This window comes from Motacilla alba, chromosome 1A (genome assembly GCF_015832195.1).
Source record: "Motacilla alba alba isolate MOTALB_02 chromosome 1A, Motacilla_alba_V1.0_pri, whole genome shotgun sequence".
NCBI classification, from domain to species: Eukaryota; Metazoa; Chordata; class Aves; order Passeriformes; family Motacillidae; genus Motacilla; species Motacilla alba.
The window spans coordinates 28,152,566-28,440,923 of record NC_052031.1 but is presented as its reverse complement, the minus strand read 5'-3'; the positions used below and the strand labels follow the sequence as shown (position 1 = coordinate 28,440,923).

Genomic DNA, 288,358 nt, shown 5'->3' with positions numbered 1-288,358 from the left:
ACACAAAATGGCAACTGTGACCTTTGCAATGCTTTAAGCTAATGCTTTTTTTTCCCACATATAAATTAGTGATACGTACACATGCATCAAGCCATTCCAGCTCAATGACGAGTGGAAACCTATGGAAATTAACTATAGACACTCAGCTGCTTGTGGCTGAATTTTCATATCTGATATTTGTTCAGCTTGTGTCAAAAGTCACAAGAAAGAGGTAGGCTTTGAAATTAGGAGAAGTGAAGTCATGTGAAAATTCGAATAGGATTTCCATGTCCATAAACTGAATTGTTTATGGATTCAGGGACACGGGCAAGGTAGCAGAGACTGGAGAGCACAAACATGAGGTCATTTATTAAGCTCATTCTCATAAGCTACAATGTCAAGCATCAGCTTTTTTTCCCCCTTTGTTTTGAGTTCTTTATCTTTGCCTTATCTTGGCCTAGGAGGTTTGCTACTATAGGCTTGAAGATGGCTATTAGTAGATCTAAAGTGATTTTGTTATTTGATTTTCTAGTCCTGCATATTTATCACTTTAATGTATTTGTTTGCAAAATCCTTTAAGAAACCAGTGCTTGGAAATATTAGTCAAAACAGGCTTGAGACTTCTCCCTCTGCACAATGGCTGATGTGGTGTATGACTAAAGCTACTGCAAGGACTTTTAAGACTTCACAAATGGAGAAGATCTATAAAAGAAGTGAAAAGAAAAAGCAAAAGAGTGGGGACATTCAACTACTACAGCACTTTTCTAAAGTGAAATCCTAAGGGCCAGATTCTATGTCACTCCACATCGTGTGCACTTCAGTTACACCACTGGAAATTGCAAAGCAGATGTAATTTGCTTCCAGCTCACAGTACAGCAACACTTTACCAGATACTGCTGTTAGGGGCCACTGAAGAATCTACAAGAGGGGTTATTTCCCTCCTGTAAAGATGTGAAATGGTCTCCTGAAAGAAATGGTACAAGAGTTATTGAGTGGACTTTCTCTCATTAAATGAGCACTGAGAAAGGCTTGAAAATATATAGCAGTCTGGTGACCTGGGAGTCTCCTCCAGCTCTAATTTCTGTGATCAAGGAGACGAAGGATAGAGAAGGAATTGAATTATGCCTGAGGCACAAGGATTCCTGGAGCTGATCACCTCTCCCAGGAAAATGTCAGTCTAAAAGATTTTCCAATACTTCTCACTAGCATTTTTGACATGTGAAATTCAGGTGTTTCTCTGAACTCTAGCTGATGTTATTGATAATATTTATTATCACAAATGTCAAGATACTGTCCCAGTTGCTTCATTATTGAACATTTCTTACTTGACCTTCCACACAATTATTCGTTTGCAGTGATTTGTGAAACTTCAGAGGGCCCAGCATAAGCTTCCTGTGGTGATGGGACAGTAAATGATTAGAAATCCTCTATCTCCACCAACCATATGGTCAGCTATACAAGGACCTTTAATACAACTCTTTTGGAGTGTCTTTTAACCTGTTTTTTTCTCTTTAATTTTTGACCCAAGCAGTTCAGGTTGAATGCTTGGGATGTCTTTCTCATAGGTTGTGGGGAGTTATATTCAGGTGGGTGCAACCTAGGGAACTCAGATACAGAAGGTTAGAAACATACTTCAGAAAGCCCTTTCAAACCAAAGGAGAACTACCATCTCTTTCATTGCCCCCTTGACTCCAGACAATGCTACTGATATAATGGTTTTTTCCACTTTCTAAAGATTCAGATACCCACTGAATACTTTGAAAATTCTGAGCAAACAACAAAGAAGGGGAAGGGAAAACGGTTATTTCCATGTCTTAAAATAGTATTTAACATTGTGGTAAAGAACTTGAGAATCTGCTTCCACTCTTTTCTTTGAAATGGTCATGTGCACTTCTTCAAAGTTGGTGCTGAAGCCACTGTCCACCTTGCTAGCATTTAACTTAGTTTTGTTTTATTTGGGTTTCCATAACAAAACAAAACAGGAACCTTGGAGGACAAACATATTTTGGGTATTTTAGAAAAACACCCTTAGTAATCTGAATTTTTTTAACCTTTGTTTGCTTTGCTCATGTCCCAGCAATAGTATAATCTGCTCTACTGTGGCTAACACTGTCTGGTTGCAACAGATATTTTCACCTGTCTTTTATGGGTTTTTCTCAGATCTGACAAATATCTTAGAATCAGGAAAAACACAAAGAGACATCTATTACTTTATGGTACTTCCTTAATTTTATCTATTATCAAAGCCTCACTAACTATGCCTATATCTTTTTTGACAAGCTAATACAATCAACCCTGCTACTTCAGCTCATCTACTATCAGGATGGGAATATCATGTTCCAGTGGAATTGTTAACCATTAATAGGCACAGTGCTGAAATATTAATCCATTTTGCCTCTCCAGGGCATTATAATCAACAGATCGAGTGGGACTAAAAATGTATGTGTGGAGATTGCCACAGTACACAGCACATCACACTATGACTTAAAACATACTCTGAAGAGATCTCTTCTTTTCATATGTAATGTGGAACTGGAATGAGAATTAGAGGCAGAACGTTTATCGATCTTTCACAAGAAGATGAAAAAAGATGTCTACTGCTACACCATCAACTGTTTTATTCTGTTTCTCTGTAAGAAAAATAAGTTTTAAAGGACATACCATAATGAACTTCCCACACAGATGAGTTAAATTGAAAAAAATTCCCACCAGCACGCATTATGCAGATTGTCTTATTCGTGTCTGTCATATGCTTCTGCGCAAACACCAGTCTTCTTGCCCTCAACTATCTTGCCATTTGCCACCGTAGTCAGTAAAATAAATTCTAGTGTAATGCATGAACCTTCAGCGAGCTTTGACATGTCACAAAATTGTGATAGCAGCTATGAAAAAGGCTGTCTTTTCTTAAAAAACAAAAAATACTCTTCCTACAGCCCAAAGGTGCTAGCTCTACCTCCAATATTCTGTGTCTGCCGTTAACTTTCACTCGGGAAGGCCCCTCCTAAGGTATTAGCCAGAATCAGAATACCTGGTAGGTTAGCTACATTATTTTGCTGATGGCTTTCATTTTGTTATAGAGGATAGCGGCTACTAACACACAGTTTTGGCAATCTCTGTGTACCTCTAAGCTGATTTTTGTTTGATTCTTTGCAAAAAGTGGATGAGGTGAATATCCTACCAGAGATAAGAAAAGATTCTTTCTTTCCAGCTTTCATTTGTGCAAATCATAAGGCAGCCAAATAATTCTGCAAAAAATGAGATAAATCATGAAGAACATCACAGTTTTAATGTTTTTTTTTGTCTTTCCTTTACCTGACAACGCCTTAGATGTGTTCAGATACCATTATTTCTGGAATGTCCACAAACATAGCTCTGATAATTAAAAGAGATTTCTTGCCCATAACTGCTCATTTTCACAGTGAGTGTGTTAACATGAAGCATTACCCAATTGTTAAGTCTAGGTATTGATTATTTCAAGCTGTACATGGACTAATACTGTTTTCCTTGTGGACAGACTAATGTATTTGTCCCCAACAAAGGACAAACAGATGTACATCTTTTCTTCAGAGCACAGAGATTAATTTTCAGAAGGGAACTAGACAAAATGATTTGCGCTGCTGTTAAGCAATTTCTTTCTCTGTTTTCTTTCTTCTCCCACTGAGGGGACCAGTGATAACACGATACTTCCTTTTTTGCCACAAGAAAAGTAGGGAGCAGCTGTTTCCATGGAGGACAAAACAGGAGCTTTGTAGAATAAAGAAAGCTTGTGCACTTTTTATTAAAAACTGTACTTTACAACTGAAACATAATCTAAGGATGAAACCAGCTGATATGGCTATTTTGCTGGTTGTTAAAGAGTTTATACTACATTAAATTGACTCCCATGGGTTTAATTTTTCAGTGCTGTTACAGTCACCAACCTCTCTTATTGAGAGGGTCAATAAGCACAATGTGAAGTCTTGTAAATCATTGCCTTGCTATTTTTGTAATATATAATGTGACTCTTTCACACACCTTAAAAATTATAAACCAGAGCACACACTGTATATCAAACAAATAAATCAGCTGCTATAAATACAGTATTTCTTTTGGTTCTGGAAAGATTAATTCTACTGCATTTCATATGTTTTAAATTGTTTTTGGCTTCAGAGGCAAAATCTGCTTTTGTACTCAGAAAGCAAAGACCCTGGACATAATCTATTTTAAAAGCTTAATAGAGAAAAAATGACCCTGAAAGCATATTTAAAATTATTCCACTAAAAGCCTTAGAACTATAAACATTAAATAAATTAAGTCATTATACTGAAAAAAAAAATCTGGTCAGTTGATAGAAACTTTTAAGTGAAATTTTGAAAAGGGAAAGAACAAATGAGAATTAAACATAACAGTGACCTGAGAACCTATTTAGTGCTCCAGGGCTGCTTTTTTCTACAGGTGTATTTACCAGCAAACTGAAATTCTGGATGTGACATCTGGGGAAACTGAGTCACTGAAGAATATGTTTTACAATGGAAAACTGTAATGTTATGAGGAAAAACATGTTTTAAGCAGGAGACTGATTACTCAGCTGCACAGAAAAACTAGATTTTTTTCCTTATATTCTTGTGCAGTTTAATTCATGCCTTTTACCATCTGCATTAAAGGATATTGGTTCATGACTACAGTTTCAGCATCAGCCAATAGTGAGAAATAGATGTCCTTGGTCATGCTTAGTATCCTAGTCCTAAAGGTCCCACTTTTCCTAGTCCTCACAGTTTCTGTCTCTGCTGTTGGAGGAAAAGGCACTGATCTGAGGCTTTTGAATATGTAAGAAAGGGAAAATGTGATAACTCAGGTGATAACAGCTTTTTAGAAGAAAGAGCTGCAAAAATTCTGAGACCTGTGGGGTTTTGTGTTTCTGCTGCACCAACTCCAACCTGCAGAAGACATTTCTCAAACACCCCTCAGTTACAGTCCATAGGGAAGTTACTTTGGCTTTGGGCACAGGAAATCTGGATGGAGGAAAGCAGGGAATGTATTAATGGAACAGATATCCTTCACAATCCCAGCCAATTCCATGTTGTGGAGCTGAACCAATGATGAGATGTCCCCTGCATTTCAGCTGGTGAGTGTTCTACAAAGGCTTCACAGCTGTGTTCCTGTGATTAACAGATCAACCTGCTATTGACTTTGCTGAAGACATTTAATATGAGAATTTGGTTGTTTCTTAATTACAAGTTTTTATCTATTTTATCATGTCTTCATCACCTTAGTGTTCCGATGACCTTTTTGTTCTTCATTCCTCTGTTTCCTCAACCCAAGATTTTGAGACTATTCATTGTTAAAATAAAATTTCATGGTTCATGCTTACTGTAGTCTTCAAGGACTTGGAGAGACACTGCTCTGACTGAAAGTCCAGCAAGAATCTAGTGCTTGAGATTGTCTCACATGGTCCAAAACAGCTGGGAAGTGCTGTTTATTGGTGAAGTAGTCTTTTATCTAGCTCCATGAAAGAAATTAAATTTGAAGTACAGTGCTTCTTGCATTGTACATTTATCCTTGTACAAGGCCAGACAAAATTTGACATGACATAAAATACTTTACTATGAGAAGAATTGGATATATCTATAGATTAGGTCTAGGCTGACAGCCAAGTTGTGATCTGTACAGTTCCCTGATACAGGCTTGCATTCTTTTTTTTTAGAGATTGCTTTTTTGTATGTGGCAAGTTATAACTTACACTGTCCTACAAAAAATTGTGATCGAGTAATGATGGAACTGTTATTAGGGAAAAGATCCTGCTTTTTCTTTGTGGTTCATTTAACGTAAGGGTCAAAAGGGTTTGAATTCAACGATCTCATGATCAAATCAGGTCTGCTTGCATTGAATATTTTAGCCATTTTAATTCATGAAAATAATCTCTATGCTCACATTGATTTTTTTTTTTCAAGCAGAAAAATGCCTTTGATTTGGACATCTAAAGGTTTTCCTTTTCCTTCACCTCTTCAGGGAGCTTCTCCAAAAGAGCTGTCAGATCTGCCATTAAATTTTTAGCCTTTTTTCTACAGTTCTTCTGAATGGACACAGCTGAAGAATAAGGCATAGCCCCAAATATTCTTCTATTTCTTCTCATCTCATCCTAAAAATTATTGAAATTTAAATGCACATATAATAATTTCATTATAAAACTCCCTCTTTTTTTTTGCCTGTGGCAGTCTTACTAGATTTATTAGGCAACAGGCAGAAACTGATGCACAAGGATTTCCCCCTAAATGTGAGGAAGAACTTTTTTACTGTACCCTGGAACAGATTGCCCAGAGATGTTGTGGAGTGTCCCTCACTGGAGATATTCAAGAACTGCCTGCACACAACCCTGTGCCACGTGCTCGCGGATGACCCTGCTTGAGCAGAGAGGTTGGACCAGACGATCCATTATGGGCCCTTCCAATCTTACCCATTCAGTGATTCTGCAATATAAATGGGATGGGAAATGGCCTCTTATGTCCATACTCACTGCACCTGCAAAAAGGAGCTCACATTCATCATCTTGTATCTGCTTGTTTTGTTTAGTTTAGAACACCCCACTCCCAAACAAACAAGCAAACAAAAACCTAGCCCAAACCTAATGCCATAATCCTGAGACCTTTTAAGCTTTTACTCCAAAAAAAGTCTGACATATTTCAGTTTCACAGAAAAACAGTACCTCAGTCAATGACATAACCTACTAATTTCAAATGTGACATAACCTACTAATTTGAAATGTAAGACTAGTAGTGGGGGACTTGGACTAAAGTGCATTTGTAAATGTAACTGTGATAGGTTACAATTTAAAAAGAATTTTACATGCTAGAGTTTTGCATGAAACTTTTTTTGTGAAAATATTTGACAGCATCTTATCAGTATAATATCTACCACATTGCAGTAAGCCACAACATTTTAATTGCCACACATGAAAAATAAAATAAAAAATTAAATATGTGAACTGCTAATACAGTAACAAAACTCAAGGTAAGCTTTATGGCAATCTAAACAAGGAAAATCAAGACTAGATAGTTTATTAATTATTTGCCTTCATAAAATTTCCTTTAGAAAAGTGTTTTATATAATGAAATATACATGTTTCACAGGATAGAAAAATATTTTATTAACAATAAAATGTCCACAATCCAGCAATAAGTACAGTCACATAAGTAATTATGCTTTTGCTGGCCTTATCTTCAAGACTTTTAGATCTTTAATAATAATTACATGGTGTATTCATTTATTTTCCTATGTTAAAGAATATGCAATTTACTTTGAATGACATTAACAAGCCAGAAAGCTTGTTTAAGCTTTCAAGATATATCAAAATACTAAAATAATCAGTTATTACAGTTTTAAAAACAGAATTTCAAGAACATTGGAGTTTTTCATTGAAAATAGGTGTTCTAATGTATACTGTGATATTACTAGATAATTATGTAATTTAAAATGTAGTTCAGTATCTGAACCAACCTGCCCTCTCTAATCCACAATTCAAAGGATGTTGGATGTTAAAAGAATTTCATTAGTTGAAGCAATGTCATATTGATTGAGTGTAATAGTCTTCTGGGAAATTTCTCAGATGTTTAATCAAAATGGGAGCGCCCAAGGGCACAGGAAGTTCCTGCTCTGCCCTGTTGGTCATGGAGACCATGGCAAGATCTATTCACTGATCCTGGCAGTCATTCATGATGTGCGCTTTATGTGCGTGTCTGAAATGGTGTAGTGCTGAAAAAGTCCTATTACTTATGCTTTGGTTTCCACTCCAGGTTTTACAGGTATCAATGCTCTGGAGCCCAGAGCAGCTGTGGCAAGGTGTGGGGCTGAGGGAACTGCAGACATGGGTCTCTGTCCCTTCATGCTTTAAACCCCTTTTGCCCCCCTGTCCTTCTATTGTTTGCACTCCTAAAGATACACATGGCACACTGACAGAATGCTTGGTAGGTTGTGTCACATTGTACTTTCTCATCCTACAAGGAAATCGGCTTTCCCATGGACTTCTGTCTTCCATTTGCAGCTGGATGGACCCAGAGTTTATGGGCAGTGGAGCTGAGGGCTCATCCCTCCTGCAGTCACCCTTTTTAGGGTGTCTGCTCTGCCCATCTGTCTTTCTACAGCAAGACATTTTGCTTTATTGAATCCTGCGCTGCAAAGTCAGGACGACACTGCAGTGAGGGGTGATATGGCAGGAGGGCTCTCAGCGACCCTCTGTGGGGAACATGGGGAGGAGAGACCAGCAGAGCTACATCAGGGGCAGCCTGGCTGCTCTGGCTGCCAAACAAGTGCCATGTGTTGAGGGGGTTTCCCTCTCTCACCTCTGAGAAGATTCAAATCAGTGCTGCAAAGCTTCAAGCCAAATACTATTTGGGATCAGATCTATGCTTGGCTGGAGTTCTGACAGCCTCTTCAAAGCAAGTTTTATTTTATTTATTTTTAGATCAACTAAAGGTGCTCTATTGACTTCCTTCAGTGCAATTTAATAAAATGCACAAAGATCTGTCTCCTTTCAATTGCAAAAGACAGAAAGATGATTGGAATGGAGATCCCTGCCAACTCCCCCATCCCATCTCAGAGAGCAGAATTATCCCACATCCCATGTGCTCGAAAGGCACCTGAATTGAGGCTGCCTCTAAATGCATGGGGACTTCTTTTCCAGAGGCCACTGAAATATGAGGATTACCAGTGCCAGCACCCTGCATGGCCCCAGTTGCCACAGAGGAGTGTGAGGTGGAAGGCAGAATCCAAGCCATTCAGGCCCCAGGCTGTATTTTCTTTTATCATGACTAGAGGCCACAATTGGCATGAGAGTCAAATGTAAATAGGAAGCCAATGTTTTTGGTGAAAATTTGATTTTGTATGTTCAGTTGGATGGTGGCAGCTACCAGCAGGGCAGTGGCATTATGATGTAGGTCTCTGGAAGTGAGGGCAGCCCCTGGAAAAACTGGTACCAAGGGACCCTTTGCCTCACAGGCTGCTGTGCATGCCGTGGTCAGTGGCTAAAGCATTGGGCTTGCTGCTCCTGACTTGTTCAGTTTCTCCCCCAGAAAATTTTAAGAACTTAATTTAAAACAAGAGGCTTGAATTTGATTGCCTAAAAGGTGAATCAGGAAATTTTGGTTTTCAGAGATGCTGAACATCTACAGCCTCTGCTGATCTCAAAAGACAATAACAGCAGCAGCCACATGCTGAGCTGCAGAAGAATATTTTACTTGAAGCCCAGCTACACACTTACTGCAGCAGGCTTGGATTTGGGTGCTTCATTTAGGAAACAAGAGATAAATCTTATGGCCTTTGACCATGAACTCCATGTTTCAGTTTTATCCTCCATGAGGCAATAATAAAATTTACCTACAGTGTCTTGAATACGATCAGGAAAAAGCAGTGAAATATACCATGAGCTGCATTAGTGTATAATCATCCATTTTCATTGTATATATAATAAAAAGTAAAATACTAAGCAATCAAAGAACAGTTCATCTTTTAAATCCCTGTGATACTGATTTCTTTCTTTTTTTCTGAGGATAAGCTGTGAGAGTGAATGCATATGTTTAGGAAAATGCCCTTGAGAAATAAAATTACACGTGAAACTCATTTTTTATTTTGTGGGAAACTTCATAACATTTTCTCAGATTCCATCCATGGGACAGATTTCCAGTTTATCTCATGTATGAGAAAAGACCTTATAGCCTATGTGTGACAGTTGTTTGGGTTTTATAAAGTGTCCTGCTCACTGTGGCATTACTCACAGATATTTGTGTGCTACTTCAGAAAGCAAAGGAAAATTATGATTCTTCTATATTTAACTACAGTGTGATCCTTTAGTCCCATGTCACTTAGAAAAACCCTGCACCAGGATTGGTCTGCTTTTAAATTGGAAAAGAAAATAGGCTGTTTTTTTTTTTTTTCTCTCTGTAGTTGGCTCTGGTTTTCAGCGCTTTGGAACCCGCAGCTTTCTTTTCTGAAAGCAGTTTGCCAGACCTTTAATTGGCTTTTGTTTAAAGGAATATTTCTATGTAGAAGCTGCCACCTGTATGAATATTGAGGAGTTAAATTGATTTCTGTGTAGAGTTCAAGGAAAGCTGTCAGAAGAGGAGGAAACATATACCTTGTGTTAGCCTTCTAAAGAATTCCTCTGCTGGGAACCAGGGAAAGACTAAATCTAAATGAGTTTACTAATAAGGTTAATTTAAAAATTATTCTAAAGTATTGTTATTACTATCATTATGAGAGGTTTATTATAAAATTTCCTATTTTCAGTCTCAAATGCCAGCAATAATGACATCTTCCACGAGAATGATATTCATTAGAGTGCCCTGGGGCTGTGCACTCTCCTCACCTTTTTTATCTCTGACTCTTTCTGCTGGTTTTAATTCAGCATTAGGTACAATATGAATGTCCTTGCAGGGCACACAAGCCACTGCACACATACCAGCTTTTCTGAAAACATTTGAGAGTCTGCATCTGAAAATGCACCTTTGGTTAAACTAGTGCCCACAGCAATTAAACTGTCAAGTATTTCATAGGCACCACTGATGTAAGAATACTGGGGAAGCTATGGCTCTAAATCATAAATTGGAGCTTTGGCTGAAGGCAAAATGAAGAGAACAATTAGTATTTCTGGAAAAAAAAAATGGATAAAACAACAAATTCTGCAATAGTTGTTCCATATTATTAAAAGGTGTTGTGATAAGGTTTCTTCTTCTACAAACACAAAATTGTGCAGAGCAGGGTTTTAATATAATTTATTTTCCATGCCTTTTATTGAAAAATAGCTAATGAAAATTATTCATATTTTCACTTTATCTTATCAAGCCTTGTTAATGAAAAGCTCCACTGTTTTGCATGGATGTTTCAAATTTTCAGCAGCCTATGACTTAGTTAATAAAGTTGTCACTCAAACCTCATTTCCTGTCCAACTGCAACAAACCAAAATGGACTCTGAATTTATGCTGAATATTTTCTGCATTTGATGTCTCTGTCACCAATGAGATAGCTATAAACCATCTCATTCTTTTTATGCTTTTTCTGAAATGAGTCTGCATTACTGATGATATTTATTTACTTATTTGTTTGTTTGAAGATTAGCAATGCAAGGACACTTAAGAACAAGTACAGTGAAGCCCTTCCAGCTCATGGTGCCATGTCATTATTCCCATCTTCCCTGAACAGTCATGAAGTACAAGATCTATCCTAGCCACATAATTTCAAACATGTTAAAAGCATAGTGAACTAAGCAGAGAATTCATATGGCTATGCATGATTTGAATTAAAGTGCAATATTAGATTAGGATTTTGTTTTACTTGAACACAATGCAATAGAAATCAAAAATTGAGCTCTCAGTTGCAGCAGCATTATATAGAGTGTAGGCAGTCTCAACTAACAATAAAAATATTTGATGACATAGGTCTTCTTGTTGGATAATATTCACAAGGGGTTTGTTAACCACTCTGAGTTGTGCTTCAAGCTGTGTAAGTGCCTTACAGAAGATATTAATTTTGTATATTTATGTTTGTGTCATGTTTTTATTTATAGATTGGGACCATAATAATTTGCTCACTATGTTAAGTATATTTCTGTGTGTTTCTTGCATTAAACATACAATAGTCTTACTTCCACTAGAGAATCCATCTCCATAAGTGGTGTTTGGTCTCTTCTATTTTGACAAAGTTCGTAACTAGTCACTGCTTTGTTGGGGAAACCTGTCTGTGTTCAACATACCATGATGTTGATGATTCCTGTGGTGCCAGTGGATGTAAAGAGAGATGTCTTCTCATTTCAGGTGAATGTCTTCCTCAAACACCCTCAAGAGAGCTCGGCCAGGACTCCTCAGGACTGGTTATATGAGAGACCTTAGGTGGAAGGGGTGGCTGTAGCTAGAGAGAAGTGGCACTCTTCAGTCACTAGAAGAAGAGCTCAATGAAGAAGCATGTTTTAAAACCCTTGTGTATATGTGTTCCTGTGCTCAAGCTGCTTTTGTCTTCCTTCCTGAAGCAGAAAACTGCAATTCCAGAGAACTACCATATGGTCAGCCTTGTTGACTCCACTGAAGGGCCCAGAATCCCTCAGATATTGCACTGCATGCCTGGAAATTAATCCACCACTGCTGAATCAGAACAAACACCATAGGTCTGTTGAGATGCAAACCTGGACACAGATCAGAGGATAATGTGTGCCAGAGCCCTCACCCCAATAAGCCCTCACCCCAATAAGCCCTCACCCCAATAAGCATTTGCACACAGATGTGTGCAAATGAAAACTAATAGACAAGACTTAAATGGGGACTAATATGGGCATATTTTGGAGAGAGCTGCACTCAAGTTAGTTGGTGAATAAGAAAATAGACTTTGGTTCTGAGGATGAAAAGTGTAGGGAAAGGCAACCAGTAACAAGCCAGTGCTACAGTCTATTAAAGCAGAGGACACAGGGAAGGAAAACTGGATCCTTTGACTGGTGAGGGAGCTCTCTGCCTAGGCTTCAGATCTGCATGTGTGTGTACAATGTGACAGGATGCCAACAACACAGCAGCACATATTTTAAAAGAAGCCTTTTGCAAGAAGCTAAAGAAACTCTGGGCTATAGAGCCCTAATGGGCTGGCTCCTAACATAGCAATCTGTCCAACTAAACTGGAAATAACTATTTGGTGGATCATGCTCAATAAAACAAAGACCAACCATGCAGTTCTTCTGATCAGTTCTTGGCTATTGCCTTATACTTTTCAAGTGATGCTTATTTATTGCTGTTAAAACAACTACCTGTTAAGAAAGTGACTAGTAATAAGGCATGTTATCTTGATTTGTACCTCTTCTGCTGCATCCCCTAGAAGCTTTAAACATAGTCTGGAGAAGCCTGCTCCCAGCAAATAAAACAAGATCCACATGTGATTTGATTTTCATGCAGCCTCTGAGGCAAAACTTGATCTGTGTTTGATGCAGTTCTCACAAAAAATGAGAAAATTAGTTTGCAGCAAAAATGCAGGCACACAGAGAGCTGGACACTGTTCAGATTTAATGTTTGCCTGTTTCTGATTTATTAACCTAGTACAGATGCAACTATTTCTTTTCAGCAATGTCCTTTTCTCTCCCCAGTTTTCCACTTGCACTGCCAGAGGCACAGCAAGAATAGGTGGCTTGCCAAAATGTGCACAGTGCCTGCTGGCTGGGGAAGGATAAAGCCCTCAAGTAGTCACAATCTCATTCAAACACAGGTTTACTCTGTTATTACTGAATCCTTTAGCAGCAACGGAAAGCATCACACTTTACTTCAACACAGAGTTTCAGCAGAACAGACAAAAATTGTTATTGAAGGAGAAGACAAGTAATCATAAGACACTAATTCTACATGGTTCTTCCATGGGTTCTCTGTGTAACCTCAGTGAAATCATGTGAAGCATGGTTTGTAACCTTGGATTCATATTCTCCCCAAACCACCAATGGCTTGGCTTTACCCTTGACCCTACACTGGGTCTTGAGCATCCAATATGCAGCTCAACCTGCTGCAGCCCTAGTGATTGAGTATGGATAGGCCAACACACTCACCTCATCCCATCACCCATGCAAACACATCCCATTGCCTAAGACTACTTGGAAAGAGAATTAAAAGAATATTTCTTCTGGCAAGGAGCAATATAACAGCTGACTTACAGAACAAATTGTTTCTCTCTGTGTTGTTACTAATCACCAGATCAGGGATCTCTCCTTTACATCTATCCACTGTGTGGTCAACACACTAAACCCAAGCTCTTTTAAGATTTTATTTTAATGAATCCCCTCCCTGCAGTGCATCTGAAATTCAGCTGGAATTGCCAGCCTCCCTAGTTTCAAGTCTGAACAACAAAGTTTGACGTGGCTTGCTGCCCATAAACATTTAGAAAATGCTTTTCTTCTTTAAAGCATTGCACAGCTTGTGAGGAGACTTTCTGGAGATGGACTGTATCCCCAGATACCACGTCTGAGGATGAAGGAATATGTGCGGAAAGCAAATCAGAGGCACTAAACCTTTCAAGAGATTTCGTTCAGTTAACATCCTTCCAACATTTCAAATAGCAGCAAGAACAAATTCTGTCTGTTGGCCAGGGTCTTGTGGGCAGGCACAATCCCATGGCCACCTTCCTCCAGGGGACAAACGGGGCTACTGGACCCCCAGCTTCCACCTTCCTTGTAACTCCTTCCACTTTCTCAAGGCTGGTGAGCAGCACCTGCCTGCCTCACCAAATAAACTCGCTTGAAGGGTCACAGCCAGGGCTGACTGTGAGCAATGCGAGGCAACAGTGCAGAACACATGCTTTGTGCTTCCCCATTTGTCAGATACTGCTCATGCTAATGGAACTGTAATTCTCTCTGAGTGGGGATATAATCAGTAAGCACACTTCCTGCAAAAATCAGTTTTAATATTTAGTTACTTTGGTTATTGAAATAAGAACTCTGAACAATTTTTGAACATACATAATATTCTTGTGGGACAAAATACTCAGTCTCTGGAATATATGGATATTCTGGGCTGTTGTGGAATAAATACAACTTTCCTCTAACATTTTTAACTAAAGATTTTCTGAAAAAAAATCAGAATAAACCATATTAAAAAAACCTTTACCCCAGGCCACTATAAAGAAGAAAAAATGTTCCAAATGTGAACTAATGAAGTACAAAGTAATGAATATTTAATTTGCATAATTTACCAAAGTGCAGTTAGGAATCCAAGCAAAATTCTTCATAAACAAAGTGTTCATTAGGCATTTACCGTAGCTTTTATGCAATCATTACATTTTTTTTCCCCGGTATTGCTATTACTATGGTATTACACAAAGGTGAATGAACATCTCATGAGAGCGTCTAGAAGGTTCAAAGGAAAAAACCGAAACGAGGAAGGCAGTGGTGTCTATTAAATTTAAATAAGCTACCTGTTTACAGTGAAGAAGATAAAAGACTAAGCACAGCAGAAGAGCAACTGAGAAAAGGAATGGAAAAGGTAATTGAGTTTTACGTTACGGGCTTCTTCACTTGGCAGTGTGAATATTATTGAATTAGCCCTATTACTATAAAGATTACACAAAAGCAGAGCAGTGTGAAGGCTTGCTATGAAACTTTAACAATATCAATGGAGGTAAGTGCTGCCCAAACTGCACACAGGAATGTATCAGAGAAAGAATACAGCGGGATTTTTTTTTCAATAGAACTGAACTATGGTGTGATGTGAATTTTAATAAGAGCATATAGAAAAAATGAAAATGGGAGCTGTGAAAAATGGCCATGCACAAAGGGAAAGATTTCACAGCCACTACCTGCACAGTAAATATCAAGAGGTGAAATATTTGTATTAAACAGAATGTCCTTCATACCATAGCTTTATTTAATGGACTATTCCTTGCCCCATCCCCTCAGTCTCTAGCTTACCAAGCTTCCTCTGGAACAAGGTCACATATTTACCTGAAATATGGATTTCACATTGTTTTATAGAGTCTAAGTGAGAATTAAAGGTCAGCAGATTTAAATTAGTGAATGCGAATCTAAAAACTGCTTTTGTTTGACTGCAGAAGATTGAACTAAAGTGGTGCTGCATTGCCTCACCCTCTTTTCTAACTTTTCCTTCCTCACTGCAGCCCAAATTTATATCTGCTCCCTACACATTATTTATTTAGCTACTGACACAGGTTTTTCTGTAAAGCTTTTCCATAGGGTGTTTGAATAACCTCTAAAATCATAGCATAACATACTCAGCATTTCACAAATTTCTTCCAGAAGGTACCAGGGATATCCTGTAAAAATAACTGACTCAAAATCAGGCTCTTTTTTCCCTACCTCATTGAAGCAGGAGAATGTGGCTGCTGTACAGGAGAACTTACCCTGGCAACAGGAGTCTTGATTAACCATAAGAAGTACTAGTGCCTCAGGCTGATAAGAAAGTCTAATTGGGTATTAAAAGAACATTATTTTGACAAATTATACATTCTAGGAGTGAATAGAGACAGCATGCTGTGTTCTGCATTTTGTCTTCCTCATCTCTGAATGAAAGAGTGAATTGCCCTTGCCATGGGTCATCCCCATCTATTCCCACACCTTACTCTGCTCTGTAAGTTAGCAACACATCCCAACTGGAAGGAGTTCTGGACAGCTGGCAAGCACAGTCCAGGGGGATCTCCTGCCTGTTTGATGCAACTCCTGCCCACTTGAAGACAGAGCAGGCAGGTAGCTGCACAGCCTCCCAGGAGCTCAGCCCTGGCAACTTCAGGCTTGGCACTGAAAGAGCCCAGCAGGGTGCTGGACCCACACTCCTCCATTTAGCAAGCTGTTTGCAGGCCATGGGAATGAAGCATGGAAATGTGCAAATGATGATCCATGAGAGACTAATGACAGAAGGTGAAGCAATTAAAAAAGTGAAATTAGAGGAGAGATGTAAACATCAAAACATAACCAGGGATAGGTCCTGAACATAACTGTGTATGAACAGACAATTTTCAGGTTTTTTCACAGATATTACTCTTTCAGTCTTAGGGTCATTTAACAGAAAAGTGAAGAATTCTCATCTTTTTGCTCCTCCTAGAGATCAGTAGTGTTGAGACCCTAAGGAAGCTGAAGTGAGGCACTAGGATATGGAAAGCAGATTCCACAGTAGCTGCTATAGTGCAGGGAAATGACATCACTGACATCACTGCTTGGGAGCCTGTTAGCACAATGCCAAAAGACCAGTTTAACATACTGCCTCAATTTGTAGTGGACTCTATTTCCATGTACCTTAGCTGGGGATATCAATATCTCCCCTGTGAGGACAGTGCTGTTTTTCTTGAGTAGCCAGCTGCAGAGGACAGTCCCTTTTTAGAGCAGGTGTTACACCCGAGGAGTATGTATAATTTTCTGGAGGTCAAAAAGTATTTTTATTTTATGATCTGTGACATAATCATAAAAAAACATTGCAACATTGCCCAGATTTCTTCTGAGTTGTTGAAAAATTTTTAGAAAGATGGAGGCTGGAAGGTGGCCTCCCTGAAAATCCATGGACTAGGTTAATCTGGGATTAGGAGTGCTCTTTCACCACCCATTACCTTGTGCAATGGGAAGGTTTAGCTGTGACACCCTGTGGGTACCAAATGCCTTACAAGCAGCACCAATCCAAACTGCAGCCCTACAATCTTCTGTTCCTCCTCCTCCATTCCTGTGTTCAACTCATTCCTTTCCTTTTTTTACTATCCCTGTGGAATTGGCTACTCCCCCATGTACATTTGCCTTCAACCCATTCCAGCTTTTTGTATGCATTGGTGAGGAAATTACAGCTCTGATCACCAAGTTAACAGAACGTGGGTTTAACTGGGACCTGCGATGATGAGAGTTGTTTCATGCTCTTGGCCTCATCTACAATCCAACATGTAAACACTATGAAAAGTGTTATAACAAGGATTAAACATTCTGCCTATATCAAATAAGACTGAGGCAGACCAGGTTTTGTGTGCTTCAGGCTGTTACCATGTAAAAGATGAAGGAAAGTTGGTGACATGGGTGTGCACAGGCATCAGTGCTGACCAGGCATGAACTGGGTGTGGTGAAGAGGGGAGTTGTGTGGCCAAGGCAGCTGGTGCCAGGTCAGAAAGCAGCCATCCCACTCTGAGCATTCACCTTTCAGTCAGCGCTGAAATGTGTTTCAGCCAAAGCCAAATGACAAAACTGGAGCTGAAGTTTGGCCAAGTGTCTAAAAGTAGCCTTTTTCCTGCTGGAATTACAACTGTGTGTTGATGAGTGGGACAGCAGATGGACATTTTGGAGGAAATCTTAGTACAAAATGACAAATTTCTATGCTGGCTTCAGACATGGTTAAGTATGATCCAACTGTCAGAATCTGAAATAGTGGCAAAGAGGGGTGGATAGCTATGATGTGAGGTGTGGATCAGAATATCCCAGCTCTTAGAGATTTGCTGCAGCACTGCACCACTAGCAAGAGCTGTGCATTGAACCACTCTGTAGTGAACTATTTTCTTCTGGTTTCCCAAAAATGACCCAATAGAGATGGTGGTACTAAAACAACAGATGTCTGGTTCTGCTTGGGAGGAAGTGGGATATTGCTCTTTGTGGTTAAACTGTGGATGAAATGTAGACATTTTCACTGTATCTAGTGGATCTTTGATGCAGCTGTGCAGTGCTCCTCAGGCAAGCAATCCCCTGAGAGCAGTTTTTTGCTGCTTGGCCCCTGGGACTTTTCATGGGGCCCTCCCTAAAGGTGGTATTCTGATTAGAGATGCTTCCCTACTACAGCTCCAGAAATACAATGAATCAGACTGGGGAGTAAGTAGTTTGTATTGATGTCTTTCCAGCCTCAAGAATGGGACATCCCCTAATGCCCTGTCTTCTCCCTCCTGCAGAAACTGGGAGGAGTTCCCACAAAAGAAATGGGGTAAGAGTGCAGACTTGAAGGTAGGCCTGGCTCAGATGGGAAGATTAAAGGCAATGCATTCCTCACATTAAAATGATTTTTGAGCAATATTCTATAAATATTACAAATTTCATCATTATTTTTATCATATGTAAGCATATTCCTTCTCCTTCCTGAACATAAATGAACTGGCTTAATCGGACTCCTTTTCATTTAATAGAATTATTATTCCTTTTGCATCTCCCCTGCTGCCGCATATCACTGTTGAGTATTTATTAAGAACTAGTAAAATTCAAGGATTTTTCTTGCTTGCCAGGTACAGAAAAATACAGAAAGCAGGCAAAGGGCAATCTTTTGTGCTTACTTGGCAGAGAAGGCTACGGCTATAACACACTATTAGATTATATGAAGAAAAGTAGTAAAATTGTTGAAATGAAATAACAATTTTCCTATCTTGTGACCCTATCTTACAAAGGGCTGATGCTGCAGTTTTCACAAAAACCTGGGATGATAAACAGGAGGACTGTGACAGTTTCAGTTGCACAATACTACTTTATGGGAAACACCCATGACCAGAAAACACAGTTTTTCAATCTGGTTCAGTCTGGGGATAAGCCTAATATGTTTTCTTTGGAATACAGACTTTGCATTGCAAATTGAAGCCCCTAGTCAGAATGCTGTCCTTAATCTTCCTTATGCCCAACACCAATTTATTTTTATCTTTTTCCCCCCTTATTTCTTGTCTTCCCCCATTTTTCTTTTTTCCCCATTTTCTCATGATTCCTCCAAGATATTTCACTTTCTCCAGGGATCTACTTGTTAAAACTCCCTTCTCCAGAAGAGAAGATAAAGACCCTACTTCTCAAAGAAATCTGTGCATTTAATTCTCATCAAAAAGATGTGTGCTCATGCTTCTTATTTGCAAATTCAAAATGTATCTCTCTAAACTCCTCTGAAAAGGAATTATATTCTTTATGCACCAAATATTCTCAGCTCATATTAATAGTAAACATTTATTGCAAACCAGTAAATTATTTTGATAAATTTTTTCAATTTTATGACCACATCTCAATTATAACAACCAACCGATATAAAACCTTTAGCACGTTAAAAAAATAATTTTCAAATACTTGATAATACGTAGGAGTCATCCAAACAGTGCCAAATTTGCAGGCAGACTTTCAGAAATAATTAAGAATGTTTTATTCAGGTGTTAGTGAGCCATAAATGTGAATCAATTTTTCAGTTTGACTTTGTACTGAGCTTATAGTCTCAGGCGTATTGGCTCCATAAAAAAGCTAACTTTGTTTCCCACAAAAATGTGAAAACTGACATATTAGGAAAGATAACATCTACACAGATTACTTGAAAGATTTCTCATTACTTACAAAAATGATAATCTCGCTGTGTGCACTGAGCATCTTCTAAAGAGAAAGGCACTGGGTTCCTTATTCTACCTGATTCCAGCAGAACTAAGGCTGCAAAAATGAACACAGAATACTGCATGCTTGAAGAAAGACATTATTGTATCATTAAATAATTATATCCTGTTGGCTTAGGAGAAAGCCTCCAAAATTACAAAAATAACAAAAGTAGAGTGAAACACTCTAATAATAGGATTGATGTCTCTACCTTTTCTTCCATGTGTTTATTTTATATTTATAAACAAGAAAATGCATTTTATACTCCAAAATGTCCCTTTGCATCCATAATATAGGATTTTTTAAAGATCCCTGAATATATTCTTGGCCTGTGTGTTTGTGTTTCTGTGCATGTGAAGGGCCTTGGGGGAAAGCCACTGAGGAGCAGCTGAGGTCACTTGGTCTGTTCAGCCTGGAGGAGACAGAGGGGAGACAGGGGAAGTTTAGGTTGGACTAGGAAAAGGTTCTTCACCCAGAGAGTGGTCAGGCTCTGACCACTGGAACAGCACCAGCCTGACCAGTTTTAGAAAGATCAGAAGAAAAAAGGTATTGAAAAGAAAAGGGTATTGGAGGAAAATAAGAAAAGGAAGCTGTGGCATGACCCTCATTTGCTCATCACTTGCACATGATATATAAAAAATCATATATGGATCATATGGATCCCAGCCTACAACTTTCTGGAAGGGCAGAGCCTGAGCACTGTGATCTTCTCAGGTAGACTGGATCTGTCTCACTAAACTCAACCTTCTCATACTATGGATGGTTTGATCTGGAGCAGCAGCTGAAACACCCTTCCACAAGGTAAAGGGTGCAGGTCATGGCTGGTGCTGTGCTTATGTTCCACCTTACTCTTCATCCTACTGAATAATCACTGCCGTAGGTGACCTTAAGGAATGCAAATAAATTGTAGAATACCTAATCCATCCCCAGTCATTAAGAAGATTCAACTATGTTTTAAATGAATAATCACATGGAGAAATGCCCCTGGAAGTAGGAAAGGGGGTATGAACAATGTTTTTGGGCAACTATAAAAGTGGAAAATTCATATAGACTTGAAGGCAAGGATTCTGAGTACTGTATACTCATAGGACCCAAGGAAGAGACTCAGAGGTGAGGCAACAGGAAAATGTGATGGCAACAGTTTGGCTCATCTGGAAGAATAGGTGGCAGAGGTTAATAACTGATGTCCCAGAGAGGTGGGAGAAAGTCATGTCACTGACAGCGCTGGAGGTGAGGGAAGCAGAGATGACTTCAAGGGCAATCTTGAAAAATCAGCTCTGGAGGTAATGGCTTTGATATGGGATGGCAGCCAATCCAAGGTGAAAGATCCAAGAGAAGGAGGCATGAGCCTCAGAGCATGCATATGCAGCAGAAGAAAAAGTAAATGTGAGAATTATAAATAAAACCAAATGAATGAATCCACTCAGCATTAAGGAGAACACTAGAGGAAGACAACAGGCACGGACAAGAAACTTGCACTATCATTCATAATTGAATATAACTTTAGTTCCCATTTATCAATACTTCATTTACCCAATGAGCAGGTTCACAGGCAGTTAACATAATGAGGAGCATCCTGGAAATTACAAAACAGAGTGGTGAATGTATGGCTCTACAGGGGAGACACAGGCAAATAGTTGAAATGACCTTCACCATTCCAAGCACCATAAAAACTAGGCACTTCTCACTGTGTGAGTTTAGAAGCTGACTGCAAACTTTCAGACAGAAGTATGACGCCTTTACAGAAAATTAATGTGGAAGGACATTACAAAGGACATTACCTGGCCATGACAAAACCTTGATACTGAAGTTACTGCTTTCCTCATTTTCTCAGCACTGATTCTTTGAAGCAGTGTCATTTTACCTTCCTGTTTCAACCAGGTATTTAATGGCAAACAATTCACCACAGGATCTCTGATGAATATCAAAGACTCATTTGTAATGAAATAAACTAAAACTGCCAAAAGTTAAAAAAAAACAAATGTGTAAAACAAACCTTTGCCTTTGAAATTAATGAGTTTTGAAATATCTCTAACACCAAAGCAGAGCAAAGCAGGAAAGCAAAGCAAACAAGGAACCTGGAGAGACAAGAGAGGATGGAACCAGACCAAATGACAGATCACAAACCAGGGGAATCAAGTAATATGCAAATAGTGGTAATCAACAAGGATAACAGGAAAAGTATGATTAAAGCTAAACTCTTCTGATAGAAATGACTCCTATGACATGCTAGAAGTGCATTAGCACCCTGTAACCAAAATAAAAGAGCCAAACTAAGTAATTCATATCAAACAGCAGCATGCAGAAAGAAAGAATTCATTAAAAAGTAACATATGGTAAGCAGGTTCCACCTCTTACCTACAATTAATTCAAGAAAGTGAGAAATGGTCTCACTGAGATGTATGATATTAAAACAAAAATTAAGGAGGAAGAAGCCCCCAAACCCCAATAACAACAACTGGGAAAAATCAAAGTAGTAGTGAAGATTCTGCATGGTGTAGAAAACATTTGAAGAACTGAAAACATGCAGAAATACAGGAAGCCCCTCAGGACCACGGAACTAATCAAGACACATTTCCTACAGATTCTCTATATTTCTCATCTTCTCTGGTAATATATTCATCTGGTTCTTGTGAATCCCACCTCCATCATCTGTTATGTTCCCTCTTCAGTACTTCAAGTTCCATCCTCACTGCTAACCCCGTGGTCTTATGGGGCCTCTTATCATCCTTCTTACAGCCCCACAGTACCCTAACAATCCCCTGACAACAGCCTCATTTCTCCAACCCCATTCCATGTCCCTCATGGCCTTCAATAACACCCTTCAGCATGTTCCACATTTCTGGCATCCCCACTTAATAGGTTGTCCTCATCACTCAGTAGGTTATCCTCATCACTTCCATGTGTCTTATACTTTACCAAATCACAGAATTGCAGAGATTGGAAGAACTTCTGGTTGTCTCCAGTCTGACCCACCTTGCCCAAGCAGAGTCAGGTAGAAAAGGTTGCTCAGGGCCATGGCTGGTTAGGGTTTGAATACCTCCAGGGGTGGAACTCCACAATCTCTCTGGCCAGCCTGTGTCCACCCTCACAGTAAAACAGCTTTTCTTATTTTTAAGAGGAATTAACCACGCAATAGCTTTCCTCACTGACCCCAATATATTCCCCAGCATGACCAGCTCTGAGCCATACCACATTCACCTGCTCAAAGTATTTTTAACATTGAATCTACAAATCTTGCACCTCTACACAGAGGTTGTCATCTGCCTTGTCTTCCATCAAATGTAATTTGCTTGCTGGTTAGGCAGAGGCTGTGACCTTGGCCAGGATGTGATTGGCCATGTGCATGAACAGCTGGCAGCCTTTTGGCTGCTAGGCAAACCAAATAAAACCATCAGGGCTGAGCTCCTTCTGTTTACCCTCGGTAATTGTCTTAGTGAGCTCCTTTCCTCTACACCATCATCACTTAAGATCTCTCTGACAATGCAATTGTCCCTTCACTTTTCTCAAAACAGGTAGTGGCTTCGAAAACTTTTGACAGGTGCTAACAAAGAGAGCCCAAACTTAAAGGAAGGTGCTTATTCTTTCCTATTGACAATGCTTTTAAGTTAAGACTCTAAAGATATTTTTATGTGTCCAAAGGTGGGAGGAATAAGGCCTACAAATAACATAAGCATTGAAAATAAAAGGAGATGAGACTGGATATGGTGATATGACCCAAAGAGAAATTTCAGATGTGTTTGTGATGGGTATTATTACCACCTCTCTTCAGTCAGGGAAAATGTTTGAGAGCCAGTTATAAAAACATTTCTGAAAAAAACAGCATACTTCAAAAATCTTTAACTACACAATGTATTGCACAAAAATCACAGGTGCTATGTTTCCTGGGTATTGGTCTTTTTAACAAAGCTTTCAGGGATCAACATAAGAGTTGAGCAAAAGAAAAAAAGGTATCATGCCAAATTCACATGATAAATCAGTGAACAGCACTGAGCTGAGCACACCTTAAGCTCAGAGACAATTTTTCTTTCTTCCAAGAAATCTGCAGAACAAGATTCATATAAAAATAGCTTGTAATAAAAAAAACCAGGTTAACTGGGGAAAAGAGGAAAACTGTTCTAAAATAGCATCTGAATCTATGAATGGATTGAACTAATTTAATAACACTGAAAAATATTGCAGAGACCAACTTCCAGCTGAGACAGGTTTAGTAAAGCACCTCCTGGCTTAGTATTTTGGCTCACCTGGTGAAAGTGCACAGAGGGTCTCAGCTGGAAGCTCAGCTGTGCTAATGTGCAGGACATACATTGGAAGTCCAGACACCAGATGGGGGATTTTGCTAACTGCTTAAATCTTCTCTCATGGCGAGCCACCAATTGGCAAGCGCAGGATCATTTTAGGCTTGTATTATGCTAAAAAGCACAATAGTGGTTGGAGGGAAATGAAGAGCATGAAAACAAAGGTAATCCTATTCTCGAGCAAGCACAGAGTTGGCTGCTTTCTGTGGGATTATAGGAGTCTCATATTTGCCATTGAAGTCTGGAATGTAATGATTCCCGTGTTAAAAGACAATTAAAGTTAATGCAAATAAAAAACCACAGTGTACATGCTACATGTACACACATATAGGCTTCAATTCAATACAGCTGATGTCTTGATCCCTTTGTGACCATTGAAATAGGAATGATGAACATCAGTGCCTGAGGCTACGGTGGCATGTGGATTGCAGGTGATTCCCCATCAGAACACCAAGCTCAAGGTTTTTAGAGCTATCTAGGGACATCTATCTCATTTGCAACTCTTTGCTAAACAGAGACCTCTTGTATTCTTTCAACCAAGTTACCTTTTCAGAGAAAGGAAAGGACTTTTAATTTTTAAATTTAAGAGCTTTTATGCTCCTCTGAGATGGATGAAACCATTAGCCTTGGTAAACAATACATAAACTGGGTAAATTTGAGATGAAAACCAGCCATTCTCTATAAATTACAGAAGAAAGGTATTCAAGACTAGTGTCTCAGCACAAGATCTCAAAAGAAAACTCTCTCTTTAAGAGAAATTAATAACTTTTACTGATAACTAGTTTTGATTTGTGAACCAAAATAATATAATCACGAGGATGAGAGGCAAATAATCCTCAAGTGGAATGATTAAATTCCTACCAATTGTGACATAATAACAGAACAGTCTTCTAAAGCTCTGGAGATGCCTAACCTTTCTTTTTATTAAGTAAAGATAATCTACAATTACACTGCTGAATTATTTGCAAAGTTTCTCAATATTTTCTATGCTGTAAAAATTGCTTTTCTAAATTGGTTTGTTTTTAGCATGGTTATTTTTCAACTTCAAAAGTAAATAATTTCCTTTCCCTGTTCTTATGGGGTATTGAGCACTTTGGTTGTTTTTGCCCTTATCTCATAATACTGAGCACAATTTTGTAGCCAGGGCTGGATCCCCATCCCAGCCATATGCAGTGTTTTTATGCTTGGGGTGATGTTTGAGTTTGCATTTGTCTTTCTACCCAGCAAGCCACTTTGCAAAGGGCAAATGCCACGCCACTGCTTTTTGTCTGAACAGCCATGGACCTGTCTCCTGCACGGGTGCCAATGCAAGGAGCTTCTAGTTCCATGTCCTGAGGACTCTACAGTGATGATCAAGGACATGCTTTGCAAACAGAGCTGCTGGTGAGGGTGTGTAGATGGGTGAAGCCTAGACCTAGATCTGGAGCTAAAACTGATCTTAGGTATCTTTCTCTGACTTAGAGAAAATGTACCCCACAGCCTTGTCCTGAGTCTGGGTCTACCTGGCAATACAGATGAGGTGTGTGGTACAGCCCACAATTCACACAAGCTCTCTGTAAGTGTGGTGTATCTTTCTTCCTTACCATGCATCCAGGTTATCCTGCACAGAAAGCCAGGTCATACACATTCACCCATTTTTCTCCTCAGCTGCCTGTGGAGAAGTGGCCCAGCTGTGCCATGAAGGGCAGGGAAACCAGCCTGGACTGCACTGTCCATGTAGAGGGCCTGATTCACTCCTGGAGAGGCTCCTCTCTCTCCACTGAGAGTACAGGGACCTTGGGGCAGGCAGGCTCCTGTGCCAAAACCTTACAGCAAGGGGAGATCAGTTTAGACAATCTTTATCTGAGGCAAGCTGACACCATCACCTGTTAGTGGGATTGACACAAAATACAACCAGGTTTAACTCAGCTTGTCAGATTAACAAAGCCTGTTTAAAAGAACTCAGAAATTCATTAAGAAACTTAGTAATATTTTATTTAAAATGCTGATGTTTTGAAACCGTTTTGTACTTCAGGTACTTATATCTCACACAGTAAAAATGCAGAGAACATTGCCTCCATGTTTAACAGGCAGTAAACTTAATTTATTTATTTGTTTGCTTAATTTCGAGGTTTCCCTTTGTAAATGCACAAATTTTTCCTTATTTTAGTGCAGATATTTTTATTTTCAGCTACAAGTCAATCACATTATAAAAAAAAAATATCCTCTGTGTGATACATACGTTTTTAAGGGAGGCAAGAAATGAATTGTAATGTCTAGAGTATTTGCATTTCTTCTTCCACTAAAGAGGAGAAGGAGTATAATCTCAGCATTATCCTGATTTATACTTCATGGGAATGTATGTAAAAGAACATAAATACGATTGCTGCAATTTTATATCATATTTCATGCAGGGTTTTTTTGCTTTTTTTTACTTGGGCTTCCTGGTTTCATCTGCTTGCTGCTTTCCTCATGAAAGAAATGAGCATGGTAATATAAAATATTGCATCAAATACACCTGTGAACATGCACTCCTGTTTCCAGGATTTTAGAAAATATAGAGTTGCTTCCAAGCTTCTGCTTTTCTACAGAGCGAGGGGATAAACAGCTTTGGTTAATATCTTTAAAAGTGCTGAGAGACATGAAAATGTAAGCGGCCTTCCTGCTTCATTCATACATTAAAAAGGGGTTGGAAGGTACTTAGGAACAGAAAGAAATGGGATTAGAAGAATAAGGTTGTTTTGTGAAGTAACTAGAAAAGTCCCAGGCTTTGGAGTTTGTAATAATATCAGAATTAATGTAACTAGCCATATTGCCACAGCCTGCAGCTGAGGAAAGGATTCTGGGAAAAAATGAAGGGTTGTGTATGTTTTTTACATATAATGGCAGGTTCTTGCCTAATATTGCTGTTGTAGCAGAAACCATATTTCACGTTAATATTACTTAATATGTTATTCATTGCCCTGGGCTCCAGAAACGAGCAGTGAATTAGGTCATGGTGAATAAATGCCTATCAGTGTCCATCAAATGACATTCCTCATCTCCTTTCCCCCTTTTTTTGTTTCATGTGGTATCAAAATCTCATTCTCTTGTTTATCAGGCAGTATATGACAGAGCAAATCTTTCTGGGTGTGTCCATAAATATATAGCTCACATTACAGCTAGCGTCAGCCTCAATACAGATGGTAAGACTGATGTAAATCCCTCTCGTTTCGTCAAGGTATGGGCTGCATTTGGTCAAATGAGCACATTTTAAATGACCCTGAACTAATTACCTCTCATTGATCCGGCATGAGGCCAAACCAAGGGCCAGCTCAAGCTGCTAGAGCTGAGGGGGTCTCCATGCTGTCCCCAGGTCCATCAGTCCTTCTCCCTCTCCTTGCCTACAGCCTTACCAGAACTGATTTTAGCAAATGCTGGCATATGAGCAATGACTTCTGAAGCTGTTCATCAGCAACTCATATTTGCCCAATCCTTTTTTTCCTTTTTTTTTTAAATTACCCCATTTTCTTTTTATCATGTCCCACACCTCAGACAGTTGTTGATACATTGCTGTTTTGATATACACTGACATATGGCTCCTGAAGTGCTACATAAGTGATTCAGGCTGCTGCAACAGTTAATTTATCGCCTGCACACACAACCTTAGCTCCCAGTGATGCCTAGACTAGGTAAAAGTGACACTCTCCATCCTGCAAGGGGCAGCTCCTCACACCTCGGCATTACTGGATAATGGAGGTTTAGCAATCTACCTCATTCTGATGTGATCAGACCATTAAAATTAATGGGACAGGTAAAATTAGTGACCTGCATTTAGCAATGCTCAAGTGGTATACAACTTTATTTGCCATTGACCTCTGTCCCAGGTTCACCACTGGCTCTGTGGATGCTGTGTTGTGTTCAGTGAGAGCCCAGTGCTAACCACCAGAATTAAAACTCACCAGGCTCTGCCAAAGAAAGAGTGAATGGAGATCTCTCTGTAGAGAGTTTTCTGGAAAAACATAGATTTATGCTTGCAACCCGAATTAAAGAAGAAAAATGGGCTTTTTTTCTGTGTGATAATTTCAGTCAGCTAATAAGAGGATACTGCTCTTTTCTCACCTGGCTGGAATGACAGCTAGTTTTAGCCATAAATTTTCCCATTAGGGGAAAATTCACTTTAAATACTTAGTTAGAGACCTGTTACTGTTTTAGGGGAATGCCCTGAAGGTCTTCACCCTGTCCCTTCTATTTATGCTTCACCCTGTCCTTTCTATTTATGCATTTATACTGCTTTAGTTAAGACTGTGGCAGCAATGCTGTCAGAGATACTGTATTTTCAAGAGGCCATGGGATCTTTTTTAACGCTGTAATGTGGTCATAAAAATGTGCTTTGGGCTGCAAGCTGTATTATGAGATTTGAGCCAATAAGCAGACTCATTTAACCAAAGAAAGCCTTCCCTTCTCAAAGAGCTGGATTTTAAAACTTCTACATGTGCAAAGAATGAACATACCTTAGTGACTAGGGTAAAATTTTGTTGGACTACATTTCAGCAAGAGTTCCTAGCAGTGCAGAGAATACAGAGGAGCATGCATGCAGCTATGAAGAAAGATGTCTGCCTTTCTTTCATGCCAGGAAACCAGAGACAAAAAGGACAATACAGACATCCAGTGTCACTGAGCACTAGACTAAAAAGCTGAGCCATGATTAACCCCTTCCCAGGCTGACAGGAATAATGTTAATGGTGGTGACATATTTAGCTACTAGAATAATGGTCTTTCCTATATGTAGGTAGAATTAGCCTGTGCTCATGGAATTTGACTTGGCTTTACTTCATTTATTTGGTGCTGCTTCTAGCTGTGCTTCATGTGGTGCCCTTAAAAGAATTGTCCTGCCTGAAAGATAGAATAGACATCTGTATCAGTCAAGAATTTCACTTTTGCTATGACAAGAGTTCTAATAAAGATAGACAAAATTGTCTTTTGCCTCAGCCACAACAACTCAGCATTTTGAAGAACCTGTGGACAAACAGAAAGGAGGAAATGGCCTTGGAAGTTGAAGTGAAAAAAGGAAAGATGGGAAGACAACACGAGTAAGCTGCAGAGCATTAAACCACTAATGGCTGCTTTCATTTGGAGATAAAATGTCCTTTACTAGCTGTGGATAACTTCTAGAATATACTCAACGTAAGAATGTTGACTTTAAATATTTAGTTCATGTACCTCACCTCTTCAGGGTGGCCTTGTGCAGAGGAACCCTAGTGAGCACAGCTAGTGACTCTTGTCAGTTAAGCTGGATTTCTGCAGATAACTTATGTCAAGCTGACACTTCTTTTTATTTAAATTGTACTCAGATTAAAAAATCGAACTTTCTAAGTTTCCAAGGAATTTTAAGGAAGGACTGATCCAGACTTCAGATCCTGGTATCCAAAAAGAGAGGATTTTTTTTGGGTGAATGGGAAGGACTCCCAGAGTAATTGGAAGTAACAAGTGAGATTATGCACTTAAATACTGGGGTTGATAATATTACCAGGCAAATATAGTAAATGGACAAAACTGGAATTTTGTACTCATAAAAAGCAAGATAAATGTTCAATGAATAGGGAAAATGTATGTTCTCATCCCATAAACAAACCAGGCTTATTCAGAATTTGCATACCCTGGACAAGACTCAGGGCAGTTTTGGAGAAAGAAGTTTAAGTTTTGACTAAAACAGGCTAAAATATTTGGATGTTTTTAAACAATCCTCTCTTTCTTGAATATAGGCAATTACAGCTTCAGGGGGATGTACATGAGAGAATCATGACACAGAAGTCACACCTGAAAATATAGTTATGCTTCAAGTCTGTCTTCTGTCTGGACAATATTGGACTACACTGAGAACACCGTGCAAGGCTGGAATGGCCCAAGGTCAAACCAGGACAGGGAATAAGTGGCAAGGTCAGCCATGAAGCACAGTGGTAAATGAAAGGCTGGTTGTCTTAGGGCTCATATTTACTCAATACCAACATGCAGAACTTTTTTGTGTGCCACACTGCATAGCCAGATGCTGGAGATAGTTACATATTTATTTACAATAATTTATGCTAGTGTGTGGTGCCTCAGTAGTCTTTCCTACACAATATCTGAGGGTGTGAACAGCTTTGTACTGTCCTTGGAATTATCTAGGGTATACAAAAAATCCAAAGGGATGGTGTTTAAAGCTGGGGTAGCTCCAGCTGATAACTACATTACAGATAAATTGGTATTACTGATCATTGTTTAAAGCCACTGGACACTAGATTTGGCAGACTGATTTGACTGTGTTCTTTTGTCTTTTCCCATGGATAATTTTTTATCTTCTCTTGCTTCAAAAGCTAACTCGCTTCCTTTGAAGGACATTAAGCTTGACATGGTTCAAGCTAAGCTTCTTGAACTTAAATCCAGCATGGATATCCCCTGACTGAATCAGCTTTAACTTGAATTGTGTGTATCTAGTATTTCACACCATTTCAATTATACTCCACAGCAGCTGAGGAGTATGTGAATTCTAGTGCTAATTTAATCAAGTGCTCCTCCAATGTGGAATAAAATATATTTTTGGAATTAATGGAAAGAGACAAATGAAATCAATTCCTGGGGTCTTGGTTCTGTTCACTCTGCACCAGAAGATGTCCCAGAGAAAAGACCTTCACTAGCAACTGAAGCTTGAAGTCTGATAATGTGAGAACTTAAAACTGCAAGGTATGAAACCCATGAAGAATGGTACACTTCATCTGGACTGTAGAATCAACAAGAATTTAATAAGTTAATCAGATCATCACCGTTTGAGTGCACATAAATTTGAATTGTTTCCCCATTATGAAGTGGTTGTCTGTAAATTATTGCCAAGAAAGCCATTTTCAAATTAATGTTTGAGCTATTAGAAAATACAGAGGGCATTTTCATTAATTGGAAGCAGCTTTTCTTCCGTTCTCTCTATCATTACCTTTGTTGCCCAGAATCAGTTTAGTGCTCAAATTTATTGACATGTATGATTCAGTGGCATTATTTGTTTAGAATTTGTCCTATACCTGATGGAATAAACTCATTAAGGGTAAATGAATAGTTATGTAGTCATCAACTAAAATGAGTCACTGCAGTTCTCTGAAGTCATTACAGTGCCTTTGAACACAGCTGGAAGGAAAGTCTCTGTGAAGGTTACAGCTTCCCTCTCAGAGGTAACCACATTAATTTTCATCCCTTCTTTGGTATAGCTTCTTTTTTACAGAAAGCAAGAATCATTCTTCAGCAGAAGACAGTGGGTTCTTCTTTTATCCAGGAATGTATCAAACCAGCCTGTGAACAGTTTCACATTTTTGCTGCCACAATGCATTGTTTTCACAGTATATAGAAGCTGGGATTCAGAAATGAGAATATTGTTTAGGAAAGTAGATGCTTTAAAACCACTATTTTTCTATTTTTTGGAGTTAAGTATGATGTACATCTTCCACAGCTGAGAAACATTCTGCCACTGAAGGCTGGAAGAGGAAGAGGGCTTGAAGACTGCAGAATTCACTGTGTAGGTTCTCCATTTCAGTAAAACTGCCCACAAGGGCAGGATTTCCTGATTGCATGTTCCAACTCATGCAAGGGAATGTACCTATAAGAACTTAATGTTAGCTTGCACATGGGCCTCTCTTTTTGAGAAATAAGTGTCTCCACAAGCTTTGCCTACTTATTTATATGCTTCATAATATAGGTAAACTGAACTTTGTTTTGTTGATACTCACACTATCCTAGCACTTATTTTGATGTCCAGTACGATAGAGATTTGTAAGGTGTTAGCAGTAAGGCAAAACAGCTGAAGGGAACAGACAAAGGATTCCTACCCTCTTTTTTCTGGCAGGTGGAGTACCTCAGAGCACCAGAGGTAAATATCTATAAAGTGATACAACCTTTTTCATAGTCAAAATGCATCACACTGTATTTAGAATAAGCCTTTTGAAAATCCTATTGCTTGAGAGCTGTTTCACTGAGAATGCTGTAAGAACCATAAGGAAAAAATCCCACTAAAACTGACAGCATCTAATAATCTTCCTCACAGCCACAAACAGCTCAGTTACTTGAGTTTCTCATCAAAAGAGTCCTAATGCATTCTGTAAGCATGTTGTCTGTGTTTCTTCTCCCTGCATGTTCATTTGTGGTAAGGCTAGAGATATCTATAGAGGGATTATCAGCTGTTTATGGCATTTTTAATATTGCCCTTAGGCCTGGGCATTCCAAAATACTTTGTACTCCCTCCACCTGTTTTTACAATGCTGGTGGAGCACATGTATGGTCACAAGAGTGTTAACACAAGATTGGAGTCAAGGCCCACTGAACTCAGCAGGAGTCTTTCTTTCAGGTTCTGGGGATTTCAGATCATGTCTAGGGTAGTTGTTGTTTCACTTCAGACAACAGGAACTAGTTATAATTAATTTTATTATAAACATAATTGCCAATTAAGCCGGATCAATAATTTGCGAGAGTCAAATTACTATAAAATAACAAAGTATAAAATTTATTTCACGTTCGAATTCACGATTTAAGCCAGCCACGAAGTGAAATGGACAGAGTCAAGCCCGGGACTTTGGCTCTGGGTGACACATGTACGCAGCTCTGAGCCGCTGTCACTACAGAGAGGTAGTGGCACACCATGGCCATGTCCGAGTCCAGTTTTTATACTCTTTTTCTAGCCAGGCGAGGCGAGGATGTCCTTTGTACTTTTCATAATCAAGTGAGTTTCCAAAGCTTCTCTGGTCCAGGGATAATACTATCAGATGGAAGACAGTCCAATTCCCGAAGTCTTGGGGATAATTCATAGGTTTCTTGTCTTCTGCTAGACGAGTCCTTATGGATCGCGTTTACAATACACAAACCCACTCAGGGAAGATATACAAGTTAAACAGTCCTTTACATGTTAGCAGATTTCCCAGAAACAGACTACAGACTAAGTGAATTATCATAAAATAGGCTATCTCTCTAGCTGTCTGTGGCCAGGTGTGCCGCTGATAGCTTACTCCTGACTTAGTTAAGATTTCCCAGTTCCTGTGTTGCTTTCCTCTTCTTCACATGTAAATGTAGCAGAACTACGTGTGGTATGTGTAAGAAAACTGGTTTCCCAACCCCTGAGAGCTACTCTGTAAACTCCATTCATTTAGCTTTGGTAACTAGCCTGGACATGTTTCCTTCAGTAGTTTTTCATATGCAGTGGTAAAACCCTTAATATTCTTATAACAGATCTAAGGTTCCATAACAGAACTATATTTTAGTACATTCATAATTACAAGACTTATAACGACATTTCATTTCATTCAGTAATACTATTTTATCCACCTATGAATTTTGACATATCTATAACAATTTCCATACTTTTCTTTTTCCCTGCCTAATGCAGGTGCATAATTAGACTTGGGGAGACATTTGAAATGCAACCAATGAGACATTTGATACAGCACACACAAAATTTTCTTCAATTACAAATGCAGAATTGTATTACACAGTGCATTAAATGGCACATTAGCAGATGCAAATGCTTCCATTGAATTAAGACTGGTTAGTTTGCTTGTTAGATTAATTTTTGCTACAGTCAATGAGGAGTTTTCTGGTTTTGAACAGCACACATAAAAGAACTGATCGAACTTTTCATCACTGCTTGTGGGTTCTAGAAGTGGACCAATACAGCTTCTTTGCCTGGACCACTGTGTCTGATCTGGTACATGAAAGCATCTGAGATAGAAAATGTTCTTTTAAATTGCACATTTAATTCCTAGGGGGAAAAAAAGTTTAAACTTCTAAAATTTGAATGTATTTTAGATGTCTTTTGCAAACTGCTCCAACTATTACTTCTATACAGAGCATCCATGTTGTAAGAATTCCTGGAAGTAAGAAAATGAAAAGAGCAGCTGAAAAGTATTTACAAGAGAAAGACAGCAACGGAAAAAGGGTAACCTCAACTTGGTTGAAAAATACTGAGTTATTCCCCCGAGGTTTTCTCAGGGAAAGATATTTGTGTGGAAAGGCAGCTCTCCAGTGTGGGAGAACAAAGCAGGAGTCAGGAAATCAATGTAGAAGGTGCTGCTGGAGCAGAAGGGCTTGTTGCTGTGTCTCCATCTGCAGCAGATTATCTTGTCATAAAGATTTGTTTGTAGCAAAGCTGCACCTCAGGCAAACTGACCTCCCAGAACCTTTTTGTACTGTGCCAGTGTCACTGGGAGAGTACAGCAGCAAAACCCACAAGATGCCACTGAGTTATAGAGGTCTGTTCTTTAACCCATATCTTACCTGGACACATAACTCCTAACGTCCCACCCCCATTCCCTACTGAACCTAAATCCAAGCATTTGAACTTTCCATGGGATAGAAGCTCAAAACCTGCCAATATGTAACACAATAGCATTGAGCCAGGAGCCACCTGAGTCGATTACCTGCACTTCTTTAGTCCCTGAAGGGCAAGGAGTGCATCCTCTTTCTGAATTGGTCCTGAAAATCTTCCCTTGTTTTTGGAGGTGCAATTAATTACAACCACTCAGAGACCGCAGCTGAGATCACAAACCTTGGCAAAACGCTGTGTAGCAGAATCTCTGGAGCACTCCCATCTTGTGCAGGCTCCACTGAAGGATTTTCTGGTGCATCTCCTACAGCAGGGAAGATCCTTACTCCCAGGCCAGGCTTACCTGATCTCACAGGGAAAAACTGATGCAGCTTTTTTCCAAAGCCTGTTCCCCTTAAATGCTGATTCTGTCTTGTAGACCTGAGTTAGATTTCTGTGACATAGACTTGCAGACCAGGGCCACCTCCTGCTATCTGAGTTCTGCATGAAACAGTGCAGGTCTGGCATTACAAAGCACAAGTCCTGGTGTGTAGGATTGAATGAGGTTTCTCCTTTCTTTTCTAGTCCTTCTGCTCTTGCACTGCCACACTCAAGAGCAGCCAAAGACAGGGCTGCCCTTGCAGTATGTATGAAAGAGTCATGATTCCTCTTGGCATTTCCACTTGCTTTTGCCTTCACAGTCCTCTGAGATTCCCCACACAGCCATGAAACACTGCAGTATTTGCTTTCTGAGCTCTTCATTCAGTCAGGTTTGAATCTACTCACTGCACAAAGCATCAAAAATATTATCCATTTTCTGGCAACTTTTATGTTCATTTGCCTTGTAGCCAAGTCACTCAGAAATGAGAAATGAAGAGTAAACTGTTCTTTTCAGAAGGATCATAAGAGAGTTTTCATTTCCTGATTGAAAGACTTCTGATCTTAAGCAGTGGAAAAGTCACCGCAAAACCATACCTTTGCTCATTCATCTCAGTGTGTAAAATCAGATCATTATAAGCTGCAACAGCTTAATCAAGCAGCCTTTGAAACACAGAGGCTTCTGACTCAAATGGAGTTAATGGAGGTGGAGTTTTTTTTTGTTTTTACTGCTGCTCCCATAATGTTAAAATTCATTCACAGAAGTGAATTCATTTCCACAGAGTGCTTGCTGATGATTATGAGCAGCAAAGCTTTGGATCAGTTATACCTGTGCTTCCATCTGTTGTTGCAGAGACCAATTCTATTATCATTCTTTCTGTTAATGACTTACTTCTTGAACTCATTCAAGATACCTGTTCCCTTGCTTTCTTCTTCATTGACAGTGTTAGTGGAATATTCAATATTCAAATGTCCTGAGCACAAAAATTGCCAGTTGAATTACGTCTGTCCTGGGTGTTGATCTGAATAGAAGAGAGCACATTCATTTTCTTCAGCTTGTAATGAACTGTTTCTTCTGTTGTTGAGGCACAGATCTGACAGCAACTCCTGGTTTGGGAGGATGGTTTTATATTCACTGTATGTCATTAATGAGCAATGTATTTATGCATGGTTACCTGAGAAAGGATCTAGTACTCAGCCAGTTTTTAATTTGCTTGCATATTCACAGTGAAAAATTGATTTTTCCCAACAATACAATACCCACCAGAAGACTGTTCAATGGTATCTTTCTCCTTTTTAATATATTTTGCAAAATGCCGTTGTATACTATTCGAGAAGATGCTTCCTCCTGTCCTACTTTCTGAAGAATATTTTCATGTTACTTTTGGACATTTGTCATGAGCTGCAGTGATGCTTCACAAGAACTTATTGCCCAGAGCAGTACTGCATGACATTTGAAACTCAGAGACTTGTCTTTATCCGTCATCAGTAAAACTCATGACTCCATTCTCTCTGAAAATACATTTTTTCACTTTTTTCCAAGATAAATTACTCATGTTTCTTTAATTTTAATGGCTTTTATTGTAGCCCAGGATTTGTTCCCCCTACCGTTTTTTCTTCTCCTTTGTCCACAGCAGCTGGGCTTTATTATCTACTCCTCAGTGCTGCATGGCTGGAAGACAGGTGCTCTGTTGTGTGCCCGCACCTCTTTGCACGGAGCTGCTTTCCAAAAGGGCAGAGCAGAGTCCAGAGTCAGGCAGGTATGGAATCATAACAAATATAAATCTCACAGCAAATATAAATCTGCGGTAGGCTCTGTTGGAGAAGGTAACACAATGACACTTTTATTTGGTGAAGAGGTCCCATGTTCAGCAACATTCCCCCACCCCACACCTGCATGAACACGGAATGGTAGAACTCGCTGCCCATCATTGTGCTCCTGCCTGGTGCTGAGCACAGCAGCTCAGCATCGCCCCTCTCCATCACTTCATATCATCAAAGATGTAGAAAGAAGCAGGCATAAGAAGAAAGATCATCAGTGCTTACCAACCCCTTCTATTACCAACTGAAACTCTATTGCTTTGACTTCCCCCGACACTTTCATTAATGTCCTATGTCTACTAAAGCAGATAGGCAATACAATGGGAGAAGAGAGCTGGTGGCCTGCTTTACTGGGTGAGAGGACTACTGTTATATACCAGTTTATTTTTTGGACATGTTGATTTGCAGTGCATGAATAGACAGGAGCTGTCAATATTTTAACATCTGGGAAACTGGATTGAACTTTGCTGACTTGAATACCATAACTGAAAGCATTTATCCTCTCTCGGCTATAACTGCAGGAGAATTTTATGTGGTCTCACCTCTCTTTGCTTTCTTCAAAGCAAAGAAGATAGTTAAAAGAAATGTGTGTGTGAGAGAGATTATATTAATGTGGCTAAGGCTTGTAACCAGCTCATACATGTGGTGATATGGTAGTTGCAGCTGGGTGAAAGTGGTGGTAATGGTGAAGTTTTATGGATATTTGGTAAAACATTTTGAAGAAATAACGTAAAAAAGCTATTAATGTCTCATTCATTTAGCACTGTCATTGTAAACAGAGTAATGGCCATTACCCTGGTGTTTTTGTGTTTGCATTTGAAAGCAGATTTTCAATAATAACAAAGCTGGAATCAGTCCAAGTCAGATCACAGGTACAGTTAAAAAGCTACATAGTAAAAAATAGAGATAAGACCTTTCATTACTGACGTGAAATAGAAAGTTCTAAGAAAAATGAAAAAATAATTTGATGTCTTCCAACCTCCTTAATCCCCTTGTGGAGATTGTGCTTGTTTGACCTGATCTAACTAGGTTTAGCTCACTTTGTTGTTCCTGGAATGTATTACTCCAAATGCTAATGCCAGTATGTTCACTTTATTTATATAATCCACACCACAGTGGCAAGAATACACATTGCATCCTGTAGGTCATTTTGCTGTATCTTATCCTTTCAGGTATGCATAAGTTTTCTGCTTTATTATTTTACACTTGGACTTCACAAATAGCATGAGAAAAGCAATCAGATGAGTGCATTGAAATTTCAGTATTAAGCCAATAAACACTGAATATGTTATGAATTTTTCCTTGTCTACAGCAGTGGTACTGTTTCAAAGAATCAATGGGAAACACAAAAGACAACTGTATTTAATCTCATCTAGTCCTGGTCTTGTCTGCCTGAAGTCAATCATTCACTGTCTCAAAGGTACACCACTGGACAGCACATTCACCCTTATTAATGCAAAGGGTGCCCCTGACATTTCCTCTGGATCAGCTGTTGACTCAGCAAAAGGTGCTCGACAGGCTGCTCCAGAAATGAGGAATTGTGAATGAGAGGTAAATGTGAACTTCTGGCATGGCTCTGAGGCTGCTCCTGATGTTGGATGCAAGGAGTCAGTGGGTCTGCCCAGAGTGGTTCAGCTGGGTGCAAGGTGCTCCAGCCTCGGAGCCTAGCTCTGAACTGCCTAGTACAATGCAGATAGTGAAGAAGAAAATAAAAAGCAGCTGTTTGAGTTGGGGTTTGGCCTCTGAATTCACCAATATGATTCTCAAGCAGCTACATTTGGATGAAAACCTTCAGATTTTGGACCAGATAGGCATGCTGACCTGAATCAAATGAGCAACAAGCACAAGAAAGTATAGGCCTTCATAAGCTTGTAGAAATACCTCATTTTCATCTTTGTTTTTACTTTTCCAAGGAGAATATATATATCTGCAACAATTCTGCACCTTTGGCCTTCAAAATTAAGCAAGAGAGAGAAAATGATTGTACAAGAAAAATAAAGAGTCAACTCTGTGTTTCTATTACTTTTGATTATGAAATGGCACAGCAGTCTACTGCATCTGGAAGTTACCAAGACCAGAAAAAGTTTTAGAAAGCTTTTTCTGCACTGAAGATGAAACTGTTTTAAAAAATTTGCCTTATACAGTTTCCCTATACTAGTATACATGTTTTGAAAAGCTTCACTCAGGCTATCAACCATCTTCGTAATGGTAATGACTATTAAAAAGACAACACAGTTGCATTTATTATATTTGGCCACATTGTAAATATGTACACCCAAGAAGGATGACAGGCAATTGAGTAAATTAATGGTGATTGGATAATTTTGCAGTATTTACTTTTTTTGAGATCATCATAATGCTGTACAGCATTAGGTGTAATTCCCTGTGGAAGGTACCATTCCCTTAGTACTCAATTTGTTTATCCCTTCTTAGTTGTTGACATTAAGTGAAAATAATAATAACAATAAACAAGCAATATCCTTTGCCACCCTGGTGAACATAAAAATTAATAATCTCAGAGTCTGTATTCAACCTGACACCATGAACAGTGCAAATATGGTACAAAGTCTATCTTTACATTTATTTGCAAATGTCTATAGATATGCTTCATATAAATTAATCCTCTATTTCATTATAAGGAAGGAATTATGTCTGTGGTCAAAAGGGTGGGGTACAGTTAATCTGATTTAGCACAGCATGGGAAAAATTAATTGAAAGTCAGAACTGCATAGTGTTTATTATAAAGTAATTTCACACCAGCTCAGGATTAGCATGGTAACAGGTGACAATAGGTCATTACTATGTTAATTGAAAGACAGCATGCTTTTATAAAAAAGGAAAAAAGAAGAAAAAAAAGGAAAAAAAAGGATAGAGACGAAATGAAAAGGAGAAAATATTAAAATGCGGTATTTTATCTAGGATTGAGCTGGAGTTCTATGGGACATGTTCTAGGGAGAAGATAACTCCTGAAAAGAATTCATTGGCTTTTGGTGATAACCATGCATTGTTCACTGTGCCATGAAGCATGGCAGATGCTCGTGCACATATCTTGCGTGAGTTAAGCTGGCCACCTCTCTTTCCACCAGAACAGGCTGCATCTCCAAAGCAGTGGCCTGACATTTTCATCTGGCTGATGCTGCTCACTGGCCCGGGCACGTGGAGGCAAAGGTGGGCATGGGGGGAGCAGAACCCATCTATTTACCAGCCTTGCCCGAAGTCACTGGGAGCTACGAGATTTTGCAGCAGTGTTTAACAGAAGAAAAGACTCTGGTTTTGTTACTTGACAAAAGGATTAATAAAATAAAAAACCACCAATGGAAAATTGCCTGTCACTTCAATAGCACGCTGAGGCATGAAGCCGGGGCAAGCTGATCCTTCCACTTGAGCTGCAATGCCATTATCCCAGCTCTGAGCAGGGATGGGTGCTGCAGTGCTCGGCTGCTCTCCTATTGTGCAGCTTGACAGACACCGACGTGAGGGCATTTCCCATTATACGCTTCCACCTGAGTAAGCAGTGCGGAGCTGCCAGCTTCAGCCCGTCGAAAGAAATCAGGAACTTATTTTTCCCCTTTTATTTGCATAATTGCAAAAGGTGTTAAATCAATTTTGGGGGCAGAATATCATTCTGAAAGTTCTTCAGTTGACAGAATCCAAAGGGCCCAATATGCACTTGTGCCGAGGTGAGCAAGACAGAAAAGAACTCTGCATTAACTGCAGTCACTATGAAAGGATCTTTGCTAATTACATGTTATAATTTAAAAAAGGATCCTTTCTGAAACCAAAACAATTCACCTATGTAATGAAGCTAGCTCTTGTTCAAAGTAAATGGAAATTCAGAGGCACAGTTGGGACCTGAAAATGGGAAATTCTGATTTTATTTCCTGGAAGAAGAATTTAACCTCTTCTGATACCCTCATGCAGCCTGATAGATGAGCTGATGAGGAATGTGACCTTTCTGTTCACCCTGCTTCAGAAAGGTTTGCAATTCAGTCTGACACAGTTTGTTGTAATATGTTAATTTCAATGCAGTTCTGACAAAAACACTAAGAGTGATCCCTGAGACCTTTACATCCTAGAACACAGTCCTTCCAGACTTCATTCTCACCTAAAAACTTCCTGATTAAGGTGCTTACTTATCTAATAAAGGTCAAAAAGAAAAGAAATTGTAAATGTTCTTTGATTTCTTACTAAAAAGAAAAGAGCTCAGACAGAAGACGGTGTTCTTGCATTCAGTGCACAATACAGTGTGATGTGGTCTGCTGAGTTAGAGAGAAAAAGAGTAATGCTGCTCCTGGGCAGGTCTCACACCATCATCTGCAAATCTAAACTACTGCAGAGCTAGAGTAATAATGCAATACAAGTACCCCTGCAGGTAGAAGAGGTACTTGTGTCCTTCTTCTCAACCATACAAAAAAGCAATATAATAGAAATATTTGCTCAACCCCAGCAGGAAAATCTCTAGGGATAATTAGGGCAAAACACAGCCTCAGGTCTGACTATGCCCAGGAGAAATGTTTATTCTGATGATAAGACAGAGTAGTAAAGTGGAAAAGTAAGTGGTCAAGTTCACGTCTACAAACACAACATTTCAAAAATTATATTAGAGCTGGTGGTTTCTTTTTTGGCCATGGTCTAATTATTGCTCAATAGAAGCATCCGATTATTATTATTTTTAATGGCTTGTCATGTCTTTGCATCTCAGTTACAGTAAATAAAAACCCTGACTCAGGCATTTGCAATAGACACTTCTGCTCTGATGCTATTCCTCCTCTGCAGCCAAGATGAATCATAAGCAACAGTGCTACTCCCTGCTCATCCCACTGTCCCAGCTCAGCACCTTGAGCCAAGATGAGCCACCCACTGCCAGGGTCTTCCTCTGGGGACTGCCAAAAAGTCACAACCAGTATGTCCCCTCCCCTTGGGCTTGCTGTTGTGACAGCAGCTTTCTGGCAGCACGCAGGCAACACGTAATTGCTACAGGCAAGAGTAGAGCTGAGGGACTTTGAAGCAGCAGCAGTGTTGTTGTCATCTCAAAGTGCCACTGATTCCCTTTCTAACATGTTCTCCTTTCTGCTCTCCATTTATTTAAAAACAAAGCTAAACAGAAAAAGAAATAACAAGAAAATACCCAAACTCTCAAGCAAGGAAGACAGAGTGGGAAGAAGAGCGTGTTATAAATCTGTTGGCAAAAATGATGAGACAAAATAGGAAAAACCTGTGTATGAAGCTGCAGCAAATACAATCTCAAAATGTTTCAAAAAGTAATTTTCCCCTATTCATTTGTTCTTGGCTGTCTTTGCTGTTTACTCTGCTGTTCTGTGTTCTTTAGCAATAACAGTTCCATTTAAACTCTGTGCAGAAATGACTCTGTCTTCTCACCTTTCTGTACAGCTCAAGGGTAGCTTACATAGCCATGTTATGGCTTTGCCCTTTCCAGATGAGGAATATGTTGATTTGGTCTCAGCTCATTAACTCTCTAAGGAATCTCTTCCAGCTTAGCTGTCTGCAAGGCTGGAATCTCCCATACTTCAGGATCAGGGCTTTTTTCCTCTTTAAATTTCTGAATGGGTGTCCCAATAGGCACAGACACTGCAAGGAAGCCCAACGAGCTGCAGGATGTATTTCATTGGAAATGAGCACCCTCTCTTGGGATAATGAGATTTTGTGTGTTGCATTTGGTGCTCTGGGATTCATAAAGGTTATCAGTAAGGCATTTATAATAAAAGTTCTCCTGCTTTTCCTGGCATGCATGGGGAAGATGGGAGTGTTATCATTCTGACATTTCTGTCAGAAGTGGTATTTGAACCACTGGATGATTCCGACAAATGCCACTGCTGTCATCTGCTGCTCAGTTTTAATTATATCTGACTGAGTCTTTCAATGGCAGCAAGCAGAAAACTTAATTAGTTGGTTTAAAGGCTGGTCTTCTGAGTTTGAAGAATCCAAAGAGTTTACAGCATTTATGCATGGAGACTACCATTTTCGGTCTGATGATGAAAGTCAGAAGAATTAACGATCCCACTTATAGGAAGGAAAAACAGAGAAAGACTTACAAGAATATCCTTCTACAAACCCCACCATTTTTGTACATGTGAGGCAACCTCGTGTCTAAGAAACTGCTGTGCTGGCTCACAGGTGGGTCTCAGACAAATGATAGCAGAATGCAGGCAAAAGATTGGGTGCTCATGGGAACATAGAGCAAATGAACATCTGTTACCTTAAACAGAATGTATATGTTTATTCTGCAGCGGACTGCAAGCACTGCACTATTTGGGAAGACTGAAAGGCTGGCATTTTCTCATACACCAGTGCACTGTTCAAACAAGCTGCTTGAAAGGAGATTGCATTAACAATTTATACTACCTCTGTGTTTGCTTTCACAGTGTTAATATGATTATATTTCTCCACTATATCCTGGAAAAACAAGCATTAGTAAGACGCAATGTCAAACTGCTAATATGATGCAGTTAGAATTTAACATTACATTCACATACTGCCTGCAGATAGCTATTTTCAATAGCTGGGGAAAAACCCCAGCTATTAAAAATACATTGTTTTGTTTCAGAAACCCAGTGATGTGGGTTTGGGCATCCTCATGCAGATGTGGACTGATGGGTTTGCTTGTTTGTGAGATCACATCCTCTGGAATCGTCCTGCTAGTGTCCTTTAGGATATTGCCAAATTTCATCATTTGCAGGGAATGGGCTGGATTTTGTATATTAAATGTCCCAAGAGCTCTCTGTGGGCTCCAGTCAGAAAGCAAAGCACTTGATGACATACACAGCCCACTTGACTGATCAGCTTTCAGTGTCCTTCCCTGAATTCAAGAGCTTTGTGTTTGTAAGTTAGTTACAAGCAGAACCATACAAGAACCACAGAATATTACCAGAACCACAAAACAACTGAGGCTAGATTGCACATCTGAGATCTCTGCATCCAACACCCTCCTCAAAGCAGGGTCAGTTAGAGTTGTTTGATCAGGAATGTGTATGATTCATTAGGTTTTGAATGTCTCCAAGGCTGGAGACTCTCCAGCCTCTCTGGATATCCTGTGACAGTGTTTGACTATGCACATCAAAGAAATGCTTTTTTTTCTGTTTAATCAGATTTTTCAGTATTTCAGGTTTTTTTTCTACAGCCTGTTATTCTTTTGGTGATTCCTACTGAGAGCATTCTGACTCCATTGTCTTCCCTCATCAAGTATTTATACACATTGATTAGATCCTCCTGAGACTTCTCTTCCCAGGCTGAATTGACAAAGCCGTCTCAGCCTGTTCTTTTTTGACAGGTGCTCCAGTCCCTTAATCATGTGTATGGGTCTTAACTTGACTCAGTTTAGCATGTCCATGTGTCTTGTGGGGAGAACCCAGGACCAGAGATGGCACTCTCCACTGACATGGACAGGGCATGTTTCTGGCTCATGTTCAGCTTAGTGCACATCAGGCTCTTCAGCAGAGCTGTTATCTAGAGAGGTGGCCTCCAGCATACACTGGTGCCTAGTCCTTCCCAGGCTCAGAGCTTGGCATTTCCCTCCACTGACCTTCAGGTTATGCCTGTTGGAACATCCCTCTAGCCTGTTCAGGTACCTCTGGATGGTAACACAAGCACCTGGTGCGTCAGCAACTCTTTCCAGTTTTTTAGAGTTTAAACTTGCTCAGGGTGCGCTCTGCCACATTGGTCAGGTCATGAATGAAGAGTTAAGCAGAGGAGGCGGGGGAAATGGCTAAATGACTTCATGGCTTTTGTCACTATATTCTTCAAAGCCACAAATCTAGTTGACCTCACCCTGCCTGGATGCTGATTGCTGCCCTGTTGAATGCCAATCCACTGGACTTATACAGGTCCATCAACCCATGTAGGTGTATGACTGGTGATGAAAAGTGTGCAGTCAGTTTCATTGGTCTTTTTCTGCATGCAGAGGGGACCTTTTGTCCATCTCTCCTGCACTATGAATGAGGTAATGAAAATATCCTCTTGCTGTGAGGGAAGTTTCTCCTTTCCTCTTTCATGGATTATTGTGTCCTCGGTGACTCACTCATCAAGATCAGTATAAATAAACACAATAACACACTTCCCTGTAACATTTTAGAAGACTTTGGTTAAAGAATCTCATCTTGCCTTGAACAGTACTTTTGCCAATGGGCACAAAGCAGTGTATTTACAGGATATGTGATATGTTTTGTTTATCTTTCGCCTTTTATATCTTAACATGTTCCAGCAAAAAACTGCTGCAGTTACAGTAGGCCCCACTGTGGCATGGTGAGGAGCTGCTGTGGATGCGAGTCTATGCAGAGGGCTGTAAGTACTGTTGCTTCTGTACAAATACAGCCTCCTGCAAATTGGTGCTTTGGTACTAAGCTGTGCACACCAACTATGTGGTAGAGGATACAAGAAATCTCCTTCTTTATCCTTAAGTGCTGAAATTACCACTTCCATCTTCCAGCAGCAGAACACTGCACAATGTTTATTCTTCAGTGTCACCATGAGGAAAAGAGACCACCACAGCATCTGCTACTCCTTCTCATCCTTCTTATTCCTCATGCCCTGACCTTAGCAGTTCGTGGAAGCTAAGCTAAGCTAAGCTAATTTTTAAAATTAAAACTTAGGCCATATTCATAAGGAGCTTTGTATTTCAGCTCTGTTTTGCTGCCATGTTCACAACTGAACATCTGTGTGCAGTGGCATCCTGCTGAAGGAGAGGATGTGGCTGGTGAGCAGTCCTGCAGAAGGGATCTGGGGCGTGCTGTTTGGCAACAGGCTTGACATAAATCAGCAGAGTGCTCTGGCAGTTAGGAGGACAAACTCTTTCCTGGTGATGCATCAAGCACAGCATCACCAGCTGGTCAAAAGAGGTGATTATCCCACTGTACTCAGCTTTGGTGTGGCCTCACCTGGAGTGTGCTGCACTCCGCAATTCAAGAATAAGGCGAAAGTACCCACAGGTGTCCAAAGGAAAGAAACAAAGCTGGAAAGGGCTAGAAGGAATGTATTATGAGGCACGGCTAAAGGCTTTGAGTTTGTCTAATTTGGAGAAAAGGAGGCAGAGGTGTGACTTCCTTGCTCTCTGCAGATTCATGAGTGGAGAAGGTGGAGATGGAGGCGGTGATCTCATCTCCCTGGGATCCAGTTATGGGACGTGGGAATGGTGTAATACTGCACCAGGGAAAGTTGAGACTGGACATCAGGGATCAATTATTTAATGAGATGATGGTCACACACTAGGCATCCTAGAGACGTGGTCCATGCCTCAATCATTTGAATGATGCTCTAAATAGTATGCTTTAACTTTTGATCAGCCCTGGATTGGTTGGTCAGCTGGACTAGATGATGGCTGTAGGTCCCTTCTGACTGATATTTCTTCTCCCCAATGCCTCAGAGCCTCATATGCTTTGTTGGGTTGTTTGTTTGTTTGTTTGTTTTTGGTTGGTTTTTTTTTTTTCATAAATCTCCTGCTAGGCAAGCAGCAGCATTCTCTCTCTCTCTCAAGGGAATAGAACTGGAAATCATTGAGATTAACCATAAAAAATCCACATCTTACAGGACATCAGTGTTTTCAAAGGAACTGTGGAGTGAAATGGCTACATGGTTAAAGTGTCTTGCTGAAGCTCCCAGTATGCAGTGAGTCTCCTTTCCTTCTAAAAACATTCAGGTAAATGTCAGTATCCTCTTTTTGCAAAAGCCTTTCATAGCCCATCCCTTTGCTCGATGATGGCTGCAGTGTTTGCCAGTGTGAACTCAGCCTTTTGACTGAGCTGTCATTCTCCATCATCCAGCTAACACAGTGATTGCTGTATTATAGACCCATTATTTGGCACTGAAGATACCTGGTTAATACATTAGCTAAAGGGATACTGAGAATAGCGTGCTGCCTTTAGCAGGGAATATTGGATGCTTTTGTCTTTGAAAAGTCCCACTGGTCTTTCCTTTGTGAATGGCTGTAAATTGCTTACTGGAAATAAAATGACACTTTTTGTCCAATTCTTTCTTGATTTTACCCACGAGGTACATAGAACCAGCTGATTAAATCACTTGGTGCTTTTCTCTGTCTAAGACAGACACATGAATCTCTCAGCACATGAATTTAGGATTCTTTAAAAACAGGTGAAACAGGACCATTTCATACATAGTTACCTGCTTTGTATCCTTTTTTTTTTTTTTTTTTTTTGAAAGACCTTTGTTTTACTTTGCTAAAGCTATATAAAAGTTAGAGGTCTAGCTTGAATTAGTTGAACAAATGTCCTCCACAGGACATCCTTCCTAAAGAAAGAAATCAGCTGTCCTTTGGAGGAGTCTCCTCTGTATTCCTAGAGCTAACTTATACTCTTAGCCTAGATGGCTAATTTAACTAGTAACCCAGTTTGAGGTCATTACACTCAGGTGAGGTGATACCCACCAGAGCCTGCAAAAGCTTTCAAATTTTTTTTTTCTTCAGACATTTTCTCCCTTTTAATTTTGCAAGACAGGCACATTCTAAGAAACATCTTGGTTTTAGAGAATCCAGAGATTATGATAGTGCAAAAGCAAGAAAAAAAGAAAAGAATAATGCTGACTACTTTTATCTTACTCCCAAACCTCCCAGTAAGCACACACTTGTTTGGTAGTGGGAGCCCCTTTGGATCCACTTCCATTCCTCAGACAATGGGAGTGCAAAACCTGCAGTGGGTGTTAATCCTTTTCACACCAGTAGAGATGGTGAAGCATTCAAATTTGCCCTGAAAATTGAGATGAGGTAAAAGATGAGACATTCTGTAAATATAAACCCTTTAAAATAAAATAATACAGATGACATAAAAGTGTAAAAATTGTTACTGACATGAATAATTCACTAACTATTGAACGGTATAAGTCACCAACTAATGTGTATTATGTGCCATTTATTAGTGGATGTATCTGAAGAAATATGGAAATTGGAATACTTTAATAACTTCATATATGAAAGATGATGAGACTGCCTAAATGATTAAGAGGAAGATATGTTATAATGAACTAAAGCCACTCGAGTGTAAGGTAATTTTAATTCAAATCTCCATCTGCTTATGTATAATTAAGACTCATTTAACAAGTTAATGCCTAACAGAGAGAACTGATAAGTTTGGTATTAAAGAGCTTAAGAGAAGTAAATTAAACTGTCGAGTTTGAGGAGCTTTCATTTGAATTCCCTGTACCTAACCAAAACACATCTTCCAGGTGCATTTCTTTACCCTGACTACACAGCCAGGTCCCAAATTTGGGGAGAAAAAGGAGATGAAAATCATAATATCTTTGTTATATTTTCATTTTAGATATCATGTCAAGTCAGGAGTTTGACAGCATCTTTACTCATATGAATATTTATACTGTTCAATCTGCTCTCCATATAGTGTCTATACACCATTAAGAAGATACTTTTCATTCCATCAGAAAAATTTATACATTGCAGAGATTGCCAATGGGGTTAAATAACTTATGAAAATAAGAGGATTGCCTTTGATGTGCAAAGAAAGTAATATTTTCATCACTGGTAAATGTTATATGCTATTCACCCACTTAACTTTTTCTCTCAGTCTTTCTCCAAATATCTTTCTTGCAAAGTCCAGTAGTCAAAACAGTGGCTTCAACCTTTTCATCTTTCATCATGCAATTTTAATTTCCATCTTTTGGCTTTTTATCCACTGTCAAGATGAGAGTTTCCTATATTCACTTCATACTTAAAATTCTCTGTGCTTTCAATTTTTTTTTGTCACTGGAGCCAGACATCAACTTTGATTTGCTCCTAGTGCTCTGGAATAAGTTAGGCACTTTGGGGAATGTATTGGAAGAACAAATACCACAGTATATCTAATGCTTATTGCAGTGCAGATGCTCCCAAGGGATGACAACATATTAAAGCTATGGGGTTTGATGACCAACACCCAGTCTTGATAAATGCCTAACATAGATACTGCAGTAATTGAAGTTTACTGTTTTGTTCCTAGGCCTAAAAGGCTTTAGCATCATTCTGGTTTAGTATCAGGCTAAGTGCAGAAAAAATTGGGACTGAATTGTTTAAAATCCATTAAAGAGTAGAACCAATGTCTTACTTCTCAAATTGAGTTTTGGGCATTGGAGGTCCTTAAAATTCAACAGCAAGTGAAATACCTCTTTTTATATATCCACAGATTAACACAATTTACTGTTTGTAGCTAGTCTCTTCATTATAAAAGCATTTGGGTTAATATGCATTTTTGTATGCGTATCTCACAAATATGTGAGGATATGTTTTAAAAGATCTTCCTTTCCTCCAGCATTTACAAATGCACTCTGTACTGAGCCATCTCCAAAGACATTTGCAGCACTTCAGTTGAATGAACTTCAAGTGGCATAGGAAATGTGCCAAATGAACCAAACCACCTAAATTGACTACAGATGAAAACTTACAGTCAGACAAGGGTCTCAATTTGTGTTGATAAGCTGATCTATGAAAAAAAAAAAATTGCTTCTTTTAGTGAAGGCCCCTCTTCAACATTTATTACCTTTCAAGTTCAGATGTTCTGCTTCCAGAAGAGGAAAGGAAAGGAAAGGAAAGGAAAGGAAAGGAAAGGAAAGGAAAGGAAAGGAAAGGAAAGGAAAGGAAAGGAAAGGAAAGGAAAGGAAAGGAAAGGAAAGGAAAGGAAAGGAAAGGAAAGGAAAGGAAAGGAAAGGAAAGGAGGAAGCTTCGTTAAGAGCTCAATTTGAGTTTAGGAAATCAAAATTTCAAATCAAAATTTAAAATCCAAATGCAGAAGAAAAAGAAAAATAGAAGAAAAAAGAAGAAAAAAGAAGAAAAAGAAAAGTCAGAAGTTCATACCTACACCATGAACTAGTCTGGATGAGGAGGAGGCCAGCATGCTTGTGAAACATTGCTGATGGCCCTTCCTTGATACCTGAGTGTACCCCAGAACACATTGCGATCTCCTGGATGACACTCAAATTATTGATTTTTGTATGCCAGAAGGACATCTTTGTTTTGGGACATCTTGTACATTTACTGTAGAAAAAGCTACCAGTTGGGAATATTGACATGAGACAGACTAATTAGTAAGGACTTAGTCCCTCCCCATGGTCTAGTGCCTGTGAAAAGCAGCCCATACATTTCACTTTACAGTTTGTATCAGCTGTAAGCAATATGCATGTAGCTCAGCCCCACTACCCACAGCTGTCACAACCGGGATGGTATGTGAGTATACAAGACAACCTTTTCTTCCTTTGAGCTCAATCGAAGCAATATTTACAGTAGAGTAATTTCACTTCTGAACCTCACAGATATTGAGGTTCTGAACCTCTACACAAATGCCATTTTTTCCTGGCTCAGAACCAGATGAATTGGTCAAGAGAAGCCAAGATCCTTAATTCCGGGAACAGGAAAAGCTGCACATGGATGAAGGCTCTGTCAGTGACAGGGGGACCCTTTTCCTGGAAGGACAGGAACCTGCTCACTCCCAAGAAGGGCCCAGGGACTATATACTTGAGCTTTTTGCCTTGCCAGGTGTATCCCAAATCCCAGGTTGCACCTTGTCTCAGAGGTATCATCCAAAACTGCTCCATCATTCACGTAGTAGCTGATGTTACAACAAGATTAACAACATCTGAAACCTGGGCAAAATCTACACAAATCTTATAAATGCAGCAATTGCCATCCAAGCATGTGGAGTGCTCTTCTTTAAACAGAGAAATGTTTCAGAGCAAAGGCATTTAAAGATAATAAAACCTGCTCATGATCCCTCTGCAATATTCTTTCTCCTCCTTCAGGTTTTAGCCAACTGGCCTCTCTGAGAGTAACACCACCAGGCTTCTGACAGCTGCTCTGTGTTGCTGTAGCCAAATGCAAGCTCCCATAACTTTCATTTTATCCTCATTCCTGAGGACCATTTAATACTGTGAAAAAGCAGTCGGTGCACAAAATGAATATTAATAGAGCACTTAGCACATACATGTTTGTGATCAACAGTGTAAAGGTTAAGAACCTGGGGCAATTCCAGCTTTGAACCAGGAAATATTTTAGCATCAATGCCACATCTTGAAAAAAAGGATGCTATTCTGTAATTTGTACCAAGAGGTACAAATCAATATTAGTTAAACAAAAACAAATGAAAAAGTCAAGCATGATGATAGTAATGAATGATTAAATCCCTGTGAGTCCAGAAAGTGTAATGCTAAAGTTGTTGTATCATCTCTTGTAAGGTCCTTATTTGGTCTCACAGGGCACTGTATCAAGCACAGACTAGATTTCATCTCTGATTGCTTGTGTTCAATTCAAATAATGTTACCAGTCTCTTTCTTAAAAAAAAACAAACAAAAAAACCCAACAAACCTGATGCAGGTTTAGTTTATTGTCATGGTCATACCCTTTTCCCTTTTAGGATACCTACATCGAGAGGATGATTCAGGGTTCCCACAGATTTTAACCTTACTTATGGTGAGCAGTGCTCCTAAATCAGTTGGCAATACAGTTGTCAAGAGGAACGAGGCTTTTTACAAGGCCATTTTGTTGGCTTCATAGGAAAAATTACCTCCCACTGGTCTCAGCTGGGTACCAGTGTTGGGGGAAAGATGAGTGGGACATAACTTCTTTTCCCAGCAGTGATGTGGCCATGGTAACATATCCATGCAGCTACTCTTCCCTGACTTTTGCACTTTATCTCAGAGCAATCCTGCTAAACAAGATCTGGTCTTGTTCCAGTTGGAAAGCAGTTTTATGTTCCTTCATATGAAAAGAGTTCTCAGCAGACAAAGCTTTTAAAGATTTATGACAACATAAAAAGCATTTTGTTCCTTCTCTTTTAATTTGCCTTAGTGCTAAAATGTTATTTTCCTCAGTAAAAATAACGACATTTTGAAAAAAATATATGCAGGAATAAACCACATGTGGGATGTCAGCATTGGATTTCACTGACACAAAATTGCTGGAATGGGAGAGCAGTGCTGAGTCCTGCCCTGCAGAGAAACCAGCTGAGAGCAGTGAACAGTAAAACACTCACCTGCCATTCAGCCCCTGTACACCTCCACCCTGGGTGGCCTGGCAGCCCTGCTCTGGGGCTGCATGGTTATTTTCATGCTAGCAGCAATGATCAAGGCATTTCATCAGGCAGAAATGAAGATTTCTCCCCAAAGCTGCCCAGAGAAAAAGGAAATGACACTTAATAACTGTAGTTTAGAAAAAAGGAGAGAAAACTGTGGGCTGCTGGAAACTGTCCAGATTAAGGATTAGGTAGGAACATGGTATTTCAGCTGGTGAAGAAGAAAGGAGAAGGCAGCTGGGCCCTGGCAGGCATGTGCTGATCTAGAAATCACATCATGTGTGCTACCAACAGTATCTCTGTATCACCTCTTGGTTTTCTCTTTTGTCTTACTAGATTTTGACAGATCTCCCTAGATTTGGAAATATTTCCACTTACAGCCTATTAGTACACTATAAGTATTTTTTTTCTTTATTTGTTTCTCTAATTATTATCGATGGCTTGGCTCCTCTCCTCCCCTCCACTTGGACTCCCCAACCCACCACTCTCCAGTTAGGACTTTTCTCTAATTAGACATGGATTTTACTACTTGTGTTTCTCAGTCATGAAATGATGATATTACATTTTCTGAAGATTCATGTTGTTCTCTGAATATGATTGTCACACTAGCTTGATGGGAGCTCTGAGTCATGATTTAATAATGGGAGAAAATCAGTAAGTACTGTATCTAAGGGAAAGACATAAGACTAGCCATTGTCTTGAGATGATAGCAGCTGAACTCAGATTAGGAAAGAGACCTGTGTTTAAGTGTGATTACTGGAATGCAATAAGGAAACAGCCAAACCTCTGGGCTGTGATGTCTCCAGAAAAATGTGTACCTTTCTAGATGACTTAGGTTGGTCAAAGCCAATTCCTAGGCTCACCTGGAGAGGCAATCTGGAATCAGCCCCTTGAAAGCAATACTATATGACCCTATGATCCTTTCTGGTCAGGGATGCCATACTTTTATTAATTTAAAAGAAAACACTGGAGGTGTTTTTCATTGAGCCTGAACAGCTGTATGTTTGCTGAGGATTTAGTGTGATGTTTCCCTGAGTCTTGAAGTGAGAATTTTCTGATTATCAGACTGTGAACTATCAGTGGCATAATTTTCCTAAGCACTTGGAGAGCAGTGCTCTTATGGTATTTATATGCCTGGAGATGCAAAAAGCACTGCCAATATCAACTAATGCCAAAAGTGTTTAAAAACAAATGAATGATTCCCAGAATTTGGTAGCTTAGCAATACCATTATGTGCCTTTCTGCAAATTTGAGCATATATTTTAAAGCTTGATGCCAGGTGACTTCACAACTTAAACTACGGAAAGCACTACAATCAGTTAGGAACTTCTGTGAGTCAAGCACAGGGACAATGAAAATGGAGCTATTAGGCCATTTCTTCAATCCCACAGACTGCCCAAGACTAGTCATTTCAGCTTGCTCTAACTCACAGGGCTGCCAGCAGCAGCAGCAGCTCAGAAGATTCCCCACTGGCAGCAGAGGGGCCTCTGCTGCATGGAGAGTCAGGGAGTCCCATCAAGCACCCAGACAGCAAGTTTCCATTGCTCCTGAGCTCAAGCCAGCTCCCACTGAGGCTCTTTTAAATGACTTGGATGCTCCTCAACAATAATTTTACACACTTATCTCAATTAGTTGCTTTTCATTCTCTGTTTTTCCTTAACTCATGTTCTATGGAAATGTCACTGCTAGTTTTTCTTGCATGAGATTTGGCTCAAAGTTAGGCATATGCTGTATTCATGTTTTGTATGTGTAGAACAAATAGCAAGCTCAGCCAGAGAGAGGACTCATGGCAGTTACTTAACACCTTACAACAAAGAAAAACATCAATGAATCATTTAATTAGCTAATATTAGCAGCTAAGGACAAGCCAGAAAGACCCACTCATTCTATGTGTTCTGCAAAATGAAAAGCTAGTTCATAAGAAATATCCTATGGAATTGTGTCATTTGTTCTTGAAATCTCTACATGCTGTAAATACCACGCACAGTGAAGTGGCTTATACTTAAAGGCAAATTCTCAATCTAAATAAAACAATGCTTGGCTTTTTTTTTCTTAAAGATAAGCAATAATTTATTTCTCTTTCATCTTCACAATTATCACATAGTGTGCAGCTACAAGACCAATGTCACTACATAACACAGGAGAATTGTTCACCTACACTTTACTTGGACAAATACAATTACAATTTACAGATTAAATGTACTGTAAAATATGCGGTTGGAAAAATGTAATTCTTATCTATATGATGGGATGTGGCATATGTTTTACGAACAGATTCAATCTAAGATGTAAAATTTTAAAACTTGTTAAGCCAAGGATACAGTATAAAGCATTTTGGTTTGGTATTGTATTGTTACTAAAGTATAAAAAGCAAAATTAGAGAAATAAATCCAGATCTTAAGTTACAGGATATGTGTTAGGTTAAGAAATTTTTTGCTTTACTTTTCTATTTTTTTTTTTTTTTACAAATGAATAATATGAATATATTGCAGGATAAAGAAAGACTGCCAGATAAAGAAGGTACTGTTATATGAAAAACAAATGAAAAATACCAGGTCATTTTGCTTACAAAAAGATCAAACTATAAACAGTCACAAAATATATAAAAATGCCACATTGAACGAGGCAATTGTACTCTACCTAAACAGGTAGTATACTCTCTGTTAGAAGTTGTGTTCATACAGTAGTAACTGATAAAAAGGCATTGTGCACTCTTGTGCCATCTGGGGATTTAGCACCATGTGTCATCAGTTCTTGTATTGTCATCCAGTTGTCCAAGATTTTCTTGTTTCTCTTTTTCATCATCTTTTTGTGACTCAGTTCAATAATGTTGATTTCTTTTTTGCCCTCGCTGCCACTCTGTGGACTTTCCTTAAGACACTCCAGCCTGCTCCTCATCATGAACTCCCGCCGCCTCCTCTGCTCCTTGGCGCGCACCAAGTGCTGCTTCCGCTCCTCTTTGCTCCAGTAGCGACCCATCTTCATCTCACTCATCGTATCATCATCTGTCGTCATCCCACTGCGCTCCTCTTTAATTTTTAAGGCACGTTCCTTCAGGATTCTGTCTCGAACTGGTCTCTTTGTGATGTACCTCGTCCCATCACTCCTTATTTTCACTTTCCATTCCATCTTGGGCTCCGCGCACTTCTGCGAGTCTTTGCACATGCTCACCAGGCTGAGCTGGCTCTGGGCGTACTCCACAGCAGACTTCTGCTGGATCAGCTGCATATAGCTTTGATAGTGCTTTGCATGAGCAGGGATGTTCCCATACCTGTAAGAAGAACTGTGATATGGAGACAAATAGGGAATGTGCTCGCTGCCTTGCCTTTCCTGGTCTGTGAATTTGCTGCTTTCTGATGCCAGCACTGCATTCTCAGCAGCACTGTTTTGCTCAGTGGGTTTGGTTTTGGCTGAGGTTGTCTCCCTGTTGCTTTGTCCTGAGCATGACTGATTAGCAACAATTGTGGTCCTCAGGTTTTTCCTGTTGGTTATGCTGATCACCCTCTGGAGAGAGTTATCAGGAGATCGCTCCACAGTCAGCGGGGTGCTCCTGCAGCTTTCGGCAGTGTTGTAGGCACTGGAGCTGTCCTTGTCAGACTTCTCAGGGTGCTCCATGATGTCATCCAGTTTGCCTCTTTGTATGTCTGTGCTGGTGTTATAATTCCTGAAACTTTCATCATGTAAAGCCCAAATGTCTCCATACTGATCTCTCACTTTTTGGAGCCGGTGAGCTTGCATAATATTCTGGCATTCAAGCTCAATGTTCCTCAGCTCCTCATTGAGTAGCTGCAGCTCATGCTCCACTCCATCTTGCTCTCTTCTGTTGCATTCTATCATGCTGCTTGAGTAATAAAGATCATACTCCCCATGGTTTCGAATCTTGCACTTCAGTTCCAACAGCTGCCGAAACCTTTCACATTCCTCCTCTGGGTTTCCTATGAAATCAGATTCAATGTATTCCCCAGACACAAAGCTTTCATTGCACTGGAGCTCAACACTGCCTAATGTGTCCTGGCTGTGGCCCAGATCCCGTTTGCTCTGCAGGGTAGCACTGTTCTGCTCCTCAGCTGCATTTTCTTGCTCTGAGCTCTCATCATTGCGGAGACTTTCATCTGTAGGTCCCACCCCACTGTCCTTCTCAGGATTGTTGGATGATGAGGTTGCAGTGTCTGTAGTGCCATCTTCCTCTTCATGTTTCTTTGGCTAAAAAAAAAAAATGAGTAAACCAAAAGAATTAACAAATGCAGATCCTATCATAGGAGAATTATTTTCCAGTTCTGTTTTGCTTAAACAGCTGGGATCTGATTTAAGCTCAATTAAAACAGATCACTAAACAGCAGTCCTACTGCTCATAGCTTTTAAACATTTCTGAGAGCCATGCTATGGTTTCCATACTGAGCAAAGCAAGTGAATTACAGTACTAGTGACATAGCTTCTTAAGTCCAGAAAGAAATACTTCCCTCTCTAGCTAAGCCATCTCTTTGCAATGCTTAAAGACAATGATCACCAGATGGTGAGCTGGTTTTGATTCTGGATTATGGCCAGAAACTGGTGGAGCTGAAATCTTCTCAAACGTGAGAGAAAGCTTCACTACTGGTATCACTTCAAACTAACAGAGCCAGCAGCCAATGAAGCAATGACTGGTACAACCTAACAGGGTGCAAAAAGACTACTGTTTCTTTTTTTAAACAGTGAACTTATGTTTGCTCCATTACATCCTCCATGGCCTTTTCCTACACTTCTTGTGCTCAGTAGCCTTTTTCTGAAAAAGTGTTCATTTCAGATTCTGGGATTCTGCTCAGAAGGACCTCAGTCCATTTCATCCCTGGAAACTCCTTTTGAAAACTCATTTATTTCCATTGTTAGAGTTTATGTTCCTTAAAAATAAAAACAGTCTTTTTATGCTGAATGCTTTGCCATGGGTATAATGTCAAGCTTTTTGACTGCTGATTAGCACTCTACTCATTGTACCTCACCTATTTATATTCTCAACCTATTTATATTCCATAGAATATTATCCAGAGATAACACCTCTCTGAAGAGACAGACACTTTATTTTTCAAACCAGATAAGCAAAGACTCATGCAGAGTGCAATTTATATGACCAAGTACCTAACTACACACAATACCAACACCATGTCTCTTTTAGGAGGCATAATTGCATAATTATGTATAATGGCTGTAATAATCAGGAGAGAAAAAAGGTACCGTGCACCCAGAGAAAGGAAACAAACTTAAAGAGGCCACTGTCATAATTCCCTTTTTATCTACTTTGACAAACAGTAAAACAGGGTGAAAATGTGTCTCCTATGTCATCCCTTCTCCTCTCTTCATGTGCACCTCTTGATCATATGCCCTTCATCTGGTTTTATTTCTTCAACTGTTACAAAAAAATAATGGCCTAAGGTCAGAAAAACAAAAATAACCACCACCCCCAATTCAGTGTAAGGGTGGAATAAAGCAAATATTGGGTGCCTATTCCAAAGGCAGGGCTCCATTCACATGACCACACAAGGATGGTCAGGATCTGCTATTTGGGAGTGAGTGATATAACATGATTTGCACCCATATGACAAAAACTCCAAAAAGGGAGGTTTATGTGTTAGCCCAGCTAGACAGCTTACAGGAGCAGAGCTTCATGATACTTCCTCTGATGTCTTCTGCATGGTATTACACCACGCAAAGTATATATCTGAGCACTTCTGAAAAAAAACACTTAATGAGGCTCTTTGTATAAGTGTTGGGAAGAGGCTTTACAGTTGAGGCCCATGCAATCAATACTTTCAGAACTGGTAGCTCTTGTTTTTCATACCACTTCTATCAAAAATTTAAGCTTTGCTTCTTCAACTTGATTTATACTGACTGAATATAATACTCTGCCATCTACTTCTATCTGGAAATAACATGCACACACAAAAGACGTAAACAAAGCAAAGCCCATCTTTTGAGTCAAGTAGAAATCAGACGAGTGGGATTGATCTCATGAAATATAAGTGTCTATAGTACAGGCATCTGAATGTCAGATAGTGACTTTGGATTCCCTCAAACCCAATGTATAGTGCCTATACATTCAGATTCTTCTCAAACTAAAGCAGACATCCATATCACATTAAATTTTTTCCCAGTATGTGGATACTTACAGCTAAGTCAATTAAGAAAATGGAAAGTAATACAGATATTTATTGTACTGCATGTTTTTGAGATACATTTTATTAAGAAATCCATTGTGACTCAAGTAAAGGTAGCCCCTGGCATTATTGTCCTGGACATTTCATGCTTGCCATAGCTCCTAAACATGTGCAGACTGAGCAGTCTTTTACAGCATGAGATAATGTAATTTTATTTTGAAAGATGACAAGCCTAATTCCACATTACATCTCTTCTGAAAAACAAGAGAGAACCCACAATTTTCAATGTGTTGCTTTTTCTGGTGTTATCTACTATCTATTTCAAACAAAGTGTTTGTTTGTTGGCAAACATACATTGTCAATCTCTTCTACAATTATTTCTGTTTGAAATACCAAAGGGCTCCTTAGGCCTCATCTTTGCAGTGAGAACTCAGATAATGAGAAGGCAAACCCAGCGGTGCGTACAATCAAGCAATAAATGAACCTCAAAAGATTCTGCATCTCAGCTCCAGCAAGAATTCCTGCCTATAAAATGGCTAATCTTGCAGGAATTCAGGCCCTGTTCTATTCTTTTACAATTTATAATGTATATTGGGACTCAAAACCCAGACTGCTTCTAAAGTCTGGATGCAGTATGATGCAGCTGAAGGCTCTAACAAACATGGCTGGGCTCTCTGGTCAGTCTCTGACAGTGAGAGGGAGACATGTCACAGGGAGAGGAATCTCCAGTGGCAGGCTAACATGAGGTACTCAAACCATAAGGGAAATTTGGAATTTATTTCAGTAGTTCACTAAAAGGGAAAATGCTCTTCTGCCAACAATGCTGGTCTTTTAAAACAGGCTTCTTTCAAAAAAAGGATTTTTCCCCAGATATTTTCTCTGTATTTCAGCTTTGAATGAACTAGAATAATTCTTTTTATCCAATTCTTTCTTCTTCTTCTTAGTAGGTTCTGATATATTACACGATACCAATAAGAATTTCTGCATGGCAAATGTATGGCAGTCTCCTGAAAATTATCTCTGCTGCACAATGAACCATGATGTCGTAAAGGGAAAGGAACACAATGAATTATAAAAAATGGAGAATTACATTTTTCCTTGAGGCTTTTTGGATTATTCCATACAGAGAAGATACAATTCTTGATTGAATTCTACAGAGTAGGTCAAAAACATACAGAAAAGACATGACTATATACTTGACTCCTCTACTACAAACTGTACCGAATTTTTTTGTGACTGCTCACATTAAATGTTAAAATGGCATTCTGTAAAACAGACTTGTATTTGGAAAGATATTCTGATAGAGAGTGTATTCATTCCTACAGCTCTCGAGATTCATGGTTACAGATGATTATGAAGCCAGAGGACTAGGGTTTTGTTCACAAAAATCAAGGCTGGTCTCCATGGCCAACCAGGGAGCTTGAAGATACTCAGATTGGCCACTGGCAGCTGCAATGAGAGTGGTTTCATAGCTCCAATGGATGGTGTGATTCCCCTCAGGAAACTGCTGGATTTCCCAGCCTAACAAGGAGCAAAGTTTTCTGACTTGACGAGTCACTGCAGAGAGTCTAGAGAGACAGCAGCTGTCACAAATTACTGACGCCCCATTACACACAAAGCTGCATTTGGTTGATTCGATTACTCATCAGAAGGGCAAAGAAATGTCTGGCTGTCCTAGAATTACTTCAAGCAATGCAATGTCAGATACTGACAGATCACAAGTGACCACAATTTTTTTCCCAGTGTACTGTTCTTTACAGTAATATAAAATCTCAATATGGTGAAAAAATATGCTTGGCAAAAGATGTCAACAGGGAATAAACAAATTCAATGGGTTCTGTGAAAGCACATCACAGAATATCACTGCTTACTCATTAACACTATCCACAACCCAAATTCAGCCAAAGCCAAAGCTTGACAAGAACTTTGCAGTAGAAGGTCACAATGGTAAAGTGATTTCAGAGGTCCTAACATGTAATGTGAGTGCCTAGTAGGAGTTGATAGACTTATTCAAGAATTTCTACCAGAACTGGAGGTTTGTGTGAAAATGTCACCATGCAAATGAAATTGTTTTGCACAGAGCAAGTGGTTTTTCTGACAGGAAATATTTGGCATCCAAGATAAAATTTTGGCTAAAAACAATAAACAAGATGCCATATATCAGCTGAAAGTAGCAGTTAGTATCAGCAGTTAGCATATTTAACCTGGGAAACTGAGGCTTGGCTCACTGCCTGGAAAGGAGAGTTGCAACTAAAAGGCTGGTAAAAATCCTGTTGCAAGGCTCCCTTCCCCCCAGCCCTGGAGTTATTCCACTTGGTTTAAATAATTAAATGCTTATAAGATCAAATATTTGTAATCTGATCTGTCATTTTTCAGAGAATTGAGTTAATTATTCTGTCAGTGTCTGTGTCCCAATGAACATTTCATTGATGTACAGGGAAGAGCTTTACTATGTGCTATCACCTACTCATTGACCCAGTGTCAAGGCTGAAAGGGAGGTCAGGAGGAATCAAACTAAATGCACATTCAGGCCCCACAATGTGGACCAAGCATTAAGGCATTTGAAGTCAAAGAAGCTCCCTGGTTTCCAGAAAAAAGAAGGCCCTCATAGTCTTCCTCTCTCTCTTCACAGAAAAATGCCACAGGCTCTCTTTCTGAGCAATTCAGAATGGGGAAAAAATTGTAAGTCACAAAGTTCTGTGGGTGCAAAAACAGTTTCTTCCCAGCTGCATAAATCTAGAAGCCAGGAGAAGTTGTATTTTATTTCTTTGGCTCCACTCAGGTATGCATACTGGCAGATCATCTGATCCAGGAGCGGGTACTTACACCTTTCACAACAACGTACATCTGAGAAGACCACTTGATGAAACTGTAGGGTATGTTTGCCACAGTCACACAGCCTACAGAACATATGGGCAGGTAAAAGTCAGGATAGTAGCAAGCTGAGACTATGTTAACAATAGCTTATTTGTCTCCATTAACAAAACAAATGCTGAGCTGTGCGCTGTCGGTGTAAGAGAAATACACTCACATTAACAAAACACCTGTTGTTTATTTAAACATGTCTTCCATCTTGTTTTGCAAGCTCTGGTGCAAGGCTGGCTCATACACTGCATGCATCCCAAAAGGATCATCCAGTCCAGCTCTAAAGTTAAATCCCCCATATGGGGATTGAACTCATGACCTTGGTGTTATTAGCACCAGTTTTAAAAACTGACATGAAGTTTAACATCATAAATCCCAAACGCTTCAAAATTAATGAAGGAAAGCAATATTATTCTGAGAGTTCAGAGAAAAGGAGAAATCTGCACTTTTCACACCCTATTAAATTGTTTATTCTCTTGACATACTGGGCCTAAGCATGTATTGTTTTATTTTTCCTTACATACAGTGTGCTGGAGATCACAGCATTTAGAGAGAGAACTCTGTCAAAGCCTTTGACTCCATTTGACAGCACTGTTTCATTCTCTATTAATAAAAAAGTATACCTAGAAAAATTTCAAATTATATGTTTAGTAGTGGTCATACCTGCTCCACCTCATTGGCTGTGTACTGCATCGCTTCATTATGCTGCTCTTCCAACATTTCCAAGTTTAACTCCTCTAAGAATTCATTCCTTTCATCATCCAGCCACCCTTCCTCCAGCTGCAAAGAATACATTAATGTGTTATTTTATGTCAGCAAGGACACATGCCAAAATAGAGTAAACCCAAATGGCAATGCTTGACTAGTTCTTTTTATTCTAATGATTCTTTTCAGAAAGCCAGGCGGTAGGAGTTCAAGTTCACGTCTCAAAAGAAAAAAAAAAAGAAAAAGAAAAGAAGAAGGATAAAAAGATGGGATTTGTGTCTTTTATCCTTTCGTAAAACAGTATGACTGATTTTTTTCTCATAATGAAGGAGACTGCACAGCACAGACATTATTTCCTTTCAAAAGGTATGAAAGGCACAGCGCACAATCCTGAAGCTGTCATGTTCATTACTACTGAGAGACCCCGCACTGCAAGAATGGCAATGCTACTAATAGGGCCAGGAGGCAACTGGGCTCTTCCCTCTAACAACCTCCATTCCAGCCCTGCTGTCACCCCTCAATGGAAACCTTATGCTGCATTTCTGTCACTATCTTCCCATTGATCTTCCAGGTAAACAAATAAACAGAACAGGGTGATAGAAAGATGAGGTGACTTGAAGGGAGGCAATTTTAGTTCTCCTGGTGTGTCTGGAAGCAAGGTTTATCTGTTTGCTTGGTTTTTTCTCCCCAAGTGTAAAATAGTACATTGACATTTGGTGAACACCGTGTTGCAAAAGGACAGGAGGGGATGCCATGTTTTCTGTCAAGTACATATCTCTTCTTGAACCCATTTCACACCCTTCACATCTTTCAAAACTGATAAAACAGGCACCCTGGCCTTAAACGCTGTTCTTTCCATTTTGTTCATTATGCTCATGTGTGCACATGAGCATAATCATCCTTTGTACCTGCAATCCCTTGCCAGATGGCACACTGCATCAAAAAGGAAACACTGGTCAGTGGCACTCTTGGCTATAATGACTGGATTGTAGCAGGAGGAAACACTCAATGTTTTGTCATTGATGAAGGAACCACGGGACAATGGTGACAAAAGCATGCTGAAAGGAAAAGCCTCAGCATAACACAGCTACAAGAATACCAAGTACTCATGCCCTAAGATAGCAAGAGAAATGTAGCACAGGCCAACTCCTAGAGCAGAATTACCACTGCCTCAAAGCCAGGATATGTCTGGTCACAGATGTCTGTCAGAAAAGTTACACTAAACCAGTAATAATAGTAGTAGTAGTAGTAGTAGTAGTAGTAATAGCAGTTCAAAGCAACACAAGGAGTGACTGATGCTATGTAGTTCTTCTAATGGAATACTAGCAGAACATCACTGCTTCCTTAACAAACTCCGATGTGGTTTTGCCCATGTCAACAAATTCTGTCCTCTTATAAAGAAGCCTTTCATCATTTCCCCTGGTAAAGCCAGCCACCTACAGTTTGGGATTAGGAGGAGACTTTTTTCCTTGAGGACATATAATTTCTATGTGTGTCCTCAATGGGACTTTCAAACTGTTCTGTGAAACATGTGGTAGTTTTGTTTACTTGTCTTGTTTACTTTTTTTTTTCCCCAAGAAAAGCATGAGCACGGCCTTTCTCTACTGTAAAGGACGCAGTTTACTTCACCTCATGTGAGAAAATTGCAGAGATTAACAAATTTGGAGGATGAAAGATGAATCTCACTTGGGCAAATCTGCTGATTTGCTTGTGGCAGTTCTATTATATAACCAATAAGAAAGTTATGTTATGTTAAAGCTTTTAAAAGAAAACTAATATATGCCTTAGCATACACATGCATTACATACACTGTGTACACATTCACACATGAGAATGCCTATGTGTGGTGTGGTCCTCTGGTGCTCTGTTTCAAAACTTCATTATTCACTGCACAAATATGTGGTTAGAGGGTTTTCTTCCCTGTTACTGAGGGAATGTGCTCAGCAGTCACTCTTCAAGGCTGCAATACTGCCATTACCATTTTCTATCTAGAAATGAAAGCTTGCTTAATCCTGCTGTTTTTCACCAAGTCAAAGCAACACAACTAGCAGAAATAAGTTGGTAGCCTGATCTCTGACCAACTCTGGCTTTTTTTTGTATGAGTATGTGCTTAAAACACATAAACTAAACAAAAAAATCCAGCACCAAAGGCCCAAACCTAAACCAAACTCCACTTATTATTTGTAAGGAGTATTCATGTGGGAAGCTACATTGGTACAGATAACTCCTTATCTCATACTAATCTTATCATATTGACTTCTTATTTAATTGTTGACCAGTCTAAACAGAGACTGAACTTTCTCTGGACATGTATTTTTAATAAGTGGGTGAGTTTCTGTGCCCTAGAGAAAACAGAATCCTAATGAAAAACAGTTGGAATAATATTGAAAAATCTCTTTCAAAATTTGAGCAACTGATGACTATAATTTTGCAGTATAAAGTGAGGCACACCTATTTTTGCTGTACTTTGTCACTGGTTTTATAAGAATTGTTTAGCTTCCTGAAAAACATAAAGGATTTGAATGCTGACATTGTGACTCTTTTTTCACAATCACAGTATTTATGTAGAGATTCCAAGTGGCACTGAATCACACTTACTTAATTTAATTTGTACAGAATATGCAGCTAGTGAGACTGAAAATATCAGAACAATAGCATGAGAGACAAATGGCAACTTTACCAACTCTGAATTGTTGGCAGATAGAACAGTGACAATATAATGTCCTTTTGCTTTGCAAAGGCCTACAAATAGAATATAAAGGGATGTAAAAACAACAGTCTTCTACCACTCTACCTATTCTTTATCTGATAATCAACCTAACATCTGTCCCCTGCAAAGATATTAAAAATTCTTGCAATAGAAAGATTCTTGGTATTGGCATAATTTTATTTTTAAAATCATAAAAATGTTTTTAAAACCTTTTGAAAATGCACCTCCCAAAATGTAGGCACATGTGGCCAGGGTGCTGTTAAAACAATTAGATTTCCACTTGCTGAATGAGATTGTAGAGAAAGTCCCATAATTTATACATACATTAATAGTTTACATGCTTGGTTATAACCACATAGCATAAAACAACCCATCAGAAATGACAAGCTACCGCTTTGTGTAAGTTCATATAAATTATAAACTTCATATTAAAGATAAAATTGATAAACATTAAGTATGGGAAATTTATCCCCTGAACAAAGCAGAATCCTCTAATGAGTAATGCATAGTTTTCAAGTTCTACTGCATATTTTACTAATATCATATTGGTGCTGCCAGCTTTATTTATATACCTGCTCACTCTGCTGGAAAAAAAAACTTGTTTAGTTTGGGGAAAACATGCCCTAGTAATATCAAGTTATTTTCTTTGTTGGATAAAAAAAAAGCAAAGCTCCTCAATTAACTGTTTTCTCCTTTTGTCAGTAACTTTGGTATTCCTATTTCTTGGCAGTTCATTACTTACAGTGACAGGGAATGCATGGTATAACCCAGGTTCTGACTCAGTGCATCTGTTTAGTCTAACCTGCATCTCTGGCCTCGCAACCAGCAACACAATTTTCCTGCATTCTTCGCTGGAGAGCAACGCCACTGCCTCTTCCCTATTCTGGACATCTTGGCCATTTATCTAGGAAACAAATGAAAGTGGCACATTAGTTTCTATTTCCACAAAGCAACATACAATAAAGGGCAGATATCAGCTCATTTGTGCTGAATGTATGGACAATGAAAATTGCACAACGGGCTCATCTTCAGCCCCTCAGTGGTAAGTGCCTTCACTCAATTATGCGCTTACTGTAAGAGCTGTATTGATCGTTGAAGGATGGTGGACATCAGAGGAAGCAGTTATGTTCATAAATGTCCAACCTGCGCCCTGGTAACATACATCTAGCAACACAATTAACCAGTGCCTGACAGGTGACGTTCATCTTTCTCCGTTCAGAGTAATGGAAGTGTCACTCTGAGATAATAGTGCTGGTGGAAGAAGACTGGTAATGCTACAGCTGAAATCAGTCACACTGAATGCTGGTAGAGAGCCAATTAGAGAGCTACAGTATTATCTCTCACCAGGCAATACTTTCAGGCCACTGCTTGTTGCTGCTCCATTTAATCATTTCATATTTGTGCGGACAGCTTAGTAGCTGGTACCACACAAAACATATGTATCCCCCTTACAAGGGGATAATCAAAATAAAAGTGGTTCTTCAATGAAACTCGTCTTTTCTTGCTACCTTTCTCCTATTCTGTAACCCCATTAAAACAACGACATCCATGACATGGTAACAAACACAATTTTCATTGTCCAAAAACCATTTATTAAGGAATCAAATAGAAATCTTATTTCCCATAAGAATTCAGTTTTGTCTAATTCACAGCACAAGAAGTGGACTATTCTCATTGTGGCAACAAAACCTCCAAAATTCAGTCTATTTCAAAGAGAGTAAAAACAAAACTGGATGGTAGAAATACCTGAATATTTTTGGTGGAAAAAAAAATCTTCTAATGGTTCCTTTTCAAAGTAGCACTTGTAATTTCATTTCCATTTCAAGTCCATTTCAACTTGTAGTTGAAAACCAAAGAGAAAGTTGCATTTTTGTACATATGTTTGGCCTGAAAGCCCTGATTCAAAAACATAGTTTTAATTCAGATAAAACAAAATCCCTGATCACTGAACTGGCAGTGAGCGAAATGTCTGAGACTCTTCAAAGCTGACATGATGGTATAGCTGTGGTCTGTGGGAGACCAGGTAACATAGAGCTGCCCTAAGCTGAAAAGCAGAGATGCAGCCTCAGGAGCAGATTTGCAGCCTGTACAAAATATCCCCAGACATGCTGGCTGCTCCAGTAACTCCTATCAGCTGAGTAACTGCTCGCCATGGACCCCAGAGGAGGCAGCCAGGCTGTCCCCACACTACCTGAAGGCGGCCACCCCATCCCAGCTGCACTATCAGGGGGAAAGAGAAGACTGCAGCCTGCCCCATGGACTGTGCTTAGGCTGCAGGTTCACAGCTAAAAACAACAGAAGTTTAGGCAACTACCACTAGGAATACCCTCTTAAAACTTTCCCTTGACATTGTAACATTTCATTTAAAGTACTCAGGCAGTTTCCAGATGCTTAGACTGTGAAGGCTGGTGGTTTCTGAGAGTGAAAAGGGGGCAGTTACAGCCTCAAAAATGAGATGAAACCTGGTGTCATTTTGTGAGGAATACACATAACAGCATTCCCCCCATAGCCTTAACCAATGCCACCTGCCACCCACAGAAAACGCCCCTGTGCTCAAGGATCTGTATCCCTCCCAGCCTCAGTGTAATCCACCCCTGATGGCACCGTCACCTTCTATTTCTCTGAGCTATCTCATCAATAAGAGGAGATAGAGGGTCAATGTGTTTTCAGATATGAAAGTAAACCTCACATAACTCTCCGGGTGTTAACTTTAATGATAAAATTCATAGCAATATATCAGCACTGACATTAAAGTAATGCTCCAGTCCACAAGAGGATGGCAGAATTATCTATGTTTTCTCTCACCCCTGGAGTCTTTACGCAAAATTGAAATGAATTGAATTTCATTAGGAACTGGAGAACATTTGCCTGAACTGCTGTTGGCTGTCCACACAGAAATTTTACAAAAAGGAAAGAAGTAGAAAATGGATCTACTCTTTCTTTTCTTATTTTGACACACATAGAGTAGGAATGGAAAGTTGTTTCTACTTGGTTGAATAAAAAATGGGCGTTTTTCTGATTTTTGGAAGTTAAAAATACTGCTATTTCTTCAGTGGGTATGTCACATAAAGACATGGAAGCCAGTGCCCTAACTTTCCCTCTCCTACATGCAGCCCATGCAATGGTCCTTTCACCCCAAGTCTTGCCGAGGACTTCACTGCCCTCACACCATGGCATCTGTGCTTTCTGGTGGAGAACATCATCCTGTGAGTGTTTTCACAATCCCAGCCACACAGAGAATAAAACAGCATGCCCCAAGTGAGCCCTGACATTAAAATCTAATTTATTATTTCCTCTCTAGAAAATGGATTGCTTTGGTAAACCAGCTAATAGACACTGTTGTTTCACTAGACTCCCAAAGCTGGTTTAAGCTGTACCAGGATAAGAGATACAGGTTTCAGCAAAGATATTTCATGCAGAAATTAAAAGATTGGAAGGAAGGAAGAGACTGATCTTATGAAAACCTGAAAGCTCAATGCTTAAATTAATGAAGGGTAATTATGGAACATGTTACAGAAAACCAACCTGTCATCACCAGGAGTTTCTTCTGGGACTTCAGTGAAAAAAGGCAAAAATAGAAGGCAAATCAACTTGGAACTGAAATTAAAATGCTACAATACAGCAAAAAATTTCCAGTCAAGTGATTTTTGGTAGCTGTTTCATGATTTCGCACTGTGGTGAAAAATGCACTACCCACTGCTGATTTCCTTTACCGTACAGGTACACTGACCTGTGAAGCAGCCAGCCACCCACACCCACCTATGCTGTAACACACAAACCTATCTTTGGGGTAGCTCTTTAAGCAAGTGGACCAACAGAAACAAAGGGAGAAAAAACAGCCAAGGTGGTGGATTAGAAAAGAATTCAGAAAAGCAATGTATTATTGGGGAAGGAAAGAAAATATTAACAAAAACCTAATGAACCCCCTCCTTAAGTTCATTCAAGATCATCCTTCTCTAAATAACACATTTTCTGTGTGAAAACTCTTATTATCTATGCTTTCTATAAAAGAGTTTTACCCAAATTTATGCAATTGGTTAATGATCAGCATGTCTTTGACACTTATATTTATGTCTGCAGGATCCTGTTTAGAATTTGACACTGAGATGAACATAGTGGAAATGAGATTTTCTAATAAATATGGAAAAAAAAAAAAAGACTGGAACGTAAGAGCATGAGCCAGAACGAGTTTGTCAGTCTCATTTTTCAGTACACACACTCTAGCTCCCAGCTATTGTGTTAAAAAACAGACAGACATGGATTTTCTCATCGATCACAGTAACAAAGAGAACTATCTTCCCTCATTAACAGTCCACAGAGAAGATGGCACTGCATTTTTGTCTGAAGAAAGAGTTTAAGGAAGAGTCTGTTGTCACATACTTGCAAAATGCGGTCTCCTTCACGGATCCGTCCATCTCTGGCAGCAATGCTGTTTGGATCAACCTGCACAGGACAACCAGTAATTGAACATGAAAAGACTTCTACGGGAAATTTTAACAGCTGCACAATTGCAAGAGTTGAAAAAGTACAATTTTTAAACAGTTCAGAGGCAATCTGAAGTTTCCTTTAGAGTCACAGAAACAAAGCAGTTCTTTAAATGATCACATATGAATTTGTTTCAGGTAAAAGCCCCAAGACAGAAAGGGTTGGGAGCATATGATTTTCCAATTAATCCTTTTCTTTGTCCCTGTCAGGCATTAACCTTCAGCTGTCAGAGCATTAAAAATTAATGAGACACCCTTTTCTCTGGAAGTTCACTATGAACTGAGAAGCTTCAGCAGCAGTGGATACCTCTATACAAACGGGCCTGTCTTTGGGCATGATTCTTTTTCTTCCATGGAAACTTATACTATTAAATTATTATTTTAGTAATCAATCTGTTCACAAGGAAACATCAAAAAAACCCGAAGGATGCGCATTGTATAGATCACTCACAGGTCCTGTAAATCATGCCTAGTCTGAACCAGTTAAATTTAAGTTAATTTAACCTAAACAGATATTTAGGGCTCCAGCGATAGTTTATCAAAGACACTACAGCTCATCCCTGAGTAATGACCTACTGTTTGTTGCAGGGCAATTCAATCTATCACCTTTCACTTGATGGTTATCTTAAAACATTTATTTTGTCTCATCATGACTTAAGTTCTTTTTTCAAACCAGAAATTTGAGTTGAGCATTTAGTTTGCGGGATACATCCTCTACGTGTTAGATATTTTCTTCTTGTGCATTGTCATAACAAAACCAATGAATCTGAAGTCCTTAATCAAGTAGAAAAGATAATATCAGTACATTCACTTTCAAAGGTCTGAGAAAATTTTATCCTGTAGGATAAACAGAACATTTCAGATATAATCCTGGAATGTATTAATAGATTCCTGAACTTTCTTTGCCCTCACAAGGTCAAACAGACTTTAACAGCACAGCTTATACAACTGGTGGAAGATATATTCTTAGGTAATTTATATTAATTCCTTATTCTTGTTCCAAGGCTGTGATTTTCAGCTTATTTAACATTGCTACCAGCCTCTTTATGTGTAATCTTGCCCTCATCCCATTCACTGATGCATAGGAGAATTCTGTATTTTCTGATCCTCTCCATCAATGAGCTCCACTAAGAACTTAGAATCACAGAATCTCTCAAGTTCGAATGGACCCACAAGGACCCTATTAAGTCCAACAACCTGCTCCTCACAGGACTACCTAAAACAAAACCATATGACTAAAAGCTTTGTCAGGATGCTCCTTTAATTCTGACAGGCTTGGTGCTGTGACCACACCCCTGGACAGCTTTATTCCAGGAACAAAATACCCTTTTAGTGAAGAACCTTTCTCTAATGTTGAAATTTGGTTCAACATGTCAAAAAAGTGACCAATTGGGATCACAGCTCATACAGAACAATCAGTAGTGACTTGGACTCAGACAAGTTTTGTTTTACCCAGAAAAAAACCTCTTTGAATGACTGGAGACTCAAATGGAGATGGTGTTTTTGGAAGCCTTGTGGACTGACCCTGTGAAATCCTAACAATTTGTGCTGAGTGCCATGTTTTCTGAGTGGAGCCAGTGAAAACCTGAGGATTCATCCCACCTCAGTATTTAGAATTCTATATTTTGGTTTTCTAACATATTAATCTCTCAAGCTACTCTCTCTACCCATCTCTGGTATGTCTGTGTGTACCACAATTGTAACAAACAAAAAACAATACAATAATGATTGACCACTGTTAGGATTACTGAGGCTGTGGCAGAGGGAGAATGAAAGCAGAGTTGTGGAGAAGGCACTTTTCTCCTCAAAAACTCTGCCTTTTTCTGCACATTCCTTTCAAAATTCAGACCATTCTCAGACCGCTTTACTAACTACAATGTTGTAGTTAAAAGCACTTACACTAAAGAAGCCCACTAGTAATTATTACTCTGCTTGAGCAACATTATTTGAACCGATAATCTGAATGAATTGAGAGTGACATGAGCTGGTTGATGGCCAACACTTCTGCTCTTCTAAGAGCACTTGCATGTTCATTCCCTGGCATGTGCAGCCCTCCATGAACATCTCTCATGCTCCTCCCCAGTGCCATGTCCTTACCTCACTGACATAGATCCCCGTGTCCTCCTCGTCATCGGTTCTGTAACAGACAGTCAGCCCCAGCTTCTCCTGGCTGCCAAAGCGGCACAGCTCCACCTCCTACAGGAAAATTTACAGGCTTTTGTGGTGGCTCTTGCTGAGGGTGGAAAAAACTGCACAGCACAAGGGAGCACCAAGCTGCTGAGATATTCATGCTGTATGACCTTATCATCCTGCTCAACAATGTTATGGGTGGATCTTTAGGGGAGAAATTGTTCAGTGAATTAAGAAGGAAATCCCAGTACAATGCAGGTCCAAGCTATACAGAAACTCTTTGGTAAGATATGCCAAACTTTGAGAAATATAGCTGTGCATTGATTTTGCAGGTCTTTGACTTTTGGGTAATAGAAGCTGACTTACAGTAGATTACATAGTCTTTCTAGTCCCATCACACTAGCTGATTTGTAGCATGTGAGACAGACTGGATTCCATCAATCAATCCATCACACAAGTGCCACTCCCTTCTGACAGCAATCCAAGCCATAAAGCAGAAGTACAGGCTTCTATTAATGGCATAATTCTTTCTCTAGCCAGTGTAGGGGTGCTTCATTGCAGAAGCTGTTAGATAACAGAAAGATGTTTCCAGAAATCTCCTGTAGAGCTAAACAGCAGTGGCATCTTCCTCAATTGTGAGATGATGCAGAAAATATATTTTTAGTGCCAGATGTCCCAGCAGTGGCATCTCATGAAAAGTGCAAGTTATCACTCTACCTAACTACTACATACACCAATCTGAGTTAAGCATCTTTAGGGTTTCATAGGGGAACTATTCACAAAAATGCAAAGCTGCACTTGGTTTGAACATTGAGAAACAAATAGTTGTAATAAAACAGGATGAACCCAATAACATAGAGTATTAGCTTGGTTTCAAGTAGGAAACTTTGGGTGGTATTTGTATGTAAAAAGTCTTCAGGTCACATTTGGACCCTGACAACTTCTGCTTCTGTGGCTATGCAATAAAAGGAGAGAGACCAACCTTTGCTTCAGTTCTCAGATACAGAGTTCCCTGCGATGCAAAGCCTGTTCCCCCCCATTCCCAGAGATGTCATACAGACTAATCCACAAACAGGCATCGGGTGGACAGCAGTGAGGACTCACTACTGAGTCCAGCAAGTTGTAGGGCCCAGATGTCAAAAAAGCACAACTTACAGAAAAACCTGTACTTCACACACATGGGTTAGCCAACGAGCCTTGTGATGTTTTCATTTCCACTGAAGATCTTTCACAAAGTGCACTGCTATGGCTTGCTCCTCTACTCCCTCACGAGAATTCAAATCTACACAGGTTCACTACCTGCACAAATCCTAGAAGCTTCTCTCTGGGCTTTGGACATTTGGTGTCTTCATGAAAACAAAGAAAATGTAGGAAAAAAACTCATGAAACCTGTAGTGTTTAGTTTTTCTTAGATAAGGCAGGAATTCTACATAGGGTGGTGGAATTATTCACATTACACATTACACACTGGGTTTGAAAGAAGAAACACAGAAGCATGTTTTATTAGGGAAGGGAATTACAGTGACCTGATTTTGGCATTGGCAGCAAAAGGATGTGTACTGGAGGGAGGCCTATTCAAAACCCATAGTAATTGATGCCTCCAGAGGGAAAGACCACTTGACTAGAACTGTAATATTAGGGAGAAATTACAGTAACAAAATGGCTTCAATTACAGCAACAAGGTATACTTTTAAGGAATAAAGAAGTTTGTGGTTCCTTGGAGGCCTATAAGGAAACCTAAATACACCATAAAGGACCGAAACTGGGACCTTTAAATCAAGGTGAACAGGGAGCTGTGCACAAGCTGAAATCCATTAGCTTTCATTGTCCTGCTGGCACAACCTCTTGTATCCCCAAGCTGAGGGTGGACAGGGGCCCAAAGGACTGCCCTGAACACAATTTCTTCAGATGGGAATGACCTTAAAATTCTCGTGGATGATTTGACTCAAAATACTACTACAAAACTGTACCAACATTTCAGGCTGCAATCAAACTGAATCTTCTTAGTGTGCTGGCTCAAAGAGCAGAAAAAAGTAACCATTTAGGGCATGAAAGAGAAAAGGAAAATGAGGATGAGCCTAGAGGCTTCATCCTGTGTGTGTGAGAGATTTGCCAAAACCACCTCAGGGAACCAGCTGATGACAAGTATCAGTGACTAATGTCCTCTGGCTGGGCTGAGGACAATAGCCCTGGCTGCACACAGTGCTTGAGCTACCACAGCTTTCACTTCTCTGCCCAGTAACAGATCTAAGAGCTGAGGTTAGTACTTGGTAGTCTTGGACTATCTCTTTCCTAAATGACTACATGGGGTGTAGTCTGATGACTTTACATGGCTGTGGCTGCTTAGAAGCTGTAGATACCCACAACTGAGATCCTGGCGCTTAGTATTAAAGTTCCCAACAACCATTTCATGTTTTTCAGTATAGATGCCATACTCAAGTACATACTCAAGTGATATCTCACTCAGCATGAGGGAGAAGGTGGGTAAAGTCCGTTGCTTTGCACTGGAAATCATTCCAGATAACTTCTCTTTGCCCATACTGCATCTGCACTACTAACCTCATAGCATTTCTTTTTTTACAGGAAACACAATACGTCCTGGTCACAAGCAAACAAACCAGAGTTGAAAAATATTTTTGGAAAATTTAAAAACACTTTGCATGGAATAGTAAATCATCTCTCAGAGCAAAAGCCCACAAATCTGATCTCTAAGTCTGTGTAATCAGCACATGTGAAACCATTTCAGCAGAAGAGCAGCCAGTGAAACACTAGAGAACCTGGACTATCACAGTCAAATATATTTGACACAGTATATTGCAACAGATGTTTTATAGTGTTGTGGAGTTTTTCTCCTCACAACTGGTCTTTAACAGAAGAAACAGTAGGTTTAGCAGCAGTAATGAATTTGAAAATAATTTCCTTCTCTGAAATCGCTTTTGATATATATGCACGCATGTGTGCACACACACACAGTCGCTTTCTCTTTGGCTTTTCTCTGTGTGCATGAGTCTTCAAGACTCAGCATTTTCAAAATCTATGAGAAATAATATTTGGACACTCATGAATAGTGCTGACAGACAGATGGTGGGAGGAGAGGGACTGAAGCTCAGGAAGAGCTCAGGAGATGATAGCCTTCCCCTCTTTTGGGCACACTGGGGGCAGTACCTCTCAACACGAAGAGTACTTTGCTGCCAAGTGACAGAAAACAATGCCAAATGGCTAAATCTTTGACTTGCTGCTTTTTTTTCTCTGTGTGACCAGGACAAAAATTCAGTGCATTTTCACAGTAAAGACAATACTTTAAAGTGTTTTGTCATAAGTTATTTGGTTAAAAGACACACATGGAAATTAGAATAAGGACTATCCCTTCTTGAAAGACTGGGATGCAAATTTACAAAGTAGCCAATTTACAAAGTAGCCAATTTCTGCAGACATAGAAAAGAGAGATGTGGATCATGTAGGATTGAAATTTCCCTACCATCTCAAATTCATTGTACTTTATAAAAAAAACCCAAACCAAACCAAACCAAACCAAACCAAACCAAAATAGTGATATCTTGCCTTGTAAGACAGATTTTTTTAGCAGAGTTCCAGAAGTTTTCTGCTTTTAAGTCCCTATTCCCTGTTTGATTGTAACTGCTTTGCTACAGTCACCTCATAAAACTTTTTGTGACTTGTTTTCCTTATCTATAAGCAGCAAAACACTACCAGAGTAGCAGCACATTAAAGAATAAATGATTGCAGAGCATTTGAAAAGCACTGTAACAATATTATAAATAATCTACATCCTTCAAAAAAATCCCCATCTGCCTTTACAGCAATTGCTGAACCCACTTAAAAGACTGAGAGACTACCAAAACGGTCACAGCTCCTGAGCTTTCTTCACCCATACAGTATCCCAGAGTAATGGGTCCAATGAACTCTGCAACTAGAAGGGGCAGCATCAAATCCAAACACAACAGTATTTTTCCTAAATGGACACTGTGTGATCAGTTAACAGTAAATTCCTCATTACAATGAGAATATTATCTTGCCATTGAAACATTAATTTTAATTAGTGCTACTCCCCAGTGTAACCAAACCTGTTATTCATAGTTCAAAGTTTATATTTTTGTGACATGGTAAGACAGAAGATCCTAAACATGTTTAGTTTGTGATACAGTCAACTGTTTAATTTCTAAGCATTAACTAGAATCTACTCATTCTATTTAGCTCCATTATCTTTAGAGGAAAAAATCAGTATAGTCTAGCCTGTAAAACCTAAACACTCTGCTTTCTTCCCTCTCCAGTTCAAACAACACTCCCAAACAGAGGGGAAGAAAAAAAGACAGGAATGAGAAGGGAAGCTTTGCTGTTTACAAGTATGAAAATAACAGGTTTGAAATTAAGAGCCAACACAGCAGGACACACATAGGTTTTACAAAAGGAAGTCACCACAGCACACTGGAGAAGGATTCCTACTCCATCAGCAGAAAGAAAAAGTGCTGCCAATCTGAAAAACTCCTTGTGTTGTGAAACAAACAATGCAGTGATGCTTTATCTTAATCTGAAAATGTTTGAAATACAGCTGTCTAGTTCTATCTACAAAGCCCACAGTAATGTAATGGTATTTTAAGGCAAAAGAATTCCAAGAGATTCACTCTATGGACATGTCTGTGGGTTCAGCACTTTTTCTGTACCGGTGAAGGATTACTAGTACCTTTTGGACCAAACCCAGCTTATAATTCTTGCTAGTTCATCTTACTGCAATATCAAGGAAAAAAAACCCTCAGAAAATAAAATGTTGTCTTCGTAGCCTCCCAGAACAATGCACTTACCACTAATAAGTGAGCTACTGCTCACAGCTAAGTAGGTGGTTATGTGCAGATTCTGAAACAACCCCATGAGATAAACCACCTTTATGTTTTACCCCTTAACTGTCATTTCAATGATGCAAGCATTGGGATCATTATCAGACAGGGCTTCAAACCAGGCAGAGCTCCAAGCTCTTTACACAATTTACCTCATAGTGAGATGACCTAAGAGTTTGGATATGTTAAAATACACAAAGGTTCAGCTTACAGGTTTTTGATTATGTCCTTGTTTACCTGTAAAGCAGTGTCTTGTGTCAGGCAAGTTATTCTGTGCCACAGCCCTTTCAGCAGAAATCAAGGCTTATTGAATGGAACAAGGGGCGCAATATCTGATGATCCAAAGTGGAGAAGCATAGTGTTTAGCATACACTTTAAGAAAAAACAACACCAAAATAATAAAGCAAAATACGAAAAGAATAGTTACTTTTGTCTTTGTTTTTCCTTTTTACCTGTAGTGATTGCTGACAAGCTGCTTTTACTGTTCATCTTGCTAATGGTATAATTGACAGAATGAGTAATTGAATGAAGGAAGCACAAAAGGCTGAGATCAGAGTACTTACAGAATAGCTCAATAAGGAATTAACTGAGAAAGTACATTAAAGTCTGACTTATTTTAATAAATTAGTTACACTGAAAAAAAATCCTCATCTATCTGAGCTAGTGCCAGTTGTCTGAGGTATCAAACAGAAGAGCTAAGGGACTACACAGATTACACACACCTTAAAATTAAGATTCATTCTGCAGCATCATCTTGATTCTGCACCTTTATGGGTGAGACCAACCTGCAGCTGAATTTTGGCTGCTTTTCACACTTTCTGTCACAGTTACTATATGAAGTTTCTGTAAGTAAAACGATTTTTTCAGCTTGTTGTTAGTTTCTGTAAACTATGGAAACAAAGAAAAGATCAATCTCAGTCTCATAGAAGTGTTTAGTCATTCCAACTCTGCAGTTCTTTTCTCATCACTTATCTTGCATCTCAATGATGCAAGCATTGGGATCATTATCAGACAGGGAAGGCTTCAAAGAGCCAAGCACCTGGCAGCATCTTGCTAATAGCATTCACTTTCTTGGTCTCTTCCTCCACCTGACCTGAAGGATTTACCTTTTCCAGGCTGCTAAATCACCAGTTGTTTACATTGCTACTTTGTATAATATTTAATCTTCATAATGCCACACAGTCATCATCACTGGCAAGTAATTCTGCTCATGAAATAAAAATAATACAAACAAAACCTTAACTCTTCGTACAGGAACAGTTCAATCTAATGACGCCCTAGGAGGGCTAACACTGGAACTACTAAATAGAAAAAATTCATCTCAAATTCAGAAGAGACGATAATGGTATTACATGTTACATAAAATCATGCATTGCAAATGAGAGGGTGTAAAACAGAGGGGTTCATAGCAAAACAAACATCAGCAGCAGAATAAATGTCTTCAGAATAAAAGTCTTTAGACTTCATTTTAAAGCACAATTTATTTCACATCAAATTTGAACTGTGCAGGAGTTGTGAGTATCATGTACAAATGATCAGGGTTTGTACAATGGGTGAGACACACACTTTAAACAGACACTTAGTGTTTCAAACAGGTAACGTGTCTCATAACCCAAATCATGCTTCCAGCACTGAGCATGGCTTTTTTAGAGGTTATATTTTTAATGGTGACCAGAAGTAATTTGAAGAAACCCAGAAGAAAGAGATGTAAATCCTAGCATTTGTAGATTTCAGAAAAACAATCTATTTCAACTATGATCTTTTTCCTATGGACTATCTATCTTTGTTTAGATGAAGAGAGTCTGTGATGCCTCTGCTGCATATTTAACAAAGTAATTTCATACTAAGGTAGCTGTTTCATTTTCAGAGTTCGAGTGGATGTTAAATATTTAATTCTTTACTTGCATGCGCATGCGTCTAGTGTGCAAACTTTTGTATATGACTATATAGGCACACGCAGTACTTATATATCTGCGCAGTGCTTATACATCTGTATGTAAATGCATGCCAGGCAGGCCAGTTACACTGCAGAAAATCTTTCCTGGCAATCATCTAACAGTTCATTTAAGAGCATGATTACAATTCTTGAAAACACAGTGACAGGGTATATGCTTATAATGAGAAGGTGAAAATGTCAGATCACCCCACAATTCACAGAATCAGAGTGATGACATTTGCAGCCATCTCTGGATTTCAATAACTTTTAACTAGACTACCTATTTATTCATAAATGCAAAAAAGAAATGGCAAAAGGACACAAGAATTTTCAGTTTCTAGAAAAGCTCTTCTGTCATAAGATAGATCAGTCCAACATAAAGCCCTTCTCTCACTTTACCTCCATGACAACTGAGTGTTTAGGGTGGGCTGCTGTAAAGAAACAGCTCACAGGAGAGCCTGTATAGAGGAACTGCCTATCACTGCAGCTTTCTTAAGTGTGCCAATAAAAAAAGATCAAAACCGCCTGGGATTCTGGGGCTTCCAGACAGAAGGCAAGTAATACTGCAGGCAAACAAAGGCATCCCAGACCTCAGAACTATTCTAACACCGTCAAGAGTTATGCTCTCCTGTCAAAGGGATTTTCCAGGAAATACATTAATGTCTTTGTAACACAGGCTAATTGAAGGCTATGTTCCAGAAGTATTCAGTGTGAAACAGAGTGCAATGAAACAGCCCTCCCCTTCACAGGTCACTGCAGGGTCCTATCACATTCTTTTCACAATGAATAAATTTGTATTTAAAAGCTTGCAGGGGACTTAATTTACAAACACTAGCCACTTTCACCAGAAAAACAATTCTTCTATCAGAAAAGCAAAGCTCTTAACTGCTCTGCTATCTTCTCCATGGAAGGTTACAAACACTGCAGGATTTTAGCACATTATAGATCAGTTTTAGAACCCATTCTGTAAATGTCTATGGAGATTTGGTAGAGTTCAGGGTTTCACTTTTAAAATTATTGACATTCTCAAGTTGTAAAAATAACCTAAAGAAATAAATTATTTTTCCTCTCTCCAACGGTCCCAGTATGTTCTGTTATTCAGATTTCACACAGACTGGCACATCCACAATGTACTTGGGGGCTATTTGGATGGAAATAGAAAAGCTATGGAGCAAGACAGAGCCAGCCTAGATGTAAACAAGTTGGAACTGCTGGCAGCTGTGCTGTTACAAATAAAATTGCATTCCCCGGTGTCTTCTCACTTATCAATTTTGACAGAAGACTGTCCTTACTTCTCATAAACAGCATCGAGAAGGACAAATCACATTGGGTGTCAGATTTGCCAGAATGGATTTGGTTGGTAGCTTACCACAAAGAAACAGAGGGTTATCTCTATTCCACATGGTGGGGAAAAACAATGATGAGTCCAAGGGGTGGGGGCTTTACCTTATAGGCTGGAGTCTCATATAATCCTCATTTTTAAAAGTCTGGTTTAGATTTAAGAATCTCTGACACAAGATTTGTTTACATCAAAGCAGAAAGTAGAAATATCAGCAAGCATTTTTCAAATGCATAATCCAAGCCCAAACACAATGTAGTATGAGAAATACTTAAAAATAAAACCACTTTCCTACTGATCCCTGCTTTATAGCCACTCTTAGAGCCACACGCTCTTTTGTGTCCAGACAAAGAATGGTCTGGGATGGCAGGATGCTGTAGACAATGATACCAGTGTTAGAAAACAAACCAAAAGAAAACAAAAGGAGAAAAAGAAAAAACTAGCAGAAAACCCCAGAATTAATAGGCTTAAATATAGGCACCTATTAATTAAATATCATTGTTCTGGGAGAGCAGAATTTGGCCCTGTAGCTGCTGAATCCTTTGATAACAAAGAATCTCCAATGGATGTGGGAATTCACTCTCACCCTGCAGCTCTGGAGTGAAAATTTTTGGTGTGCATTACACTTCTGTGTGAAAAATCAAACAATGGAGAAACTTAAGGCATGGTAGGCCTGCCAGTGAGTATTCAGCAGTCTGATGTGTGATGATCAGTAACAGCCTGCTGGCCATGAGTGGGAGAAGGAAGACACCCTGGTGTCAGCTGAGACTCCCTGTGGGTGAGGATGAGGTGGACAGCAATCATGGAGCAGATGGGGCAACTGGTTGGGCTGTATGAATGATGGAGCTGGACTACAAATATGAGAAGCCTGTCATCACTGTGCCATGAACAAATTCAGCGTTGCATGGGAGGAAGGGTCTGGAGCATATGAGGATGAGATAAACACCTTTAAGTCTGTGGGCCTGGCAGACCTTGTGTGGCCTGTCTGACTTGCATTTAAAGAATATTCTAGCTTAAAGACACATGGTGGACTTTAGAGTGAATATATGTCATATGTAAGTCAAAGAAAAAGAAAAAAATCCTTTACAAATTACAGGCTTCCTGGCTGCTGAAGGCTCAACAGCTGACTGTGTATCCTCTAGGAAGTCACAAACCTTCTCTTGGGGAAGCTTAGCTAGTGTGCATGATACCAAATCTTCAGATTCCCGTCAAAACGATAAATCCAAAAAATCAACACTTATGAGAAATATTAAACCTAAAATACTCCAAATGCTATTGAAAAATATTTTTCCCTTATTGTCTGGATGATCACACTAACTGGAAAGTAAAATATCCACTGTCTTCTTTTAAACAAGCCATTACTTTTCTCCCTGATTCTTCCACCTTCCTATTTGCCCTCTTTACTTCTGTTCTTTTCCCATGGTGCAGTATGAATGTTAATTTATTAGAGATACTTAACTACATACCTATATTTTCCCCTGATATGTATGCATATCTATTTTCTCCTGCTTGAGACCCACCACCCCTTCTGGTATATTGTGTATCTGGGAAAACCATGAATACTTGCTTTCTGAGCAGACAGATGCATGGTAAAATGCTTATATGTAGTATTTTTCAGGAGTGAACTTTTATCCTTGCTATTGGTGTTTCCCTCAATAGAAATGTGAATTTGCAAGGCTACAAGTGGAGGTTAAAGTATAATGAGCTAACTGATAATATGCAGTGAAGTGTTTCTTTACCAATAATCTTAGATCCTACATTGTCATTTTCTTCTCATTAAACAAAGTAGGTGGGAATAGCACAGACAAGGCAGAAACTGAACCTTATGTTAAAATGAGATAAGCAGACCGGAGTAGTAACTATTCTATTGTGCAGTGTGTGTGAACATGCTAAACTGTCACATTGGTTTTTGCTCCTTGAGAGTGGGGAAAACAAACCCAACAAACTTAGACAGGTCAATTTTTTTTTCCTTTTGGGGCTTTCCAGAATTTTCTCCCCCATCTGTTTTCCAATGGAAATGGCTCTGATGTAAAATGTTCTAATGGACCTTCTCTTGATTTTCAGGTAGGAATACAGTACTCCATGTATGACTAGAAGTCCATTAACTAATTAGAGGGCTTGAGTACATCTCCAAAAAGAGAAAGCTGGGAGAACTCCATTTGATTAGCCTTTTGAAGAGAATTCACCTACTCAATAAGGAGATATTGTTGCTTCCTTCAGGCATCAAATGCAAGAATCCAGAGAAGTCAGAACCAGACTCTTCTTTGAGGTGCACTGTGACAGCCACATGAGACAACAGACATCAGCTGCTACTTGGGAAATCAGATATTTAGGGAAGTGCTTCTTACTAAGAGGGTAGCCAAAGACTGGAAGAGTTGTCCTGAGAAGTTGTAGACTATAACTACCACTACAAGTTGTAGACTATAACTACAACTATATCAGCTGTATAATCAGCATCCATTTCTTCGCTCCTCCACAACAGGTTCACTGTAATTTCTGGACTTGCCTCAAATAGGGGTTATTGAAGACCACAAGGAAAATCTAGTGGTAATGTCTACTGGAGGGAATGAGACAATATTAGCTCATGACATCAGTGCTAAAATCTTTACAACAACTTCTACATTTCTGTTTATCATTCATTGTGTTGGAGATTAAGGTCTGGAAGGGACCCAAGATGTGCAAAAGCTCTATGTACTTGGAAACCAGTCTCCACACCTGAGACTGTCAGATATATACTTCTCTGTCCATGAATGTCCTCTTTGATACTCTGGAGTTTTCCAGGCCCTAATGGTATAAAAATATTAAAATCTGACACACTTCATTGGTAGAAGAAAACCTGTTGAAAGTAAGAATTCTGATAAGGCCAGGAACTTCAGGTTCCCAGATGATAACTATTCCCCTTCCAAAAAACCCATCTACCTCAGCTGTTTCTGGTTTCAAATTCCCTTATGTTTAATAAAGAACCTTTTCATAGCTTACAGTTCTTTCTAAACTGTAGCAAACACATTTTTCTAGACAATATACCTTAGATACACAAAGTCCAGAGATTTAAGAGGCATCATGGCTGCAGTTCAGATCAGCTGAAAATCACTTAGAATAATTAGCTTTCACAACACAATAAATGAAATAATAAATTAAAACAATACTATACAATACAATAAATTTCACCTCGTGCAGGTAAAATCATACTTTATATTTGGTGTATTTCAAAATGTTTCTGCTGAGGACTTGGCTCTATAAGCATCACTGTTACTGCTGCCTGCCTGCTTTGGGCCTGAAATGTGTCAGAAGATTTATCTGCCTCATCAGCACTTTCTAAACACCCAGGCAGCCAATCGAAATGGGGAGGCATAACAGATGTGCCAACATCTGCTGCAGCAAGCATTTATCTGGACAGTGGAACACATAGCTGCAGATTCAAACTCTTACCCAGTTACAGCTCCATGTGTATGGACAGCCTAGATCTACAAATGTGTGAAGGCTGTTTTGGGATATTAATTGAAATCAAGTTGAAAATGTAGTTTTTCAATTACATTTGTGAGAAATATACCTTCCTGTAATTCAGTTCATGCCTTTCAGACACAGTAGAGGCAAAATACTATGAAAAAGCTAATTTTAAAGATGAACTTAGAAATTCTTAGAAAGCACTATTAAAATTCCATCCCACCTATGGTCTTGTTTACCTTGAGGTACACACATATTAAAATATGTATAGTTAAAATATGCACATTTTAATCACATACATGCGCCTATAAATCAAGCACATGAAGCAATAAGAAATTACTTTCAAAACACATTTTGATTTTCCTGGCACCAAAATGAGGTCTGTGGGCACCATATCCATGCTGAGTTTCAGCTGTTCAAACTTCTGTTGCACACGGAATGCCCTCTACCCCCAAGCACATACTTGTGCAGATTGATAAAATCATGAGATGAAATACAAAGCAAACTCATCTTCTGCTTTTTGATGCACAATACAGTTTCACCTGTATTCCTGCTCACCCAACCATGCCCTCTAGGAATGACTATCACATTCTCTTTGAAGAGACCCCTCATTAAATAAAAAGCAAACTCCCAGAGAAAAGGCCTCTCCTGCTTTTTTTTTTTTTTTTTTTTTTTATTTCTCCTCTGAAGGCCCAGCATGAATTAAACTGAAACCTTGTTTTAATCCCAGTTTATTGTAAAAGGTTCCCTCTTGCTAAGGTGACTCAGCCCATGTTTCCTGTGCTCTAGGATTTCCTAGGATCTAAGCTTTAAAATAGCAACATTATAACAAACTGGTTAACATGACTTAGGCTGTTTTTTAAAAAATATGTAAAATAAATTATTCCCTCCCATCTTTTGTCTGTATAGCTAGATTTCATGTTTCCAAGACAGACTACATGAACATTCAAGTAGAAGGCATATGAAAAATAGCATTAATAAAACCCTTAGAAACATTTTGACTGTAAAGCATGTATGGAAGTATGTGGGATAATAATGTTAAGAACTGTCTAAACAAAGAATTTCTCAAAAACAGAAGATTTATAATCCACAGATTTCCATAAATATGAAAATATTACCAACACCTTTCTCTTCCTTCACTGACTGAAAAGCACATTCCATACATTGTAATGTTGCCCAGCAATAAAGTGTTGCTGAACTAAAGTCACTTTTCTTCATTTTCCTGGAACAACATAAGCTCTGACAACAAGTAAGAATTTTTATTAGCTTCCTGGTGAAATAAGGAGCAACCCTGGGCTTGTTTTATGAAATCATGAAACAGAATGAATATCACTGACTTGATATATATTTTCTCCTGTTTTAAAACACAATAAATGGTAATAACCTTGATAAATATGTCCATGCCAGTTTTGTGTCTTTTTCTCTCATGATCCTCTGCAGTTGTGGACACAATTCAAATCCCTAAATTGGCATATTTGTTACTTAGAGGAAGTGAGATGACAGCAAATTCATTCACTTTGAATGTCAGGATTTTGTGATGATATACAGCAATACACTCAAAATCAACGAGCAACTGTGGCAGAAATCACCCTGACATTACCTTCTATCTAAATGACCCAATGTCTAGCAAGGAAGAAGAGTGATTTAACGGCCAAAAAAGAGATGCATGACAATTAAAGGCTTCTGGCTTTTATTGCCAGTTCTGCCACTGATTGACTTGGCAAGTCTCTCAATACAACTGTCCTTAGTTCACCTGCTTGTGAATTCATGTAGCAATACAGGATATCATAACACAGGACATCATAACACTACAGAACCTCAATAGAATGGTTTTGTTTAATTTATTTATACCTGAAGAGTGACTTCAATACTTAAATGAAAAACTGAAAGAAAAGGGCTGCTCTTATCAATCCTTTGCTCATTTACAGCGTACAATCGGCCACAGTTAGGGAGAAATGCCATGGTTATTATTGTCTATGGGTAAATTATACTAATATAAATTCATGGGTATTTTAAAAATACATAATCTTATGCTGTTTTATGCCAAATGCATGCTCAGTCTTCTTTTAATTATTATCCAGTGTTATTAAAAGAAAGAAAGCAAAAAATATTCCAGTGCCACTTTCCCCTTTTTGTATTTCAACTGTGACCTTTTCTATTTTTAGTCAATAGCTGGGTCACAGGCTGGATGTTTGCCGCTCAGAACGCTCTTGAGTTAACAGGAAGAAATCACAAGGAATGGCTTTAGAAGCCCTGATCATGATAAGTGCTTCCTCAGGTCCAACTGAAACAACTCTAACAATCTACTTACTAATTCAGGAGAATTCCTTACAAGGTAGCTTTAAAACAGAGTCCATTTTTTCTCTTTATCTTTGTATGACAGAACAGGTGGAATGGGGAAAAAAAAAGGCCAATCACCACAAGTTCTCACAAACCAGACTTTCCTAAGTAGCCAAGACCACAAACTACAGGCACACAAATACCTGTTCACTTCCTTCATGATACTTCTTATCAGCAGGTACCATATAATATTAAAAAGTGACACAAAAAATCAGAATAATGGTGTTGGTAAATGTCTCTATACCATGGGGCAACCATGATTCAGCTGTAACTGCTAGGTTTGGAGCAATGGTCAGAAAAGAAACAGTGTACCAATTGTCCCTCCTATGATAACAGACTGAGAGAATCGGGGTTATTCAGAATGGAAAAGAGAAAGCCTCAGGAAGAATGCAGAGCAGCCTTCCACACCTAAGGAGGGGGACAAGGGAGCTGGAGAGGGACTTTAGACATGGGCATGTCATGATAGGACGAGGGATAAGGGCTTTAAAATGAAAGAGGGCACATTTAGATTAGATATTAGGAATGAGTTCTTCACTATGAGGGTGGTGAGACACCCAGAGAAGCTGTGGAAGCTCCATCCCTGGCAGTGTTCAAGGCTGTGCTGGATGAGGCTTTGAACAACCTGGTCAAGTGGGGGTGTCCCTGTCAATGGCAGGGGTTGGAACTACATTATCTTTAAGGTCCCTTCCACTCCAAACCATTCCATGATTCTATGATGAAGTCCCAAATTATCTAAGCCCACTTTGATCTGTCAGTTCAGTCCCTTTACCACAGCTTCATAAGGTAAGGCATGTGGTGAGAAGCATCTGCTTTTTCCATTGAAAATCTACAACACAGCAAGTTTGTTCCTATTTGTCCTACCGTACCAGTCAGGTCTGATGACAATGGAAAGACACAACCTTGTCCACCATTTCAGCTCTTCTACACTACAACTCCCATGTCTCTATAAAGATCCATATTTCTTGAAGCCTTCTCTTTTCAATTATGTCTGGTGGTTGCTGAATTCAAAAACTGCCTTTTATTTCCTAGAGGTGCATTTTGTGATTTATCTCCAATTTTAAGAAGTTCAGGGTAAAAGATAAAGACTCCAATCACAGTAGGAAATACAGTGAAAAACAAGCACAACCTGATAGCTGGCTTCATTGTGCAGAAACACTCATCAAGTAACAAAACAAAAGAGCCTGACGGCAGCAATCAGCAGTGCTGGCAGTGTGTGCACAGAAGCTGTTTCCATAAAAACCTGTTTGCTCAGGTGCTAGCAATTGAGGAGGAGTTCCAGTTGTGCTGCTGCAAGCTCCTGTAATGCTCACACAGGGGTGTTTGCAGACTGTCAGAGCTCTGGTGGGAGCTGTTACAGGCTATCAGCTCAGTAATCCTCATGTTAAAAAGCCCCCAAATATGTATTTACAAGATCGACAGACCTGTTTTATTGGTTAAGTAATCCATGTGTTGAAAAGGTCTTAAATAGGAATTCACCAGGCAGACAGGTCTCTCCTGGACTATTAGAGCAATGGTGGGCTGTTCACTGAGAATGAATGCTGAGACCACTCTTCAGTAGCCCATGAGAGCCTCAACCCATAAATACTTATTCAAGTAAGGTGTTCAAGTAACTTTATTCAGATGAACAGCCTCACTCAGACTGCTAATCTGAAATTACTCCTTTATTTCTAAGGAAAAAATGCCAATAAAAATCAATCACTTCAAAAGTGTAATGTCACAGAACTGATAAATTTGAATTTGCTCCTGAAATACCTTCCCTCATCACAATGGGATCAGTATTAATGGAAGAGGGAATCAGTGTGTTACTGCTACGCTGTATCTACTGCAACACTCAGAAAAAGTAGAACAAACAAGAAGAGCAGCGTAAAATTTTCCCCTATGCAACTTTTAAGTGTCCAGTGAAAAGATGCCTACACAAAGACTTACGGCCAATTCCAAAAGGTTTCTAGCTTATCTCTATTCAAGGCCCATTTTCAGTTGTTTGTGAAAACAGCTGACAGCATCTGATCCAGAAATGCTCAGGTCAATAGGAAACCTTAGGAATTTCAGCAGGTTTGGATCAGACCAATAGTAGACTTGATGGACTAATCTAAATTTACAGTTAACATATTTATGAGTACAAAAACTTATCAAAACATTTAAATGAATGGCTGTGCATAACCATAAATTAGCATTTGCATTCAACATGCATACACACATTTATTTCCTTATTCTGATGGAAAAATCTGTCCCTTGAGTCTACAAATCAGAACATGATTTTAAGAGTAATAATTTTTACCCTGAAGTATTAGCCAGCCCTCAGAGCCCTATGCACTGCTAAGCTTAGCAGGAGGATGATGCAGTAAAGCAACTTGCATATGAATATTCTAATTTCCAGAAGTCTTATTTTCTATAGCATGGGAAGAATCCATGCTCCAAGTGGGAAAAGTCTCACACAGCTTTTTCTCAAAATACCACGTTCTTTCCTTCAAGAACTCTTATCCTTTCATTGCCTGGACACAAAAGGCTCCATAAAATATGGTCACAGAAAGATTTTACCTGCACATGATTCATGTGGCTCTCTGTATGCTTACTGACATGCACAAACTACCTGAGCAAAAAAGTAACATAAAGCTGCTCAATGGTTTCTAAGTAAAGAGCATCAGAATACTTCATAATTTCATATAGGGTCAACTAAGCAACTTTTCAGAGGTACTGGTCTTAAAACTGCCGCAATCTATCAAGACTAGCATTGGTGTGCATTAGAACTAAAGTCATCAGACACAGGTGGGCTAACACAAGGGCTGCCATTCTCCCTTTTCTACTCTGAAATGTTTCCATCCTGATATGATGGACTGTTGATAAAATTTTCCAGGCTCCTGAATGCTGAAACAATCATTTGTGCCTAGAAATGAAAATAATCAGAGCTGGAAAGTCTTTTAGGCAATTATTCTGGTTTCTTTTGTGCATCCACATTGACTGACATCCAATCTTGCTCCAAACAACAACCCCTCAATGTTGACAGCAAATTTAAGTACAGTCTTCCTCATATATACAACAACAGATAATGCAACCCACTTCTATTCCTTCTCAGGATGTCTGCTGTTGCTGTTTGGAAGAAGCATTCAGCTGGAAATGAGAATCTTTTCCTATCTGAGATATCTGAAGTTTTAAAAGCTGTAATCCCCCAGCAGAAAGCAATCCCCTCCCATTCTGCTTTTGCTCAAAAGCTACTTCAGTACATACATGTATGAAGGTCTCTGTCCATGGATAAGGACTTGCTGACTAGATAACACTACCAGCTTGTGCCTGCTTGTAACATTTTATTTTCTTATCTCATTAGACTGATCGTGTAGGACCAGATATCAGTGATCCTTTCTTTTGACCAGCTCTGTCTTTACAACATTCTTTGTCGGTTATCTTTTTTCTACCTATTTTTTAACTGTCCCACCATTTAAATGACTCTGTCCCCTTGATTTCTGTATTACTATTAATGGTCCAAAACAAGTATACAAAGTTTCTCTCTCCTGGATAGTAGGCTCAGAAATGTTATTAAGTGAGCACCATTAGCCTACTTATTCCTCCCTAGTACCTGTAGTCTCTATTCTTCTTACAGGGACAAATTTTAGAGCAATGTTTAACACAGATTTACTGGGGATTGTGATGCTTTTAGTCATTTCACCTCATTGGTACCAGCAAGTGTGATCTATAATCTAAACTCACTTGTCCAGCAGCAGAAAGCCACTCATAGTCAGGCTGGGTGGGTTTGTTCTGAATATCTCTGGCTCTCTTTCAGTAACATTTATTGCAAGTCCAATGGAGCACTTACACATCAGTCCATTCCTGCTTCTTAAAGGTCCTCATGGGAATCTGGCTATGCAAGAATTGCAAATCTTTTGATGCCTTTCTGCCAACACTGACTGATGCAGGCGCTGCCTTAGCATCTACCATCAATTCAGATTTCTTTTAGGACAATTTTTGCAGTAGCAACATAAGGATGCTCAAGTTGGCAGTGAAAATCCCCCAGCTTCATCATCTTCCCAGCCATTTGTTTAAAGTGTGGTACTGTATGGAGCCTAATGAGCCTCCCTGGGAGTGCATCCTTCCAAGACAATTGGCTCATACTTGAGTTCATTGCATTGTGACAATCTGATCACAGCCCATGGGGCTTTTCTAGCTTACAACTGGAGTAGAAGAGTCTTATAAGTGTCTAATCCTACCACTGCAAGTTTAAGTCCATATCCCCAGTGCTGGCTATCATATATGATCCTCCTCTTGATCTCTTATGGTGGTAGCTCAGGTACTTAAACACTAGCACATATTTGTAAGCAAGAACTAAAGTGATCAGAGTTTTTCAGGACATTCCCTTTCTTGAAAAACATTTTTGTTTCCAGCACCCCCTTTGCTAGTCATCTTATTTCCTTGCTTCCTAATCTGGCTGCATATTTTGTGTTTGTGTCTCAGAACTGATGCATTCTTCATTTACAAAGCATTTCTAGGAAATAATGAGGTGTTCTAGTTATTTTTTCTGCCCACTATCTTGTTTCAATTCCTTTCTGAAATCTCCAGGCTTGGATTTCAATCCATTTCAAAATTTTCATGTTTGTCATGGAGACCTGTGAGCTACTTATCTCCATCCTTTTTCACAATGGGAAAGGTGCATTTCCAAAATGCATGATGTGCATTTTGGAAACAGAACCATGCCCTTGACAGCACACAAATTTCTGCTGTATCTGATTAGCTAAAGTTCAACCAGAAAGTTGTCACAAATTAAAAAACAATTATGAAATCAAAGAACACTGATAAAATCCTCTTTCTAAATAAAGCACAGTAAAAACAATAAACCTCTTTCCCCTAAGCACAGGATAAATCAATCAGTGCGAGATAAAGAACACTCTGTGGTTCTTCAATCCAGCCTGCAGACTGAGAGGTGCATGAGCAGGGCTTCTGCACCCCTCCTGCATGCTGCTTTCACCCTCACATGGCAGACATGATGTGTTAAAAGTCTAGAAACAAAGCAACACACTTTTGAGACAATATTAATACAGGAAGTAATATAAAAGCTGGTCTTTAATTGGAGATCTCTAGAGGAAAGTGAGGAAAAATGCCCTCATCACATAGGGTGAATACAGTTTTTTAAGTTTAGCATTGGAGCATAGCCTCTACTCCACCCACTGTCCTGCTGCTTCTCCCCAGGACCAGCAACAGGAGCTGGGAAGTTCTTTTTGACTCTGAGACTCTTTTATGGGATGGAGATATATAACTCTGAGGACAATGCTCTCAGTTTTTCCAGATCCCTGGTTATGGCAAGGGAGCTTAATAAGGTCTTACAGGGACCTGAAATAGCAGATAATACAACCAGTGAGTAACCTAAACCATAATATTACCATATGGGCTTAAACTTTGGGAATATCTTTAATGTTTGGAGCTCTGCTAATTAAAGGCTGTGAGATATTCTTGTTCCTCCTAAAAATGCACATATTTTTAGAAAACCTTCTTCTCAAAGGAGTCTAGACAGTTTCTTTCCCATTTAAATTTCACATGAAACACTTTATTTCAGTCACTCAGTGTATATGCCTTGGGCAAGTGAATCACAGCTAACAGCAAATTAATGGCTATGATGTTGTGATTAGCAGAGAATACAGGCAACTGAGAACATGCCCAAACGTTTACTGCCGTCACAGTATTTATGCCAGCCATTATTAGGGATAAATAATAGGCCACAAAGAGGACTTGAGTCCACTAGGTAGATCCTTTACCAATTGTCACTGATATTCCTATTAAATGGTGAAAATTATTTCTATTTTACCATTTAAAAAAAGTCTTTCTAGGTGCTTTCATTACTAATTAAATTAAATACTACCAGAAAAAATAGTTTCTATTACATTTCAGGAACAAGTATCATGAACAAACACACCTGACAGAGAAATTTAATATTGTATTACACAGGGGGAGTCAAAACAGAACTTAAATTCTGAGACTCTTACACTGTGAGACACTACACCAAAATCCAACTGGGAAGAAATAATCATCTCACTTATCCATAGCAATGATTTTTTGAGGAGTTCAAATAAAAGTTTGCTTGTTCTGATGAGATCCACTAAGTAGACGTTATTTGATTTTCCAGATTCCCCTGTCTGCTGGAAGAGCAATGGGCTGAACTTGCAGTTGAGCATCTTAGATGCTAAAGACACAATAAAAGAGAACTGACTGCATATTTGCCAAGGCTTTCGCCTTTCATGTAATTTCCAAATGCCACCCAGTTATATGAAACCTTTAAAAGGGTTTCTTAAGGTAGAGCAAACAGGAGGGTAGGATGTTTTTAATCTTGTATTAAAGATTTTTAATTATTTATAATCATTCCTATTTAAAACACAGTAACTTGAACTTATGAAAAGACTCAGCACTTTAATAATAAAAAGAACCATCTGCTTCTTATGCCTGTTCCTATAAATATTTTGTTACTAGATGACAGTGGAAAACATGAAAAGCTAATGACTGACTGACAACTAGATTATTTAGATATTGAAATGAAAATCTAATGAAGAGCAACATCACTAATCATATGTTATCATTTTGGGAAGCTTCACATAATGATTTTCCAGTGACTCAGAAACACATCCACCCTTGTCACCAGACAGTGCAATACATTAGCAGCAAAGGGAGATTTGTGGTACAGAGCACAATCTCTTATAATTGCAATACTTACAATGTCAAATATCAATGAGCGAGTAATAAAAACTATATTCATTGCCCAATTTGAAGCATGATTTTAAAAACACTCAAGTACACCCCCAAATCTCTGGAAGACTGATTTCTAATGCATTCAATACAAGGACAATTGATTCCTAAAGTTAGAGGCAGGAGGAGGAAAGCAATTAAGCTTCCAGTAACCATTTGTGGAAAGGCTGGCTTTAAAGTGTTAAATCAATAAAGAGAAGCATTTGAGTTACAGTCTCCACTGCACAAAGACAGAACATGTTAAACAAGCATCCTAGACTTGCATGTAGTCACCCACTGCAGAATTCTGCTTTCAAATTTCACATCTTTAGCCTAACCCTAGCCTGCCTCCAGTAAATCCTGTGACATCACACAGGTGTAACACAAAACTGCCTTTTGTGATGATTTTTAAGAAGTATTCCCACTCTTCTTTTTCTCAGAGGAGCAGGATCAGTTGTGTAAATGCCATATCTGTAATAACAGAAAGAGAGGGTGAAGTGTGCCCATGATCTTACCTCATACTCAAAGTCCTCTGTTCTATCTGCATCAGCAGGCAGGCTGGAAAGATACTCATTACCTTCATAAAATTCATGCTCCACTGGGTGAAGAGAATGGCAGCTATGTGGAACAAAGCAGTACAATAACAATAGATGAGAAAATATGGGGGTTTTTAAATTAAAAGGTCCCACCTCACCCCCCTCCACAGCCTTCCCCCTGCTGCCAACCCAGTCGCACTTCATAGTTTTCTCATCTCAGGATGCTGCTCTGAATGGCTTGACAGCCTGAAAGAACAAAGTACCTGAAAGAGCCAGTACCAAGAAGCAGCACAGACTGTTTTCCTTGCAATAGCTCTTGCTCCGGCTGAGCTCATTTTGATGGGTTCATCTTTAGGCATATTTACACAGGGTGATTTCTTAAAAGGGTCTGGTTTGAACCAAACTGCTTCATTGTGACATTTTTGGATTCCTTATACTAATAAAGGCACATAACTCCAGATTCAGGTGCTGTGTCATGGTTGGGGGCAACTCACTATCTGGTCATAGTCTTGAACAATCTACACGCCATATCAGGCTCACAAACTGCTCAAGAATTTATGTAAAATAACTTGCATTATCCTCTGGTGTTAAAGTGGTAACAACATGGTGAAGTGCACTTGAGCAACTGCACAGTTACAAATGTCAGTAAACTGTACTGTTAAATGGGCTTGGAACACAAAGAATGAGGTCTTTACAACATCTTTAGACCCAAGACTGGATCCCAACCATGTAGTATCCAGTGAGGACCTATCTTAGCAGAGGTTGAAAACTCTTCCCCATGCTGAGGGCACTGGAACTACAATCACAGTAGCCCAGAGTTTGGAAATACCCAGTAAAAACTCAGAAATACATGTATCGTGTTCCTTGCTGTGCAGGGGTCAGAAGTAAACCCAATTCATCTAGCCTAGAACTTCTAAAAATGGACTTACATCGAAGTTCAAAGTGTCATGTTCTGCATTAGCATCAATTCTGCAGACCCACACAACATGCCAGCAAATCAGTGAAAAAAGATCTAGGGCTATAATAGTTTTTTGCAGGCTACAGAGGGTTTGTAGGGTCATCTGAGGTCACCCACAACATGATGTTATTTGTGATATGGAGTCAAAAGAGGAAGAACCCCACACCCTTCTTATGCATAAGCACCACCTGCTGGTGTTTGCATCCAATTCAGTTCCAGAGAGAGATAATTTAATTAATATATTTTGCCATATGACAGATGAAATGGTATTTTTTGATTTATATATTTTTAGAATTGTTTTGTTTTTGATAAGGGGACCTTTATATTAAATCACTTGTTTCCTTGATTTGTTTTTGTAAAAAATTTGGAAGAATAGAACACCAGACAAACTCTTTCTAGGTCTGAAGAAGCCTTTTTGGTACTTTGGAACGCAGAAGTGTTTTTCTTCTTGACTAGGGCTTCGCTTTGGATGAACGGATACATAAACAAAGTAAACATGTCTGAGATTCCCTCCTGTAGCCCTAATCTACATGTAGAGTTTAGGAAAGCTGTCACTGAAACCTGAATGGGTTATCAACAACATTTATTATTTATTTAAAGTGTTCCTGAGACTTTTTCAGGCGAAGGCGAGATGACCATCACTGCAATGCCTCAATCCCACTGCTAAACAGCAGGAATAGATAAACCATACCTATCTGAAAGTAGAAAAGGGCAGATATCAGGAACTGGTGGTGTGGAAGGCCTTAGCTTGGCCAGAGCCATGATATGCTCAAAAGTGATGTCAGTCTGAGTGCTGGCATCCATGAGCCGAACATCCTGAGAGCTGCTGGGAGCTTTGGTAGCGGGGGCTCGTCGTAAAACCTGAACTACAATGGGCTCCTTGGCATTGCGGAAAGCTTCCACTGCTTCTTCGTGAGTGGCCTTGGAGAGGTCCTTCCCATTGACCTAGAGAAACCAGGAGAATGCAGCAAAGGTGAGAGAAAAGGCAGCATAAAAACATGGGTGTAAAATAGAGGGGGATGAATTATTTGTGCGGTACATCAAGTCACCTGATGACATTGATGAGCATATTTTGGTATCCATGCAAGAGGGAATATATAGCTGGGAGGAGAAATAAGTTCTTTAATCTTTGCCAGAAATTAGAAATTAACTCTTCCATAACCGTCCCACCCAATGGAATCCAAACACAGCAAAGAAAGTACAATATTTAGAAAGTAATCTAAATTATTTCCACTAATCCTATTTTATTAACTTTGCAAAATACATCTTAAATAGGAGGGGTGCCTTTAATTTTGAATTTCCGCATTTTCTGTGGCATGCAATTGTTTTAAAGGATTTCTGGCATAGCACTGTTATTAATGCAGATGTCAATAAACATGTCTCTGATGCCTAAAAAGAAACAAGGCCAATTTTCAATGTTTTGTCACTTATCTGCTATGGTTATTATACAACCATTAAGACCACAGATAGGAAGAATGGACTAGCACAGTCAGCTGCTGGTCTTTCAAGGAAAGAGAACTAACTCAATAATTAATTTTCTACAAACAGACAAATAATCTACCAGAGAAAATTACATTGCAAATGTAGCATAGCTTGGCAAAACTAAAAGACTGTGCCAAGGTTCCTCTCTGCTACAGGCAAAACAGCAAATTCCTCCTTGTCTAGATGAGGCCTTAGGGTACTAAAAAAACATAACTGCAAGGTTTGATTATGCTAAATTTATACAAATCAGGTGCTTGGAGCAAGATTTGCAAAATGTGACAGGCTACTACTGTCAATGGCAGTGTGTAGCTAAGCCCTTGAACACAGGGCTGTGCAACATCATTACACAGAAAATACTATTCCACTGGTTCCAGAGCAGTGGGACCACTGTTGACTGCTACACAGGACCTAACTGCTGTGAGCTACTGTGGAAATGAGATGATCCTGTGCTAGGGTAGACAGGTAAGGTTTTCTAGTAAGAGATGTGACTATCTGAAGGTACCAAAACCTGGTTAAAATTTATATTCCCAGGAAAACTTCTACACTACTGGCAAATTAGAAATAGGAGTCTGCTGCAAGGTCATGCTCAAATTGTCTTCTTTGTATAGACAATGAGTCATAAAATATCATAAAACTTAATGAACTAAGTTTAAACCCTCCCCAGAAATAGTGGTGGAAATGAAAACTTCTTTGCCACATCACTCCTTCATTCAAGAAATTCTTGGAAATTTCTTGTCAAAAAGGGCAAAGGCAAACAGGAACAATGACAGCAAACTCAAAAGAGCCTCAGTAACTCAGCAGCCTTCAGTAACATTTTGAAGCAACATGTGCAACCATATCATATTTATGTGCATGGCTAGGATATTGCTGACCATTAATTTCAAGTATATATCAATTCAATACATTTCCAGAGTATGTGCACAAGTACAAGGTAGCATCATCTTCCCTCTGACTTAATTTCCAAAGAATCAGCACTTTCATGCCCATGTCACTCACAAGGACATGCAAAACAACCGTACTGGGATGTAGCCACCAATGTAAAGGTCAGCTGATCTTTCTAGCTAGACCTGATGCTGTATGCAGTGATGAGAAGCCTGCAAATTTTGAACACATTTCTGTACATATAAAAGCTCAAAACACTTTATGCAGAATTCTTGGGACACCCAAAAGTACCACACCACTGCAGCCTAGACCAGATAATTCAAAAGACAGCTAGGCTGGTCACTTAAGCTCAATGCATATCTCTGGTCTGTCTGATTACTGAAGCAAAAAAATTAAGATTTAATTTTATAATTTTATCATTTAAACTATTATCCATATAATAATAACTAACTATAATCTAATTTACATGGGAAAATACCCGTTGTATCTAAGAGGTCAAAGAAAAAATTAAATTATAAGAAAACCAAAGAAATTTCCCCAAGAGAGAACTGCTGCAAACCCTCCCTGCTAACACAAGTGACACTGCCAGGGTGTTCAGACTCAGCGCCATCTCATGAGGGCAATTAGAGATAAAGCTTCAAGCCTGGGTCTTCCAGCCACTCTTCGATTCCAATCTCTGCTTCATTTTTGCTCTAACTCAGATCCTTTCAAGGACACAGTTTTTCAGTGTCTGTGATTTTTGTAACAAGAGTGGCCTATAGGCTATGAGGGACTCTCATTCCTAAGGCCCTAAGAATAGAAAAATTACTTTCCTGGCTCCCCAGTCCCTTTCAATACTTTTTAAGCTTCAGATAACTATATGGGGTTTCTCCTAAAAGTAAATGTTTGTGAATAAATGCCACATAGTAATGTATCGTCTTTTTTCCTCTATTCAAGTATAAAGCACTCAATCCTTCTGCCTCCCAGCTGAACCACGTGGATTTTGGCACAAGATAACCATTTAATCACAGATCCACATCAACAAATCTAAAAGACGTTTGGATAGCATACAAAACCCTTTTTTTTTTTTTGGAAAACCAGAAGCTCTGTCTATTCACATCAGTCAACACTTATCACTTATTCTGAGGAAATAGACATAAATTCACAATAATGCCATTTACATGCAAATTTTATTTCTAAAGAATAATAATATTTTAAAATCACATGAATGTGAAAAATCACAAAAGATACACATTTTCATTTATCCTGGGAACCTATGTCTGACCTCTATTTTCATTTAAATGCCTATTTAATTTGATGACTTTAAACACATTCTCTCCTTTATTTGATTTCTTATGAAATACAAGCACAGTGGACCCAATACTTATTTAAATTGTCACTTGAAGTTCATCAACACACTTTGTCGATCTGCATAGAGGTCACATAATTTACAAACGACTCTTTTCTCAGAAGAAAATCTATAGCTGAATTACTCTATGCTGACAGTTGTCCTGCCCACTTGGGACTGAGGAGAATTTTTTAAAAACCTAAAGCCAGTACTACAGATGGGGTTGGAAGCACTTTTCCTGCAGGTTCTTTAAGGATCTTCTCCCTTCTGCATTATCCCCCAACCTAACTCTCACATATAGTTGCCCTGGGAGTCAAAGACAGCTGAGCACTTATTTACAGCAAGCCATTTACAAGTTCTTAGTGGATGATTAAATAAATTCCTTGCCTCTGAAAGGTTACTTTCACTGGAATCCAGGGTACTATTTTAAGGGGATAGAGAAATCAGTCACTTTTAACAGTCAACACAAAGACAAGGGAATACATTTGTTGTAGCAGATGGGCTAATTAATCCACAAGCTAGTTGTGAATGTTAAGTAAAGAATATATCTTTTCTCATGTAAACCATCCTCCTGCCCTCTTTGATTAAGCTTTTGTTTAATAAAAGCTCTCTCCCCCTGTCCCTGGCTATTGGACACACTGCAAAGTCTGGGCCACTTGTCAACATCTCCCCCAGAGTGACTAGTGGCCACTGCCTGGATCCTTGCCATCCCCTTTGGATTCTTGCTCTAAACCCAGCCACATGCAAAACTTCATCAGCATCAGAAAATAAACAAGGAAATGGGCTTTGTCTTTCATGCAAACATCAACTGACATTGGCCAAGTGCCACTTCTGATGCCAGCACCAGTGTACACAGGCACATTCCCACACAGAGAGGTGGGCGGCAGAGACGTAAGGACAGGACTAAATAACAAAACAGTGATTATAAAATATGTAGACAAATGGTGGTTAAGTTATCTTCATGTTATGAGTGCTAAAGAAAAGGTGAAGAAAAATCAGTCCTTCAATGAAGACTGCTTCCAAGATTTAAGTGCCTGTGACTGAAAATTTAAACTGCCTTGTCTGTCTTCTAACACTTTTCTGCTCTTGATCATTTAATGCTGGGCAGAATTTTTGAAACAAAAGAGCCACAAATGTTGATGTTTCCTGTAGTCTTTACTTTTTCCATATTAAGAGAAAAGGAAAATAGTAGAAAAAATGGAAAAAAAGGAAAAAGTATGTATAGTCATGTGAATACAATCATCACAAAATCATTAGCAGCTCATGAGATAACCTCCTAGCCTCAGCAAATATCTGGCATATGCAAGTTTAAATTTAAGATCAGGTCTGCTGAAGTAAAATCCTTTGAGACGCTTCATTTATTCAGGAAAGGCAATGGGAAGAATAACTGAAGTGTTCTGCAAGAGCAGAGATGTCTAGACACACAGCTTTCCTAGCTAAATGACAGAGATGCTGTCTGACATGATGATGGAGTTCACACAAGGCTCCCTGTCCTAGGAGATTTCAACACCCATGCGGAAGATGCCCTGACCTGACAGGTGCTAAATCTGCTCTCATCACAGCAGTCTCCTCACCTTCAATCTCTCACCCTAAATACACCCAGGCTACCATTCCCTGAGTGCATCCTTGGACAGCAGACCGGCACAAAGATCAAACACTGTCCTTAAGTTTGACCAGTCCTTCTTTAGGACAGGAATTTGAGCCCTTCCTAACTGCAGGCAACAGGGAAAAAAGAACAAAAACATCTCAGCTTCCTCCCAGATTTACAGCTTTTGGCATACACAAACTCTAGAAAACTTCTACTGCTGAGGGCCAACAGCTGAGAGGCTCCCTGGGCAGGATAGGTTGCCACTGCACACGTGACACTGTGCCAACCTGTCAGTTGCTCCCAGCGACACCAATGCTGGAGAGGACACTGTGAGTCTTCTGCTAACACACATGTGATAGTTCATCTACAGAAAGGGCATTTGACACACTGACATTTTAGGTTACAGTTTAGTACTAAGCTGCATTTCTTCAGCAAGTTAATCTGAAAGACAGCAAATTCAGCCATTATAGAATACCACTATCTCAGTCAGGGTTCATGCAAGTTCAGGAAAGGGACAACTTTTATTATTCTGGTTAATGGCATTTTCTCTTCCTTGGCCAGGTGAGTTAAGCGACTCTTGTTCCAATTTGATCCTTTGCTGCCCTGACTGGGAAATCTTGTCATCCTTCCTAAAAGCGACACAAGCTGCTGAACATGCAGGCTCTGGCTGCTTCCCTCAAGCTGAACCACAGGCTTATAACAAGAATTACATCTCTATTACCTGTAGAGCTGAGGTTTGTGCTGTTTCATAGCTGGTTTGTGTAGTTGGTTCAGCAATACTGGATGGCCCAGGCAACGCCCAGTACTGCAGGCTTCTGTGCATCTCTGTGTGTAACCAGCACACCACTTCTATTTCCCAGTAATTAGCAGAAATCTACTGTGGCTGAAAAGCCTTTGGGTAAGTCTTTATCTGAGCAAGACAAAATAAAGGTTACAAAAACTGGGAAAACATAAAAATATATCTATTTCCACTCTGTAAAATTTCCTCTCAGAGCGAGACAACGCAGTGACTTCTTGGCAATTTTGATAATTTAAACAGCAATTGCCAGAAGAAAAGCACCCTCCTTTCAACTGACCTCAAGATGATGCTTCATTTTGTCAGAGCTGTTGCACTGAGATCAGTGCATCTGTAGGCAGGTCCGACAGCTAGAATTTCTCTCTCTGAAGGACATGACGTGACACTGCCCAGAAATATTGCCTAACAAGATATCCTAGGGAATTCAGAAGATTTTTAAACTGGAATGGAAAACTTGTCCCAGGCAGATATACAGAGAATGGATAAATAGTTCTCATCGCATCTGCAGTTAATACAGCAAACTAGTGAGCAAGGTAACTAATACTGTGTGCTTGTGAAACTTTGGTTCTCCAACAAATAGAAACTCAGTATCTTTTTTCTTTGTGATTTTGCTTTTTTTTTACCCAGTCATCTCTAAATAAAACAAAACTACTGCTAGAAGCATCTCCCAAAATTGTGCGCAGAATCATGCTCCATGTCTTAAAAAAACATTCAAGTCTGTTGTAAGCAAAGCAATCACTGAAGATCCCCCCAGCTTTGGGAGGAGGTTTGGGGGTTTTAAATCCCAAATGTATTGGCTGCCTTTATTTATAGGCATTTATAGTATTGAGTACAGGAAATGGATTGTGTTTTAGATGCGTGCCTACAGCCTGCTTCTAGCTGGCTGGGTGAGGCACAGTGATCATTCACTACAAATGCCTTCGAGCATTTCAATCTCCTTAACACTGTAAGGGACATTTCCATCCCTAAAGACTCTGTGGTTCTGGGCCCTCACCTTGGGACATCTCTTAAAAACCACGTGGATGCTACAATTCACATCTCCAGGACAACTATCACTGCTCCAACAAGTTTTGAATCATTACTCAGCAGCTTTAATTTGTAGCCAAGATGCAAACCTAATTTCTGCACTTCACAAGAGGCTTGGCAGTTGGTGTAACTGGATATTTCCTCCAAATCATCACTGTGTTTTAGAGCAAGGCACATCTCACAAAGATCCTTTCAAGTCCTTTAATGCTGATGTCCAACAACATCAGAACAGCTCAGAAAGCCCAGCTCAAAAAGTACAGCAAGAGCTCAGAAAAGATTCACTTAAGTTTTGAAAGAGCAAACATACAATTATCTGCAATTCTTTGGGTTGTGTTATTTGCATTTGCCTTGTGAGTGAAATGAAATCACCAAATTAAATTCAAGAATTACTGCATTAGTTTCAGAGTGAGCTGCCTGGAGAAAACTGCTGGTAGACAAGTATTTGTGATCAGCTACTGTTGTCTTTTTCCAACTCCCTTAATCTACTCAGCAGACCTGTGATTAGTTGCAATCACCATCTTTCTTGCATGCTCTTCCAGCTTGTATTCCCAGCCTCCTTCCTCCTTCCCTTGCTTCGCCACCTCTGTTCTCTCTCTCAGGCTGTCGGCTCCTCTCACTCTGCCTTTTCTTTCAGCGCACCCCTTCTTTACTCCCCAGGACTCTCACGCCTGCTGAGTCCCAAACCTTCCATCTTTCCTTTTCTGAACTCTTCTCTACAAAGACCTCCCACTGCCCTCTCCCTGAACCTGTCCCCTCCCCACAGGCTGGGAACTTGTCATCCTCCCAGGGTGACAGCTGGAAAGCTGAACACTCATGAGGTCTGCCTTCACCAGCACCTCCTGGTACCAGCACAAATGCTCAGCTAACCCAGATGGTAATGTTGCAAGGCTGGGGTATATTTACTATGCAAATTGCTTTTAATATTGACAAACAGTTTTTTTGATGATATTAAGATTCTGCCTGAGGGCAATAAAGACTAAACTAGCTGTGGCATGCATAAAATACATGTGTTACTTCTTGATATAATTAGAACATCATTTATTACATTAATCATTGCAAACTTTTTCTGTTTGGGGATAGGGCATTGAATAAATCTCTCAAGAAATCTACCACATACAGTAATCCTTTGATGATGGGAAAAAATACAATCAAAGGCCACTGCGTGTGCTCAGAAAGAACACTTTTTATCTCTAAGCCTTTGCACTTCTGCTATAGTCTTCATGGTGTCTCTGCTCCACCACAAGCTCACTCTCCAATTTCTCTTACAGGGTATGTACTTTTCTCAGAGAAGAGGCTCTTCAAAAGGTAATTGCCATTAAAGTTTTAGGAGACCAAATTAATGACATTCTTTAATCATCTGCAGTTTCCAAAGAATAATGGAAGAGGCTAAATGGCAGATTTTAGGACTCTAAATAATGTGTAGTCACTTTTTCCCTTTTAGGGAGTCATACTCTTATTTTTCACTAACAGAAAAAAAAAAAAAAACCCTCAGTCACGGCTGGCATCGCCACATGAATGTTACACTTATCACTGTCATAACAATTCATCCACACACAGACGACTGAAACTCCTGGCCTCCTCTGAACTGAGTAGTTTAAAAAGATAGATGGCTGCCTTCTGGCTAATTGTGGGAGTTCTTTCATTACTATAAAAAGACTTATTATATCTCAAGTGACTTTATAAGCAGTGAATAATGAGACTTAAAGTCTTTGGAAGAGTCCGGTGATCAAATGCTGGGATAACTTATGGGCACAGTGACCTTTTCCTCAGTAAGATACTTCAAACTGCTGCTGTTGGCCCATTATTAAAACTCTCCATTTAAGGCATGCAGTTAAGCCCAAGGTAGACTTTCCTTTTTTTAATTTTTAAATTCAATTTAAGGTAGCACAGCAAGACCTATAACTCTCCCAGTGTGGAGGACTCACTCCTGGCCTCTCCAGCTGTGCGGGAGCAGGACAGATGGCTGTGGAAGTGCAGGCAGCTGGCTGGGCCTCACTGCCCTGCTTCTGACAGCACTGCTGGCACCAGGAGCCGGCATCCCGTGTGCCACAGCGCTCCGCACCCCAGCAAGGGAGCTCCTTCCTGCCAGCATGTCCACCAGCAAGCACCAGTACACTGGGCTAGCTCCTGTGCTGCTGCAGGGAAGAGCAGCCCATGGCCTCCAGCTGACCTGGTCAGCTGAGTTTGGCCTGGCCAGGCGGGTGCTCCGAGTGCCAGCTCTGCAAAACTGCAGAGACATTAAACCCACCATCACAGCACTGAGCCTGCTCTCGACTCTGGCTGATACCCTGGCCAGTTCCTGGGCTCTGCCACACATCTAGCTCAACACAACTCCCTACGGGGGTGCCACACACATGAAGTGCTAAGTGTGATCCCTAAACGCACCTGCACTTGCTTTTTTAATGAAGGCACAACAGACTAGCTCTGCTTTAAAATTAGCTTCTTACTGAGCATTTGTTTTAATTTTATCTTCAAGAAATAGAAAAGGTTCCTTCTCTTTGGAAGCAAAACTTGGAGAGTCTCTTTCATTATTTTTCCATTCTTCTCTCATGCTGCCTTGAAACTAATTTGACACTGTTTTTCTCCTTTGATTTTCATGGCTTTACTCCAGAAGAAACATATTGACAAATTTTTTTGGCATAATAGTACTTCAAAAAATTCATTCCAGTGTTTTACAGGACTAAATATTTAAAAAATACTTTTGACAAGCTCACATGTATTTAGATTTTCTCAGTCATTTGGGCTGACAAAACAACAGATACATTAACTTCATTCTGCCTCTGGAACATAGCAACTTCCTAGAGCTCTTTTTCAAAGAAGAAGAAACTGAATTCAGAGAAATCACTCATTTGATAAAACAATGCAAGTAATGGGGCCTTACCTGTGATTCAAAAGTTCATCAGATGCTTTTGTACCAGAAAGTTCCTCATAGCTTTTAGGAAGGCTTAGCAACAATTTTTTTATTGAACATCGAGAAAGCAGCTGTAAACTTGTAGCCACACACAATGAACACAAAAGAAACAACATGTAGAGGCATAGAAAAGGAATCTGATGAAACATAATTGTGACTGTTTCTTCCTTTTTGTTTCTCTCTCTCCTACTTTGATCCTCTTTTAAAGACTATTTATTCATGTAGGATTACTCCAGTTTTCTACTGAGTGATGAGGGCTTGCTGTGCTGACACAGAAATATTTTAAGTTGCTTCTTCCTAAAGTTTATTTGTCGCATTCCTTCTTAGCAGAAAAAGTTGTAAACGATGTGAATATCACTACCAGCTTAATTCTATCTTACTTAGACAGCACCATGACTGTGTACACATCTTCTAGACTAAGAGCTGCAGCTCCTTTCTTGCTAAAAATCAATTACAGCTGCTATTTCTGTCCCTGTGTTTCCAACTCTATTCTTCCTTCTGGAGTCTTGCTCCTTCCTCTCTCCCTATCTCTGCCTTCCTTCACCAATTCCTTCCTGTGTTTTATTCCAGTTGCCTCTTTGGCTTCCCTCCCATATCTTTCACTCGCTCCTTTGACTCCCTTTATCTTCTGGGATTTGGTCTCTGCAGTGTTAGAAGCAGCAGGAACTGCTCCTGAATGGCTTTAATATTTAACACCTGCAAAGGGAATCTCTCCCTGAATGAAGTCTACAGGAAGTCCCTTCATACAGGCTTTAGGAGAGAATGAAGTAGCTGACTCATTTCTCCAATGGACTCTCAAAAAATCAGCAAGGGGGCATTTTCTGAGGAAGTTCATGCAATGCTCATCAATTTTCTTTTCCCAGGCAATTCCAGGTGTATTGCAAGGCTATTAGAGCTGCTGCTCCAGCTCTCCGAGGCACATCAAGGCTGTTAAGGCTCAAATGGCTGAAAAATACATCAGTGAGCTTATGCACTGCTGGTAGCCAAGGCTGTGCTGCTGACTGGTCACTGAATACGTTGCACCATTGCCTTGCAATATCACAAATATCACTGAAATACAAACAGATTTTGAAAAATCTCTTGTGTTAACTCTTCAGGAAAAAAAAACAACAACTGGCCTTTGGATATATGTGGGCAGTTCTTGTTGCTTTCAATTGCCATGAACCTACATCAGATGGTGAAGTTTAGCCCACAGAGCAGAAAAGACCTTTAATTATCAGGAACAGACTAATTCTTTCTGTTCAGAGAAACAGAATTTTACTCTAATATGAAATGAAATTATCTGACAGGCTTTTGATTATCTTAAAAGCAGCACAAGCAACTTAATTAAAGCACTGAAAAGAATATTGCAACCTACTATACATATGTATTTGGAAAAAACCTGCCTAGGTGAGGACTGTCTTTTTGGTTGTATAGTATCGAGCACCACAGAGCCCCAAAGTAAGCAGGGCCTTCTAGATATTGCTGTAGTAAAAACAATGATTCTACATCTGTGCTGAGAATTTAGGCAATAGTTATAAGGGGACATGAATTCAAATAGACATGCTTTAAAATGAAGTTTATGGCCTAGACAATGAAAATACTTTAATCATGGCACACTGGGGGTTATCAAGACAAGGGCAATGTCATCTTTGTTTTGTCTCAGGAAGAAAGTCCTTTTAAAAATGAGGTTTTCTTTTTGCCATTTATTTGTCATTTCATAACATAAAAAGATAGATACCACTGAAAGAAGAAATAAGACCTCTTATTTTTTACGTTATATATCAGAAAATACAAGTTAGGTGCACATGAATTCCTGATGGCAATATACAGATTACATACAGAGCATTATTTTATAAAGGGAGATGTAAATACTGTATGTGCTTATAACAGAATTATTAAGAGTAGACTATCTAGAAATGCTTTTAGTAAGTTATAAAAGTAGCATAGTGTTTCTAAAAACAAAGTTCCTGAACAAATAAAGATATTTCACCAAAATCAACAACACTGAAATGCTGCTCAGCTGAACTTCTTAACTAAATCTCACAGATTTTAAGATGTCATATTTGTCATCTTACCATGACACCTGCATTGAAGTGTTTGTTTACACTAACTTTGACAACTTTCTTCAGCAGGAGGCAAGAAACTGTGGTAAAATATAAAATATATACGCTGTGCACAAGTATAGACTAGGAGAGGAGTGGCTGATGAGCAGCCCAGCTGAAGGGGATCTGGGCATGCTGGCTGACAGCAGGCTCAGTGTGAGTCAGCATTGTGCCAAGAGGGCAAACCCCATCTGAGGTCATCGAATACAATATCACCAGCCTGTCAAGGGATGTGATTATCCTGAGATATTCAGAGCTGGTGCAGCCTCACTGGGGTACCCGTGTGCAGTTCTGGGACCCCGCATTGAAAAGGATGTGAAGGTACTTGCATATGTTGCAGGATGGCAACAAAGGTGGTGAAAGTGCTGGAAGAAATGTCCTATGAGAAGCAGTTTTGGAGAAAAGGAGGATGAGTGCCAACCCCATTGCTCTCTACAGCTTCCTGAGAAGGGGAAATGGAGAGGGCAGTGTTGATCTCCCTCGCATGCAGTGGCAGGACACACTTTTGCAATAGTGCAAAGCTGCACCACGAGAGGTTTCTTTCCTGAGATGGTGGTCAGACACAGGAACAGGCTTCCTAAAGAGGTGTGGCATGCCCCACGCCTGTCTGGGGAAGCATTTGAGGAATGCTCTTAACAACATGCTTATATTTTTGGTCAGCCCTGAAGTGGTCAGGCAGTTGGACTAGATGATCATAGTAGGTCCCTTCCAACTGTAAAATTTTTATTCTATTCTAGTGTATTCTCACAGAAAAAAAAAAAATAATGATGTTGCAACATCACAGCTTGTAAAATTTTTGTTTGTTCTTTAAATAGGAGGCAGGCAGGGAGCAGCATAAGCTTGCAACTGGATCGATAAATTGTAGTGAAGTGCAAATTTCAACCAAGCCCTGTGTGTTCCAACAGCTCAGATGTACTTGGATTCAAAGGCTTCTTCTTGGCTTATTTGTTGAAAAGGTTATGTTTTAGAATGGCTCAGTTGACGAAAAGTGTATTTTCCCCTTGAAATTTAAAGTCAAGTGGGCTCCTATTTCAAAACCCACATCATGTAGGACTTGAGAGCAGCTTTCTTGTTACTGCTGATAGATATATTCTTTAAGAAAGCCATGTTTCTCTAAACTTTCATGGTAAGCTGGCTTTACAAGCAAAAGTAAAATGTCATAGCATAAAGTTATTGGTGAAAAGAACCGCATCTGCAAAGCAGAGACTTCTAATAAATTGAGAAATGTCTGAAGCCAAAATGGCAGGGCAAAATTTAAACAAACCTTCCCCACCCAAGGAGAGGCAGACAGGCATAAACCATTCCCAGCAATCAATTCTGCTATTTGAATTCATTCTGACACTTGTTGGGCTCAGTTGCTGATGTGGAACCATGGCAGAAAGGCCAGGCCACTGGGGAAATTTGGCCAGCCTCCACATCTGAGAGTGAGCCACCTGACTGCAGGTCTCTAACCCTTCTATTGCTTTTCTTTGTTCCAAGCATAAACTGTTTTGTCCACTGTGTTTCAGGTCTGCCACAATAAAGAAAATTCTTTGATTACTGCTCATATAAGAGGTGGGAAATACTGGAATGGTAAGGTTGCTTTTCAGGCAGACAGTTTAAAAATAAACCTGCCAAGTTAATATTCATGATTCTGTTTCTCACTGTGGCTACTTTGCAGTCAATTATTGATATTGTTAGACAACAAAGAAAACATCTGAGAAAAGGTTTCTAATTTATGAAAATTCTGTGAAAATTCAATATTTACATACGTTGGAGACAAATCTGCTATTAATGGAGATTCTCAGAGATTTTTGTGGGAAAGAATTTTCATACTGGCCTTGAGTGCTTTCATTAATACCGAATGGAAATATCACCATATTCTTGAGTTGTTAGTGCATAAGTCTCACCAAAACACAGTTAATGTAACCAGTGCTCACAGATATTCAGAACATGCCTTTCCCCCCCACCCCCGCTCCTACCCCTCCAAACCCTAGCCTTAGAAAAACCCAGAAACTGTGAGGTCAGGTACCCAGCCATGCAATTCTAATCTCCAGCTTCCCCCTACTGATGTCTCAGTGGAAATAAGCTGCAGGCCAGCCATCACATCCTGTACGTTGCACAGCTCTACTGAGCGAGAGAGGGATTACCTGGAGCAGATTGTGATACTGTGATCTCAAAGAGGGCAATGCCATCCCATCTGACATCCTCATGCTCAGCAGCCAAGGTGCACGGGTAACAAAAGTTATCGGTGTCCTCATTTCACCCTGAATTACTTGGGTAGGAGGAGGCACAGGGTCCCTCAAGGTCTGTCAGCAGGAGATGCATGTGGTCCATGGGGCAAGCCAAGAGCCACTGTGCCCAACACGTTGGAAGCAAACTCAAAAGGTGCTTTTAGAGCTGGCCATCAAAGCCTGGCAGTTAAGCAGACATGTCTCCCCATTAGGTCTACGCTTCTATTCCAGGCCCAGGACAGTCAGACTTCTTAAAAAGTTAATTCAACTAATAGAACACAAGAGTTTCCCTCTCCCTTAAAAAATAAAGACAGTATGGATAGGGAGCAGTAGCAGCTGCACGTTGACACACTAGCCTAACAAATAAGTTATCTGCCTAGAAACTGGAAAAAAGGAACTCAGCATAACTGTATGAAATCACACCTTTCACTCTGCAAGGCAGTCTTTCCATCAGGTTACTGAACATTTTGAAATATAAGAAATTACACACTGCTTTCTGAAGCTTTAATTTAAAGTAATAACATATAATCTAACCACCTATCAAATAGGGCTGGGTTTAAGGAGTTAAGTATGTAGTTAGATGGAGGTTACTCTTCTGAAATGTTTACACCATCCCAGTCCAATAGGTACAACAGCTATGTTTTGAAATCTGCCAGTAGTGAAACAAATGGGAGAAATAATGGGTCTAGTCTGAGCCTCTTTATTCTCATTATTGCACTCTGATTATTGTACTTCCATAAAACATGACTCGTTATGGCATGTCTCTTTTTTCTCTACCTTCTTGCCTCACCATTTAGCCTTCTCCCCTCCTCCCCTCCTTTTTCCCCCCAGGGTTCCCAGGTAAACCTCCCAATCCTGCTGAAGCCATCTATATTTTAAAAGACATTAAGCGTGTCATTAGGAATTGGCAGGTGAAGTTTGCTGATATTTCTGCAAATGTCACTAATGAAAGTATTAAATAAGATCACTGCAAAGACAAACTCTTCTGGAGTTCCAGCGGTAACCTCTCCCCAGGCTTTCACTTTCCTTTTTAGCACTACATATAGTTAGATATACCTCCAGAGTCAACTCCAGGTCCTCCTTCCACCCGCTTAGATCTAAGTGCTTCTTTTCCAATTTAGCTAGTATTTTTCTTCACAGTATCAGATCAGATATTTTTGTTTATCTTAAGTCCAGATAAAGAGGACCTACCACAGACTCTTCATCAAGATAAAGCATTTGCTAATAGAAAAGACTACCAGGTTAGCCTGGCTTTGCAACCGTCCACCTCTGCTTAGTCTGTGATTCATTATGCTGCACTTACCCTTTGCCTTCCCTAAGTGCAAGCATTCTTTTCTTTTAACTGTATTTTAACACCTTCACACTGTGTATTCTGAGCCTAAAGACTGGCAAATCCCATAATGATCCTAAGCACAGGTATACCATTTAATTTTATTCCATGAACTCCCCCATGCTAGACTAGATTAACAGATCTTCCTATTTGTCCTCCCTACTGCTTCTTCCAACTTGAGAATATTTTGCATCATAGTTTTGCCAGTATAACTACTTCTGGAGGTTACTCTAAAAATTGGATCACTGAAAGGTCCTTCTTTGAAAATCATCCCTATTAATATGTTAGTGTTGTTTACCCTATGGACAATTGCCTTCTCCTTCCACATTATTCATGTTTCTCTCAAATCCTCTGTCCCACCCCTTCACCCTTCAGGTGCTTTTCTCACCCACTCAAAACATGTACCTGTGCAAATCTTTCTGAGAGGTTTTAAACCTTTCTGCTTGACACATATTGTAACTCCCCAAAAGGTAGAAAATCTTCAAAATAGTCAGACTGTGATAAAATGACTGCTTTCCTGGACACAAGACACAGGCAATATGCAGCAGAGCCAGACAGATCATCAGGTTGAAGTGGAGGACAGATATGGCTCTTCAGTACTAAACACCTCACATTTGTGTGAATATGCTTTCAATTTACTAAATGACATAACCTCGGTTTTGGAGGTCTCTAAAAGGCAAAAAAAATCAGATATGAAAATAAAATCAGTGAAAGACAGGGAGAGAACAATTCAAAATGCTGAAAAATTATAAAGATTTACTATTATGGCATTTGTTAATCCAGGGAGAATACCTCTATTAATAGATAGTAATATTCAGGATATTGTAAACCTATTTCCCAGGATGAGGTCTGATTTATAGTCTTGGACAGAAATTATTCTTCTCATGTCTTACAAAAACAGAAAAAAAGCTTTCACTCAGCATGGTTTCAAGCTACACAAGTACAACACAGAGGAGACTCTTCTGCCTCTTGATGCCTTCTGTGTTAGTGTAAGTTAGCTCAAAGATGGCTTTATTTTTTAGAGTGATATTTTACAGGCTGTTAATCCAGAAAGTGGATTATTGCCTTTGGGTATTTTGTGAAAAAATAAAATAGAAATCAATTGAGGTATTTCATTTATTATAGCTGTTGCTGTGCATGGGCAATCATTTTTTTTTTCTCCCATAATATATTAGTCTTCTCTGCATAGAACTTCCTGAATCACCCTCACTAACACAGTTCACTCTAACCCCCTTAGAGCCTGTCTTGTCAATTATCTATGAATTTAGAAAGACTTACACAAAAGATCATAATGAACTGGGTTTGAAAGAGACTGTAAAGGTGTAAGGTACCAAATACTGAAGCTTGGAACAGCTATGGTGGAGACATGCATTGTGCTGGGTCTTGCACTCAGACAATAAATGCTTTTTCATTTAAAAGTTGTATTAAAAAAAAGGTGGAAGCAGAGCTGTGAATTGGATGGGGCAGAACTGGAAATGTCTGAGTTCTGCCTTAATCACTGGCATAGCCCTGTTGCAAAGTAACTTAACCTTACTTAGCTGTATTTAATACTTCACTGCATTTTAACTTTCTCCCTGCCTGCTGTTATGCTGAAGATAGTTGACTTCTACTCTGACTTCAGTAATAAACTGTTGGGTTTTTTTTTTTCATATAGAACATAATTCTTTTCTCCATATTTGCCGAAAACCATCCACAAACATGATGCTTGCTTGTTGCACCACACCTCAGAAATGCAGTGTGACTGCTTCATGTTTGCAAAGCTCTTCTGAACCTCAAAAAAGAGCACATTCACAAAGCAAATTGTAATAAGGACAGATGTTGAAATTTGATAACAGCTGCAGCAACAGCACAAAGCAAAACCAGGCAAAAGTCATGACTGATATCTGACCTTCATTCATGTATCTCCAAATGTCACCAGTGTTTAGGACTAGTACCAAGAGGGGAATCACAGGAGTGTTAGGAGAAATAGGACAGTCCTTGTGCCAGCATATCAGAATTTCCAATCTATTTGACAGCTGAAGGACTCCATTTAAGGTCTGCACTTTAGTTGGCAGATACAGAGGTAAATGGCTTGCAGGTAGAGCTCCTGGAAAATATGATGACTGCAAAGAACAGCTCCGACTGCAAGCACTGTGCTCCATCCAGCTCCACCTCTGGCACATTCCTTCAGCATCAGGCTGGCACCAAAGCCAGATCTGCCCTCAGCTTTCTGACTCTCAGCTTCAGTAACACAGTGGATACAGGCACAGTTAACCACAAAACTGGGGTCTCTGTGTACAGCTGGGTCAGGACACTGCTACACTGCTTTGCTTTTAACTTGTGACACGTAGCATATGCCTGTTTGTGCCTGGAGTCTGTTCTTTGTCACGTGGCATGAGAGAGGTTTTTAAACCACCATTCACAGGATGTTTGACACATTCAGAAATTTCCCTCTGTGTCAAAATAATTAAGTGGAGAAATCCTCAGGATAAATCGAAGAAACTAGAATATATGTAGTTGTATACACTGATTAGCCCCCTGGAATGCACATGTAAAACAAGGCTTATGAATGCAATATTAATCTTAATGAAAAAAAAAAAGTTTTGTGAAAAAAGTTGAAGGCGTATTTGATAGGAGGCCAGAGTATTGTTGCCTGAAGTAGAATGATATTTATAGACCAAAATGTGCAAAACTGGAACATTGTTTTTGTCAAGTACAAATTAAGCTAATGTACCATTAAGAGCTGGAGGCTCATATACATTAAAATCAGGAGGTTAGGACACAGACTGTGCTAAGACAAACTGTGCAGATATGATAGGGATGATCCAGCATCCAGCTAGGACCTTGAAAAGCAACTTGCTGCTTCTCCACTGGCATATTTAGGATGAGCCTTTTGAATACTAATATTACTCCAAGCCAAGATACTCTTTCGTTTTTGTGAAAAGAACTAACAGTTGGTAAAAAGAACAAAAAGATCTGAAGCCTAACAAGAGGTGAGGCACAACTTCTGGAGTCAGCATGTATCATTTTGTTACGATGCACAGCTCTTCCCTAAGATGGATCTTACATTCCTGACCCTGTAGCATTTCATGAAGCCATAGAGAAGAATTGGAGGAATCTTGAAGCCATAGAGAAGGAAAAAGAGGGAATAAGACAGAAAAGAAGCTTGTATCTCAGAAGTGTAAACTCAACTTTGGTCAGACATTATGGAGATTATCTTTACACTGTTTTTCTCCACCTTCAGCTACCAAATAAAATTTCCTTCCATGCTGACTTTGCCTACCTCCCCTGTAATGTTTCTCTGACCTTTTTGGTAATAGATATTTTCAGTATTAAAAAAAATCACTTGCAACTCTGCCACATCTCATTCATGGGAGACCACAGGAAAAAAAAAGACAAAAACCAACAACTGAGAATTAAAATAAACCATGAACATCAAAGCAAAAGATTGTTAACTGTGGCTCACACACCTTCTGAAAAGTGGGCACACCCACCTGAGGCTCATGGTCTGACACAATGACAGCCTCACAGCTGGAATGGCAACCAGGGAACAGACAACCTGATGATGCTCTCCAGACCCGGGAGGGCTCAAGCCTTTGTGGGACCTTGCTCTAACCACAGGGCCATAAGGTAGTGTGCTCTGGGTAGCTCTGCTGCCACCAGAGGAAAAGGACAAATGGCTGGTGAGTGACATGAGATGAGCAAAGCGAGAGACACCTCTCTGAGCAAAGTGCACTTGGTTGTGTGTGCTCTAATTCCCGCCTGGTTCACCACCATGACGTGTGGGGCTGCCTTTCCTGTCTCTGGAATGACAGGTGCTCCAGCCAGTGACAATGCAGCCCTGACTCAACACCAGTCTTCATTTGTTTAACTTTTCACCACTGTTTCATAAAGGGTCTGTGACCCCCATGCGTGACCAAGCAAATGCACAGAACTGCCAAAAATCACAGGCATTTGTACTTTAAAAGACAAGCTGTCCCCTCCAAGGAATGTTTCACTATCTACAAACTAATCCCTCAAAGACTTTTTGCTGAGAATTCAGCAGGAACGAGAAAGAACAATTTCAAGAATACTGATGGCAGGCAGAAAAACAAACCCTGTGGATTTTTGTAGGAGCTCTTTGCTTTCTCAGTCCCATTGAAAAACTCAGCCCTAACTTTTTTCATAAATCATGAAAGAAAACATAGCCCCAAGCCACCTCCTAGCCACACAACAGTCAATTCCACAAAACAGGAGTAGGATGCAAACTGCCAGACAGTACAGAGAGATTCCCAAGCTTTTGAGGACAGCCAACAAGAGCCTGTACTTTTAGAAACAAAGACAAGCTGCACACTGAAAAGCAAACACCTCCATCTCTGTAAGTCTCTGCTGCTGCTTTTTTTACCAAGTCTGGTTGCTACGCTGTTTTCCACATTTCCTTCATCAAAACAATAATCATCTGCAGCCTTTTGAAATTATTTTCCAAAGATAAAACAATTATGTCAAGGATTAGTAAAAGCTCTTCACTGTTCCATATCTGCACAAATTACCTTGTATTTCAGATGATTTTATGTACATTTAATCACTCCAGATTAATTAGATTGCATACAGCAACCAGCAAAACTGAAGAGATGACTTCAGTTTAAGTACACATGCAGCTAACTTGTGGCTTTTTAGAACAATTTTAATTAAAAGTTCTAGAAAAACCATCCAGCTGAAAATATTGGGAGCTTTGGGATAGGCTTAGCATAGCTAATAATTTTATATTTAATCAAAGCAGCCTTTGGCTGTAATAAAAATCTATTTTCCTCTTGCAATAAATACAGTAATTCTGTGAAACAGAATATATAATTTGCAAAATTTCATATGTACAGAAGATCCATGCAGAAAAGAGATCATTGCAATCCCAACCTTCAGAGAGCAGGTTTCTTTCCTTTTAAATATGTAAGACTATTTGAAATCAGCTTTGAATATTATGCCATAATAGCAATTTCTCAAAAAGATGACCCAAAGTGCCTTGGATTCCTCCAGAAGAGGGAAAATAATCTTAAGTAGCAGTCATTTTGAATGAGGCTGACTTTTCCAGTGAACCACAGAGAGGAAGCAAGAAATGTCCCACTGGATCACACCAGCCACCAATGTAGCTCACTTCCACAGGTGGCAGTGACAAATGCTGCTCAGAGTGAGGCCTCACATGAGGCCAGCCACTTTTGGCAACCCATTTCCATGTACCCTCCCAGGTGCTCACAGAATTTTACAGACCATCCTTTAAAAATGTCAGCTGCACAGAGAACCTGAAAACCAGCCTTTTTGACTTTGTTTCTACATAGCACAGTATAACAGCTGGCAGGTCTCCAGCTCTAGCCAGCCTGGCCAAATGCTGGATTTGATCCATGCAATCAGATGAAAACAGCCCCATTAATACAATATAAACCTTCCAGCTTTGTGAGTCACAAAAACACTCATCCATCTACTCACACAGTGACAGCCAAGAGCTGCTACAGCATCTTTTCTACTAGAGACTTCCTTTCATTTATATGACACAAATTCCCAGTTGTGCTGCTGTAACATGTTTTTCATGTGGTCCTTCACTGAATTATATCCACTCCTTTATACTGGGTAGATGCAAATTTAAATAAAATAGCTACATTAATATAACATGATGCATCTTCTGCTCCTAAAGTACCTAATGTTCTAAAATAAATTACAGCTTTGACTCTTTGCTTTCTTAGATGGGTCAGAATGCAAAGCATTTTTCCTGCATTGAAATATTTCATTCATTTGTAGTTGTCAAAATATTTTCTTACCATTTTTTTTCAGTTAACACAAGAGACTGACTAGAAAATTATTGGTCTGATACACCCTCCTGATACAATTAAATTGGCAAACAGATTAGGTATTGATCTGCTAGCAAACATTTATTGATGAATACCAGTTTATTGGGAATTGGTGTTGAAATGAAAATAAATGTTTCATTTATAATATATATTATGTGTATATGCACACACTGCAACCTCTGGTCATTAGGACTTAATAGCAGTAAATTTATAGATCCTTGCTTTACTATAAACACATGCTGCCAGTACAGCTGATTTGCATAGATTTTGGGAGAGATGTTATAGGGAGACTAGCTGTAAGTGCTTTTCCTGTAGTAAAACCTACTGCTGCAGTTCTCTTTTGTTGTCTTATTTTCTACTTTCTGTGTGTATTACAAGTATATTCTCTCCCTTTCATATCTAAGAATCAAAACCTGCTCTTCCTGATAGCACTGATGCAAGTGCAGTCTTTATCAGCATGTTGCACAGATTGAAGGTTATTGAGTTGGCAGCAGAAAGCTTCTTGAAAGCCTTTCCCAAGGACCTCACTTTCATGGCCTGCTCTTTTAGCAGGACATAAAAAAACTTTGGTGCTGCAGTCAAATAGCTGAAACACATCTCTTAAATCATCTTTGCATCTCAGCACTACTTTGTCTAAAGTGTTTACATCTCAGATTTACTTTGTCTAAAGTACTTATTGCAAAGGTATAGCATTTAAATGACTTTTCATTAAAATGTGAAACACATTTGAAATGCACAAGTAGAAACACACAAGTAGAAATGCTCTTATTGCCTTCCAAGATTTACAGTTAGGCCTTTTTTCCATAGCAAATAGTCCTAGTCATAATCAGCTTGTTCATTAGTTTTGTTCTTGTCCATGTAAAACAATGTCTGGAACAGGATTCTTCAAACTAATTACAAAAGAGCTTACTCTGCATATTTACTTTGTAACCAGCATTTCCTAATAGCAAGCCATTTCAGTATCCAGCCACGTTTCCTCATTCTGTTGGATCCCAGTGTTGCTAGCTGCACTTTGTTTGGGACACTTTCCATTTCCCAATATATCGCTATTTTTCCAGACATTGTCCAGTTATATGATAGTGGATATCTTTGGAATAAAGACACAGATACATATGTCTGTTCTCCCCACCAAGAATGTGCAGAGAAAAGCACAAGTCAGCAAGTGGTATTTGGGCTCCATCTTCATGACAGGCTTTCCTAGTATTTTCCATCCAGCCCTCTTTTTATATGTCACCCCAAGGATATGTTAGCCTTACTCTGGCAGTTTATTCTATAAACAGTAAAGGCCAGAAATGTCTTTGTACAAAAGACAGACGTTGAAGAAGAATCAATTATAACCACAGAATTTGAGGTATAAAACCCTTCATTTCTACCAGTGAATCCTCCAGAGCAAGACACTATGCCAGGTTGTAATAAGTTAGAACTTATCAGAAGATAAGGATGATATTTTAAAGTAGTCAAAATTAGCTGTATTGATCAACAACTGTGCATTTAAGAAGAGCAATAAAGACAGATGAGGTGGTATGTTCCCCTACACATGCTATCAATAGCATTTCATGCAGCATATCCTGAAATGATAGAAATCTTCATATCTGTAACACTGTGTATGTCCTTGAGCATTGCCTTCTGTTCCTTTACACAATTGTTTCCCTCTGCATATTTCATGGGAAGGAGACTGGAAAGAGGAGCGCTTAATAAATGGAACCATTAAAAAGATTGGATTGCTCTTGCTTTCATAGGCATTATTGCAGCAGAAACCATTCATCTATTCTGCTCTGAGTAAATTTTGTACCTAAGTCTTAGTAAAAACACAAGTGCATCAAGACAGTAAAAATGGTAATCTGATTGATGACCAAAACGAATCAAAATGCTGCTTTATAGGGCCTTTTGCTGATACCTTCAGGATCTGCTTTAAGAAGATACCAGAGCAACTGAACATTAGCAAAAAAAATCAAAACAAAACATGTATACACAGTAGGTCAGAATATGGAGTGTCTAATTTCTACTGTAACAAAGTAAGTTGTACTTGATCTCATCTCTATTGTTTTCAACGTATGATCTAATAATAGAGCATTTTTCTGTTTCAGTGACACACAGCACAGTGCTAGTCATGGTGTTATTGCTACCATTATCTAAAGACATCAGAGCAAAATACATAGAACGTGATAATGTATCTTGTACAAGGAAAGGTCATGCAGCACTTCCACAATTTGCTGATCCTAAATATATGTACAGTTGTATCACACTGCATTATAATCACATTTCTGACGTATTGCCAGCGTGCACGATAGCAAGTTTATGGTACAGTGCCAATTACATGACACTGTGGGAGAACAGACAAAAGTTGAACCAGCATAAATTTAGCATGGTGCAGACAGATGATATCTGATTTGGAATTAAGCATAAGCCTGCTGTTAGGAAATTAGCCAATCAACATTTTTTTCCACAAAACTGAAAGATGAATTTTAACACAGTCAATGGCATGTGAGATGCAGTCACAGAATTTGCTCTCTTGTATTTATGAGCCTTGGAGCAGCATTTACTGCATCACTGAATTTCAGCCCAAGAGAGAAAGGGAATATACATGGAATTTAGCCAGGAAAGCCTTTCTCCTCATCCAAAACAGGCGCAGCAACTTCATATGAAATGAGGACTGGAGCAGTTGCTCTGATTTAAACACATCTGCATTAATTATACAAAGGCCAACAAAAGTGTAGTTAGCCCATGTAGTGCAAGAGGTGATGTAGGCAAGGAGGGGGAACCCAGAAAGAACAAGGAATCAGCAGGTTGGAACAGTGAAGGGCTACCTCAGTCAGATGTAGAGTATGAGATAATTATATGATATGCCCAGATATATCTATCTAGTTCATGATTTGGGGTATGACTGGCATTTGTCTGTCTCCTATGCAGAGCTTCCTGTTTTCCAGGTCTTGTTATACAACAGATTTTATTGTATTTGCAGAACAAGTTATCATAGTAGCTGTTTTTATTAATTGATGGAGATTGGATCCATCATTAAAATGGAATAAAAATTAGATACTGTTTCTCTAAGACTCTAAAAATGAAATTTCTGTGTAAACGAAATGGAAAAAAAAAGAATCTGTTGCTATAACAGGACAATATCAATTAAAGCCAGATTTAACAAGTTCTAAAATAATATTGACTACACTGGCACAAGGCAATGTCAAACCACATCACCAATTAAGAATAGAGAAAACTGCAAAACTTGAACAAAGTATACAGAGATAATTAGTCCTCTAATTAATTAATTAATCCTCTAATTAGGATGCTAAAATTAGCATTAGATTAGAAATTGAAGGGTGAACTGCTTTAATCGTCACTTATCTATGCAGAAGAGTTTCCATATTTTACATTTAAAGAAATTATTAATCTTTTCAATTCAATTATTCATCTTTTCAATTCAATTTTCAATATACCTTTGTCACATTCCACAGGTATATGACAAAGACTGTAAATCACATGTGCATGCCTGAGTTTGAGACATTTCCTGTCTTAGTTTAGGTACGTACCCACTCAGATAAACTGCAGAAGCAGACACATCACATTCTTTGGATTTGAACTGAGTTTCCAGAACTTATAAGGAATTTAAAGCTTTTTAGGATATGTCTGAAAATCAAACCCTTTACATATTTTCTACTCAGGCAGCATTCGCTTTTTAGCACCAGTTATTATACAGAAGTCTTGCTCATAGAAGCTTGTGTCCCATACTTGGATGTCCTCTGCCAAAGACAGTAGATCACTATTGAAGTTACTATGCATAGTCTTTTGTCATTCTTAAAAAAAAAGTTTTAAAAATAATGAACTGCAGACCCAGGCCTTGAAATCACCCAGAATTAATCACCATTAGATCCAGTAATGAGTCAAGGCTAGAAGTACCATCATGCTGCTGAAGAAGGATTCATGTGAAGAGAAACAGAAAAGAAAGAGATGAAAACAACCAAAGCATCTGCTACAACTTCATGACAGTCTTGCACCAGGGAAAAGGTTTCAAGTCAATTTTATCTGTCCCTCAGGGCTACAGTGAGCCCATTTTTCAGTCAAATAGAAAAGACAAAGGATTTTCTGCATGAGTTTTACAATAAGTCACACTTGAAAAACCAGGCTAAGTATCCCAGACTTCAAACCTGCCATGATTGGGATTGATCAAGACAGAGTAACACTTAAAATGCAGGGCATAGCACATGTCACAAGACTGACTTCCAGCTCCTGCTACCACCTGCCCTGGTGCCTGTGTCCTGGCTGCTACATAGGCAGGGTAATGGAGAGCAATGGGAAGCAAACTTTTAGGTTTTCTTCTTCAAATGAAATCCAGGAATAAATGTGTTTCAGCTTTTACGTCTCACAAGTTTAAAGCACATCTGTAGTTATTCTCTAAATTAGATAAGGCACCAGGATCAGATATAGTACATTAAAAAAGAAACCCTGTAAAGAAAGGCAAAGCGTGTTCATTCTTGTTATGGACCACTTACATGGTCTTTTTTTGGTGTTCACATCTTTGTTAAGAGTTATTTAATTTTTTTTTGTAAGTTGCATGACTTTTATTGGTGAGTAATACAAGAACAGCAGGATCCAACTCCTATCTCTGTAACTCTTTCATCTGCTTTGCTGACTGTATTAGCCACTTTCCCTGAATGGAGAATGGGGGAAAGTTCAACAGCAGACTGACATAATAATGAGGACACAAAATATAGATGAAAAGAATACATGCCTAAATGTCTGATGAACTGATATTAGCATATAAATGCAATATATGTACAATATCAGCCTTTGAATTAAACCACAAAGAACTCTGTCTACTTGATTAGTTGTTTATTTTTCCTTTTGAGGGAACACATCAGAGCCACAGATTGATACTTTAATAAGGAACACGAAAACCTTTAGTCAAGATTAAAAGGGCTAGTAGTTAGATGTCATAATTCATGGATACTGATTGTGCAGGACTTTGACAAGAACCATTAATTGTCACCGTGTAGCTTCCTTCTGAAGTCACATACTCAATTTAGTTCTAGTTCTTACAAGATCTGGTAGCATCATTAAAGCAAGCTTGGGGCTAAGCACTGATAATGGGACTATTTTAATATTCTTAGTACTTTCACAAAGGAACAGCATGTCATACATCTGTTCTATGTATTGCGCCTAAACTCTCTAAAGGAAAAAAGTCTTTTTGTTGTCTCCACTATTACCTAAGACAGTGAGATGTTAGGGTTTCTGCACTCTTTTGCAAGCCTGTCATACAGTAGAAATTTGAAAAAAAAACACAAAAAGGCCCAGCTCACAGATGGCTTTCATATTTCCTTTGTACCTTTTGGACTAATCTTACAGATTGATATTATTTCACATTAAAAGGAAAAAAATCAAAACAAAGGGTGTCTCTTTCTCTGAAGGTTTCAGGAGCTCTAGACGGTAAGAATTTTCTTCTCCAACGACAGTCAGAATGGATGAACCCCTAGATTAATGTAAAATTAAACAGAAACTTTCCCATTCTCCTTTATTTCTTGTCTGCAGTTGCTTCAGAGAAGTAAAACAGAAACATGGCAGCGTAAACAGAGGCTAAACATGCCCATGCAGGCACAAAGCAGAGGAAAAATTCAACATGAGGACAGGTCTCAGTGCTCATTATTAAGCTAATAGCAGGGTTTAGATCAAATAAATAAGCATAAGAAAGGCATGGGGGCAAAAGAAGGTTCCCTCAGGCCACTGTGTCCCTCCTGCCTGAAGGACTGGCAGGTGTATTCCACTACAGACTTATACTACTATAAAACTATAAGATAGTGTCCACCTCACCTGCCTTTTAGATATCTGAAGCGATATGTCTAAGTGGCTGCAGGCTTCCTTTGAAGTCCGTGGGGAAGAGAGCAACTTCAAGCCAATGCATCTGATCTATTTAAGTTCTGCTAAGGAAAGGCTTAGCTGCTCTCTCATGGTGCTTGTTTCTTATCCCGTTTTTCACAAGTCCAGACACATGGTTGAAATAAGGAAGATGAATCTTATTCAAGCATCCCTCATTTCTTGACAGCTTGGCTGTTGACCTCAGTTACTATGAGTTACTATTTCATCTGGTGAGCAAATTGGCATCAGCCTCCATGGAGAGGAAAATATACAATTAAAAAAATCCAGCAAGTGTACAATTAAATAAAAATAGCTTGACTAAAAATCCACCAGAAGTTTTCATTCATGTAGTCTTACTTCCACATCCATTTTGCTAACTAAATGCAGATGCTTGCTAATTAAGATCACCTTTCAGTGTTTTAATGGCTTAATATAAATACTGTCACTGTTCACACAGGACCACTTCCAGTCTCGCTTCAGACAGATACTGAACTCAGGATCTGGCTCTATGCCTCAGTCACAAGGGTTTTTTGCTTTTCTTTTCTTTCCCCTTTTCTTTTTTGACAATGAGTGTGAGCTATTTTTCAAAGTGAGACAACAAAACCGGTATTATTTCAGGATGGTTCAAAACGGAAACTAATTCACTCTTCATAAAAAAGGAAACAAAGCTCTAGAAGAAGGTTCAGCACTACAATATCCCCTGAGGTTGGCCAATTACTTTTGGTTGATTTGGAGGGTTCAAATCCTGCTTTGTTTACAACTCAGTCTATATTATTTAACACATTATTGCTGTTGACATCACATTAATTAAATAAGCACAGAGACAGATTGTTCCAGCTCTTGAAAACAGAATGAATAAAAGACCCCACAAGAACAGATTTCTCTTCCTCACACATTGCAAACACCAGATCAGAGCTAGAAGTATTTCCTGTCACAAATTAAATTAGTATCTACCAATCTTTCAGCATCTGAGCAATTTCTGTTTTGATTACACACAGCACATGATAAATTAAAAACTGCCAGAAGTTTCACAAAAGCATTCCTGAAGCTAGTAACCACTTCCTGTGTATCTCTCTCAGATCACATGCACCAGAAGGGCAATTAAGTGGACTCAGAGGCCACAGGAAACTGGTATATGAGGAGGGAATTCAGTCTCAGTGGCCCCTGAGCATCACTGATTCCAGACTGGAGTCATGTCCTTTTTCCTGTGCCCTGAGGAGTTGATTTGGAACAGTAAAGGAGAAATGTATCTGGGAGAAAAATCATAGAAAGCAGTTTCTAGATAGTGAAAACCATCCCATTTAAATGCTTACACATTGATACTCTGCCAGGGAGTACTAGGACAGCTAGTCTAGGTACACTTACCATTCAATAGCTACACACTCATCAATTAGTTCTTGATGCTACCAATGGAAAAGGGAGTATTTCCCTTGGTTCCTGCAGACTGTGAAGGCTGCTGCTGAGATCCTGTTTGGGATCAACTCAAAGCAACTACCTTGTTGGGCAACGCTGATCTTAATCCCTCCCACTCAGTTCAATCCACTCAAAGCTGGACTGCTGATGTTTTGTCTCGTGCTGAAAAATTACAATTTCTCTCCTCAGCATTCTCATAATGAAGATTTTATCTTCCACACACTGATTGCAAGAACCAGAATAACTGCAGATGTTTTGGTTGCACACCTTTTTCATATTTTGTTTTATGCACCTTTTTGTCCTAACTCCATCCCCTTCTCCCAAGCTAACACACTCTTGTCCAAGGAACTCCCTCCATGACCTCTGTATCTCCACGTGTTTGATTGTAATGGATGCACTACAGAGAGTTCATTTGTTTCATATAAATGGGCTATGGGAGCACCTTGGAACGACCACACATATTTCAGGTGTGCTATTAATATCAAATAAACTATTTTAACACATCCTTAATCTCTCTTTAATAATCCATTCTAAGTGAATTATCTTGAAGCAATGCTGGACTATGATTGATGGGTCTCTCTATAAAATCTCACTCTTGGCTCAGCACAAAAGAAATACCCTACCAATTACAGAAAGCTCACCCTGGATATTCAAACCAGCTTCTTGAAGAAATAACAGGATGGAAGAGAGACTGATATTTCTGAAAGTAGCTCAGTGAGTCTTGCATTCTCTATGAAACAAGATAGATGCCTTCCTCTTCCTGATCACAGCACTAACAACTCACCCTGTACATGCATCACCAGAGTTATCACCAAATGCAGCACCACTGTACATGAAGTACCAGCACTTCCATGCAAACATTCCTTATCAGAATTGTATTTGCACATCTATACAAGGTGACTGCTTTAAAGGCATGGACATTTACTGGAAGAGCCTGTGCCTATGCTACTTGAATTATTGATCAATTACAAACAGATTACTAACAACTCTGAATCGTTAAAACCTTATAATAAATCATGTAGATAAATAAAACATGCCTAAGGTGAATAATCTTCTTTCTCTCTTCCTTTTTCTGAATTCACTACCAGAAGCATGGCACTAACCTATTCATAGTAAGGGTACCCTTTAAAAGCCCAAAGTCAATATTTAAAAAGCTGGTGGTCTTCTGAAGTAAAAAGAGTATTTCCTCAGGCTTTATTATCTCAGCTGACACAATAGACACTTCTAATAAGTTTACCCTACAGTACCTATGCCTCTGAAAAAATTAATCATGAATAATTGGCAAATAGGGTAACAAATTGCTTTTTTGTTCCTTTTAAAATATTTTCTTTCAGCAATTTTAACAAACACAGAATCCTTGAAAAATGCAGCTAAATTATCCAGCAATACAAATTACAGTGCCCTAATTCAGCAAAGGCTGAATATTAAAAAGAAATAAATTAGGTCAGGTAAGGTAAGTCACAGTACCTGAAAAATTAGCTTTGCTAACCTATATTTCAGCATTAGTATGCTGATTTCTAATTTCACAAGGAATTTCCATACTTCATTGTAGCTTAATTAGCAAACAGACCCCTTTTTCCTTCCTTAGAAGGAAAACATTTAGATTCTGGTTTAAAGTCTTCCAATGCCTAAAAAAAAATAGAAAATGTGAAGTTTAAAAAATACTCAAGATCCTGAATAGTTTGCTGGATCTAGGCCCTATTGCTCATGCCATAGGACACTACTACTTCATGTATCCATTTTCTCTGCCTGCTGCTTTACTTAGCTCTACTGAAGGGTAAGCTAAATTTTACTCACTGAATAAGCCACCAAATTTGGGGTAGACCTGGGGGGGGGGGGTCCCTAAAATTTTACCAGAGCCACTGTCTATAAAAAAAGAAATGTGTAGAACATAAAAGAAAAAGGCTAATACTCCAATGAAGTAGCTGGTTTTCTAATTTCCAATTATAAAAACAAGTCTCTAAACTTGCTGACTGGAAGGGAGTTGGCGAATACTTGAAATAAAAAATTTGACATGAATTCACAAGGACTGGTCATTCTTATTTTCTCCAAAGCCAAATCAGATTATGCTCTGTGAAGCCAGCATTAATCATAATTAGCAGAAGTCACAAATCTCTTATTTCACTAAGTCGTGATGTTGGTTGCTTAGAAACTCAACCAAGTATTACCAACTGTATTTTCCTGTTTATTTTATTTTCTCCAGAGCATAACCCAGGCTCAGTAAGCTTCACATTCTTTCAACTCACATAGCAGTCTCTTCAATGGAAGATAAACTTCTCTTCATTCTACATACCCCAGAGTCTACAAATAAATGCCAGTGTGGATCCCACTACAGAGATGGAGTCCTTATCACCACCCACATTGCTACAGGTGCTTCTACAGCTACAGAAGAACAGTAGTAGGATAACAGTCTTTACACACCCCTGGCACAGAAACTGCCCTAATTTCAGTCGTCCTAGACACTTCAGGGCTGTGCCTTTACAGAAGTAACATAATTCATTCCAAACTTTAAAGAATTTTTAAACTCAGAATAAATATGTATGCTGTAATCCAAGCAAATATTATGCAAGTGTGACTTCCACTACTTCTGCAATTGCTCATGCAAGAGGCAGACTCAGAGCTGGAGCTGTCAATATTGTGAATGTCAGTGCCAAGAAGAAAAACCACCCCAATGCTGCTGGGAATATCAAAATAAAAGAAGACTTCAAGCTTTCACCAGGACAAGTAAAGCCACAACAGAAGCCTTCCCCAGCAATGTGGCAGACATCCTCTCTTGCTGATAGAAGTCCTTCTTGCCTGATCTCTGAAGGGTTTTGACAAAACACTGGCCAGTAATAATTTATTTTATCTTACCCTAGTCATGATCATCACTTCTCAATCCAAGTTCATCTGTATGGGATGGTTAAATAGATGCAGCTTAAGCTAAGTGGCCCTTTTGGCACTTAAAAGGGAGGATTTGTACAGTGGAGCATCCTGCAGGCAGGAGCAGACCAGACCGCTGAGAGCGGGACAGTCTGACAACAAGGCATGTGGCTGAGCAGACCAGCCGGGGCTTGCCAAGGAGGTCCCTTTCAAAAACTGAAATAGGTTAAAGGAGCATGAAATATGCTTTCCTCTTGATGCTGTAGATAGTAAGACAACAGCAGATTGCTACAAACGCTTTTTGGTTTATCCTATTCTCAGGGAATGCAGAAAATCCAAAAGTGCTTGCACTGCCACTCAGACACTACTGCCCAGAAGTATTTGCTTTCTTGTACACATACAGGGAGGCACATGTTCATAAGGAAGCACAGATTAGTATTATTAATGTATGTTAACATGTTAACAGCTACACAATGTGGAAGATTTATCAGGAAACTGAAGTACTCTCTTAATATGAATGTATAACCGACAGTCTGTGCCTAGAAGAGTTTGTATATCAGTATATAAGCTAAATAAACAAAAACAAGCAAAAAATAAACTAAAAAGAGGAACAGAGATTGACAATGAGTCTGTGGAATTTGCTATATCAGCATCCTATTTATGTCATCCTTTCTTCCTGTAACTTACTACCGATGTTAAATCACATCTCTTTTTAACGACTATAATTAGTGCCTCTTTAATGATTTAGGGAATTATGTGCAACTTCAAGGATGCAACAAAAGGTGAAAAACCTTCTAAACACTGGAGGAAACTGGACCTTATTTTCAAACAATGTTTCTGATTCTTCAGCTAATGGAAAACAAACAAAATCTCAAATACTGAACATCCTTGAAGATGTCAGCACTTTGATTTTGATTTTAATTACATGAAACTCTGCAAAACTGAGTCAAACACACATCAGTAATCCCCAAATGGATTCCTTTTGTTACATTTCAGTAAACCCCATGTGGATTCCTTCACTTACTTGGGAAAAGAAGAAAATTCTTTCTTGCAATATATTGTTTTTTCAGAAGAAAAATGATTTTAACTTTAGGAATGCTAGTTAGTCTCAAAATAGCATAAATTATCCTGCAAAGACTATTTACACAAAAGGAATATGAAGTTCTGTCACTTAAAGTCAGTGGCTTCTGCTAAGATTTATAAAAGCTATGCAAGCCATCAGGGAGTCCTCCAAAAAGCTGTTTTAACCAAAGTGAGCTGAAATAATTTCTAACTTCAGTCCTTTGTTCTTCATTCAGAGCCAAAAAGTCAGTCCAATCTCTCAAGACAGGGGTTACTTTACTGATGCCACCAACAGTACAGAGAGGACAGAGCCAGGCTGTCCTCAGTGGGCACAAGTCAAACCAAGTGAAAAGCCAGTCAGACATCAGGTAAAAAGCTTTGCCACAAGGATGAAGGAACACTGGGACAGGTTCCACAGGGAGGCTGTGCAGATTCAATCCATGGAGAAAGCCCTGAGCAACCTGCACAAAACTGGCCCTGCTGTGGGAAGGAGCTGTAGCCGATGGCCTCTAACCTCCTCCAACCTAAATAGTTCTAAATGAATCTGTACACAGCATGTAACACAAGGGAAGAGAAGTGAAGAGAAATAAACAACTTACCAGCCAGCTGGGCATTTTAAGGGAAAAAAAGTGGCCTTACCTGAAAACATAAGAGAAAGCAAAATGTCAACAATTCATCAAAATCAGCAGGGTAATGACTTACAGTAACTATTTGTCCATAAACAACTTAGACAATTACGCTCTCACAACATTGCAAATATTGGCCCCAGTATGTTCAAACTCTGTAAAAGAAGACACAGCTATACTGAAATGCATACCAGGGTCTCCTCATGACTGAACCTCCTGCAGCTATGCCCACAGCTCAGGGAAAATAAGTTTGTCATCTGTAGGCTCTATGACCTGAACGTTTTCATACTCACTTCCTCACTATTTCAATTTCATCAGACATGTGCCAACATTTCTTGTAGAAAATTTTACCTTCAGTCCCTGCTGAGGATCTGTCCACTAATGACCATAATGAAACATGCTTTGTGTGAGAGCCTGTTCATTTATTTTCATTCCCGTGAGTGCCTTCAGAGACCAGTGTTGCAATCACGGCTACTTACTATTTAATTCCCAGCCAAATTTATGGTCAAATTGAAAAATGGATGCAGGCTGCCTGATGCAGGATGCTTTTGTCTGAAGTGTCCTCATGGAATCATTATACTTGCATTAATCTTTAATCTGCAATTAAACAATCAGTTCTATGTAAAAGATAGCTGCAAACAGATCTCCTGAATGTGTACTAGGCAATATATCTTAATGAATGTATGCGTGCTGTCGAGGATCTGCAATTAGGATGGCATCCATCACCGGGTCCCAGGTCAGCAAAAGGTTAGGGGGGAACCAAACCTCCCCAAGGTCCTGAGCACCCAGCCATGCTACCTGTCCAGCTCTAGGGCTGTGCCTGCAGCAGTAGAGAACATCTAGAGAAAAGCCAGGTGGGGGTGGGAAAAGAGATACAATGGATTAAGGCATGGCCTCGTTGATAAATCTGTCTTGGCAGAAGATGCAACCTGCTTTGAATCTGTTTCTTTCCAATTAAGAGACCTGCTTCCAGCTTGGGCAGATGCTTAATTGGAGACTGAGGCTGCCAGGCAGGCACCAGAGCCATGATCATTAACAGGTAGTTTGAAGCCATTAAGGTGCTCCTGCTTGTCAATTCCCTTCTCATATACCACTGACATAAATAAATGCATCCTCTTCCCCACGGCAGCAAGCTCACCTTGTAAGGGGATTTGCACATGTGTGTCCTGCAAACACGCCTTTGGTTTCTGGGACTGTGAAGTTATCACATTAGCACCCAAGGCATGTGATTCAGCAGGGAATAAAAGGGGCCTTCCTGCCCGGTGTCAGTGTAATGTTAGAATGGTACCAAATGGCTTCAGCAATAGGTAAGCAGAAGGGCATCTGTTTCAAATTTGACTAAAATTGTATAATTAGATCTTGGTAAGAGATCCGTCTGCTCATGTGTGGTTTTATCAAATGCTCTCACCTAATCCATACAAGGAACCAGTTTTCAAGCCTCAGTGGACAGCATTTCTGATGCAAACATGGGCACAACCCTAAGAAACTCTACACCTGTGCAGAGCATTCTGTATGAATAGATGACTGTACCAATACAGCAGGTTTTTAATTATAAACACGGGGAAACAAAACTACAGTGATACCCATGAATGCTGTCTTATTACAGGACATTTGTCCCTTCCCTGTTTTAGACCTAATAATTCCCTTACTGGTAAAAAAAAAAATTAAAAATCCACTGGATTAATGTCAAGCAGTGAGATTAATTTTGTTTTATCTTACAAGGGTATCCAGACAAAAAATCACAACTGCCTCATTTAATGATGTAAAGAATTCCCTACCATGTACCATTTGCAACTTACAAATTAACCAATCTCGACAAATATACACTAATTAAGGGCAAGAAAGTAAAAGGCACTTATTGATTGCAAGGTCTGAAGCACCAGAAAACTGATTAAATATATGTTGTTAAGGAGTTAATAAATGAATTAACTCTGCTATGCCATGCTCCATGTACACATAAAGCTATGGTAGCTAAATGGCAATTCAGTGCTATAGTCTTCAATTATTTCCAGTGGGCTAATAAGACAAGCAATTAGACCATTGTGTTCACTTCAAACCACAGCATTAACACATCCATTTGTGCAAAGGAATAAATGATACCCATCCGGTGGGGACAAAACTACCATATATAAAATATTTTGCAAATAGAAGACCTATTTGTTTAAAAAGAAGTCTAAGTCAGCTGCCACATAAAAATAATAGAATTTTACAGCTGCAGAGTGATCACAGGAATGTCATAGCTAAGGTCCACCAAAGAGGGATAACATTCCTACTTAAATATATTACCTTTTTAATAGATTCTATCCCCAAGGTAACACAGACCATCATGGACTATGACGGCTGCAAAATGATTAACCAAGACCCTTCTTGGTCCCTTAGTCCCCTTGGTCTTTGTCCCTTTACTTGAACCCTAGTCCAAGTGGAGTAGCACCACTGTGAATTGTAGCCCAAGTGGAATTGTACCACCTTACTGCACGTCGGGAAGAAAACCAGTAGTTACCGACTTGGGTTACGGCCAGAATGAAAACTTACTGATGACCAGATCAAATCACCTTGCAACCCTATAAACAGCGCTCGTAAGTGAGGCCCTTTGAGCTCTCCTGGACTGCAGCAGGCTGGGCCAGCAGCTCACTCTGAGTGGGACACCTCTCAGAGCTCATGAACCCTCCAGCTTTTGATACTCAAACTGTCACTGATGATGAGGTCTAGGCTAATACTGCTCCCAACACACAACTCCATGCTCCTTGAGGTGCAACCCTTCCTTGCCAGCTGGGAAACGCAAAGGAATTTGATGTGAGTATTCCACTGCACCTCACATATTTTACCCATGTGTATATGAATTGATTATGGCATGAATGTTACTATCTCAAATCTATAGTTAAGGCATTGTTATAATTGGCAGTTAGCTCTACCAACCTGCTTAGTAAAGGGTAAAGCACTCAGTGATTAATTGCTACTAAAACCTTTTGCACCCTTATCTGTACATCCTTATCCCCTTTTGCATTTCGAGCTTCCATGTAAATCATTGCAAATTGTTTCTAATTTCATGTTCTTTTATATGCTTTAACCTGTGTATTAAGTTATAGAGTGAGCCTTGCAATCAAACTCTGTAAAGCTGCATTTTCAAAAATATATGTTAAACCCTACGACTCTCAGTTACATGCACATTTACTCTTCCTCCTTCTTCTGTTTTCCCCTTCCCATAAATTATGAAGCTTTATACTGAGCCATGCTGAATAACCTTAGCAATAATGGGCTTGCTCCAAGAGTACTTCACTATTTTGACAATGCCAAAATTAGAGTGAAGCATGTGTTGCTTTGCATGTGTCAGTCACATAGCAGCCTCCTTTGAGGTCTATCAATAAGCACAAAGTGGCGGGCGGTCATCTGAACTACATGCTGTGCTTCCGTATTCCGCTCAGCAGTCTGCACAATTTTAACCAGGGAGCTGCAAGGATAAGGACAGGAGATTTTTTTCCAATCAGGTTAAAATGTTTCAAGTGGCCTATTTTCACTTTCTGTATACTTCTGAAAGATGACTAGGAGTCAGTGAGAGAGATTAAGCTCTGTTGGAGGTGCACTGTATTCATAATATATTAATAGCCAAGAATGCCTCAATTTTGGTTTTACGCTGGCAGTAGACTAAACTGACTAAAGTGACTAAAAAGAACACAGAGGTGAGAATGAAAACTGAACGAGTTACTCTCCTGTAGTAGAGGACCTTAGAAAACTGTAAGAATGAGGTTCTGTTTTCAAAAATACTGTACACCAGTTGTTGCTGAGCAAGTTTCCAGAATAAAAAATTGCCTCTATGCACATAGCATTTTAAGCTCTAGGAGAGTCCCACAAAAGCCTGTGAATGAGTTACAGCAATGGAAGGAAAGAGGTGCTACTAATGAACAAACTTCTTACTGCAATGGAAGGAAAGAGGTGCTACTAATGAACAAACTTCTTACTGCACTGTGTCAAAGAAAAAGCATTTCTTAAAGGATTGTGATAATTCAGATTTTTCTGGCTGCTTTGCTATTATTCCTTACTGTGCTCCCATCTGTGAGTGGGAGACTCATTGAACTGAAATTATATGCAAGAAGCAATTTCAAAAATCTGAAGACATAACATTACTACAAAACAATGGCTTGAAGCATATCCTGCTTTGTTACAGAAGCTTCCAATTTCCTTTACCAGGTACTGAAATTCTACAGCAACTACCTCCACTAGGTATTTCTGCAGGCTAAGCAAATACCCACCAAATTTTGAAACTGACTTTATATGGATTCAGATATTATTTTCCACATGTTAACTGAATATCCAAACCATAAACTGTGTGCTCAATGATCAGGCGAAATCCAACCCAAAACAACCAAAAAACCAGACTCCAAACCCCCTTGCTCTTCTGTACCTTTATTTTGCAACTGCAAGTTAAGAGGAGAAAATAATTAATTAACTTTTACAGTAGCAATAACAAAACACAATCATACAATAGCAAAACAGGAATCAGAAAATTATTGTATTGATCCTGAAATCTGTGAAGGATTGGTCATTGCTGTAGGTTGCCCACAGTCTGATGAAGTGCTTGCTAATGCAAATTTTGGCCATTTCATCACACTGTGCAAACATGTCTTACATGCTGCTGGGAATTGTCTGCAATCACTAACTTTCCTAGGAATGATGAAGCCCCCAAAATTCTTAGGTCTAAGGCTCTTAACTCTTCATAGCTCTCTTCAAATGTCATTCTCTTGTCTCTCAACTTCCATTTGTATTTTTTCAGAAATATTCCAGCAACAAAATAGCCCCAACAGAGTAAGAAATTAAGGACTTCTTATAAGAGTTACCCAGGTGCTCTACTAATATTTACCACCCTTCCACCTTCTGACACTTACCACATAATTTTTTGTAATGCCATCAGCTTTTATCAGCTAGTGGAAATACAGAGCATATAAACATATGTGAACCACAGACACATAAAAAGTGCCATACGCTTGAGTTCAGGAAACTTAATGTCCAAGGAAAATGGCCAGAGAAATAAACAGCAGGAAGAGAAAAGGACACTAAAGAAGGCAAAGGTTATTTATTAATTCAAGGTGTTCTTGTCTTCTGGGTCTGAAGATCAAGACCATGCATTGTAAATGGATCTAACATTCAGGAATATGCTACAAGTCTTGTATGTTCTGTGTTTTTTTCCATTGCAAAAGTATGATCTATAGATGATGTATGGATCGGGGATCTGGTGGTAGATCATAACTTCAGTGGAAAGTGAAGGCTCTGTCTGTGGGTCATGGATTTTTATATTCTTTGCTTGTGGTACGTAAAAGAATGAAATATGCTATGCCTGTATGATCTCTCTCAGAAATTAGAAGTGATGTTTTTTGTTGTTTTTTTTTTTTTTTTTTTTTTTTTCCTGGGGAATGAAGCCTGAAGAACAAAACATAGCACAATATGTATTCATTTTTATTTCACTGGAAAACATTGAGTGTGAGGGAAAGTGAAAACAAGACAAAAAACAGACACAAGAAAATCTCTGATTTGGGCTAATTTTTTATACTGCATCTTCAAGCATGTCACAAAGATTGGTCTGTTGATGTGTAGATGCTGCACCTACAGGCATTACCTATGCAGAGAAGCCAAAAATTACCATGCCCTCTGTTTGGCACTTGAAAGAAATCACAAAATGTAAATAGGAAGGCATGATATATACCATGAGGTCAGTTCTGTCTTGTATTTTTCCTTTACTTGTATACACACTTTAAAACTCAAAGAAGCCTATTTTAGCAATCTTGCCATTAACTTCCCTAAAGAAAATAAAAGCAAGGGATGGACGCCTCACTATTCTTTAAGCTTTCTTTTCTTCTGCAAAATTTCAAATTTCCTTACAACCTTTCCCCCCATACAGTCTACCGCCACCCTGAGATGTCATTGAAACGTTAATATTTGTAGCTGGGTATGACACTCAGCCACCAGGAGCAAAGCTATTTGGCACTGTAATGCAAATGACTGCATTCATCAAAGGAGCTTTGTTAGTTATTCATTGTGTTCCTTATCATTCCTTTCCCAAACCCCAGTGCTTCTGCATTGTGCACAGAGGTGTGTCCACAGCAGCATCCCCGCTGTAAAACCCACCCTTATCAGGCAGAGCAGGGTGCCACCGGAGTGACCTGCCAAGTCACTGTGTCCCCTCTCCTTCCCTCACCCTTTTGTGCCCAGGGTTGCTCTTTGTCCTCATCCACGGGATCTGTCTCCCCCTGCTCAGATCACTGCGCCAGACCCTCTCCCACAGCCCAAAAAATGATTTGCAATGAAAGAGACTCTGGAGAGATGGGTAATTCCCTCCTTCTTTTACCCCAGCTCCTCATTTTCTTCTGAAATCGACTCCACCAACCAACTTTCTGCAGGGTTGGGCTTTTAGAAACAACTACAGCAACAAAACCGCCCCAGCTCCTGTGTGTATTGTGGCAGCCCAACAGGCTTGCACAGACAGAAAATGGTATTGACAGGTTTGGAAAGGGACAGACACGGACTCTCATGCAGGCAGACACTGGGGGCTTATTTTTCATTAAATCTTTCACTGCTTAACACAGTTCAGCATACCATTCTGTACCTCCAGAGAAAAGCTTTTGGGGGATGGAGCCAGAGACTAATCCCTCTGTAATTTCTACTGCTGCTGGCAGTACTAACTGCCAAGGGATTTTGGGGAAAGATAATGGCACTGTTAACTCGTAACCTAGGTGTAAAAGTGGTCTTAATAAAACTGGGATGGTTGAGGCCCCATCAATAACCACCACACACCAATTTTATTGGATGTAACAGATGCAATCTGTTTGATGTGGTACAGGGGGCTCATCCCAATATGGTAATTAATAGAGACTGGGGAGCCACTCAAAAAATTGTCTGCCACAACAGCAAAGCACCTGGGACAGTCAGTTTAACCTCGACAGCAAAGTAAAGATGTAAAAAGAGCTTATGTGTAAAATTGCATTTGACACTGAAGAAAGATCCAGATCAGTAAGAGGACTGGTCTGGACATTTCTTCAGTGTAAAATGCAATTAAGCAGGGTATAAAAACCTGTGTATAATTAAGCTAGTTTGGAATGATTCTGCAGATATTCTACAATTAGTGTTTGTATAAGAACAGATTTTCTGTTTTGCAAGAATCAGCAGTTGATTGTTAACCTGAGAAGATGCTGATATCAGCATAATTATTTTTGCATATACCTACCCTTCCATGAAAACATAAGTTAGAGACAATTTCTCTAGCCAAAGAACAGGTGTAACAACACAAGGTATAATAAATTGTTCCCAAACAAATCCAGTTCTGTTTTTCTCTTTATCTTCAGCAGAGTTGTTCTTTTTTGTTTTGGAGTATGGAGAGGAAGCGGTAGAAGCGCTAATTTCATGTTCTTGGCACTATATGTTATCTTGAGCAAAACTTTCCTATACTTCTTTTTCCCCGGTACTTCCTTGTCACATATCAAGATTACTCTATTAGGCTGATGGATGCTTTGACACTATAGTTAGGGTAAACAGGGTAACTAGAATAGTGCTATTACATGCCCTGTGTAATGTACTTACAGATGCTTTACGAACCAAGTGCAAGGTTCCTAAATCTTCTTGTTGAAAAAGAAGAGTGCAAAAAGATTTGTAGAAGTTAAAGGCTAAAACAGGCCGAGAATACTAGGAATTTATCAGTGCAATAAAGAAAATGGGAGCTGGGTATTTAATACCCTGATTGTACAGATTGTTTTCACTGGAATCCCTTTTGCTTCTGGTCATCTATTCTCTAAAATTTTCATGAGCCCTCTTACCTTCTTGAATGGGGCAAGAGCCTTCATCAATGGTAACTAAAATTAGGTTTAGTCTATCTTCTTTTAAACTTCCTATGCATTTTCTGTGCCCAGGTTGTAAAGAAGGCCAGTGGCATCCTGGCTTTTTCAGCAATAGTGTGGCCAGCAGGACTTAGGGCAGTGACCATCCCCCTGTACTCAGGGATGCACATCAAATCCTGTGATCAGCTTTGGGCCCTTCACTACATGAAAGGCATTGAGGTGCTGGAGTTTTTCCAGAGAAAGGCAAGGGGGCTGGTGAAGGGCCTGCAGCACAAGTGCTGCATGGAGTGATTGAGGGAGCTGGAGGTGTTTAGCCTGGAGGAAAGGAGGCTGAGGGGGGGACCTCTTGCTAAAAACTGCCTAAAAGGACGTTGTGGTAAGGTGAGGGTTGGTCTCTTCATCCAAGTAACAAGTTTGCCCCGGGGTTTAGATTGGATATTAGAAAAATACCTTCACAGAAAATCTTATTGGGCATCGGAATAAGCTGGTGAGGAAAGTGGTGGAGCTCCCAAACCTGGAGGTATTTAAAAGAAGTGTAGCTATGTCATTCAGAGAACATGGTTTGACAGTGTTGGACTTGGCAGTGTTAAGCTTACAGTTGGATTCAAAGATCTTATTTTCCAACTTAAATTTTTCTATGAATTTATGAACAGTCAATATTAAGGAACCAGCAATCAGTTTCTAAAAGCATCTCCTTGACTTTGATAATATCTGTTGTTATTACTAAGTTTGTTCCCATTTATGATCTTATTGTGATTAGGAGAGCATTAGTTCTAATGTAGCACAGAATCAATTTACAATACTGATAAAAAATACAGCCTTTAAGGCATGCCTGTGTTGGCTCTGCTATGCATTTTTACAGAATTTCTTTCCTTGTCCTCTCATCTCTTTCCAAACATGGAAAATTCACCACTGTGTAGTAAACCTTCCAAAGCTCAGACACTTTTTCAGGCTCTTTCTCTAGGATGTATCTACCATTATCAGGAAAAAAGTGTCAAATGCCCACTGTCACCTTCAGTCAGCTGCCAGGAGCTGCAGAAGTAACAAGCTTCATCCCTGCAGCTGTTTGTGGTGTGACAGGACCAGCACAGCATTTTCAAAAGATCACTCAGGTGTATCTCAAAGATACCACTTTCCAATTACATTTGGTTGGCTCCATCTAGCAAGGTTTAAGACTGAAGTGTCCACAGAACACTAAGAAAATTGCTGAAACTGCTTGAAATTCAATTGTGACAAATACCTAACTCTGGATTAGGGTCTTGGAAAATCCTGGACAAAAAGACCTGAAAACAAGAAAAGCAACAATATAGAGGTATAGAAGTACACAAAATCTATTCTGTCCAAAGCCAACAACATACTTTGTATTTGTATTAAAAAACACTGACTAGAACAAACTACTTATCAACTTGTACAATATTTATCATGTCTGTACCAACTTTAGTGAGTTTTTTAACTATACATTCTACAGAAAACATCACTACCAGAGAAACATCTAGGAAAAAGGAAATGTTGCTTATAACCGTGGTATACTGAATTAGCAGAAGATACATAAAACAATGTAGTTGAAAATTTTTAACCCTTAAAATTAGATGTAAACATATTATATTGCAGAGAAATCGAAAGGTGTGCTTTCTGCAATGGGAAAGCATTAGATACTTTCTCAGCAGAGGAAAAAAATCTTTCAATTGGCCACAGACTCTGTAGCACAGAAGATTAAATTTCAGTAGAAAATTATCAAATCAGCAGAAAATAAAATTGATTGTTCCCAGGAATAGTGCAAAAGCAGTATTTTACTGAAAAGACTGAATACCTCAAATACAACCTAAAAGCTTGCCATAATGACAGATAGTTCTATTAGAAAAGGTACTGAGTGCATAATTAACCAGTGCTAATACCTATCTGAATATCTGAAAAGAAGAAAAATTTATTCAAGTGGAATATAAACTATTCATCAAAGCTGGGGGAAAAAAAGGAAAAAATAAATTGCTGCACTGAAAATATGCACTAGTCGGGCTATGTTTATGATCCCCTGACAGAAATGTATAAATAGGAAAAATTTACCACTCATTCACTAGGGGCTAATGAAGCAGAACTAAGATCACATATTCACTATCACTCAAGTAGAGAGCATTTGCAGCTTCTCAATTTCATATGGAGCTGCCTGTTCAAGTCACACATTCTGTAACAAAGGTCATATTTTTTGTTTCAGTCTAAACAATAAACTGTAATTGGCTCAGAAGTTTCATTTTTCTTAAAGTAATGTTAATTTATTGACTATTTTATCCACATTCCTGGATATAGGTGATGGAAGACTTTGCTTTCTCAGTTTCCCAGTATCAATCAGTTACATACAGTAAGACATTAAATGTAATATTTAATTGAATTTTCCTGTTAAGTAAAATGACTTATATTCTTCAATAAACAACCACAGCTCTAAAATTGTGGATTTTTTATTGCAGTTTACAAAAATTAGAAAAGTCAATCCTGCTATGTCCATACTATCTAAGCTACTGCAACTATTTAGCTGCAAATGTGAACACAGTATGTATCAACAATTTAAAAAAATGCTTCTTGAGCTAAAATATTTGTAAAGGACAATCAGAAGTTTCTACTGTGTAGACAGGTGCAAGTAAGGTCTAAATTCTCAAGAAACGGCAAGTTTACAATCCCTGAATGATCATTTGGAGTAACACAAGCTGCATTACTGTGCAGCCAATAGAGGCATATGGACAATATTCCTGAATATACTCTGAGCTTTGAAAGTTGTAACACTTGCAACTGTAAACCTATTTCTGAATTTTCAGCATCATCTTATTCTGATTTGTGTCAAGTAGTATTTTCTAGAAGCTGGTTGTGAATGAAATATAAACTGGGGAGATTTGAAGTATTTCCCATGAATTTACTTTCTCAGAGGTCCTAGCAAAAATGCTATCCTGCAGTTTTAGCCAGGTGATTATCCCTGATACATTATTTACTTCCTAACTTATTTACACAGCCTATCATTCACTTAACAAAGATCTTAGTGTGTGAGGTATTCTATGAATGCTAAATAGATTTAAAACTACTGGCCTGTTTCTAAGAAGAGGAAAAAAATTGTACCTTGTGCTTCCAGCAGCATGTTAGGAAAATATTCTCTGGAGTTCTGCCTCTGTTCTTCAAATGGCTCAACATACTGCCAATCTACAAGAAGTATAACTTTTTTCCTGATCCAAACATAAACCTCCCATAAACCTCCACTACACTTATAGAAGTGTCCTTACTAGAAGGTTTGATTCTGCATATTGTTTTCTGTAAGCATGCAGACAGCCGAAAGGACAAAAAGAAAAATATCTTAAAGCAACTGGTCATGTATCTTTGACTTCACTCTGCCTACAGTTGCATATCTGGAAAGGGATGACCAATACAGACCTATTGAACAAAGGTAACCATGAGAGTAGCTTGCTTATGATCATCCTCTGATCCCCCAAGTAAAAAGAGAGCACCCTGGAAATACTGCAACCAGTGTCACATCCTGCTCAGCAGAGGCCAGGGTGATCTGTCTTCGTTCTGCATGGGCTGAACAAAAACCATGCAGGGGAAGGCAAGGCAAATATATTTTCTATATTGCTATATTTCTATATACTATATTTTCTTCTTTAATAGAAAGGTAAAAGACCTAACTGCCCACTAGGAAAAACAACCTACCCCTGGAACAATATTTGCAATACTTTAACTGAGGATAGTAAAGCTTTTCTCTAGGATGGTGTGCATGCTACTAATGCCAGTGTAGTATTCAAATGACTATAGATGTGCTGGGGAGTAGAATGAAAGCTAGTCAATCAGAATTCAATAGTTACCAGTATTGAACACATCCATACCAAACATATCAAATCTCCCTCTCAAGGAAGAAAAGTAGGAATGATAAAAGACCTTTTGCTTGACATGGCTTGAAGAACATTTTCATAACCTTTTGCACAGTTGGCACATTTCATTGTGGATGAACTGGTAAATAAATCTTATAGAATGGCTCATATCTTTAATTCTTTCACATCTTTTAGTTGTTGCAGAGGCCCAAGCAACAACACCTGTGATACTCTAATTTTGTTTCACCAATGAACAAAGATTGATATGGTAGTCAGAGAATCAAATTAGAAATAAGAGACAGGAGTAAATAGTAAATATTCTGTCAGTGTTGTTCAGTGTTCCAGTGCAATAAAAGGAAATCAAATTTTCTCATCCCTCCTCTTGCATTTAGATTTTCCTCACTAGAAAAAAAAAAAAAGAAAAAAAAAAAAAAGATAATCAATTCTCAGTGTGGGAATAGCAGCTTTTCTAAAAATCTGTTACCTAGAGTAGATTCCAACTAAAATCTCATGAGGTATGGGGAAGTGGAAGGCTGAGATCTCTTCTTTCTCATGTCCTACTAGAAATCAACAGCACTACTATTTGTATGATGACCTTCCTGCACAGTGCTAAGAACTGGTTTTCCTTGGCAACAGAATTAATTCACTGGGACCTAGTCCCAGCAGCTGCTGCAGTCACTGCAATCCAGAAGGGTAAACTGAAATTTCTCCCCCACTTCCAACCTATTTCATATCCCACTGAAGACATATGCATGGGAAACCATTTTTGTTACAGGGGTGCAAATTTCAAAGCATCAGCTACCTGCTGCATACTTTTGCCCTAAATAAAATACAGGGTGCGTTCTTCCACAATCCCCTTTTCCATAAGTCATTTTAGCCCAGAATAAAAGAGAGGCAATACACAATTTATTCCCGTGGGGTTACTTGTTCAAGTGTCTCTAATGCTAAGGGTGAGAATGTGCTTTGAATAGTCTAGAGCTGTCCTGCTAAGATTAGAGTAATAAGTAGGATCTAACTACAGGTCCATTGTATTTTTGCTTAACTTCTACTCATTTCAGGAGTTAATTATCTGTAAAAAGGTTATTGTAAAATCAGGAATCCACTCTCAGCTGGAGGTCGAGTTAGTAACTGAAGAGAGAAGAGACCTCACAGAGAAATTATTAAATTAAGATTCTTAAAGTCTTATTCGCCTATTTTAATCTTCATCGAATTCCTCTTCAGGAATTCTAGATGGGAACAACTGTCCTTTTAGTAACCCAAGAGAATCCACTTCCAACCTAAAAGTATTATCCACTACACAGTACACCATCTCCAGACTGAGAAAAATGCTGGACAAAGCAACAGGCCTTGAAGACTATCAGCAATCTTAAATAATTACAGATGATGGTGTAAGAAACAGTCTTTCAAGACTCAGAGCTCTCTGAAGCATTTCCCAGCCCACAAGCCAAGCACACTTTTTGAGCTTCAGACAGAATACCTACTAACCCTGAATTAACAAAGGATTAACATCAAGACCAAGTCTAAGAAAATCAAATTCCTTGCACAGAATCCAGAACATATTTGGACTTTGCATGGAAATAAACTTTAATGCATCTGAGTACCACTAGGTAAGGGAACACAGCTGCATGCAGCACTTGCTGAAATCTCTACAGGAAAATAAGGGAGCCTAAAGGGGTCCATTATGTTGCATTTTGGGTCTTGCAAATGCCCATAGTCAAAATACAAATTTGAAAAAAATGAAATTACAATCTCATTACTATGCACAAATGGGAAAGAACTGTTGGCTGCTATGCTGAGAAGGCTGTCATAATTCTATGAATAATCAGACATACTGATCACTTGGGAGCTTTTCCTTCTGAATTCCCTCAGTGTTCTGTCAGTAAATGTGACATCTGCCCTCTCCATCGAGCTGGTTAATGGCCCTCATCTAACTCTGAAACATTGAACTAGCACTTTGTGAAGCCTTCTCTATCCAGGAAATAAAGGTAAAGCCAATACTACAAAGTCTTTTGAATTTCTAGTCTACCATTAATTGCCCTGAAGAACTTTAGGTAAACAAGCACTTACCACCAAGCAGAACCTTGTGACATCTGACAAAAGTGCTCTCCCAGCATACATGAACTGTGGACAAGCAATGTGTTCTTCCTCAGAGGAAAGGCCCAGGCTAGTCAAACATGCCTCCATCCTTTCCTAAGAGGGCAATTCAGGCATGCTAGCAATATCTCACAGGCAAGATTACCAGAGGCAGGCGATAAATATAAGAGAGTTTGTATGTTCACTTATTGTCACAAAATTAAATGAGAAAATATTGATGCAAACTCACTACTCTCAATATAATATTGGAAAAAACACAAGGGATCTACTGCTAAAATTAAAATAAAGTCATACAGATAAACCTAGAAATAACTGTTCCATTTACTCTAAACAGCAGTGGAGTCTCATTTGCTCTTTCAAAGGCATAATCAGTTGAAGGGCACATTTTTCTTCTTTGTTCTTTCCCATCAATTTTTATAGGTGCAGAACATCAGTCACATGAAATGTAATGGGACAAGAAGATGGATGAGTACATTTGAAGCCACTAGTCACAGGACAGAAAGCATCCTGACAAAGTGACACTGGCAGCAGAGGGTTCAACAATAGAGCCTGGACAATATTTAGTAAGTGAAACTCGAGTGCTACATGATTTGGTATTTTCTCACTGGGCAAAATCCTTTCCCTGTCACTATTCATCATATTCCTACAAGTTAGGCTTTCAAAGACATTCTCCTTCTGAACACGACCAAATGACATTTTTAAATCAGGGAAATACATAAATCTGGGAACAAAGAGGTCATTTGGAGATAAATTGGAATGACCTCCCATGTTAAGAACTTCAAACTACTTCATCAAGAAGGTTTTAAATGGTTTAGTAAGATTCACACCTGAAATATGAAATATATTTTTGTTATAGGAGTGAGGAGATTTGGTATCTATGTGGAACTGACAGCAACAGGACTCTACTACTGATGAAAAAATACCAAAAATCCCGTTTCTACTAGGATCTGAAGAAAGCAATATCAACAAATTAACAATTAGAAATTCCTTCACACTAAAAAGCCTCTGATGTGCATACTACAACAAAATACATGAATAAAAAAACCACGCATCCCATTAGCTGCCTGTGAAGTAGCTCTGGTAAAATTGCAATGAAAAATCATATCAAAACTGAAGTTTAATGTACAGTGAAGGAAAAAACAGTCATCAAACAAACCTAAACAAACCCTTTCTGTATGTTGAGGAAGCACTGGAAATGCAGGCAGGCCTACACCCTACTGTAATGATCCACTTGTGTTATAACTTCACCAATAAATGCTAAGTGGCTCCATCCAGCACTTCATGATGCTTATTGTGATCACTATCATCATTAACTTCAGTTAACTTCAGTTTCTTCATTAGCCAGCCGTTTGCCATGATCCCTACAGGTAATCTTTAGGCTTTAAATAACACCAACCTTCACACAAGAATACGAGAAGAGAAACCAGAACCTCTAAAATATAGCCACAAGAGAAGGAACTAGAGCCAGACCTCCAAGTCCCACTGCTGCAGGAAGTAGGCCCTATACCTCAACATACTCCCATCACCCTTCCAGTGGTGTGCAATATCCAGAAAGACAGCTTTTGGCAAGTTCTCTTAAATCGGGCAACATTCCTCTCTGGCATCACAACATGCACTGCTGAGAGGGTGGTGCATTCTTCTTCTGTCAAGTACCTTATTGGAAGTTGTTTACAGCTACTACAGCTGTTCTTACTATTTCCCTCCTCTCCCACAGGACAGAGACTGCTTTCAAACAAATCTCTACAAGTTCATGCTGGTAAATACAATTGCACATAGACAGGAGTTCCCATATTTCAGAATGGGAAATCCAGAGAGAATGAAAATTCCACGTTAAGAGAAGTTCTGATATTTCTCAAACAGTACACCTAACTCTGGAAAGAGCAAAACAATTTTAGAAAAAGGAAAACTTGATTCACTTTTGGCTTCCAAATTTCATACCACATGAAATAACACACTGTTTCACAAACTATTGTATATGCTTCAAAAGTTAATTAACCTAAATATTCAATTATGATGATATATATATAACATCAAGACATTTCTGGAAATTTTTTCCCCATGTTTTTTCTGTAAGTCCAGGTTCAAAGAAATATCTAAATTTTTTATTAAGCATTTTGATGGAATTATATTCCTTAGTGAGAAACAAAATAGATACCATCCATACTTACTGTAAACTTATAAACATTTTTAAACTTACCCATCTCTGTCATTCCCAGCTATAATAGTAGACTACATGACAAATTCAAGTGAAAAACTGTATTGTAATGAAAGTTGTCATCCCCACTTCTAGCAACCTTGACTTCTGAGAATGCATTGCAAATGCTGAACTTTAACTAATAATCAACCTTTTCTTCCATTAAAATTTATTTTGAGCTGGCAGTTCCTATGACCCCGGACATCATGAGGAATCTGAATATTTCACATTCTAGCCATGGGGAAGTAATCAAAGACCTGAATAATGATTGCTCTCTGAGCAGCTTTCCCTGCAAATTCATCACTACAATATGCAAAATGTGATTTAACCAAGTTCACCCAATCCCATGCTCCCTGAGGTGCTCAGCACACAGGTTCTGGCACTGCAGAAGGTCTTTCTGACATTACAGCGCAACTGAACATGTAACAGCTTTGTGGCTCTCCCCAAAGGCGCTTTACCAGTTTGTTGCACACAGACACAGAAGCTGCACTGACATTCGCAAGCAGGACAGTCCCTGGAGGCATGTCTGCAGATCCTGGCCAGGAACAGCCTGGGTCTGAGGTGTGCTGAAAGCATGAGCCATGGCTGGCTCCTGCTGGCACTGATTTCTGGGCAAGCCCTGACAGTCCAGAGCCAAACCGTACCCTCCTCCTCAGGGCCATGCACTGCTGCCAGTACCACGTGGCTGGGTTTCAGCCTCACCTCTCAAGCAATGCTGCCAACCCTAGATCTGCAGAAGAATGTCAAACCAGAGTAAGACTGGTTTTAAACACTATCTTTCAAGTTCATCCCAACTGCTTTCAAATTTCATAAACTGAATTATTAAACCTGATTGATACTTACAAGCTTTTCTCAGTGATCATGCGTGATGAAAAGTAGTTCTTAGAAAACATTATGATTCCAGGAGCTAGGGAGAAAACCCAAACACCCTCCCCCTGCAAATACTGAAAGGTATGAAACAAAAAAAGAAAGAATTCTCCAGCTGGGTGAAGAACTCAAAAAACTAAGTTTCATCTAGACAAATTAAAGACACTTGTGGACTTTTTGCAGATTGAATCCTCTCAGATTCAACTCTGACATTAATATACCTGAAGCACAGAAATTCTATGTGTGATGTGGTTTGAAAGATTACTTGTTCCACTCTGCCTATGTTGTTTCAGAGGTCAAATATCATGGTTAAAACCTCTAGAGAATAACCATTACCATAAAAAATCAGAAGACAATTTAAAAACAATTAATGTTTGTTTTGCTGCACTTTGCTTATTATCAGGGTTTGTTTTTTCAGTTAAACATAGAAACAAACAAACAAAACCTCCAACCGTCATACTGGAGAAGAAAATAAGGTATTACTTTTTCCACCTGAGAGAAGAATATGTAAAATGTGCTAACTTCCTAAAAGTTAAACAATAAAAACTCACAGCGGTGAGAGCCATGGAAGTCTACATCATCCTATTATGCAGGAATGGCCCAATAGTCACCCTGTTCTCTGCCTCTCCGCATCAGTACTTTAAACTAAAATACAAACACTTAAAGAAGAGACTTTGCAGTGCATTATATAAAGACAGTATAATTCCATTTCTAGGTCCAGTCCTAGAAATGGCATACAAGTATTTTAAAAATTCTCTTTCTGACCCATTATTTGTTATAACAATATTATAGATAACCTTTGAACAGTAGCTGATTTAATATCCTCTCTTAACAGACTCATTTTTGTTATAGTTATTGAGCAAAGTAAAACAAAAGGCAAGCTAATTACACAAAAAAAATAGAAAAGTAACTGTCTTCATTGCAACCACAAAGTAAGTGTATCAAGAGTAATCAGCATAGAAATTCTTAAATTCTTTCATGTCTTGATATTTTGAGGTGATGTTAGCAAACTTGGAAATCTTCCTGCACATGAAAAAAAATCTACTTAGGAGTATCATCAAACTACTTTGCATTAAACTCAAAGATGAGAAAAGCCTTTGTGATTGAAATTAGCCAGTGGGTTCAAAGTTACAGGGTTGACAGAAAAGCAAACACTATTACAAAAAGCTCATGCCATTTAAAACAACAGGTCGAACATAATCTGAAGCTAAATAGTCTTAAAGCCAAAGATCCAAGAATTTTTCAGTATTTTTAAAAATTATTTTGATAAGACCTCAAACAAATCCCTAGGGGTGGAAAACTGCTAGTTATCACCAAGCCCTGCTGTATTTAGCTCCATTAAACTCTCAGATCCTGAGAGAAAACAGGTGCACCAATCTACTGTCAGTTAACCCCACAGACATGGTGGAGTGCTTGGCTGACATTTTTATGCCCTTCCCCTTCAATGAGCCCCAAAACAAAAATACTGAACCCTTAAAATATACTTCTTTTTTTTTGACAGAATGCTCAAGGTAGCAAGACTGGCTTCATCACATCACTGATCTATAGAACTCACATAAAGATCCATTTTGCCATAGGCCTAAGGATTATATCCACACCAAATCACATCAGGAAGCAAGCCTCAGGAAAGGATGGCTCTGTAAAAATGTATAAAAATCTGATCATTAGAAGAATCCTTAATCCCTATTGTTAGATTCAAGATGCAAGGAGCAAACAGTAAAATGATAAAGAAAAATCATGATATTCAGTACCTGAACCACTTCTTTTTAAAAATTTTCATGGCATTTCATGTAGAATCATAGAATCACAGAATACCCCTGCAGATTACAGATAAATCTCAGCATGGCTTTTTATAGCTGCCTATGTTGTATCCATCCCCTTGATTCTTATCTCACATACTTTTGTCTGCTTTCTTATCTCAGGATGACTCTATCTTTTCTCTTGAGGTATGCACAGGAACTATAAGCCTTTTACAAGACAGTAAACAAGAACAGAAAATGAAAGCCTGCCCCCAATGAAGTCAGTGTTAACACTTCAGAGTTTCTTGGATTTTACCAGAAAAAAAAAAGTGTTTTATCATTTCTTGGTTTGAGATCAAAAATAATACTTAGGTACTTGGCATGTAATTCAGGTGTCGTGTTCAAAACACTGATCAAAAAAACTCTTGCTAAGGTTGCTAGGTAAAAACTCTTGCTAGGTACAGGTTTTTAGAGAACCAGATGACAACCTCCTTACATTATCCAGTGAGGGAATGGGAGCTCCTCTACCAGGAGCAAGTTGTTAACAATGCCATGACACTGCTGTTTCTTCCTGAGCCAGCAGAAACATTATGGCAATGGGATTATTTCTATGATTTAATTTCTATTGTTTCATGCTGCTTAATTATTGGTGTGAAGTAAATAATCAAGGAGACATGAGAACCAGGAAATCTGATGCCAGCTAACCACAAAGATAACTTCTTATCTATAAGAGAAGTCAAATTTTTAAACTCATTTTTCAGTTCAGCAGAGGTTCTTTAAAGAAATGCCAAGAAAGTTTTTAGGACATGGCTAGAAATGAATGAAAAGCTTTACTTGATTTCATCTTAATCATGCATTACTACTATGAGACTGCATTTCTGAGGGTAATTACATAAAGCAGATCTCTAAAATTGTTCAGTTAAACAATACTCCTGCAAGTTAGTTGACTTTTATTTTTGAACTTTTCAAACAGATAAAGGAGTATTCAGAAGAGCTAGGTAGAAAAAAAAAATAAGAATCAGGGGGTTATCACTTGTTTGTTTAAAAAATTTAGAAGAGCAAGAAGAAAAAGAAAGGTAATGCAGTAAGATCAAACCAGATCTACTTTTGCTCCTGATTTAATTAAACTCAGATAATTCAGCTAATTTCCAGACAATTAAATTCAGGGTTGTTTTTTTTTTTCTTTCATATTCTCCAGAGGTAAAAGTGTGCTGCTACAGAATTTCTCATAAAATGAGAGCATAGATATAAACCAAAAATGTGTTTCTGCTGATGCAACACAAGCTAGTACTTTCCCACAGCTGGTGAAATTCAGGAGGAGCATTTGGATGCCATTGATATACAGCAAACAAAGGTACACAGAAGTTGTGGCAGGTATCTATAGAGAAGAATGAGAGCTAATGGCAACCCCCACATTGAGGATTTATCATGTAAACCCCTCACATGGCATAAGTACCAAAAGAGAATATTAGTGGCTGAAGGGGGAAAAACAGTATTGCATCATCCAGTTCCTCAATTCATCTTCGGAACAACTCAAACTTCATCAAGACCAGAGAAGGCGGGTCCCAGTGCTAAGGAATACTGCTTGGCTCCCAGTCTTCCATATTCCAATGCCATCTACAAGCAGCATCTCCTTAAACTTGCAGAAATGCCTCTGCTGTTTCACTGGGCAGGCTTGATGTCTCTCTTGTGAGCTGCTTTGAGTTTGAAGAGATGTACCACTAGAACTCAATACAAGTAGCCCAAGGGATATCAAAATGAACATAAAATCAGAACTCTAAACTGGTAAAAATTTGAGCTTTGTAGTAATTATGGAAACCAACATGAGAAGCAAACAGCATAATCAGTCTTCAGAGGATTTAAAAATGCTGTGAGCAAGCTCTACCCAGGTCAAATATGAAACATAAATGTACAACCTTCCAGTTTTAATCCCAGCTGCACCACTGGCTTTGTGAGCTATCTGAAACAGCCTCTCTTTTCCCTTCTGGCTTTTCTCCTTCTTCCCTTTCAATTCTATGCTCACCTGAGCTAGATCTGCTTCTTAACATATAACTCAAAAAAGAGGTTTGCACCATTCTTTGGTTTACTTCTAAAAGAAGTGTTACACCTCCAGCTTTCCCCTCTTTTTCTCTGGGTTAACTCCACATTTTGAAAACAAAGCACAAAAATTCAAGGAAATAGAAATGATTTTATGACAGCCACAATATTCTGAAGAAAACCTGCAATTTCTTGAGTCTCAAACAAGGCTATTGAAGATTACTGCTGATTCCCTTCAATCCTAGCCATATTTCTCTTATCCTTTCTGCTAAACGGGAAGCATCCCCACCATGCTGCTAACAAATGACTTTGACTCCCTTCTTTAACCCCTGCAGTGGAAGAAAAAATCAGCTGAGTATGGCAGAGGTCTGCTCTTAATGGACATGAGCATACACCAGACCCCACCCTCTCTAAGTGACTGGACATAGACTTCCTGGATGCACACTCATTAGCTCAATCCTGCTTATACAGCACACAGGAAATAATATTAAAGTGCTCCACGAAGTAGCATGTAGGGCCATAAATTTCAAATTCAGATATCTCTCATTTCTGCACTGGTAGGCATATGGGAAGAGGACCTGAGGGGGGTAGTATGCCTGATACCTTCCCCCACTGAAGCCAAGAAATAAACCTGAGCCATGCTGAGGACTGGTGAAGAGGCACTCAGAAGCATGAGGGTCCTTCCCCAATGCATAGTGGTATCTCAAAAGCTTTCATTCTTAAAATATGACTGTTTGACTTTTTATTTTGATCCCAATCTGCATGTGCAAAACACAGTTATCTAAATAAACATATCCATCACACAAGCAAATGATGGTTTTGGAGATGGCCCCCATGGTCTCTGAACTGCTACCTCAGCAAAAGACAACTCTGGAGTGAAGGAATGGGGGGAAGAGAGAGAAATTATACATATTCCAATGATGTCCTACTTTCCCAGCAGCTCGACAATAAAAATCCCTGTGATGCTGAATCTGACCTCACTAAAAACAGTCACAGAAAACCTGCCCCACTGCAAGCATTTGCATGGTTTTCTCTGCAAACATGCTTTCCTTTGTTTACTATATTTTTAAGTGTATGAGTGCACAGACCACCCACAGTATCAGGTAGCCTAGCATGGAAAAGGTGGCAGATGAGGCTAGGATTGCTTCTTTATATGAATATAAATTAATCTATCTGATCCACATATGCTAGCGAGCCACAGCTCATCCTCAGTCAATTCATGTCCCTGACAGGCTAACTTGTCCCAAGCTCTCCAGAAATCATGTAGATGAAAGAGCCAAGCCTGTGGTATAGGAATTACAGGACTGGTGAGTTAAAAAGGGATTTGCAAATCAAGTAGTAATGCCTGCCTTGGCTTAATTTAATTTATCATATTCTACTGCTGCTCCCCCCTCCCAGCAGCAAATCAGAATTGTACACAGAAGCAGTTATGGTGTGAGGTACTACCTGATCTTTTCTGCAGCACCTGGTTAAAAATATGCTCAGTATCCTTTGGGCTCTGACCTGCACACACTGAAACAAAGATAGGGATGAGTTTACAGATGAACACAGGATGTGGCAGCGAGCACACTAAGTCATTTCTCTGCTCTCCTTCTGCACCTTATCAGTGACATTTCCCTAACAGCACAAGATGCAGCACCAGGCTCACTGCATTTCAACTCCCCAAGGAACCTCCCTGAGATCCTCCCAGGGATAACACTTTATCTGGCAAGCACCAGAGTAAAAAGTGAAAGCATTAGTTAATTTTGCACCTTGGTTGCTCACATCCACAGACACTCCAACTCAATAGCAGAGAAGATAACAGATAGAGGGTAGAATTTCTCTTGAATCTCTTAAAAACCCCACCTTACAACATTACTGCGAGGAATATTTTGAAAATGCATTTACTCTAAACCAGACACAGTCTTTTTCCCACACAAACATGCAGCCTTTTAAGAAATGTCTGATTCCTTTCACAGCAGAACCTGCATTTCTTATTCCCTGGCACAGAAATGCAGACATTGACCTACTCTACTCCATTTTACACTTTCAGATCAGTTTGGCAATCCAGAGCTGGGGAGAGGGCAAGGGAAGAGAGGGAAATGTGCTGCTGCTCTGCTTTTCCCTGTCCTGCTGCTGCAAGAAAAAATGATGATGGGATTACGACTAAATATTGAACTAAAGGGAAGTGTTCCACCTAGAGACCATCTTCATCAGGCAAGGCAATGGGCATGCTACCTGCAAAAGGACACTCTTTTAGGATTGAATACACTTGCTGGTTCTGTGGTAAAAAATGATGCAGAGGTATGGCCCCCAGTAGTAATTAACAATGTTAATCTTCTTCTTCCTCTCTATGGTGATAAAAAGAGTCATTTTTATATTTAATTAATGCAGAGGATCATTCTGGAAACTGGCTAATGAGGCTCTGATCACATTACCATGAAAATGTGCATTAACACCACAACTGAGGAGGCTGCTTCATGTGTAGAGAATCCACTTTGTAATTAGCCCACTGTGAAATGAATCACGTCAGGAGGAACTCAGAGGGAACCAGTGGGCACTGGGCACTTAGCTGCTGCTGTGCCAATAGACCACCAACATTCTAAGCTGTTTTTTCTCCCCTGCACTGCCTGTCAGCAGCAGTGCAGTCCAAAACTGCCAGTGCTCAGCCTCTATCAATGGCAATGTGTCAAAGCCAGAACAAATTATAGAGAGGGAGAGAACAGATGCTGAAAGGCACTAAACTTTAGTATGCATGAGTCTGCTATGCCAAGAGGAAAAAAAAACAAACAAAAAGCTGCAAATCAAATACTGATTCAATAGGATCTGAGCAAAAATTATGGGCTATTATGGGGAAGTACTTGTTTCATCTGTTCTCATCTTATTCTGAGGGATCTAGGAACAGAGCAGCAGCCGACTGCTACTCTGCTATACACTACACCGTTAGGATGCTGAAAGAGACACCAAAATACCTAAATGGGATTATGATCTTTGTCTAGTAGTATACAGAAATAACACACAACAATGAATGAACGAGCAGCACATCTCACCCATGGAACACTGTTGTACTCAGTACCTGTTTAAAGGTGACAACATGTTTCAGAATTATTTCAATTTTAATTAATTAAAATTTAACACACTTCTCAGCCAGCACAGACATACCATAAAAACTTTGTTCCTTAACTTAAAAATATCTGAGACCACAGACCTAAGGCTTTCAGAGGCAGCAGTGTGATTTATCTGAAATCAGTCTTATTACCCAAGCCAAGGGCTCCCTTAAAACATCACCGATATGGTTCAATGAGACTGCTGCTGTATGACTGACATCTTGGCAGAAGATGCACAAAAATGTTAAAAGAATCCCACAGGAAGTCATCTGAAGGGGGAGTGGCATATGAGCAGAAAACAACAGGCACCCAAAATACTAATAATTACCAATCTCCCCCCAAACAATTTCACTAGCAATTTTGCAAAGGAAAGAAAAAAGGCAAAGCAAAACAAAAGCATTTCTACTTACTGTTTGTAAAGCACACACATTTTTACTCTGGAGATGCTGGCAATATCCTCTGCACTCACCTGTGAAACTTCATAGAGCAGTTTGTAGTGTTCCTCTCTCTTCTGAAAAGTGCACAGATTGCAGCCCATCCTAATAAGCAACACAAGAGCAAAGCCTCTAATTTCCCCAGCACTGAAAGGCAAATGCACTGACGGGGAATCACCCTCCAGACTTGACTACTGTTTTTCATCAGTCACTCCAGCCCCGACACACAGGCACGCCACTGTTAGCTGGAAGCATGAGGCAGGGCAGTGCGTGGCAGCATGCTCTTCTTCCCTTTGCCTAACTATCTTACACTCACGTATACACACACAGAGTTTCGACTCAGTTCATGGCAACACTCCCCCTGTCTCTGCATCAGTGCACATGACTACACAGATTCCCACTCATGAATATTAATAGCGTCTCATTGATTATTTATGACAGAACGTGTTAGCAGGGAGGGGTGTCATAGCTGCTGCTGATGACAGATGAATATTCACTAATTAAGAAGCAAATGTACTGTGGTTAAACAAAATTCACTTGTGTCAATACCAACTCTGTTTATTAAGGTTAGAGAGACTAAGCTGCATGCATTTCACCCACACTCGTCTCAATTTTAACAGTAATTGTGAGACTAATTCATTAATGGAGGCGGGAAAAGCACAAGTCAAGTCTTATGTTAGGTCTCCACCTTGTGCAACAGGGAGCACAGAATACATTTAAAATATTTGTAAGCATTTTAGGAGAGTGCTTGTGAAACCTGAGCTGATGTTGCTGAAAATTTAAACTAAAGAAGGCAGGAGAGAAAATTAACCCAGATGGCTATACTGATAGCTCCAACTCTGACACTGCCAAATTTAGCCAAAATTCCGCTGTACTCATAAAAGGCATAATTCCATAACAATTCATCATGCATATATAGAATATGTGGAAATGCAGGTGTGCCTGACCTGGTGCTTGTTACATATAGACACACATTTTACTGTATTTAATAAATAGTCTCACATTCAAGAGTTCTTCTTGCATGTATAACAGATTAATTGTAATTATAGGCCAAATTTCTCAGAAATTCAACAGATACACCCTCTCAGACTCTCAGGTATCAAAGCTATTATTTTAACATATCATTATATCCAATTTTACCATTTGTAAATTAGGTTTTAATAGTGCCACAATTCTCAATGTGTGTATAAAGGAAAATTTAAAATTAAACTGAACCCACATGTTAAATATTAAGGCCAATGGAAATAATACTTAATTCAAGGCTGACATTAATTCCTGTATTGTACATCATGTAATCCAATGGTAGTTATGCAAGATAAAAAGCCCAAGCCATAACAAAACAGGATAGAAAAAGGAAAAGTTGCTCCTTTTTTATCTTTACTTTCTCAGCAACTTTACTCATAAAGAACTAAATCAAGTGCTTATTTCAAAACATCTTTAATCTGGAGAGGATAGCAGGTGGGATCCAAAGCAGAAATAATTACTTTGAAACCAATGCAACCAGTTAGTTAAGATTAACACTGGGCCCTAAAGGGTTGCATTTAGTAAGAAATCAGGTACAGCTACTATTTTGTTTGGGTGCAGTTTCCTAAAAGTGCTTTGTCAAATATTTAAAATCAATAACAGGAAATTATTGTAATGAGCGCTAATTGATAAGAAATTGGCTTTGCATCTAGCAGCACCTCAAACACCAGCAACAGCGGGTAGCAAGCAGATCAACAATCATGTGCTGCTTATCAGTTCAGCCCCTTGGGATATAATAATCCGATTTTCTGGGCCCTAATTTTACCTAATAGACAGGATGAGAGCCAAGCAGAGAAACATACAGGAAAAACTGGGCCATTGCTGCAAACTCTGCATAGTAGTAAAGTTTGCTAGAACCTCTAGGTAAATTATAAATTGGTTGAGGCTCAATCTTAATTAAATTTCATCTCTTTTAATAAATGTGCGGAGTCAGGAAGAATCAAATAATGACCATTAACAGAGCAAGCTCTTCACATACCAGCTTCCAGCAGTGTTCTGAAACAGAACAGAAAAATTAATTTTCATTTGGTGGAAGAACCTGACCAGGCAGGTTTGGTTATGAATTTCCTCCAAAGCCCAAGGATTTCAAAGACGAACCACGGAGGGCGGTTCATCATTGTGCGAAAGAATCAGCCTCTGTTCTACTCCTCCACACTCATATGAAATGCTGTTCATGCTGAGAGGTTTAAGCCCATGTAGCAAACATCAACTCAATCTTTGAAGGTTTCTGTATTGTAAGGTGCAGAAAGATTCTCAGATGTGTAAATTTTGAACTTAAGAAAGTCAGATCAATGAACAAGACAACAGTCATGCAAGGACATCCATGCCATCTTTCAACTAAAGTGTTCTCTTCTTCCACTGACACAACTTCCTCCTCTGACACATACACAGTTTGAAAGCTAAACTACATTCTTGAAAGGAAACATTATTTACCTTGGTATATTTTTGATAGTTTCTTAAAATTATTTCTTAAAGTATCAGGGAAAAAAGGACATATTATTACAGGATTCCAGTTATATACGAGAAACAACAACAACAACAAAAACCAACAGACAAAATAAGCAATGGAAAGCTACAGCTAAGCTTTCAGAAGTTTCCCCTTACAGAGTCTATTTTGTTCTTTCTCTGATTCTTTTGTCTACTTCTCTGGACACAACATAAGCTTGGCCATTAATTTATCAAGTGCCTGCCCTCTGCTCATACAGAGCAAAAAGGTTCCATCTTCTGCTTCTGCAACCACTAATGGGCACAGTCTGAAGGGCTGAATAGATTTATTGGAGAAGGAAAGGTGTACTTCCAGGTTCCCGAGCACCATCAAAATATGCAACTTTCATCATACATGTGGTCAAAATACAAAACTTTGTGCAGCGTATAACAATATTCAAGGCAAAACTTGCTAGAACTATAAACTAAAAAGAATTGTGTGATGTGCTTTGGTCAAGTTATGTCAAGAATTTGATACTGGTAAGAAAGCAGTTTCTTTCTTTCCCTCTTCCTCCTCTTTATTATATTTTTTAGCTAAAGGAATCAAAAAGGTACAAAAACATAATCAGGTCACTCTTATTTTATATGTAATTCATAGATATTTCAATAATTCAATGCATCTCTTAATTTTGGAGTTCTCTAAGATCATTGCCTACAATTAAATCTTACCATAAAACTAAAAGCATAATTTACCGTCAAACCAGCAATCAATAATGCAAATGGATGGAGTTTAACTTTAAGAGAGTTACCACAAAAATTGTTAACATTTTCAAACAACATGTGCTTGTTTAGGTCCCTTAATTAATTTTAAGTATCTAGGAGATGACTTATATTTGGTATAAAGTTACCTCATTGAGGTACAGCAATGTCTAACTATAAGCACCCATGCTTGAAAATTTATCATTGCAAGAAATTCAAGACAATGACACTGCAAATTAAAGGCCACTCACTCCTTTATATCTTCTTTGTCACACACAGAAAGGCACATAAGAAAATACAACGTTCATTTTAAGTAAGGATAATGATGCTGTTGGTCCAAACTCAGTGGTGAAACCCAGTGAAGTATATGTGGAATTCCAAGTTTTCTTTGCAAGCCCTTGAATTCACACTGTCCTCCTGATGTACCAATCCCACAGCATTTACTATAAAATTTAGAGGAATTACCGGAAATCTGGCTCACAGAACAGATGGCAATGCAATTTATAGTCTAAAGCCTGTATAGCTGTAAAACAGAAGTATCATAAGAAAAATGGAACTGGAGAAAGGTTTTGCATACCCCCACTGTTCTGAATAAATGCCTGAACTCATAAAGTATAACCTCAGTCTAGGTAGATCTTTTGTCTGTTGGAATATTTAGTGTTTTTAATGAAGCCTCAGCTGCTGGAATCAGGTGATCTTATGCATCAGTCAGCTGGCATATTAGAAAAATAAAGAAACTTCCAGACCTAGGATTGCAGAGAAAAACTTAAAAACCTTGAGTAAATATAACCCAAATACTCAGAATTTGCATATATGCTAGATAGCTTGAACTCTAAAATAACATAATGTATATACGGACCAGTAGGATAAATGAAGGTGCAAACTACGGAAGTACAAAGTCATTGAAAGGGGCTTAGGTTTCAATAAAATGGATTTTTGCAAATACAATAAACTAGAAAATCTTACCACAATCCCTAAAAGATACATGGAAGTCTTTTACTCAAAAGTGAAAATGCCGTATGTTTTCTACAGTCATCAGACCATACTTGAAAATGCATGAACATAAAAACTAAGAATTTGTATCTATGACAAAATGCAACATTCTCTGGAACATTAAGTTAGGAAAGAAACTTATTTAATCTCATATCCTTTACCACAGCTACCAAGATTTCATGCGCTGGTCAAAGTCACAGCAAAATTAAAGGTAGCAAGAGAAGAGGCAGGACATGGAATTCCTATGTTCTGTATTTCCCAGGAGGATTGTAATTCCTCTGAAGACTATTTAGGCCTGCCTGACTGTAAATCAAATGGGCTCCATAAGTGGAATTTCCCATTGGGCTCAAGCCCTGCCTTCCTCCCTGGAAGGCAGGGAGCACCCATATCATCATATTACACAAGCCCAGTCTATTGATATCTATTGATTGTTTTTCCCATCCATGATTAAATTGACATGGGAACTGTGGGATCCTATGGGATTTATGGGATTCCTTGTCAAAAATGCAAATACCTGTCTAAAGGGAAATGGAAAGCAAGCACATGAGGAATCCTCTGTGCCACAATTGCTTACAGTACAAGTTCTACTTGTTCTTTTTGTTCTATACAGTAAAAAAATTAAATTAATCCCCCTGTTTTAACCCATTTATCTATCAATACAATGTGAATTAGCTGGCTAGCATTCTTTGGGAAAAGTACAATTCCTTTACCACGTCTACTTCAGACTGCTCAGAAACTTTTTGTCTCTTTTCTTTCTCAAAGAGTCATCCAGGATATCTTTTCCCAATGGTTTTCACTCTGAGTAGCTTCCTTATCACCCCTAAACTGGTGCCATAATAATTAGGGAACTGTTGCAGAAAACCAAATGATGCCTAGTACTGAACTTTAAGGCCTTAGCAATACATAAAGGTTGGTGTCAGGACTTGGTTAACATCTTCCAGAAGGACCTTGACTTTCTCTTGACTTTTTTCTATCTCATCAGTTAGTTATAAGGAAACCATCTCATGTTTTAAAAAACTTCATGTTTTTTAAACCATATGATCATGTAAAACCAAGCTGATAGCTCTTAACTGCACTGGAGAGTTTTAATGCTATGGAGTACCCAAAGTAGAATTACTCATAAATAAGCAATTGAAACGATTTAAAGGAAATGAGGATTAATCAGGTTAGCCAAACCTAAAGTGTATGAACAAAGTTCTTGGGAAAATGCTCTGATAATAGATAAATTTAGATGTGAAGTCCCATGTCAATGAACATTAAATAATGCACTTAGGGAACGCTGCTAAAATATTCAGTCATGGTCTCCAAAGTAATTATATCTACTCAGAAAATAGGTTCGGAGTTGTGGATAGTTTCCTCCAATTGCCTGAGGAAAAGACTAACAATGGAGCAGGAACTATTGAAACTGCACAAACACCAGAAATATTCATATTTTATCCATATAGCCAGCAGTCCTGGTCTTTCCATCTCTAAATCCTTTAAAGAAAATAGAAGAGCTATGAAGCACAAATGAGAAATACAGATAATAGTTCACTTTCCCTGCATCTTCCATATTTATATGAACTCTCCTGATACAAAACACATTCCTTCTCACATTACACAATGAAATAATAAGATGATACATATAAAACAGCAAAAGAAAGCCTAGATTCTTTTTTCCAAGAAATTTGGAAATTGGAAATTTGGAAATTTGGAAATTCCAAGTGGAATACATTACCTCAAAGGAAGCAAAAAGCAGAAAAGAGTTCAAAAACGTATTAGACAACTTTGCAACAGGTGACTGTTCACTAGCCATCTATCTGCCTAGGAAGCCCATAATTCACCAACTCCTGGGAGCTATGAGAGACAGAACAGCTCTGAGATTGCCCTCCATGCATCCTCTTGCTGAAAGCTCGCCAGTGTTTATTATTTTTCTCTTTGAAAATCTAATATTGGCAATAGGATCCTTTACTATTTTAATTCTAAAGCTCCAAATTTACCAGTTCTTGCACAAAAAACTAGAATATCTCTTTAACTAAAAGTTCCTTAGCTAATGTTAGCTGCTGATACAACATAAGAGTCCAACAGCATTAATGATCACATCACTTTGAACTTCAAACACATCTATAAAAGTACATTTTATTGTTGTCCTGATCAGTTTCAAAGCTTTTCAAGCTACATCTGTTTCAAAATTAAAAAAAAAAAAAAAAGGATTTTCCCCAAAAGCTTAAGATTATATCTGAGCTTTTTTATACCTGTGTGGGAAATAAAGGCCATTTGGAACTGAGATATGCCAAGTTCAGGCCCAGATCAAACAACGGCAAATATCAATGAAAAGCCTCAATGAGAAACTGAACTCACAGTACAAAATTAATTCAAGGGCTGAAGCTGCAGGGACTGGTTCAGAGGACAAGAGCAGTGGTGAGGAACTCCTTGGCTCTGTTCTTTCCTCTGATACCTGCGTCATTAGAAAAGCTCTTCCTTTTTACATTCTTATAAAATAAGTAACACCAGCCTTGCAAGGCATCAATTCAATAAGCCTTTTAAGACTTTACAGAGCTTTTCAAAGAATGTGTTATGGAGGGCTGTTACACCCACCCAAGTTCTGCTGAGGCCACCCTTGCAGTCTCCAGCACTCAAATTAATTAACATGTCTTGTGTTGTTTCTCAATTAAAAGTTTTAAGTTTTATCCTGCTAATCAGTATAGAAGTACAAAATGAAAAATTACTCATGATTTGAGAAAGTCCCTTGCTAAAAGGCCCTTTGAGTGTAAGTACCATTAGTTCAATAAATCTACAAGAGTAGTTTTGGTACACCCAAATATTTCAAAAGTGAAGATGCTGAGAAGAACAGTTTGTCATGAGTATGGCACAACCCGTGGCAGAGGCACATTCACCAATATGGACTCGCCACCGCTCACGTTCAAAGCTCATACAAGTGGCAATCTGGAAAAGCTGTCGAGAGATACAGCAATAAAATAGATAATTCTGTTTTACCCCATAAAAATGGCCTACTGTGCCCCAGAAAAACACACCAGGATTAGGGAAGTTTTCATGGTCTTGAATGGATTTTCAAGGTATCAAAGCTGAAAAGGAGAGCTGTGTTGAATCAGGCCATAGAAACAGCTGCTTTTCTCTTCCACCAAAGTATAAAGATGTTGTAATATAACTGTCAGAAGGTAACATTACTATAGTAAAAAAAAATTTTGTAACACAGATATGACCTATGTCTCTAAAGAAATAGTTAGACAGAGGGGAGTTGGATGTTTGTGTGTGACTAATCATGTCTTCGTCACCCTAAAGACATTATTAGTGGTGAATGTGATTGAATCTCAAACCTGGCTTCCAACACACACTTGATGGAATGATGGATGCAGGAGTACACTACACAATGCTGCAGGAGAAACTGCACACACTACTCCCATGTCTGTCAGCTAGTCAGGCTAGCTCAGTTTGGTTTAGACTGGCTAGATTGATTTAAAATAACAATGTCAACTACTGTCAACTCTGTTTGTTGACAGTCACTAACTGACCACCATAAAAGCACCATCAGTTCTGTTGTTGTCAGAAAATGCTTTGTAATGATTTGAAAGGAATGCAGCTTCCTCTTCTTGAAAATCCCCACAGCATCAAGGGTTTACTTTGTACACTGTTTGGGCTTTCTAAAGTTTAAAATCACTGCCAGTGCACCTGCTTTCTAGAAGATCATTAGGTAAATGTCCCAGCAAAGCCCAATTAACCTGGCTTTAGTTACCTTACCGTCTGCTCTGGAAGAAAATTAATGTCATTAGATGTGTCTTTCCCTGAAAATTGCTGGTGTTTGGTTACTGTGGCAGCTGTCAGGGAGGTGCAGGGGTCTTTCTGCTGGATGCTGATCCAGCAGGCTGCCTAGGCACAAGCCTGGTCCCAGCCCTGTGCCAGCCGCCCCACCTGCGTCAGGGTGCCCTGAGCCCTCGCAGCACACCAGAGCCCAGCCTCACCAGTGCGCCCTGCCAAACCCCAGATCCCTGCAACTCTCACCCAACAAGAAAAAGAAATGTCGGATCTGAACTCAGGTATAAGGAGTTAGGAAGAAAAATGTAGAAAAAAAAAACCAAAAAACTCCTGCAGACCTACATGGATGGAGACAAATTAAATCAGATTAACGATGCCTCTTTTTCTTCTATTTTGATGTCCTGTGGAAAAGAAATTAGCATAGCAAATCCTGCTTTATCTCTGAATGAAATTTCAGATCCTTAGTCTGAACCCCTCTCCTTTTTCCTGGAATAAAAAGCCAAAATGAAGATCTCGTCAGCTTCAGAGGGGAGATTTGTCACACATCAGTGGTTTGCAGGGGCAGGTGCCGACCCAGCCCTTGCTGCCTGGCCACAGGAACACCACTGCCACCCAGCCTCTGCTCAGCTGCTGCCACCCCTCTGCTGGGCTTCTGCCTTACTTCCAGCAGCTTGCCAGGACTCCTGGATCATCTGAGCCCTCTGGACAGGGGTATTAAAATTCGTTTTGAACATAGCTTCCTAAAATAGCCAAAGGACAATATAAAGTAAAGGAAAATAATTCAATCACATTACAGTCAAAGAATGGTGCAAATCACAGTGACGCACTTAATTTGTATCTAGCATAAAACATATGTAACAATATAAACATCAAGATCACTTAAAAGAAACCTTTGTATGGGAAGCCAGAATTGTAGAGGCAATGGTCTCATTCATTTTGCCAAGACTGAAGCAGATAAAAACCATCACTGTGCTCTGAAGAAGAGCTGCTCAGCACCCTTCCTCACTGGAGGTAAAAGCAGTGTATTTCCAAAACTCACTTGTGTTTTTTACAGAAATAAACCTTAATTCCTATAAAACAGAAAGCTCTTTTAATAGAAGAGGAAATATTTAACCTTCTCAAAGTCAATGTCTATTCTCTTGTCTTTGATTCCTCCTGCAAAGATGTGAAACAAATCACAGGAAAATAAAGAAAAAGAATTGAGGAGTATAACTGATTGGGAAAGGGTGAGTGCTTTTTTCTGCAAGACCTTTGCATCTAGTCTGAATATGTTTCATTTTTATTCAGTTCTTGTACAGGACACTAGGTTTATATGTATCAACTTAATTCAGTGATAAGAAAATCCTTACTATAAATCCTACCATGTGGGACAAATATGTCAAGATCTTGATTATCAAAACAAATGAACAGACAGTAAAATGTGACATACATAGCATACACTTTACATGATAAATTAGCCCTAGCACAACTGACACACATACTATAAGGTGATGTTAAGGTTGCTGTGGCAAGCAATGTCTTTCCTTCCCGAGGACCCGAATCACAAGTTTTCTGAGTCAATGGCTTCTAGCAAAAGACAAAAAAATTTCTGTAGTCAAGCATTATCTGCATATAAAACAACGTATTTCTCTGTCCCACTGTGGTCTCCTTCAAAAGTTCTGCCCTCAAGAGTGACCTCAGCCTGTCAATGGAGTGACTAGCCAGAAGCCCTAAGGTTGTTATTTGCCCCTTCAGCAGATGTGTTGGGGATTTATTGTAATGCTTTAGGGACTGGATAGTGATGGCCAAACAAATTAGGAAACTCATGCAGTGAGCAACAACATTGTCAGCTCAGGGAAAACAAGAGTCCTGTCTCAAGCTACAGATCTGAATGGAAATGCAAGTATTTTGGCTACTGAAAATTTTGGATGTTATACATTCCTCAGAAATGGGTTGTCATGTAAGAACTGAGGGTTTTTTCAGAAACATTCCCACTTTTGGTTGAAATGAAAATTGTAGGAAAAAACTCTGTGATTCCAAACCACTGCGATTTCAGCATATTTCTCATCCAAAACTGTGTTTGGAATTCCTAAAGCACAAAATCAGGGATACATTTAAAGAAATGGAGTAAACCCCAATGAGAATTTAGTAAAAGCTATTTCTGTTAACAAGACATGACAATGCACCAAGAGCTCTCCTGCACAAAGACCAAAACACTGGAGAGACATTCCTGCCATAGGGTGTTCAGAATCTACATCAGGACAGGCTCATCCTTGCTGCAAAAAAAAAAAAAAAAAAAAAAAAGGTCTTATGCAGAAAGGTCTTATGCAGCTGACAGCTTCAGTGCTCACTCCTCCCAGAAATTTCAACTAGATTTGCTTCTCCCAGCTTTCTTAACAAAACTCATAAACAAACCTGTGACCTCAAAGGATGCGTCAAATAATCAAAAACTATTATTTAGCTGTTAATTTCTGTGATTACAGAGTATCTTTTTTCTTTTAAGTTATGACATCCATATATTGATCACAGCAGACCCAGCTATGACCAGATCAAAATCACCACAGGAAATGCCCAAGTTTCTGTATGTCTAGAAAGGATTGCAGAAGGCACTTGTGTTATCTTTCTACTTCCTACTGTAGTTCGTTGTATAAGAATTTTGCAAAAGGTTACAATTCAACTGAAAAAATGGATCATTTAGGTGCTTTTCTGAACATGTGCTATCCTGATGGCAAGTTAAGTGATAAAATAAGAATTAGAAGCAAGGATCTTGAAAAACTGCTATCCTCAGCTAGTTTGTTTAAACCCTCTCTGTACTGTAGGTGAAGATTTAAATAAAGGTCCTTTTTCTGATTGAAAATACTTTTTATTCCTTCAGGTACAAGAAGAAGAGCAAACAATTCTATGCAAGTAAAAGAGATTATTTAAAAATAATTAAATTTAACTCATACCAAAAAACCCCTGGCAGTAAACTACTTACATAACAACAGAAGTCAAGTTTCACACAGAATTTTTCATACAGAAGTATCAAAGTACCTCATAAAATCAGGTAAAGCTATCACCATTTTATAATGTGTGAACAATGAAGAAATCTAGTAGTGCCTTACACTGAAATATGACAAATGATTTTCAACATTTAGAACCAGTGTAAAAAGTACCAAGAGACCCCATAGAGAGGGAGCTGCCCAGCACCAGGTAGGTGATGGCACACACACTAGAGGATGGCATCTAATGAGCTGTTTGGGATAACAAAGCCATTTTGAGATTTTTATACACATTACAAAGAAACAAAAACAGTATGACATTAAATCTGACCTTGAATGAAAAACTCTTTGAGGGGAGCTCCTACAATAAGCTGCAATGAACACATATAAAATTCATATCAGCTTCCAGCCAGCAGCACAAACCTGTGCAGTTTTACCACATTTTTTCCTTTCCTTCCTTCCTTTACTGTATGGTGAGATTTTAATTTTGCATTTTGTGCTTCATATTTCCTTTTTCTTACACCCTGCATAAATTCCATGCCTTGCCACAGCTCTGTGTTTATCTCCCAATTCACCCATCCATGACTCGAAACAGGTCCCTGCTGCTGTGCACTGCTTTTGTTCATCACATCCTGCTCCTTCCCAGATCTTCTCTACTTTATTTCCCTTGTCCTTGGCTTCAAAACTTCCTCAGCATTATTCCTCCTGTGCACCTCCCAAGAGCTGAACTCTAAAGTAACCTCTTTGGCTGAAAGAGAAGAGGAGAGGAGAGGAGAGGAGAGGAGAGGAGAGGAGAGGAGAGGAGAGGAGAGGAGAGGAGAGGAGAGGAGAGGAGAGGAGAGGAGAGGAGAGGAGAGGAGAGGAGAGGCCACCAAAACCTTCGGAGCAGCCTGGGCTCAGCTGTATGTGCCCCTGGGGCTGCTCCCCATGACAGTGCCAGCTTGGATATTACCACAAGCAACAGCTACACACCTGTTTTCCCAATGCACAGCAAAATAAACCAGGATGCCAGGGCCACAAGTTTAATTGATTCTCTTTGTCTTTCACCCTGCTTCTGAAGTCAGTCTGATCAATGCTATTTCACACTCTCCACTGCAAGCTTTACTGATCTGACCTCTGACTAAACACAGACTCATCAAAGCAGCACCAGGGGATGCAATATTTATCCTTTGCAACACACAGGGAATGTCATGTTACAACTTCCTCCTGGCTTTCCTCTTCTATTAGGAGAGGAGGGGAAGGAGGAATGGAAGGAGGACTTGCACAGCTGAAGTGAGCGCCAGCACTGGAAACTAATGTCGTATATTTATCCACTCACATTAAGTATGGAAGAGGCAGTCACAGTTCGTGTTCCCTTGGCACTCTTGAAATTCTTTTCCTTTCCATCTTCCAGAGGGTGACAGAAAATAGCAGTCACTGACAAATGCTGGGGGAAAGCACAAGACCTAACCAATAAATATTATATGCATCTATATCTCTAAAACTCTCCTTCAAGTCTAAACAAAGTAAATATGAGAATCCCCATAGGAAGTCATGGAAGCTGCCAATTCCTTTCAGAAAGCCAAATAAATGAATTTTCTTGATGCTTTTCTACATCTGAATAAAAGTTGCCAATTAGTGACACAGCAGAACACGGTCATTTGTCGACACAAGCCAGCCTTTCCCTTGTCAAGTGCCCAGGTGTGAAGGGAGGCAATTGCTGAGGCTGTGGGAGCATTGCCCTGGCAGTGCCCACACTGGAGGTACCCAGCAGACACGCTCACAAAGAAATAAGGCTTTGTCATCTTGTCACATAGGGGAGAAGATTACTTCTTACACAAAGACAACGTCTAGAAGGATTCCAATGTAAACCTGGTGTAAAAAGTTACTTCCACCACTTCAAGCACCTACTGGTTTGCTCTCCAGCCATCTGCTCTCACTCTTTCTTAGCTTGTTATCTGGAGGCACTTTTCTCAATGATAGTTTCTCAGTTCTGTTCAATGGTGGGTCTACTGCTGACTCCTTTAGTGGCTTCTCCATATAGAATATATTGTTTTTTCCATATGAAGTCAAAGAAAGGTTGAACCGCAGCAGAGCTTGGCTATTGTCAATCCTGCCAGCTGTTGATTGAATATTTCAATTTTGAGCAGTTTTGCTGAGATAGCATGTTTTTAATCACTTCCTATTCAAGGTGCTCACCTTCACCACTAGAGACGCAGATATCAAAAGCTTATCAGTCCCTCTTTCCTATCACTGTCCCTGCTTCCATTGCCCTTACCTTATCTTTCCTAACTTCTTTTTTTTTTTAACTCATCTTTACTTAATTAAAAAAAAAATGTAACATTCTTCCCCTTGCATCTCTATTCTGCTCTTTATGAAGATCTTTAACTTGGGTATACATATTCTTTTTTTTTTTTCTATGCCAAACTTGTGGTGGGATCTCGTTCCTATATCTCCAAATATCTATTTCTGTCTGGGATTCCTTCTTCATCAGGTCCCTCACAATGAAATCTTGACTCGTCCTCTGCTAAAACTGAGTTCTGAGTTTCTCAACAGGTAGTGAACAGCAACCTCCTGAACCTCTGCCTTTTTCTCTGAACCCAATACATTGGAGATCATCAAAGAAACAGACCTCTTCTCCCAAATAGATCTATTCCAGGAAATTTTTTTCCCAAACCTGATATATTACTGGAATACAAGCCAATCTAAACTTAAACAGGAAGTGGATGATTTTGAGACTTATTTCTGATAACTTGAACAACTGAAAATGTTTTCATGGAGAACACACACTGAGCCTGTAACTGAATGTGCTGTAATCAAACAAGCTATCAAAAGCTAAGAGTAAGTGATTACCTCAAGAAACCATAGTAGGGCATCAAATAACTGAGAGTTTGAATTCACCACCCTGAGTACTCACAGTTCAATCTCTGGGTGTAAAACAAGAAGGACAGTGTGCCTTCTCATTTCCCATGCTAACACCTAAGGTATCACTTTTTTATCACATAATTACTATTACATCTGCAAAACGCACCCCAAATCTCCCTTCAAAAGGCATGTGTTTTTCAGAGAAACTCATAAAAATTGACCTGATTATTCACCACATTCCCCAGCACAAACTACCCAAAGCTTCAGCCTGTGGCCCTGCGTGCATCTGCCCTATGCTGTGTGCTAATTGAACCACGAATGTGCTGAAACAGTCGGCTGGAAAAGAGCCAACTTATCTTTGTGCTCCAAAAGAATTTTTAAAAGAAAAGGAAACTCCTGTTGTGAATTATGAGAATGAGAATCCTTCAAATACTGTTAATAGAGTGATAAGAATTACCTTTTATTCATGTTTGTAATACTGCTATCAGCAAGGACTTACCCTCTCTCCCTAAGCTTCAATTTAGATCTTTTTTTTTTTTACAGAATTACTTTTCAGAGATATATATTAGCACATTTTTTCCAAAACAGATAAATACTGCCAAAATAATTACTAAACACATCTTTCCCTGCAAAGCCAACCAAGGTCTCGGTTCTGAAAACTTGTGTTATTAATGAATGGCACACTGCTGCAAACTAATTGTATGTAAAGTCAATGGGTGCATGTTTAAGAATTTTAATTACTGTTCTGTGATTGCTTTATATTCAATACCTAACATAAAGGTAACAAAGCCTTTGTGATGATAAGCAGTTTAATTAGAAAGCCAAGATAAGAAAAAAAATGCCTTTAAGTTACAGAATTTGTTCATGCTGGGCATGTGATAACTGGAGTACATGGTTTTCCTGGGTATTTTAAAATATGAAAAGCTAATTCTACCTAAACCTTTGTTTCCTCACACTTCTTGAACTGCCTTATCTGCCATTTTCTTCTCCCTCTTATAGGTGCCAAGAGCACAGTTTAATTAGATCACAGACCTCAGTGTCTGGGCAGGTCCACAGCAGCCCCGCGCTCCGCGGGCAGCGAGAGCACCGCAGCGAGCGGAGAGCAGCCTGGGCTGTGCGCTGGCCGCGGAGCACTCGCCCTTTCAGCAAACTGTCTCGGAGGATGGCCATTGATTTCCTAGTTATTATGAACATGGAATTATTGGATGACAGATGATAGAGTGTTAGGTCCTACAAGTATTTTCCCAAATGGGCTATCCAGCCAGTGTTGCTGTGGCAACGAGGCTGTTTGACAGCGCTTATGACAAAGAAGTCTTTGCTCAGAATTCGGCTACAAAAGAGCTCCTTGCTTCCTATCTTATCCTCCCTGGCTTTATCCAGCATCTCCTTACTGCCTCCCCAGCCTGCGCCTCCAGTTGGCTGCTCCAACACCAGGCAAGGTATGGCACAGCTGCCAGCCCTTAGTCCTCCAGGAGAGCACCCTGCCCATGATGAGACATGACACTTTTGCCTGCGATAATCTCTATTTTCCTAAGGTGTAAAGTATTAAGTCTGACAGTTCTGAATCCACTGGCAACACAAGTTCTGCATCAGAACACACAACTGAAGGCCTAGGAGGAATCATGCTCACAAATCAGACATTGTCTTGCACAGTTAAAAGTTAAATAATTTCTTCACCTTCCAGCCATGACTCTTTGTTTGCTTGGAGGTTTTTTTAAGCCTTTTTTTCTACTAGCAGGACAATACCGGAACACTTTAAAATAAAACCCAGCCACCCACCTTCTCCAAGTGCTGTCATATTTGCTCAAACTTTCTGATAATTTCAGAAAATATCTCTCCTTTGAGCTTCTGACTCCCAAAACATGCAATAACAGGTTATTTCACTTAAATGGGCTCACCTTCTTTTAATTCACCTGTTTTTCAGAAAGACAATGCCAGGAGAGGGAATTACTGAAGAACAGCATGAACAGCTCAGGCTGGTTGCAGCAAACTACCATAAAGCTGCAGCCAGAAAGAATCATGTGCCTGGGCTTTGCTGCCCAGGATGGTAAATAACTACTCTTCACCACACACAGTTACCACCCTTTTCCTTTTCCACGCCATCTCAGTCCACAATGAATTTTGCTGTACTTTCTTCCCAGTTTGGGTGAGATAAGCAGCACCTCAGCTGCCATTGCTTGAGTTGTGAAAAGTGGGTAGGAAAAGATTTATGAAATCTGCTTACATTTTCAATAGGCATCAAGTTACCTTGGCAGAACCTGGAAAAGTACACCTGGGAAAGCTGGAAGGAGGCCCCATTGTAAAAATATGAGTTTAAAATGTGCCCAGATATTCCCTGATATCCTTAACAAATGAGAGGGGTTTTTTTTCTTCCAATCTCCAATAAAAATCTATCCCAAAAGGTGTGGTTTCTGTCAAGATGGAAAAGTACAACTAAAAACCTTTAAAGCACACAGCATTAATGGGGGCTAGTACTGAACAGATTCCCAGGAGAAATTGAGGACTAGTTATGGAATGAGAAAACGAAGGTTTGTGTCTGCAGTGAAGCTTAAATGTTCAGTCTGTGCCAACCAGAAATACTTGTTTCTGCCTAGAAATACTTTGGATCTTAAAATACTTGTAAGTGCATTAAAAAAAATATTCCTGGTACAGCCACATCTGCTCCTAGCAGCACTTTTATAGGACAGCTTCAATTAGAGTTGGCTCTTGATGAGCCTCATCTAGGCTGTGCTGCACAAAGCAATAAACAAGGCACTGAAAGCACATGGAAAGCTGCAGCTTCATGCTGCCATCAGCCCCCACTGTCATATTTTCTCTCCTTTCATACCCTCCTTCTAGCATAAGCAAAGCAGTAAATGTTTTAGGGCTCTGTGATAGTCCCTGAGAAAAACAGGGAGCATATGTAATGTATTTTCACATGTAAAAAAAAATGGAGATCCTAATTTCTAAAGTGTGCCTTCTGTCCAAAGTATACCCTTGACACTAACTCGGCTGTGATGCAAATCACTTTACAGAGATTACTCAGCCATAGATGATTCCAAGGTACCATCAGAAGGGTATTAGTCAACAATTTCTCATGAAGTCCAATTACATGTTTTCTATATAATTCCCTGACTACCCACTAAAATTTTGCTGATATTAGCCCATCTAAAAGGCATTCCAGGGACCAGGAGTAACAGATAATATCCATTACAAAACCATTCTGTGGTTTCTGTCAAATCTAAGTTAAATGCTCTATAGGGACTGGAAAGCTGCTACAAAGTTGCAGATTCAGGATCTATACAAAACAAAGACAATATGTCAATATACTCTTATTTTTAAACAGAGAGAGACATTCAAATATGTGAAGACTGAACTGAAAAGGATGCATCCAATGGCATAACATGCATTCCCTCGGAGTACCACTGTGATGTAACTTTGAGGATGTGCCTAGCCCATAGACAAAATTGATGTGTTCTGGATTTTCTCAAATTTCTCATGCAAATACAAAATCAGTACCAAATGCATGTAATTATCAATAGGGGAAAAATAGTTGTTTTTTTTCTTTTTTTTTTTTTTTGTAAAATCCTTTCCTCTTCTCTCTTTTCAACTAAATTGTCAAAACATGTCCCTTCTGAAGACATTTAAATGACTAGATGGTTCAAAGCACAGGTAATGGTACAAACCCCCTCACTTGCAGGTCATAAATTTGCCTTCAACCTCAGCTGGTAGTGACTAAACTTTACTATGACCAGACAGCTGTTTAGTGTTTTACCTGAAACAAGCCAGCAGTTTCAGGCAAGGTCCTACTGGCAGGTGTTTGCATCATTAAAACACACCACTTCTTTCAATAACACTGTTGGGAGCAAAGAGGCCAAGGATGGAGTGGACTTGGGGACTGCATATGTTGTCCTGAATGAGAATCAGAAAGCTTTGGCTACTTTGGGATTGATGTATAGTGATGAATAACAGAGAGAAACATAAGCTATCTTTGATTTCACAGAATTTGTTCTAGGAACAAGATAGGAGTTCTCCACCTTATCATAACAGCTAAATCTTTCTTAATCTTTCAATTCTTATTAAGAATTCCTTATCTCAAATAAATTTTCATATAATGAAAAAAAATCTGAAAGAATTCAAGGTGGAAGCAAGTCCCTTTAAAAAAAAGACAAGTATTTTGGAAGGGGAGGTAGGTGACAAGAGCATTCATTTTGGGTTTTGCACTGCCTTTATACACTCTTTGCCAAAACAGAAGAGGCAAACTGTAGTTTAAACAAAACAAAACAAAACAAAACAAAAAAAAGAAAAGAAATTGGAAAAGAGAAAATCTGTGAAGCCTCAAAAGAAGTATATTTCTTATTTGTGGGATCTCTAGGGAAACAATTGCTGCTTTATTGATTTATGCTACAGAAATAGTGTAAGAGAGTACAGCATTGAAATGAAACTTAATGTAACAAATCAACCTAACTTGTATCTTGAACTGAAGTCAGTGCAGGTAGCTCATAGTCAGTGTCCCAGAAAACTGCTCCAAATACTTATACTCTGTACTATCTGCCCGTTGGCTCCATGTAGAAGGGAGCATGTTACTTCTGTCAAGATGAGAAATTTTGGGGCCATTCATGGGCCAAAGGAAGCAGGAAGAATTTTACTGGATCTGTCTGGATACACACCAATTACCCTCACTTGGCTAAGTTTTTAGAAGTAAGATTTTCAAGGATGTGAAAGAAAATAGTAATTTGATAGTACTTGGCCAAGTTAGTGGAGAAAAAATGTACAGAGAATGGCTTTCAAAAGAGAGATTTACTGTGTTCCTGAAGCTGTTCAGTTGAAAAAATTTTCGCTGCTAAGTTGGGAAAATGGGTGCTAAGGAATGTTCCTTTTTTGCTTCACTGAAAGTTGCTTGAAGTAATCTCATATGATTAAGATTTTGAAAAGTGAATGAAGAAAGTGAAAGGCTACTTCCTTCAAACACTTCAATTTTAAAATCCTGATTACACTCTTAGTACAGTGCAATCCTGTATAAACACAGTTGTTTAAAGATAACACTAGTTAACCTTATTTTGCTACGAGCAATCCCAGCAAGCTTTAAAAACAAAAAGAATACATTTGCTCATGAGGCAGAATTTTCCTATAACATAAATAGCAAATGAAATCTGCTATTAAAAAAACTACTCTGTTTTAAAAGCAATTAAGAAGGGCATTTCCCCCCCAGATTGACTTGTCAATCCTACTAGACCAAATTCTAATTAAGGGTGGAAAAGTCACTATTTTATCTGCCAAATGAAAATAATTTAGTGTGAGTTAATGAGGACTGGCTCATAACTGGTTAGTCATTTTGATTCTGGCTTGTTACAGTGGTAGAAATTTCAAAGGATACAGTAGGATCAGCAGTGATTTTCACTCATTTGAAAAATAAACTGAGCTTTCCTTTGTGACCAGATTTGGCAAAAAAATACCTGAAAACAGGAACAAGATAGGTGCAACAGCTTACAGCTTGTTTTGAAAATATAAACTACTTTGAATGATAAAAATAATATCTAAACTATTAAGACCTGGCAATTTTTTCTCCATACCACACTTTCAACAAGTAGCCTTTGACTAACAAAGGCCAGATACCACTATGAAAGAGGAGTGACCAACCTCACAAATCTTTACTCTCCTAAGCAGCTTTCCAACACCATTCTACACAGGGATGCTCACGTGAAGATTTTTATCACTTCACTTGATTATCATAACACCAAGTTTATATGTGTCATCATGTACATTTTTTGAAACTAAGCTTACTACAATGTGCAATAGCAAATGCGGCATGAGAATAACAAGCCCTGCTTGTCCTTCACAAATGGATAAGGAGTTGCTCAGCTGGCTCAGAAAGCATCCCAGGGCAGCCGGCCTTCAGTGCGCCAGGACACAGGGCTGCACAAAGCAAAAACACCTTAAAACAGATCACCTACACCTGCTTTATTTCTTATATCCTGGATAACTATGTGGTTGTGTAATAATTTCTCAGTATCACTGAAAAACATTCAGTTCTTTCATAACAACCGATGCATTCTACTCCTGTGGCACCTCACCTGTCCTTGAGAACCACACAGAAATTGAGGGATGACATTTCACTTTGAACATTTTGTGTAAAGATAAAAAATAATGTCAAGCAAAATCCTAAAGCCACATTATTGGATGCCTGAAAACTCATCTCATTTTCTCATATGGACACAGGCAGCAAAATGATTAATGATTTCTGGCTTCAGACAAATAAATTAAAAACAATTAAGTCAAGATTGAAGTGATCATTTCACTACCTCAAGAAACCAGATTTATGACTGATTTAATTCAATTGAAACAGACAGATCTTTTCAGGTAATTGCCACCATTGCAACAAACTCTTCTACTTGGTCTGTACATGTACCAAAGGCCATAGCTTGGTTGACTCTTACCATCAACCACCACTGAGACATTACTTGGCTGATATTATTCATACCTAAGTAATTTTATTTTGGTATTGTGACTTTTAGTAGCTGACCTTCTCCAGAATCAAAAACCTGGAAAATCGAGAACCTGGAAAATAGAGGCAAGAAAAAACCAAAACCTCTCTGGGTACAAGGAAGATAATCTTTTCAAGATGTTTAGGCTCTTAAAAGTTCAGAAACATACTTTAAGTTTCTCAAGTACCTGACCAGTTCCTCCTGAACTTTAAACATTTCCCAGCATCTCAATAACTCTGAAAGCAGACCACGACAATTAGCTGTTTAAAAAATACAATAGTAACCTAGTAAACAACATTCCAATACTTTAAAATGACAATTGATATTCTACCTGAAACAAATACTGTTTGTCCCCTCTCACCAATGATTCAGTGTTTAGATTTGACATTGAAAAACACACAGTCTGCACTTAGTGACATAATGTGGCATATAAAACTTTATTCGAGGTATGTCACATGGACCAAGGGAGTTTGTTGGGCTCTTCATTGTACATATTTATATTCACCTGCACTTCTAGTTTAAAGGCAGCCTCCATAATAAGTCAAAATTATTGGGGATGTAAAAAAATCAGAAAAAAACTTTGGATGTTTCCTGTAGCCTATTTACATGCAAGTTTCACAAAGACTTAAAATAAAATAATCTAGATCCTTACATGGGGCTGCACTTACATAAAATGTTGTATCAAGTTTTTAGTATTAGCTACGTGTCCATAATCACCATGATATGATGTTCATCATGCTAATTGTGTGCAGATCACTGCAACTGGGGCAAGCCACACAAGGCCACTGTGGCACTCCACTGTATCCCAGAGCAAAGTGCTGAGCAGGGATGTGCCACATGCCCTCCTACCTGTCAGAAATCTGTAACTCCATCTGCTCTAGTCCACCTGCAAGAGAGAAATAAAGTTTGTCCCTCAACCAGGATATTTCCTAAGCACCAGTTTCCAATTTCAGTTGAGGAAACAGATCCTTTAGTTTTAAAAGTGTGCAACATGTTCATTGCTCTTTAATTTCACATAGTCCCCCTGAAGCGCTTTACTACTGAACAGCCTTTAATATGATTTGAAACAGATACCACTCCAGGGCTTTTTCATCTTCATCACTTGTTTGTTTTGACCTTGACATTTATTCAATTAGAACTGATTTGCCAATCATGCACAATGCTTCCTAAAGTCCATTTTCATACACCAGTGCATAGGCCCATCCAGTTAGCAATGATCTTTCCACATGCCCAAAGTAAAAATCTACAAAACCAAGGTGCATACAAAATAGCCAAGGAGTCTGTCACAAAGCATCTTCTATTTTTTTTCCTACCATTGCTCTCAGTAAATGGAAAATAAGGGAAGCTATGAAACCTCTTTTGGCAAATAATAAGTTCCAGCACGGCCTAGCTGTCAGATTAATCAGCTCCCTGAAATTTGCCTCAGGAAGAAGCAAAAGAAGGAATGGTTCACATTCAGGAAAGCAGGATTCATCCCATGAATATCATGGCAGCTCCTCCACAGCTGGGGAAGAGAGGGGAGCACACAGTCCCTATCACATCTCCGTCACATGCTCAGTGCTGGGAGAGGAAGAATTGTTAAAATTGTCAAGTACCATTCACAAATTTATGCCTGTGGAGTTGTTCCTTCTGGAAGAGAACCAAATAACTCATACTTTTTGAAAATTGCTTGTGACAGCTTCTCAGTCTGCTTCAGGCTGGCTCTCAGTGATGATTTGTATTTTCATATACTTCTCATACATTAAGAAATTTACACCTGTCAGGTCCTGACAGAGTGTCTCCATCTTCAACCTTTTCAGGGAAAATTCTTTGCTTGCAGACATTATCCAAATAAGTTTCTATCAGAAGTCTGGGTGACATAACAGGTGGGGGTCTAAGAAATATGCAGCAGGCAAGCACAGAATTTTAATGAGAGACAGGGGCTTCTGCACTGGCATAAAAGGGATGGAAATTAAAGTACTGATTCCTGTCACTTTAAACTGCTCATAAAGCCCATGTGTAATTCTTAAGGGAAGACATAAATGCCCACTACAGAACTTTACTACCCAAGCTGACATCAGAATTTTTATTTCTATTTATGGAATCATGCTTGAGGTCAGAAAAGCAGCTCAGAGAACAAGATTCTTCTTAAATAAGCAGGTAGATAGCCATCCCTGCTGGTACACTCCTTGACAGCAAAATAAATGCCTGGTCCCCACAGCCCAAATGGCCAGAAGAGAGGCTAAAGCATATGAGGGATGTGAGACATGCTCAGACATGGGACTCCTTGTGCATTCAGCCAAGCCCTGACCTGATAATCCTCAGAAAGCTCACACCAATGAAGACACTTACTATTCACCACAGAAATACTACACTTTTAAGAACCTGTCAGAAAAAATGTGAACTTTCAGTGCTCAGGTTCAGTGCTATGTCAAGTACCACAATCCTCAGCTCAAATATTTTGATGAGAAGACCCACAGCAGTATTTCTAGCTCAGACAATGCATGCTTGCCACGTGGCCAGCAGCATCTTGGCGCAGCAACTCCTTCAAAAAGCACACATATGTCTACAGGGACAAGGGACATCTGTCTGCAAATCCTTCCCTTCTCCTCCCTGCTCCTCAGGATGCAGGAGGTTTCACTCCATGACTGCTCCCAATACTTCATTTTCACATGGGAGATAGAATTTGCAGGGAATGCAGAGTGACATGATAGCAAGAGGCAGTGGCAAGAGGTGACACCATTGCTCATGTAAGAAAAGCAGTGTGGGATGCCTGGTCAAGACCATACCTCCACTGGCTGGGGATGCCACGTGTCAGAAGCCAGCATAATTTGGGTCAGGAGCACGAGGAAGGGAAGCAAACATCACTCAGAGTTTGTTTCTGACCTCTTTTTAGTGCTGGCTGAATGAAGACCTAGACAGGATGTCCAGAGAGGGCTCCTGGTTTCCCTCACCCTTTGGCACTGGAGAGACGAAAGGGTGTCAGCAGCACTGGCAGTTTTGTTATGCTCCAGTCAGCAGCAAGCAGAAAACAGAGCACCCACCCTGTTCACCTGTCCCCCCCAGGCTCCTTTCTCACTTTCCTGAGAAATGACTCCATAGGTAAAATAAAAGAAAGAATATGCTGCACCTGGCAAGGACCACATGGCAACATCACACCTCTCCTGCCTTCCTCCCTAGGAGAGCAAACATTTGCATTCTCTCTAACTCTGTACGGCAAGTTATTTCACACCTATTCCTGCTGTAACTAAGCACAGCAACACTGCTGGACAGTAATACTTAATTGCCACTGCTTTTATAGTTTAATGAATGGTTGGATTACCAATGCTGAAAAGCCATAATTTGTCAACGGTAAATTAGTGTTAATTCAAATTAACTTTGGACCATGGAGAGGGCTTTTAATGTCACTCATTTATTCCACACTTACTGCCCTTGTTCTGTAATTGACGTCCAAACTGCTAAATTATTTGATTTCTTCAATCTTTTAAAATTCTTTGTTACTCAATACCTTCTGTTGTACTTTAATGATCTGCCATACCCAGCTCTTCCAAATAAAGGGCTTTGTTAAAAGTCCTGATGAATCACTCAACAGATTAAGTTTTCTCCTTCTCCAACATCTACTTCGAGCCTCTCTTCTCTCTCCTCCCTTTGATTGCAGAAGGAACCAAACCTCCAATATCTCTATTAGTTCTTGAAGCATCTTTCTTGTCCAGGCAAGATTGCCAAGGTTGCTTGTTTCCAGCAAGTTTTAAGGGTAAAGGTAACTGTAACATACATAGTGCTGGAGTGAGACAAGACACTCATGTACTTGCTTGAAAGTTTCCAAAAAGGTCACTTCAGTCCCAAAGACAGTGAAACCAACACCATTAACAGCACAGTCACCTACTTGTTGGCATTAGCTTTTTCAAAAGGCCACTTTGAGGTTCAGGCTACTGAACGCAGACTCCAGCTTTATTTCATCTAGAGATGCTTAAAAAAATCAAAACTTTTTTGTGTGTGTGCAAAGATTTCTGAAGTTAATTGTCACAATTAGATAGACTTTTTATGAAAACACTGCTTTACCTAATTGGAAAAGTACTTCATCACATGCAAAATGAAGCATTTCCTTCAGGTTTCATTCTTCTTTGCAAAAGCCCATAGATGAGCATCTTTTTTCTTAAAAGATGTCAGTTGCCAAGTACTGAAGTAAGGGGTGATACATATCTGAATGCACACGCACACACACAGAAAGAAATTGTATCATCCTGTATCAAATGAATGTTTGCAATTAATTTAATTAAAAATTAACAAATATTTGTAAGTGGAGACTTTCTATTCAAAGATACAGCAGCCTGTCATTCAAGGCACAGCTGATGAACACCTGCTCTAATTCTATACACAGCATAAAGCCTAATTGTTTTGTCATTCTTGCTTATCTAAGGGAGCCTAAGCATAGGATTTGAGGATGTGCCAGCATAAAGGCTTGGAATATGTTGAAATTGGTCTGAACATCATGTAATGGAAAAACTGGATGAGGGCAAAAAGACATGAAAAGAAAACAAAATAAGAAATACAATAAATATGATGAGTATTGCAGGAATTGATTCATTTTTTTTTTTAAGGCAACTTTATTTGTATTGGGAAAAAGCATGAAAGTCCCTTTAAATGTCAAAGCAGGCAGAACTACATTGGGGAAAGTTTGAAATACCATGAAGTGGGAAAAAAACAAACACACAAATATGCAAAGAAACTGATTGAAATATAAAATACAGGCAAAATACAGAGTAAATGAGAGTAAAAGCAGATATGGTAAAATTAGTTGTGGCTGAGAGAAGAAGCCAAATGCAAAAAAAGTGTGTGAGATCCTTCTGACACAGATGTTAAAAATCAGTGTTGCAAATGAAGTCAGAGTGAGAGCAGCAAATTTGGCATGTTTGGTATACAAGAATGCAAAAATCCATGTTTGTTACCATTTGTGATTGACTGGTGCACATTCACATCATAACACCCTCCACTTCTTTTCTAATAAACTAATATCTTTCAATCTCAAACACTGAAAACTTGCTGCTGATTTTTTAATGGAGGAGATGACCCTCCTTTGTCCTCCTAAAATACTAAAACCAAAACCCCTGGAACAGCTACAGTGCAGTAGCTTGAGAATGATCAGTTCACCCTCATAGACTGAAAGGAAGATTGTAAGCCACCAGGGTGAAAGGCAGCATAGATAGATACAGTTGCATTTTTCCCTCAATCTACATATATTTAAATCAACCAAGACATTTATGTAGCTTCTTATGTAGCTAGAACTAAATCCTTATATTCTCCATTCAACTATCTCCACTACTTTGTTATTCACATACTCAAGTACTTCATTACATAATATCAGAAACAAGATTGTAAAATTCACAAGCATTAACAGTCTTTTCAGGTACTTTTCCCCCCCCCCCTCCTATTAGATACCTTCCTAAATGTTTGGTAGCTTAAAAAAAAAAAAAATGAAGGCAGGCACAAGCTTAGCAGTAGCTGATCACCTCAAATGATTTTTCCTTTTTTCTATTAAATTGATTCCACCAACCAAGACACAGTATCTGAAAATTATCTCAGCACAACAAATCCACTGCTAAAAATGGAAATCAGAAACAATGACTTATTTCAACATTGTATCATTAAATACCATAAAGAAATTCAAAATGTTGGGGATTATTTTTGTTTAGTGTCTTGTGTTTTGTCATTTTGTTTCAACCAGCCTACCAGACAGCTTCAGAAGGTTTGAATAGAATATTGCCCCAAAGCCAAAAATCATGAAAATGTTTTATTAGTGAGCTTATTAGATGGATCACTGAAAGAGAAGAGCAATCCAAATCAGTGTTGTAAGCATCCCAATTTAGATTTGGTTCTGTATCAGAAAGCAACTTGCTTCGTCCCAAAGTCACAGAGGCTCTTCAGGCTGCAGGCAGAACAGACACAGAAGTGTTTGGTGGCAGGGTTGGTTTCCTCCCCAGCAGCAAAGCAGCCATGTGCCCTAGCGAGTGCCTGCTCCCTGGTCAAGCCAAGAAAAGCCTCTTGCTCTCATACTTGGACTTGCAAATCCTGTCAGGAGCGGCTGAGGGAGCTGGGGTTGTTAAGCCTTAAGAAAAGGAGGGGGAACTTTACCACTCTCTGCAGCTACCTGAAATAAGGTTGTAGTGAGGTGGGGGTCAGTCTGTTTTCCCAGGTAGCAACTGACAGGACAAGAGGAAATGGCCTCAAGTTGCATCAGGAGAGGTTTAGACTGGATATTAGGAAAAAATTCTTGATTAAAAGGGTGGTCAAGCACTGGAACAGGCTGCTGAGTTCACCACCCCTGGAGCTATTTAGAACGTGCATAGATGTCGCACTTTGGGACGTGGTTTAGTGGTGGGCTTGGCACTGCTGGGATTAATGGTTGGACTCAATGATCCCAGAGGTCTTTTCCAATCTAAATAATTATGTGATTCTATGATATCCTTGCTGAACTGCCTTTGACCAAGGCTGTATTACAGCCTTAAAACCAGGTGCTTGAAATCAAGGGATGCTGGACTTATAAGACGTACAAGGGGCAAACACATGTGACACTCACACGCCTTGGAAACATGCTGTCCTGATGGAGCACTCTGCAGCAAGACTGTGAGTCAGTGCCAGCCTTACAGCTAAGAGCTTGCCTCATAGCCACCACCACGGCCCAGCCTCTGAGTGAGCTTGGCCCTGGGAGACACTCTATTGCTCTGACCAGGCTTCCTTTCAAAGAAGCATCTTTATGGGGCAGAAGAAAGAGTCCTCCAATGCTGTGTTCCTGTAAAACGTGATGCACTAGGCATCAGCAGCAGCAGGTGACTGTTTTACCACAGCTTGGAATATGCTTGTTTGTAAACCATCAGCATAATACTTCACACAGAACTGGTTGTGTCTCATTAACGTGTCAGTGTGGTGCTACACAAACAGAAGGCAGGGGGAAGCTGAGACCAGGGGGAACATGCATGAGATGGAACATGAACAATGGATAACCTACAAAATAACTGGAATATGTGTGTCGTCAGTTCATGTGTTGAAAATGAGAAGTCTTATCCTTCACTTTGCAACTCCAGTGTTGTGCCATTAAGAACTACTAGGAAGTTCTCTCTGCCTAAAATCCACTGCAATACTGCAGTTTCACAGGTTACAAAAATAAATGGACCATTTTTGCTGAAAGATAAAGGAAAAAGGACATGATGATGACATATCTGCTTCTACCTTTTGTGATACTTCCATCTTTTCGATAAAATTGTCTAACACTGTCAAGTCAAAGTTGGAAGAAATGAATAAAAACCCAAGGAAAAAAAAAACCACTATAAATATAAGAGAAGAAACCAGCACACACCTACCAGTAGTAATTTAGGACTAAGTCTTTAAAGGAACATAAGTGCACAGCTTGGGTTATTCCACATTTATCCATGTCTAATAGCTTCAGTGTCCATCATCCTCCAGTCAAAAATTCTGAAGGAATTCTTCAACTTTTTTTTTCTTTAGCACTGGCTGCAGCATTTGTCTGTTCTTCATCATTTCCTCAGATAAAATTTCTTACAGAACTCACTCTCTGACAGACATAAAAGTCTTTTCTTTGATGGCAGCTGAGAGTTTTACCAGGAAAAAAGGAACCACCTCTGTTTTGTCATACCTGGACATTCATTTGAGGGATATAGAGACCATTTTTCTTGCCTGTGTCAGAAAGCTAAAAAAAAAAAAGAAAAAAACTAATTATACAATCCCCAATTAAAAAGATCCCAAGCAGCTGGAAGAATTCTTGAGATCTTCCCTCTCTGCTGTTAACACCAAATGGGACTGCTAACATGGAGCAGCCTTTATCCCTTTCCTTGCATGTCCTGATAATGACACTGAACTCCCCCACAGGTTTAACAAATGGAGAAGCAAGAGGGCATACAGCAAAGGCCCTGAAGTGTTCTCCAACTACCTGTTTGCCAGAGAACACGAAATTCTTGCTGCTGAGAGCCAGGCCATCAATTGCTGAGGAAAAAGAGATGCCTCCAGGAACAGCAAGCCCTTCTCATGGCTGGGTAGACAACCTTCCCTTGTGAGCCTCTATTCACCTCTGGATCTGCAGTCAGGCAAGAGTGATACCTCTCATCCTCATAACTTCTCAGAGGAACAACAGAGAGGAGTTAACAAGTAAGGGAATGGCAGAAGGATTGCTCCAATTTGGGGATATTAGCCTTGCTCAATAAAACAGTGCTCAGCAAACACAGTAACTGGGGAAGGACAAATGGTTTGGGGTATAACACCAGACTCTTTCTCCTCTTGGGGCAGTAAAGTAGTTGGAAAGTAAATATTAAAAGAAAGATGTTAGATTGAAGAAAAAGAGAAAAGAGAAAATAACTACATTTTCCCACTCTCCCAGGAACCACGGTAGGGCTAGCTGTCCCTAGTCTGCTAACAGCATAAAAAATCTTTAGCCTTGCAGGAGTCCATAAATGAAAACTTAATAGAAACTTCTGAACCCATCTTATTCCTTAAAATGGAAATGAATTATTCAGATTTGGCCTTCCTTAGCGAGCTTTTTCACTGCCTCAGTCATTAGAAACTTTATTTCTTTGCCCAGCACGTGCCTAATAATTTTTTTAAGTCTTAGGACAGTGCCAATGCCTCTGGTGGAAATCTTCACAAGGTGAGTTATAGCTACTATCCTTCCAGGAGATAAGCAGAGAGGCTCTCTTTCTCATGCAGAGCACCACACATAGGGGTTTTACAAGCAGATACACTCAAAAGAAAACAAAATGTGAAAAATACAAATGGAAAATAGTTTTCCCCTCAGAGTTTTAAGGATTAAGTAAAAACTGCTACATTTTTAAAGGTAATAAGGCAATCATGATCGAAATACCTGCGTCTTTACCTCATTCATTTTTTGTAAACTTTGCCTTGATTTAAACAATAATCTTATTTTTGAGGCTGATCTCTGTTGAGTATCAAATGAATCAATCTTTTTTCTATCTAAAATGGACTTGGTAATTGTTAATAGAAGATTCAAAGGAAAAGAGCAAAATGCCATTTGTCATTTATCATTTCACCACTAAACAAGTGACTGGGAACTGAAAAAAACCTATGGATTATACAGAGCACTGGTACTGGCTTCATTTACACTTCTGGTCTTTACACAATGGTTGCTTTCAAATTACAGAAACAAGGATAAAAGAATTTTCATACTGCTTTTGAAAGTATTCCTCCAAAGCTACTCACCACTTTTCTTTCTAATATATTTTGAAACAAATAAGACAGGTTCTTAATACAATTTAAAATTAAAAATCACATCTTTTTGCTAAGAAAGTCAAGAAGCACATGCCTAAAAATTACCCATAAGCATTTCTATCCTGGCAAAAAGAAGACATACTATCCACATTAAGCTAAAGACTGACAGCAGACAATTTCATAATATTTTCAGACAGATTTTTTTTCCCTCTGTGACAAATTTGTGTGGTCACAGAATCTTCCTTTCACCAGACTAATACTTAAGCTTCTATCTTTCTTTGTCTGCTAGTTCTGCTCTGTCAAATCTAGTAATATCCATTATATTGCTAAAGTCTTATAAAAAGAAACAGGCTACTCAAAAAGGAAATATTAGGGTCTATTCCATTAAACACAGTAAAATTTTAAATCTCACATAAAAATAGGTCATCCAATTACATGGCAAAAATGACGTTTTTTCATTGTCCAGTACACAATATATTTACAGGAAAATTACCAGAAACTCCTCAGCTGTATCAGATCTGAACCTTATATTTAGATGCAGTCATATATTACTGCTGATAATGTGATGCCAGTGAATAGATTGGAATTTTTCACTGTCCTTTATCAAGATAAATTATTCTGTCAATAGCAAATGGCTGGCAAGTATTAACACTCTGCACACTATATGACTTTTCATTCCAAGCAAAAATTGTATTTAATGTTTTTTCACAAAATCCATGGCCGTGACTATCCCTATTACCTATTTAACTACCTTTTAAAAGGAGGATTTATTTCTGCAAATTAGGATCTGGGTAACAAGACGGTATCATGCATCATAAACTTTAAGTCAATACAAGGCAGGACACTTGCAGTTCAAATGGGGAAATACCTTTCTCTCATCATTTGGTCATCCAATAGTATTACCAAGCTGTGGTGGGAGCAGCTGCTCACAGCAGAACTTTATCTTGGCCTTCTTCCACCTACACTGCCACCACATCCCACAGTAGCCATTTGCTCATTGGCCTATTACTTTCAATAGGTATTCCAGTAATTGGCTATTTCACACTTGTAAGGCTTGAACTGGCAGAGTGCAAAGGGCAGCCAACCAGCCTGTCAGGGTCCTGCACGCCGGCCATCCATCAATTATCATCTGCTATTACAAGACAGAGCAAATGCTCTGAAACCTTGTTGGCTTGGATCAGCTTTGCTATGAGCGTAATTTATCCCCAAACCATGTTAAGTTCCTATCTGAAGAGCAAGGAGGTTGCTATGAAATGAGTAACATGTTTGTTGGTTGGCATGCGCTGGGGAGGGAGGCAGCAGTGGAGACATTATTGATTATCTGGAGGATTGTAGCTTCTGCTGGGTTCTGTGGCCACCTGCTGTCCTACGCCCACTCCCTTTGCTAAGAAATACTCAAAACCAGAAAAATACAATTTGTTTTATAAATTATGACTTCACAGGAAAAAAAAAAAAAAAAACATCCTGCCTACAGCAGCCCAGAAAATCTGGGCACACTGCTGGTATTTGTTGTAAATTGTTCTGTATCTGTGTTTATGACAGAAAGAAACATATCTGGAAGAAAAAAAGGGTAAAAGCATTATGATAGTTTAGAAAGTTACAGTGATTGTAACACTAATCCCTTTTGTGCTTTAACCTCACAGTCTGAGAGGCTCCATTTTTAATGAAGTCATATTTGATTTCTCACATTTCTCATAACTCCTGCAGCATTTTTTTCTTCATCTGTCCATGACAGGCTTTTTCATTACTCCTATTTAAAAAGCAAAAAGGCATACAAAGTCTTTGCCCATCTTATATCCTAATCACTAGATGTTCCAATTCTGGGTAATATAATTTAATGGTAGCTGGGGCTTATTATCTACCAGCTTCCTGTACAAACAACCCAGACATCTTCTTCCCAAAGGCCAAATTGATCTGTTGACCTGCTAATACACAAAGTGATCTCTCGCCTTGCAAGTGCTTACCTTGAGCAAAGTAAATGATTTTAAAAAATAAACAAACTCCTCTATTATATGTGCTAATAAAATTCCTAGTACTTAAAAAAGATGAGAAAAAAAATCACATACTCTTTAAGAGCAAAGTGATTTAGAAAGCCAATAAGGATGTTTAAAAATCAATTCTGGACTTTGAGAGGACATGTCTAAGGCTCTTAATAAATCCACCTTCAAATAAATCTAAGTGTTACACACCCTTACTAGTTGAATAAATGAAGTGACACTGACACATATCTAATTGTAATACATCACAAGATAATCTGTCAAGCCACAAGTGTTCAGGTCCTGTCACCCTTCTTCATCCATTATTTATACATAACCTTCATTGCCAGTGAAATCTCGATGAAGTATAGCTTGCTATCCAAATGCAGCCATTTTAGTCACTCAGCAGATACAGTCAGGAATCAAACTTGTACAAACTCTCCAAAATAGCTGTTACTCTGCTGGAGAAAGAGTTCAGAAAGGAACAAACATGCAGAAGCCACAACTGTTTTCTGCTTTGCTTAATGGACTGAAGAGCTAACAGCCCCATGTCTTTGCGGTGGACTTCGGGGCATGCCCTGCTGCCAAAGCTTGCTTTATATTCATTTCAAGATGCTATCTGGGGTCTCTCTAGCCTTTATTTCCTTATCCTATTTCAGACAGGGAGGCTCACTGAGAAACACATCTCAGTGCTCTTAACAGCATCTGCTGTGGTAATAGGCAAGCAAACTAATGGAGCAGTGCAGTATTTTTTACTCCAAACTTGCCAAAGATGTGTGAAGGGCAAACAGTTGGACATATTTACATACATTCATGATCCAGAAAGTCTCAGTTCAGCAGCTGCTGCAGCAAAGGCAATTCTTTCCTGTTAGCCTGCTCCATGAGCACAGCTCTGCTTCACATCCTGCTGAGAATGATGGGTGGTTTGCAGGGAAAGCCACCAGAGCAATAGACTGGCTGGGGTTTTTTCGCTGACTGTTATGTTAGTAACTGAAGTCACAAATTCTTAATCACCACTTTATTGAAGAAGAAACAGGGATTCCTCCCCCTCTTCCTCTTCTTCCCCCGAGGCACACATAGACACTTTCTAAATATGAGAATAAAGATGCACAATTCACAGTTTCAGCAGTTCAGCCAGAACCTCTGCTTAACTCAGGAGGCTGCAATAACAACCACAATCTGTTTCAGGCATGCAGCACTAGAAAATTAAAGGTTCTGTAAATTACATGGCTATATTCCTCCCACAGCCCAATTAAAGGCTTTATTATTTGTCAATAAAGTACCAAATAAAAAAGGTATCCTCCAGATAAGGCAGCTGTTGCTACTTGGCTCTAGTGAACCTTTATTTATGTTCTGTAAGTTTGCAGCATGTAAGTTGCTGATAGGCCATGCATGTTATTACCAGGTGGCCCACAGAAATGCTCGTGTCCCCAGGGCCAAGTCCTCAACAGCACACATCTTTTCCAGCACACACACAGCCCATTCACATGCTGTGTGATTCCTGTTATCACATTCTGCCTTTGGAACAGCAGACACTGCCTCCCCTTTAACACAGCATCCTCCAGCAGCCTCTGACCCCTGTACTAAGCCAATATCTGCTCTGGCTGCCTCTTGGTATGGTGTTGGTATGGCCAAGGGTGTCCAAAGATGTCAGCAAGAGTTTTCCTTGTATACTCAAAAGGGAAAAAAGGATCAGGCCCTTGAGCAATACCCTCATCCTGCTGAGAGTTGTTATCACCTATTGCTAGGCTAAGAAGTTTGGCTGGCTGTCTCTGATGCCCATATTATGCCCCCCCCCCCCCCCCAGCTTCCCAGAAGTAAGTTTGCAGAGCGGAAGCTTCTCTCTTCTTCCTTATCACCTCCTTTTTTTTTTTTTTTTTCATTTAAAGAGCAATGGCTTATGAGCTTTTACTACGGCTGCATGTTTTCATCCCTAGGAAATGGTAACAACACTCAGGAACTGAGGCATTAAGACATCAACACAGCACCCCCACAGCTTAATGTGCACAATTCTCTCCCCTTCCCCAGCTTTTTTAATTTCAGGCACTTCCTACTTCTTGTTTGGGCTTCTGAGTGATACAAGTGTGTAATTAGTGAAAAAAGGCATTAACATCTGCAAGGCACTCTTCAAACATCAAAAAATCAAGCTAGGCAAGTCTGCTTGCTGTTTCTTGTAATCACAACATTAATTTCTTACTTTTGGGGAAAAATAACATTCCTGTATTTCACAGATGATGGCAGAGCTAAAAAATTAATTTAAGATGATAATGCTACATGAAAATAAAAACCTCCTCTGATTGAATTTCAAGGACTCTTCTGTTTAACTAGCTTCAAGAGTCCTTTTTTTGATCATAATAAAATTATTTGCCATATGGTTCAGATGCTTGTGATCCTCTCTCAATGAGAGGATTATGCATGAGATATAATGCCTACTGTAGCTGCAGCCAAGCACACAGCTGGCTCTGATAATGCCAACAAATGGCTTCATCTATCTCAATGTCACGTAGGAGCCGGTGCGATGTGAATCAGCCTAGAGTACAATTAAAATCTACATCATCTGTGAGAAAGGTGATGGAGGTTCTGACATCAGAGCTGTGCCAGATTCATCCTCTTTCCATTGTAACAGAAGAAACACGTTGCCCCTTTCACCCTGTCACACTAATGATGTGCTTTGCACATCCCTTCCTCTGCACATTAAAGGTAGTAAATCAGGGAGACTCCTATTTAAAGGCTTCGCCTTTATCTGACATTCAGTAACGAGGACAATTTCTAAATTTAAGTGCATTCCTTGCTCCCTCCTCTGTGATGAGATAATGCCACTTGAAGTCTATGAGTGAAATATGCATAGAGGAGTTTATGATCCGTATGGATGCAAATTGTGACAGTATGCAAGAATTTCCTTGTTTTAGCTCCACAATATTTAGTCACACTAATAAAACTAGGCTTGCAAATCCATTTCTTCCACCAAACCAAATTTTATTACAGAAAATGGCCATAATTCACAACAAACAAGCTTGATATCAAGACACTGATGAACCTCCTCTTTTAGGGCATTAAAGCTAGTGGAATCTTGGGCAATTATTTTGTTTTACTGTTAGACTCATTAAAGGGAAAACCCACAAATATGTTTTATTAGCATTTTTGACAACTTAACGTAAATATAAGACATAATTACTTATGTCTGGCTCTCAAATTTTATTACAATCCAGGGTTCTATTAAAATATTTTAAACCTTTGGATAACAGAAATATAAAAGCTTGTCTGGTGGAATATGACAAGACACTAGCTAATGTTGTTTTGTCCTTTCTGTCAATTTAGCTGCATCAGTTTGTGTGGCACATTGCAAATGGTATTGCTAATCAATGCAATGTAGGCACTGGAAAATGAAGATATGCAGTTTTACACTCACTTGTGATCTTTACTGAGATGTAATCAAAGCCTCTTTAAAAATCTTTAATCACACAATATACATGCAGACCATTTTCAACCATCTCCTGCTTAGGACATATGACAAAGTCTCAGTGCATGCTCCTGAATGACAATGATAAATGTGTTTTTAAATGCCCATGTTTTTACTAAATAAGACAAAATACATCACATTTGGTCTTCCATTGTGCTAGTCCATCTTAATGTCATTTGTCATAATGATGTTACACCACCCTAAAATACCTTACAGTGACACGTGCAAGTATTAAAGTATTGTTTTGTGCACCAACATCAAAAATTCTAAATCTGGGAATGCAATGCTCAATCTCCATAGGAAAACTAGTACCTTGCTGCTTTCTGTTAGGCAGTCAGTGGTAATAGGGGGTTTTGCCTACACATCAGCCTGCATGTCTGTAATGACACTGTTCTCTTAAGTTGATTCAGACAGACTGACAGCAAGATCCTCTTCCATAAGAGCTTACATGGTACCAGCTTTGGGGAAGCATCCAGGTGACATAAAAATCTACTGTTTAATATAGCAAAAATTATAAAACTTTAAAATGAAGAAGCAAAAATCAACTCAGAGCTTCTAAGGAATACTTAAGAAAGCAGATGTCTGTAAAGTCAACAATGCAATCCTTGCAGTTGATGTAAAATGTCATTGCTCTCAGATGGAAAAAAAAAGAAAATCCAAGGAAAAGTTTTACTGCACCTGCAGGGTCTGCCTATATCTAAACTTACTGAACTACAGATAAATGAAAGAAAAAGCTGTGTGTGAAGGCTTCATGCTTCACTGAATAAATATTTCCTCTCAGACCTTACTCTTGCCTTTTTTTTCCCTTCCCAAATAATGACAGCTGGAAACTGCATAACAATGCACCCACTTAAAATTCAGGTATGAGTTCTTCATAACTGTACCAAAGAAACTTTGCCTTTGAAGATAAGACACCTTCACTTATATCCAAGTTATGCTCTCCTCCTTTACTTGAGTAGATAAACACACAGTAGCCTGTACCCAAGTTTGAAAATAAATTGCAAGACTTCATAAAAGCAGCCATGCCAAATGACAAATTGTCATTTTCTGTGCATCTTTCAATAGTTCTGAAACAATTAAGTAAAACCACAAAGGGTAACAAACATAGAGCAAGAATTCATACCAATTAAGGTGGCAGATATACTTCAAACTGGGAAAAAACTCTCCTCCTATAATGTCAAAATGTCATTGAAAACTATTAACACACTTCCTCTATAGTCCTGAAAATTGTGCTACAGCTACCTCAATTCATCTTTCGTACCCACTTTTATATACACCTCTGCAGAACTCCCAGAAATCCAGGAATTTAGGAAAATCTAACATATACAATCTTGAAATATATGTATCCAGGTGATGTATTTGAAGAGAAAGATGCTTTTAAAGCAACAAAATAACAGTTTTAGAAAACTAAACCTAACAGCAACAGAGAATCCTGTAAGCTAAATGTGGCACTCTCAAGAAGACAAGGAAATTATAATGCAAATAGAAAAAAAATAGAGACAAAGAAAGACCACCATCCTGACATATTGAAAATTTGAAGGTAAAAAGCCATGATTTAAAGGTGAAAAAGCCAATGGCAACTCCAAAATCGCTAAAATATTAATTTGAAACCACGGTGCATCATTTCTAGACGCAAGGCATCAGAAATTTTCTCATCTATGGTGAATTGGAGGTTCTTGATGATATGTGACTTGGCTTAAGCCACCAATATATTTTTAGCATGTTATATTAAAAAGCAACCCATGGTGGAATAATTGTTCCAAGAAAATTAAGACAGAATTAATCTCAGAATTAGCTGCAGCAAGAGGAAGAAACAAATGAAGAAAAAAGGGAGATGAAACGGACTAAAGGAATAAATGTTCTGGTAATCTTATCCTTTAAAACTTGCCTGTACTAACACCTTGAAAATTTGCACAACAAAACCGAATTCTGCAAGCTATTGCACATACTGCCAGACCACTAAACTTTCCCTATTCTTAGTAAGCAGGCTCAGAAAAAGCCAGCCACATCAAAGTTTGTTTTTCTCCAGGAGTAAAAAGGCAGAACCACTTAGTTAAACTCTCCCATCCCCAATGTACATACCTACAAGAGAACAAAACCTTGAATTCTCAAATGATTTGGTGAAAATAGGAGAAATTAGATGAACAACCTATAAAGACATGCGGACAAACCAATATTAGATAGGAGATAATGAAAAAACCTATTCTGTAGAAAACAGATGGTGATTGCTGACTCAGTGAAGACCTTGCAGAGCCATATATTTGGTTTGTGTGGCAAAGTTTTGATAATGGGGGGCTACAGTGGTGGCTTCTGTGAGAAACTGCCAGAAGTTTCCCTCATGTCTGACAGAGCCAGTGCCAGCCACCTCCAAGACAGACTCACCACTGGCCAAGGCCAAGCCCATCAGCAGCTGTGGTAGTGCAGGGTAACAGTTAAGAAGGGGGGAAAAGCCCTGTGCATTTTGCAGCCAGAGCAGGGAGTGAGAATATGTGAGAGAAACAGTCCTGCAGACTCCAAGGCGAGTGCAGAAGGAGGTGGAGGAGATGCTCCAGGCAATGGAGTAGTTTCCCCTGCAGCCCATGGTGAAGAGCATGGTGAGGCAGCTGTGCACCTGCAGTCCATTTAGGTCCGTGGTAAACCAGACTATTAGTGAAGCACTGAGACTGCAGAGAAGAAAGGAGGATCACAAAAGCTGTTTTTCTCATACTTGGCAAATCTCTCTTCCTGTGATGTTCTCTGAACTTACTGTTGTTCTAACTAATTAAGAAGTAACAAATTGTATGGAAACCTTTTCTTATTGTGTTAAGCAGCTCAATTCAGTTTTTGAGCAACTCACTTCCAAACACCCAACATATTTTGCTGCAAGGTTTTACCAGTGCTTGCCATTGTGGATAAAATTAATCTCTGCATGCTGCTGAGTTCCTCACCACTAGCTGAGCACTTAGATGCAGACAGAAGCAAGAGGTGCTACAAAAGAAAACTTTTCTTCATTGAGTAGACTGTAATATTTCAAGACTTTTTGTGGGTTAAGATCAGAATATATTTCTCCTTAATATATGAATACTTCTTGACAAATTATTTCAATCAAAATATCTACAAGTCTGGGTCCTTAAAAGGTGCAAGAGGTTGTATATAGAATTAGGGGTATGTGTTGAGGTTATTGCTCATCTCCAAAACATGCTTCCTGTTTTAAAGATAATATTAGAATCTCAAAGAGCATGAGAAATGAGAAAGCAGATGAGAAAAAATGAAGTTTACTTTTGAGATAGCTCCAGTGCACCTTCGAGCTTTGATATTTTCTGTTCACCTTCTTCAATATCCCTTTTTTCATTTTCCTGGAACCAGCTGTCTATTCATAAAGCCAGGAATACATTGCTCAATATAGCATCAGTATTCCTACTATAGCCCTGACAGATTAGAAAAGGCTGTTGAAAAGCAAATGCATGTATGTAAATGTTTTTTCTATATTAAATAGAAACATCCCAAAACCTCAAATGATCCATGCAAAATTTTAATTATAACTTAACAGCTGTTCCAGCTAATTGAAGAATATCAGAAAGGTGATTTCCTTCTCATTGTAATTAAAGAGTTAAGCCTAATTTACTGTTGTCAGAATAAGACTAAATGCCAATCTGCTCTGCCTAATTATATAAAAAGGTAAACAGGAGAACTCCAAGACAGACATCAGAAGGCTACCTCCTGCCTCAAAAAAACCCCTAAATGCACTTCTTTTCTGGCAAGAAGATGGGCAATGACCTTTAACGCAAGCGAGCAACTCACTCTAATTCTGCTTTGCCATCTCTTTATTAATTTTCCCTGGAAGCTATTTTCATTTCCATTCCCTTGACTTCCAGCTTTATTGTCTAATATTGTGGCTCTGCATAAAGGTAAACATATGTTTTGCATTCACTAATGTGGTATTATCTAGTTGCCACCAGTGAAAGAAAAATGCAATACAGAAGTAATGTTGAAATACATGCTTTTCTATGACAATGAAAGAGATTTTTTCCTCCTCTAACTCTGGAGGAAAATAGAGTGAACAAAAAATATTTTTGATCTCTATCTGAAATACATATAATATGCATACTTTCTGAATTACCTATTAAATACAACGGTCTTTATAACAAATACAGTCCTTCCAAATGTACCTGAACAAAAAGCTATGGAAGCTATGAGAGTTCAAAGTTTTTGTTTTTTAAGCAATCCAGTGATTAACAGACAACCTGCACATGAGAACTTTTCTACTCCACCTTTTTCCAGCTATCTTGCAACACAGATGCCATTATTGAAGAGAAACATATGAGATTTACTAGAGACATAGAACCTTGCCACACGTATCAGTAATAACCAGTGTAAAGTTACCTGAAGTATGAATTATGCCAACAATCACGTACATATGTTTGTGTGTGTGTGTGTGTGTGTGTGTATGAATTATGAAAGCATGCTGCCTTCAACATGTTATTTAAAACACCAAAGAACTCCAAGTGGAATTTTTCTCCTATCTAGGTATAGGAGCAAAAGTGGTGAGAGATGAGTGAAGCAGTTCAGCCTGGGAGCAGTGTTTCCCTGAAGAAAAGTGCATCTGTATATTTAATTCACATTTGCACCACACCTGAAATTCTGCATAGCTCAAGTGCAATCAGCATCAGACCCTAGCAAAAAGGAGAATAACCAACAACACCACTATGCTGGATGTCGGCAGTCGATCGGGAAGCCATCTGAGAAATATTAAAATCATCACAGAATGGGGATTAGGCTGGAAGGGACCTCAAAGATCACACCTTTCCAATCCCCCTGACATAGGCAGGGACATCTTCCACTAGATCAAATTCCAAGACTGAAGACCCATCCAACCTGGTCTTGAACACTTCCAGGGAATGTTCATAGGTGTTGGACCATGTGAATCAAGGAAGAGCAAATGCAATATGGAAGGCATTTTGGATGTCTTTAACAAAGGCCAGTGCTGTTGGAAATGAAGAGAGTCTCAGATTTGAATAGAACCTCATCTAATAGTAAGGTATCATGCACTGAATACAGACAGACAGCTACTGTTCCCAGTTCAGTTAATTATGGCTATTTTAAACAAGCACAAACAAAATACAGAGAGCCAATCATATACTGAAAATATTAGAGGTAAGTTTGCAGTGAGCACTTTCTGCCCTTTGCTGCACAAGAATCTTTACATGAATTCCAGTCACATTTTAAGCACTAAACACTCTGCTTTTATGCTCAATTAATGTGACTTAATCCAGCCATAAGCAGAATATTTCAGAAAACCAGATTGTGCTGGGATTCCCCTGCCTCCTTGTGCTTTAGTGCTTCTGCTGACCTTGACAAATCTCTCAGTTCTCCTTCATACAATGTAATTTCCTACATCTTTTTAAACGGCCAAAAAGAGACAGTGAACAGCAAAAACTTAATGGGAGGTTATAAGAACATACTTGAAAACCATCTCTGACTAATTAATTTCAAAGAAGAGAATAAAAAACCCCAATTTTATACTGTACTGAATATTACAAACATAAATTGTACACATCTATTTCAGTTGCCGTGCCCTCTGTACAAAGCAGGGCTTAACTCTGAGGTCAGTGGGAACAGCTAAAGGTATTACTCCACCTTCCTTCCACTGCTTTCTCACTCATTTATTTGTGCTTAACCCTCTGCCCAAATATTGTGAAAAATCTTAACACAGATTTATCTCAGGAACATTTACAGACATATTTACCTTTGCAGGTATCATCTCATTGGTTAACTTCCCCAGATAAGAAGCTACTAGAATCAAATTATTTTACTACTCATCTTTCTCTGTCCTGTCAAAAGTACATTTAACGCAATCTGTGTGATGAATGTGGCCTCATGAGAAGTGGGAGGGAAAATTAATTTGGGGGGTCTGACAATGAAAAGATCATTTGTCATTACTGAACTGAGCTCCGCCAGCAAATGACTGTATTGTCAGATCCCAGTGGCTGCTGCCTGTTCTCTGCCCCCTCCCTTAGCAAACTCCTCCTTCCTGAAGCTTTGGTTTGCTCTGAATGAAGGTTATTAGCAATACTAACCAGCCAGAGTGGGGAGCTTGGATGCAGTGGGGGTGGGACGTGAATTTGTTAGAACTAATTTGTCTAATGTTCAGTAACAAAGGCAAAGCGTCTGTGCTGTGAATTAACACAGCATCAATCACTGACTAACTGTTTCAGTACATGTAATGAGAAAATTCCCAGGCCAACCCAATGGTCTGCACAGGCAGCTGGGGAGATCATACTCTGAATTGGATTTTAATTTTAATGCAAGTTCCATCTTTAAAGCAAGGAAAAACATAGGGAAACTACTCTTGCCACGTATGCATGTGTGCCTATATATAGTCTTTCTTTCTATATATATTTTTTCATTTTATAGAAACAGAAGTATTTATTTTGAAAAATAATTCCTCATAGTTAGTTCAGTTGATTGTAAGATCCCTGGTTGAATGGACCTTTTAATTTTCTTCAAGTTGTAAGATCTTCTCTTCAGCAGTTTTTTTAACCATATACTTAATCATCTTATTATAACTTCAGTTTGTATAAAAACAAAACATAATTGGAAGCAGTTTAACATCCAGAAACAGGGATTTTTTTTTGTCCTTATCATTTGCTGATCACATTAACGGAAGAAAAAGAAACATGTATTTTAATACTTTTAGACTAAATGCAGTTACACTTGAGAAACACATCCAGTCCATTACTTTAACAAGGATATTTACTGTTTGCATTATAACAACTTCCCATTGTTTTCAAAAAACAGAAGAGCAATTGCAATTTTTCATAATAAAAAAAATAAAAATCGCTGTCAATCGAAAAATGCATCTAGTTGACAATCAACTGGAACAGTTAGTGGGCAACTCACTGAACTGTCACCTCTGGAAAGACTGAACTCTGTATACACCAATTTATCAGAGAGAGTTTAGGAGTGACAGGGGAACCTAAAGACAAAACCAAAAAAAAAAAAAAATTACGGAGAAGTTGAAGAAAGACCTTTATTACAAGGGTAAAAATGAATGTTCCACTTACAACTAAAAGATTCACTGAAGTTTGTATACTGGTTGCATGCTCCAGCACAACACACTCAGACTACTTGATCTTCAGCCCTTCCAACTTGAAATGGCTGCAGTGAACTAATGAAGATATTTTTTCCCTTCCCAAGTCAGATAAGCAAAGTGTTGCAGGTCATTATCAAAGCGCTCCTGTCACCTTCCCATTGCTGCCCATCTATGTTATTACTCTGCTAAATATTTTGCCACCTTCAGCAGTGTAAGATGGCCTTACAGACATCTAGAATGCCTTCCAGATCAAACTGTAGGCTTTCAAAAGTGAAGGATATGCTGCAATACAGTCTAAATACCTATCCTATGGACTTCACCCATCTTGTACTGCATGCACTGTTAGGCACAGGTCTCCCTTAGGCACAGGTCTCAAATAACACAGACACACACACAAAAAAAAAGAAACCCCAAACCAAAACCAAACCAAAACCCCAACAAAAACAAAACAAGCAAAACCTTTAAAACAAACAACTAACAAATAAAAAAATCCCTCAAAACATCACAACCCAAAAACAACAACAAAAAGACCTACTAAAAAACCCTACCAAATAAACATCCCAAAGTTAAAACCTGTGAATTCAAGGCAAGTTTAGGGCCATACTTTTCTCTTTGTCAGACAAGGCCTGCACTGCCACAACCCCGTCTCTAAGCCACTATGACACTGGGAAAACATCAGGAGGAAGCAAACCGTGGTCTTGTGCTTCTGATCAGGACAGTTTTGTGAAATACTATGATGAGATATTTTGGAAAAAACATCCTAGAATATGACTCTAGGAAATAGTACTTAGGGGGAGCCTGACATAGAGAACAGAATACCATTTGCCTTTGATAAAGCAACAGAAGGGCTGAGAGGGAGCCATGGCTGCCCAAAGTGGCACACAAAGAAAAATTATGTTTGTTTTCCACCAAAGAAAGGATAAACTGCAGCCACTCTCCCCCAAACGACTTCAGAGTAACCCCTGGGAAAGGCTGAGTTTTCAATTCCTGTGGGAAAGAGACACTGGAACTAATTGCCACTGCACTTTTATTTAAACTCGTGCATTTATCAGAACAAAAATTATATATTTATGTGTATAGGAATGGTCACAGAGTACTGCAACCAAGCAGGACACCACCATAATGGTTATATTAAACAGTGGTTAAACACCAGAGAAGAAAACAGAGAAGAACACAGAGAAGAAAAATATTTACTTGTATTATTTAGCTGTGGAGCAATAACTTGACAAGATCAAATGAGAATTATTTAATATGTACCCAAAATGTCCCATTACCACTTGCATGTCACATAAAAACCATTTTTAATATTTTTATGCCCACAAAATATTAAGGCTTTAGATGAAGTACATATACACTGTTTTTATTGCTGGAAAATGTAGATCCTTTAGCTCCAAACTGAATTAATGGAGAAGTTAAGCCTCTTTTACTCAAAATGTACAATAAACAGCCTATAGCATCAGTCATGGATGAGTCCTAGGAAGGAACTGTGATTCAAATACAGCTTTCCATTACCGTGACAGCGGAAGGAAGTAATTAATTGCAACCAAATAGAGAGTGCAGTGTATTTCCCTTTTCTTCTACTAGCTGGTGGATTGAGGCAGGTGCAGGGAATAAAAGCTACATATGACAGCCCCTCTTCTTCTGCCCAGCTGGATGAAGAACTACACGCAACCATTTACCAAAGACTTCAATTCCCAGGACAAGGAAAAGTATTAGGAAGATTCTGTCTCCTTGGCCTTACAAAATGGTGTCCTGGGAGCTCTTTTGCAATTTGGTTCCCAATGAAAACAAAAAATTAAATAAATACCAATGACTCAGAGGAGAAGCTCTGAATCACATACTGAAGGACTTTCTTTCCTTACACGTCCTACTTTGTTTCAATCCTTTTACATTAAAAAAAAGGAAATATGATTTATTATTTATTTAAAGGTATAAACAAGAAGAGTCTCTTACTCATTTAAGTGAGATGGCAATTGATTGGCAGTTATTATTGTCAGTATAACTTTCCCTGTCATTACACCATAAAGCATGTTGTACTCTTGACACCACTTTCAGACTATTGCTACAGGCCTACTCATGAAAAATTATAAACCATTATAACAAATATATAGACATATTTTGTTAATTTATGTCATGTTTCACACATGTGAAGGAAATAAAATCAGAAATAATTATTTCTTGATATAAAATAATCACTGTGTGTGAGTGTACACAGATTGTGGTTCTGTTCAGTACTTGCTTGTGGGAAAATGATAGATAAAATTACATTGTCGTAATTTTTTACAGAGAAACAGTATTTTAAATCTTTATCAAAAGCCTAATCAAAAGTGGGTATGCCAACATCCTCAATGACAATTGATGCAAAAAAGAAAGTCACACATTCAGACAACCTAACTTATCAGTTATCTTCTGCTGTTGTTGGATTTTTTTGTTCTGTTTGGAGAGACTGAGTGGTTTTGGAGTCAGCTGAGTGTGTGGAATTAAATCCAGCTCCTAATCTGGTAAGTTATCTATGGTGTGCAAGGCAGACACTATCTATTATGCAGCATCAGTGAATGACAGTATGAATAGCAGCCTTTGCCAGTTAAAGCTGCGATAAGACCTGGATTCTGAGAGAAATTCCTGCTCCAGAATGATCTCTATTGTTCCAGCCATCACTTTGGGCAGAAAGACCAATTCAAAGATAAGACAGCAATGATGCTGGCTTTTTACATAGAAAAATATTGCCAAATAATCAATTCACCTGCATGTAGAAAGACATCTATCAAGATGATTTAAAACAAAAATAACCAGTGCCATGCTTTTGAAATTAATAATTTAAATATAAAGAATTTTTCAGAGCCAGGATCTTATCCAAGGCAGAATTATTCTATATTCAGTATTTGGATCCCCAAAACTGATTATTTCCATAACTCTGGTTACAGCTTTCATCTCAACCTCACCTTATTTGTAACTTCATTGCTGCTCATGGTCACGTTTGCTGAACTTCAACTAGTGCTCTGCTGCTAACCCAGCTTTCTGCCAGCCCGGGCTGGCCTCTCTGTGCAGGAAGGATGCAGGGAGTGCTGAGCTGGAGCGCAGAGCGCCACGCGTGCCCACGGCCCTGCGGGCATGGGAAGAGGATGCGCGGTTCCCCAGGGGCAGGGCCCGAGCAGCCGCTCAGCACCGCGGACAGCGCCTGTCACCCGCGCCAGGCCAGGATTTGGGGCACACGGGACAACGTGAGCTATCTTCAGACCACCCTCAGAAGCAACAACAACAACAAAGACCGGCTTCCTGAGCTCTTTTGGAAATAGTTGCTGAAATAGCAGACTAAATGACCCAAGGCACTTAATTTTCCTGAGTTTCCAATGAGATTTTCATAAACTGCCTCCATTAGAGTCTTTTACGGAAAATAAATACCTGCAGGGCAAGGGACAGAGTCACAGAATTGACTGAAAAACTGTTAAGTGATAGGAAACAATGAGTAATGGCAAGTGGCTGCCCCTCAAAATGATGAAAATGTAGGAGTGAATGCTCCTGGGGTTACTATTGAGATAAGCACTATTTATTAATGACTTGGAAATGGGACTGAACAAGTTAGGAACCATGGTAGTGGGAGTTTACTGCGTTTTTAAACTAGAAATTCTGGAAGGTTTTATAGTCTTCAAGTAGCTAAAGAACCTAGACGATACCAGAAAACACCTTCAATGATACTAGAAGTGGTAAAATGAAAATTCGTTATGAAAAAATAAATATGAGGAAACAGATCTCTGTTTCAGTGTACACTACAGCACCGTGAAACAGTTTTTTGAAACAGAAAAGTGAAAGCAGTGACAACCAGCAGAGAGACATCAACAAATTAGAGGGCTGGGTAATCACCAATCATTTGAAGTTGAGCAAGAGCAAGTACCAGATTCTATACCTGGGACAAGACAACCCTGGATGTACAGACTGGGGAATGAGATGCTGGAAAGCAGAGCTGCCAAGAAGGACCTGGGGGTTCTGGTTGAGGGAAAGTTGAATTTGAGTCAGCAGTGCCCTGGAAGCCAGGAGGGCCAACCCTGTCCTGGGGGACATCAGGCCATCATCACCAGCTGGGCAAGGGAGGGGATTGTCCTGCTCTGCTCTGCACTGGGGCAGCCTCACCTCAAGTGCTGGGGGCAGTTTTGGATCCACAATATAAGACAGACATAAAGTAATTAGAGTGTGTCCAAAGGAGGGCCATGAAGCTGGTGAAGGGTCTAGAGGGGAAGCCACATGAGGAGAAACTGAGGTTACCTGGCATATTCAGTCTGGAGAAGAGGAGCTCGTAGCTGCTTACAACTTCCTCACAAGAGCAAGTGAAGGGGCAGGCACTGATCTACTCTCTAGGGACAGGATCTGAAGGAACAGCCTGAAGTTGTGTCAGGAGAGGTTTAGATTGAACATTAGGAAAAGGTTTTTCACTCAAAGGGTGGTTGGGCACCGGAACAGGCTCCTCAGGGAAGTGGTCACAGCACCAGCCCTACAGAGTTCAGGAAGAGTTTGGATAATATTCTTGGGAACATGGTGTGACTCTTGGGATAGTCCTGTGCAGGGCCAGGAGTTGGCCTCAATGAACTTTGTGGGTCCATTCCACCGCAGGATATTCTATGCTTCTATGATAACTGGGCAAGGGGTTTTTTTTCATACACTATATAGCATGCAATTATTCCATTTGCCTCTGCATATATGAAACTACACTTTTTCTAGGAAATGTCTAAGAAAAATTGTATGTCACAAGGATTGACTAAATTTAGTTTAAACAGATACAAGGTGATGCCAATTAAAAATAAAGTCCATAAACACTCTATATCATGCCCATAAGGTATCACATCCTGATGACTCAGACTCTGAAGATCTGTTGAAAAGACTGAAAGATCTTCAAATTTAGCTGTTTAAAATCTACAATTATTCCATGGTCATTAACTTAAAAGCAAAATTATTCAGAAGACCATTCTTTTTCTTTTATGAAATTTCTTTACACCATGAGGGAAAATGAGTGATACAAAATTTAAATATAGGCCTCATATCCTACACTGGGTACATTTGAACGTCTATTAGTGTGTTCAGGACAAAAAAAAAAAAATCACAGAAAACAACTGACTGGTTCTAAGGATGAACCAATAAATGGAAGGGAATAAATTACCAAATTTCAAATTTTATAGCAGCCAAAATTATATGATATGTAGAGGGAATTTCATGCAGACATCCATAATTAGATAGGATATTAAAATCTGATCAGGTTCCACTCTTTTCTCTATTACATAAAATGAAAGGAGTTTTAAATGAAAGAACAGCAAATGCAGAAGCAATATAGAAAAACATTTCTCTTACACAGTCAATGGAACTGGCTGTCAAATCAGGTCATCGAGATAAAAACCATAGCTACGTTTTAAAAAGAACTGCATAATTTTATGACTGATAATAACATTTGTAGCTATCTCAGGTAAGACAATAAGGGTAATCAAATCCTATGCTTCAGGGTATGAGACAATGAATTGCAAGGTTTAGAAAGAAATGTGCAATGTCACACAAAGGGGTAAGATGCATTATCCTTTTGGGAAGAAATTTACCTTCTTTTAAAATATCAAGAAATAGCCACTGCCAGAGGCATGGCACCAGACTACAGAGACCTGGTGTCTGATCTGCTTTGACAAATCCTTCGTTATTACGAGTTTGGCTTTGATAGACAATAGATTCTCCTGAGTCTTATGGAGTTGAATTCAAATTAAAAGCACATGCTCTATGAAAGCATGGCTTGGAGGAAGGATCTGAAGGACAGAACTGTTAGCCAGTAATTAAGAGTTCCGTACTGTGCTTTCTGACAGCAATTATTTTGACATAATTCTTAACAGAGTCTATTAAAGAGGAAATGCCAATTAGCAATAGCTTATTGCACAGCAAAACAATGACTGCCGATATAATTTACTGCCATAAACTACACAGAGAATTGACTGCTAAAAACAATTGGATAGTTAATTAAAAATGGAGGAGAGGAAGGAGAATCTATACACATTTAACATGCACAAGTCTGATGAAACTTCAGTTCCTACACAGAAAGCTCAATTCAGAATCATGTTAAGCTATCCAGGCTATGCATATTATTTAAAAGACCTTTTAAATTAGAGTGAAATGATGATGTTTTGCATACAATTTTTCAGATTGTTCATACTTGCCAGCCAGTCAGTTACCAATTTGAGAGAAAAATTTGTAGGCACACTGTTATTCCCACACTTCACATCAACAAGAAGGATGCCAAAAGAAGAGGCAAAAAGGAGCCTTGATCTTAGCCAAACAAGCTGGGTCCATATATAGAAGACAATTTTCTGTTATAAGGTTTTCTAGGAATGCTGCAAATTACTTCCCTGAATTACTGACTTTGATTTTCCAGCCTAGCCTGAGCCCTGTATTTTCCCTCATCCAGTTGTTCCATCAAAATGAAATATGAGTGACACAGAAAACATGCAGCTAGTGTTGTGCAAAGAAAATGTGGAGTTAAAATGTGTTGCTGTGCAAGAAAAGTCTCCAAAAAGGTCTAAAGTGTGCTTTTCCAGGCTTATAAAAGTAAAATTAGAACTGCAGGCCTGGCAAAGATGTGCTAGTTGACTTTGCTTCTTAGTTCTCACAAATAAGAAGCAACCTCTGTATATTTCTACCTTACAGAAAATGATGGCAGCAGGAGGAATTTCCTTTAGTCTGGAGACTTAGAGTGCCTGCACTACAACCTAATGCCGCTGGCTGGGCTACGGGGTGTACCCAGGAGCTGCATCAAAGCCAGATAGCATAGCTCTGAGGGGAGCTAATCAGCCCAAGCTCTGGCAGTGTCTCTAGCCTACGCCTTAGCAAGCCCTTAGTGATATTCAGCTTTAGTGATTTTCAGCTCATGAGTGATTTCAGCTCGTGGGCTTGCTAGGCTCGGCTGGGGCATGCAGCAGGCACTCGGAAGACCAGGGAAGAGAGGAGAGTGCTGTATGAGGTTCCAAGACGATGTCTTTATTGGTCTTCTTCGTAGCTCTTCCATGGAGTGTCTCGAAGGGTCTCAGGGACAGCAGCTCCGATGAGCCAGGCAGAAACAGGGGTTTATATAGGGCAAGGGAGGATTGAGAATTGTCCAATGGTAAGGGTTAAAGGAAAGTGACCTATAGCCTTACAGAGAGAGAAGCCAGGGTCCGAAAGCGGGAAAGAGGGGCTCCTATTGTTCAGTCATTCTGACTCAGCATTCTGCCTCTGAACACCAAGGCAGGTTCGCAGGGCCTGTGCCTGCTACAACAACCTGTCCCATTAAGCTGATAAAACAAACAGGAACCTGGAATGCAATGGCACTGATGCACACAGAAAGACGTGACAGATGGAAAGAGAAGTGTGAAGTTTGCAGTCATAAGAGTTGCACTGTTTTGCAATCAAGATGTTCAGCTATGTGGAAACACAGTTTGGCAGTGTCATCACCTAGAAGACTGTAGTTCCCCATAAGACCCAAAGGAAGGAAGAGAAAGAAAAATGATGCTCCTGCTTTCCCCCAGAGGGTGGAAAAAAATTGAAAAAAGAAATTTTTTATGGTTTTATTTTTTGTTAATGTGATAGCTAGACACCATCTGCAGACTGCTTTTGAATATGTCTGATTTTGTTTACATAAACCATCTTACTTTCTCAGTTTCTGGTTTTAAGCCTTATTTGGAGATCTAAAAATGGAATGGAATTCTTTGAGTCCTTGCATTGAATCTGAGAATTAATTATCTCCTGCCTCAATAAATTAGAAGCAATCTTAGCTTTTAAAAAGAGAACATAACTCAAATGTGTTTTGTCTACCTCAGAGTGAGCTCATGCTTTCTGAAGTTGTGGGTCACAGACAGCACTGCAGAAGATGGCATATATTTATTGATGAACCACCTGATTGATCTGGTTTAAATTTTAGAGGAGATTTAGCCTTCCTCTGGAGAAAAAAAACAGCTTTTTTTTTTTTTTCCTTTAGGCACATTGTCACTGAAATTTCAGCATAGTTAGCTGCCATAAATAAAAGAGAAAAATCATCAAACCTGAAATTGGAAATAAATAATGGTTATAAAGTACCCTATGGGCCTGATTTGATTATTAGTGAAATCAAGTAATTACTTACTTGACCTCATCTTCTCAGATGATGTGTTAATCTCCTTCTTATAAATTATTAGCATAATTAGTAGGTTAACTAAGATATTACTTAAAAAGAAAAACAGAGCTGAAGGATTTTTTAGATTTTTCCCTTTTAAAATAGCAATAAAATATTTCTTTTAATTCTACATATTTATTGGGCTTAAGCTCTGGTAATATGTGTAATAAATAAGTGAAAGGCCTAAGAGCACCTTCCATATCTGAGAAGTCAGACATTTCTTTCTTATTAGACTCTCTCCAGATACACAGAATTTTATAAAATTGTTATTTTCATCAAAACTTCTGAAAAGAATTGTCTATTTCTGCTTCAAAATCTACTATTGTTACTGAGAAGATGCATTTTTGGAATGAAACACAATTATCATAAACAGTGTTCATATTCCCTATTAGACTTTCTCCAAAACACTCTGTTAAACACATACATATAGCTTATAATTCTTTTGCTACTGTTCAGTAGAAAACATTATAGCTTTCATAAAAGAAGATATTAGACAACTACAAACTTGAAACAAACATCAAGAGGTTACCACTATATGCACAGAGAAATAGATATATTTCTGTAACAGGGCACAGCACAGACACCTCTACACTGGTATGAGCATCATACAGTCTTGGGAATGGAGATATAGACTTTTGGTTTCAAATTGGAGGCTTGTTCCTAGTAAGCTTTAAATTTTACTGAAATACAGACTACTAAATAACTAAACAGAGCAGCAAGCTTTCCTCTAAAAAGAGATGGAGCTCAAAGCTGGGATTATTCAAATCATATTATTTACAAGAGTTCCTATTCAGATTTTCTTCTTTGCTAGCCTAGAAAAAATGCTTTTAAATTTGAGTCAGCAAATCCTAACATGTGAAATACAGTTCTCTTGAAGACAAAAGAAAACAGTTTTTTTTTCTGGCTGTTTAGTTTGAGTGCTGAAATGATGCATCTGACTAAGCAGCTTAAAATAGCATTAGGCTACTCTGGACAGAGTAGCCACAACTCAAAAATAAATTTCTCAAAAGCATTCTTAGAGATGTATGTGCTGTTCTAATGGAAATGCTTCTTCAGAGATTTGGCTAACATAAAGATATTACTCTTAGGCACCAAACCCTTTATTCCCCCCGAATGTGCCCATTCCTCTTTTTTTTTTCTTTTTCATACCAAATTAAATGCACTGCCATATCTAGGCTGGGTAAAATGGACCATAAAGAGCGTCAGAAGACACTGTGTATGCAAAAGCCTGGTTTTATCTCTAAAAATCTGTTCTATGCTGCCTTATAAAAAAAAAGTTTTTCCCATTCTAGCATTCTGCTTTAAAATACAAAGCTATGCCCATTACACCACAAAATTCTATTTGAACTCTTTTAGCTGAAGGTGCAGGCTGGAAAAGCTCTTGATTTTTCTCAACTGTCCACTGTTTTATAATTACACATCATAGTTTTGCTTGACAGTAGCATAGGAGGTGAAAATATAGAGGTGATCTGTTGAACATTTTCCATTTCATTAAACTTGTTCACCAGGCTGCTTTTTGCCTATAGAAAACAACTTTCTGTTGTTCTCTCTGCACAAAGAAACTTGCTCATACCCTTCACTCAGGCACTGGACTTTCCAAGACATAAAGACCCCAAGAATTCAGAATCATTGTGTAGTGGTTCACTTACTCTGTTCCAGACCTGGCAGAGCAGCCAGCTTGGAAATGGGTATAGAATCAAGATATTTTGTGATCTCTTCAATGGAAACAAAGTATTAGACCTGAAATCAGGCAATTCAGCTCAGTTACTCTAACAAACATAATGCATATATTTTTCCTTAAGGTTTCCTTATGCATAATTTTTTCCTTACAGTTCTTAGAACTGAACCTCAAAAGATACTTGCTCTTATTTAAACTCCTGAAGAAAAAGAGCATATGTTAATCTTCCTTGGCAAATTTCCACATTTTGTCCCTTATTTTTTTTCTTTTTCATAGCAAATAAAATGCAGATACTATCACTCCCATGTCTAGGATAACTTTATTCTTTATCCTGATCAAAAAGCTGTTGTGAAGAGTTAGAAGAATACTACACCACCAAATCTTACACTTCTGCTTCGAAAATAGAAATGTAGACAGTGTTGAGTTTCACAGATGTAAGAGACAGAAGTTCTGCCCAAGCTATATCTCTACCCTTGTATATATTATGACATCATAATGGCTCCATCAGCTATAATAAAAAATGAATTCCCTTGACATATATTACCCGTAAGTGCAGCGTAGTAAATAAATGATTCATGCAAGTTCAATTACAAGGGTATGATGTCTATAAATGCTAAGTACCTGCAAGATAGCAACAGTAAAGGAAATGAACCCATGCAGTGTTAAAAATGCCTTTCAGCTAAGATTTCTGACCATACCTTTCATCTCTTTTTACATGATTTTACATGTCTTTTACTAAACACACTAGAAGGTTACATACAGAGTAGTGTTTCTATCCTTACTATGGATAAATCTAAAAATAGAACTAGGTTGCTCTTTTGCTCCAGAGGCAGTAAAGAAATCTTTTTAAGAACTGGAACTCCCACTGAATTTAAGACTCCACCTCTTCCTGTAGGTTAAATCACTAAGCCTTTAAAATTAAAAATCTCTACCCATGATGATTTACATACATGCAGTCTAAACACAATATATTTTATGTTCATGTATTTGTTTCCTAAATATATGTAAGATCACATTACAAATACAGTTTCTTATATTTTACAAGTATTCATAGGAAACAATGGCTCAAGGAGTCGGTAATCTACTCTAAATCATGTATAGTTGATAACCCTTGGCAAATGCATTTCTGAGTCTAGGAACATTTTACAAGACAACCACCCATGGTAGGAATTTTTGAATATTATTAGCAAAAACTAATTTCTGAATGGATTTGGAGTAACAATGTCATTGCTTTATGCAGGCTTACAGTTACCCACTCACCTACAAAAGAAATAAGGATTGTCACAAGGACTTTCTAAATTTACTCCCCACCTTTGCTAGGAGACAGCACTAGATGCGTTGAACAGGTCTTCCAGGAGAACAGAGAATCACTAGTAAGCCATTACTACATCTGGTCTTAGCCCAGTGCAAAAAAGTGGAACAAAGAACATAGCACATAGTTTGAATATACCCTCCACAAGTGTATATTGTTAGCAACTTGAATATTTTGAGTAGTGACTTAAATAAAAAATGAAGCATGAACTTTCATTAAACACTCAGTTCTCACAATTTCCTACTAAAAAGTTCCAGAGATAAAATAAAATCCCCAGGCCAATCGTCTTGAACTCATTTACTATTCTTTTAATTTGCCTGGATTTTAGTTCACGCAAAATTCCTCAAAATACTCATCTAGTACTAGCAATGAAACCACAAGACTTTTTGAGATTTTTTGATGGATGAGGGTGAATTTATATTTTTTAGGGTTCCACTTTACAATAAACAGCATATTTTAATGTCTTCTATGTTATTGTGTTTAGTTGCATTTTCAATACAATTAGAAAAATCAACAATAAATTGGGAAACTTCCTGTCTTCTGGACAGGGCATTGAAGCCTCCATGTTTGATTGCAAGAGTTTTACAATTCTACTTTTAGCAACTGAGTCTTGAAATGTCTTTCACCCAACCCAAGGGGCAGATGCCTGCAGGGTGGATCAAAACTTTGTAATGCAAGAAATGAGAAATGCAAATGTCAGTTTGCTTATTTCACTGTTATGGCCATGAAAGTAGAAAAAATAAACTGTCAAGCACAGGAATCTCTCATTGTGATAAAATAAATGTGTGAGACCAAGGACAGATAGAGTTCAAAATTACACTGTGCAAGGAAATAATACACATGCTTACATTCAAAGTATTTGAGTCCACAAGGTCAGGGACTAACATTCAGAGGCCATTTTTACCATAAGCAATATCAAGGAAAAATACCTCTTCTAGGTTTGATGCTCATTTGATATCAAAACAGTATAAGACAGCTGCTGAACATGAACAGAAAGCTGCAGTACATTTTGTTCACTTTTTTAACATGTGGCTGTAAACTATTAGAACTTACAGTATCTGCCACAAAAAAAAAAAAAATCTTAGACCAACAAATCCTCAAGTCTTTTTAAGTGGAAGTAACTAAAGCTGTTGTCTAAGACTAAAACACTTGAGTATGCAATTCCCCTATACTAAACCAAAAATTTGCTGGGAGAGATTATTCATAAAATATCAATGCATCATTATTTATTAATGAATTTAAAAGAGACACCATCCCCTTCAACTCCTCTTTTCACACATTCACAGCTTGATTCTAAACCAAGATGCAAATAAAATAAAGAGGAGGCAAATGATTTGAACTTCTTATTTTACAGCAGGCAAATGATATGAACTGCAGGGTAGTGAATTGTTTCTATAGAAGAAATATGTATCAGGGCTTCTGCCAAATTTTATGAAGTAGTAATAACAATATTGTCTGACATGTATATTTCTTCTCGACCTTCAGATGGATTTAAAGGCTGATCCTTATACTCACCTCCCTTGAAAACTCTACCATATTGTAGCATTTATCTTTATGAATTCCTTCAGCAGTTTTTAATTTCACATTTTTCCTTTCTTTTTAAAGCAGTAAACATTGCTGTAGAGCTGTATTAAAAATAGATATACCCTATTAACTCAGATCACAAGTGTAAATAGAAGCTACCACTAACAATTCTGCACACTGATTTTTTTTCTTTTTTTTTAATTATGCAAAAAATGTAGCAAATTTTATATGAGCTTTTTTTCTAGTTTAGTACTGTGATTAGTTTGGTGTTTGTCTAAGAACACGAGGCCCCTAAATATCCTTTCAGGGATAGTTGGAAGAATCACACTACTGGTTTTCATTAAATCAGTGTTCTCTTTGCAAGTTCCAGCATATGCCATAAGATCCACAGGCAGTTTAGAAAGGCAGAAACACAGATGCTGTCCACTCGAAAAAACACCTTAACTACCCATACACATGCTCTTCACAAGTCTGTGCTTGGACAATGGGAAGCAGCTTGGATTCTTCAGGAACTTGAAAGAAAACACATATCTGGTACCAATACCACACCCTCAACTTCACAGTGTGCTGCAGCTGTACCTCCTGGAACTTTTCTCTCTTGAGGATACAGCAGCAGGGCTGCAGGAGGGTTATGTGCAGTCAGAGAATAAAAGGCAGAGATGTTCATACACGTCTTTGTCTTGATCAAGATGCACCGAGACTGTTCAAGACTTAGTCTGCACTACCTGTTGTGGCAAAACTGTAGTTCTGAATCCAAAATCTGAGTTACAGTTCTGCTCCTGATGTCCACACTCAAATGCTACAGAAACATGGGAAAACCAGGTCAATCCCCAAACAAGCTGTTCCCATAATCCACTCTAGGAATAATCATAATTTCTAAAATGCAGCTTCCTGTTCACTTAGATTCAAACAACACCAAGCACTTACTGCTGTAATGGAGAAAGAACCTGCCTCAGAAATTCTGCTGTTAGAAGATGTGTCTCCTGAGTCTCCCAAAAAAGGTCAATGAGAAGGATAAACTTAGCTCCTCTAACACATCTTTTGGAGGATGTGATCTCCATCTCCTCATTGTGGAGAGAAGATACAATGATCAATCTCACTTGGTGAATACCCGTTGTAAATATGCAATATAAATAGATATTACTGTAGCTTGCACAGAGCATTAAGTGAGTAGGCTCCAAGTATCTGAGCAGACCAAGGCCACAGAAACCCTCACTTCTTGGATCCCCTTGTACCCTAAGGAGCCTTTGCTAGCAAGTCTTAGGTTCTTGCTGATGAGTGCATATAACCAAATAAAAAGCTAACATTATTTTAAGATGTTTTATTAGCTGGAATACCAAATATTCAAAGTAATATCCCTCTAAGATTTTTCTTTCTCAATTATTTTGATTCCTGATTATTTTTCCTCACACTTGGCTAGCTCTTTCAGTCTATGTTGTACTTTTTTAGATTAAATTAAGGTTAGCAAAGGTAGAACTAACAGATGTACCAGGTTTTTCTGTTGTATTAAGATTCAATGATCACAAAAGAATACTTCAAAATTTCTATTAAAAACTTATAAAATTAAGATTTACCAGACAGGTTTGAAATCCAACTTTCCAAACAGCAAATATCTGGTGATATTATGACCAGAAACACTTCAGGGGAAATAAAGTTGGTCTAGATTGCATTTTTCACATGTTGGCATCAGTGTTCAGATTGCCCAACGATTCAACTAATCTTTTTAATGACACCTTGCAACAGGCAATTGTAAAGGTGATCCCGCTGTTGCAGTAATGGACAATCTGACTCCTGTTTGATATGGTGGCTATTTTCTGAACCATCATTATATCTGTAAGGGTATCAGTTTTGAAACTAGCAGTTTATTGCTTGAGATGACCTGCTTCAAATGTGATAGATATCATTCTCTCAAGCCCATCAGATTTGCATCTCTATTTTCTTCTTCTCCATTTTTCTTTTGCATCTCAGAGCAACCTTATGCATTAGTGCTATTCAGTATGGCAGAGCCTCACATTAAAGCATCAGTATTGTAAGTGTGGATTTGCCATACAGTTCCATCTTTGAATAAAATATGCCAGTATTTTACTAAAGTAAGTTCCACCACTGGAAATAAACACCCAGAGCAATACTTTTCCATACAGCATTCCTTTTATTTTCCAGAGCCCTGCTTAAGAAAGACCTGCAATTGACTGATTACTTAGCAACCTCACTGAGTCTGATAGACTCACGCTGTGATAATGGAACTATCAATGCAGTTATAATGTACTTACACTCTGTAGATAGCTGTTTCAAATGGAGCAACATTCCCTTCCAGCCCAATGCTTCTCTGCAAGGCTGGAAGGCCTGGTAAAGATTGAATAGATACCCTTAAAAAGAGCAAGTTAATACAAGGTTTCACTGACCACTGGTCCTCTGTGCTGCATTAAATGTTGCTGATGCCAATTTTTTTTTCCATTCTATTTTCTCATTTAACACCAAGTTTTAAACTGATTTTCTGTGGACAAGAGCAAAGTAATAAACATCTCTAATTTATTTTCCTACTTTATATTACTTTGCAGTAAAAATATCAACGTAACCAATGATTAGCAAGTGACCATGTTCCATGCTATTAGCATGTAATACAGCCCAAGTTTATTAATTAGATATTTCACAAAGCAGGCCAGTCTACACCATGAGGATATAATTTATGTCAAAAAGGTACTTATGTATTTGCAAAATGTGACAAAAGGGCAGCATTTACAAAAGTGCATGAACAGCAGTCAAATCTGAGACCAACTTCATTGTCTATATCTGAAACATATATTTCTGCAAGGCAACCCCCAGCTGGGGAATAACCTGCATTGACTCCATGATTCAGAAGGCTGAACAACTGCTTTATTGAGCTATACTGTATTATAGTACATACTAATACCATACTACACTCTATACTAAACTATAGTAAAGAAAAACCCGTGATCCTTTCAGACAGTCACGACACAGCTTTGACCCAATGGGTCAATCAATCAAAACAACCATCACCAGAGTCCAATTAACAAATCACCTTTTTTTTTGTAAACAATCTCCATAACACCTTCCTCATGTGCCAAACAACAGGAGCAGCAAACAGAGATAAGAACTGTTTTCATCTCTTTCTCTGAGCTTTTTCACTGCCTTCCCCAGGAGAAGTCCTGGGAAGGTTGTGCCTGCTGCTCTCTGTGAAGAGAGCTGCAGCCACAAACACATAATAAAAAACCCACCCCAAACAAACAAAACCAAACTAACCAATACAACAACAACAACAACAACAACAAAACCCAAAACAAACAAACAAAAAACCTACACATGCACATGCCCCCAAAAACAACTAAAACCAACTTAAAAAAACCCAGACCCACATCCCCTCCTCATGGTAAAGAGCATGGATGGCTCAGCTCAGATCCAAAAAATGCACTGCATCCCCTAAATAGTGGCTTCATTCACCATGCTCCTGGCACCAAGCCCTATTTCATGAATGAGATGGTCTGAGAAAACAGTAATTGACATAGGCCAAAGTTGTGCCCCGTTACAATATATGTAGTGAAAAAATAAATGTCACAGGGCTCAGGCCATACTGGCTACACCAATGCAATTACAGTGCGGCTCACAGAAATCTTACCTAGTTTTAAAGTTCTTTGACATATAAAGAAATGAACAGGCATCACAGATGTACTACCTGCCTCTCAGTACCAGCATGTCATTAGACACCTGTGCTAAAAACCTTCATTCCACCAGTGTAACCTTTATCATTTAGGTATCTAAACATACTCATCTAGACTTCACAGGTAGTCTCTGGGGACACACAGGCATCTCTGGAGATCCTTTTGGTTTTACCTCAACTGCAGTGCTCTGGCAGAGAGGGCTCTTGCCTTAGAGATTTTACACAGAGCCTCGTTTAAACACATTTCAAAACTATAATGCCTCAATTTGGCTCGTGAAGCCATGCAAAAGGAATCATGCCTCAGTAGAACCTAAACTTGTTTGAAAGCTTGACTTATAGTCAATTTTAGTCTTATCGCAGTAGCAATTCATAGTGCCTCTAAGTCAAACATCTTCAATGGGCTATAATACAATTTTTTTTTTAGATACACCTCTGAACACCACCTTCAAAGAAGTAGATTACTGCCGCAAAAGGGGAAAAGAAAATCAACACAGCTGTACAGACTTTGTATTATCAGACAAAAAAAAGGGCAAATAATGTTAGTAGGTCAGGTGTTCTCAGGTTGGCCAGGCCTGGTGGTGGCCATTCTACAGTATATAATGAACCAATTGAAGTTCATTGAGAATTTAGAGAGAATGAAGAATTTGGAGACAAGAGATCAAGCACAGCACCTGTCCTTAAAAATGGAAGAAGCAGACAGAAAGAAGTGAAAAACAGTCCTCTACTTTCCATAAATAGAAAGACAGTAAAACAAAATTAAACAATCAATTTTTAAAGACTTTAAGGATAATGTGATAAGGAACACACAATTTGGGTTTTCCAAGAAGAAATCAGTCAGGCCAATCTCATTTCCTTCTCTGGCAGACCAACTGCTGTACTGGATAAGGAACCAGCAGTAGATGTGATATAGCCTGACCACTAAACCTGTTGATGCTGTCACACGTGTCATTCCCAGAAGCAGAAGAGAGAAATATGGTCAAGATTGAATTGCACTCAATTTAAAGGATTTACCAGCTCTTCTCCATCAAGCTGAGAAAAGGTATAATCGGCAATGACTTGTCTCAGGTCCTGGAAAACCTGCCATTTTTATGAATGGCTTAGATGAAATAGTTTGTATGTGCATAAACCTTGCACATGTCACTGTGTTGACAATTTTTTTGCAATTTTAAGACCAACTTTGAAAAATCAGGACTGGATAATGCACAAGCACTTAAATATAGTGGGAACAATTGACTAGACACCAACAGGACAAAATGTCTGGAGAGATAGCATTTTACCAAAAGAATAAGAGAGACAATAATAGCCTTCCAGTATAGGAAATTGTTACAGCCAGGTGACCATTAATTGTTTTCTGTGTTGAGTAAGAATAGAGAGATTTGCAATTATCCTAATCTGCTCTGTGAGAATGGACTGGTTAAAAAAAAAAAAAAAAAAAAAGAAAGAAAGAAAAAAAAAAAAGGCAAATCAAATCACAAACCCACAGCTAGAATACAACTCTTCCAGTGCTTTTTAGTCAATTGAGATGGGGAAAATACCAACACAGGTGGTTTTCCATATTCCTTAGTATCTGTTAAAGATGGTCATGAGTCTCATCCTACAGAACAGTGATTTGAGTGAGAATAAATCTTGAGACTTCTTCTCAGATTTCATGTCCTAATATCCTAGTATCTGGAAAAAGTAAGAACTGTCATTTATCTATGGCTGTTCTTTGACTAGGCTTTCATTTACACTGGGTATGCATCATCATCATCCTTATTTATTTATTTCTCTTTTCCTCCACAAGCCAGTAAAAACCAGTCAAGACAATAGAAGCTCCATTTATATGTATATCTTCAAGTTACTGCTAATTCAGTATTCCATTTTAGCTGGAGAGGTTCACTGTTTAAGTACAAGAGAACACCAGAAACCACAGTGGTAACTTTTAAAACTGGCTGGGGGATCGTGAATTGTGGGTTTGCATTAAGAGTTGATGAATAGACTTGACTGCAGAATCAAAGAAAATACACAAAAATCCTTCAACAGAGAATAAGCACAAAGTCAGCAAGGAAATTAAATGAAGCTTGCAGAATTTCTCTACTCACCATACCCTTAGAAAAAGGCTATCATTTTATGGGTATCAGATTGAAGCTTCTAGAAGGAACTCTTCTGTAAAATTTATGTAAAAGCTTATGGCACAACATTCATGCGTTGCACTGTGGGGTTTTTTTTCAGATGACAATATCTGTGTTAACTTCTTGCATTCAGATAATAAATATGTTGACAGTAGAACATTAGGGTGTTTATCTGTTCTGTGATGGATAAAATTGTACTCTGAACAAACAGCTTGGGAGACTGACCCTGCGCTAGCCACATGTGAAGAGCCGCACACCTGCCAGAAGAATATTCTTCTTTACAGGGAGTGGGGGAGACAGCTTTTCCCTGTCAGGGTAGTTTCACAATGGAATATTGATACATACTGAAAAACAAGGAACTGAGGGAAAGGACTTCATACATTTATGACAGCTGCCACAATATCGCATTATTTTCTGACTTAGTTGAAATTGGACAATAAATCAATAAAACTCTAGCTGATTGTTACCTTCAGTGAAATATGATGCAACATAATTTAGAAGGTGATTTTAAGGAGAAATTCTCTGGAGATTTTATGACACACATTTGAGGTTTATTTTCTTTTTCCCCATGAAAAATGCTTTAAATCCATGTGTAAAATTGAAAAAGTTTTCATCCAACTAACCTGCTATTGTCTCTTTCTTACCCTGCTTCTGTTTTCAATCATATCAATATTATTACAGGGCACTGTTTTCAGATTTGAAGCCACACTGACTTTTGCTGGAGAGATTATAGCACAGACAGTAATGCAGTTCATACTTGCAGCTCAACTAGGCCCTGCCTTCAACATGCTTTTTATGAGCACACCTCTGCATCCACATGCTTCACCCATCTAAGCACATAATTGTATTCCTTAATTGAGCTCATGGCAAAAAATTCCTGACTTCCTTTCTTACCAAAATAAAGGAAAAAAAATTGTGTTTTAAAACTGCAGTTCATTCTATTTCAATGTTTTAAGTAGTTTTGCCATAAAATCTCATGGGCTGGCTGCTGGAAAAGCAATCAGGTTAACAGTTTAAACACAACTACTCAAGTTACCCTATGCAGTTCTGCTGCATACGTGAGTCCCATCACCTCCTTCAGTGATAGAAGCAGATGGGCAAATTTTGGATTTACATTTTAAATACATCCCATAGTATTTCAAAATTACATTCCATGGTCCCTATCAAATAAAGAGTAAAATGCAACTTAAAAATGAGAATCTAAGTTCATGTATGTAAAATCCAGCTGCATCCTCTGCCACACTCACATATACCCTTAAGTATTTGCATTTACCATGCAATGCCATCTTCACTTTCTTTAATTTTTTTGTTAAGCTTTGCATTTGAACTGGCCTGATCCAACATCATACCATACTTGATAATACCTCCAAAAGATAAACTAGATCTGTTAAAGATCCATGATGTCACTTTTTCTATAGCTATAGTCAACAAGAGATGATCTTTCAGTCCTGTATATTCCTAAGAGTATAATTAGACTTACTAAGCAATCTCTAGATTGACTTAAGTACTTAGCAGGGTATTAGCAAGAGTTGAACCGAATTCAAGCTTCAGTTGCTCTAATTAATATAGAGTTTGAAAGCTTTCATTTGATGTGATAGTACAGACAGAGCAGACTTCGAGACCTGGCAACACTCAGCTGTCTGCTGTCTTAGTAGAAAATATAGTAAAAGAGTGGCAAACAACATTAATTATACAGAAAACAAACTGTGATTAAGAAATGAAGGATTTCTGCAAGTTTACTGACAGGTGTGATGCTGCTAATTCATTAACTGTAAGATATGAAGGAATAATTATACAGGTAATTTTGATCATTCTCTGCAATGCATCATAGCTTTATAATACTTGAAAAATCCCACATGATAAGTACTACAAACAGAAATACAGTCAAACCCTTAAAAAGCAAACCTTTAAAAAGTGCAAATTTTCCATTAAGCCACAAATCTGAATTTAGAGTAATCCACAGTCACATTCCAGAGAAAAGGTGACTGACATGGAATCATGGACAGGAGGAATTCTGAATTTCAGATTAAATTCAGTGAGCACACTGCATCTGCAAGTGAAGTGACACACAAAACAGTGTCAAACAAGCTGATACTCTTCAAAAGGCTGATGTGATCCTGAGACAATTTGCTTCACATACCCAGTATCACTGGCCACCTTTGCTCCAGGTTACCAGACAGAATTTGCAGAGTAAAGATGTGAGTTAATCCACAAGGTCAGATTTACTTTGTGAAAAATTCACAGGAGAAGATAATTGCACTTTTCTTCTGCATTCTCTTCACACTTTACCATCCCGATTGCTTTAATGTTTTATGAAGAAATTGTAAGAAGGTATTAATATTCTTATATATGTAATGAAATGCCAATTTAACCAAGAGGTATAACTTAACTGACTGTGAAGTTTTAAAACAATTCATCTAAACAAGGACAAAATTCAGAGGTTGCTCCCATTTTGATTTAAAATGCACTAATAAACAGTAATTTATACACTGCAACAGTTTTACTACTGTGACAGTTTTAATATTAATAAGGAACTGGGGTAAGCATAAATATAATTTGAAAGAAGTGAGGAAAGAACTAAAGAAGAGAAAAATTGAAATTGCACTGTCTTTCACTATACACCCCATAGGTTTGCATGGTCAGATTTTGGAGCCTTCTGAGAGATGGCTTCTGTGAGAAGCTTCTGTAAACTTCTTCTATGTCCAGCAGAGCCAATGCCAGGAGGCTCCAAGACAGACCTGCCACTGGCTAAGACTGAGCCCATCAGCAGTGGCAGTAGTGCCTCTGGGATAACAGATTTAAGAAGGAAAAAAGTTATTGCATAGAAGTAATTTTGACCAGAGAAGAGAGGAGTGAGAGGAAGTGAGAGGAACAACTCTTCAGAGACCAAGGTCAGTGGAGAAGGAGGGGAAGGAGGCACAAGAGCTGAGATTCCCCTGCAGCCCATGGTGCTGACCATGGTGAGGCAGCTGCGCCCTGCAGCCATGGAGATCCACAGGAGATCCACCTGCAGACAGTGCAGGAGACCACACCAGAGCAGGTGGATGCCTGAAGGCTGACCTGTTGGGAGCCTGCACTGGAGCAGGTTCCTGGCAGGACCTGTGAAGCCTACACTGGAGCATCTTTAGGACTTGTGACCCTGTGGGGGACCCACGCTGGGGCAAGCTGTTCCTGAAGGACCAACACTGTGGAAAGGGACCCACATTGGAACATTCAGGATGAACTGTAGCCCGTGGGAGGGACTCACAATGGACAATTCCATGGACTACTGTCTCCTGTGGGAGGGATCCCATGCTGGAGCAGGGCAAGGTTTCTTTTCCCTGAGGTGGAAGCAGCAGCAGAAAAAACATGTCTTATTGTGACCCCCATTCCCTGTCTCTCTGCCCCACTGGGTGGGAGGAGGTAGAGCCCGGGAAAGCAGAAGATATGATGGGAAGGTGCTTTTAAGGTTTATTTTACTTCTCATTATCCTGGTCTGATTTTGATTGGTAATAAATTCAGTTAATTTCCCCAAGTCAGGAGTGTCTCTGTGACAGTAATCAGTGAGTGATGACTCCTTGTCTTTATCTCAATCATCAGCTTTTCATTGTATTTTCTTTCCCCTGCCCAACTGCAGAAGTTGCTTTTGGTGGGTACATGGTGTCCAACCATGGTCAGTCATCACAAGCAGTCCGTAAATTGCAAGAGATCCTACTTTTCATGAAAACAGGAGCAACTCTCCTTTAGTTCTGAAATATTTGGTGCAAAGAAATTTGCATAGTGCACAACCCTGATACTATCCATTCTAGCCAAGCAGCAGCACATACAGGGAAAAATAAAAGTGTTAATTTTATCTGCTTAACATCAGCATCAGTGAAACTGCAAGTATAAGCTGAAGGCACATTATCATGTAATGATTTCTCAGTGCACCCAGGGACCAGTTTTCAAATTAAACATGAGCAGATGGAAAGGCAAACTACTCCAAATATGAAGTAAAATGTTCCAGTTTAGGAAGGTTTTCCCCACACACAAGTTTTTACCTGTTTAAATAAACTGGTTCAGTTAAACCACTGTAAATCCATGTTCAGCGTCCTGTGTTATATCTCTCACTGTGAATATGATTGTCTTTTGGATCTTAGGGGAAAAGGGGCATCATTTGGTCAGTAGTTTTTGACTACTGGAAATACCTTCTGATATTAGGTATGAGCTCATGGGGACTCCTAATAGGTTCTGAACTTTTTTTTTTTAATGACTTCCTCTCCAACCCCCTCATATTCTAATATGGGTCCTGGCTAAATGAATATTTCTAGGCGGTCATTTTAAAAGAAGTCATAATGATCACTGTGAAAACTAGAAGTCTCTTGGTGCTTCCCCAAGGCAAAGAAATACTGAATACCAGAAAGGGTGTATAATAGATTTTTATTTTAAATAAATGTTTTCTAGATCTCCTATTCCAGTTAGAGGATCATTTTAATTCTAAAGCTTCACTAGAAACTGATTGCTGTTTTTGGAAACTGGTGAGATAAGTCACAATTCATCCATCTGCCTGGCTAAGATACTATCTACATGAGGCATAATTACCTAGGAAAGGTATTATTCCATCCAAATGTATATATATGCAAAGAAAATTGTTCTTAAAGAGGTCAGTGGTGGGTCACAACAAACAGCTCAACGATTAAACAAAGATACACATCCACTCATTACATCTGCTAGTATAATATCAACCCCTTGTTCTGCACAGCTTCCCCCTCAGTACATCATTAGAAACCTATACAACCTCCTACATTGTGTATTCCTATCTGGAGACAGAAAACATAAATTATGCAATTTATCAATAAATAAGAGCTCCTAAATGGTCTTTAACAATAAAAACTGCTGACGTTATGCATGGCTTGAGTTGCAAATCCAACAGAACAACAACCAGATAAATACTGCTAATAGCTATAGTTTAAAAACAATAATAATGGAAAAAAAAGCCAGAGACCATGACCTTCTAAACAATGCACGCTTTTTATTCTTTACATTCCCAGAAATCATCTCAGTGCTTACTTGGTTTAGCCCTTTGGAGCTGAAACTTGGGTGTGTGAAACTTCTCCTCTCAAGATCTTTCAAGGCAAAGAATGCGTCCCCATATCTGCACAGAGAAGGTGGACACTTAAGGCTCTGGCTTCCTTGCAGAATTGAACCATTTGAAATTAACTGGTTGTGATGGACCAGGCTAAGCAGAAATGTCCATATTTTTCATGTGGGCATTGAAAATAGATTCACCAATTGACAGCTCACTGTCTGTGCTGAGCGCTGTTAGAAGAGATTTTTTTTGTTACAGAATTAAGTCCCTGACTTTGAACTCCTGCCATTATGGGCACAGCTTCAACACCTGCAGGCCTGGCAATACTGAAATGTCACAAGAGCTCAAATAAGCTCCTAATACAAGGATGGTTTGGATAATAGGAAAACAGGGACGTTTAAACATAAGAGCAAGTTGAACCATTTGAGGAGCCTATGTCCACAATGGAACCAAGACCAGGTAGGACCAAATGATTTAGAATCAATGTTCTTATACCTGTAGTTAGCAACATGATATAGAGGTTTTTGTTTGGTTTTTTTTTCACATGAAAATATAAAAACATCTTAAGTGAAAAGGCTCTATACAGAGCAGTCCATTTCTCTAATATAAACAATAGTCAAATTATATGTTTTGATGTATATAGGAAATTACAATTAGTCTAATCTCTATTTTTTACACATCATAAATGGAAAATTCTTCTTTTTGTAATAGTGTTTTCTGCCATTCATTTTAAAATCCCCACACTGAGTAAACTACAAAGAATTAATCCCTTGGGCACAGCGTTTTTAAACATACTTACACAGAAATTTAGGTCATAATACTCTGGCCTTTTTAGCCTAAGAAAATTCTACTATCAAAATACAAAATATACAAAAACAATGCTGCTCCATTTTTAAGGGTCTCACATTAAGAAAAGCTTTAAGAAACTCCTGTTACCCCCTACTTACACAACATTCTAGCTGTGATTGTTGGGTCATTGTGTTTTCACAAAGGCAGTGCTGCCTTTGTGAAACAGTTTGGAGAACTCAGAGCAAGAGAATACAGAGAATCTTAAACTAGGAGGAAAAAGGAAGAATATATCTGGCTGCAGAAATTAATCATAAAACTACAGGGCAAGCCTTTTTGTGATATGATACATTTATGAATCTTGAAATAATTCCAAAGACTTTAAAAATGGCTTTACCAGAAGAAATGGAAGAAGTTTTAAACCCATGTATTTGAAAGAGGACTGGGGTAATTAATGATTCTTTACAGGAAATAGGAAGCAACATGTGAAGAATGAATTATAGCAGTGAACATTTAAAGATATTGTAATTTAATGTTTTCACCTGTAGATCCTTTTACCTATCAGCCAGAAATCATCAGTTGATGCAACTGACTTCAGAGAGAAATCCAAATATATGTACTCCAGCTGTGTAGTGATGAAATTCACTTGCTTTCACAAACAAGCTGGATATATTAACAAGAAAAGGAGACAGTAAAGTAACAACAGAGGAAATGCAACCTTGTAAAAAACTAATTTTTTTTTTAATATTCAGAGTTTGAATGCAAAATATTGCAACAAACAAGAATTTCAAGAACCATCTTGGATCTGATTTTTCTCTACTATCAATGCCACCTAGAACAGACCCTTTGTGGGCTATAAACTAGCAATTGGCTTTCAGATGAAAAAATCTTTGTTGAAGTATTAGTCAACTTGCACATGAAAGAGGATAAACTTTTAAATACCTAATTGCAAATGCCATTGAAGGAACAGCCCCCAGTGAAGTCTTGCATCTGTACATGTAGTTTGGGGAACAGTGCACCAACTTTCTACATTAAAAGGTTGATTCTAATTATATATTGCTATACAGAAAGTTTCCCAAGATCCAGCTGAAGATTTAGAAGTGTTCAGGGATAAGGAAATATTTATTGTACTCACACAATACATTATTCCTCTCAGTCCAGTCCAGCACAAAGCAAGTGTTTATGAAAGAGCACTCTGGGGCATGCATTACATATCTTTATTTTGGCATGTGTGTTTTACATTTTCGGGTGCTTTTTATCATGGAAATAATTATATCAGGTAATTTGCATGGAAAGCTTAAGGACAAAATTCCAAGGCAGGAAGGGGGCTAGTAGGTCATAGAAAAACCAACTTTGACCAAAGGAAAATAAATAGCAGGAAGTCAGAAGTGGGCATTTGTCATTGTCAGAGCCCAGATTTACATCTAAGCTGTGAAAGGTAAGTTGCAAGGCAGATTTTGTAGCGTTAAGATTCTCTATTCATCATTCTTGTTGTGCTCTGAAATTATTCTGAAATAATTTACTATAGTCTCTATAGATATAATATTTTCCATAAAATTATTCTGAAATTGAGTTTAAATACTAAACATTTACCAAGTTATAGCCATGTGGAAAGGAAACTTCTAGAACCCCAAATAGGAGGAAAGCTGTGAGGAGTGCAGCCACATCATGGTGCACAGCATGCGAAGCATGACCTCCTCCAAAAATCCAGACATGACGTCATCATCAAGGAATTGTCAGGAGGAATGCAACTCAGCTACTGCACTACACAGAGGAAAAAGAGCAGAGAATCCAAATTTGGGTCCAGTAAGCTGGTACACCTACCTGTTAGCAGAAACCTTCTTCATTAGCATCGAGAAGTTTAGGCTGTGCCTCTGAAAAAATTGCTGTTAGCCTCTGAAAAAATCAAAATGATCCCTTGTTATTGCAAAGGCTTCTAACTCCTGTTCTATGCCCCTCCCAAGACAGGGAGCTGCTGATCCAGGGACTCTCTCTGTTCTGCATCGCTGGCCATGGGAGGAGTTTTCTTTCTATTTGTTCATTTTTTTTTTGGTCTGCTAAGAGTCAGTGGGTTTTGTCATTTATGGATTCTATGAAGAAAGTTCTCTGTCTGTAAACCTGCCTTCAACACTGAGCTGGAGACTACAGCAACCCCTGGTGTAATGGAGCTCAGCCCAAGTTCTGGCTCTGCACCTGCCTTGGTTCCCTGTTGTTCCTCATTAATCCATACTGACTTTATGTACCTGCTCATGGTCTTTTTTCTTCCTCACTTTGACATAAACCTGTTCTCTCTCACCTTACACGATCTAATCTAGCACCTTCTCTCTAACCCCCTTCCTGACTGATGCTTCTTTTTTCCTCCTCCATGCACATATCATGAACAGAAACCTTAGTGAATAAAATTGTAGTTATTTCTCCCACTTACAACAGGACATAGAAGCTTTGTATGCATTTGGATTCCTTGCTTTGAACCCTCCCCCCCTCAACTTTCAAACAGACACTTCATTCACTTAATGATTCACTCTTACACTCTTAAATTTGAGGAGGGGTTATTTCTTCTGCTTTCAGAGGAGCTTCTGTAAGCTAATGCATTAATGCTGTTCCTGGAACGAAAAATCTCATCAGTGACAGCAAATACACTTGATGTCTCAGTAAGACATACAGAAAGACCCTGGTTTTATTTGTGCTTGTTGCTTCCTTCTCACACTTGTGAAGACTATGTATAGCAAGTAGAGAATTTATGGTCTGACAAAGAAAACCTGAAATGCCATACAGATGCCCGGAAAAAAACAAATGCATTCAAGTGCCAAACTCCCTAAGATCTGATTTGAAGATTCTAGGTGTTTTATTCTCAATGACAGCTTTGCAAAGCACCTGTAAGAACAGGTCTGTCTGTGATAAAGCTGTTCATGTGTGATAATGCTCTGCAGCTTCAGCTTTCAGTATTAAAACTTATGTTACTGACTTCGTTTCTGCAGCACTGCGTTATTCTGTACAAAATGAATTCTGTACATTAAACACTCCAGAAACATGCTTGAAGAGGACAAATGAGATCAAAGGACAGACTCTACATCACATTTTGTTGAAAGCACATTCAGCCATGAGATCAAATGGTCTATGTCAGATTCTACTGTAATTTCTAAAGCAACTTCTTTCAGGCAGGGATGAAGCAGTTCTTGCACTTCGTGATGTATGATAAAGTCAGCTTGATTTAAAAGATCAATTATTGTTTCACCAAAAGCCCACAGCCATAACCAAAGACTTCAGAATGTGTTAGTGACATAGAAAGTATAAAAAGTTATCCCAAAAAGTAAAATTAGAAACTGTCAAGCAAAATACTGTGGCCAAAGTTTCTAAGGAAATTAATGAATGCTTCAAAGCATCTCAGTGATGCTGTGATCATGCAGTGAGCCAGCTGGTGTATATTGCCATCAGACACAGGGGCTCTGCCAAGAAGCACCTTTGCACACTGGACTGTGCACACCAGACTGCCACATGGAAGATACAGGGACATGGTCCCCACAGCTTTTTCAACCAGCCCAAGTACAGCTTGCTTGCATCATTTCCCAGATCCAGTTAACAAGGAAATTAGTGTTTGTTTGGAATGAGGATAAATCAAAACGAAACAGAGGATTGTTCAGAGAGTCTATATGTTTCAGGGACATCTCCCCAAGAAGAGGGAAATTATGATTGACAGTTATTGACATAATCATTAAAATTTGCAATACAATTCAATTTTTATGCACATCAGCTTCTCTTTATTTTCAGAGGAAGCTCCAGACAACAAGAAGCAACAAAGCTTGCTCTGTAAATGCTTCATTTCCAGTATCAGACAAGACAGGCTACAACACTTCACTGATTCTGTAAGTCTCCTCTGAAAATTACACCAACCACATAGAAATAAGAACTTCAGGTTAGGCATTCAACTCCTCAAATAAAATTCCAATACAGGACTGTGGTAACAGGCAGTGACTGTGGCAAAGGTGAGATAAATACAGGAATCAGAACACACTACCAGAACTCAAAAGGGTGAAAGTGAAAGGAAGAGTTATTGCAAAGGTACCTTACTTTGCTTGCTTTTCTGTGAGACAAGGCACACTACTGTTTGTTAAATACCGTAATGGTACTGCTCATTATTATTTAACTTCTTAGCAAGAGAAAGCATATTAGTCACAACATTAAGTAATTTGCAGAAGAATATTTTTAAAGATATTGTCACTCTTTTAAAGTACACAATACCTTCTGTGAACAATTCCAGAGTAAAAAAGTCACTACATTACTTGAAGATGGAAGGTTTAGAGATCAGTTACCATAAATATGAGACTAATTACACCATTCAGAACCCTGAAAGCACAAAACAATTATTCTGAATGGATGTAATTCAAGACCCACAAAATCTGCCAGGGAAAACTTTAGCTGAGGCAATGTAACATCAGTAGACAAGCCAGAATACAGAATGGTGTGTTCAATTGTACCAACCCAACCCAGAAAAGATGCTGCTCTCCATGGAGAGAGCACCTATGGACTCAGAGGCCACTGGCTCTGAGGAGTACTCAAAGAACAGAGTTGTATCCTGGATCACAGAAACATCTGCAGCACCATGGGCAAGGCAAAAGGAGTCACAAAGTCTTCATGTAAACACAGGGAACTCCCTGCTCCTCCCACCTTTCTACAGACAGCAGAAAGAACTGATGTTCTGTGCAGCCCTTGCAGAAACTCTGTTGTCTCCACTGACAGCAGAGCAGTGATAGTTTGTGTGTGGCACCACACACAGGGCCAAACAAACAGTCAAGTCCCCCTGAAATGTCACTGACCACCACACAGGTACCAGGTGCCACTGCCTCTCCAGCAGCATCCTAGGCATACAGCAGCAACAAGGGGGGTAGAAAACAGTTCTCTGGGCTTGATACCAAGGTCCTCAAAGCCAACTGTGCAATGGAGCATCACATTCCATGAAAGGACCCATGCAAGGATGAGGAAGAATGGAAACCCAGCACTGCCGTTGCTGGAGCACACTCCTCTTTGCAGATAGAAGATCTCACTCTCTCTTGCTGATGACAGAAGAAGGAAAAGGAGGTTGTGGTCAGTGGTCAGGATACATGTGAGTATCTGCAGCAGCTAGGAGGCTGCTCCTGTGCAATGGGAACTTTATTTGAGGTGTCTCAAAATTCACATCTTACCAACCCCCTCACAAATTTTGTAAGGTATAGCCAGAAATAGAGGACTGGTCTTCTAATTGCTTGGGATAAGAAAGTCCATTATAGCTTTGTAAATACAAAAAATAATAGCTAGTAATTTATAAATGTTTCCTCAAGTAGGAAGCATACAAAATAGCAGAGATTACATTCCACATAATATTAGGCAGTTTAGATTTTTTTTAATAATGCCATGTAACATGCTCTACAAACACTGTAGCATATTTTGTCCAGCTGATAAAACTTTTTAATAACATTTTGCTATATTTTCTGTTGTTATTTCTTGGCTAGAAAATCAAACACTCCATCATTTTAAATCTAAATAATGAATTGGGCAAATTATGAAAGCGTGGATAAGAAAGACTGTCTTTCCTAAGAATACCACAACACATAATGCTCTGAAAATTAAACTGAAATGAGTGAACTCAAGATAACTCACACTTATGTAAACTACTAAGTTTACACAAGTAGTTTTTCCTCTAATCTTGCATAATTAGCCCAGGTCTGCTTCTACTACTCCGTGTTGCCATCATCTGGGCTGTTTGCAGAAATGATCAGCTGATATGCATGCTAACATAGCGAAATGTAGCTTTTTACTATGAGGGCCTACAACAGTGCTTAGGCATATAAAATGAAAATAAAAGGGTAATTGACATTTGCCCCTCTAAAACATGCCCGAGGAGCAGAGCACGCTGTCACTCAGCATTCTCACACACTCTTCAGGGAGACACAGAGACCTCGTCTCAAATAGAGACACGAAACATCAGAGAAGAGCTACAGTTCCAATTAGGACAAAATCAGCCACTCTAGGCAATAAAACAACGGGAGCCATCACACCATCGATACCTGAGAAATACTGCCACTTGTTATCTAACTGTATCGCTCACTCCAAACATTACCCAGGAGATTCAGAGCCAGCCTAAACACTTCAGAAACCATCCAGAGCCGTATGGCACTGCACTCTTACATACCTCTGGAGTAAAAGTTAGCCAGAGCCTTCTGACAAACTAAAGTGATTTATTATCACATAGCAGAACTAATGCGTTCTGCTTTACAACTCTCCTGGTAGACTGGGAGAGATGTTGCATTTATTACCTACAGTACATAATGCCCGCTGCAGATCTCTGTATTATTCATAAGACTGGCTTTTTTGTGCCATCATAATTCTGATAAATTATAAAAAAATGCATATTTTATTTCAATATCTAACATATTTTGGTACACATATCAATCCATCACATCGCTGTAGAAGAAATAAGCATTATTGCTGACAGCTGTTGACATGTTCACCTCAACAGAGATGAAACAAAAGGGCTGCAAAGGTTGCTCCCACTCACAGCTACCTCTCCCCTTCATTAATTTTTTGTGGTTTAATATTTAGAGAAGGCTAAGTAAAAATGAGTGCCACCAGAACTGAGGAGTGCCAGTGAATGGAACAATACAAAGGATAAAAAAAGACATCAAAAGTAGAAAAGGGTATTCAATTTTCACTTCAAATGGAGATTTCTGCCAGTTGAGTGGCTCCAAAAAATAAATTTCACTTCCTAGATAAAGATGAGTTTAATTTCTAATGAGGCTAATTAAGATGCTACTGTGTAATACAACTAGAGATGCAGGTGGGGCTAAAACAAGGGTCATTTCAGCTTCCCTGTCTGGCTGCTTTCCATTTCTTCCTCCTCAGCTGCAGGTAACACCAGTACATAGCACAGAGAGCACCCTCCACCACTGCTCATCAGTTCCGATAATAAAACCATCTCACTAAAAATATTATAAAATCTGAAAATACAACACTCTGCACTCAAACTCATTCAGTTACTTTCAAATGCATTGTCTATTTTCATAGATAGATGTAAGTTGAATTGTCTGCTGGTTATTAATTTTTTTTACATGAGTCTTGGCCTTATGTTAGCACCATCCATTGACGTTAGTGCCTTCTGCAGAATGTAGGTAACAGGGATAGCCCTAATGATACTAGGGTACCATGAGACCTGTGAGATTTTTCTAAAACTACTGATTAATATCATAAGAAATAGAACAGACATGAGCATAATCATCTAAACTATTAACTTGAAAAATCCCAGTTTTTGTAAACACCAAAACCCTGTAGCTCATACTTACACTCTCTTTTGGAAGGCTTAAATCGTACTATTCCCTACCCTTTATCCTATTCTCTTTTGATTTCAACTTGAAACAACAACTATCAATACCATTGCAATCCAGTTCTCTGCTACTTCATTAAAGTACTACTAATATTCATTAAAACGTTGCTAATATTTGCTGAGGGATCACAGCACAAATGCAAGAGAAAGCGCACGACTTTAATCTGTGGCAGGCACATCTCGGATGTCAGGCGCCCTTTTATCTGCACACACACATTCTGTGTGAGAGGCCCATGCCTGACACACAGCCATGGCTTTTAGATCTACCAGACCATTAACATAATTGGCTCTGGAGCACATGAAGGGTTGTTTGCCTAAAATCCCAGCAGCAGGCTAAAATACCGTACTAGCACTCACCTTTTACACAACAGTCTTTCTAAAAAAATGGGCTCTCTCCCTGAATGAAGAGGAATTTTCACCTTGAGCTCAACCAGTTGCTTAAATCATTAAAGGGGAAATGGATTTCCTTTAACTAGCACTGCCTGCCCAGTGCTGGGCATGGACACAGCCCTGCTACATGGTGTGACCTTCAGCTCTTTGAAAGTCTCAGCAGCATCTGGAGAACCAGGATCTCTTTCACCTCACAACCATCCTCTGCAACCCGGCACAGCCAAGGTGGCCCTGGCACGTCTGTGACTACCCACCTGCACAGAGTACCCTTCCTCCACTGGAGGAACCTGGGCACCATCTGCTCCCAAAAGCCTCACCTCATCCTGGCACAAAGGTCTGAGACTCAGAATATTCCCATGTAAGGTCACTCTTCACCAAAGTTTCATGGAAATAACAAACAGAAATACTCCATGGCCTTAAAGGTGCCTGCTGTAATTGGAAGTATAGTACATTAAATCAAGGACTATATCAAAAGCACACATGCACAGAAGGCAGCCTGGGCTGCACCCAGTATGTGGCTGGATGGGATAAACTGGGATATCCTGCCATCTGCTGGGAGCAGATGGCTCGCTGCAGCTCTGCAACCCCTTTATCACTACATGCATAGTTACAGACATTTAAAATCAGCCAAATAAAGTTATGAAAAATGTGCAAATCATTCTGCGTGTCATGGAGTTTATTTGTGAAATATGTACTATTGTATGTAGTTTGAAGGCATATTTGTTTGCCAGGATCTACTCTGGGTATGCATCATTTTATATAATACCGTATTATTTTCTTCTAGTAATATCAACACTGTTAATTTTACCAGACACATAAATACTTGCAAAACTGAATTTTTAGATTACTTAAATAATAATAAAAGAAACATTTCAAAATTTCAGTAAGATTTGGTGATAAACTCCCACTTCCTAACTATCAACCGTTTCCTTAGTTTTAGAAACTTATTCCAAATGTTTTGGTATTTTGGGGGGCTAGGTGATGGACTATGTTTCAGTTAAAACCCCAGATGCTGGATTCAGGAGGTTTGAGAATTTGAGCATTTAAATTCTTTTCAAGCAAATTTCAAGTAAAAACCTTTGAGAAAACTACAGAAAAGGAAGGAGAGGACAACCTCCCCAATGCCCCCCAAAAAAGTCTTGGAAACAAAACTAGAAAATATCTTTAAAGACAGTACATACATATTACTTGTATTGTCAGGAGTGAGGCAACTCCATTACAGCTACCTAACTCCAGACCAGCCAGGATGCAATATCCTTAGCACCACTGAATTATCTCCAAGAGCTTCATTTCCAGCTTGTGACCCTCAGAGCTGACAGAAAGAGCGAAGGGCCACTCCAGCTTACTCCAACGGAATGCCCAGCTACAGGCGTGGAGCCCTGGATGGCTGAGGTACTCACTCAGTGCTGCAAGTCTGCAAACCAGCAGAGAATAGATGCTTCCAGGCTGCACTGAAGACAGCTGTAACAGCTGGCCAGGTAGCACACCTGCCACCCTGAAATAGCTGCATGGAGAAAGCCCTGGGATATTCAGGGACATCACAGTGCTGGGGTCACTGCAGGGGGTTATACACCCATCTGTGTGTGGGCAAGCCTGCCTCACTGCCTGGAGGGGCACAGAGCATGAGGAGCAAGGGGAAAACCCAGGGAGAAAAGGGCACGCCAATATGCAACCTACTTATCCAGGAGTATTTTGCAGTCAGGAAGTTGGTTGGGTGAGGCAGAGAGGAACACAGTTCTAACCTAAACAGTTTTATTTAACAAACTCTTCCCAAAAACTGCAATATGAAAAAAGGGCACTATCTCCACATGCTGATCTACTAAAAATTGTTGGCTTAGCACTTTCCTAATTACAAAAAAAAAAGTTTAAGACTGAGTGACACACACACAGACCTTTCCCCACTGCAGCAGCAACAGTCTAATTTATAATCAATGAAGAATGCAACGTGTCATTTAAAGAGCAAGGTGACACCAGAGTTCTCAGTTGACTGACTGAGCATATACATAGGTTCCTTCTAACTTAATAAAAACCTCTAAAAGGCACACAAATCTTTCTGCCTACATCAGTGGAGGCATGTCAAAATAGTCCTGTTATTTCTAATACTTCTTAAAATACTAGTCTATTCAGAAGAATGCACCATTAAATATTATGGGCTATGCCTGTAAATATGCACACTCCTCTATTAACCTACAAGAGGAAATAATACATCTACACATAATATGTTACAAATAACCTGACTACCAAGGAACCTCAACCACTTAACAAGTCTACTATACACAGATTTATTCATAGTGATTACTTCATATCCACCCAGAAAGTCTGCCAACTAAGGGAAAAATAGTTTAGCTCGCACTGGGGAATAACACTATAACAGCATAAAGAGCAAAGTGGACTCAAATATTGGATTCAGTGGAAATAAGTAGCTGAGCAGAGCACAACTGCTTGAGCTGGAAGCCAGCCAGCATACTGGGAATGATGCCTATGGTCCAGAGAAAGCTGCTGAACTAATCACCATTGCAGTCTCCCATTCAGTTTTACACCGAACATGTGAAGCTGCGTATCTAACAGCAGTGTGCTTCTCTCTCACTTGATGGCTTAAAGAAAAGGCTGCTTAAGTGCCAAGCTTAAACATACACAAAGCTCTAAGTGCAAGTAAACAGTTTAAATGTATTTCAAAGGGAATATGCTGAAGTTGTGCTAAGCAGTTGTGCATTTTTCAGTTACTTCAAATCACACTTAAAAGAACTGCCAGCCGTAGGCAATAACAGGTTACCAAGAAAAGTAAAGCACCTATAGATAAACACATCATAGGGGAAAAGGGCAACTTTACAGGTGAAGCTTAAAAAGATGAAGAAACGCAATCTGCAAATAAGTTCAGTATAAAAGCAGACCAGAAAATAATTGCAACTTCTCTCACTTGGGTGGCCAATGCTACTCAAGACAAATGGATCTCACCAATTCTTGAAACTAAAAATACCACACACACACAAAAAAAAAGAGTTTCACACTTTCACTGAGTGACTGGTTTAAAATTATTGAATGCCCTGTCCTTTGAACTGCAAGTAGGACCCTTAACAATAAGTAAGAAATAATCCAAACAAGAACCACTGTGCACAACAAATTTCCCACAGGGACTTTCTAATATATTGTATATATGTGAACCTCCAAGTGTGCACCAAAAAGTGTACAAGTGTACAACAAAATTCAGCAGTTAATTAGAATTTTTTTAATTGAACAAATTTTGGATAGGGAAAGTGAATTTTGGGCAGTGGAAGTGAAGTAAGTATGTCCAAGAGGATGATGCCGGAACTCGGTGATAACTCCTGTTGCCAAGATGGACATATGCTTTCTTCTATACTTGCCTTCATTCCATGTCTTGTGACAGTTCCTTTACATGTTTGGAGATGTGCATATGAGTGATAAGGGGATGCATAGATTTTTGTAAGTGATCTTCTTTAAGAGGCACTTAGAGCAGTGACCCCTTAATGTAATTTCAAATAGTCGTCAAGATTTAACATTTATTTTGTTAGACAAATAGCCTATTATTGGCAAATTGGCTATTCTTCTAGCATGTCAGTCAGGCCAGGCTTAAAATCAATACACAGTATTTGCCAATTGTGTTTCATGTGCCTTCAGCCTGATTATATTCATTAAGAAGGAACAGACTACTAATAGCTTGCATTGTAAATCAGGTTACAGTGTCAGAAAGCAAACAATCTTACTGCAAAATAATGAGCTTAAATTCTTAGCTGGAAGAGCTGTACAGATAAAGCTCAGCTATAAAAATCATAATGCATGTAGTCTTTAGTCTAAGATGACCTTCAGCCTGCAAAATCCCAGAACAATGTTGCTATAAGTATTTCATCAATCCATGCTTAATATCAGTCATGAGAGTAAAGGGAAACCCAGGGCAGCCCTTCTTAAAAAGAAATCAGCTTACATCCCATGGTTTTTCCCAGCATAATATACACTAGTATTTGAACAGAACTCATTTTATCTTCTACCTTCCAGTGGCCAGCAAAAACAGACACACAGCTGATCAAGCCCCTAAAATTACCTTTCAAACATACTTTATTTCTTCTCAGCAAAAAAAACTGATGAATTTCATCACACACACTCATCTAATACCTCAGTTTGAAAAAATTGGCTCAGAGTTTTTTGTCTCAATTTGTTTCCAATGCAATTAAAAAACAGAGAGCAGATCCCCTTCTTCTTCATTTTCACCTGACCTGCATCCCAGCTGATTGTGTCACCCCTGATGAATGTTCATTAATCACAGCAGCAAATGCAGGTAAGCTCAGATCTGGACTCCAGGCTGCAGTTTGTGAACAGGATGAATCACAATTGGCATTTGAAATCAAACTAGGAGAACATGGAGAAAGAGATGCTGGTTTGGAATGAGAAAAAGGAAGCAAAGAGTTAAAGAGGTAGGGCATACCATAAATACAAAACCCTACAAACAAACAAACAAACAAACAAACCACATGTTGAAAAGTCCTTACATTTTTGACAGAGGAGAAACCAAACATTTAGAAGCATAGTGAAGGCATTTACAAAGTTCCACTTCTTTAAACGTGGCTGCACCCACGAACCAATTAAATAAATGTTACTGCAGGATGACCACAGTTCTCATTTTGCTAATTGCAAGTGTAACCACTGGCTGAAGCAAAGTTTTAAAAGACTCAGTATAGTTACCATGGAAGCAGGGGAGAATGCCATTCAGTATATTTTAGGGGAAAAAAAGACATTTAATGGTGTTCATTAATGGCAATTATAAACTTCTATAGACTCATACATCACAAACCTTTGGCTCTCTGAGATACCAAATGCATGATCAAAGAGGACAACAAAAGTACATTAGAGAAAAATGCTGATCATTCATTAATTTATTCAACTGAGACAACCAAAATGTAAGCCATGGTGCAAACTTCCTTCTTCTTACCACCATTAAGAAAGGACCAGCTCTGTACTACCATCTTTTTCACAGACTCTGCACTCCACTGGTTTGATCTGTCTAAATATTGTACACTTTTCTTTGGAGCATGCAGAGGATAGAGTGACCCCAAATTTCATTCGCAAATGGCAAAGTAATGTCTGGTAAGCTCAATCAATACTGCCACACCACTCTTGACAATGCAGCTAATACCTTGTGCCAAAACAGATTGTAAGACTTGTTTGGAATCTTTCATTTTAATCTGCAACTTGCCTTCCTTTAGATATGTTGATGCAAATTATATAGGAATTACCATATTGCTGTATACAGCTGAATGTTAACATGAATGAATTATTTGTAAGACAAGCTAATGATGAAATGATACTGACTTGGGAAACAGTAAAAAGTCAGTTTTAGATAAGTTTTTACATCTTACATCTTACCAAGCAATCAGACTTTAAACACAAGCAGATTTCTCTAAATTAATAAGTAGAAGCTCTGAGCAGTGAAACAACTGGAAACCTTTTAAACTACACAAGGCGAAAAGAGAAAAAAAAATAAAAAAGGGGGCGAAAATATCTTACAGGATCTTGGTATTCAGTCACCGAGACAGATATTTAGACATATTTGCATATTTACCTCTCTGCCCGGCTTACTTTTCATCTGCAGTATATGACACAACTACCAAACAACTGCCTTTTTAAAAAAGATTTGCATAAACCAGATGATCAAGAGTTGCATTCATTCCATGCCCACAATGCCCATATATAGGAAAGTAGGGCCAATAGAAACAAGAACAAAAAGCTTGAAATGGGTAGGTTTCAAAGCAAGAATTATTAGATGTTCAAGTAATTATTTTTCCTCCTTCAGTTGTAAAAGATACTTTAAAACTGAATGGTTTATGATGTGCACTACCTACCTCTGAGGTTTCACAGGAGGAGGAGACCTGCACTACGTAGCTCAGGCTTCCCAGTAGACACACAGAATATCACATATGTGTGTCTAGCAGGACATGCAGCAGAAGAGAGAACATGTTCAGGAACATGCACCAGGCTGCCACCAAGCCACAACTGCCACACACCCACAGTCTCTGCTGCAAGTCCTTCAAGAAGAAACCCTGCGCAGCACTTCCCTCCATGAAGCCATGCTTAAAAGATCAAATGCACTTCTTTTTTTTTTTTCAGTCTTAGAATTACAATGGAAATGCTTATGAAACTTATTTGATATTAGCAGAGACCACATTAACAATTTATGTGGTGCATAAATTGTACAATTTTCAGACGTTCAAGACGTTCAAGAGTTTAATCCCAGACCTTGCAACTGCAATCTGTTTTGCAGAAGGCAGCATGTACAACACCAAAATTTGGTAGTTCCAGCCTCCTTCACTGTTGTAGGTGATGAGTATGCAGCAGCTCTTTCTCAAACCTGAATTGATTGTAATCATTTTAAAATTTAGATGAAATAGACACCTTATCTATGTGACCAGAGAGGTAAATTTTTACATCAACAGATTACTTAAAGAGTATAATCATTAACCAATCACTAATGTGAGAACATTATCCTGGGTAATTTTAATGACTTTCAACCATCAAAAAGAAGGAAAAAAAGCACACCTGTGAAATGTGTGTCTCTGTAGTTAGACAAGGATAGCTTCTTCTATGTCCTGCTATATTGACAGTGTCTACAGAGTTGGTAGGTAGTGACTTTTAGATTGAATGTCACCATTTGTTGCACACTCGATTTTGGTTACTGCAGACCAGGGAATCAGAAACATGAACAACTGTACCCTTCCAGATGCATTTTCCAATTGTGGCATTGTGGAGTCCTCCAAGCAAATCAATGGTGTGAACAGGTAACTTTTTACAGAAAACTGCCCAACCGTCAAATTTGTATTTTCCCACTCCATAATCCCCAGGAGGAGGGAGAGGTTGGAAAATCAAGCTTGGTACTTAGCAAGCATGAGTTCATTTCACAAGAACTGCCTTCTCTCCTCCCTTAGTTATTTTGAGGTAAAAGGGTGGGGAAGAAGAGAATGACTGAATGAACAGGGGAAAAAAAAGTCTGCTATGTGTATTATACATTTATCTTACTTTAAATAATAATCTGGTTGTGTTCTCCTGGAAGAACTCAGTTGTTTCCTCTGTGCTGCAGCTTTCATGTCATACTTCATACTTTTTTTTCCAAGGCTTGTGAGCAGCAATTACCATGATAGCTGTGTAAAAGAAAGCCCCAGTCTGAGCCTGAGCCAGTCATTCACCACTCCTAGCTTCTCCTCAGCTGGAAAAGTCACTTAGTCAGAAAACCATTCCCAGGGGTGGCCCCAGTAGCAAGCCAAGTAAGCCACCCACTTTGAACCAGAAGACAGAGCCCACTCATGATATCATCAGTCTCAAGGGGTAATCACTACCTACTGAATTGCAGGGAAACAGAACTAACTTCAGTTTCTTGAGTTACTGGCTCTGCCTGTGCTTCTCTCCAAATTGCGTCAGAGGGAAGTGCTGGAGCCTCACTCAGGGCAGGCAGCAGTGGGACCAGTCTTGTGCTCTGCAAAGTTCAATGTCACCAGCAGCCTTTAAACACTGCTCACAACTCAGTATTGCCTGGACTCATGAAAATGAAAAGGGTCCATAAAACTAAACAACTAACATATTTTACAAAGCAGTTTTTTAACTTTCAGGTACTTAAACCCAGCTCATCAATCATACTAGAAACCTCTGACAGCTCACCAAGAACAGAGTTTTCCACTGTAAAAGCTGAGTAGGTTATTAATGTTTATTTTCTTAAGACAAAATTCTGCGTTTCACATACAAACCAGCTAGTCATATCTCAAGCCAAATAAAAATCTAAAGCAAAATGCCCTGTTAATGGATTTTTTCCTAAACAGCCAACTGAATGTTCAAAACATATTTTTTTTTTTGTTTTCCAGTGTTCCATCTATTTAAAAGGAAAACTGCACAAAAAGCACCCTGTGCAGCAGACCATCCAACCTGAATGGATGAATCAGAGCTCTGCTCTCTGGGAGCTGTGTTTCTGGGAGCAGTCCCTCTCCCAAACCTGCAGGAAGCAAAGGGTGTGACACTGTCAGACAGCCAGTTCACCCACAAAGAAAGCATTCTTTTCACATTCCAGCATTCTTTTCACGTTTCTCATCAGAGAAAGCACTCCTGTGCAGCAGTCCTGCAGAGGGTGTGTGTGTAAAATTGAGGGGGAAAAAACCAAACACGCTTCACCTTTAGGTGTCATATTTAGCCATATTCACAAGGTAACACCAGAGCTGCACGTTTCTTTCTAAGTATGTAAACCCTCTGGGAAATACAGACAAATATTTTCACAATGGAACCAGCACTAATCAGAGGCCACTGACAAAAATAGCACTGATGAGAAAATTAATAGCTTTGGGACTATTTATATGTGTTGTCTCTGTGCAGCTCTGGAAAAAAAAAAGGCAGAAAAAAAAGGAATGTGAGAGAGTGTAAGTTCCTCAGCTGTATACAATTAATAAAACACTGGATCATTCAAGCATGGATTTTGGATGGATGCCCTAGCTCCATTTCAGTACTTCAGAGCAAAATAAAGCAGCTCTGAAGTGTCACTCCATAGGGAACAAGCACCACTTGCTGTAGAAACAGACATACATACATACATACTTAGGGTAATAATAACCACTACTACCAATTCATATCTGCAAGGGAAAATTTAATAATAAAAAATATTTAAATGTGTGGGCATAGGTAGATTATTTTTACTGAATTATCAAATGGAAAATATTGCATTTAAGCATAACACATAAATTGAATTTATTAATATACAATAAAAAAACTTTCCCTGAAATATGAAATGATACAATTACCACTGAGCAGTACACCATAGGCCATGTAATTGCTCCCTTGTAATAGCTGCCTTGCAAATCTTTTTAAATATTCCCATTCGCTCCTAGGGAATTTATCAACCTAAAACTTCTCCAGAGCTGCCTTTGAAGTCTGATAATCACATCTGCACTTTTGAACCTACATAGCAATCGTCCCAATCCACTGACTTCAATTAAGTTAATCAATGTCCTATCTAGGAACAAAAATATAGGTCCCTAATATGAAAATGAAAATAGGAAACATAAAGTTCATGTGATTATCTCAGCATAAGCACCATGTTGTGTCAACCCAAAAGCTGATCCAAATCAGTGTTCTGTTTTCATCAGTGTTGCTAACATGTGCTAAGAAATAGAGAAAATATAAAGCAGTGTTTTTGCTGGCACACCTCCCACTTTCAAGTGGTTATCTGGAGATTACAGAGAGATCAAGATGTGTGAAGTTTAGAAACCATTTCCATCAGCAGTGCAGGCAGTGACACTACATTTTTAGCAGTGTGTTTGTGGGACAATATTTTGTTTAAGTGTTAAAATTTGGAACATAATTCGGAGGATTTATGATTTACTACCTTTCTAAAATCTGAAAGAACAGAGATAGTACATGTCTGAGCTGTTAAAAACACATATTAAGGGCTCCAATTTCAGTAGAACTTTTACCTGAAGTTACTTATTTAAAGAGCATTTATAGTCTTAGCTTTTCCTCAAAAAGGTTACAAAATTCTTGCCTGAGGAATTTGGCAAGTCAACTTGGTGGAATTTGCTTTATTAAATCCTTTTGCAACTTCTCTAACTAGAAAGATTTTAAGGAAGTTCTATTATAAAAACAAATCCGTTGCATCCACTAAAATGTCCTAACAATATCAAGGAAATTATTTTCTTTATTCTACCACTGAGCTAACATACATCCTGCAACTACACCAGCTTCATTTCAAACAGAAATCTAGGTTCAATCTTATCAAACTCACACCTGCCGTATATCCCCTGGTCTCTGTTGCCTCATCTTCTTTCCAGTGCAATATTACATTGCCCTCTAACGGATTACCTGCACAACTGCACATGCCTATTTTCCCTTTTGAAAGTCCTGAATAAGCAAAAAAGGTTGTATGAGAAATGGGAAAAGTAAAGTTGTTTTGTTCCTGCTCCTGTTAAATTATCTCTTTTATATTTAAATTAAAATTTGCAAAATTTTAATTTTCAACCTTTTTTTTAATGTATTCAGCTGCAAAATGAAATAATGTGTGCTGGAGGTTCAGGTCCTTAAATGGTCTCAGGCTGTAAGCTGAATTTGAAATCTAGAGTCAAAAAACTGCTTATTAAAAAAACAGAAGCTGACCCAGCACAGGACTTTTCAAGAAAATCTCATCTACTCCGACTCAAATCTTGAATTCATTTACCTACCCCAGGTAAGACATTAAATTTCCCAACTTCTCCAATGTCCTCCTGTCTCAGCAAGGTGACATCAGCACAATTACCTAAGCTTTGTGAAGAGATCTAACTGTATCTAAAAGTCCAAAGTAAACAGGCACATGGAATTACACTAGATAGCATATACAGTTTGAAGTAAAAGGCAAGGAATTTTTTGATGGTGGTGTTGCTGCTGGTGTTGGTAGCTTAATGCATCTCAATGCTGCTCCAGTAATAATTTTTAATTTTCATCATTCTCAAAATGCTAAATATTCATTGTGTATATCACCAATTAAAAATCCCCAAATAAATTTCAAGTAAATTTCAAATTAATGCAATAGTTAATCCATTAAAAGAGCAGCACAGCAACTGTAGTCATCATTTTGTCATTGCCTAGCTTTTTCCTTTAAACCACCAGAACCACCATCTGTAAATTAAAACCATTTATATTTAAATTATGGGGAATCAAATTTGATAAATGTGAAGGAAGTGGAGACTCAAATCTCGGAATGTTACGATTTAACCTAAGATCTTCTTTCTGGGAGTAACAGGACAAAGGGGGTTTAAAGAAAGAAGAGACATTTCTGGATTGTTAAATTCATTAAATAAAAGCAACATACACACAAGTGTCAGCACCCAACAGTGGAAGAACAAAAGATCAGCTTAGATCTACATCATGAAACTAAAACAAGTCGTAGCAAAAACTGGATTAAAGGCGTTTCAGTAATTATGTTTCTTTTGCTGCAAGAGTTATTTGATTTTGATGATATCAAAGAAAATTACATTTTCTTTTGTTCTAACAATGAGGTGCAAGTTAGTTCAGTCTGAAAACACATATATGTACAGACAAACAAACAAATAAGCCTTTCTGATAATATCCAACCAGCATGCCATGGGACAGAGCTTTCTAGAGAAGCTCTAATCACTCACTTTGGAAATTATTCTATAAAGCTTATAAAGGCTGAGCATCTTTAGCAAAGCTGTGTAATTTCAAGTAATGATTCTTGTCCTCTTCTGGTTGAACTGAGATTTGAGCAATCATATTCAAAACAAAAAAAAAATGGAAGAGAAGTCCACTAAACTGGCTATGACATTTTCACCCATGAAACTGGGTCTAACTTATACTCCTGAATATAATGACTGGGTCTAACCTACACTCCTGAATATAATGACTCCTGGCACCTGCACACAGAAACAATTTTTACACCCAGACCACCCAGCATCTGACTGTCTGACTAAAGCAGAAACAGAGACTGAAGTAGTAAATACAATATATATTTCCACATCCAAGCACTCAAAAATAAATTTACTCTAAGAAAAGTGTTGTTCAGGGAAGTTATTTCTTTCTTTGTCTCTTAAAATTGTAACTTACATGTAAACTAATAGATCAGTTTCTGTGAATGAAGTTTAACCAAATGAGCCAGCTGACTAATACAAAACAAGTTAAGGTGAAAAGCAGTAGGGAAAAAAAACCTATAAACCCCATTCGTATAAAGAAAACAGAAGCAAAAAGTTCTACTCTCATGAAGAAAAACAAGGATTTAAAATTGATTAATGAAGAAAAAAACTTTACTGGGCAACAGGTATCTCTATTCAGGGATATTCAAAAGCTGAAAGAATATATTTTCAAGCATAGAAAACAAATTTTTGTGAAGGGATTATAAATGCTGACTTCCCCATACCAAAAAGCTATCTTCAAAGTATGTTTGAGATGAAGAACAGAAAACCCCATAGTGAAGAGAAAATTCTCAAACACACAGAACTCAGACAGCTTTTTCAGCAAAATGTTTGAAACCCTGTCTCAAACCCTAAACCAGACTACTCACTATACAGTATAAAGGGAGAGATGCTAAGAGAGAAAACAAAAGAGCAACCTGGTGTAGTGGAAGGCATCCCTGCCCATGGCAGGGGACATGAAACTTGGTGATCTTTAAGGTTCCTTTCAAATCAAACCATTCCATGAAAGGTATTGTTTGGTACAAACTTCCAAGAGGGTAGAGAAATGTAAAGAAAAGAAGAAAAAAAGCATCACACTGCTAACAGATATCTAACCTCATGGTTGGGACTCTGTGTTTTGCAAAACAAAGCAGGAAAGATTACATTACCTGCTCTAAAAAGGCTGCAGAAAGGTCTCTGTCTCTCAGCCTTCTTGTTATTATTTAAAAGAAAATACCAAAAAGGGTGAAAAAAGGGATTGCCTAGGCCTTTCCCAGATCAATAGGAAGCAGAAATGTTTATTCTGAAAACAGTAGAGGAAGCTGTCCGACTCCATGGGAAATGTCAAAACACCATGACATAAGAAGTACAGGCAAATAAAGCAAAGAGATCAAGGGAGTATTTTTCTTCTATTGTCTTTTGGTTATAGCACCTTTCGTCTTTTTTTCTAAGCAGTAGACTATACTTCTCCTAATGATACTTCTTCCAAACTAAAGACAGCATTTTTGAAACCATTATGGATTACTATGGAACCTGGTTCAGTTTTGGGATGACAGAAATTGTATTTCTATTTTATTCATGACAATGTGCAGTAAAGTCTAAAGATAATTTTTCTTCTCCAAAATAAACTGCTAAGGTTAAGTAAAACACAATAGACACATCATTAGCATCTGTGAACAAATTCTAACTAATTTCTCAACACCAACATGCTCATTTTGAGGAAAACAGGGGTGAATGCCTTAGGATGGAAACTGTAACTTGGGGGAAAAAAACCCAACCTGGAAGTTAAGCTGATTGCATGACTAGCAATTCATACTTCTCCTCACCAAGCTTTATCAGAAAAAGCAATTACTCTGCAGAAAGACTAGATGTTCAACTAGACTACTAATTGTACCACATGTGGGTTGAAGATACCATCTCTGAGATTTTGTTCAGGTTGCATTAGTTTTCTCCTGTTAGAAATGCATTCCTACATTTCTTCCACCTCATTTCTAGATCCATATCTAATGGATCCAACAAACCATTGCTTCAGCACCCCTGTGTAAAACTGGGGATGACATAAGAGGGTGCTTCAGAACAAAGGCTTGCTCTGGGTGGGAGGAAGCATCTATTTGGTTTCACCTCAGTCACTGTCTTCTGACTGGGGAAGGGAAAGGACTATCTTTTCAATCAGCTGATGAGCTTGGAGTGTCTTTACAAGACAGGTGAATATTAGAGATCACAAATTATATTGCAGTCATGCAATTCCTAGGAACTGAGAAACATATCCGAACAGGAAGAAGCATCTTACAGTTCTGGCAACAATTCTTGTCAGTGTCAGGCAGAGATACAAAACTACATCATCAGGTGATGAAAGATAAATTATAGGAAAAGAAGAGACAGCCAACAGAAGTATATACCCGTAAAGAGCTGCCAGGTAATTTAAAAGGAAATAAAAATCTGTGCATATTTGTGAGGTGGAGAGAAGTGGTGGAAGCTGTTAGCAATGATGAAGCTTGAAAAGAAGTCTTTTTTAGGCACATCTCTATTTTTAAATTGGAATGTTTGGTTAAAAGCTTATTACACCTTCTGGACTCTAATATTAAAAATTATAAATGTCTTTTATTTTTTTTTTTTTGCCTCAAAGCCAGTTCCAAGGGCATAAACTCTTACAATTCTGGAAGCGTCAACAAGTACATGCACAGCAAGTGTGGGCTCTCCAACCTACAGAGAAGCTGGCTTTGTGAACAGCCTTTTTGAAAGACTTGTTTTGCATTGAACAAGTCATATATAACTAAGCATGGCATCAGTCTAATTAAATTTCTGCTTGAAGTATTTATTTCCAGTGAGGAAAAATGTTCTCTCCTTTCTTTTTGCTTCAGTAGACTTTCTCCAACCCCACTGCATTTGGGTTTTTCTTTAAATTGCTCTTCAAAACTCTCACTTAAAACAGAAACACAAACAAAAAAGCAGAACATTTAGACTAAGATGTCTAGCCTAAAATTATCTATTTCACTGTGCTTCAACATTTTTACCCTCTATAATTTGGCTTATGCCTGAATTGCAAGTTGAAATTTTTGCTCTGCATTTGCATTGCCAAGCCCAAGAGTGTTAATCATTGTTTTAGTTCCAATAAATGAAAGTAATAAATGCCAAGAGGTTTTATTTTATTTTATAGTATGTAAGGATTTTTTTTCCCACTAATTCAGGCTTAGCTAATGAAAATCAGAGGCAACAACCTCAACAATTAAGAAAAATACTTCTATTTTCCCAAACTAATACAGTTAAATCTTACAGAAAAGTAAAGACAGCTTTGAATGTCAGCAACAATTGCATAAAAATATACAAAGAAGATGTAAGTTCACTGCCATCAAGTAACAGTCTATCATGAAAAACCACAATGAAGTTGCATTTAGACAGTTCTCAGACATTTGAATAAGTAACACAAGCATGCAGAGATTTCCTTTGGGTGAAATCATGTTTAAGTGGGCAAACATGACACAACCTGGAAGAAACCTTCCAAGTCCATTTTTCAGTAGAGAAGAATTGCTGGGGTTTTCGTAACCTTAAGCTTCCTGGATTTTTAAGCTAGGTTGGTTTTTTGTTTTTGTTTTTTTTTTTTCTTTTCTTTATCCCAATTAAATATAAAGGAAGAAAGAGAAAGCAGATACATACATCTGATGGAAGAAGTTGTGGCTACCAGTCTAAGTCTCCTCACACTGAATGTACTTAATCCTCCCAGTAAAGGCACCTTGCAGCTCAAAAGCTGAGATGTGCCTCAGCAGGTATGTTTTGTTAGTGACAATGAAGAAATGTTAATGCATTTATTATCCCTGAAAGTGCTAACATCAGTCAAGGTCCGTTTGCTTCAGTATTTACTATAGTAAAAACATCAGCTTTCTATTCATGTTTTCTTCTGGTAAAAGTTAAAGTTGACATGACAGATACAGTGTTTATCTTTTTTGAGACAAGAAGGTGCTCAATATTCTCATGAGACAAGGACAGGTACAATGACTGTCTAAGCAGCCACGAGCAAGGCAAGGATTTTTTCTGATGTGAGCTCTATATCTGAAGTGCTGCTGGAGGCACTGCAAAGAAGTAAAAAAAAAAAAGCCCAAAACAAAACCAAACCAAAACAAAATAGCTGCAGGCAGGTTTTGACCCTGTGGTTCAAAGAGATAATCATTAGAGATTTTGAGAGAAGCTGTAAATGCTCTAGTCAAAACTCTTCTACTTTACTAAATCAGAAGACAGAAAAAAAGCTTTCAAATTCCCTCTCATAATATTTTCTCATTTGTTTTCATTTAGTTACAAAATTTTGTAGAAAATATTCTTTTCAACAGAGAAAACACTGCTCTTCTCAACAAAGCATCATAACACAAGACCAACTTGAATTGGAACCTGAATGCAATACAAACTTCAATCTTGAGCAACTTCACACTGTGTCACATTTGCCTTCAGAAATGCAGAAGATATACTCCATTGCTATTCTGAGAAACACAACCTAAATCTCCTCCAAAAGACCTTTCCAATAAAAACACCAGTGCAGTAACTCAGGAAAGCCTGTTCTGTTTCACTCTGAGGAAATCACTTGATAAATCAAGTTGGGATTTTTTTCCAAAATGGTACAAGTCAATGAGCATATGCTGATTAAATTGATTAGGATACATCTACAGGTGATGGTGTTCCTGGCAATCATTCTGAAAATATTAATAAAAATTAATAAACAAAATTGGTGTAGTGGAGAAAAAATGCCTCCTACTACATGTCAACCAAAGGGACCTTACACCAACCACATCTCATTGCTAAGAGGAGAGAGAAGACCAGGTGGACTGTTGCTGGATTCCAACAGCACTGTACCATTACTCATTGCAGCTTCTTAATATAGGTTATCTCCTGTATGCAGGAGATAAGTCCTGAAATTACTTGGCTGCGAATAGCTTTTCCATGATGAAATCAGTTAGCAGTAATTAGTCCCACCTTCAGACACTCTCGGAAATACCTCTTTTTAGACACACCCCTCAAACGCAAATACTGAGACACGGCAGTCACTTTATCATTTTGGTTTTGTCAGCACTTTTAAGATACCTTCAAATTACATATGAAAAGCTGTGACTGTCTTGACTGTCTAGAGCACTTTCATTCAACAACTTTGTTTTCCTTAGCAGCTTGCCCCAAGGATACAAATTCCCAATGATGAGGCAGTTCATCAAGATCATGTGGTGCAATGCAGCAAACATTCATTTATCATCCATGTCACCAGGCTGCAAAAATATTTCTTTCAAATGCAGTATTGACAAATACAACACATTATAACGTCTTATCCTGGCTTGTGTCACTCCTTCTTTACAAACTCTGTCAGCTTCAGTTTCTGGCCATGAATATTTCTGGCATCATATGCTATAAAGTGTAAGTGATTTCAGATAGCAAATAAGACAACTGACAAAATGACTTATAGCCATGAAACTGAAGAGGCAGCATGTTTGTTTATGTGGGCCATGGCTTAACCCTTCAATCTCTCTGGAATTTCAGACTTGCTAGTATGCAGAGATGGAATGTCATGTTATAAGTAAGTTCTGGATGGAAAAAAAACCAAAAAGCACCACAGCCTCCTCTCTCCCCTAAAAAAACCCAACAACAAAAAAATAAAAGGCAATAAATGTCTATGTGTGTTCTTTAACGTTGCAAATAGAAGGAACTCAAAATCAGAAAAAAAATAGACTTCTGCGTACACTTACTTGAGTATGATATTTTTGAAGCTCAGCAAGACTTTTTAAAAATGTTCATGTTGGATTTTGCCTCGTATTATAATTACAAGGACCTTGCACAATATTTAAGAGAGACCTGAAAATATACAGTGAATTTGTCATCTAAATCTAGCTTAAGTCCAGTTCCTGCATGCCATCCACGGGGCCATAAGGCTTACTGCCCAAGGGGGCACCTACTTCTTGCTTCTTAAACTGCTTTCCCTGTATCTACAAAACCATAGCCATGAGAGTCTCAACAGAAATTAATGAAAGACAAATCCCATTACTAAGGTTATAAAATAATAATATAATAGTTATTATGTTCTTGCATGTTCCAATTCCAGTGAGAGAAACCCTTTCTCTTATTTGTATTCTCAATTTAGAAACATAAGTGAAAGCTTATCTGCTGACCTCCAGTGTCATTGCAGCAACTGAATATTGGGGAAATGCACAATAGCTGTAAGAAACACTATGCCACTGAAATGGCATAGCCATAAATGCTGATGGAAATCAAACACAGTAGTTCTAAGTCAGGGGTCTGGGATCTGATTAACTGCTTTTTCTTTGAACTTCAGCGATATGAAACTGTGGTGACAAACAGGGCCCCCCCGATGTGGACGGAATCCCACTACATACAGAAGACACAAATGGGTTGTTACTTCTTTCATACAGTTGGAAGAAAATGCTACCATAGGCTCCAATTAGGAATTCCAATTAGGAATTAAGAGCAAGTTTCATCTTCATATGTGTAAAGAAAAAACCAAAACAAAACCAAACCAACAAACAAAAACCAACCAAAAAAGCCAAAACAACCCCATCACACATTTTATATCTTGGTGAATCCAAACTACTTAACAATTCTGGACTAACAATACTGTCTAAATTGCTCATCATGCATTTAGAACACAGTATTTTTCCTGTAGTAAAGTGTACAAAGTAAGTTAATAAAAACTAATGGCTAATTAAAAATAAGTTATAAACTAACAAACCTTAATTTATTGCTGTCTTCATAACATATTCCAAAAATGCTCATTAAAGTGAAAACACATTATGGTTTCTGAGTTAAAGCCCACAGCATGGATTTCCTTAAGCTATTTAACAGGATGTATCTATAACTAATTGGCTGCCATTATTATGAAAATCTGTAGCTTACACACTATAGGTAAGAGCACTGATAATGAGCCAAGCTCTGGCAGCTGCTGCCATGGTGTGCTGATCCTGACTTTGGGGGGGACCCTCTATTTGGAGAAACCAATTAAATTCTGGAACAAAGGCCCAGCAACAAAAAAAAACCAAAAAACTGGGGTACACAGTTAGTGATCACACAGAAGCAATTCAGCCAAGTTAAGACTTGCAGCAGGAGCAAGCAGCATGTGAGGTTGTCAAGAAAAGCAGTTACTGAAGTCTGGGAGCACCCACACAGCTGGTGCAGAGACCACAACCGACTTCTGATGGTACATTTGCTAAATCCATTGAATTCATGAAGGTGGAGTAGCACATCCCTTGTTTACATTGGATTACTGAATCAAGGCAGAAAATTCGGGACCTACTTGGCAGGAAATCATTTAGTTAGCCTTTCCTGTTAGCAAATTAGTATTCTGCACTTCTGGAAATACTTAAAACAGGAATTTTAAATTTTAACTTGGATCATTTGGATCATTTATTTCTCTCCTGTAACAAAAAAAAAAAAGGCAAAAAAAAAAAAAAGATGCAAAAACTGTGTAGTTAGTTCAGCTTAAATGCTGCAACATGACAAGAGTATGAAGGCATCACACTGAAGACTGTGTCAGACCACCAAACTTAGCAAATCTGTCAGTTAAAGAAAGTGACAAGCACTGCTTTTTGGACTCCAGGTGACAGAACTGTTTATGGCCTTGATGCTCTCACTAACAGCAGCTTTTCTTATAAGCAAACTATTGATGAAGGAAGGTAAGGTATCCCTGAGGTGCATTTTAAATACGACAATGAAATTCTGCCCTCCCATCCCACCTTCTGGAGCAGATAATTTCAACCATATCAAGTGATCAAAGAATTCATCATGTGAGATGAGAATGCAAAATAGCAAAAAGCCTACAGCAAAACACCTCTTCTACTTTAACATGACTTAAAACAAATGTTTCAAAACATTCCTAGAAAACACATAAGTCAAACACATCCCCTGTATTTAAACTGTGGCTTATAAACACTTCATGACCATTATCCAATGAATGTAATTCTTGTTAGCTTTACCACCGACAAGATGAAAATCAACTTGCAGAGGGCAGTTTTACACTATATTAATCACTTATGCTATGTTTCCCCATATTTTTTAACTCTGAATTAACACATACCTTCCTTGCAGTACTTTGGTGGTCTCTGCTCTGTTTATGATCTGCCTTTCAGTTAAAATTCAGACTTTCTTCCATCTTCAGCTAATTATTGCTTATCAAGCATTATAGCTCATTTCAGTCATCAAAAAAGTGCACATGGCACTCCTTAACACAACCTGCTTTCATCATCTCTAGGTACTTAATGGTATAAAATAACAAAAAAGATGTCTAAATTGGCAATGATAAATTTAATGTTAGATCTACCTTTGCTTAAGGCTATTTTAGCCCATTTATAAAAAATGCTACATTTTCCGTGTTCCCTCCTGAACAGCTGTATGCATTTATACACACATATGGAACAATATTTTCAGGGCTTGCTAAAATGTGTCAAGTCATAGACTAGTAGTATCAGAGCGCAACTTTCCCTACACCCTGAGTACACTACAATACATGCACACATACTGCATCTCTGTCTTTGCAGAGAGATTTCATCAAAGTGCTGTGACTTCACCCAGCTTTTCTTAGATTTCACCCAGCTTAAAGTTACACTTATGACAACTTTCAAAGGATTTAGCAAGAATTCAGCAGTATCATATACAAACACCATATGGGATGATTTGCTTAACTTTAACAGAATAAGGCTAACTTTTAGAATTGCAGCCCCTCAGCTGTCCCAGAGAAGCGTAGCTCGCTCCCATCTTTCTTCTTTAACTGCCTGTTCCATACAGGTCATTTCCTGGCTGCCTAAAACAACAGTCTGCACAGCTCACATCTGTAAAATCTTTTAGCAAATGGATAAATGCCAGCCCCTCATGCAGCTGAAATATCCAGGGATGGTTCAAGCCCTCTAAAACCTCCTGAGCTGCAGTCTTCTTTCTGCCAGGGGTTACAAAACAATCCCTTTCCCTGAGAGTTTCTGCCAGCCCAAGAGTTACTGTTCCTTCCTCTAATGCATCTTACTTCTTGGTTTCTTTACAAGGATTATGGTACTTTTCTCCTTCATTTAACCTGTACATACCCAGAGGTCAATGCTATTAATTACAAAATTACTTTGGATTAAAAAAAGAAAAACAACAGTACATTTTAATTACAGTAAGATTAACTCTCTGAGTTAATCATGTTGAAGTTACATTTTCAGTGAACAAAACTCTAATTACATGCCATTTTCTTTTAAAAAAAAAAGTAAACCCACAAGAGTCTCGCTGTACCGGAAATAGCCCCTAGTCCTTAACAATTTATATTAAATAAAGCAATGGAAAGGCTGATTTAATTCCTGACCAGTTCTTATTTGCTTATCTACTCTTATGAATTAGCTCAGCAATGAGGAAAAAAATGTAACATCACAAAACATCTTGTTCTCAATACTTCAAGAGAAACCCAGGCAGAAGCTATAGTGCTATTAGTATGTGTGAGAGAAGACAAGAAGGAAAAGACAAGTTCCTGAACCTGCTGTTTTCCAAGGGCTTCTGCCAGGGCTCAGACAAGCATTGTCCTAGAGTTACTATGGGGAACAGCATTATACCACGTATAGGACTCGGCATGAATGTGGAGAACTAAGGCACATTGCTCAATACATGATTAAAAACATCTACTTGTAGCATTGAGGATAATCATTTTAGGCTTTAAGATGACTGTTGCAAGAGCCTCAAAGTCTCTACAAGACCATGGATTCAGAGTCACAGAGAGAGATGAAGTTATTAAAATTGAGCCAGAAATACTGCAACAGGGATTTAAGCTACAGATTTGGCCAGTAATGAAAGGCATGGTGATGAACAGCAATTACAGCACAGGATAGTTGCAAAAGGCCAGAATGCTCAGCTCAGCTGTTTACTTGCCAGATGACGCGACCCAGGTTACACAAAGCCCAGCACACACCCTTAAGTGTTCCAAGTACACCGAGGTTGAGAGTGCCTTTCTGACCCATAAAAGTAGGGGAATATATGCTGTAGAACACATCAGTTTGTCTCCCTCCCTTGTCCTGGCCAAAAAGCTCATGAAGACCAACCAGAGGCCCTTTGCAGGTGCAGAGGAAAGGTTGCTTTGGCTTGGAGATGTGTAAGTCAACCAGATGATTTCCAGCCACAGCTTGCAGCTGCAGCCCCTCCATGTCCCCAGCTTGAACCAGCAATGCTCCTTAGAAGTCTGCTGGGGAAGAACTAAACTTGTCAGACAGCCTTTACTTTCATGAGCAGGCCAACAGCTTAATTGCTCATTGCAGACAACAGAAACCCCCTGTATCCTGTTTGCCTGTCTCCAGACTCTGACAGAAGAAAAACAGTAACCTATCATGCAGGGACCTTTTGTTATTTCATTCAAGTACAATGAGATTTTCATCTGGTAGGTGGTGAAGTAAGAGATTTATTGCTGTATTGTTCTGAGGAAAAAATATTTGAGTTGTTCAGTAAAGATTTGGAAAAAATCTCGTCACTGTTGAGTAGAGAACTTTGCATGATCACTTTTATCATTGCAAAAGGCTTCAAAATGGGAAAAAATAGAGAGAAATTCATTAGATGGAAACTGGATAAAATTACCAGACTGTTTAAGAAATTCTTTGAGTTTTTTCCTCAAAAGTTGTTTGTGACAGCATGAGAACCAAGGCAGGTAGGAAGTAGGATTAGTGCTATGTGATGGACAATAATGGGTATAGGTAAAAAATCCTCAGAAGGGGACTAGTTCAAAATAAAATAGCCTGAAATGTCACAGAGCCCTTGAGAAAATTCGGAGATTTTCTTGTAGGATTTCTTTCTAAAGTATCCAAGCAGGGTATTTTTGTGCCAGAAGGAGGGTACCATAAGCAGACGCATCCCAGCTGGGGTCACCTGCTGGATTCCACCAGCACATGCAAACTGCAGACCATAAAGAAGGCCAGACAGTAAAACCATTCCCACAGCTCCAGAAACTTCTCTTTCCTAGTCCACATCTTGGGGTACCTTTTTCATCCCTTTCGTATAATAGTCAGTACAAATTTAACTGTTCAACTAGTGGGTACTGAAACAGTGCCAGGAAGATCTTGTACGAATACAGAAAGGAAAAGTCTCCTTGCTGACGAGTGGGCAGATACAGTCTCTATGCACCTTGCCATGGAATCCCCCTCATGCTGGAGCTGCTTCTGGATATCACTACAAAAAATTAATTAAAAAATCAACACAAAGACATTACATGAATGACAGATGCCCTGCAGATTTTCAAATGTTAACTCATGACGTAAAAGTAGCAACGGTTCTTAAAAAGTCAAAATATAACTATGCTACTAGCAAGTAGAACAGTAAGGAAGATTGTTTGTGGATGAGAAACCACTCAAACAGGGAGGAGTGGGAAAGAAGCCAGAACCTTTAGAAGAAGTGGTCAACAACAAGACAAGAGAGTCCAGAGGGCGTGCAAAGCATCAGGATTTAGCAATATCCTAAATTGCTGTGAATTAGCAGCTGGCAGGGCATAATAATAACCAGGAGATTAATAGATTTTTCCAGTGTGAGGTCAGAAAAATACATGAAATAACATTACAGTGCTGACATTTAGAAGAGACAGTGAAGCAACAGGTATTAAATAAAACCACAAAAGTGGGAAGTAGGTGCAGAGCAGGGTCACGGTCCTGGTGGACACTCGGCTAAAGCTCCTACTTCAGCAGGCTGTTCAATCCCTTTATTTTCAAAAGTAACAGCAAGTCACAGACACCAACTTCTGGCCCCAGCTGGAAAGCACTTTCTGTGGCTCTCTAGAGAGACAATATGCTGCTGTCTTCACCTGGAAACTTTTATGGCATGGAAACATTCACAGCAGGGATGAAAAATAAGCATGCCACATTACACAATAGCACCTATCCCTAAGAGGAGTAAGTAACAAAAACTAAATCAGGAATTTCTGTATCAGGAGCAGAGCAAACAGTAAAAAAATGTACTCCCTGACCTTCAAACAGAGTTAGCACCAGAAACACACAAGTGCTATTTCACTGCTTACTTTGTGGATTCCTATACACTTTCTGGTAGTTTTATTATATATTTTTGTAACCAAACCATTATTCCTCTTCATTGTGGTACCTAAAAGCTGACCTGTAAGTTCTTTTGACCATAGCCAACCATAGCAGAAACTCTTCACTATTGACTGCTACTGACTATTGACTTCACACCCTAGATTTCACTAGAGAATCACTAGGTTAGAAGAGACCTTAAAGATCATCGTGTCCAACCCATGCCTTAACACCTCAACTAAACCATGGCACCAAGTGCCATATCCAGTCTTTTTTTAAACACATCCAGGGATGGTGACTCCACCACCTCCCTGGGCAGATCATTCCAAAATTTTGGAATGTTGACCTCAACATTTCAACATTGACCTACTTTTTTGAACAGCAATACAGCAAGAAATTTTTTTGAACCCCAAAAGCTCAACATAAATTAAGAATGAAAATATATGATTGTATGTTATTTTCAGTAATTGCAAAAACATTTTAACTCACTACTTCAGGAGTTAAAAATAAACTGATAGGTCTGTGACTACATGATACTGACAGGAGCATGGATAAATTCTGTGTTTCAACTCACGTTGCATTACTGGTCATGTTGAAGCAGAGATGCAGATGTGTGCAGACAATACTGAAATCTCTTGTTTGCCTCTCATCTTCTTCATGAAGGACTATGCAGGCTACATAGAAGCAGCATAAGAAGCTGTAGAGAACATTATTGCTAAAACTGACAATGTTAAATCAAACCCTGATTTATGAACATTATATTAACAGTCCTACAGACCCCCTCATATTCCTAGACAGGTTTTGATAATAATTATGGTGCTACACTGTGAGAATCTGTATCTTTTTGCAGCTTGTGCAATAGCTGAATAGGCTGCATACATAACATGCACACTCAGAGTGCTACAATAAGGTGGAGAGGCAGGATGAGTATTAGTAGGAATTAATTTCTAGGACATTTCTAACTTTTTCATGACTAATTAAGATAAGCTTACTTGCTGTTGCAAGTAAAGAACACATGGTGTTATTAGAAATTGGCACAAGGAGTGCTTAAAACATCCTCTGGCAACTCATTAAAGAACTGGATTAGTCCTAAGGAAAAAAAAAAGGGTCGTCAATCAACTGCAAAAGATATGAACTCAGCCTTTTCTATGGGTGCATCAAGAAACTGATTACCACACAAGCACAGATGAAGAAAAATTAGCTGCTGAGTTCTGAAAAAGTTGCAAAAGCAGCAAACCACTTTGAAAACATCCAAATACGAAGCTAATTTATGAAAAGAGCCAAGACATAGCAGGACATCTCAGCCCCCTCCCCTCCCCCCCTTATGGCACAGGGCACACAAATAGAGTCAACAAGGACAGTACAGGAAAAGGCAGCTCACTTTCCAGCTACAATCTGATCCCAGGATCTTTCAAATTATTGCCACAGGCATGAATTTTCTAGCAGAAAGACGGGCTAGAGCCCATAGAGATTTTAGTGCCTCATTAGCAGGTTTCTTCTGTGTCAAATAACCCATATTCATGCCCCTTCCCTTCCCTTGAAATGAGAAATGTGTGCTCCCCTGCTGCTCTCCAGCACCCAATTTATTCGTGGTGCATTTAGGTAACACTGCACACACCACAACAGTGTCCAAGGGATTTGTCTGTTGGTTGTAATTGCAGTTCCTATGTGCTGCCCAGATTAATGGCAGCTCTGCAAAGGTGCCCTCTGCACCATCTAGACCCAGGGATGCTGCTCTCCCTCCCTGAGCACCTGCTACTCAGCATAACTACCAGTCCATTATATGCACAAGGGTTGTGATTCAGCTACCCTAAAAAAGTGAGGGCTCTAGGCAGGAAAAAATTTGTGTCAGAAGGAAAAGTTGGTCTTTCAAGCCTCTGGAAAATGAGAATGCCAGAGATCTATAACATACCTAAGGTAAAAAAAAATCATTTCACTTTCAGAAAGAGTTCTTCAGATGCAGCTGTAGCACTGACTTAAAGATACATGAATGTAATATTCAGGGTCCATGAAAGAGTAATCTTTATTAAAGGGTGGAGATTCAGGAGAGGTAACAATGTTTCATAAATCTAAATTCTCCTGACTTTTTTTGGCTGCTAAAACTATTGAAGCTTTATGAATCCAGGATGCTTTTTTTCTCCTTTCACAGCTACCAAATGTGAAATAAATACAAATCAATAGGGACTGCAAAACCACACTGTCTGTATGCCTGGCAAAGCACCTTCAGACACTGCAGGACATGGAGACTGTCTCCTCTCCTTCTTTGAGGGCAGATCCACAGCTCTAGTCCACATCAGGGTCTCAAAGGGATCTCTTCCAACACTGAAAAGAATAATTCAAACACCATCTTGTAGGATGAAAATAACCCTGATGTTTTTACCCATAACTCAGGGGACCTCCATTCAAGCTCCTCTATTTAAAAACAGAAGCCCAACCTTCGAAATTATCATAAAGAGGACTGTGGAAGGTGCAAGTAAAGAGCAGGGAGAAACGTTGTCATTAGAACAGGGAATCAAGTCTGTCAAGTAACAGCTGAAGATAAGCCTGAACTGTCTATAACAGCAAGCTAAAAGGTTCTAAAATCACTTGTCACTTTTACTGGATGTATTCATGCCCTTCCTCTGGTATCATGCAAGGTATCCCTTCAGAGTAGCTGGTGACCCAGCCAAGAGGCAAGAATTGTGTGCTAAGCTGAAAAATTAGAATTGGTAGAATTAGTTAATTTGGACCATGTTTAGTCATACTTTACAACATTGCAGCTAGTCAGAGGTTGTACCCAGCTCAGATGGTGGGAAATGTTTATAGAGCTCAAATACCATGCACAACCTTAAAACTTAAACATGTCTTTGCACGCTTGCCTTCTACCAGTGTAGCCCTAGGTCAGTTACCAGCTCTTTAAATTCAAAAGCTGTGGTCTCACCTAATCCATGAAAGTCACATTCCACATCTCATTTTCATAAAAACATTTTTTTTGAGGTGGCTATCTCAATAAAATCCATTTAACAGAGAGAAAGAAATTATCTTGGCAAATCACTTCAAGGGTTCATTTCCTTTACAAGCACTTTTAGCTTTTTCAGAGATTCAGCACAGTCATGTGTTATTTGATTGGTTTTAACATAGTTTTTGCTTTCTTGACCTTTTGATCCCCTGAATGAAATTGTATCATTGATGAGGTTAAAAAGATTCTGCTACTTTGAATACTTACAGTATTCAAAGATGCTTATTCAAAATAAAATGGATGCTGGGAATAAATTGTGCAGTTACAATGACCACAAAAAATCAAGAAGCAGCTTATGGAAAACTCATTAAAAGAGTTCACTAGTGCTACTGCTATATGTTAGCTTAAGCATTACTTGGCTGGACTTTTAGCCTTTTGCAAAATGTTACTGTGGTTACAAACCCCCCAAAATTGTACTGAAATTAAAAAATATATAACATATTTCTTGATAAATCTTCCAATTCAAATGCCAATTAATGCAACAGCCAGGTCTTCCCTTCACTGCCTTTATGGCAGTCAAACATTCTCACTTACTTAATTCTATCTTTATAAATCTATGATGATTCAGTGAAGATTACTTGGCAATATATCTTTCTATGAAATTACTATACTCATACAGACATACAGAAAAAAACAGAAAAAACAAGAAAAAAGTCTATATATTCCCCTTCACTTCCCTCCCTAAAACTAGTAAATATAATACACCGCAACTGGTCCTGTTTCTGAGCATGGTTTTCAAAAACATTTTTCTGTTGTCAAAAATTTTGCAAATTATTTTTTCAAACACGAGTAATGAATACTTAATTGCTTTTTTGCTCTTTTTTTTAACTTCCAGAATTGACCTGGGGCACTCTGCTTCTTTGATAAAAAGAGGAAGATAGATAATGGGCTTTTCTTTAGGGTGTCTCACATCTATCACTGTTATCAGGACAGGAACTAAGCTCTTTCATGCTGTTCTGCTGATAATTCAAGAAGTTTACTATGTAAGTGGCCTTGTTCAATATGTTTGTTTAGTAGAGAAGATTTAAAGTTCTACGAGAAAAATAAATGCATTCTTTCAAGCTAACTTTAAAGACTCAAGACTGACAGTTGAAAAGAAAAATAAAACCCTCAAGCTTTACATTCTGTGATACCTTAAGGGAACTATTTTTCAGTTCATCATGAGCGAAGCTATCTATGTGAAAGTTGTGTGATTCAGCCAGGCCTTCTAGTTGATTTTTGCTCCTTCTTTTACTGACGAGCTCTTGAAACATTAATCAATTTTGACTTCTAATGGAAGCCCTGATTTTAGGCAATGTTCTTCTGCTAATGGAAATAGCAGTAGTCAAACATGTACAGATCGGCAGCTGAAAGACATCTGCAGGACAGAGAACCTGCCCACTGACTAAGCCCCTGTTAGTACTTCTACTCCTCAAACCAGGAGAGCCGAGGCTTGTGAAGGGAACCATTTTCCTAAATCCGTTTTTATAGGGGGAGGTACAGAGGATGTGAACAGGGACAGCACATGGTCACTGTGTATTTTTAATGTGCTGGGATAGGAAGGGTAAAAAACATTTTCCTTTGCAAGTAGTTCCAGGTAGCCTAGCCTCCCAGCTGCTTCCAGAATCTTCTTCTTCCTTTACCAGACCTTTTTAGGCAATTTGCCTACTTCATCTTTACAAACATAACCATCTGTATTCATATAACTCTTGTACACACAGGCAGGTGACTCAGCCAACTTGCTGCAATGGAAAATGTGCAACAAACTAAATCATGGCTCCAGGAGGATCTCTGGCACCTGCTGATGGTCTACACCACACCTTCTACACTACACCCATGACCAGTCTTCCCTAGATCCCTTGTGCTCTCCAAAGCAACATTACACCAATTCCACAACAAACTGAAGATGACGTTTGGAAGCAGACAATTTAAACTGAGAAACTGGAAAGTCACAATACAAACCAACAAAAACAGCTTTGCTATTTAGGTAAAATACTGTCCCCTCAGATGTTTCTCAAGATGTATTTTTATGCCATCTCAAGATATGGTGCAAACTTAGACGCAAATATTCCAAGGGACAAACACACAACATCTGCTCAAAAAACCAAGCCAGTCCAAAAAAGCTTCAATTCAGTAGTTCTCTGTTTTCAAAGCAATTTGAAATCTAGCACAATCTGTTCAACTCTACAGACCAAAACCCTTTTTCTCCAAAATCTCACAGCTGTAGTCCTATAACTAAAGGCCAAATTATGCTGTATGTTCATACACAGAAGTCTGACAATTCATTAACTCCTGGCTACTTGAGTTTTCAACTTCCTTCCCTCATCTTTTCTCAGTATAAATAATGTATAAAACGGGTGCAATAAAAGTTTAAAAAGAAATTGAAGACCACCCTACTACCAAGTCTGGTATCACGTATTTCACAGGAACCAGCAGCAGTGATTTTTAGATTGATTACACTAATTTTCATTAAGTTTAACTGAGGACAACTGGAGGCTGTTGAGCTCCACAGAATTATCAGGAGGGCAACAGAAACAATCCCACTGTGAGGTTTGACAGACAGGTACTGACATCCATGTAATAGAAAGATGCAGAATCCTCTGTCTGCTCCAAACACCAGAAAAGAGGGAGGTTGAATGGATGATAAAGAGCCTATACTATGCAGAAGGCAGTTCCCAGTAGATCTCACCCAGCTTGTCCTATTTCCTGCTCTAATTCAACATTATGCTTTATCGTAGCCCAAATTTCTTGCCTAGACAAAAACCCAATTTTAAATTTTGCAGGAAAAACAGAAGAACCTGCTTTATTTGATGTACGATCATCAAGAAAAACTCTGAGTGTTAAAAATATCTTTGTAGCAACAAACTCTAGGAAGACAGGAATCATTTACTCTAAAAGGCTGATACTGACAATATTGGCTATAAAATCACTTGGGAAACTGGTATACCATCCATGACTACCAAACCAACAAAACAGGGTTCTGGAACAGGTTTGTAGTGGGAGTATTATAAATTAGGTAATTAGTTTTAGGCACCATCTCCAATAGTTAAAAACCTGACTGCCTTAGTCTGGTCCATGGTTGTCTTAACTGCCTCATGTTTCAAATAATGAACAACATTCAGCATTTCAAAGATATATAATTTAATTATATATTTAATCAAGTGGGTTTTTTCCCAAACCAGATGAGTGTACTTACTAACAAAAGCCAGAGGAAAGCCTCAAAGTATATAAAAAACTCCAGCATATTACCAAGGTCAAATTGTAAAAGACAAATTCAGACAATTTAGTTCATCCTCTGCAAGAAGCATAACTGTCTTGTCATCATAAAAAATGCTCTTAGATAGATGATAGATGTTCCTGAAAGGTTTACACAGAACTGGGCATTTATCTAACCCTCTAACCTCTTTCAGCTTAGGCTGTAGAGGTCACTTACACAGACCAGTAGCTGGCTTCAAAGCTGATTTCTAAAAAAAAGTGTCAGCAATGTATCCTTCCTTACCCCCTCTGCATGCCCACTCCAATTATTCTCATATTTACTGACTTCTCTGCTCCCCCACATTTCATTTTTCCTCTCTTTGATGATACAGACATCCTGGCTCCATCTGTCATAGGGTTAAATAATAATCTCTGATTTCAGTAGATTCCATGAACTGCAAACTAGAGCCCTGAACCAATCAAGATTTTCAGAAGGCCTTTTTTTCTTTTTTTTTTTTAAACTGGTCCCTTCCAGGCAAAAGACAAGCAGAACTTAACCTGAGTTTCAATGGACATAGAAGGAGAATTATATTTATCATCCCAAGAGCTGCAAATAGCAAGCATTCTCTTCTACTTTTTAAAAACCTATAATCAAAAAATATTATTTTAGAAAAAGAAAGTCAAAGAATGCTTTAACTTAAGTAGACTATTATTAATTATTGCTTACAAGATGGAAATATATGTTTTTCTAACTTTAGAAAACATCGTAAATCTGATAATGTGTTTGGCTAGTGAGCCACTCTCTGAAGGCCTTCAGAAGGCAATTCTCTCTAACAAATGTTTACCACAGAAATCTGGTGAGTTCGGATATGTGTCCCTAAAACTATCCACTTTCCTGTCTCTCCTTAATGATATTTTAGTGTTTCTACTTGCTGTGCACTTTCCCATCAGTCTAAGTTTTCCTACATTAGGTGACATAACAGCTCAGATATCCCAGAACAGACACAAATGCTCTTAGCTCTGTAACACAGACACCTTGCCATCCATTCAGATCCTGATGCTCACATTTCACTGAAGTGTATACATATCATTTTTAACCACCAGCTGTGAGAATAACACATCATAAACACTTAGGGGTTTTGGAGCAGAGAAAAACATTTCTAGTGAATCTGTGGGTATAATTTATAAACTGTTTTCCAGGATTTTTTTATTTAATGACAAATTATACTCCTGCTCAAGACACAAAGTAACATCAGCCTCATTGTTAAACAGTGTCATTGCTGTTTTTCTATCATTCCCCTTAAGTGAGTCAACAGCATGTTGGTTATGCATTGCTTGTGCCTCCTCAAACTTTCCCAGTGCATACTGCAAAGTGCCTAGTGCTGCAGGATGGCAGCCCCTTTGGCTTTTTTCTTCTTCTATAAGTTTTGCCAATGGTATCAATGAAACATCAGCCTTAATAAGTGTGCTGAAGTCAGCAGGCCTAGAATGAGAGTCATTAGGGTTTTTTCAAAGATAGCTTCCAAACTCCACAGGTGTTATATACAAGAGATCTTTGCGCTCTGCTCATCATTCACAGTTATCACCAGACAAAATTCCCTTACATCTACTTAATACCAGTATCTGCAGTCAAGATTTTAGGAGTAAGTTACAGAGCAATTACGTATTAAATCATTTTGGCACATTTGGCTCAGCAGAATGTAAAGTAAAATTTTAGTGTAGCCTTCTCAACAGAAGAAAGTCACTGTGCCTGGTTCATCTGAAATATACTATGGACACTACTAAAACATAACAATAAACACACACAAAACCCAGGAACCTCATCCAGGAAAAAAAGACAAACAAAAAAAAACCCAAAAAAACCAAAGCAACCGAAACACAAAACCCACAAAACCCTCAGAAAAGAATATGTTAATCAGCAAGCCTAAAAAAGAAGTTTTATCAAACATGACAGATTAGGAAAAAACACAAAATCATTTTAGTAACACTTAGAGTAACACTCCAGCAGAGAAAATGTTTTTTGTATTTTTTTAGCCAACTTAAAACAAAAAAGCAAACAAAAATCCACGTAGATATCATGTGGGGTTAACTAATAAAATTTAAGTCATTGGCACTGAAAAGAGTAGCCTACAGAAAACATGGATTTTTTTCAAGGTTATCATAGGTTTACAAAAGGAAAACAGACATTTGTGTTTGACTGTGATCACACAGTCAAGGCAGAGCTGGGCCAGGAAGACCAGCTGTCAGAGGAGATGTTGGGCTCTGATGCAGATACAGCCTGGGCAGCAGCTTGGACTGATGAGCATGACTTGACCAAAACCCCAGCAAACACAAAATCCTCCCATAAGGATTGAAGCCAAAGGAGCATCAAGTAAAAGGTCCATTTTGCAGCTGATCAGTACCCAGAGCAAGGCAAAAAGTCAGAGTAAAGCAAACACATTCCTTCCCCAATTAGCTCTCCCAGCTTCTACTGGGAAGAGGCTCACAGTGGAGTTCACAGCCTTGAGGGTGTTTTACTCTGTTGATTTCTTTTTCATTTATATCGAGTGAAATTAAACATAGTAAGGAATTTATCATGGTGGTTTTGAAAAAGGCTGGAATGAAATTTTGGCTATATTCTAGACAATGTCTTTGGTGTTTGTAAGATAAAGTTTTACAGTTTGGTATAGAACTTCAAAGTCTTTAATCACAAAACAGATTAAGTGGCTCCACACAGCAATGTAGTGTGGAGTAAAAGAATCATTTGGCACAACAGGTTAAAATGCAGACAAAACATGGATTAGAATAATACTGTGCTGATGAAACAAGAACCTGGATCTGATTGTGACTAGTCCTTATGTTTATGAGTTGTTTAGGATTTATTTATAAAAGACAATTTCCAAGACTGTGCTTCTTCCCCCCAGGAGCAGTAGTTTAACACTGAGATTGAAGAAAATTTATCTTTTTATGCTATCAGAAAAATGCTCCTCTAAACCCACTGCTCAAAGGCAAAGTAAAAGAACAGAAAAAAATATCTCCAACACAAGCAGAATCTATAAACAGAGAATTGTAAAGCACTTTCTGTCTATTCATGAGCAAGTGTCATGGTCTCAGGCCAGGCAGGGGTGCTCACAGCAGCTTCCTTTCTCAAGAAATGCTGTGGGTGAAAAATAGAAAATAGTGACATAGAGAAATCAGAGATCTGATTTGCAACTCCAAGCACAGAAAATTCCATCTGAAACTTCCCAGGTAATATTCGATACTGCATTCACAGCAGAACAAAATTCAAACTCTCCTCAGGTTTTCCTTACCAAGATTCAGTCCCCTGCTTCTTTCAACTGAAGAATTACTGGGAAACATTTCATATTGCTTACTAAACAGCTGGAATGCTTTTCCTCAAAATACAGATATTCACTACAAATTAAATTTTGCATGTCAAAACACAGATTCAGCCACTACTGATATAAACAGGAGTCCACACTCTTCTTTCAGACATCTATCAATTTAAATATAATGGTCTGCAAATTGATATGAGTTAGCTGTGTGGGGTATTATTTTTTCTTCCTCAAGAAAATTATTTTTCAAGTAATATTTTTAGTAAGTCTTTAGATCCTCTGCGAGATAAATGCTGAGATATCAACTCCAATTGTAATCAATTTAGTCTGAAGTATTTCTTTTCTCTAGTATTTATTTTTACTTGAGACTGAGAAACTTTAAAACAAGCAAAGTTTTTACGTGTAAGTCATGAAATGGAAACTTTCATGTGACAGGTAAAGGCAGTCTACTTGTGTGTTTGGATGAAAACAAAAAAAAAACCAAAAAACAGAACCAAAAACTTTTCTTCATGTTAATTAGGAACTTAAATCACATTCCTAAGTGCAGACAGCTACAAGATGTCACTGCATGTAAAAATCCAGAGTATTTCTTCTGTTGCATTATCAGAAAAATTATAAAGATATTCAGATAATGCCCCTCTGATTTCTTTTTTGTTACCATAGGTTTTCAAAATGTTTATTTTAAAAGCATGCAGTCAAACTTTTGACCCATCAATGTGGTGCAGTTAATTAAAGGTAACCCAAAAGCAAATTCATCAAACTATGAATTTCCTTAATGTATTGCAAGAACATTATTATGAAAAGTAAATGGCAGGGCCTCAATGATCTGCCACTGTTCCTGAGAGAGAAGAGACCTTGAAAATGCTCTGTACTCTCTGCAGAGGCAGATTAAGGAAAGGGTGGGTAATATCACTCACTTTCATATCACTTCCATATCACTCTCAAACACAGGATTCACTCAGTCTGGCTCCTTAATTATTTATTATTTATATGTATTTGTTATTTATTTATTATTCCTTCAGTCCAGGCTATTGTCTATTCTCACAACATCAATGAAAAAAGGAAAACAAATTTCAGACATATGATTTTTGGCTTATTTTACAAGACAAAAGTGCCATTGATAGCCTTCTGAATGATTCACTAGAATATAAACTATTTCACTAAGTTGCAGTTATAAAAGTAAAAAAACATACATTCTGAATGGTACCTATGCATTGATATCATCTTGTTTTTCAAGTAAATTAGCAAAAATATTTTCTCTCACTATAACAGGTATTATAAAGCCTAAGCACAATAGGTGGAAGCTTGTAAAACCTAACAAGTGAAATTTGTAAAATCGCATTAAAATAATCACTTTCATCTATTTTTCATTCTGATCTTTAAAAGATCTGAAGAGCTTTTTATGCACTATTATTTTCTAAGTTTCTTTGTTTTAAATATGGCAGCTCTTTTCTGATCTGTTTTGCTCAATGACTTTCTTGGAAACAACTGTGAAAATACAACGTATTCAGATTCAATTTTGAAGAGGTGGTTTGGTTTCTTTGCAGGGTTTTTTTGAAATTCCAGAAATCTTCAAATTTTGGATAACCAGACCAAAATGAAAATGTACAGGCTAAAAAACCATTTACTTCAAATGAAAATTGAGGAAAGTCCACAACACTTCCAGTCTTTCAATAAACAGGAGAAAAAGATATTGCTATTTCCAAATAGAAAAACAGACATATATGCTTGCCTGTGATTAGAAGTTTGTACTTCGTTATTAATCTTCAAAAGGGAACAAAGTGATCAATCCTGTTGTCCTTCCTAAAATTAATCTTAAGGTAGTATATTATTACCAGATCATTTGCAATGACACTTGGCAGCCTGATTTTGCAAAAAGAAATCTTGTGGAAATATTTAACACTGAGATTGTTCATGTCCTAATACTACAGTTTCACTTACCTGGTCTCAAAAGCTATACATGAGTAAGTAGATTAGAGGTATATCAACAAAAATGAACTGAAGTCTCAGAGTTGCTACAATCATTGTTAAAACTCTTAATCTCATTTACAGGCCAGAATTTAACCAATCAGCAATAACAGGTTTTACGTTGCATAGTTTTCACAGTGATTTTACTTGACAGAACCAGAAATGTTATCATATATATATTTATATACACACGTGTTCTATAACACATTCTGTGTATATGTAGTTTATTGTGAATACACACCCTCAACTGTTTGCACTGGGACCAGAACTGTTTAATGCCTTTGGGCACATGGACACTGCCACCGAGTGCACCTCAGCAGGCTTGCTGGTGACACCAAGCTGTCTGGTGTGGTCAACATGCTGGAGGGAAGGGCTAACACCCAGAGGGACCTGCACAGGATTGAAGGGTGGGTCTGTGCAAGGTCCTGGGTCAGGGCAACCCCAAGCACACAAGTACACGCTGGGCAGAGAATGGGCCCTGAGAAGAAGGTTCCTGGCTCATGAGAAGCAGACAAGGACAAGGGCAGCAGGCAGCAGCTGACTGCACAGCCCTGGAGAGGAGCACTCCAGGGCCTCTTCCAGAAAATGAGAGCTATTTAAAGATCAGATAAAGGGCACATTCTCAGCAATCAACCCAGCAGTGGGACTCTTGTACACTGCACACCAACCTGGAGATGCAGACTAGCTGCAGGCAAACCATGTAAGTGAGACACTGCAGGTATTGGCCCTGAAAACCCAGCTAAGGGTTCTGACGTGGCAGGCTGATGCCTCAGGAGGGAGGGCAGCTGAGGTCTTGACTCACCAGCATAAGTTCTCTCACCTTGCTCCCCGTGTCCTTTCTTTTAAAGCATATCCATAAACCCATTTCTTATCAGTGGGTAAATCTGATTCACTGAATGACTCAGCAGCATAGCTTTGTCTCCCAGTTTTTTGGATGTCCACACCTGGAGAAGTCAATCGTTTCCTAATTTTCAAAGGACCTCTAGGATCTGAAACTAACCCTTGTCATTCTCAATCAGTGGCTTTTCAGGAAATATGTATAAATTAAAATAATCAGCTTGATTAAGCATTAAAACTATTATCAAGTGTTATTATCTGGATTTCCCAGACTCTTACAATATTTTCAAATTTATAATCAACCATGAGCCAATATTAAACAGCTGGATTAGAAATTGTCTGCATCAACCCAAGGAAACTTCCTGACAGGATCAACAACAGTAATTAAACTAATTAAACATCACCGGCAGCTAACATTATTGAATGAAGTTAATCAAAAAAGAGGAGGTAGGGAGGCATGTTTGCATTATGAGGAAGTCACAGTCTTGTTGAATTACCATTATGCACCATGGCCTGTAGATCCTGCTTCTGAAAACTTCCTGAACTATTTAATGACAAAATACATGGAGTGGAAGCTCTGATTAGACACAAAGATCAGCAATAATTAATCAGTAGCAGAGTCATAGGAAAGCATAAGTTACTGCCTCCTGAGCAGTTTCAACACTTGCAAGAGCAGATTTAGCAGGTGAGCTATACTCCACACCTAAGCATGGGAGGCCAGAGGAAAGAGCCATCATCCTTATGTTACCACAGCTGCAGCACAGCACATGAAATCAGAGGATGCTACAATTGCTCTACAATTGCTCTACAATCTGAATAATATTGTTTTGTGCATTAACCAAGCTTCTCTATTTTTACAGCCTTTTATCTGTCTCAAATCTGCTTATATACGTCAAAGCAAGGATCTGTACATTTTGATTTTGTCTCCCTACAAGTCCCTTGGGAGCAAGCACAGATTGACTCTAATGGTAATGCTGCTGATGGCAATGGGTGCTGCCACAGAGAACCTGTTCCAGAGAACCCTTCCAGCTGTTCCTGGAAGCTTTTCCACCACAGCAGCTCCATTTCCACCTTCAGGCAATTCCTGCAGGTCAGTCACTTGCAACACTCAGCATCTAGTGTGAAATGACACAGACCTCAGCCAACTTCCCATGAAATGGTGTGGTCTACATCAAAATCAGTTATGAAGACTAAGGTACAAGATACAGCTTGCATGTGTTTGCAAATACATGCATTCAATTAATTATGCACACTGTTTTTTTGAAGGATGAGGTACTTGTTACTTTTGTAATAATTTTTAAAACAAGTCTCTGAATTCAATTTCTACAATAAGAATAAACTTACAAGTCTTATTTATAGAAAATTAAACAGAATGTCTTCCTTTGGAGTTTCTTGATGGTAATAAAATTACTAATAGTATAAATGCCTCCTGCTGAAAAGGCAAATTCGTTCAGCAATACTATTTATATAGCTGTTTATTTACTATTTATTTATTTTAATCATTCAAAGTGAGGAAACAGAATTAATGAAATATACTACTGTAGCCACTTAGCATTTTATCACAAGTCAACTTGTGCAATAATCACTCAAATTTTGAACTCTACAACGATCCAAGAATAGTTTTATGGAATCACCTCCACAACTATTGCAAATACTTGCATAAGCAGTAGCCTCCGAGTACCCACTATATTGTTCTTTAAGCAGCAATGTGTAAAACAGCACTGAGGAAAAAGGAGGCAGATCCTGCAACAATCCTCATCTTGCTGATGTCCTCTGTTTCTTAATGCATCTGTTCAGGTATAGCAAGGAGTCTGTATGACTATTCAACAAAGAAGCATTCTGCGGACAGAGTCACTAATAGAATACCCAGCTAGTCAGTGGGGAGCAGCCATGGCTCTACTCCACAGTGTTATTTATTTATCCATTGATCCAGCCTTTCAGCTCCAACTGTTTGGGCCCAGGTCCCAATCGATTGAGTTTCCTTCAGAGAAATAATCTCAGAACAAGTTTACATGACACAGACTCCTCCAGCTGCTCTTCAACCTGCCTCTATACTAACAGGGCCACTGAAATATCAGGAACTATCCCAGACCTCTCCACCTGGCAATGCTGTGAAGCCTTTTTTCACTTGTGCTCTGACTTTACTTGTCTAAAAAGGGAGAAAACAATAAGGCAAAACTTCAATGAATGCCAGGTTCTCAATGCAAAACCCTGACACAGTAAAACAAAGCCTTTGCCAAGCAATTAAGACCACAGAAGATAAGGAGGTGACAAGAATTAAACTCAATAATTAACTACGTAAAGCTGCTGATGACAAGACTGGAGAGCGCAGGACTCTTCTCCAATTGCTGCTGCACAGTCCCTCCTAGCATCTCCTGTCCCACTCTTCACATAGGAGCATGACCACCTTCCTCTCCTTCCTGACCTTACTGAGAGCAGCTCATGGCTTCAGTCATCTGGCCCTTGACTTTTAATAACTTCTCTAACAGCCTTATCAAACAGCAGCAAACAAGTGCATCAAAAATAAGAACAGTTCTTCTGCACCAAGAACATGAGAAATGATGCCAGATGCATGAGCAGAGAAGAAGAAAACAGAGTTAATCTCCAGGAAATAAAGAGAAATACAATAAAAGTGTCACTATTTCTTCAGTTCAGCTAACTGCCATTAACATGCAGTGGTCTGAGCATTGTGTGGAAAACAAAAGTGATTACAGATGTGCAAGAAGGAATCAAAGTTTTTGAAATATTTTCAGCAGGATTTTACAGAGAAATACTGAAAACATTTTCTCTACTCTCAAAATCAAGTAAGAGATATTTCCTGCAGTAAGATTTCAAATAAAAGGATGAAGTAAGAAGAAAACACATAGGTCTACTATTCTTTGCATTTGCCCATGGCTTTCAATTACTACAGAGCATTTGTGTTTAACAGACTAATGTTATTTAAGATTTAAAAAGCATTGATTGCTCTTTTTTGAAAAAAAGGATTAACAAGATGACAAAAAAAACCCTTTCACCTAACATGCAAATTGCCTGGAAACATGTTTTTTTTAATAAACTTTAAAAGTAAATATTTATGGCGGACTGAACTCCCACAACTCACAAGTGATTTTGGATAACTACATATACACATATAAACATCCATTTGTTATGTATTTACATGCCATTATGGATATAGCAATTGAAATATTTTAAATAAATGTTAAAGTATGTCTGATTCACCTTAAGGTACACACTTGCAGACTTGCAGACGATTTCACTGCAGTTTGCTTCTCTATGCAAGTCCCCAACACCAAAATGCACACAGACTCTCCAGAAAACTTTTCAAAGACCAACACAGACCTGTAACCTCAGGAGAACACATGCATTATCTTGGTTATCCACAAAAAGAAGAGTTCTAGCCACTGCTACCAGAATTCTACGAAACAGTTTTAAAACCTCACAACTTCTTGAAGAGTTGCTGGAGGAAATAATGAGTACATGCATTTAAGTCAGACTTTTGCTCCCCACCACTCCTTATGCGTTGCTCTGAAGTGTGCATGGCACAGAAGGGAGGAAAAGGCAGTCATCATTCACCCTCCCCACCTTGATGATCTTTCTTACTGCAAATATATTCAACAGTGCTTTGTTTGCAGACTGAAAGTTGTATTGCAGTACTCATGCAAACACTGGCACTTGAAAAAAAAAAAAGAAATCCTTTAAAGTGATTACAGTTTTAGACTTTGAGACTCTAATAATGCTTTAGGTTTTGTTCAGCACTGAACTGGTCAGGCAGTTGGAATAGATGATTGCAGCAGGTCCCTTCCAACTGAAAATAGTCTATTCTATTCTAGTTTGTTACTCACAGTGCCTTTGGATCTTAAACACTTCCAATTCCTCACATGTGAAACAGTAGTTTGAAAAACAATAGCAATTGCCTTCTAAACACAGAAAGGTCCAGCTCACAAACTATAAGAAAATTTAAATCCCATCTCAAAAGCACAGTTTTACAGTCATACAATAGCTGAAGTTGGAAAACTGTTGCAAGGGAAAGGTAAATAATATCCAGAGTGCACAGCTGAAAAACCAGGTAAAGAAAAATAAATCAGACTGGAAAAGTCTGTTTAATAGATAAAACTTCAGCTGTTCCTTTTATATTATCCCCTTGTGTCTGACATGCTAGCCCATTAATATCTGAACTGTATCAAATAAAATGCTACAAGACCTTCCACTAAAAAGTATTATAAAAATAGATACTAAACATTAAACATTTGTAACTTCCTTTTAGTCTGACTCATTTTTTACATTGCTATTACAATATTATAGTTTACACTGGTGTTTGTGCTTTTGCTGCCAAGTGTTTCCTGTTTTCTCTGTAGCCTTCAAATACTCCAAGGTACTTCTACAGCCTACATCTTCCAAATGTAGTTTTTAATGCCTCCCCAACAGAGGCATCCTCAGAATCAATGCATCTCCCATGTGTGTATCCTAAAACATGATATGCTCATTTAATGTTCAAATATGCTAGTTGAAACTGAGTGGAAACACCCAGCCATGAAACTCCAGAATAAACTCTGGAGACACAAATCAATAAAGATGACTAAGAAAAGGAAATGTTATTTTGCAGGAAGCAATCCTCCCATCTCCTAATTTGTCAGTCCTGGTCGAAACAAAACCCCAAAAAAAAACCCAAAACAAAACAAAAAACTCAGATAAACTTATCTTAAGTAAAAATATATAATAAACCTCTCCATGCCAGTTTTAATGAAAACACCATTTGCACAAAAGCCTTCCAAAATTTTACAACTGGCTTAGTTCGATAATAGATGCTGCCTTCCTTCCCTTTTGTAACTTAGATCTCTACACAAAATACTAAACCCAAAAGCAACAAAGGTCCAGATAAAAATTTCTTTGAGCAATAGTTTTTATTGTTCTCTTGCCAAAAGGAGTCTCAGTCTCAGTACCAGCCTCTCAACCTTTGCTTTGTCTGTTTCTCTGAGCAAACTCCATCTCTCTGAAGACTGCTGAAAAATGAAGCATTGCTCTGCTGCTTTCGATGTCTGGTGCCCTGGACCATTTCAAGCACACATCTGCATCTTCATTTGCCATCACCAAGGCTCCACAAACACCTACTCAAACTCCTCCACAAACTGCCAATATCAGAGTTTTCTGACTTCTACAAAGACACAGGAAAAGTCAAAGCTGAGATCCAGCACATGCTCTCAGCCTACGCAGGGGTTCATTCTTCTGCTACAGCAGAGCCAGCTAAGCCAGAGATACACCAACTATCCCTTCAGGGGACACAGACTGCCATCCTACACTTGGCTTTACTTTACTCCAGTTGTAAAGATGCAGAGATTAACAAGACTGCATATGACATGAAACCATATGTTAAGTGATTTCAAAGCTAGTCCCTAAATAGGGAGGGTTTAACTGGAGCTGCATCCTTTTTCATGCTAATTCCTGCCAGATTTTGAGTAACAACATTCAAAATTTAGCAGTTGAAATATCTGAAACATGGAATAAAGCTTTATCTTGTTGTTGTATGCCTATTTAGCTTGGTTAGTTTAATTAAAAATGTAACATTGAGAAATGTAGCATTAGGACTATTGAGTTGGAGCAGACCACCTCCAACAGGAGTACCACAGGATAAGAAGTAGGTTCTAAGCCCAGTTTTGCACCTGAATTTCTCTTTTTGTACTTATGCTGGCATTTGACATATTATGAGTTCTCAATTAGTGAATTATATAATTCCAGAAGAATGGAGTATCAGACTTATGTGAGACATAATTTACAAAGAAGAATAAACCAAATTGTACCATTTCTTCTTAAATTTTATTCATTCTGGAATGAAACAAGATTCAGTAAGGTTTGTTCTGGCTTTAAATAGTGAAGATGTCTGTACAAAGAGCATTATCCCAACAATCTAACCTAACAAGCACTAATATGTTGGTTCATGTGAAAATTCCAAAGAGTTTAAGATATATCACAAACACTTGTTTCAGCTGAATCTCATCCTAACTCAAACATCACTAAGTGAAATATTTCAGGTTAAACTAATCACCTCTGCTAAAAATATGTCTAACTCATCTTCAATACTTGGAGAATGAGAAAATGTTGAGATATTTATCCATAGACAGTATGAATCTCAATTTAAGTGTCCTGTGTGCTCTTGGTTCTAATTTTAGATTGGTTTGTTGGGCTTTTTGCAGTGTTTGAACATGATCAGCACTCAAACAAATCAACATCAGGCAGCTAGCTTGACACAGGCTGGTGAATATCACTTATAATTGTTCTCCTACTTAGTAACATGGATTCATCATGGTTTGGCCAATCATTTACTGGTAAAATGCACAATACATGAATTAGGGAAAGCTCAACTCATTTAAAATTGGAAAAAGCAGCAGCAATGACGGTGCTTGCAATTGATAGTTGGACTCCACTGTTTTGTAGTAGTCTACTACACATTTCTCTATCCAGTCCTCTATTAGCCTCTTAAGTCTCATTTCATTTTTAAGTGGATAAATCAAAGGAAAAACTTAGCAGCTGGATTATGGAGTTCAGGCTTTTCCTGTCGGAACAGATCTTTAATGGCTCAAAGCTGAATAGACAAGTCCTTTAAGAGGCCACGGTATTTACACACTAAGTAGCAACTCTGTTTTAGCAAGCTGGAGTGGTTATTTTTTTGTTTTAAAGTACATAAAATGGGAGAGACAAATGCAATGCAAGAAGTCAATAACGTACCCATACAGTTCTTCGTTTTCTACTACAACTCCCTGAAACACTTGGTAATGCCCTCAGCAGAATGGCTGTAATGGACTGCAGGGCTCTGACCAACATAAGACAAGTTTAAGGAATTGGATGAAAACTTTGCTCTGAAGTAGCTCTGCTAAGGTATTAACAGCATTGTCTGAACAGTTCACTCTCTGAAAAGTAATCTGAAATGTCATTGTGTTCTTTAATCTTTAAAATATTGTCCATGGTTAGTGCTAATTAGAAGATTCAATCTCCGGGTTCAGCAATGAATAGTGATTCTTTAGATTTCCATTACCCCATACCAGGGAGGAAACAAAAAATACATAAAAACTCCACACTCTTAGTACAAGGGCACAGTACTTAAGTGACTTAGAAAAGAAGGCTGAAAACAGTGGTCTACATTTATTAATTGGGAAATTCTAGCAGTAATAAGAATTCTTAAAAATTATTATATGAAGCATTTTTTCTTCTTCCAGTTTCTTTTTATATTGAAAAAAATAGAAATATTCCTCCTAGTACTCAGACTCTCCCAGCTCTATTTTGAAATAAAAATGGAAAACAGACAAATCATTAAAAATACTTGTTAAAAAATAATAAGGTATTTTAAGTATTTGGAAACACAGAAGAACCCATATATTTTTGAAAAATATCATACTTATTCTGCCTACCACTCAAAGAAAAAAAAATTAAAAGGTGTGCTAGAAAGAGCATTATGGCTTTAACACAATTCTCTTGGTTACTAGAAAGTAAATTTCTGTTTAAAAATTTCTCAGAACAGTCAGTTTTCCATATAATCACACACTTAGAGCATACTAAAAACTGGTTGTGCTGAGCACTTGGATATTTTATGGAGAAATTTAAACAAGCAACATGCAATGTAAGTTCAAGTTAGAAGTGTAAGTTAGAGACTTAAAGTGTAAGGTAGAAAGTGCTGCTACACATCTGGCACTAGCACAAGGCATCTGATTTGGATCAGGGCTCTGAGCACTGCAGGGGAAGTAGAGGATTCAGCTTTCTAGTCCAAATGCTGGACATTGTACTCCTCAAAAAAATGCAGCTAATCTGCTCAAGAAGGTCACAACAGCCTGAAAGCTCCTGGAACATTTATCTTTTAGGTCACAGTAGCAGCTACCAGAGAAAGCAGGGGGCCAGGCAGAGGTATGGGCTCAAAAATCTTGCTGACAGCATGAAGACCATATGGCTCCATGTTTGCCATGTGCCAAAGACTAGCCTAAATCAATCAGGCTGTAACAGAGAAGTGCAGGGATCCAGATGTTTTAATTCACTCAAGATAGCAAATCCCTTCCATTTAAAATAGCATGCCTTCTTCCCACAAGCTGCTGGAAGGACTTCAGATATTTACCCTCTTGATCAGCGTGGTTAAAGAAACAAATGCAAGATTGAGAGACTGTACTTGGAAACAGATGAGCAAGCTCTGAGCCTCTGGGTCTCTCAAATGTTGGATGCTCCAAATAGGGAGGGGAAGACAGAAAAAGGGGAAAAAAACCTCATATTCTCTAGTAACCCATTTCAGAACTTCTCCCACATTTGGTGACCTCTTCTAGACACAGAGAATCAGAAGTCATCCAATTTTAAAGTTGTTATACCATTTAACAGGTGTTTGGAATACAGTGACCTTCAAATAAGGTTTCCATACTTAAAAACTAAGTAGAAGTCAGCAGGATGTCAACAGTTCTGATTTTTTTTCCCTGTCATTTCTCCTATTCCCTATCTATTTCCCAGTCTTGCTACTTAAAAGACAAATATTTTCCTCAAAGAAAAAATATGTAAAAACATATCCTGTAAATTACCTGCATAAACTTTCTATGTAAATAAACATAGCAGCCATGACTTATTTTGTCAACAATATTTCATAAAGAAAATGCCTTCCAAAATCATTTGAATTAAGAAATGGTGTTGAGTCATTCTACACTCCTTTCCTGTGGCAGCTCTGATTCAATCAAGTTGAGTCTACATACAAAGCTGTAAAATTACATTACATTTGCAATTCCAAACAAGACATATATTTACCAAAACGTCTGTGTATTAATAACAAATGTACTTTGCTTAGTATATTTGATTTTACTAAGTATAGTCTTTGTTGGTGGTTTGAAGTGACCACATCTGCTCTTGCCAATTAGAAAATCAAGTTTTCCATAACAGTATGGTTTTAAATGCTGCAGAATTTTTAATCTTGGAGAGAAGTTACCAAATAAATATTATTTTAACATTATCACTTCTAGTTTCAAAGCATTTGGAAAGCACAATGCTCTATATACTTCTTACTACTCCTATTCAAAAGTTCTAAGGAAGATCATTCTCCCATTCAACACACTGCTGTATTTCATAGCTTCTTAAAACCTGGATTATTAATTTTTTATGTGAAGCCTTGAATAATTACTTCATTTAGAGCATTTTAGCACTGGCAGACACTATAGGCTTTTTTCATTCAACCTCCAATTATAGACAACAGTGATTACCTACTCCTTAAAAATATAACTAGCTGATTAAGAAAAAGAAGAGATCAAAGCCCTTGGAGCACACATCCCTGAGATTCCAGCAATCAGTTCAGTGACTTTAGAAGATTCTGCATTCGCACAACACATGTAAGCTGTCAACTCCTCTAACTGTGAAGTTGTCTCAACCACAATAAAGAGAAACCTTCATGAAAGGCAGAAGGCTCTTTTCACTTTCTGAAAGTGCCAAGAGCTTCTGGGGTGCCAGCAGCATGTGCTGTGAGAGACACAGCTTCCTTGCACATCCTTCAGCTCTAAGCAGCAAACTCAGCATGGTCTCAGACTTTGTCAGAGCCTTCCATAGCTGGGCTTGTCTTCAATTATTCCCATTAGTCTTGATCACATGAGCCTCAAAGGGTTAGATCTCCCTGACACATCCTAAAATCCTCTCTGAAGCTTCTGACCTTTTCTGCTCTCTATGTAACTGGCAAGACTAAGGAAAGTCATTGGAGAATGCCTTTCCTGCTCTCAGATTTCCAGAGTTCACCAGGTGAGGGTACCTAGCTCCCCAGCAACCATCAAGGTCACCACATCTCTAAGACAGACTTGGACCAAGACTAAGGCAGTGGTACACAACCTTCAGCCCAGTTGTCATGGAGATTTGGCTTATCAATGGATGAGAAAGCACTTTCTTCAGGGCTGCCCAAGATCATTCCCAGAGCAAAAATCCAAGAGAAGGGTTTTCACACAAAACCTTGCACCTTCAGCAATAAAGATACATCTCTACGATCTTGTCTTCTCTAACATAAATAGACACTGACATGTAAATATGCAATTATTTGGAAAATTCCTAAACAAAACACTCCCCTTGTGTTTATACATATGCCCTTCTCTTCCTGGAAAGGGGATGAAAGCAACAGCATTTGACAGCTGTTAGACAAGTTGTTTAATGCATTCCTGAAAGTGTTTAATGAACACCTCACACAAACAAAATTGCCTCTAAACCTACTGCCTCAGCTACATATAAAACTGCATTGCTCTGGCTGCTGGGCAAGATGGAAGGATGCTTAAAACTTGCTGTTTTGCAAAGTTTACCTTAAAGCATTGAAAAACCCCAAAAATACTCATGGAAAGGAAGAGAAAGATGACATACAGCAAAGTCAAGATCAAACAGGGCATCTAGGAAGATGCTACGCTTCAACTTGCCAAATTTCTAACACATTATACCTCAGGGGTGAGATCAGACACTTTCTGAAGGAGATGGGTGTGACCAGGCCTTCACATGATGCCAAGGGATCTGTCGCCCATGGTAGGAACACCATTAATGGGATCTTGCAGATTCTTACATTACTCAGCTCTTCCACAGGTTAACCAAAATCCTTCCTACCTAACAGCATTTCTGAGTTGCCAATTTAGCAACTGCCTAACTCTGCAGACCCAGTACAGTTATCATAGTTCTGCTCCAGTTCTGTTCCCCTTCATTTACCTATCAGAGTTCATGACAGTGTGTATAGATGATCTAATTTGACAACCCAGTGGGCTCTATTCCTACGTGCCCTTCCACACTTCCTCGTTATGAGCAAGCACTAGAAAGTACTTCTGCGGAAACTTGAGGTTGGTGTTTTGTACTTTTAATTGTAAAGTTTCCTGGTTTTCCTTTTCCTTACACATTCTACTTCACTCTTTCTCTTCTGCTCCTACAGTGATCCATCTTTTGTAGAGATCCCCCACAGTCAGAGAAAAACAGCATATTTTTATAAAATATCTCATGGGAGAGCAGGGGTTCTGCACATTCATGTGCATGCAAGATCCTGAAGCCTCTTTCATCATGCCTAACCTGAGTTGCCTAAACAAACGCCCAGCATGGTAGAAGCAGCATAAAAAAATAGAGTAGAAGACGATTTTCACCACTTTCACTCTTGACTTCTTTCATGCTCACATTTCCATGCTTCTTTCATGGTCACATTTCAGAAATACTCTCACACTGTTACTTCTGCCCCATCTGCCTCGTGCCATTCCAGCTACCACAGCATCAATTTTCTTTGCTTACTGAGAGCACTTTGCTGACCAAGATCCATGACTCACAATCTGAAGAGACTTACAGAAAAGGACGACACTGCCTTATCTGTCAAATACACCAACTCTGCAAATAAACTAGTTGGAGAGTTCATCTGATGGTCATATTCCAACTACGTTTGGCATTTCCCTCATTATTTAGATAAAAGCACTGTGAGCATACATATTTTCACAAAAACAACGTAGCATTATACTTGCACACGTGCTTGGTTTCTCTGCAAGTGCAAGACCAAGCAAATACAGATGGAAAACTCTCCTACAGGCTTGGAGCCCTCTAAAGCTGCATCCACAGCAAGTTCTCAGTTTGTATGTCAAATTAAAAGACCCCACCTCTTAGAAAACAAGGCATTTTAGAATTTTTTCATGATGCTGTGCTACACAAGTATCAAAAAAGTATCAAATAATATTTTGCCTGTTTATGGATGTAAGACTTCATTCAGTCAACTAAGAGATCAAATAGTGAATTTCTGTTCATAAAATCTTGTCACTCACTATTTATATTAGACAAATTTCACCACTTCTTATATATAATTTGTTTTATTTCTTCCTGTTCTTTAGGACAGAAAGCACTTTGTGAAGTCTTAGTAAGACTAATGTACTTCACTAAAAAAACCTCAAGACATTTTAGGTCACAGAAAAATAAAAGTCTCATTTTTTTTTAAACAGAGACAGTGAATTTCTAGCATTTTAAGTGCTTTTTGGGAGGAACATAACTTGTTTCTCTAAACACAATATTTGCACTTTAGTTCAGTGATTAGAGAGGAATGCAAGCACCTCTAAAGACCTGTAGCAAGTCCAGTCAAATGTAGACTACTGATCTGTGAACTGAGTCAACAAATTACAAAATTCAGTCATTCTAGGATAACCACAGTCAATTTCAGAACAGACAGTCCCTTGAACATTAAGTTCCTCCACCTACAAGAGATCCAGCCCTCATGGCTTTTGACAGTGGGCACCACCAGCAGTAACCACCTTCCAGGTAACACTTGCAGCTTGAGTTAAAACACAGAGGAGGAAAACCCTAAGTACTGGTATTTATTCAATCATGGAACCCCATCTTTCACATTTAAAAAAGTGTCCTAGGTAGTGGATTTCCTGGTTAACAGCATTTGCTATCTCCCCTCCCAAAGTCAATGCGCTACAAAGTTAGAAATGCAAGTATCATTAAACAAAGCGTCATGTAAGACAAAAGACTGTGGAAGAAAGAGGGAAATCCTTGTGTATTTTCACAAGCACTAACCTGGAAAAAGGCAGGACCAGTATTCCAGCTACAGCTCCCTGGATCTAATGTCTATTTCACACCAGATTACCATGGGATAATCCTGACTCTCTAAACACCTGCTGGCACCAAGCTCTGTTTGAGAAGGATGGGTGGATGCTGGTCCAACACAGGAGAGCCTCTGCCTTAGTAGAGGGCAATTACCTGGAGAGGTAAATTCAGTTCTTTTCAGGCAGAGACCACACCAGGACCTCCTGCTTTTTGGAGAAGCATTCTAAGGCTTTCTGTTACATAAAAAAAACCAGTGGGGGCAGTAGCTCCAATTCAACTGAAGACCAGGTCATACCCAACTTAAATTTACTCAGACAGATGAAAGATTACAGGTGTCCAAAAACCTGTATCTCAATGGGTGAGGGAGAGGTGAAAAGATTCTACAGACATTTCTAAGCCTGTGGTTTCACTAATTTACTATGCCAGGGATCTTTCACACTAATTAGGAGTTATCTAATGATTGCAGGTGCCAAACCTGATTACCTACAACATAATGTTATGAATTTGTAACAGATTTAAGAGAAATTAATATAGCTAAGGCATATTTTGATGCACAGAAAGCTACACCACTAAAATTAGTTATTTTAGTTATTTTATTAAGTTTTCTTAGCTACCACACAGATTTTACTGGCCACATCTTGTGCAGCTTTGTTTCAAAGTCATCCCAATCTTCTGGCTCTGATCCCAGCAAGACATTTTGAGACTCACTACTTCTACAGACATAATCTGACACTGGAGATTCTTAGCCAAATAAACATGACTAGTATCAAAGATTTTGCTTGAGCAACATAGTGAGTGTAATGACAGAAACATGCAGAAGATAAAACATCACAAGACTGACACACAGCACAGTCAGCAGTCTGGCAATAGTTAAAAAAGTCTCTGTGTAGGCACTTAGCAGATGTAAGTTACTTCTGCCAGGATAAGCCTTAAGACTTCATCTTTATTGAAACTGGCTTTGCTGACATGTGCTTCAAAGCCATTGTGTGAATACTCTCCAAAAAACTGGGAAGAACAAAGGGAAACATGGAATACAGGATGAAGTCTTATTTTTCATCCACTTATGGAGCTCAGGCTGCATGAACAAAATACACAGTCATGATAGATAAATGCATCTGTCTTATTTTTCAGACTTAAAGATCCCAGAATAAAAATGCTTTCCTTTCCCTTCTTCCCAGTCATGAGAATCAACTGACTAAAATGCAGAAGGACCAATATTCTCATTTCACTTGAGAGTTAAAGAACAGAAGTGTTTTCCTTGCAGTGCAAGGAACAGGAAAACACTTGAGCCTTTCAGCTGATTATGTGCTTACTGTTCCATATATGAATATTTTGGACTTCAACCTAGCCCTTTTTATTTGCATACAAAGTTTTTCATTGCTGTTTTGTTATATGGCAAATCTACTTTGGCAATGTGAATTACCAAGCAGCAATGTTAAATAAAAAGGAACAATGTTAATTGCTCCTTTTCCTCAAATTGATGAAAAAATGTTCTTTTAAAGAAAAAAAAAACCCAACCAAACCATCAGAAATTCTATCTGGATTGCAAATTCTGTCCTGGTCATATATTTTCTGTACAACATTGAAGTGATTAAAGAGTATTCTGCAAGACACTGTGACTTACAGAATGGAAAACTATGTGAAAAAAACAATCACAGGGGTTTTTTTTATTCTAAAGCTGAGCTTAAAAACAGAGCACACCACATGCCAATATCTGTAAAGTTAATATTATACAAACAAACAAACAAAAAAAACCTCAAAGAACTAGTTCTGACTAGGCGCTAGGTATTGTGATTGGAGATCTGGCCAATGTGGTGACATATTTATTTGAATCCGAGGTGCAAATTGAGGTGCAAATTTTCCTCCATATGGAAAGAGCTGCTTTCAATATCAACTGAACAGTACTATAAGTACAGATAAAAAAAAGCAGCAGGTGAAACACTTGTATCAGCAACATTGCTAAGGGTCATGCTGCCTTGAGGAGGTAATCAAGCATGAACAGAGATGAGCAATGAATTTACTCAGTAGGAATGATTAGCATGCAGTAAAGGGGAGGTAAAATGATGCTGAGCTATATAAATGAGAACCATTCTAAACATACTTTAATAATATAATTTTCTCCTAGAAGCAAACAGAATTCTTTGAACTAGCATGGACTAATAAACAGCCCTGTGCACTGCTTGCTGCTTGTCTCCTCTTGACAGGATTCAGAGGCAGGGTGGAAAGGAAGAAGGCAGAGATCCAAAAGTTAGAGCTTGGCTGGCTTTATCCCACTGCTCATACCAAGGGTTTTATGTTGGGAGTCACAGATATCAGTGCTGCTTCTGGTTTTATGAGATGGATTTTACAGAATGTGAACAGTTGTCATCCTTGAAAACATGATGCACTGTCGATTTTAGGGAGCTAGATTTTTGAATATAAACTTCTGAAAGCATCAGAAGACCATGACATCTGCAAGAACCTGCTACATAGAAGTAATTCATAGGAGTTTATTCTTGATGAATAAATAATGATCATTTGGGGCTTATAATAGGATTCCTGGAAATATATCAAAGTGTTGCTTGTGCACATCACTGTCCCAGGTCAGCTTTATACTGCAAAAACAAGATGCCAGCACACAGGCATCTGTTTCAGCTTTCAGGTCCTCATGCACAAAATATGCTCCCCTGAGGGTAAAGCCCAAATAAATACCAACCTTCTTCAGATGAAAGTGTCAGAGGGTCTATGGCCCGGGCATATGGATCTCAAAAACTTTCAGCAACTCCAGTCATTTTTGTGGCACTTTTACAATTAGAATAAATACCTCAAGGAAGAAATCTGATTCCTTCTCTTGGCATTCTTTCAAATACCTTAATTATTTGGCAATGTTACTGCATAGATAATGATATATATAAAATAAAAGGCAACACTACTTATTTCTACAGCCTTGGCTCTCAATTCCATCTGCCAGTGCCATAGGATTGTGAAATCCATTTGCTGCACTAGGCTGCCCACGAGATGGTCATCTGAAATGTGCATAACTCACCACAGTCAACCATGTGCAGTTAATTTCTGTCAAACATGTGATAAACCACTGAAACAAATTACCTTCTTTATTTAGCAATATGCCTTGAGAACAGATTTTCTGATTTAAGGGGATAGCTCTATCCCATTAGATACACATTGCTAGAAGCACCCCGGGCATGCCAATGCCAAACAAATGACTGAAGCTATCAAAGGCTCTTCAAATAACATCAGCTCCTTCTGCTCTTCATTATTGAAGGATGGCCCCATAAACTATCATTCATTAGATCAGATCACCAAAAAAGGGAAAAGCAAACAAAAAGAAGTACCACTTCCTATCAACTTCTCACCAAAACTCATATTCCATATACCTGCCAACATTTTTTAAATAGTTACATCACCCTGATTATTTCCTCTCAGCAAAAGTTTTCAGAATGATCTTTCACAACAAACCACATCAGAGCTGGCAGGGCATCCCATCGCAAGAAGACATTGATAGCTATGCACGGGCAATGAAAAATTCAATGTTCTGACTCCAGCTGTTTCCTGTATCTAGCATGGAGGAATAATTACTTCTTTTCTCCTCCTCTGTTTATTTTGGTCTAATAAATTTTGAAACACTGAAACATATACTAGAAATTTTGGCCTAACCCAAAATATTTTTAAAGGCTTGACTGAATACAAGAGTCATATACAAAGCTGTTGTATATTAATATGGTGCTCCATTCAGAACTGATGGATATTTATGCTAGATTGGACCTATAACATCACATAGAACTGAAATCTGTTTCACTATGATTTTATGCAGCCAGAATTTTTCAACAAGTAAAAATCAAGCATCAATTATGGTGACATTTTGAGATTTGACCTCACATATAATAAATGCTGGTTTGTGACTTTATTCTTCCTTCTTCCAAAAACACTTCATCTTAAAAAAAACAAGGCACTATAAAAGCACATTAAAGCAGGAAGTGTTGGGCAAATGCGTGAAACTACATAGCTGGTCAGTCTGTAAAAAAAAACAACCCAAAACACAATGTGGTAAGTGAAATAGTAACGTCAGAAGAAAATAGATCTTTACAGTGTAATTTTGCTGTTCCAAAAAAAATAAAAAAAAAGAAATGGGATCTGAAAGCTTTTGTATCCCTTAGGGAAATAAGAGGTATCTTGCAAGTTCAGTTCTGCTCAGCCCACTCGGTGTCTCCTAGAGATGCATCTATCTGCCAGCCAAGAGCATAAGCTTTACTCTTCCAAGAAATATATTCATTTGATTTCACACACTGCTCTAGGCGCCCAACATTAAAAGCAATGCCAGCATTCAAAGACTCTTAGCTTATGCGTTTAGTCCTTAGCAGGTATATAATACAAGAAACAGCAGCAGAATTCTGCATTTGTCTTCCAATCCACTTATTTCATGTGTCTTTGTCCAAACACCCATCCCACTGGCAAGTTCACACCATGCTTCTGAGCCTCCCCTGAACTTGCAAAGCTGGAGTGACGTGGCCTAAAAAAAGCCTGCAGCCAGCAGTCCATGCTGTCACTGTGAGTTGTGTCAGAGCTGTGATGGGAAAGCCATCCTGGCAGCACCCTAAGGAGCCAATTTCAGTCACCCTTGGAAACTACTCCCCTGATATTTCTTACAGGGCTAATTACAGGTGCACATGCAGGCTAGACATCAACCTATTCTTCCAACTGACTTACTGATTTCTTTTATTATTTACAGTTATTTTATGAGAAAAACTGCATACAATGCAGGAGCAAACTGAAAATTCTATGCTAGCATATTACACGAAAGTGCTGTAGTGATCCAGGTGAGAACAACAGATCACCTCCTTCTGATCATACAGCAGGAAGTATTTTCTCTAATTGCTTAAGAGGCTTCACAGTGGTGCTTAGCAAGCCATCTTCTCTGCCTTGTCCCACAGTCATGAAAGTAACAGTCCCTACACAGGACAAAATCAGTTTCACTAAACCTGTGAATTTTCAGTCATTCGTCTTCTTTCTCAACTTAATGAAAAGAAATACAAAATGCTTTTACTGCTTGCTATTTAAGTGTTGACATCTTTGCTTCACCTAGATCAGCTTAATCCCAACACCAGTAAATTTATTACTTGTTGGGAAAATCCATCTTGTGTCTTTAATTCTAAGAAATGTTCAAGCAGTTCAGTGTACAAGAATCATGTTCAGACACAGCAAAAGAGGAAAATTACAACCTACTTAGGGTGAAAACCATCAAATCCTTTATTAATCTGATAATATGACAGACTAATCCATTGGTGTGGGTTCTTTCTTACCTCAATAATCTTGTCATGAATTTGCAGGCCTTCTGCTTTGTCTGCAGGTCCATTTTCCAAAATCTTTGACACATAAATTCCCTCAGCAGATTCCTCCTGATTGTTCTGTACCAGGCAACAAGGAAATTTCAGAAAAGGGCCACATTAGTACAAAAATTGAGATAGTACTAAAATCAGCAGCAATGAAAAATGTAAATCCACCTGAAATATGCAGCTCAATTTTTTTAGCTCCTTGAATTAAGAATTAAGCTCCTTGAGATCCTTGAGATTTTTTTTTAACTTGCTTAACACAAAGTAGCTGTTAATCAAAAGGACAGAATTAATGAACTATTCCAGCAATTTTTATAAGATTATCCATTTACTTCCGGTTATTTTAGTCTAAGTGAGACACAGTGTGCAACAGTAACCCAATTCCAGCTAAAACACTTGGAGCAAACCTCAGACTTCACAGCAGCCAGTGACTGGCACATAAATGCACAGTGGAAGGCACCCAAAAAAATGGAAGCACAAGTGCTTCTCTCAGAAGGGCTCCTGCAGTAGTGCTGCTTGCAAACTGCCTTACTGCATTTGAAAATAAAGCTCCAAGGAACAAAGTGACATGAGTTAGCTGGCACGTAACAGTGAGAGGATTTGGCTGAAACTGGTTAACCTCATAAATCCTATTCACATGGGAGATTGAAAACTTGCTCAACTATGAAATCCACACAGACGAGCTGTGGACAAAAAGAGAATCCATCTCCAGCTGATCTCTATGCAACACTAAGTACAACTCACATAAGGTCGAATTTAAAACAGTCAAGTTATCTACTACAGCTGCAACAATACAACTGATGTTGTACATACTGGAATTACTTTATTTCATCCCATGATAATTAAAAGTAGTTTTAAATATTTAATAAGGATCTAATGTCAAGCAGACACTGCCTTCTTACAGAGTTTTAAGTGTTTATGCAAATAATGACCTAGCTAGCAATAACCAAAGGAATCTTTTTCCAGCTGATTTATGTTTGGATTGCAGTTTATAGGATGTTTATTTTCATTCTGAGACTGGTGAATCCCTGACCAACAGCACAGTTCATATGTGCACAGGTTTCTAGTCTAGGTCCTATACACTCATAGGAAAATACTTTATCATTTTTTCTATTAAGAAAACTGTGAAGACATATGTAAAACATACTTTACACAATGTGGCAACATTCCTTGGGGGACTTGACCCAGGTAGATTTAAGGTCAATAAATATTTCTTCAGCAAAATACTAGTCAGACTATGCTTTCATAAATTCCTTTTTTTCCCCCTTTTTTCACAGATACTCATACATATCAGGGAAGAAGCAAAAGGGAAACACAGTAACAGTTCTAGCAATATTTTGAAATTATGAACAGATTTCCACTGACTTCCCATCTAAGCAGTCTGAAATTAAACTCTGATAAAAGAAGCATAATGGCCATTAATGAAAGTACAAGGGGCATGTAGTTTTGTTTTAACATGAGAAAACAAAAAGCTAGATTATAGCACCGTCCCCCACATAAAAATGTATTTCTTTCCATCAGAAATTTCACTGGCTTTTTCAAAAGCTATCTATGACCTATTTTAAAAAAGGGTATTTCAGTCTGGCTTGTGGTCCCCATCAGTCGCATGTGCTGGTACCCACCACTCCTGACAGGAAAACACAGCACAAGGCACACTGAGCTCCAGCACTGTCACACAGCCCAGGGGCTGTGCAGCAGCTGTGCCTGCAGCACACCTCCCTCCAGCCTGACTTTGATGTGGTGTCCTCAGGGAAACAGTCCTCCCAGCCAGACAGAGCTGGGGCCCATCAAAGCAGCCTTGCTCCCTCAGAATAATGAATCACCTCTCAGAAGCACACTTATGAGAAGCAAGCTCCTTTCTGACAAAATAAAAGATGATCCTATGATGAGCTGTTCCTTTCCTCTCCTCCTTCCTTCAGGTAGAAGGCAAACAGTGGGGATGCCTATTATGGACTAAAAATAAGCACAGCCAACAGAAAGTAAGTACGTGCATTACCCAAGTCACCAAGAGTCACCTGCTTTCCAATGGAAAAAAGCTGCATTGCACTTCTAGAACATAAAAAATGTGATGAAGAACACATCCCCATGCACATGACTAATTTAGAGACATCACTGTTCTGCTCCTCTGCTGCAAGAGCCAATGTTTTAAACAAGGGCACTTTTCCCCTGGATGGCCTGAATGTACAGAGCACTTTCATGAACTCTTTGTCTTTTTAACAACTCTTGTTCCACTGTTTAAGCTTTCCAGCAGAACTTTGTGTTTTCACTATTTGAGTCAACTCAAGCATTTTTTCTTGTTCTCTCCTCAGCTCCAGATACACTGAGTCTCACACTGATACCTGGGAAATGCCAATCAAAAGCGTGTGGTAGTCACATTTGTCAAAATAAGAACAAAACACAAAGAAATTTCCAAACTGAACTTCAAAGACTCAAAACCACCTGAGACCCATTCCTGCCTCACAACCTCACCAATCTGTCTCCAAATATGAGTATTAATAAAAATTAATTTCCTTTTCTCCATTTGGCAGTGTTCTCAACACACTGTGCTACTGACCTTCATATATTTATCATTTACTCCTTAAAATTACAAAATAATAAGTCAGAAAGTCTGACAGTTTGTGATGCTTATCACTGTTGCAGTATGCACTGTCAACATACTGACTTATAGAAGCTCAGTTGCCACGCCAAGAAAACTGAGCACATGCTCCCTTTTCCCTGCAGTTCTGCTACAGATGTAAATAAGAGACATCACAATGCAATCCAAACTAAAGATTATCTGAATTTTGTTACTGCTACACTCAAATATGAACATAATCATGGCATGTGTGGTTTAACTTGTAGCCACCTCTTGTCTCATCTTTCCACTAGAAAAATCGAAGAAACTCTTTCTTTGGATTTACAGCCCCAACATCTGATAACTGCTGGTCTTGATATTTACCCACAGGGAACAGTAACTGCAGCACAGAGAGTGGACTGATGGGAACAGACTCTTTGGCACCACTAAATACAGCTTTAGAGCAGAAGATTGCCAAACTAATACACAGGGTCCTACTCCCCTCCTCAACAATACGAGAAGGCTACAATTCTCCCCTTAACAAGAACCTGATCAGTACATAATTATTACCAGCCCTTTTTAATCAACTATTAATTTTCCAGTTTAACAGGTTCCTTTACCCTTCATATGCAATGACAGTCCTGATTAATGCTTTTGGAAAGATGAAGTAAAAAAAAAAAAAAAAGCAAGCATAATCATCTGTATATTCTAAGTGGGGGCTAGTGATCCTTATGCATATTCTATGGTTTGCAATGAACTTTCTAAAACTACACTGATGAGATTAAGATACAGCACTGATGAAAACCCTTTCAGTTCATAAGGAAAAATTGAAAGCAGGCATGTGAGAACAGGACATGTGCTTAAACTATCTGAGCTACAGAAGCAAATTTTCTTCTCTCTTGTAAATTTAAAAAAAAAGGCAAGCTGTTTCACAAAATTCCAAAGGCTTAATCCTGCAACAATGACTTTTACAAGTAGTCCAGAGATTTCCATTGAACAGTTTGCATGAGTACATATTATTCACGTGGGAACTGAGTGCAAACCAGCCTAAAGTTTTAAAGCAAAACCACTATGAACACCCTTCCAAAAAATGAGCATAACACAATTCTCATGAGGTAACATCCTCCTACCAACGACTCCAGGTATACCTGATGATAAACAGTTCTTCTATCTGAAGAATAGATTCAATACCTACTGCCATCAAAAGTTACTCTTAATTAACAGTGTATCCAGTAAAAGTCACCTACAGTTACTTTTTGCATTACCTGATTGGGTCGTCCTCCTACAATATTGAATCCCAAAGTGTCATTTTCTCGGTGCAGCATGATCATTAATGGTTTGCGCACTCCTCCCTAAGAAGCAAGAGAGTAACACTGTTAAAGAACACAGTCTCAAGAAGTTATTAAATGAAAACGTTATTGCACGTAAGATTTTGAGCTGGAGAATATATAAGATAAAGCTTGAAGGAAAATTGAGCTGAAAAGACTTGGCACTGGAAAAAAAAAACAAAGGAAAAGTCATGATTCACTGAAAAGTTAGCAGGTAACACCTGATTATCTCCAGTTATCGTCAGCTGAACAGAAAAAAAGGATAAGTTTTGGGTGTGAGGAATGCTTGGCACCACTGAAAAAAGTTAGAGCTCCAAATGTCTGGAAGTCTCTATAAACATAAAATCCCTATAAGTGTTAACATATTAAACATACAGATTAAAATACACATTATCATTTTCAGACCCCAAAGTCATACCAGTAGACATTTTAAAACAACTTTCAGAGAACAGAGAAGCTGAAAAACAGCTCTTAATCCCTAACTTTTTCTCTCCAAAAAGAAAGAATCCAAAACATCTTTAAAAATATGGGTTGTATTCTGAAAAAAAAGGCTTAAAATATAAAGCAGACACTGAGAAGCATAAACAGAATAAAAGTTAAAAATGAGAACAGAAAAATATTTTCCTTCAGTGGACCAGGTGAATTAAAATCTTTAAAAAATTAAAAATTGGAGGCTTTAGCACAGCAAGTTACCTTATTTTACGCTGAAACCCACATTTTATTAACAGTGTCAGTGGCTGTTTTATGCCCGAACGGTAGGTTTGAATTTAATTCCGTGTTTTTACGGTGCTGATGGTTTTCCTCCCCAGCGCTGAGCGCGGCGGCGCCCGGGCAGCGCCCACAGCGCCCCCTCCTGGCAGCTCGGGGAGCGGCGCTGGCCGCGGGGAGCGGCCGCCGCACCGCGGCCAGCTCCTCACCGGCGGGCCCGACGCCTCTCTCCTTCCCGACACCTCTCCTCCCCTCGTCAGCCACTGCTTTCCTAGCACACCCCACCCCAGCAGCCACTGCTGTCCCACTCCACATGACCTTATCTCATCTGCCAAGAGGTGAAGCAAGTGTATGAGCACACCTCTCAGGTCCAGCAACCTAAACCTCACGGACTAGCTAACCAGAGGAAACTTAAAAAAAAAAAATTACTCAAGTTTTCAAACAGAGTTACTCAATGCCACGAAGACCTGTGAGACCTGTACTCTGAGGCATTCTGGTGTCCTGTGAACAATGTCCCCTTTCCCATTTTCCATGCAGATATGCCCAGCACACTACATTGCTTCTTCAGGTGTGAGTTTCACTGCTCCGACCTTTCCCACCTGGGATTTTGCTTCCCAAGAGCCCACACAGATTTAGGTAGAAAGAAGAATTCTTTGCATTAAAACACTTCTCACCACGGCTGCAATCGGCAATGCCTGAGCCTGCACAGTGAGCTTCCAGGCAGGAATCAAAAACCAACTAGTTCCATCACAGCAAGTGAAGCCAGCTCACCGCAATTCTCGCATGGTTTGTTTTGCCTAAGGAGCGTGTCAGGCTCTGGGCAATGCCCTCAGATCTGAGGGGAGAGCGCAGCACTGCTCCGGCCTCTGCTTATCAACGGCGGCAGCTGTCACCGCATTCTACCAAAGCTTTGCTGTCCTTTCGCCATCGTTTCCAAAGTCGACAATAATTTTACACTCAAGTTTTTTAGGACAACTTCTAAGCTGCTCAAATAGAAGTTAAAAGCCACCTCCACGCCCCTGAGCTGCCGCCAGTACCAGCTGGAGCAAAATGAGCAGCAAGAGCAGCTGGGTCCCTGCGAGGCGGAGCAGTCTGATGTGGACACCCGGATCGGAGGAGCCAGGACCCGTCTGCCAGCTGCCAGCCCAGGAGCGAAGCCATCTCCCATCCCGCCCGTTCCCCATCCTCTCCGGCCGAGCAAGCGCTCGGTGGCAGCCTCTGCCAAGCACTGCTGGGCTGACCGCAGCACGGGGTTTCGGCAACCAAAGGGCGCCTGAACAGGAATAGGCAAGAAGGGTGTCCCCAGTGGAGGTGATACAAAAAATCAGTGAAAATAAAATTCTTCATCCTGCAACAGGGTCCGGCGGCTGTATCTCCCCTAAAGGGGAGAAGGGACGGGCAGGGATGGCTCGCATCGCACGGGGGATGGACAGCGGGATCGGGCTGGGTCCCGAGCTGCTGTGGTGGTGACTGCCGGCCCCGGGGACACAGCCCCACCACCGTCACTTGGTGGTTCCCAAGTCAGGCACGGGAAAAGCAGGCTGGAGGAGAGCACAGCTGGAGGGGTGCAGACCGGGGCGCGCTGCCCCCCGATCCCTGCCGCCGCACTCACCTTGCCGGACTGGCCGCCCGCCAGGTCCCGGGCGATGCTGCTGATGTGGCTCATGTACTGCCCGAACTTCGCCTGGTACCGCCGCGCCGTCAGCTGCACCTCGCTCTGCAGCGCCGACAGCTGCGCCAGCAGCGACTTCTCCCTCCTGCTCCAGCGCAGGGCCTCCCTCTTCAGCTCCTGACCGGGCCCCGGGGCGCCGCCGCCCCGCAGCGCCCGCAGGCAGCGGTGCCCGCCGCCCGCCCGCGGCTGCCCCGCCGAGCTGCCCGGCGAGCGGCCCGCGGGGTGCCCGGCCGGGGGCTGCGGCTCGGCGGGGCCGGGCGGCCCGTAGCGGCACGCCGCGAGGTGGGCGGGCAGCTCCCGCAGCCGCACGGTGCGGCCGCAGCCCCGCGGGCTGTAGTCGCACTTGACCTCCAGCTTCTGGACGAGGCTGCGGAGGGGCAGCACGGGGCGCAGCTCGGCGGCCGCCAGCGGCCGGCAGCGCAGCGGGCAGCGGCGGCGCCGCGCCGCCCAGGGCAGCAGGCAGCCGGCGCAGAAGACGTGCCCGCACGGAGTGGACAGCGGCTCCTCCAGCACCCGCCCGCACAGCCCGCACTGCAGCTCCGCCGCCACCGGCCCCGCGAAGCGCGACGGGTCGAAGCCCATGGCGCGGCCGGGCGCCGCGAAACTTTCGGCGCCGCGACCCCGGCCCGGCCCCGGCGCCGCTGGAGCCGCTCCCGGAGGGCGGAGGAGCGGGGCTGCGCCGGGAGAGGCGGGCGGCAGCGCGGAGACGGAGATCCCGGCGGCTCTCCCCACCCTCTCGCATTAGCTCCCTCTCCGCGGCGCTACCGCCCCACGCCCAGCCCCGGCACCACCTCCGCCCTCTCGGGGCATCCTCGCTGCGCGGCGGGGCGAGGGACCGAGGCGCGGGGACGCGCCGCCGCTCGGCCCGAGCCCGCCGCCCTCCCCGCCGGGCGCTGTCCCGGCGGCAGAGCCGTGTCCCCGGCGGGGCTCTCGGGGCTGGGCTGTGGCCGCGGACGGAGGGAGGGAGTTGAAAGGCTGCGGGACAGCGAATCGCTCAGGCTCTGACTGATGCACCCTCGTGCTGGTAAATAACGCGCACGTGTGAGCACGCCTGTTTCATGTCTCTCCAAAAGGTTTCCTCCTCTCTTTTCCTCCCGTTTTGGGATATCCGTCAGGTCACAGAATTCTGAAATCGCTTGTACTAGCGCTCTCTTTGTTGCCACACCATAAAGGAAATAAGTCAGGATAAGAAAATTACTTGTTGAGCTCCCTTAAACTACAGCATATGTATAAACAACACTTTCATTTAAAGAAAAGCTAAAACACAGCAATGTCTAGAGAAGCGTAGTTAGGATCAATAGCCGCCTGGATTCTACCCCTTCATTGCTGCACAACCCACAACATACACTGAAACATGAAACCCCTGACACATTCCCCACATAACTTCACTATTGAAAACACAGGGCCAGATTGCTGCCCCCAGCCCTGTGTAAAACCTCCCAGAGCAGAGAGGGATGGAGCTTTCTGAGGGGTTTCTTCAGCGGACTCCTTCATGTGTGGATCAGACACCATCATTTTTTGGAAAGGATGACAGGTTTGGTCTGTCCAGGCTCGATCACGAGTTATTTCCTGGGCTGAGAACTTCTGAGGTAGAGTCAGGGTGTGTCCTCACCCATTCTGCAATTTCTACTTCAAACTCTGAATCTCAGGAGCATCCCTCTGGGAAATCCATGGGGGCTTTTGAGACCCACTAATGAATGGTTCTTTTTCTATGACTAAAAAGACATCATGTGGGCAATACACTAGAGACTTCTTTTTCCCCCCAAAGCAAGAAGGAAAACTCTGCACATATCTTCCCCTAGAACTGAATCTGGGATGGCAGATCTCTTATGTATACTGGTGATTTGCTTAAAAAAAGATTTGCAATGCCTCACAGAACATCTGCAGACACAAATATTACTGAGAAGCATGACCAATCTACTCTTTCTGACTTGCCAAACAGAAACCCTCAGCTTTTGTTGGATTACCATGGCCATGAAATAAATAAGCAAATGAACTGCACTGTCAATTAGTCTCTCATCTTGAAGACAATGCACAATAATCCAATATTGCAGATCAAAATCACATTCTCCCACCTGGAAAAGGAAATCAGACACCTTGAGTAACTAATTGTGCTATTCATACTGGTTTTAATCATCTATCCATTTATTCTAATTGCTTTGCTCATGGAGTCAAATCCGTGTCATCCAAAATGTTATAGAAAATTATTTTTAAATAGTGTCCTCGTCTCCATTTTTGAATTTAACTAACTATTAATTTGGTCTCACTGTTTGTTTATATCCTCTTCTGTCTCCCAGTCTCCCAATGTATCCCTTTGACCTCATTAAACATGGCCCAGAACTTCAGGTCTGAGCACAGGCAGTAATGTCTTCATTCATAAATTAAACTGGGCAGAGAAAAGGCCCTGACATTGGTTCATGATCTGTTAAGCTGGTATTGCTTCTGTTAGTGTGATGCTTGAAATAGTTTTGGCTGAAGCATGTGAGCAGCCTCCCAAACCACAGCTGGACACAGCATTAGCGCTGCAGGGGCAAGTGCCTCGAGATAGTTTGAGGTGGCTGCCCTCTTTGGGAGGTGGAGGCTTAGGGGCAAGGCTAGAAGTCCTTCTGGAGTCCCTGGCCCATTTTATTCACCAGTATAATTGCAGTCGTAGGAATGAGGCAGCCAGGTTTGAGCTTTGGAGCCTTTCGGCTTCCTTTAGATTAGGTGATTAATTAAACAATGGTTTGGGATTCCTATAGTAAGCATACTTGAAAAAAACAACTCTGTCCTTTCTGGCCCACTTTGGGCATTGATATAATGTCAATGCACTGGCAAAACTGTTCCAGGAAGTTGACATTTTCTTTGCTTGTGCTGGACTAAGAAATTATCTTTTTTTGCCATGATGTCAGCACAGATGGAAGCACAGGCAACTGGGTTTTTAGCAGAAGCAATTTTCCAGTGCAGGAACCTGTAATACAGACAAATATACTAAACTCATCAAAAGATAACAGCTGTCTGCACGCCAGACTTCCATGGAAATGGATACACATGGATAAATACATGCAAATGTTACCAATGTGCTTACAAAGGATGATTCCTACAATTAGTCCTGTTAGTTCTGATGTAATCAGGAAGTGAAAACCACAATCTTTATACTGTCCTAAAATGTTCTTAAAGACACAACATAATTATAATTTGTTCTTGCTTCTCCACGGTCTCAGCACCTACAGGTCCAAGTTTCATACAGCCACTCCAGTCATGGGTTCACTGAGGTGGTCAATGAGGGAAATGCCAGTTTAGGGAGATGGAGAGAGGCTGAGTAGCACAGGAACAGTAGTGCTCTCCTGAACACTGGGGACAGCTGTGACAGCACCACACTGGGACTGAACCCGGTCATGGATCAAATAAATGTGCAGTGCCTTGTCTCCCGATCAGTCCATGTCTTCAACAGCTTCTAACATTCATTTTCACTCTGCTTGGTAAGGCAAAAAAAGTAATTTGAGATAAGAAAGCATTTGCTTCCTTAGTCACAGGTACCTACACATACACACACACACACAGACATACTTTGAGGTAGGATTTTGGTGGGGGTAACTGCCCTGAAAGAATTCTTTACCAGCACAGAAACCCAGCTGCTCCTGATCATCAGAGCTGGGAGGAAGAGCTATTTCTGTGATAAACAGAGGGTCATATCTGCCCATAGTTCTTTCCTCATCCTAAGAGGATCTACAGCTCAAAGGATGAATTATACAGCTGTTTCCAAGTCTTCTGATGAAAATATCAGAAGAAAGTAAGAATTGCTGCTTTGAAATATTGAAGGTAACTGTAAGGCTCCAGGCTCCACTGAAGGCAAAGGGAAAATCCTGTGAACTTTCAACTCTCATATGTGGGAATAAAATATGTATTTTTGTATTTCCCCCCTGATTTTCATTAAAATTTTGGACTACCATTCATCCATAGGATTTCACAAAAAGGTTCTTTTTCCAGTCACACTAGTGAAATGCAGTAACTAATCCAGAGCTAGGAAGACTCAGCAATTTCACTCTGAGATAAGAACTTGGATTTGAGCCTTTGCTATTAAAATCTGTTATCATCAAAAGTCTGCAAAGAATTTTTGTCATTGCACTTTGGAAAAAAAAAGATTATAAGCATAAAATTAGACAATATTACTAATGTTATATTAAAATAATCACCTCAGAAGGTTTACAATTTTTAAGTCAAGAAGCAATTTTTCTGTACTACAATTTATCACTGAGCACAGTAAAAGTGTTTGAGGAAGTGTCCAAGTCTGAAAATGTACAGATTTTTGCTGAAACCTGAGCAAGTATTTGCATTCATCAGTTAAGGAAAGAAAATTCAATTAAGCTGCACACATTCAGTGAAAAAGATTACATCCAGAAAACATTTGTAATCTGTTATTCACCAGCACAAAGACACTGTATGATCTCTATGTTTGTGCAACTATGTATGACATCAAATAAATCAATAATCTGCTCTGGCCACCAGGAAAATGAGAACAAGTCTTAAAAACCAGTAAGTGGGAGGTCTAGATTTTTAACCCACGTCTTTCATCCACTAAATGGCCATAAGCAAGTTCTGAAACAGCTTTTCACTTTTCTTTTCACTTACTGCTAATGCTACACAGCAGAATTCACAGCAGTTAAGTCTCTATACAATGCCTGTGGCTAACAAGATGCCTCACTAGGGCACCTTAGGGCAGTCAGGGTTGAAATATGCACTTTCCAATGCAACAGGTGGATAAAAGCACCTTCCAGGATGTGCCTGACCTGGGAGGTGTGCTCTGCAGTCACACCCTTGAGGTGTGAACCTTGCAG

General features: G+C 39.0%; 1 protein-coding gene across 5 annotated transcripts; it reads right to left on the bottom strand.

Annotated features, from left to right (window-relative positions):
• Window positions 1-53,623: 53,623 nt before the first annotated feature.
• PDZRN4 (PDZ domain containing ring finger 4) lies at window positions 53,624-284,123 on the bottom strand. 5 transcript variants are annotated; one of them, XM_038153883.1, is made up of 10 exons: window positions 283,482-284,123; window positions 281,099-281,185; window positions 277,250-277,354; window positions 93,353-93,606; window positions 91,683-91,785; window positions 70,527-70,625; window positions 68,326-68,388; window positions 64,748-64,849; window positions 61,194-61,310; window positions 53,624-55,740 (listed from the first exon to the last, which is right to left on the bottom strand). In XM_038153883.1, exons 1-10 carry the CDS (start codon window positions 284,121-284,123, stop codon window positions 54,214-54,216), a joined length of 3,099 nt encoding a protein of 1,032 aa, XP_038009811.1. In that variant the 3' UTR covers window positions 53,624-54,213. The 5 variants fall into 5 exon arrangements, with proteins under 5 accessions (XP_038009811.1, XP_038009813.1, XP_038009812.1 ...); XM_038153885.1 differs by lacking the exon at window positions 283,482-284,123 and adding an exon at window positions 282,544-282,574 and having other exon boundaries at window positions 54,214-55,740; XM_038153884.1 differs by lacking the exon at window positions 283,482-284,123 and adding an exon at window positions 281,855-282,078 and having other exon boundaries at window positions 54,214-55,740.
• Window positions 284,124-288,358: the final 4,235 nt, after the last annotated feature.

What these genes read in the sequence shown, in the direction of transcription:
- PDZRN4 (XM_038153883.1), bottom strand. Translation starts at nt 284,123, where the DNA reads ATGGGCTTCGACCCGTCGCGCTTCGCGGGGCCGGTGGCGGCGGAGCTG. An exon ending in TAGGAGGACGACCCAATCAG is followed by an intron (nt 277,355 to 281,098) that starts GTAATGCAAAAA and finishes TGCCTGGTACAG; the next exon opens with AACAATCAGGAGGAATCTGC. An exon ending in CAGCCAATGAGGTGGAGCAG is followed by an intron (nt 55,741 to 61,193) that starts GTATGACCACTA and finishes TTTTTTTTTTAG; the next exon opens with CCAAAGAAACATGAAGAGGA.